Here is a 288,358-nt window from a genome sequence, read left to right as displayed (position 1 = left end):
GGCACATAAAAAATAAATTTCAAGTTAGACTCTTAAAATCCCATTCAATATAATGTCTTCCTAGGCCAATTTTTTGGAGGAAACATGGACTCTTACTAATGCTTCCAGTCTGAATTTTTTTCTTAAAGTCCCAAAACCGCAAGCACTTACATACAAAACGCTTTGCATGAAAGCAGTTCATGTAACTCAGTGTTGCCTATACATAATACAATTTTGTGCCTACATCACCATTTTGAGATCAAGACACACAATCAAGGTCAAGAACTTCAGAGATAAAGGCTAGTATGTTCTCTTGTTCTGTTACCAAGCTCCTCCATATGAAACACTGTTAGTGACAGATGAGTTCAGGCCAAAAAATTCAGCCTAAGCCTGTTCATGTAGCATCAGAGAGACTGTCTGCTTTATCCACCTATCCATATTGGATGGAGCTTTTTTGAGCTATACTGAAGAGTTTGACTTCTGACTTTTGAACTTGCAAGGCACCACTAGAGATAGTGACAAGGTACTTTAACATTTAACTTCAGCTTTTTTGTCTAACTTTAGCTATCTTAGAGCAAATCATCTAAGATTCCTCTACAGTCAATGGAAAGAGTCAGGAACCTTCAGGTATCACTTTATGCGAGATGAATCCCACTTTTAAGGAAGGACAGTAGACTGTGAAAATAACCAGGTGCAACAGTGCGAAAATTCCTGCCATTCTAATGTCACTAGGAATGTATTAATTTCAGCATAGACTAATGAACAGAGGTTTCAAGGCAACTGTGGATACCTCTTAGTTATTTAGCATTATTTACAATAGCACTTTGTATTCTCTCCTTTTTTAGCATGAATTAAAGAAAACAGGATGGATGATCACATTTAAGCAGAGGAACAGAAAATGGTTATTGTTTTATCTCCCTGAAAAGCAAGATAGCATTCAGTGAAAAGCACGTCGGGTCACTCATTTAGTAACTCCACAGAGGTCAATGGAATTGCAGCAGAGATGAGTTTGGTCCAGTGCTGTAAATTAAGAAAATTGACCTAAATTCTGTCCCAAGGTACATGCGCTGAAGGAAGAACAGTTCTAAACACTTAGCAGAGAGGAAAAGCTAACCTTACACTACATAGGATCAAGTCATGCTTATCCTGGTAATACAAACCTCTTACCAAATTCTGTGGACCTCCTCTTCTAATTTGGAGAAGCAAGATTTTGATTTTTCTTTTTACAGTTACATGTAAAAATGTGATCACATTAGGAAGATTTTCTGTCATCGTTTTTCCTTCAATTACAAAACAGAATACACAGGGTAGAGAATATTATGAAATCATAGTATTGGACTGTATCCCAAAACAAGGATTATATTAAATAAAAAGGAAAATACAAGCTTGTTTCACTACTGTAGTGCTCCAGTTTTACACAGATAACATAACTCTAACAAAAGTAATCAAACATGTCTGATTTACAAATGTATGCAAGCCTGATATGGGATGGAAGATCTTAATAGCCTTCCAGGAAAAATATGGAAAATACATGCTCCCTAATAAAAGGAAAAACTGTTTTTATTATTAGATGACTAATCTTATTCTTCTAATACCTATACAAAAATGGACTAAGATAACCTGTAGCACCAAAAAAGAGAGTCCCTTTCTTCACCCATCTCAGCGAGTTAGAATTTCCTGTCTACAAAACCCATTGCTCAGCTAGAAAGCAAACTTTCAACTAGTATTATCTTGTGCTAGTTGCAGCTAATGCTGTACACTTGCAAACTGCAAAACTACTTCCTATTTCATTAAATGTAACAAAGTTTAAAAGCACTCAAAATCCTGTCAGGTGTTCTTAGGACTTTGCATAACTGGGATGTAAACTCATATCTTCATATAACTATGACCCTCATAGTTATCCGGATGCCCACTTCTCCTTGAATTTAATGGACTGCTGATGCTTACACTGAGGATGTGGTCCCCTGTTTCCCCCCAAATAATCCATCAATACACACAGAAAGAGGATACAGATGTGTGTTTTCAGGCTGAGCTCTAGTATCTGAATGTGGAAAAATCTTAAGGAAAAAACCTCCTACCCGATAACAGCAATTTATCTTCAAATATCATCTGCTTTTCAAATTTTCAGACACTAGAAGGACTAAAATATCACATAAATTTTTATACTTTTATAAAGTATAAAAAGTAGCCCGGGAAGTATCAGAAATAAATTGAGTTCTCAGGGCCAAATTCTGCACCTTTTAGGTGGGAGTTAGCCTGAGGCAATGGGTGCGAAGTCACACTAATTGGTATCAACGTCATTCAGTTCACTTCTATTCTGGTACTAACTTCCTTATTGCGCAATACAGAAAACAATTAATTTTACAAACATATCACTTTGTCTGAATTTAAACATGAAAAATTCAGCCCAAAGTTAAATTTTACTCCACAAAAAGCATTTTCCGTACCTTAGAAAGGCCCACACTTTGAAAAGAGGGACTGATGCAAACATTGCCTCTGCATGTTCTGTTGATCTTACGTGAGAATTGGTTTAACATTAACAATATACGCAGCACAAAAACTCATATGGGCTGAACATTGCAAGGCTGCCAATTTAATTTGAAATGACTTGACAGAAAATCTCTAGGCCACCAAATGCTATTATAAAGCACTGTATTCTCATTAAAGGTCTGAGCCTTTTTTTCTCCCTGAGGGCAGACTCCTCGTGAGGCTGTCCCTCTGGCATAACATGTGATAGAGCTAATCTGCCTTCACTTGGACAGCACTGCGGATATGCAAACCCAGGTGGCACTAATAGGTTTACAGTAATAACTATGGAATTGGATACAGTATGTTACACTGTGAGAAATTCCCACAGATCAATTTTTGTGGTGAAGGTTAACCAACAGACACAGAGCCACAATATTCCTTTTTCATGGGTCTGTTAACAATTTTATGGCTTTAAAAATAAAAGAAGAGAGAATCTCCCATATTTGGACAGAACATACATATTTAACTTTTCAAACATATCTACAATATATGTGCATAAAAATGCTCTCTCAGAAAGACAACTTCTGTTGTCAGTTATTCCAGTGCAAAACTGGAGGAATTCCATTGGCTTCAAAGAAGTATACCAATATAAATGAGAGCAGAATATGCCCCCAAAATGTATTTAACATAATATAATGTCATACTGTTTTGTTCGTACATTTCAGTGGCACTTTTATAACTTTATTATTGGAAATTAGAATGAGAATAAAATTAGCTGCATAATTATAATGAATGCACTTCACAATGGAAAATACCCTTGTTGTCGTAAAGCATTATAAGCAGAGACATAAAACTGTGATCTGACCATTTGTGGTCATTAGAGATCCCATGGTACTCTTTGTAAGATTAGGGGTTTTAATCTCAGTGTGCTGGCCAAATTCCAGCATGGGTAATTACATTCTGTCTACCTAAACTCTCTGCATTTTACCAAAGGTGGTTGAATTTCCATGGTGCATGAATTGTTCCTTGCACATAGATTTTAAAATTCTGTAATACTCCTTAGCATCAAAGGTGTTATACAAGATGTGATATCCTTGTTACAATTAAGTTAAAGTATGTTCATTCCAGAAAATAGAAAAAGCCATCTGTCAATCAACTACATTTAATGTACTGATTAAAAACACCATTTCGGCTCAAGAGGCACTCTTGTATTGTGGTATGTTATAGTCTTTGCAGTCATAAATTCCATACCCACGTTAGCTACCACAGATGGAACATATTGTGAAGTTAAACACACAGCACTGGTGACTGAAGAGGATGTGTACAACCGCACTGCAAATTCACCCAGCTTGTCAGTCCCCAAACAGCATTATTACCAGCTCAAGTCAAAGCATCTGCCTTGCTCGAGACTAACAAAGAGATCTCTAAGAAGCAGTGGAGATGGAGTTCATCTAGGAGAGGGAGTTCTAAAACTGGAAAAAAAAAAACCCCAGACAAAAGAAATATATTTATCAACACACAGCTACCTGAGCACTTCCAAAGTAGGGTACCTGTTTACCTGCAGATAGGATTATAGGCAATTGCCTACCCAGGCAATTTATTTCTTCCTCAGATGATTCAGGTAGTGCCTCCTACTCCAACACCTACTCGTCTTCACTAGTAAGCAAAGACATATGGAAAGAGGGTTGATGTACTGTGCATAATTGTAAGATGGTTTTCCAGCTCAGAATGCCATCTCATGTACGCCTTGTGCCTAGGATTTTTGTCAGCCATTTTGGTTCATCTTTCACAGAAAGAAACAGACAGGAAGCAATGATTTACAAGAAAAAGCAGTCACAAAAAATACTTTCAAGCCTGCCTTTCGCCAGCACCTACTTGCCACATTTTTGACACTGTCAGCTTTTCCAGTAAGAGGTTTGATATCACTCAAGCACAGTTAAAGCAGATTTTAGTTTCATTCATTAGTACTAAAGAGTAACATAACACTTCAAGATTCTTCAAGTCCTTGATCTAATAAGCCATGGGCCAGATCCTGAGATGCTCACCCTAGCAGACTGGCATCTTTATGACTGCATAACTCAACATAAGCCACATCTCAGATTCAGGTCAGATTCTGGCCTGGTGAAACCAGACTAAAAATATATATATGAAGCGGTTAATAGACAAATCACTTGTGCTGAGCAGCACCATATGCAATGATTGACTCTAAGTGCAGTTGGAAGCAGGAAATCACTGATATTCACTTGATATTTGAGCAGGAAATCATTTACTATTGATTGCTATTAAGCAGACACAGTTGTACTGAATTAGTGCAAAATGATCTGATGCATGAAAAAACACCATTAATCAAGATAATATTAAGTGAATTTAACTGTATACTTTAAACAAGTCTTCTCATTTGTTTAAGCCTTCCACATTAGTCTACACAGCCTAGTTACACAAGATACAGTTTACTGGTAAGATTAATGCTGTTTTCTGTATTTACAAAAAGTATCACGTGTGGGCCCTCACATCAGCAAATGACTTTATACAGTGGTTCTGCTAAGAGGTTGTTTGACAACTGATACCACACAACTGACACAATTAATTCTTTTTCCCTCTAGAGAAAAATTAAGATACTTCAGGCATCAATATCTGATATAGATTTTTAAAGTCTGTCTTTTTAATTATGTACCTTTGTCTTACCATACTGTATCATTTTTCTTTCATCATGGGATCATATTCAGCCCGTACACGTCTAAATCAGGTATCACAATTAGTATAGTGCCCAAGTTCAAGAAAAATGCACCCCCTTCAAATCACTCATAATCTAGAGCTTTCGGACCTGACTCCATATGTAAGCAATGCAGAGAAGTAATCATGAGCCTTAATTTAAGTTCATGAAGCTTATCAGCCCAAGACTGTATTCCCATTTATGTTTTGATTGCACAGACACATTAAGATCTGAATTCATGCTATCTATCACAGGCAACTCTGTGAGGTATCTTAAGAACACTGTCTCCTTTTAATCGTTGTCCCACCAAAAAGATGGAGAGACACTTCAAGAGTGTAACTCCGATCACTGCAGATCTAAACCAAATCCATAGTTGCCAGTCTCTTCCTATGGACTACAGGGAAGCCTGAGCAACTGCACTACTATTTTTAAACACCTCAGGTGCGTGTCTAAGATGAGGAAGCTAAATCCAGGACCAAAATCTCCCAGAGCTCATATCCTAAACACACTAAACAGACAAATGAAGTCAGAAATGAAATACTGTTATGCCCATTGCAAATGAAGAAATGAAATACAGAAATGGTATAGAGCCCTGGTCTACTATCTTAATTATAAGATGCTTTCTTAACACATGTGTTTGCAAAGGTGCCGAATCCTCAATAACTTAATGATCTGGGGTTTTAATTTTAGCAACATATTTGAATAGCAGGAAAAAAATAGGATTTTATTTTCCATCACATGTTTTAAAGAAAAAATAATGCAGTAAGAGGTTTTCCTACATTATATCTAAAGAAAAGACTTGGTTGAATCTTCCAGCTTTAGAGAAAGGTCTGACTGACTTTAAAGCCAAACAATAAATGAGTTAGTTAATGAATTGGCAGCTCTTGAAATGGCTGCCACATTTTCAGCTACCCACATCCAAACCCAGCCTTTTATCTCAGTTCTTCTTCCTCTTTCAATGAAATTTCATATCACCTAGTCCTACAATATGACAACATCAACATTTGCATTTCCTCCTTCTCAGATAGCTCTCTTTTCTCAAAAAGAATATCACTATCTTCCCTATCACATAAATTCTCGGAACTATACCTTATGCAATTTTATTCTTCACCAGTTTCCCCACCTCTCCACCTTTTGTCCATCCCCAGGCATCGGGGCTCATCATTTTCCCAAGTTACACAACCCACTAATCTCTGAACTGCCAGTATCTTCATTTCCCAATACAAGTCATGGTGCTAAAATCACTGCTCTCCTTTGTTCTCTAGCCATTTATCTTCCTTTGCAACTCCCTTCCCTCCCTCTGACAAACTGCACAAGTTTCCCTACGTCTCCTCCCTCCTTCCAGCCTCTCTCTCAAACGCCCTATTTGCATGATCCTGCCATTCTCCTGCCTTCTTTTAGACTTTGCTTTCTCTTCCCTTATTCACCAAATTACCTGCCTCCTCATTTGTTGTTCACTATAGAGCATTTCTACACAAAGCATCTTAATCATAATGCAATAAATATATTTTAAATCTCTATTAATAAGAAATGTGAATATTCAGCCTATGAATTTCATATAGCTCAACACCTGTTGTCTCATCCAGCTAAGTCTACTGTAAGCTCCATGGGGCAGTAATATTTTCCCTCTGTATTTTTTTATAGTACCAAGTACTCTGCTGGAGCTTAGCAAATAATAAGGCAGTTATGTATCTTAAAGTAAAGTGATAACATAATAATAATGACCATACACATATGCAGCAACTTTTGTCCAGATGGATCCCAAAGCACTCTATCTGATTTGCCAATTAACTGTACAAAATGCAGTATTTACATAGGAATCATTTCACCCACTAACAATGGCATAATGCCAGCCGTGCTTTAATTGCACCAAGTTACACAATACAAGTTTAAGACAGGAAGTAAAGATTCACATCATATTTCTAGGGGGAATTAATCTGGTATATTATAATTACCAGAACTGGCTGTAAAATGCCAATACATTTTCTTGCATTACACTTTCTGCCAAAATTTCAGAAACACTCAAGCCGTTTTTATCTGGTCAAAGAACAGAGCACATAAACACTCAAAATTCCAAACATTTTTTAAAGATTTTGCAATTGGAAAAAATTCTGGTGTACTGCTGAATAATAATAATCCAAACTGGAAACCAGCCAGGACCTGAGCCTATTCTTCAACAATTGCCTTATGATTTTACTGATTGTAAACTGGGACTTCAGATGACAGGAAATGCAATGTTGTGGAAATTGGAAAAAGCAACCTAGCGATGCATTCACCTATCCAGATTCAAACTATAATTTATATTAATTAGTTTAATAAAAGCTGAGGTAATTCCTGCTCATGCTTTTTTCTACACACTGAGAAATTGGCAGGCAAGCATTTCCCATTAATATTTACACTGAAGTTCCATAAGTAAAAGCAACTCTTCTTTCTCAAAACTTTGCATCTTTCAATCTATTTGGAATATTTTCACTAACTTTCGCATAGCCAGAGTTTCACCCACAGTCCATGGGCAAATTGGCAGGCAAGCATTTCCCATTAATATTTACACTGAAGTTCCATAAGTAAAAGCAACTCTTCTTTCTCAAAACTTTGCATCATTCAAGCTATTTGGAATATTTTCACTAACTTTCGCATAGCCAGAGTTTCACCCACAGTCCATGGGCTGGAGGACTGAATAATGAAAAAATATTTTTGAATAAATTATTCACTGATTGCTCAAAATTTATGAATTATTTATTTGGAGAAGAGTATTCAGCCATATATAAAGCTGGTCAAAGAGGGGCAAATGTGTTTCTGAGTAATTTATTCAGCAATTAATGCGAAAAAACTATTCTGAAACGTCATTCAAATAGCTCTAGACTATAGTAACTTGGTTTCCAGTTTTAAATGACTCAGTGTGTCTTTTAGAAAAGGGACAGGTTTTCATCCACACTAAGCTTGCTTTCATTATTTGAGATCTTCTTGTTTCTATTTTTCCCTTTACTCTAGCAAAACAACCTCTTTTCCCAGTACCCCTGACACTGTTGTAGGCCTGACTTGCTCTGACTGAAAGCCCAGGACGTAACTGTGGTACTGGGCTGTAAGTATCTCTCCCTTCGCCAAGAAGCCTGAAGCAAAGAAAAATGAGCATATATACTTCTAATATATATGCTCAGAGGGGAGCAGGGAGGGAATCCACCTCAAAACAACGCTATGAGTCAGAAAAAATGCAAAAGAGGTGAGACGTAGCAGGTAGCTGCATTCCTCCATAGCCCCTCTTCCACCAGGCTGGCGCCGGGACCCGCGCGCATTTGGAAGGACCTGGGAACGCGAGCACGCAGCTGAAAACTGAATTTCCATTCTCCAGCTACAATCTGATTCAGCACAACCACTAGCTAACTAGGTTGCTGTTGAAAAGAAACCCTGCCATTTGTTGTAATTATGTTTTATTAACTGTATCTACATTAAATGCAGGAAATTCATCACCCTCTCAGCATTTTGTTATCATTGTTTTTCCAATATGCATTTAAAACACATTGTTGCGCTCCAAATGTTGGCTGGTATTACTGACTCAATAGGATTTTCTCAGTGCCTTAAGCACAGCATAATGGAGCACCTTGTCTTTCAACAACTTGATACATTTATTTTTCAAATGCAACTTAAACAATAAAGGTCAAATTTAAAGACACAGCAAGACAAATAGTTTGCTTTACTTTTTTAAGTTACTCACTAGCACTGCCAGGGCACTGTAAACTGCCAAGGTTAAACAGAAATGAACTGCTAAGGAGAACTTACCTGAAAAGGAGGCAGAGATGGAAGGAATGCTATATGGCATGCTGATAAATATGATATCCATCTTTTTCAGACACAAGGTGGGCTGAAATCAGTGGCTGACTTCTTGTGTTCTAAGCCAGAACAAAGGCAATCAAAGTGAGGAGGACATAGCAGAAAAGATCAGGGCATAAAGCTGTATAATGGAGATTCTAAAGCAAAAAAAATCTCCAACACTTTCCATCCAAATCTGCTTTAAAATAATGGAACATAAATTATGTGCAATATTTTTTAATTTAGAATTTTACAATACAATCTTATTCGGCATCTACAACATATAATCATCACCAGAATATAAATGCTATAATCCTCGTGACAATGTCTATTCTACCTACTCTTTCTATTGCTATTTTGGGATGATTCTGAGAAATCGTACTGCATCAAGTATTATTTTTATTAATAAAGATTAAGCATAGCTGAACACTGCTTAGCAAAATCTTATTTAACTGAATAAGTAACGGCTAGAAATGATTAATACACACAATAATGTGCATCCTTTCATTACCACATAACATACCTTTATTAACATACACTGTACAATATGTTATCAAAGAACTATGGGCCCTATATCAGTTGAAAGAGATTTAGTCAGTAAAGCAACTATTTTAAAGGTAAGTATATTTTTTAATGCTTGGACTATTTGCTGGCCTGTGATCTTAAAATACAACAGACAAGCAGGGTCTGGAGCTTGAAAGAGTCCAAGATAAAAAGTGGGTGTTGTGGTTTATGGTGTAAGTAACTCCTTCAATGGCATTTATCCATCTGAGTCAGATCTGAACCTGTACCAGGCCACGGACAAGATACTGCTGGGGGTGTCGTCTTTCACATGAGACATATAGCCCAAATGTTAGCCTATGTGAAACCAGCAGCACGATGACAGCTGAGAAGGAAAGAGTAATCCAGGGAAGCCACAGTCCACCCAACCGCCCCAAGACCTAACGCACCCTGCGAAGGTTCTCCAGGGAGCTGACCTCACCCATGAGCAAGAGGGGAAAAGAGAGGAGATGGAAGGGATTCGTAAGGATGACGAACGAGGAACTGAATCCTGGCAAAAATAACCTGAGACCCCTGTTACTGAAGTTAGCAGTCAGTTTTTATTTTCATATTTAATTCGGATACTGCAGGACCAAGGTCTCCCAGGCACAACCTGTCGCCACACTGATTTCAGCAGTATTAGAGTGGGACACATTTGTTCTGCTGTTTGCATTTTAAATTGCCATCATCTCCTCTTTATACTTGTAGCATCAGACTGAGATTTGATCTTCAGAACTTGCTTCAAATTGCCACCTTGCCACACATTAGAACATCCAAGTTATCAACCATTTAACCACCCTCATCCCCTGCAAGAAAAAACATCTTTTTCTTTTTCCCTTCCCTCCCCGGCAGATGAATGTCCAGGTCCCATCCATCCTCTATTGAAATGACCCTTCTGCAAATATCCTGTTACGTAATATTTACCACAGTGGTCCAGAGTCCGAAAGGTAAATTTGAAAAGAGCGATTTCAGCCCTCATAAACAACTTACTAAGAAATGCTTCAGGAAGAACAGGCACGTAGGATTCTTTAGCTATAGCAGGGCTACAAAAGCCATTCACAACTCCCTTGTTGACACTGCTTTACTTCTTCAGGACTCTGCTTGCTAATAAAATGGCAAAAGGATTAGCCAAGCAGTTTCACAGAAATCGCCATAATATACTTTATGACCTTACTCTTGCTGCCCTGATGCAGTCAAATTCCTATTCAAGTCACTGGATATTTGGAGCACAAAAGATTCTTTCTAGAACAGAAGGAAGGGGGAGAAGAGAGAACGAATTGACACCAGCAAGCAAATTGATAACAAGCAGTTGAATTCAAACTCCAAAACTTCAACAGTAGAAGTATAAAGGAGTGAAAAAAATATCCACACATGCAAAATAAACCATTCCTACCAGCTCACGAATCCCTGATGCCACCATGCCCTTCTCTGCAGGAAGTGGTATGGCAGAGCTACCTGCTGTCAGGTAAGGGTCCAGAGATATTTTTAGAACAGCAGTTTTGGTATCATGACAGCTGCTGCAGCCTTCTCCATTCAAGTTATCAGAGTAAAAACAGCTCTAATAAAATAGAGTTTGCATTTACTTTCCTTGGCAATGTTTTTAAACTACGTTTCTTCCAAAAGAAGACAAATGCAACTGTATTCCTTCTGACCGGGATACCTCTCTAGAACGGAATAAAGTATCTTTGCAATAGGCTAATGCGCCTGCAAACTATGCATGTCAAGGACAAGTCTTAGTCCCCAGGGTTGAAAGAGTTCCCCCTTTTAAGAATGGGGGTTATTCAGCACATTACTGCAGCAATGCTAAGGCATTTTCTAAAAGTATAACATCTCTACAAGTGAAGAGTTTGCCTTAGTGATGCAGCCAGGATTGGGTTCCTGTTTATATTCTCTATTCCTGCTTCAAGGAAGCATTTTAGTGCACAATCCTACTACATTACACACCTCATTAAAAAAAAAGTTCCATTTTGCTTTCATGAGCAATTTCCATTTTGTGTGTGATTTTTAAGCAGAAAACCCTTAGCACTGATTTTACAGATGACACTGAAAAAGGTTGGGCTTTTTTTTTTCTCTCTCTTAAAGGAAATAGGATAAGAGATAGAGGCTTTTATATCCTACCACTTCTAAGACATATGTTCTGCTCTCCCACCAGTTATGAAGTGATTACTGGAGTGGCACAAACAGATTTTTTTTAACAAAGTGAAGGTGTGATTTTCTCAGGTTCTGTGAGAACATGCACACTTATTTTTACCAACCCAATCTGTTTTCCAGTAGTTTAATGTCCGCGGGGTTTATAAGGCTATCTTAGGTGTCGGATTCATCGCAGCTTGCAGGGTGCTACCTGACTATGGAAGTTTAAAGAAAAAGACATGGAGAAAGCAGAAATAATACAAGACTCAAAGTAATTTTGAGACTGATTTAAATATACAAAAAGATTGACCTTTTTTGCTGTTTGCCCATATATGGTTTTCTAAAGCTTAAAGGCCCTCATATCATTGCTTAACTTTACTCATTTCAGAAACCCCATTGAGGTGGGGGAAGGGATCTATCCCTAAATAATTTACATATACAGCTTGAGTTTTAAAATTATTATTTTAACTCCCCAAAAAGGAATTTGATCTTATAAACACTTACTGCCAGGAAGAGTGTTTCCTACATGAAATGTTTAAATTGGGCTTGATTTCTTGCACCTTGCCTATTTAAGCTGGCTATAAAATGTTACCAGAGGAACAAATGGAGAGTCTTGATTTGGTATCAGTTCAAGCCATTTTTCAGGTATATAAATCCCTAGACAAGGAGACTTCCCTACAAGGTAGTGTAGGGAAAGGGTCCACATTTGAACTGGACTACTCACCTATTCGAGATTCTTAGCAAAAATACCCACGCACACACAGACAGAAGACAACAGCTCTCCAAGAGACTCTTAGAGTTAAATTTTGGTCTGTTACACTGATATAAATTTAGAATAACCACTTCAAATGCAGTGAAATCACTTAGGACCAGAGGAAGTGAGAAAAAAATTTGGTGAGCACTGTACAGGGAAGTAGTCAGTTAACATTTAATCCGTGATGAAAATCCTCAGGTCTTGTGGCTGTATACAGAATTTACGTTGGTTTAAAAAAACAGTTCATCTGAAAATCCATTTATGGATGTATTTCAAGTCACCTATATATCAGTTCAGCTTATAAATTTGTCACCACAAACAAAGACTTCAGCCAGGTTGCAATCCATACATTTGTGTGTCTGCAAAGTTTTGAAGCAACTTTTAGTATTTTTTGAATAGAATACTTTTCATTAAGTCACTAAAACTTTACAGATAGATGAAAAGCCTTACATAGGACAACATGCCTTAAATATTTCATCCTCAATGGCTTTACTTTGTCACCGCTCTTAAGGCACAGAGTTTTATAGGATAGCGTGTTGATACAGGACAGTTCAGTCCTCCTAATCAAGATTTTCCCAAGAAGAGCCTTCATCCTTGGGTCAGGATCAAAGTCATTAGTCCCTGACAAAAGCCTTAGCAGGACCCACTAAGCACGCTTTGTAGGATTTGTTGTTGCTGTTGCTTGTTATTTTGGATGAACGGCACCCCCTCCGTGCAAACTGGGATTTTCAGGGCAACCTCACAGAAGTTGTCTGGCCGCCCTGACTGAGCAGCAAGGTTCTCTGGCCAGCAGCATAGCTGCTGGAGACCCTGTGCACCACACAGACACTTGGGACTGCCTGCTAACTGCCCCAGTGGAGCCCCCTGAAATGCAGCTTTCAAGAAACAAAAAATCTGACTAGAAAGTTGAAAGGAAAAAGGGATTTGAAGGGTAACTTCTTCATCAGCACAGCAATCCAGAAAAAAATCTACATAAACTTAAAGAATGGATAATTATTTTGTAGAAAATATCTGGGGATGGGCTTGGCCATTTTGTCTATAAACCCCTCACCAAGCCAAAGGCATTTCTGACTTCAAAGTTCTTCTCGCAGCTTTGTTTTTCCCTGCTTGGCTGCTACAGTATTTCCTACTTCTGAAAGAGCTCCTCAGTGATGGCATCAGGGATGCTGCACGAGTTTGGGGGGGGTTTCCCCCACATAAACTCCCCATCTCCTCTTAACCCACTTCTTTCTTTCCTGCTATCTTTACCAAATCTGTGTCCACATATTAGACAGGCTAAGAGCAAATAAACACTCCCCTTTTAAAATTTACTATGTACACCATATTACCTCAGAACTATCCAGTGGCCATCTCAAACACTTGCATGAATTATAACAAGTTATTTTTATTTATTTTTACTATCTGTTTAATACCATCATTAAAAGCCACAAAAGAAATTAAATGGCAATAATCTACGGCAATGCAAAATGTTAAGTGTCTGCTTTAGATCCACAGGGGCAAGAAAATTAACAGAGGCTTAAACTCCGAGCTAATGTTTCATCCCTAATTCATTCTCTTGTGCCTAGATACTGAAGTCTCAGCACAATGAATCGGTGAACGGACACATTAATGTTGTTGTGGAACCTGTGTACAATAAATTGATAAGGAATTTAATGAACCTCTGATCAGAAATCTCTGGGCCAGAGATTTCAGTGATGAGTAACACTAGGCAAAGAATTTACATTTTAATTCAGGCTCTCTCTGAATTTTTGGCTTTAATTCATACCCCAAGTACTTTTGGGAAAGATGGTTTCTGCTGAGGCATCCTTTACAAGGCAATCGATGCCTGAGAGCAGTTAGTACTTTTATGATTTTATTCTACAGGTAATTCTTAAAAATACAAGTTCTTATGTCACAAAGCAAAATCAGGATCTGAACCTCTTCTCTTAAAGCTTAATAAAAATTATTAAGTCCCACTTAGACCAGGAGGAGCATACTAGTCCTTATATTGCAGACTGAAAAAGGGCTCACAAGATCTCATAATCCTATATTCTAATGAAGCAAAAATATCTTATGTGGGTATTAACATCAAATCAAACAGAAACTCATGTTCCTTGATAAATTTTTTCAAGAAGAAAAAGCTTGCTTTTCAAAGTTTTTTCACCCTGGCTTGCTTTTTAGATTAACCAAGAAATGAAACAGGATATTAAAGAGAAGAGATTCAGAAAAAATAAAGAGAAACTGCGTATTCTTTCCACTGTTAATATCCATGCTGAAACGACAAAGGAAAGTAGAAGGTGTATGTAAAATCACTGAAAATAAATTGCTACAAGTGCCATATCTTGTAGAACTGCTGAACAGTTTTTATTACATTTTTGTTCACTGGAGATTGCTATAGAGATCTCTGCATTGCAAGTAGCCACACCATTTCAGTGCTTTGCTGTTTCAGAAGAGCAGATTTTCTTGATTAATAACAAAAGGTTTTGTTGGGATCAGAGCTGTTTCCCACCATCTCTATGCAAACCCGGCAACACAAACTGTGTACATTAGCATTTCAAGGAGCCTCCTATTAATGATGGCAAGAAAAGCTCCTCTCGGTGGGTAAAATCCATTTTGTCCTCTCTTGTGACATCTGTTCTAACTTTTAAAGCCAGAAAGGAAACTAGATAATGCCAGAGGGTCTTTTGATTTACTGTATTGGCACTTGTGATGATGCTTCAGACTATAAAAGCATGTAACCCTAGTGGACATACATGACTGTGTAAATGTGAACATCTGCATATTCCCACAACATAGGGTGAATTGAAGAAGTAATTCCAAAGTTCTTTGTTAAACTTTTAACTAGCTTTTTTTCATCATTTCATAATTATGCTTTCAATTACTTCTATACCATACAAAATTCAGCATTTTAAATTGTATTTTTATGTAAATGTTTACTGCTACATATGTTTTTTGATTTCATTTCATTTCCCGAAAGCTGATTTTTTTATATTTTTTGTGAGTAAAAGCATTTAAGCAAACAGAGTTGGAGAAACTGAAATATGGATTAAAAAAATAAAAACCAAAACAGTGTAGGATAAGAAAAAGTAAACTAAACCCTGCAGATTTCTTACCTCTTTACACCATCTGTGCAGTATTGCTCTTAGGCCTTTTACATTGGTCATCCTGGGAACAAAGCTGAAGGCAGATTCCAGCAGTTTTTCCATTCACTATTCATTCAGAGGTTCATCAGCTCCATATGGATCCAGCCAACTGCTGTGTTAAATCAGAGCCTTTTCCCAGAATTGACATGGTAATGAAGTCATGGTATTGCTCACAGAAAAGGCCTCCATAGGTATTTTCCTCTCTAACAAATCCAGCCTTTTCACCCCATTCACTCCCTAAAATTATCTCATAACGTTACAACATCTGTGAACTGGGTTTTTGCCTTTTAATGTCTAGCATGTTTTATTACATGACTATGCATTACATACTGGTTAACAAGACTCCTACACAACCAAGGAAATAAAATAAACTTGCACTCTTCTCCTTCCAGCTCAGATTGTTTCTTCCCTTTTACTTGTAATTTATATCTGCTATATTTATTTTTCTACAGATAGAGCTGTCCAAAGTAGTGATATACATGATGAACTTTAATTTTTCTGTTTTTCATTAGAAAGCATTTTTAGAAATATGCAAAGATGATAAATTTTTTAACAACAAAACATTAACTCCATCAATATCAAAAAATGCTAAAAGACTTTGTTAACAGCAGCTATGTTGTAACAGTTGCCTTAAGGTCATCAGATGGATGGATCTGAAGTTTTCTTTACTGGCAATGATTCAATATGTGTAAAGTTAAAAAATAAATATTGGTGAGCTTATTTTTGTAATATGCTGCCTGCAATGAATATATAGATATTGCCTGGATATGACAATATGAGGTAGCTTTATTGAAAAATTAAGCTTTTCTCATAGTAATAATACACTTGAGCAAATATGATCTATAAAAACAAGCATCATTATAGATGGGTATGTGGATACATAACCATGTATCAACTAAAGAGAATGGTTACTTACTGTTGGCATAGGTTTTTGAGATGATTTTTCAGTACGTACTCCACTTCCGCTCTGCATGGATCCCAGTACTTTTTTGTGTCAGTAACCATTAGAACCAACTCTGTGTCCTGGTTGACTCTGGCTTTTTCAAGTGGAAAGCAGAAAGATATGGCACACACCCTTCATCTCCCTAGAGTAACACCCATGCAGTACCATAAACAGAGTGGGAAGCACCATAGCTCACAAACGGACACCACCTCAGGACTAAAGTTACAGTGGATTTGTGGGGCAAGTAACTATTGTATCTTCTTAGAGAAGCTGTCTGCGGTAGGTGCCTCAAATCTCCAGTACTGTGCACAGTTATGGTCCCTGCATCTCAAGATGGATATCGTAGAGTATGGAAAGATAAGGGCAACCAAAGTGCAACAGAGGAATAGAGCAGTTGCTCTAGGAAGGAATGAGAGACTAAAAAACATTAGGACTCCAATTCAGAGAGGAGATGGCTAAGAGGGGGAGTGAGAGCAACATTTACAGAATCACAAAGGTGATAGAAAAGCTGAAAGCAAAACTTGTTCAACAAATTTGGCAATACTAGAACTAGGAATAACTAGAAGAAACTAGTAGGAGATTGATTTAAAACAGATAAAAGTGCTTCTTTACACAGCAGGTAGTGAGCTTCTGGATCTTGGTGAAACACAAGGCTGTGGAGGGAAACTGCACCAGCAAGATCTTAAAAAAAAATTGTGTAACTTCATGGACAAAGGGTCCTTTAGCAGCCAGTAAAAGCACTAGGTAGGGCTATACTCTAACAATTTTATACCACCGCTCCGGGCGCTGGGGAAGTACAAGGGGAATGGACTGCACAAAGTGCCTGGGCTAGTACTGCTTCCCTAAATAGTACCATTCTATTTCCACTTCTGGAGACAGACTAGAGGGACAGCTGGACATTGGCCTGACCCGGTAATGCCATTCTCATGGGTTTTTTTACATCTTATGAATGTCACTCGGATCCTCGAGCTCAGTGTTCAACCTACTGAAACAATGACTGCAGGACTGCTGTGCCAAAACTGGCATCAGATGCAGACCTGCTATTCAAAGTAAAGTTGTCCTAAGGTAGATGGAGCTTAAGACCATGTCATAAGGAATCAGGAACAGCTTTGGAGCAGAAACTGTTGCATTCCTTATTCTGATTTGATACAAACATTTCATATTGTCCAACAACAGGAGACATGCCATGCTACTCAGTGGTAATTTATGGTTATCGTATGAGGGTATTCCAATTGCATATGAGACGATCTCCAGGGAGATGTGGGGCCACAAAAAGTCACTGATGCATCAACTAGATATTGCAGTATAGTTAAACGACAGCATTTGTGCTGGATTAGTTCCTGGGAAAAAATAATCTTGTCTGTGCTCAGTGCAGTCAGGTACACTATCATGATTCCCAAAATGTATTTATTATTCATTCGGAAAAGGAGCAACAAAAAATACTAGTATGGTACATGTGTATGATACCTCAGAAGTATCCATTCTTAGTGGGAATAGCCATACAGATATGTCTTTAATTCTGGCATCTTTAAGTCTGTTGTATCTAGGGACATCATAGAGGTCCAGGTCTGAGCATCTTTCTCCTATACCTTTAAATCCTGAAGGCTAGACAGTTGTACGGTGCAGTGAAAGCTCCACCAACACAGTTATTCAGAAACACTAAGACTGTGGGTGCATCCCAACCTGTCCTGGAATGCATGACACTGGTCCCATGAAGAATATAGAAGCACCTGATGAGGAAGTACAACATCCCTAAAATACTTAGAGCAATCTGGGAAAAATGCTTTTGTTTTTATGAAAAGAAATAGCAGCTGGAACTTCTGTAGTAGATTATGCAAAAGAGTACCCTGCCCACAATGAATTTGTTTTACCTACCCACGAATAGCAGCTGCTGAGTCAGAATCAGCCCACTCCATTTGTCCACGCTTTAGCTTTCAAGTTAACTAAAGTTTCTACCAACCAATACAATGTTATCTGTTTGTGCAGGACATGCTGAGCAAAGACAGCTATAACGCTACCAACAGGCCTCTCTGGTCCCTGTGAATTCAGACGAGATATTACCATGGACCCCACCCTGCGAAGTGATACTGGACCTTGACGCAACAACTGCTACAGCACAAATGTGGAACTGAGAGTAAAGCCTAGGCAAGTTTCAAGTCCTTGTTGGGAAGTCCTGCTGTGGCAGGTCACTGCGGCAGCTTCACGGGTGGGATGGATGGCTTCTGCCATGGTTTTCTGCGTGCCCTTTGCTCAGCCTAGCACCAGGCGGTTACGAAGAGGAAATGCGATTGCTGCCATCAAGAAATCACACACACCATCTCCACAGCACTGTCTCCTCCTCTCCAGGCAGCACTTTCGAAGTTCATTATAAAACCAAGCTCTCCTGCACAGCAAAGAGCTGAGATGTTGACTCACCCCTTGGAGAGCGGCACGGAGGGAGGGGGCGGGGGGACCGCTGTCAGCGCTGCTGAGGAAGATGCACTTGCTCGGCAACTCTCTGAGGACAGATGCTAAAGAAGCTGGGCATTCTCTGCGTCTGGGACACCTACTGACAGCTGATCTCATCCTTTCTTGGAAAGAGCCTTTTAACTATTCAATGTACTTTAGACCTCTTTATACCCAGGTCTGGCAGAATAGAAGTTTTGCTTCAGCATGGGGCACAGATGCACGGCATTGTGTTGCAACTGCTTCCCCAATATTTGCAAAGAGATTGCTTATCCATTATCTAGGTATCAGGTATCTCCCCTGCTTGCTTGTTCCTATAGGCTATTATTAAGAACAATGCAATCATGATAGAAAGCCTTTTAATCCCGTATACAATCACTTCACTTCTGTGAGTAGCTCAAAGTATTTACGTTACTACACCTTCACATTCTGAGATTGGTACAGAGCATCTCCCTGCCTGCCGCACAGCTATAACCCCTCTGAGATGTATGCCAAAGGTAATGCTGATGGAAGGAAAACATTGCTGCTTTAAAACAAGATCCTGGCACTTGGTGAGCAGTGCTTTCACTAAGGTTTCTGTATTGAGGGTATGGGCTGCTCAATTTAGTGACACTACAAGAATCAGTTAGAAAACAAGTGCCCTCTCCCCCTTCTCCCAGGAAGTTAGAGATGCCTTGCCCCTACATTACAGGTATTAGATTAGTGATGAATAAAAACAAATAGAAACATAATTTTGGTTGGAATTAGATTCACAGGATTTTGTGAAGGAACGCAGAATCCTTTACAACCTGGCTCAGGAAATCAGATCCTGACTAAATGAACTCTGCCTCATGTCTAGCCAGGGATTTGGGTGCAGCAAGTTATTCAGTTAAATCCAGTTTTACTAACAATCTCACAACCTGGAAAAAAATCTCCAACATGAAAAACAGCTTTGCTAGCCTCTCAGAGGAGACATGAACTAACAGACATACAGGCTAGGACATTTTCTCAGCTAGATGTGGCTGAGGTTTGAGGCACAAAAGCATGCAAGTATGGAGGAGACAACACTGCCATTACCTGTTCCCAGAGAAGGCGCACAGAAAGACATTGCAGAGTCTTCAATCCAGAAAACTTTCCTGAGTATAAACGCTAGTTGACAGAATGTAAAACATCATATGAATTACAGGTGTAAATTTAGGACCACAAGACAAAAGCATTTATCTTTTTCTTCAGCTTAACACACTGACGGTCCAGTTCTGCACCGATGAAACCAGTCTTTCAAAGGGCAGACATTCTTCTACTCTGTCTTTGAAGAGTCCTCTGACTTTTCACCTTCCTTGTTTTTAGTCCAGCTTTCAACAACAGTCACTTGGTGATTCTTGGAAATCAGCAGTAAGTGTTCAGCATTTCTATTTTTTTTATCATTCTTGTTTTAATCCTTCCTGCCTACTGCTGTTTTTTTTCATTTCTAGGCAAGTGTTTTCAGCTCATCTGTTCCATTCCATAGCTGCTGTCTTTGCCACTTTTTTACATGCTTGCTTTCCAGTTGATGTCCATATTTAGGTAAAGTCCATCCAAGTCATTGTTTCCAACCAAACTATTATCTGCAGCTTTTGTTTGCTTTGATCAATAGCCCCCTAATATTTGCTGCCTCTACTTTTAATCCATCAAAAGTCACAGAAAACCTACTGTTTCCCTTGGTTGTCTAGCTCTTGAAATTAAGACTCCAGATATCTTCTGCAATTATAATCCATAAATCAATAAGCAAATTATTCTGAATTAATGACCAACCCATACTTTCCAAAATTAAAAGAAAAAATGGAAGTAAAGTATTTCACTGGTTACTTCAGTGTTTATCTCCTAGGTGGCTTTTTTGGCCCTCCATGAGAGCACAAAGAGTTCAGATAAGCATTACCACACAGAACAAGAACACATCCATAAAATAAGGTACTCATTAACAGTAAATTTCAGCATCCAGATTCCCTACTAATATGCCAAGAAAATCAAGATGAAGGACTGGCAGGAATTTCAGGACTGCTGTATATATTCTTTTGTAATTACTTTAAAGATGAGGTGGGAGAAAATGTGCTTAGTCGTCTGAAAGACTCTTTAAAAAGAAGTGAAGATTGCTTTGAAGTTCACAGCTTCCTAGTATTTTAGCTTGTGACTGTTATGTTGAACTGCTTGTGAAGTGCAGCAGGAACAATCTGTTGCACTATTAATTTGTTATAAGAAATCTATATACCCGCACTAATGCACACTATATATAAAATATATACCTGCACAGGTGCAGGTGTGCTATTGATCTATAATATAGATCTATATAGGTCAGGATATAGATCTATCATCTATATACCTGCACATTAGCACACCTGTGCTAATGATGCTATCATTAATAAAAGAGAGTGCTTCCTTTATAAGGCCCGATCCTGCATCTCCACATTGGCAGATTATGCACCAGTCCGAACTCACAGGTAGATCAGGCACCAAACCCCTATTTTCAGTTCTTTACAGTTTGTTTAAATAGAGCTTTTGCATTTTGTTTAATTTTGTATCATCCTAGAAGCTTTAGCTTGTCTCAACTGATCACTCAACTGAAAGCCAGAGATGTGTCAACAAGAAGATAATTGAGTTCGCTTCCACTTAGCTGATTTAGCCACCTTACCTGCAGCCATAGCAGAGCCCAGGTACTTTGCAAGGGCTTCTTGAAAAGGGCAGCAGCATTTCAGTCAGATGAACAGACAAAATGTTCCATATTTGCAATGCCTCCGAAAACCACCAGGGTCTCACACAGTACAAGAGTGGGTGCGCACTTGGGGGTGCGTTGCTTAGTCTGTAGACCAATATAACAGATTTTTGGTTCAGTTCAACACTTTCTTCCTGATTGCTGGATGCACAGGCCATTCCAGAAAGGCATGTTATAATAAACAAATGACATTTAGGGTGTAATTCAGCTCCTTGAATAAGACACCTAATTTTGATGCCTACGTGTAGACATCCATAAATGAGTTAGGAATCAAAGGCCGCACAGCTGTTCAACTGACTCAGAAAGTAGACAGCTGTATTTGGGCAGTTGATTGGAAAATCTCTGGAGATGCCATTGATTGTCTTGATTAGACACCAACTGACTTACAGTCGGTGTCATTTGGGTTGCAATAGGGTGTCCAAGAAATCCATGCAGGGCTGGCAAGTATAACACACAACCTATGGGACTTCTTTACGAATCTGGAGCAGCAGCCAGAGTCCAGGTGGGAGACTTGGGCACTTCAGATAGTGCCGGACTCCTACATACCAGCAAGTAAATCAAGCTTCTGAATGTTGGTGTCTTAATCTGTCAGGTGAATCCCACCTTTACTTATAGATAAGCTGTACTCAAATATAGTCATTTCCAGTCTGACAGAGACTGGGATATAAAAACATACCTCCTACCACTTACAAAGAGACATCCTGTGTGATTGCACGGCAGAGGACCTTGTTGCATAATGTCTTGTACATGGGAAATAGAAAGTTGCATTCTAGAAAATTACATAAAAGCTGCAAGTCAAACTTGCTGGGCTGTAAAGCCTACAACCCTGTCAGAGATCTTCAGAAGTAAAGGCAGCCTTTGAACTGTGTGTTATATGCAGCAGGTTGTGGCTCACAAGCCTCACATGGGATAGTAGTGACAGATTAGGCAGCTTCTCTTCTAGCTAGAAAGGTATCTCAACTGCTTTTGGGCAAAAGAAAGTCCCAGTTCTGTTTCTCATTGGAATAGACTCCTCACAATTAAGGCTAATCCTTCATTTGATGTTTACCCAGTTTATTGCCTGTCTGTATTCTTTACTGTCCACATCTGGCATTACACTTTTTATTTATTCTAACCAATATACATTTATTCATCAGCTGTGTTTGTTCTAGCTATGGCTGAGATGACAATTTCATTCTAAGTCTCTGCATGCATTGATGGATACATTACCTTTTAGCTAAACTTTCTCATGCTTGTTCTCAGGCCAGAATTTACATACTTTTCCTGAAAGTTAGAAGAAAATGTTTAGTCCTTTTCAGACCTTGCATATTTAGACAAGCGATGTGGCATTTTAACAAAAATACCTTTTGATATAAAGCGCTTCTTTTATTTCTGTTCTTTAATCCTTCCATTTTATAGCAACTCTGAAACTATAGGCACAAGTATTTCTTCACACATTGTCATAAATGTGAAAAAGGCACAAGATTTTGCTTAGGAAAAAGTAAGGTTTGTAAGCAGGAGGAACAACACTACTCCTAACTGTTTGTGCATGCACTCCAATGGGAGTGTAAAGTGTGTGACTGTGAGAATGTTTAATGAGTCACATTTGCATACAAATAGTTACAGAGCACTCAAATGAGTCATGAAAATTCACATAGTTTCTAAAAATGAGTGCGTATGTTAATGCAATGGTAAGGGTGAGATTTTAATTGAAGATAAGCAAAAATATTTACTGTTATGATTCCAAAAGAGACTTTAACTTCTGTCCATTCTTCATACCTGCAATCACCTTTGAACTACATAGCATTTGTTCAATTCAGCTCTAGCTCCTAACCATTCCTCTATACAGAGCTTTGATTGGTTTTGTTTTTTGAAAGGAGGGTGGTTATTTTGGTGCAATCCAACTTCATTTTTCTCATATTAATGGCAATGGCACCATTAATACTATAATGGCAATATTAATACTACATTCTATTTTGTGGCCCCAAAGTCTGGTGGCTTTCTTATCCTTCCTCTAGAGACCATGCTTGAAAACATTAACACTATGCAACACCTTGAAGGTTGTGAGAAGGAGGACATAGAGCAGTATTAACCCACTGACTACAGAAGGTACAGCAGAGCCAAGGCTCTTCTCCTGAAGAAGGCTGACATGTTTAGTCTCCTACCTGCTGCAACCGCTAGGGTGATAAACCTCTCCGTTACAAGCACACAGGCAGCCTGATACTAGCATTCACACCGGACACCAGCGTTAGCTGAAGAAGGAACTAGATAGGATTTCTGGAAGTAAAAAGCAGATGAACAAAGAGAAAGTTAGGATAGTCTGGAGCCAGGTGTAGACAGAATATATATTTCTCAAGGACATCTGGCAGAGGTGTAGCAGTATGACACATATTATCAATGTGTCATAAATAAACTCTGTGTCCTGGTAAGAACAGGGAATTGGACTAGGATGATCTAATGTGCTGTTCAGGAAAGTAAGGCAGGTATCACAGAGCTGGGTTTTGTGCAAAGAGAGAGATGGAAAGGGGAAAAAAGCTACCGGCTTTTTGAAAGAAGGCTTGAGTGCTTGCTTGCAGGATTGCGTCAGGCAATATTAGAGGATGGTTTAAATGGAGTTAGGATGAGTACAGTCTTCTGGTGCTATAACAGAAAGAGAGTACTATCCACGTCCAGGACCCAGGAGACAAAGCCGAAATCTAAACACAGCTTGAAGAACTCACTGTCCACCATAAAAGTTTATAAAAACTAAGGTAATGTAACAAACAACAGAAAGAACAAACAGGGTTTTTTTTTCTCTAGTACTAAGTACAACAGCTAAACAACTCCGAAAGCTTTCAAAGGATAGAGGATGACTCATTGACAATTATGCTACCATATCAGTTATCATAAGCACCTATACATGCCATGGGTAACATTTTTTATTACCCTAGGAGAAGACATCACGTGAGGACTACAGGAACTAAGTACTGCTTGACTTTTGCATCTGTCATTCTTGCAAGCTGCCTGATTTTGAAACATTAACAAAAATGGCAAGGTAACAGCTTGTGTTTGTTCTGTCATCCCCCCACTTCAAGACCCCTGACGCACTGAGAGACAGACTGCGGGTCAGGTTCTGCTCTGCCCTGTTCTTTCTGTAGTCATTTACACCTGTACGAACTGAGTGGAAAACATGCAAAATGGTACCATTTTGTTTTGGTAGTGTTTTACCCTCACTTCACAGGGGTGAGAATGAACAGACAGGGTGCAAGGCAGTGGAGAATCAGGGATTCCGTATATTAAAAAACAGTGCAGACAGCCACAGAAAGTGTCAAACACCATACAAAAGGACTGTTCATGCATTCATGCTCAGCATCTGTGATCCGCGCAGTATAAACTCAAGTCGGTATCTTTGTGCTATGTGGGGCTTATAGGGTTTTGCTTATAGAATTTAAAAATCAGCAGACCTGCAAGGCTGAATGTTGCAGGGTGCTTCGCAAACAGCAGTCCCGCCCGTTCTCAGCATTTCAGAAGCCTCCAGAGCATATGCTCAGGAATTCCCTCATTGTTAGGAGATAGTGATGGCTATTGTGAGATGACTGGTGCTGGCTCACTGCCACATGATTCTGGAGCCTACAGTTTTAATTAAAAACCCTAAAACGATCCCAAGAATTGCTTGTCTGAAGCTCTGATTAGCTAAGATGCCTGTTCCTTCTGTCGGTAGTTAGACAACTACTGGGAAACCTTTCTATCACTCTAAAGGGTTAAGGTCTTTGACTCCACATGCAAGAAAGCCACCCCCCAACCAACCTTTGATGCTTGGAGCCAGGATACGTTAACATATTCTGAAAGGGTGCACTCTGAATCAGTCCCTTAGTGAGGCAAGGGAGCTAAATTCACAGATGTGAGAGTCAAGAAGAATGAAATAAGCATGGTAGCTAAAAGCAAACCGGTATGAGTTGTGACTCAAGGAGAGAGAAGGTAACAACTAGCGGAGTGGAGAGCTGCTCTTATCTATGTCAGCTTCCAGTGACAGCTGGTGATTACTAAAAAGGCATTACGGCCTTGTCCTCCCCAGCAGGCAAGAGGTTGATAGTAAAACCACAGCAGAAATAACGTGAGCGCGTTTTCACACAGGCTGGCTAGAAAACAATTTAACTTGCACTCTGCCTAGCTATTATCAGCAATGCCCTGTAGGCATCAGGGTCGAAGTGCATCTTAAGGAGTGATTTGAAGGAGAACAGCTGGAGAGAATTTTCCAGACCTTTGCTCCACGCATGAAGGATAGGACGCAGGAAAGCATGAAGATAGCTGGGTGGGAAAAGGTCTAACACACGGTAAGCCTGGTATTGCTGGCAGAGCAAAGGTCATGTTCAGCAATGCGCTAAGTTAATAGAGCTGGAAAGAATGGATAAAGAGAGTCCTAAAAAAGAGCAAAGTTCTTTATTGCCTGGACTACAGGAGCCAGAGCCAGTGGAGGGATGTCATGTGAGGCTAGTAGCTGTAGGTGCAGGTTTTTCTCTTTATCAGCTATTTGGCTTGTGAATTAATTGTATTTTTTGTTGTTTGGAAGAAAATTTCACACATCCTGGGATTTTGTGTTGGTCCCCCCCCATACTAAGAGCATGCTTGAGAGCTGTTAAGTAGAATAGCCACTAGTTAAACAGGTAAAGCTGAGCTCTGATAGGTTTCCCAGGATACTTATAAATGCCTCTGCAAATAAAATTTCCTCTCACCTGCTAGTTTTACTTTTAAAATAAGTTAGCTCTCAAGTAAATAAAATAAAATAAAGCGATTACCTTGTTCTTTACAGTCTAAGGGCAGAATCTATTTAGAACCTGAGCAGGACAGCTACATGCACGTGGAAAGCTTTAGATAATATTCACTTGCCAACCCAGAGCAATGAAACAAATTCCCTCTCCACAGGCAACTGCCATACTAGCCAAGTGTCAGCTATATCCCTTACATATATTCACAAACATCTGAGGCCAGACCCAAAGCAGTGCATCTGATGGAAAGCATCTTCCTAGGTTTCACTGGCTTTGCATCAGGCCCCAAACGTGTAAAGCATCAAGACTACCGAGTGTCTGTCACAGGAGCTCCTATGGCCTGTTTCATGTCTTACCCACAGCCACCCCCATAACAGCTGATGCACGCCGACTGCCTGCTTATTCTGTAAAGGGATGTACATTTGCAGCTGAAAACATAGGCTTCACTCTCCACAAAACACTACCACAATAGAGCAAAAGAGGGCCACTGGTTTCCTGCAGATTGCCCCCTCAAACAATTCTGAAAGGTGTGTTGTTGCTATCAGTGTAATCATGTCCCAAAACAGTAATACCTTTACAAGTTTAAAATAGGAACATCTGCATTACAGCAAAAAACACCCAGACAAAAAAAACTTACTTAAAAGTTCCCATGACATGTGTTTTCCTTGATAGAATCTATACAAACACTATCAAAAATAGAGCAGAAACTCTCATGAAAAAGACAAAATGATCAAAGTAGAACACAGCCACTCTATACTAAATATATGTCTATGTTTGTAGAAACTATCTCCAAGAATCTAGCAGAAGTTTAACATCGCATACAATTTTAAAGTGATACTGGATACTACAGAAAAAATCTATATCCCAAATTATGCTGAATGGATATGTGAAGAATGATTTTCCCATCTTGTGAAATTTTTCATGATTTCAATAGTTTTACTATCATGCTTCAGAAGAAAACCAAGATCTTTTCATTATTTTCTAAGCAGATTCTCAGAGCAGTAAATGACCTGATGTTTAAAAGGCCTGTCAAAGACTGAGGCTTCATACCCAGTTCTTCCCAGTTCCAGTTGCAACTTGGAAGTTCCAGTGTGCCAGCGGAATGCCCCAGTCACCAGTTCTGGAGTGGCTCTCCTATGGCAACTTGTGTCAGGGTTTGTAAGGACTTTATTGGATCAAAGCCTTGAACCTACAGCTCCCATAAGCTAGGAAGTTTATCTAACTAGGGCTAAAATCATCCTAATTTTCTTCACAAGTTGTCCCATCTATAACAGGACACAGAAATACAGGAAACATCTTCAGAAGCATTCACTTTCTGGGCAGTGTTGCTTTTTTTGGCTTGTAATTGCAAATGAAAGAAACTTAAAGAAATTATAGGGGATTTGAAACCTGAATTCCCTTCCAGCCTGTCGCCTGTCTTCCTTTAATCCTTAGACCTCCTAGTTCCAGCTCTAACTCCTCATCCAGCTGTGTCTCATACATTCCCTGCTCCTCCAGCCCCAGGCGTGCTCAAGCCAATCAACCCACCAGCATCCCTCTTCTCCCACTCTCTGTCAGCTTCACCTGGTGCCTGACTTGACCACCGTATTGGCTCTGCACCACCTTGCAAGTGCCTAGCATGACAGTAGCAACCTGCAGGCCCAGAAAGGCTTATTTGAAAGGAAACTGGAATGCCCCTTACTACAATGAGCTTCTGTCACCCCCATGATCCTTTCCCTCACTTACTAGAATATACTCTGCCCTACCCTAAAAAAGGAACTTTCCTTCTTCAAGGAATAAAAAAATAATCTGTTAACTTTAAACCAATGGTCATTTGTGAAGCAGTTGACCAGAAAATGTACTCGTTAATAACTCTAGTTCTGGCTGCCAAGTTTGTGATAGATGGCACCCGCTATTTCAGAGTGCTTGGCATTTTTGTTACACTTTAGATATTCAAGAACAACTCCCATTGACTTCCCATGCGGCGAACAGTCTCCTGACAAAAGTCTGCTTTAAATGACTTGTCCATCATCTTACCAAAAATTTTGGGGTAGAGGCTTGGATTGAATTAAGTCCTCCACAGCAGAATTCAGCTGTTTTATGGGAGCGTCCTGCCTCTCTTGCAATCCTTTGGATACAGTTTTACAATAACTGAGGCAGGGCTCCAACGGAAAGCAATCTTTCTCACTATATGGGCAAGTAACATCTATGTAGTAAATGAATAACCAGTCCTATAATCAAGGATTACTATGGATAACAACAGGCTGAACTATGGCTTACAAATGTATAAAGCATATAACTATAAGCATCTAGCCCAGAGGTTCCACACTGTGGCCTGTAAAACCCTGGCACACCACAAGGCCATGGCAAGAACTTGGTCTTGGTGAAAGTATATTAATCATTGCTTATTTTCTCTCTCAAGTGTTTTAATTAAAACATGTCAAGTCACACAAAAAATCTGGAGAATTTTCAGTGGTCTAGAAAGTCTGAGAACCACCCTATGCACAGACAATACACATCAAGACCTACTTAAGCCGTGCGCTGGCTGGGCTAATCACAGCTTGACTCAAAATACCCTTTTCCATGTGACAACATAGGGAGGACTGGGACGTGAGAAAGTAACAAGGCGGGTGCTGGACTGGCACATCTTCTTACAGGACTAGTAGGCAGAAATGAGTGAAGTAACTGCATTGGATTAAATCATGGTTAAATGCCTGTTATGTGGGTGTACATACCAGAAACTAATATCCTATCTGCTGCAGAACTGTTGAAAGTAGGCAGGCTGGACAGGCCCAGAGGGAAACAGAAACAGCTGTGGCATGGAAGTATAGATATAGACTTAAGCTCTTTTAGACTTCTGTATTGAGATGAAATAAGTCACATTGCAGAAGTGATGATTTTCTCAATTGGTTGTAAAATAAGTCTTGAAAGACAGGCTTAGATGTAGACATCCACCAGACATATGCCTTAAGTCAAGTGAGATGAATCTCATCTCCAGAGTTGAGAGACCTGTGACGCTGTGAAAGAGAACATGGAGCACAAAATTCATGTTACTCTAAAGAAAAGATAGAAGAGTGAAAAGGCAGGAAATTAAGCAACTGCAAAAAAGTCCATATTCTGACCTCCCAAAGGAGAACAACAGATCCTCAGCTAGGTATAAACCAGCTGTTTTGTTCTGGCCCAAAATATTCTAAAAAGTTTGCATGTCCCTTTAATGTTTTCAGATCTCCTGTGTCAGCTGCAAACAATAGCTGGAGGCCTTAAGTAACTTAATTTTGAGTCCACTCCCAATTACTTTTAAGCTGACAAATCTAAACATTTTGGGTCCACATACAGTTTCAGTACTTCGATACAAGGAGTGGACAGGTTTCTCAAGCATGTGTTTTGTAATAGTTGAAGGCATTCAGCCTTACAGAGTGACTGACATGAGCAATGTGGTGGAATCATCTCCAACTATATTCGTAGCTAAAAACCCATCAGGAGAACGTATGACTTTAATTTTGCCAAACTGGACACTTATTGTCTACCATTGTCTCTACAATCTAAATTTTGAAAATGACTGGATATAAACCTTTGGTGACCTTTGACAAATATTAAATTATAAAAACACAAAGCTTGTTGTTTCCTGCAATCATCCATTTGCAAAGAATATATGTGCACCTAACTTAGACTAGCACAAAAAAACACTTGCACAGTTGCAATCTGATAAGAAGGCTGGGTGACCTTTTGCTGATCTCTGATGAAACAATGAGGGTACATATTTGGGACTTCTCCTGTACTACACCTCAGCATTACTCCATGTTATCAAAAATGAAAAACTATAGCTTGTCAGAACAGAAAATCACATGCTCATCTCTCCAGGGCTAGGATTAAGAACGTTTTTAAAGGCACCCAAGCTGCTGTTTTAAAAGTTAGAGCCAGATTTTTCTGGGTACATAAGTGCCTAAAAATGCAATATAGACTTAGTGATATTTTCCAAAGTACTTAACTTCCATTGATTTAAATAAGTAGCCCTTCAGCTCTCCCAGTTGTAGCCTCTTTATATCTTCAGATATTTTTATGCATGGAAAACTGGCTCCTCCCTTAAAAATAGTATGAAGGCCTTTTAGCCACTTAGACCATCCACAAAAGAAGCTTGCACAATGACATTTAATATTTCCACACTTAACTTTCAGATACCCAGTACCAGGACTCACAACTGCAAATTAGGGGCACACATACCCTTTAGGCTATGTAGAGTCAGAAAGATAGACATCCATCTCCAAGGACAATTCATCCCAGCTATCCATCTCCAGCCTTCCAGCGGAAGGAATTACCATTAGATAGGGAACTGAAATGACTAGCTTTTAATTACATACCCCATTTTTAAAGGCTAAAATTAAGTATGATGAGTGAGCAAAATTTGTCATCTACAGTGGAATTCACCTCACTTAGCATCTGTAAGTCAGGCGTCTAGTCTAAATTGGCTGTCTAGGCTTTGCTGAAAATTGACAGAGAGACAGGCCCCCAGAGAGGAGACTCGTTCCATTCTGAGAGAGAGGTGCCTAACAGGCACAGAATGAATCATTCTCTGCAGGTGTCTCTTGTTCTCTCTTCCCACTGACTATACAGAGAGACAAGATACCAAACCTCTAACCAGCTAAGGTGAAATGAACCTCACCCTGAAGAATGGGCGAGCCTACCAGGCCAGGCCCAGGATGTGGGATTTTTGCCATCCAGGAGATGCCTCTGCCCTGAGCTACTGTGTCAGTTCCCTTTTGTTTATACTCCCGCTGGCCCTTTGAAATTTGCATCCTTTTCTTTACAGCGGCAAGCTTCAACAGGATGGGTGGGTATCTTCCACCTTAGCCTTATCTTTACTCTTGTTGTTAGGGGTACTTTGCTAGCATAACGGAGTTTACATTGCCTCTGATGAGGAGAACGTTGAACCTGAGCATCTTACTTCCAGAGCAAGTGCTCTCACGAGAAAAACAGTTTATAAAAGAAAAGCACTTTCCTTTTCTCCCGCTAAACCTTTCAGCAGCTACAGCTGCTGTGCTTTGTGCTATGCTCCATGCTGTCAGTGTGCATTTAAGCATGATCTGAGCACACCTCCTGGACCAAGCCCCTCCGGAGATTTAGACACATACCTATTCTGTGACTCCCAGCTGGGTTTATGCAGGAGACAGCCACTAAGAAAGTCAGCTTAACCTAGATAGAGCTGATTCTGAGGCTACAGAGAAGCAGAATTTTAAAAGCCTAAGAAACTTCACTAGACCTCACGTGGTTCAGCAGGACTTCTGAAGATGCACTTGCATTTGGGATTTGGTGCACACATTTTGCTAAATTGCCCCTCCAATGGCTGCAACTGGAGTGGTATTAGCCTTTCCAGATTGTAGAAAATTTTGCTCTACACCTTGGTTGAAAAGCACTGAGAATGCTGGGGGTCCTGTCCTAACATAACAATAGCTTCAGTAAATCACTGAATTAGTACCGTCTACTTAACACTACAAGGCTTTCTGCCACGTAACGGAGGTATTCTAACTGAAGGAAACAGCGGGGCAAGATTATAACAATTAGGTCACAGTCGCACTATAGACTCATTTCTCCTCTGCGCTCATGAAATATTATTCTTATTGAACAACAACAAATGCACAGGGCATATTATGCAAACGCATCTACCCTTAAAATTATCATAAGTTTACAATTTGAGGGGGAAAAAAACACTAACTGGAACGGATTTTCAAAGTCTTCTCCCACCAATCCAATTTCCCATCCCTCCTTTTTCCAGTGAAATGAAACCAACCATTTTGACACCTTATTCATGCACGCCTGTACCTAAAAATCAAAGTCAGGCCGAGGTGAGAGACTAAGGGGAGTTAGACCAGAGAGACAGGTAAGTAACAAAGGAAAGAACAAGCCAGGTTTTTTTATTCCTTTGTTTGTTCCTGAGAATTGCTGAAGGGGTGCAAAACTTGCAACATTTTAGAGCTATACTACTTTAAAGGTATCAGTAGAAAAGCTACAGTAGGTGAAAATCAGGTTTGGTTCTGCTACGTAGAACCACGTGATGAGAAGGGGGCTTGTTTGATCCCAGGTTTTAGCACAACCACAAAAGTTGTAGAGCTACCTAATTGGTTCACTATAGCCACTTCTAGAAGCCACACTACGTAACTTAACTAAAACATAGGCATTACGTTAGTAGGAATGTTAACACAGTTAAAGATACAAAAAAGAAAGAAATATATTTACTTCTGTGCAAATGTGTGAGAGTTACTACTTGGGTTCAATATACCTCACACCATTAACATTTACTATGCCAAAGCAACACTACTTTCAGAACAATTTCATAGCACTATTCTTCCAGTAGCATCAGCTAAGCAATGTCCTTTTGCAGGTGGCAGTTACATATAAATGCCTTTGGGGCACTGATCCTACTAATAGGAACAAGAAACCCCAAACAATGGAAAAAAATGTTAGGAACTGAAGTGTCTGAACTGAGACTTGACATAAAGATCCCTGCAAAACAACATAATTCACGTAGAAACATCCCTCTTGGCAGGTGCTGCTGGAAAACAGGGCCTGGGTAGAAGGCATTCCTGCAGAAGAACACAGAATTGGGAGTGGGATTATATGACCATAAGCACGTCAAAACTGAATCAGACCAAAGGCCTGTCCACTCTATACTCCAACACTGGCCAAGAGCAGATGTCTAGGAAGAAATGAGAACATAAGTATGTTTCTCCAGAATACTACCCAAGCCTCCAACAACATGCAACTCAGGGGGATATAACAGCAGCAGAAGAGGGATGTTTAGAAGTGGAAATGAAGGGAATTGTAAAACAAAACAAAACAAAACAAAACAAAAAAACAGGTTCTTCAGAAGGAAAGGAGATTGTACAGCTGCTAGATCTAGGACCTTCGCAAGTAAGGCCCAGAGAGGCATGAAATTTGGAACCGGGACTCAGAGGAGCATCCATGCCTTCCTTGAGCAAGAACACAGCTACTAGGAAGTAAAGTCTGGGGGCTTACCCCTAAAGCAGAGCTCAGCAGAATTAAAGCAGGTGGGGTTTATCAAAGTTCACAAGCAAGCTCATTCACAGCAGCAGCAGGATTTGGGGAAGCACAGCTTGGGACGGCAGCAGTAAGCCTGAGTGGCAGGGGTGCATGTGGCCAAGAGCCACGGGAGGAGGCTTTGCGGGAAGGGAAACATTCACACGGCAGAAGGGGCATTTGAAAACAAGGTTCAGGGGGGCACCATCTTTGGGGCAGAACAGGGGCATTGAAGTAGGGTGAGTGGAAGGATCCTCATGGATTCCTCAAGTGAGGAATCTGGAAGCAGGGAGCAACTAGACCGGCTCCGTTGCAACAAGAGATGCTGCCAGAAAGACGCGAAGAGCCCTGCTGGGGGCAAAGCAGGGGTGTCGGGAAGCTAGGCCCAAGCCCCAGTAGCGCGGGGTGTCCCCAAATGCCACTGGGAGTGGGGAGATGCCACCCTGCTGCTGCTCCCGGGATGCCCAGGCTGGCCAGGCTCACCAGGGCCTCGCTTCCCAGCTGGTGGCATATGGCTGCACCCCACGGGCAGCAGGCAGCTCCGCTCCACCCAGGCCGTGGCTGGGGCCGTGCGAGCCGCCGGCAGCGTTCGCGTAAGGCAGCACGCGACGGGCGCGTGGCAGAGGGCTCGCAGCGGCAGCTCGTGTCCCTGCGAGCCGGTACTGCAACAGCAGCCAGAGAAGGAACCAGGAGGGCCTGCTGCGAGGACGGCACAGAGCTGAGACTGAAGCAGGGGAAAACAGAAATTAAAAAAAAAAAAAGAGAGAGAGAGAGAGAGAGAGAGAGAGAGAGAGAGAGAGAGAGAAATCCCTCCCCCCAACCCCCCAAGGCAGCTGCAGAGTGCAATGAAACCCCCTTTTAGGCACAATCAGCCCAGAGCATCTGGGCAAGGATGAGGTGGGTGCAAAGTGCACAGGGAGGAAATGTGTCAGCTGCAGCATCTGAGAGCAGCAGAGCAAACTCAGACGGGAAATGAGCTTGCAAAGTGCACCCAACAAGATGATCGCGGGGATAAGTTGCTTCTATGGAAACTGCAGCCTGATGAACCAAAAAACAGTTCGATGGCAAAGTTTTAGCAGGAGCCGGCTCACGCCTGGTTTCAGCTACATTCCCCACCCCCTAAAGAAAAAAAAAAAAGAAAAGCTGTACAATGTGTTTCTTGTTATGGACAAAAAAAATGGGGACACAGGTTTTTTCCTGTATGGGCTACATCATATTAAGCTGTAAGTTTAGTTCTGGACAAACAATCTCTTGTTGCATCTCTGGGATGGAGGTTAATGAATTCCCACAGATGATGTTGGCCAAACAGTGGTCGGCTTGTGACTTGATTTCCAGCATCATGATGTGAGGGGATCAGTATAGAAAAGCACTTTGAAGGGAAGAGGCTGCCTACAGCAGGATTGTTTCTACAAGCTAATTGTACTGAGTGCAGCTGCACAAAGCTGGATCAACAGTAATAGAAGGCGGCGCAGACTTCCTGACGCCAGCCCCGCAGAGCTCCCACCAACAGCCTGGCAATTCCAGATTGTTTTCCAGACCTTATCTCTCCCCCAAGTTTTTTTTCTTTTGCCTTTTTTTTTTTTAATTTTGTGACCGGAACAAAAGTAACAGGAAAATCCTTTGTGAAAGTAAAAAATGCTGTTACAGATCGGTGCGTTTCGCAGAAGTTGTAACTAAATATTTTGCATGCATACTCTCTCCCTCCCGCTCAAAAAGGAAAAAAAAAAGAAAAAAAGCCCCAAACCCCAAACTTCTAAAACTTCTTTGAATGAATTTGAAACGTGAGGCAAACAAAAGACACCGGACAGTTGAAAGCAGCCAGGTTTAGCAAGATACTTCACTTGGTATATTAAAAACTTCTATATCAAAACATATTTGGACACCCTGTTTGCATAGGTTGGATAGTGTCAGTGATCTGGAAACAGGCCAATTTTAACAGATTTTTTTTTACTCTGGTTTGATGGCTTAAATACACAGCAATTAAACCCACTTACATTATTACTAGATGTTTTAAATGAATTTTATTAAAAGCGTAGGATATGATGCACGTAAGAACTTGCAGGTCCTTAGCAGGGAGAAGCATAATCGACTTGGGGGTGCTTGGGTTGAGAACCCCATTTTCCCAAGATTTGTGTCAAACGCACAAAGGCAGACCCTGAAGTATTATGCAACCCAGATGTTCTTCCCAGAAAATCCTACCGTGCAAAAAAGGGGGATTTCTTTTGAGAAGCGGATTTTTCTCTACAGAAAGCGCACATTTTCTCTTACAGGGGAGGCCAGGCAGCCGGGGAGGGGAATTCCCCCCGCTTCCCCTGCGCCCCCCGAGGGAAGGCCGGGCCGGGGCTCCGGGGGCGGCGTGCGGCGGCCGCGGCCCCTCCCGCGGCGCGGCGCTGCGCTGCGCGGGCGCTGCGGGCGGCTCGCGCCGGGCCCGGCAGGGAAGCCCAGGCCGGGGCCGGGCGTCGCCAGCGGCGCGGCGCTCCGTGCGCGCTCTTTGTTTTCCCCTGGTCTCGCGGAGCGGCGCGGGGCCGCGGGGCTCCCCAGGACGGCGGCGCGGAGCAGAGCCGCCCCCCCGCTCGCATGGCGGGGGGAGGGGAGGGGGGTGTCCGGCCACTGCCCCCGCTGCAGGTGCGCCCGGGAGGGGGAAGCGGGGCCCGGCCGCGCCGCCTCCCGCCGCCCCGGGCTCAGCCCCGGTCGCCATGGCAGCCGCCTGAGCGGCGCCGCGGGCCCGGGCGGCGCGGGCGGGGGGAGCGGCGGCGAGGGGCTGATGTCACGGGGCTGGCGCCGCGCAGTCCGGCCCGGCCCCGGGCGCGGGGCGGCGGGGCGGGGCGGGCCGCGCCGCGCCGCGCCGCCCGGGCGGGGAGGGAGCGGAGGGGAGGGGAGGGGAGGGCGGCGCAGCGCGGGGCAGGGAGGCGCCCCCGCGGCGGCCGCGCACCCGCTGCCGCCGCCGCGGCCTGGCGCCGGGGCCCCCCACGGCGGGGGCGGCCGCTGCCCCCCGGGCGGGGCGGGGCGGAGCGGAGCGGAGCGGGGCCCCGCGCCCCGCGCTTGTGCCTCTTGGCCGCGGCGCGGGGGGGCGAGGAGGAGAAACGGCGCTTTGTGCGCTGCCAGCGGAGATGATTTCCTACCAGATGTTGGCAGCAGCCTTTCGGGGTTGGGAATTGGCTATAAAAGTCCGGGCTGAGCACAAGAGGCGGACGTGCCTCGCGGGGGGCTGCCGCGGCGGTGCCCGCGCCCGCAGGGCTGCGAGCGCCGCACGAACAGCCCCTGCGGAGCAGCGCAGAGCCGTGGCGAGGCTCCCTCCGGCAGCAGCAGCCTTCTCCCAGGGCTCCCGGACAGGGGCCACAGCGCTCACACAGCGCAGGGCCGCCTGAAGCTGCCGAAGCCATTTGTAGTACGTGCATTAGCAAAAAGAGTAGTTTTCAGAGGGAGCAATATACTGTAAAACCTTTCAAGGTTAAAAGAACAAAAGGGAATGCAATTTTACAAAAAAAATGCGATGTTAGGAGACCTGGAGGTTACATATCCACAAACTGTACTTTTCACGAAGAAGGAGCACGTTAGAAGTGTTTGACAGTGGAGAAGATAACCAGGTTAGCCTCTCCATGCAGCTCCTCGCTATCTAAAAAAGTGCACTAAGCTCTTAGTACGGAAAAACGAAACCAGTTGCAAACACGTCCTTTGCAAAGACTAGAAGGACGTTACTGTAGCATTGTTTCACTGTCCACGAATGACAAATAATGATGGAAGAAGCATGAACATATTTGTTTACATTGGCTATTATTATGCCAAAAATAGTGTCAAAATAAAATTTCTTCCACTGGTGCTTTCATGAGACAGAAACGCAAACATGCTGAAGGACTAAAACCTGTGGCAGCAAATCAAGTACCAGATACGATTTAAGTTGAGATTTTCGTGATGCAAAGTGGAAAAGGATTAAAGTTGCTATACAGCCAGTTATTTTAATCAAGTTGTTAATTGACAGGATGTTTTTTATTATTATTTACTCTCTTTAACTGCACTTGAACAATGTGTTTGTCTTCCTATCAGATTGAATGTAGAGATTCACTTTCACCCTTCACATTTCAAAATGACTGAATTGTGTTCCTATCAGCCTCAGCACCGCCTACAGTCCACCCTCAGATAAAAGCCGTGGGGCAAATAAGCTTGTGTTACAGCCACCAAAATGTCCTGTTACAGAATAGCAAAACACCAGCTAAGGAATGCAACATTAATTGGAGAAAAATATTCATCGATCTCTATAGCGCTTTTTCTCCAAGGGTCCGTAACGTTCCTCCCCCACATCCCCAATTCATTTAGTGTAGCTATGCAACAACGGCACAGATAAATCCAATATTTGTCTGCTTTTAATAGTCACAGTACAATCTTAACTGATTTTATAGATGTCATGTCTATGCTTGCTTTGAAATAAAGAAAAACGTACTTTAAGCATTCAGATGGTTATTATAATTGTTCTACGTGTAGAATCCCATATATATTAATTGTATATGAAAATCTACACTTTTATAAGTTTAACTTACGTGAAAAGATGGTTGGGAGATACATTGGTATGTTATAGAGCAATCGGTATGAGCTAAATATAGAAAAATGCAATTGACCTAAGCTTGAAAAAAAATTGCCATAATTTCTGCAGTTAAACAAAACCCCAACTTTTTCCTCTGGAATGTTTCTGCAGGATGTTTCATTGGCTGCAACCAAAAGCTGCAAAAAGTACAGCGTGCAGTAAGTATTCACATTTGTCACCAGAAACAATCTATGCATAATTAATTACAGTAACATGTCACATGCACTGATAGGATGCAGATGAACAGCCTTTCAAGGGTAATACATGTAAATGTACTTTCAATATGCACATTTGCCTAATGATTTCCAATTAATAGCATCATTTAAAATAGCCCTGTCCTCAGGAAACAGCAAGCAAACAGTGACTTCTTAGTCTGTCAGGGCTCTCTGAGCTCTCAGCCTTGTAGCAGTGTTCTGTCATTAGAGAGGAAAGTTCAAGTTGATTTTATGTTTATTTATGTTTTACACGTACATCTCCTGCCTAAATCTGGAGCCTACAGTGCTCTACTACTGAGCCTGACCATTGATGTATGCAGTCGTATTTTTAAATAGGCACTTTGAAAAGCTGCTTGATACTCTAATTCAAAGTGACTTTCAGGAAGTCTCAGCCTGCACCAACATCTTGTTATAGCAGTAAATATTACCTAGGTATATCATATTCTGCACACAGAATGCTTACAGCAACGCATTCCTCACTCCTTCAGTGCCTGCCCTTACAATCTGCATACGCTCGCCCCAGCCTCTCTTCTTGAGCCCTTATACTTGCAGGGTGTTTTTATTCCCACTTTAACTCTCCAAAACAGAGGGAAGAACGTTAGGAGGCTGTCTTTTATACGAGAGGGAGAAGTACAGAGGGAGAGGGCCGAGGGTTTTGTGACCGAACTCTGATCTCTGCGATCGCAATGTAAAAATGCCCATTTCATTCCTTCCTAAGTGCCTTTGTAAAACGTTCGCTGCGAGTCCGGGCTCGGCATTTACTGTACAGTATTTACTACCCTCAGCTGTGCCTGGCGCAGCCACACCTCCTTCCCCACATTGGCTCCGAACACGGAAGGCCCGAGCAGCCGCTTCGCTTGTATTTGTACCAGTGAGAGCGTCTCGGGGCCTGATGGACATGCTGCTGGCCTCCAATGGCAGCGAGCACAGGCTGGATTTGGCAGCTCCTGCGCCTGCAGTATAAAAGCCGGCACGAGCAGCTTACCGCTTCATTCTGCGCTCAGGCAGCTGCTTAGAGAGGAAAGGCAGAGAGGCAGAGAAGCAAGCGGAGAGCGAGCTCCCACAGTGTTTCTGTGCGCTGGAACTGCTCTCTCCATCTGTCTTTCAGCATGAAAGCTTTCAGTCCTGTAAGATCTGTCAGGAAAAACAGCCTCTCGGAGCACAACCTAGGCATATCCCGGAGCAAAACCCCCGTGGATGATCCTATGAGTTTGCTGTACAACATGAATGACTGCTACTCCAAACTGAAAGAGCTAGTGCCCAGCATCCCTCAGAACAAGAAAGTAAGCAAGATGGAAATCCTGCAGCATGTCATCGACTACATTCTGGACCTGCAGATCGCCTTAGATTCACATCCCAGTATTGTCAGTCTCCATCACCAGAGACCAGGACAAAATCCTTCTTCGAGAACTCCTCTGACCACCTTAAACACAGACATCAGCATCCTGTCGTTACAGGTAAATGACCTCTCCGTAGCTGCCCTGTTTCTGTCCGCTGACCTAGATACGGTATTTTAAGTCAATGTTAGAACTGTCTTTAATGCAGAACGTGGCCAACCTGAGTAATGGTTACTGAAGACAGAGGGCTAGATTAAAATGTATGGAAATTCCAGCAAAACTGCCACTACCTCTGCTAGCCATTGTTACGAGTCTGTATCAAAACATGTCATGAGTGAAGAACTTCACGATCCAGAGTACTTTTTCTGCTTTTTTGACTGCTAAGACATTTAACACTGCTCTGTTTTGTTGTATTTTCTCCTTGCAGGCATCTGAATTCCCCTCAGAACTAATGTCAAATGACAGCAAAGCACTTTGTGGCTAAATCAAACGGTGAGTAAAGTGAGCCTTATTTTTAAACTTCAGATGAAAGTGCTTCCATTCAGAATGGAAAAATTCTGTTTATGAGGCTGTTACTATTTTTAAAAAGTCTATCATAAAAGTTGATTAGGATATGCCTTTATAACCAGCAATCCAACCATTAAAATTAGATTAATAATGGAGTCTGATAGTCCAAAGTATATTTTGGTTTCTAAGGATAATTAAGCAGCACAGACTGTTTGCTCTGATACTACTCACTGCTCAATGCCAATTCTCTGGTTATCTGTTTCTGAAGTCTTAACTTCCCGGGCCAGAGTGACTGATTAAGTTGGGAAACTTGGCACAGTTTCTTAAATTTTGTGATGTGGGATTGTCTACACTATCAGTTAAATAAATGACTGCTTTTAATCAAATAATTGCTGTAAGAGGCAGACTGGCGCCTCTGAGCAGTGCATTTACAGAGATCTAAATAGAGATTGGACTGAGAATCCCCTTTCTATCCTTTCCATTGAGTGTATGTTTTTTTAATGTTCAATTTGTGCTCTTGAGAGTGAGTGTGTGAGCGTGTATGTGTTGCATCTGGACGCCAGGGTTTGCCCAATCTTTGAGTGTTTGGTTAAATGTTCAAACTGTGGCTTCCTCTCTGGCGCCAGTCTGTCCGGATCTCTGCCCTGTTAGCATTCTCCTAAATACGCCTCTTTTCAATCTTTTGCAGGTGTTCCACTGATGAGATTTTTTTTTTTTTTGCACAAGAAAATATCTACAGGATTTTTTTTTTTGAGGTGCTGAATTTATTTTTCAGCTGTGTCTGGAGGGGGAATCCACATCTAAAAGGACCTTTTAAAATTAATACAGAAGAAAAATCAAGATTGATCTTTATCCCCACCCCATTCTTCAACTTGGACTGAACCTAGTTATTTATGAAGAGACTCTTAAATACCCTTTCCCTAGTTGGAAGGCTTCCTTTATATACTATTCCCAACGTGGGGAGCGAAACAAAATCTCACAAGGAGTTGCCCATTTTAAGCAGACTTTGCCTTTTTTTTCCAAAGGTGGAGCGTGAGTACCAGAAGGATCCAGTGTTCAGTTTTTTAGGAAAGTCTATGGTCAGAAATTACCTTTTTTGACACAAACCTAGGACTGAATGCTGTGTATATATTTATATATAAATATATATATATGAGTGAAACCTTGTGAACTCTTTAATTAGAGTTTTCTTGTATAGTGGCAGAAATGTAAATTTCTGCAAAAAGTGTAATGATGTACTTAATCATGCTAAACTTTTTATAAAAGTTTAGTTGTAAACTTAACCCTTTTTATACAAAATAAATCAAGTGTGTTTATTGAACTGATTGCTTGCTTTATTCTTTGGGGACCAACAGTTTGTGGCTTTGATTTGTTTTTTAAATACTTATACATTCTGTTATGATTTTACTGAGTAAAAGTTCAAATATGTAGAGAATATAAAGAATAAAATTACCTATAGTGAACAATAATTCTTGTAACTTGGAAAATCTTATTTGAGTATATATTCCAAACTTCTAGATGATCTCCCTGGAAACAGTGTGAAAGGAACTAGTAAAGTAATTTATTACAGAGGGGATGCTATTGACAAAGTGTTTGGAAACATGCACAAAAGCAGTTAGTCCATAGACATTCCCAAGGAGTGCTGACTTTTTTTTTCATCCCGACGGATGATTTACTTTCAGTTCTCAGTAGTGATGCCCCAGATCCGTTAATTTGTGTTTAGAATAATCACTCAGAATTAAGGGTTGTGGGTGGTTATTAGTCCCCCAACTATTAAATTTCTGTAAAAAGGCTTTGAATGCAAGAGTTGGTGATGCGTTAACATGGGATCTAGAATGATGAAGTGACTGTTGCCTTTCCACACTGGAATTTTCATGCTTCCATGCAATATTTCAATGAAATGGGGTTTCTAATCAGTTGCAGCAGCTTCTCCATATGACTAAGATATTGAGAATTGAGCTAAATCGCTGTTGTGTTACTGATTAAACTTTGGCTGCTCCTAAAGGAACTCTTTCTCCATAAGAATTAAATTAAGTTTGAAATAAGAACCTAAATTCTTGAAAGCCAGTAACAGTTTATTTCTTCTTTCCTTCCCTTCTGCCTTCAGAAACCTGCATGCAACATGCCCTACTTACTCAAGGACATTTGTTGTACCCTACAAATGCACTAGAACTATCACTGTTTATTAGATTTATTCAGTTGTCATAAGACAGTAGATGTGGGAACTGTGCCTTATCAGATGACATTCTAATTTAAGCTCAGTTATAAAGTTGCCTAAAATGGGAAGTTAAGTTCCTGCATATGAATTGAGAGAATCATTAGCAACAGGAATGAAGGAAACTTTGCCCATACTTTGGGTAAGTACTGCTCCCTGGCAGGCATTACACTTGGGGGCCCGAGGGAGCGTGTTTAAGATTTCTACGCTCTAGGGACTCTTAGAGTGAAAGGCAGGAGCCTCACCTGGGGCCAGGAACACTTTCCCCAGCGAACAGGTGGGTGGGTGGTGCCTCTCCGGCTGCAGCAGCTGCCTTTCCTTGCCCTTGCCATCAAATCCATTCACGTAGGCTGGGAGAAAGCCAGCTCTGATCTCTTAATACAGAAGCTGCCCAGCCCAAGCAGCACCGCAACCTTTCAAAGGATCGATGCAATCAGACCACAAGAACGGTTTGCAGAGCCGGCACTGGGACTGGAGTTAGGAAAAGAGCTGATCTACTGCTCCTCACAATGCACCCCCACCCCCCAAACCACTAGTGATTAAGGAAATCTCTTAGCTGTAGCAAACATTCACAATGCCTCCTGTGGCGAAGCCTTGCTACTGTCTCAGCACTGAGACTGCACAACTGCCTCCAACTTCATGCAATGAACGTTTAACCCTGACCGCCAAGTAGTAAAATATTTCATCAACACAAATCAGCATGTCTCTGTCCCTAAAATACTACTTCTCACAAATGTTTTATCTATTTCTGAACAGTAGCAGATTCAGGGGTTAAACCAGCACTGAGATCTATGCCCCTTTCAAAACACTAACAATCTAACACAATCAGCAACCAATTCCTCCCCCAAAACTGATTTTTCACCCTATTGTTCACTTTCCGTGAGACCTCAATAAGTGTCACTTTAAAGCCACAGTTCAGTTTATGATATTAGGGAGCTGTGACAGTCAAATTATTGTAATTATTGCAAGATCAACTCCTTTAGAAAGTAAGGCATTTGCACTTTGATATTTTTGAGCTACAGGATGATCAATACATTTGTAGAATGAAACAAATTTTCTTTCTCACGCATAGCCAAAAGAGAAATTCACAATTTACCAGGCGTGGGGAGATGAACAGAAAAAACAAACAAACACGTTTTAAAAAATGCAAATTAAGAAAAGAAAAATGTTTTCTTCTTTCAGGATTAACCAGTTGGACATCTCTACAATGCATTCCTGTGATCAGAATTAGGGGCTTATGCTAGGTGCTCTGCTTGGAGATGCGCTCTTTGGTTTTGTTCTGGAGATTTTATACTTCAAAGCTAAACAGCAAGGTCAAAGTTTAATCTTCAAAGCCTTAACATTAATTCTTGAAGCTTCCTTGAAGAATTGGGCTTTCTTAAATATATAATATTGTCATTGTTCCCCCAGAATATATTTGAAAATTCTGTGAAATTTCCACCACTTCCTCTGGCCTTGTTACTCTATATGGAAACACAGTCGTTGCCAACAATCAAGATAACTGACTAGCTGAACACAGTAGATCAAGACAAACCATATTTAACAATGTGTTAACGAACACATTGGCAATGCTCATGATTAAACACTGTAAAGTCTTCTAGCGTAGGCCATGCAAGAAAGTTGCAAATGCACCTACAGACATAAAGTGTCCACTAGAAAATAAAAGGACCCAACAACACATTGAAGATGGTTCTTCCCTCTAAAACAGGGTTTTCCAAACTTGGTATTGCTTACTTATTGCCTTTAACAGATGGACCAACTCCTGAGGTCATCCTAAGCCATGGCTGTGCAATAAAACATCTCATTTGAGTGTTCAGGGAATGTCTTTGTATTATGAAGTATTTAATGCACTGCTGGTAATACCTATTAGAACAGGTTACAAATCCTCTCTCACATGCTTGGGTGGTAAGAGTTCCTCCAATCTATCACCAGGTGAGGGAAACAAAGAGAGCAGACGTCTGGGTTTTGTTTACTCTCTCCTGGGAAAATGGCATTACTTCTATTGCAAAGATATTATTCACAAGCCAGTTAAAGAACCAATGACAATATTTTGACAAAAATATTACCAAGAACACTGACTCCAAACTAAAACAGTACCTTTGAGGTGCCTTCCCTTCAGGTTGGTCGTCTTTAGCAGTGACAGGGCACCACTAGGTGTTTGACGACGGGTGCATGGAGGGCCACTGCCACCATCTGGTCCGGACAGAGAAAGCAGGCTCTTTTAAAGCACACATCTTTCTCACAGTTGCTACATGCAAAGCAAAGACATATTTTTAAAGAATAAATCTCTTGCTTCTTTACATTTTATGAATAAAATCAGAGCATAGATCTTTCGTGGGTTATTTAAAATCATTTTACAGTTGCATCTGGAAAATGATGTTTTAGCTAATCCAGCTCTGCTGGTCGGGAATTTAAATCCTAAGAAGAGTGAAGTGGTTCATGAAATTCTGAAGAAAAAATTATATAAAAGTTAAAAATATTTTTCTTGTATTAATTCTGAAAAAGCACCATTTGATTAGCACTAGGTCATGAGGTTTGTATTTGGCTTAAGAAAGTAAGACAGGTTTTCCAGACAATCTTACATGTGTTAAGGATTCTCCTATACAACAGTTGGCAGCCTGAATCAATTAATGCAATGTGGGAGAGGTATCAAATACTATATTAATGAGAATTATCCTACTTAGAGGTAAGCAATCTCTGTTTACCATTGCCCATGCTCAATTACATGCAACCAGAAAAGATTTACACAGCATTTACTGGAAGCTGTAAGAAAGATGGATAGTAGTATGTATCTGTCACATGACACTAAGGATTGAGCAAACTATATAGGCATTGGTGTAGAATTTGTTTGAAAAAAAAAGTTTAACAAATGTACTCTTTAAAAATACTGTTCTGCAGTAGGATCAGTATTTTCCCATTTTACAGAGAGAGAAATTAACATGTTAAATATTTAAAATTTTTTATCCTCACTACCATCATCCTGTCTAGAACAGCCATTTATGTTAACATAATTCTAAAATGTAAGGACCAAATACAAACAATATTTCAAGAAAACAAAGCTTAGATTACACAGCACCAGTCAATGTTTGTGTAAACCACATGCTAAAATAAATTGTATGAGAAAAAAGAGGAAGCAAATGCAATTATTTCAGGAGTTAATCATAGCAACAAAGAGGAATTCATATTTCAGTTTGCTGCATGCCTTAAAAAAACATTAAAAATGAGGGGACACAAGAGAAACAATGTAAATAGGGCCAAACTGAGAAAAATGAATTATACAGAAAGTGCTGCAGCAGACTTAACTGTTGCTAGCTGCCCTAGAAGACAACACTTCCTGTCAATCCTCAAAAGAACACTGTTCTGAACAAATAGATAATACAACATTATATGAAGTTATAGGAACTATTCAGATTCAAAATAATTAAACTACATTACTTATCAAAAAGTGTGCGTTGTTACAATTCCCAATAAATATCTCCACAAATGACACCATGTCTGTGGCTACCAGTTTTGTAAAGGTCTTGCTACTTAAAACTAAGAGCTTGAGCCAGCTCTTAAGTTTTACCGCTGACAGCAGAACTTCAAAAGCTCACACAAACCTTATGCTTTTATTAAAAAAACAAACAAACAAACAAACAAAAAACCCCACAGAACTGGACTGTAAATCTGATAAATTTATTCAATTAGAAAGAGAATAAATTGATACTTACTGTCTTGCACTTGATCAGACCTGAGAACAGCAGTCCTGACTCTAAAGTGCACCTAGTTAAGCTCTGTCTGTTGCAGTAGCAGATGGGTAAGGAACAATTTAAGAACAGTGTAAGTGATACTTCCTGCAAGCACTCTCAGCATCTCAATGTCTTAAGAGAAGAGTTTTCCAGATATTTTTGGCACATCTATTCAGTTTGTTGTACTGGCTGTCAATACAGAACTTGAATATCCTATAATCTTATTTTTCTTATCCTGAGAAGTGTAAGTGCTCTAAAGGGTGAGAGAGAAGGCAGTAAGAGAAGGGGAGGACAGGTACCTGTAAGACCATAATATCTCAGACATATTAGACTAGGCAAGGTCAAGGAAGCCTACCTTGCCTTAAAAGTAAAAAGCAGTAAGATTAGAAGTTTGAGGTATTGTTTTCACTCTTATAAGAGTTTCCTTCACCTGGAGATGAGAGCTTGGCCTCCTACACAGATTGATCATTTCTTTCAAGCATAAAGTTTTTTATGCCTCACAGAACTGAATTGTTTCAAGTATGATTCTACCACCCTGGGGAAATGTAAGAGACTAGATGACCCCTGGAAATTTCCTTCAGCTGCATTTTCTGTAAATCTCCGGCTCACCCACAAGCTTTACTTTAAAAGAAGGAATTTGATTAACTCTACAGTCTGCTGGAAACCAATGTAAAGTGTCAAGAACACAGGAGAACCTGCGCTGCGGTGTTCTGCCATCTTCAGACTAGCAGCTTCGTACCCAGTTATACCATATTAATGCAGTCAGGAAAGACATACACTTCTATAGTGTAATAAAGGCACAGACACTTAATTCATTGGAAATGGGAGGACATATTCATGGACATCATTACGTTGCAGGTTAACCATGAGAGACATAAAAGGATGACAGAGGATATTTACCTTCCATCTGTTGGAAGCAGGAGAGAGGTGCTCTTGGAGCTAGAATATTCCCTTTTCCCCCTAAAAAAGACCAAGAATATGAATATTGAAGTATTTTTTTTAATTTCAGATTCAGTTTCCATATGAGTTAATATAAACAATAAAGTGATGGGAAGGTTATTTCAGAAAAAGTGGTTAAGCTGTATTTCACAGCTTCTTGGAAAAGTATCTCATTTGTGCTTCTATGTTTCTGTGCATAAATATATATATATTTTCTTTTTTTAAAAAAGAAACTATGCCACTTCTGTGGGATTGTTTTTTTAATAAAAAATTGTGTAAATCATTAAGTAAACTTCCCATTAGCACTTTTGAAAAGATGTAACAATTAGAAGGCTGAGTGATACATGCCAAATCCATAAACTGTCTGGCTCTTGTTAAAAAGATGGTTTTCTACACATAGAAGTTTCTACTCAACAGATCGATATATGAAATAAGGTGCTACAAATGTGGACACATGCTGTTTACTTATCCTTATTGATTTCAGTTTTACTCCACTTATCCCATCATCACTCTCACTGCTCTTACAGAAAAAGCTAGAATTGTTGCTTGGACCTCATTCATTATGTAAGTATTAAAACTTCACAGTCACTATAAAATTAAATGCCTAAATTCCACTGTAAATCCATTTCTTCAGTCATTCAAAAAACTCGAAAAGTTCCTCAGAGACTGAATTTTTTGACTGAAATCATTTGATTCAACAAGTATTTTTATATGCACCTATCTAAGGATCTTTTTATTCTCCTGGTTTACATCTAATTTAGAGAAAAGCCCTCCCTGGAGGAAAACAGTTTAATTGTTTAGAAGTTAGGACCATTATAATAAAGGCAAACATCAAAACTATGTACTGAATATACGATATCCAACATACAATCAGCAGTTTATTGACAGCATGAAGAAAATGTCCATAATCTAAAAATCTGGAACAGATTGCCAGTAATATTATCTTACTATTTGGCATCTCTAAGTACTAACTACTACTTTTTTTTTTACTATCCCAGGGGCTCTGAGGTCAGCAATATTGTCCAAAAAGAAAAAGAACAGTGGTTGAGCAGGACTTGCCAGGGGAAAGGGAGAATTCCATTTGGGGAATAGCAGTCCAAGCTGCTGACAGCTGGGTGTTTACTGAGAGATCCCCAAAAGAGAGGCAGAAATGTCCATACTTAGACTATAGCAGACCTGGAGGAAAAGGGGTATGTGAAATATCAGCCTAAAAATAAATGTAATTTTTTTAAATGAAAAAAGAAACTTGGAAGCCAGGTGTCAAAGTGAGAAAAGGAAGCAGGTACTTAAAGCCTTACTGGACTCCCATTGAAAAATATGAAAGTGGTAACAACCTGTCTACAAAACAATGGAAACGTGACTAAAAGTGCAAGAACAAGACAAGATGGGTATATGGGACAGGAAGAAAGAGTGATGGCACACTTTATTATTTTTCCTCAAATAAATTAGCATAATTCTGCCAGGGAAAGAGAAAAAAGTGAAAGAATTACAGATAATGAAAAAGTAGAAAATACAATAAATGGCACAAAGAGATGTCTATGTAAGAAAAGAGCAGTACTGAAGAAGGAATTTTCACAATGTAGAAAGTGAGTGCAGTCACAAATTCTACAAGAAACAATCAGATATTAGAACTGAGGTATGGAAAATTTGTGAGGTGAACTAAGGCAGGGGATGGACAGATTTATCTTCCATCTTCAGTGAAGAGTTTTAACCACACAGAATTAAAAAAAAAAAAAAAACCAAATTTGTACTTCTGAAGTATTTACGAATATTAAAAGCTAATTCTTATTTGGCCTTGAACCTCAAACTTAATCAAAATCTGAATGATTACCATTTTGTACATTGTTCGCACTGCATAGCCTAGGGAAGACAAACTGGGATTTCAGCATTTGATTCCTACACCTGTCATAATTGACCAAATTTAACAATTTCTAAGGAATAATAAAATAATTAACTGTAAAAGCATTCCTTAAAAAAAACTTGCCTTTGCAGGTTTGTAAGCTACAAAAATTGAACCATCTTCAGTAACTCAATTCATACCAAGCATAATGTAACAACAAAATATTCAGTCCATCATAAGAAACACGTAAATCAGATTTAAAATGGGGAGAGAAGAAAAAAGGGTCAACTTTGACAGTTGATTTTCTTAGATTCTACACTCAGGTTCCTTGAATTCATGTTATTTCACATGAAGTCCTACATATTTATAACATCAGTGACCTCAGAGTCAATTTGCCAAATTTTTGAGTACGATTTGCATGCGTTTATCTAGAAATATGTAAGTAAGTAAATAGTCAGGACTGAAATTTTTTTATGTTGTTTACGTAAGGAATAAAAAAGGTGGGTTTTTTCCTTGAGAGCTAAGTGCAGCTACACAAGGATAAAAAGGACTGTTATTGTATCAGAGATAATATATATGATGATGAGTAAAGTTCAGAAAAACAATGAGGAATGGTAGAGAGAGGAAAGGAGGACTGTGACTAAAACGAAGAGTTCCTTGACCTAAATTTCTCAACCAGATTTGCCTGTGGAAAGTCACTCACTAAGAAACAGTAACAGCAGGTTCTTTTGACATACAGTTTCCAGATTCACAAAGGAAAATCAACTTTATAAATGCTACTTTGGGGGGGGGGGGGGCATTAACACATGCAGCAACCCAAAGGTCAAGCAAGTAGATTTAGCAACGGAGGGGATATGAAGAAATAGCGTTTTATTGTCAGTAACTGCAAGTAATCAAAGCATTTTTCAAAACATCAGCAGTACAACTGGGAACTAGGATTGCAAAATGTAAAGATAAGCCTAAGCCAGCTTTCATCTTATTGGGTTGGGTACCAACACCAGAGAAAATTCCCTGGTACAGACTTCAGCATAGGAGAGCACCACGGAAGCTTTATGGGGCCATACTGACATCCAAGTCCTTGCAGCCTTCATGGTTCAGACAACTAGTCCAGCTATACTCACCTGCACAAACTACACTAACATCTTCAGATTGCAGTGCACAGCAAAAGCAAATGCCTGAGGGCTGCAGTGAAGGAATACTTGGAATTCTTACTTCACATCCCCAATTACCGGATGTCTGTCCTTATCTCTGAGGCAGAGTCATTTTGAAATACAGGCTTGCCAGGTAATTGTGTGGCAATTTGATGTGAATCGTAACAGAGAAAGGTCTCAAAAACGAACACTTGCAAAGAGATCTTCGGATAGAGAAGACTTTTAAGTAACTGAGTGTTTCACACAGCAGGCATTTATAGAAATTCATCAGTTTCCGGGGGGACAACACACACAATACATGGTAGCTTTATAAATTAAATCAATTTCAAGTAAACTTCCCTCTTCACAAAAAACAGGCATGCTAAATTACTATCTTTTAGTCTCCGAACTATTGATGAAATGTGTTTTTAAGTTTTATGCTCAATTGACAGTTTCCACATATTTCTTAAGCGCTTAATTACAAATCAGAAAAGCAAAAATGTTCATTTTATTTGATGCCTATAAAGCTGGTGAATGATTTAATATGTCCATGAAAACACTTAGAAGCTGAAAACCTTTCTTACCTTTCCCTTCAAAGTTTTTGCATTTAAGCACCTGAAACAAGTAATTTATCAGCTGTTGAAAGTGATGAAACAGCACTTCACTGATGTGGAGGAAAAGAGTGATCTCGTGGTTAAGGTTCTTAACTGGGAGCTATATGACATACCTCTTATTCCCAGCTTTACCACAGACTTTCTTTGTGACCTTTGCAAGTCATTTCACTCCTTTGTATTTCTATACCTGAATCTGTAAAAACAGGAATTTTGGTTTTCTTTCTCTCTAGGGAGTTCTTAGGAACCAGTATGTCTGAAGTGGTATGATACAGAAAAGCACATTATGATAGTGTTACTATGCAAATGCTCAGTAGAAGTATATACGAGTAACGTATACAATTCAGTATCAGCAGGGACAATTCTGTGACAGCTGGCCAAAGGATATTGAAAGTGTTAACACTGACTCAAGGCCTAGTTTTCCTTATGTTACTAAATAAAAAAGAGCCAGGGAGAAAGCCTAAGCACTGGGCCCACCCACATCACATCTCTGTGTAAGGAAAAAAGCAGTTTCTTCGGGCCTGAATGTGACCCCATTTTATGCAGACTATATTTTGCTTAAACAAGCAAGTCAGATATCCATTCTCTCTCTCCCTTCTTACCCTCCTATAACAATATAAAGATGATGTCAAGTCAGCAAAGTGTTGAGAAAGTAAAGGGCATAATATAGACACATGAGTAAGAGAATTAAAATAAGAGCATGAACTGCAACAAAGGAAAGAAAGGGCACTGGAAGTGCAACATTTCTGAAGAGGTTAAAAAGTAACCAGCAAATTGTTTTACTTGTATTCTTCCAAGACACATGTATTTGAATATATTCAGTTGGACAATAACAACATTATAAACGGAAGCAAAAGCCCAACATGAAGATAGGCTGAGTGCAAATTCACTGTGCAAATTACAAGAATGGCATCTGTAACTGGAAGCTTGGCCAGTAAGGTCATGAACAAGAAGTTATTAATCTGATATGGAAAATACAGTTTTGCCCTTCTATTTTAGCTAGCCACCAGTGCATCCCATATGACTGGACGGTCTGGGGTTTTACTTGTTATTACTGCCAAGCCACCTACAATTACTGACGTAACTGTTAGAACATCCCCACGTCTGCTTTTGGCTGCTGCAAGTAGCTCTCTCCAAGATAAATCTGTTGTGAGGGGTGCTAGCCTTAAGCACTGCTGAACATAAGCCAGACAGTGCCACTTTGCCTCCAGCCAAGGGTAAGTCCTCAGCATCTTTCAGTCTGCAGTACAGGCGCAGCTTTCAAATGAACCTTTTGCTTTTGAACTTCTATTTCTGCTTCTCTGAGGTGCAATTTTGCAACTCTTGCTTCTTCATGGGTATTTACACCCAGACCTAATCCATCAGTGAATTTCCCAGGAAAACAAATGGTTTGGCACGTGCTGTTTTTCCCTTTCGTGATCAGTGGTGAATGCAGTGACAGCCACTGCCTTACCAAATAAACTTCAGTCTATTTTGCCATATAAAACCAAAAAAATACAGACCAGAATGGCAGGAGGTCATCTTATTCTTGTTGTTTGTTTATATTCCTCAAAACAGCTTCCAGTGGATGATTCCACAGCTTCCCTAGATAACCTTAACAACACCTTAGAAAGTATTAGAAAGATTTTCTTTCCAGAATATTGTTTTTTTCCACCAGAAGTTAAAACCTGAATACTTTTTGTTCCATTGATAGAGTTAGATTTACATATCAAGAAATAAAGTCCATTCAGCCTTCCTTCTTTTAAACTCTTTCAATATTATGCACTCATAAATCATGTGTTTTAAACACTTCTGCTGCTTTCCATTAGTTGCATCTTAAAGGTGCTAAGGTCTGGACAGACTACACCAGCCAAGCTTCATCAGCAGAGAATACCTCTCCTACATTGTATGATACATCCCTCAATGAGATTTCCTTTTCTTCTCTCTACCTTTAATAGCATCAATCATGTTGTCAGGACTTATTAGTTTATTATCCACTAAAACCCCATTAATTGTCTTCCATAGTATTTCTGTGCAGTTACGTTGCATTTTATATTTGTGCATTTGATTTCTCTTTCGTAAATGTAATACTTCAAGCTTGCCTTTACTGAATGACATCATGTTAATTTATGATCATCTCTATCATCATCAAACTAATTCTGCCTTTCAGAATAAGTCAGGTTCAGACAAGTGTAAATTCAGAAATTCTACTATTAGGGTTCCTAATGAAAATACTGAATAAAAATTGACCTAACAGACCTCCATGTGACCCTACTTTGACATTAGATCAATAATAATCACTACCTTTTCAAGCAGTCGGCTTTCACTTCATTGCATGATTTGCTTAAATTATGACAGTAAGAAAATCTTTACTGAGGTCAAAATATATCACATCTGCTATATCTGCCTTATTCTGCAGGCTAGATACCTAGTCAAAGGAGGAAATTAGAGCAATCTGGTAACAGCCGCTCCTGAAAAATCCAAGCTTTTATACTTGAAGTTTAAACACCTGATGAGTAATACAAACCTGATGAATAACGTTCTTGCAGATATAAAATTAAAGATCATTTGTAATTCCCCAGGCCTTCCTCTTTCTCTGTATTTAAATATGGGTTCCAACTAGTCATATCCTATCTTCTAATAGTTGTAACATCTCCATGAGACTTTAAGAAAACTGATAATGAGTTACAGATTGTTTTGCCTAGATCCTTAGCTTCAGTGCAAAACAGCCCTGCTGACTTGAGCAAATCACTGAAAGAAAAACATATATGCTTGGATTGCTATCTGGAAAAAAAATTGATGGTATGCTAGAGGCCTAAAGTGCCCAGAATCTCTCTTGTTTCTTGGTCTCAGATGTTTTCTGTTAGCAATTGTACATTTCTTAAGATTATATAATTCCTCTGTAAAATTCAGTTTTGTAAGATAACCGGAGACAGGACAAAATATTCAAAGGCAATTCCTGGCACTGTCCCTTAACAAGTCTGAATATTTACATGGAGTCAACTTATCTTGAACTAGTTTTTCCTTCTGGCCCCCACTTTCAGAGAGTATTAAACAGAAAACCTTACAGCAGCTAAATATGAATGAATTTTGGTAATGTTTTCTTAAGAGTATTTTAAAATCCCAATAATTCTAACAAAGCAGAACTGAATAAATTTCAGTGCTACACTGCATGAATACACAAGGTTTTCTTCATGACTACACTTATGTGAAGTTTTTGGTAAAAATTTTTTTCTTTAGCAGTGAGTTACATTCTTAGAAGTGTTGTTCATTTACAATTTTGTATTATGTAATATTATATAAAATTACATAAAATTATATTTATGTAATTGAACACATCCCTAAGCTGTTGAGATCATTTTCAACCTTTGTATTATCTATAGCATGTGTTTATGTCACATCCTTAGCTCACGTTTGATATACAGATGCTGTGTCATCTCAATTCTGGCTCCACTGTAAAATTCCAGCTACTGAGTTCCCAGAAGGATTTTGAGTGGTAACTTATGAACAGGTTTCTTCTCCATTTTTAAGTGTATATATAAGTAACTCCATGCATTAAGCAGCCTGTACTGTTACCTGGAAATGAATGTCCAAGTCCTCACACACAGACTGATGGACCAATCTTTCAAGCAGAGCATTGATTTCTAAGTATCCATGTGATCCCTAATTCTTGCTGAATTTTGACTACAATTATGCTGGCTCTGCTCAAAGTAGCTTGACAACTATCTGTGGAGGAGACTTTCCTCAAGGGCAGCTAGAGCTCTGATGCAGTGTGCCATTATGACTGAGGAGGTTCCACCTTCGTCATCTCATGTCATTATTCCGTTTGGCAGCCTTTGAAAATAGCTTTATTCAGCTACCAATGTGATCCTGAGAAGATATAAACAACCCCTCTTAACATCCCAGTCATGGAAAAATGGCTTAGGTATGTGAGGCTATGTGAAAATCGTATTCCCCAGTTAAAATAGGATCACTTGGAGGGAAGAGAAGCTGTAAAACTTCAAGGAGACTTTATACAGAAAAGGAGAAACGACACAGAGCACCATCAGGGTGAGAATTTCTCCTGCTCTCCTGAACAAGGTCTCAACCTGGTAAGAAACACGATCATGAATGGCAAGGTTTAAACTCCACTGAGGTTCTGTCCTGCAGTCTTATAACAGGCCTGATCATTACCCAGTTTGTTTCCGTAAGTCTTTCACATTGCAAACAGCTTAGTCAAACCTACAGAACCTTGGGGAACACTGAATGTACACTGAAGTTAGTGCACCAAGATGACAGCAAAACTATGTGATGGCCATGCTTCTTCAGCTCCAACAAACAGTCCAAGAGAACAGTGCTGAAGATTTAGGCAAAAGAGAGAACTAACAGAAGTCTTTGTAGATAACTCTCACAGAGCCCTTTATGCTCTTGGTAAGGACCTCTCTCCTAGTACAGGAAGAGCAATACTCTAATGCTGACAGCCACCCAGTATCCACACTGATACAGGAAGGTTACTTGAACTAGGACAGGCCAAAGAATTTTGCATTAGAGATCAGAAAGACTCCTCAGATTTCTCACTGAACGAGCAAAAAGCTCTGACACCAAAACAGCCTCAGAGAATCTGTCTTCTGCCTTACTTTGAGCAGAAAGAGTATTCTTTGTGATGTGAGAAATCCCATTAATTTCTGATCAGAGAACCAGGAACATACTGAACTGAGATTGAAGAACAAGGAAACCCTAGGAACAGAAAGTCCTACTTCTTACGTTCAAGACAAAAAAAAATTGAAATAAAACAATCAAGACATAATCTATATGTATAGTATACATATATATAGAGTATGTATATATACACACACACTATATATATACATACACACACAAAATCAGGACAAGGAAATGAGGATACCTCTCCCAGTACTCCCATGACTCAGTCATCCACCACATAATTAAAGAACTCATGAAAGAAATGAGCAGATGAATATAGTACCTAACATATCAAAAGCAGGGACCACACACTTCTAGAGTGTGAGAAGTGAACCTTGTACTACCCTATTTGTTGTCTACTGTCACCTTAACATGAGATCTCTGAATGTAAGAAAGAAGTGCCCAGCATGCATTTCAGACATTCATAAGTCTTGAGATATTGGTGTGCAGAATTTCCTTCTCTTCACACATTAGTCATCAGCTTGAGCATATAACTGAGAAGTGACGTTACTGTCTTGAAAAAAGAATATATAGAAAAAACTTTTTTTTATGTAGAATGGTTGAGTTTCACAGTCAGGGATACCCCAACTTCTAGGAATATGCCACGAGATTATACAGTTCACAGCACCAGAAAACAGGTACTGATAGGCCTAAACCAAACAAACAGAATTACTAAGGTTGTGTCTCCAGGTATTACAGACAGACTAGGAAGAAGTTCATCACAGTAGGAAAACGATTATCCAACTACTTTTTCAAACTTTTCACAGCCTGAAATCAATCCTGAGGGAGAAAAACTATGACAGGCTTCTTTTTCCTCTTTGAACTCCAGGAACTACTTATATACAGGTGACTTTTTTTTTTTTTTTTTTTTTAATCTGCTGGACCATAAGCTCAAAAATGTGAAGATCCATAAAAACCTGGTTGAAAAACCTGGACAAACTATTCTCATAATATGCCTTTTTATAAGCCAGTCATCTAAGCAAAGAAGTCCTGGTCCACCTTAGGTGGGCTATTACTACTGCCAGGTCTTTGGTAGAAGACAACTGGTGCCACAGTTCAAAAGTAATGTGCACTGTTCATGAAGGTCCAAAAAATTTCAAGGGAGAAGAATAAACCAGTCTCCTTAACACAGCTGAAAAAACAGAATTTGGATTACTCTCCTGAATTAAATTCTAAGCATAAATGCCTTCTTGTGCAATTCTAAGATGAATCACCATTATATTTTCTGCTTTGGTTCTGAAAAAGACTACTCTAAAAATTTTTGTACTGTAGTGTAGAAAAACAAGTTCTACTGGTCCCAATACTGCAAAGAAACTACCACTTGCTGAAACAAACTACAGTGTGGAAAGCCCTGAAAGTTGAAGAGAAGACTGTAGGACAAAAGAGAGAATGACTGAACACTGTAGCCATGGACAACAAAATTTAAGACTCCAGTTCACATCAGCATATAGAAAGATCTAATGGAGCTGAGCTAGTCCGTCCTCAGATGAAAGAGAGGCAGAAAGTAGCAGAGATCATGAAGACAGAGGAAATTATTCGTGGTTCCTAGACACACCTTGAAAGGAGCTACTGAAAAAATGATGGTTGAAAAGTAAGACCAGAAGGCATCCTGGAACAACTCTCTAATGCCTCCTTTATATTCCAGAGGTGTAAACAGGTCCTTAGGTTAAAAGGGTTGTGGTCTGAGGACTCATCTTATATAGAAAAATAAGAAATCAAGATTTCTGTTTATCTTTCAGAGTACTAATATCTGAAAACAAAGGGGCAGCTCTTGAGTCCTTAAACAAACAGACTCTCATGAATCCAGGCATACCAGAACACTCACAAAGGTAGGTCTTCAAGGTTTGTCTCTCTTCAGATTGTTTCAAAGTAAGAGCTAGAATGCCCTGTACAGAACATTAACTGCAGTATCAGACCTGCTGCATCAAGCGTAACTTACAGAGAGGTCCATGAGGAAAATTATCCCCTCCTTAGTGCAGCCATAAAGTTCTCCTAGAATCTGAACAGACTACTTGCAAAGCAGAGCAGTCAATAATTGGGTTTAAAATGAGCAAATAAAGCCTGGTACTTTATCAGGAACAGTTGCAGGGATGTATACAAACCATTCAAACTTTGTTGTTCTGTTTTTTTATCATGAGAAATCCTGGACACAAATAAAATCTTATAATGAACAGTTGTTATTCCCCTCTTCCCCTTCTCCTTCATAAACAATACAATCATTTTACTCAAGTAACAAGAAACAAAAACTCTGATTTACTTACAAAGATAATTCTGCAGTACACATTGCTTCTGTACCAAGTGAACAGGAAAAGTAGCGCTATCAGTACGCAGAAAAGAGACTTGAAACCTGAAAGGACCATGCGCACTGTACCATGTAACAACAGCACTACAGATTCACATAACCAAGTATGCTAGAATCCAATCTTTAAGAGAAATATAAGCTAAATCAGAAATATAACCTTTTCTTACATAAAAAAGCTTACACAAACTCTCACCTAGTTTTTTCCTCCAAAAGAACACACTTCTATAAAATCCCAAGTACTTTTACTTCCACTTCTGAAGAAAGAAAAGGTATGATAAACTAAGAAAGAAAATCAAGCAACAGTATTCCTTTTAGAAGTTTATTCAGTCTCACTATGATAATCAAATACACTTCAGGGGAAAAAAAGAACACATTTTAATATCTTTTAGAGCCCAAACATTTGGTGTTACGCATATCAGTCTGATTTAAGAAGTACAGTCTCTTACGACCAAGAAAACATTTTCCTCTGCTAAAAATCCCACGGCTCTGGGTCTTTCTAGAAGACTGGGTATAAGTCTCTAAAACAAAAACTAACTACAACGTTAACTGTATCAGAGGAGTTAAACCTGCAAATGAAGATACAACTGTTAGGCTCCAAAGCTCAGTAAAGGGAAAAAACCTCCTCTATCATTAGTCTCTTGTTTTGTCACAAAAGAACTAAATCATTATCTTGTCAGAAGCACTGCAAATCTGCAGTGAAAAAATACCTTTATTGGAGAAATCCATCTCAAGAAAATACAACCTACTTGTGTGTAATTTCAAAGAAATAAAACAAGAAACACAGTACAGCCAAAAAAATCAGCTGTCAGTTTTAAACTGCATTTTGACTTCAAAAAACTGCATCCATGTGTTAAAGAGCAGAACATTCTGAATATTCCGCTAGCTTACATGACAGACATCTTTGATGAAAAGGCTATCTAGACGTTAAATACCTAAAATCACCTTTTTAAAACTGTTTGATAGGTCTGCACATGCCAAGAGCAAGATTATTCTTTAGAAAATTCTAGTTCTGTTGGAAACAGTTTGAAATTATTTATAATTTACCTTTACCTTATTAAAATTTTCAAGCATCCCATACCCTCCCTTATTTTTTCTCATTTTTGTTGAAATTCAAAAACCCTTAAGCTGAACATGTCAAATGCACAAAACTTCTATATTCCCAAGAAGAAAGATTCTAACTAAAATTATCCCCATCCCCATTTATACTAACTAAATAGGCCTTAGTAAACAGATCAGAAATCTATAAAATGTATTGCATAAGGCTAACATAGGAAACAGTATGTAAGGTTAGCACACAGTCTTTCCATCTTTCCTGCTTAACTGGAAGCTGAATTTTTCTCCCCACCACAGGTGTCACTTGACACAGAAAAGACCAAACTGCTAATAGTTGGCTTTATCTTATACTAACTGGCACATCACATTCCTCTTCCCTATCTGAAGATTCTCCACTACATAGTAACACTTGCATTTTACTATAATTGTGACTTTCAGTCAAGAGATCCCAACCATACAGATAGTTTTCTTTAGCAATTTCTTAGTTAAGTATTTAGAAAGCTAAGTAAACCTCTGTCACAGATGATGAAGCTATCTAGCATCAAGACCATGGTGTACAACACGCTGGGCTATGGATCAGAGATTCAATTGGGATCCTCTGTCTGTGGGTCTCATGGCTACGTAGAGAACTCCACGTTCTTACCATTAGGTTCAGAAAGCTTCCTACAAGTGTCACAAAGGTGGAAAACGGGCTTCGAGTATTCTGTAGACAGTAGCAAACAGCTGATGCCCAGACCACAACAGAAACCACGTATCTTCAGCATACTGTATGCATTCATGTTAAGTGTGTCCCAGGAGAGATTCCCAAAGGCTACACAAAGGGAAAACAACAGAAGGGGAAAAAATAGTATTTCTAAAGAAAACTTAAGAAAGTGAAGGACTGAAGAGAAAACTTGGAAAAAACAGCAAATATGCATTCTGTTGCTTGGGCAATGTGGTATGGGGTGACCAAATAACCCAGACTGACCAGGACAAGCCCAAAACAGGAACCTTTTTTCACAATCTCAAAGAATTTCACTAGGTCATTATTTTGTTGCATGTTTTAGAAATGGAACATAAGAATTTCCCTCTCCCCCTTCCTTGTAAACTGCAACCCTGGAAAAAGCTGACAAATGGCCAAAGAGCACATAAATACTGCAAGGTTACTTGCATCTAATTTCTCCTTTTAAAAACTATTTATTTATTTTCACTCTGCCATGCAAACATATCCAGGCATCAGAATAAGAGGATAAGGCCAGATTGCGCTCTTCAGATTCAGTGGGGCAAAGAGTCCTTGGTTTCAAGTTCCTGTGGCATTCAGTTATCCAAATTAGAGGAGATACATACACTATCGTCACAAGAGTTCTGGAAAGTGGTGAGTACCAGAAGTAAGTTTGTAGTTGTGTTTTTGTTTTCTACTCTTCATTCATTTCCATTCTCCATGGAACTCTTGGGTTTCATGACTCCCACAAGCCACACAGCTAATATTTAATATTTCAACACTGGAAATTGTTTATGGTCTCTTAATTCCAAGAAGTGTGCAACAAAGTAAGCAAGCTAGTAACCATGGAAATTGTGGTTCAGAAAAAAACCCCAAGTTTCAACAGTATCAAACTGCAGTTTATTTTTAGTTCTTGAAAATGCTGATCTTTCATATACTACATGTGGCAAATTCATTAAAAATATACAGTAACTAATATATATTATGTGCTAAAAGGGAAAATCCTTACTACTGTCCTGTACTTCAATTACTCCATTTCTCTCTTCTGTCTCGCCCTTCCTCTCTCCCTTTATCAGAATGCTACATTTTCTTCTTTTTGCTTATGTACATCCTGTTAAAAAAAATAAAAAATATGCTTCAATAAAGGGGGGGAAAAAAGAAGCACTCTTTGCCCACAGCCATTTTTATGCAAGAAGAGCTTACAGATATGAATCTAAGTATCAGTCGTATTTATTGTCCTGTTAAGAAACAGCTTTTGTAGGGTACTGTCCTCGAAATTTCTACAAAGCATTCACGTTCTGCTGATTCTAGGAACTTTGTTAGGAAGCCGTTAAACAATCAGTCCATGAATACACACTGATTATATAAACTACAGTATTACTTTGGAATGAGAATGTTTCCAAATTCATATACTTAAAATGTTTAACAAATTGTTATGATCATAAAACTCTATCAAATGTATAACTATGTATCTAAAACAGTCTTGCATATAAAGGGCACTCCAGTTTAGCAGTTGAGTAACTCACCTAAAAACAGGATTGATCCATCCCTTTGAAACATATATGAATTTTACATGAAACCACCACTGAACTCAGAATAAAATGTTATTCCTTAAAGCAGGGGCCAAACCTTTATGTTCACCTCTTTCCTCACTACCCAAGTTCCATGTGGCCCTGTGACACAGCAGAGCAGCTTAGACAAAAAGTATCTTCATCCCAAGGACACTTTGGTGAGCCATCTTCCGAGATGTGGATTTAATCCTATTGGGTCAAACAGGACATAAAAGACATCTCTCACTACCTGGGCAACACCACCAGATGTGCACCATGGGGACATAGCCAACAGATGAAATCATAGCCTTGACTATGCTCATGTCTAACTTTCTGGGTTTCTCCACAGGCCGGGGTGGAATGCAGGTGGCTGCTGACCCAAGCCAACAACTTAAAGAGCACCCTACTATGCGAGATTCCCTGTTCCTTTGAACAAGTACTCCTCAGCACACATAAGAATGATTTAAGCATCCCAGAACTTTGAAATTAAACAAGGAGTCTCTTAATGAAAGTAAGTGCCTATATAAAACAGCAAAAGCAGCTTGGGATAGGCGGCAGGATTAAACTGCTGTTTGGAACTGAACTGATTTTAGGCACTCGCATCACAAGCCAGGCAGGATTCTAGTACACTAGCATTTATTCTCACATACAGATCTAGTAATCTGTAATATGGAAAATCATACAGTTCTCCACTGAAATTTCTTATTGCTCACATTTTTGTGATAGTATCTAGATGCCTGAATTAGTGTTACCTTAAGCCCAGTACAATCTTAAAGAGATGCCTCATTATTTGTTTTAGCGATGGTGAGTAATTACACTGGTAATGAATGTAAGTTAGAAACACTAAAGAGCTTTCCACTCAGCTACCTATTTCAAATCAGTACGTATCTCATGAAGACATAAGGAATAAAACTTCCAAGGAATAAAAAGAGTTAAACATATGAAAAGAAAAATTGTTTCATTTGGATTATTTGAGGATTTTTACAAACAAAATGACTCAAGGTAACCCGTATCTGTCTTGAATACTTCTTTCTTAATTCTTAATGAAAAAGGCTATACTACTTCTCTTCTATTACAAAACAACACTTATAAATTGCAATATAAAAGCAAGCTTTTTACATCCCAAAAATTTCAGAAAGTGGAATGGTGTAAGGTCACAGCTATTTTTGTTTTCTTTTTTTATAGGAGGAATCTAAACTAAAAAATTGTCCTCAAAGATATGGCAAAATATCATGAAGCTGCATAAGCTATATTGGGTTTTTTTTTGTTGTTGTTGAATTAATAATCTTTATAAAAAAATAAAGATACATACACACACATTTCCAGTACTTCTGTAATACTTTGGGGAGTAAATTTTAATTCAATTGAATTCTTTTATGAACCAATTTAACAGAATTCAATCATGTAAAGATCAAGTCCATGGTCCTCTAAGTACCAGACATCTGGGGAATGAAGAAGTGAAGAGCCTAAACACTGCCAGACTTTCTCTGTTGACTCTGGTATAGAAAAGTATTCTCTTGGCATGAAAAACAAGGGCCACATGGTCCCACTGGAGGCATCTGGTTGGAAACCTACTGGGACAGAAACAAAGTTGCAGAAAATTACCAGCAAATGTTAACTTCCACTAACAGCATGATGACTGCTTTGGAATACCAGGAGGTGGCCACCTCTCCATAGCTCACAGTACTTCCTTTAGGAAAGTCAGCTTTGTCAATTCCACATATGAAATGTATTTTTATACTTCATGCTCATTTGGTATTGTATTAACAACAACATTATTTAATGCATTCTTTTACTTGGATGTGTAAAGTGCTTTAATCAAAACAACATACACATATTTATCAAGTGAAGAAACAAAATACTGCAGCAAACAGCAATGTGGACACAAACCCAATATGCCAATTATTTTTTATTCTCTTTGTACTACCAGAATCTAGTCTGAACATTTTTTTTCCTCAAAATCATGCATATTTCACTGGACAGTACAAAGTACTTGCTACAGTAACATTCAGATGCATTACTTAGATGACAAATAAAAATGGAATACTGCACTTCTGAAATAAAGAAGCAGGCATACAGCTCTGCTTCCAGGAAGTACATACTGCTTTTTAAAATAGCAAACTACCAAATTTTTCTTTCTATAACCAAACAATAAACACTGTACCAGGGAAAGATCATGCACAGCAACAGATACTCTGTAGTTCAGACATCACATTCACACATTACTTTTACAATATTTTAATGTAGCTCAGGTGGTTGCATCTATTTAGAGCACTGATTGTGAAATTATGTACCTATAATAAATAATGCATTCACTATGATGAGGCATTACCTTATAAATAACTGCCAATTCTAATGATACATCAAGACAGTCCCTCCTATAAACCTATCAACATTCTACCCAAAGCTCACAAAGTCAACAGCAATTACTGAACACACACAGAATACAAATGTACATATAGCCAAACAGGTATCTTAACATTTAAATTTCAACATACATAATATTATGCTGCACACATTAATTGAGTATTTAATGCAAAGTTTGATAAGGGTATCACAGGTTGTGATATTTAATCATCTGGCATCGCTTATATCAAATGGTAAAAATGCATGGTCTTAACTTTACTGGTAAGGAAGGAGACTTAACAGGAATATTTAGAAGGAATAAGTATTATATCTCCCAACAAAAATGTGAAATCACAGAATTATTTTAATAATGAAAACCATGCTTCTGTAACATCTGCCCTGACCAAACCTTTGCACAGCATTTTAACAAAGAACTGAGTTTCCATGCAATGACAGGTACTGCTTCATTTGGGGAGGAAATAAAATATTTACTAGTAATACAAATATGGGGAAGGAAGGTCTGAAGCACTTTGCTTCTTGCAAAGATTATTTCTTCTTTGCAAAAAAATGACTAAAAATAATCTAGATCTGTTAATTGCTGAATTGAAAGTTTTAACTACATAGCTAACGTAACCACACACTGACAAAGAATTCCTAGCAAGCTACAACTCATGGGCATACTCTGTTTTAATCTGGCTTCCTTTCACAGGATACTCTCTCTTTCTTCTCCAAAACCAGCTCCATCTGAGGCAGCAACAGTGCTGAGCTCCGAAGAATCTTTGGAAAGCCTGGTATAACTGGATCGCTGGCTCCGCTTGTGAGTGGCACTCTTCAGGTTCTCATTCTGAACTGCAGTTGAATTGGAACTTGAGCCAGGGCGCAGGATAATTTGAGATGAATCTCTGATACCTTCTATTTCTTCAAAATTTTGATTAGCTCTATTGGTTGGAGCACTGTTATTATTTAGCGTTACTGTACTGGGGGTTCTATTTAAATTATAGACTTTCTGGCAAGCAGGCCAGTTCTCTTCTGGACTGCTCGCTATCAAGCTGCTCTCAGACGGGCTTTTCTTATCTTCTGAGCAAATAGACATGCGAACCACAGCTGGATCCTGAAGGCCACTAAGGCTGTGCGGAATTCCTCGCTTTCCACTGTGACTGTCATCTTCAAGCTCAATGAGATTTGCCTTTTCAAGCTGTGAATCATCTGCTCCTTCATTATGGAGGGAATGATTTGGAGAACTTTCATTGGATCTTACACCAGAGTCAGAAGAATCTTTTTTGTCCAAAAGGGCATCTGTCAAGTACTCTTTTGCTTTGATGAATGTTCTAATCGGTTCAGATCCATGTTCTGGGGATTTGGGTTGTTTATCTATTTTTCCATCTGCTTTCTTGTCTTTACCTTCCTTAAGAAGTGGAGTATTATCTGATTCTTCAGTTCCTGACTCATCTTCATCACTTGGAAGTTTCTGATACCGGAGAGTAACTCCCTTAAGCTTTATATCTGCAGCCTGGAAAATACTTGTTCTTTCTGAAGACTTCTTTCCTGGGAGAAGCTTGGAACCAGACTGATCAGATTTTTCATCTTCTTCAGTAATAGGATCCAGAGGAGATGCATCATTAGTTGAAACACCTGACGTACTGTAATCAACATCATTCCTCTTCAACAAGAAGGACTTTCTTCCATCATCTTGTTTCTGTTCACCATCTTTTCCTTTTTCTTGTTCTGCACTTGAATGCAGGGAACCCCCTGATGTGCTCTGCCCCATATAGAAAGCAGATGAGCTATGGGGGGAGGACCTGCCACTTACCGTAGTAGAATTGGCACCCCCTTCTAACTGTGACATCTGAGCAATATATTCTCTATATGCATCTCTATATTCTGCCTGCACCTTATCAGTTAACTTTGATATTTCGATACTAGAATCTTGAGAGTTAAGACTTGAAAGACTTGGAGTTCTACGAGTCTGTGACTGCAAAAGAAAAAAAAAGAAAACAAAAAGTTAAAATTATTTATTTTGACTTTTACTGATCATTTTAATTTAAAGAGCTGAAAGCATAAAGTGTGCTTAAAGGCAAATTTTTGTTGTGGACAGATCATGGAAGGCAAATTGTCAATGCTATAACTGAACTAATCTTAAATATGTTTATTATAATCAGATATTTGCATTCACACACTTTCACCAAACTTACAATAATGCATTTTTATTATTGATCCCCATAACAGAAGCTTTCTACAAAACAAGTATTTTACGCAGTGCAATTGAGGCTAACGCCTCTTGAATATATAATAATTAAATGTATATGTGAAGACAGGCTTTTCTAATATATTTGTGTACATTTACAAAATAGCCATTTTAAGTTAGGATTTCATCTAAATGCTAAACATCTGTCAAAAATTTTTTTAAAAGACCTCTACGCCACATACTTCGGTATATCTTGACAAATGATCAGAAGATGCATACGACCCCATCAGCAAGCAACGTATGCAAGATCCTATCTTCTGATTACTCCCTTTGTATTACTAACAGCTTTCCATAAGATCAATAATCTGTTGTATGTACCAGAATACTGGGAAGCAATTAAACATGATTAACTACAAATAAAATGGTGTTTAAGTGACTTCTATATTCCATGACTCCTAAGCAATTCAATGTCCACAGCACACTGCAAGAATCTCAGAAATATTCATACTTATTTATGCGTATTCACTACTATTCATCCATATTCGCTACAGCTACAGTTCTTCATGAAAAATAGAATTATTTCATTTTATTATGCATTTCCACCAGTTCTCTTCTTTACAAAGAATGAGCTATATTTTTTTAATCGATGTAGACTATAAAAAATCTCAGGCAACTTCTAATGTTTCCTGAAGATGGACAAACTACTTTTCTCATTCTTTTGATTTAACTTAAGATATCTCTATGAGCATTAAAAGCACTATTCAAATTTGCATTTTAAAGAATGTTTTAAAAAAAATTTTATCATTCCTTCTGTGATTTTGACGCAAAAACAACATGTTACTGGCATGAAACATGCCACCTGTTTTTGAAAAACATACATTGATACTCAGTTGCAGAAGATGGCGATGAAGGAGAAAGAGTAATATGGATCTTAGATAAGTGTGTGTGCCTATACACACACACACACACACACACACACACTCTCATATATATGGGTGTGGGTGGGTGTGTACACATCTCCCAAATCTCTTTTCAGCTATAATTTTGAATATTAAAAATATTATCTCTAACTAGTGATTTGGGTTGTCCTACTATTTTGGTGCACCTTCAAAATTTCCTAATTTGGACTCCTAAAGCGAGAGACGAAAATGTTGCTACATGTCTTTTAGAAATTTTGACCACTATTTAACCACCATCCACTCATTCATTGACTGAATTGTCTCATTTCTAGTAAACAAACAGAACCACCACCACCAACAACAAAAAGGTAATCACATACTTCACATACTTAGGGTGATTTCAAAGAAAAGAAGAGAAAACTGACCAAAACCTACGGCAGAAGCAGTATTTATAGGAGGACGTCAACTCAGGAGTGCATGATTATATTATTTACTGTCACTGGACAAGGCTCTCATGTCACTGAATGCTGTACTTGTTTGTTTAAAAACAGACTAATAAATATATCAGTAATCCTTTCAATGGTTCCACTTCTGGCTAGCACATAGTTCAAGTATTTCATACATGAAGTCTGAATATCATGGTTAACAAAAATCTTGCAGGACACTATCCTAAGCAAGATGAGTAAAGAATGATAGGTTTTTTTTCCTGGAGAAATAATTACTGGAACAGATGAATAGTTTTCAGATGGGAAAGACGGAAGACTTTGTTGGAAATTAGTTAGTTTACACCTCTGCAAAACTTTGGTCTTTGGTCTTGACTGAGAACTGAAAGCACATGAACTGCCATGGTAGACTTACTTCTCCACCTGTATCCAAGAATGGAAGAAAAACCTTACCATACAGGTAAGTAAGCAAGCACTCTTGTTAAATACCTGCCAACTTAAGTTACTATGACGCGGAGGAGCTTCATCAAGACCAATTGTGTTCAGTTCTTCAAAGCTGAAGTTAAGCGTGTAGGGAGCTTGACCAGAAAGACCCGTAAGCTCGGTGTGAGGCAACTCAGTGTTATGCCCAGGACGACGAGTAAGTTCACTATGAGAAATCGCAGCGGTAACATGCTCAGTTGTTACATCAGGATCTCCCTGAGCAGCCTGATTTTCTGAATTTCTCATTTCAAGTATCTTAACAAAAAAAAAAAAAGATGGTATGATGTCATTACATAATAGAAAAAGAAAAAAAACCTCTCAAAATTAAGAACTGTATTGAAAATAGGAATAAGTAATTCAGTTTTAAAAGTGTACTTGCATGTGTGAGAAAGATCTGTTTACAGACCTAGTGCATACATTCTTTACTGCAAATCCCACTGTAATACTTGAGAATTTTCTTTTATTTGCAGACTATTCTTATTACTGTACAGACCCTTGAAAGAATTTATATGCCACAAGCTATTTTCAATAAATTCTTGTAAAACAAAGTGCTAAATTACAAATTTAAGAGCAGAAAACAAATACTTCAGTTTTCATAGCTTTAATAAATTTGAATCTAACAATAAACCTCTTCTTGTAATTCTCAGTGTTTTCAAGACTGATTTAGCAATTCAGAGACCCACTGCAGTTTTCAGAAAGAAAATTGGCAATACACTAAAAATACTTAGAGAAAACACAGTTCTGAGGGATGCATATCCCTCAGTGTAAAATTGTCATTTACCCTCAAATTATGGGGAGTGAGAGGAAGGAAATTAGGTATATATGTATGCTTCAATAACAGTACTCAATGCAGCTTTCCTGCATCATACAGGTATATGTAAGTTGAATACTGTCCATTTATCTCAATGGTCTGATTTTTAGCTTAGTTTCCCTAAGAAATGGAGCTTATGCAATTGTGTGCAATGCATCTCTAAAAGCCTGGCTGTTCACTCTCTCTCCCAAATAAACTTTGAACTCACTGACCAATTTAACAGAGGGGCAGAGGCCTCAAATAGGATTAAGTTCTGACAATTTCATGAAAACAAGCAGCTGAATTGAAAAAGGGGGAGGAAAAAAAAAGGCCATCCATCCAGGAAAGGCGAACCTTATAAAAAGAGGGGAAAACTTCAGCATTCACAATCAACTAAGATACAAAATCCATAGGTGAGCTGTCAGTTAAAGTGCTCAACACAAAAAGACAAAGTAACAATAAATATACTCACATTTTAAGATAAATAAAAAATACAATAATAGAGGAAAGGAAAAGTAAGGTTCTTAACAAGAACACTAATTTAAGATGACCTGGAATACTGAAGAGAAAGCCTTACCATGCTCCTGAACAGGTGCCAGTCACCAAAATTCATATTCATTTCCCTTTTCAGTTCATCAGTGTTGCACTGAGCCAAGACACGGCCATTTATATTTGCCTAAAACAATAAAATTAAATAATGTAAATTACCAATACAAGATTTGTGGAGTGAGAAAGCAACAGACTAAAGGGGTAATTGAAGTCAGATATACTGATTGGGTCTACTAGAGAAATTCCCCAAACATCAATCTCAAGTCCAATCCCATATAATAAATTAAAAAAGAATATTTACTAATGATTGCTGATGGACTAGGATATAGCACAGGAAGAACTAGAGTAATGGAAACAGAAAAGGGACAGAAAAAGGCTATAGAATGATTAAGGGCAGGAACAGCCTATCTTTCAGGAAAACCTGAAAATATTTTATTAAACCTATCAAAATGAAGATATGAAAGGCAATACAGTTGCATTCTATAAGCTGACATAAGTAAACAAGACACTAGTGGTAGAAAGTTTTTATAGACAATAAACTACATTCAGCTGCCTAGATTTCTCAGTTGCAACAGAAATGGACCTCAGATGTCAAAGCCTCTGAAGATAATCAGGTAACTGAGGTCCAAACACCATCTAACCTCTGGCTTGAGGCATCCAAGATCACGTACTACCTCCGTAAAGTTCCCTTCCTGCATAAATACAAGCTTACATCCCTTCCCCCATCAGAAGCACCCTGGGATGGAAACCTAGACATCCAGCTTTTTCTAATCTTCCTTGTAATTCAGAGATCAACACAGAAGTGCCTAAACTCCATCTAAATCCCAGGAAAGTGAAAATCCTGTATGTTAGAAATGTTTATACAGCATTTAACTCCTTCAAACGGCACCAAATCCAAAGCAGAACTACTTTTATTACACACCAACCAACGGAGGTACTTTCCTCTACACAATGTATCAGTGAATAGACAAAACATAAAAGAGAAAACATCTCTTAGGAGGTAAGCTACAAAATGGGAGATCTGAGTTGCAAGCTCTGCTCAGTGTGAAGGATCTTGGTGGTTCTGCTTCCATATCCAAGTAGATGGTTTTAATCCAACCACGAAAAAGACCAGGATGAGCCTTTCTCATTCTTCCTGTTCAGACTGGACCAATTGTAGTGAGAAATGCAAGAATATAAGAAAGAGGAATCCCTAATTAAGTAACATGCACATTCTTTAAAGACTCTAGAACCACTGAAGCAATTAGAAATTTTTGCAGCTAGGCCTACCAAGCTGCAATCTGACTTGCTGCTTTCCCCCCTGAGCAACACCGCTGATGGTTCCTATCAAAAACCTGTCCATCAACGCTTGAATCAACATTCTCTGTTTTCTTTAAAGCTATAATAGGTACTGGGACAAAGCAAGCTCACCAAAAACATCAGTGAAACCTCCGTATTCTTCCCTCTTCCTACACACAGGAGAGCACAGAATGGTGAGAAAAGCAATACAGACAGAAATAATTCTGTTTTAACGTGTCAGAGGAAAAAGGAAGTAGCAGAAGAATGCCCACTGGCCTTTTCTGAAGCAAACAGAGAAAGGTGGATTATGATAGGAGAGGAATGGATCATCTTCACCACTCATGTACAACAAAGGAGCTGTGCCAATTTCTCAGAGATCTTGCTACATGGATATAGAGCACATTTACAGCACACCTGATCTATCCACACAAGGCAATTTTGAACTGATTTTTCATGTTTCTTTTCTCAAAATAAACCAGTCTCATCACCTGCAATCCTTTACATTTCTGAGTCTGATTCTTTACTTGTAAGAGAGCATTTTCTCTGAGAAATATAAGCTTTTATCAAAAACGTGCTTTGAACTTAGCATGTATGAAGTTAGTGTCTCAATATTCAATGTCAATTGCAAGAAAAGGGGCTTATGTTTTAAGTATTAAATGCATTAATGAAATTCAACAGATACCTTTCTTATAGTTGCAGAATATTGAGGTAGCATAGTCTGGTCCAGGCCATCTATTTGCTTTAGTTTCTCACATACAGTTTCCACGCTCATTGTGCTCAGAGGCACATGTGATACTCCTGTGGCCAAACCTGAGCCTGCTCCTGCTCCCTATAAGAAGAGAAAAAATACACGTAAGAATTGTGCAAACACCCAGTACACCCAGAATTTGACAACATATACTAACACAAATCAAACTGTGTTCAACCACATTTTAAAATTAACAGACAAGAATAAGGATGACCAGGCATTTTTAATTAATATCAAAATATCTATATATTGGGAAGCATTTACTTTACTATTTATATGAAAAACAACACAGCAGCTTGATTCTCACCTATGTGAAAAAATACTCTTTTAAATGTTATTTAAGAAGAGCAACATAAAAATCAGAACTAAGTAAGGGTTAATCTATTTCAAATCCATCTTCATTCAAAGTTTTCTACTGATTTTAGTAGCTAGCTTGTTTTTTAAATATCCCAGATGCAATTTTGAATTTACTGTCTTAAAAATTCCTGGTTTAGCTATAGACAAAGATGATCTGTAACACAACTCAATTACTCAGTTTCACTGGGTAATTTTACCAATGTCTGTCAATTTTTCAGAGGTCCTTTCAGCTACATTTATGCAAGATCAGCTAGGGGCTGCAAACCACCATCACAGTAGAGAACTACAGGGAAGCACTGCCACTGCCCTCCAAAACACTGAGAATGTTTCATGTGTCTGCAGCTTTGGCAAGATTCAAGTAGAAATTATTCACAGCTCATATGTGAAACACAGAAGTTGCCCTGCTAATGTTGCCAGCTTCTAAGCATTTCAGAGGTAGTGTGGAAAGAGAAAACAAAAGAATTTACACGTAAATCAGTATATTAAGACAGTGTGTTCTCAAAAAAACCACATTCTTCGTGGATAGGAGCTTGTGCATTAAGCAGTGTGAAGTGCAAAAGCTCTAAACAATTAAGCTAGTTATTCCAAATTACTAACACCAAAACCAGAACTAGTTCTATCAGCTATGAAATATTTGTACCCACTTCTCCTGGAAGGGAGGGCTGCACTCTCCCTTTTCCTATAGATGGAGTTTTGGTTTCAGCGCTGCAGACCATGCATAGGAATGAAGCTCATTCTGGGAGGCTGCAAAAGAACTTCTAAAGCTTCAGAGCTGCTCATCACATGAGTAAACCCTGGGATGTAAAAGTTCATTTTGAACATCCAGAGTTCATTTCATCAAGTTTGACTATATTCCTCAATCACCAATGAAGATGATTTTTATAGTCCTAATACATTTTTCCATTCCTGTTTGATTATTTCAAAGCTATTTAGCTTTCAGATTTAGTATAAATTACTAGATCCAAAGATATTTACCTATGAAAACAAAAAATGTATTATTATGTTGAATAACATTAATCGTATCTAAATTGTCTAAACCAGGATTTTAGAAGAATTTATTCAACTATAAATTCCAAGACAGCAATCCAAAAACTCATTCTCTACTACCATTTAACCTGAGAGTTATTTAAAACTAGTTAACTGAGCGTTATCAGAGATGTCCTGCTCTGGGGAGCTAGGCATTTTCCCACCTAAGCCACTCTGAGATGCAAAGTTTAGATGCCAGTACATGTAACTGTCTCCAAATTCTCAGCCAGATATGCCTGAAATGTGCTTAATGTAGGCAAACAGAATCAACCGAGTTCAAAAACACTACAAGAGGTTGGGGAGATTCTAAGCCTAGTAGTTAGCACACTCATCCGTCTTCAGCTAAGATCTGGGGCTCTAATCCTTGTTTTTGTACCATGCATGTATTTATACTTGATGTAAATCGGACACTAAAGAAAAAAAAAATCTATCCCATTTTCTAGGTAAGAAGTCAATCTAAAATACTGCATAAGATTTAAGCATTATACTTTCTCTAGAATCTAGGCACCTAACTATTTCTTCTAAGGACAAGACAGTTACTTTTCAGATTCTGCATTGTCTCCCTAATTAGATGCCTGTAATACCTAACCAGTTGTTATATTAGGACCCCAAAGGAGGAAGTTTAGATCTTTATCAAGCTTAATTTTTAGCATTGCTAAAATCCTCATCAAATCAAGGATAGAAGCTGACCACCAAATTGATGATGACAGGAAGAACTTTCATCTATTTACTACATTCCTCTCTTATGTAAATCTGTATTTTTCCAGTTTTTAAAATCACTTTTTAATTTTTCTTCAGATTACCAAATGGTTTTGTCTATTATCTGCCTGTACACCCACTACTTGATACTAACATGAGTTAGATAACACATCAATAAACACAATTTAATAGTTAATTCAAAAAAAAAAGTTTTTTGAAAGAAAGCTTATCAATTAAAGTAAAAGAAACAACTTCAGCCAAAATTAGATTATGGCATTGCTAAAGTAAATGATCCCAAAGCAATGTGTGAAGTTTCAATAGCCTCTGTTCCCTGAATCTATTAAATATAGTACCTATTGTTAGCTACAAGTAAACGTAGAAAAGTTTTAAACACTTCTAATTTAACAGTTCTGCTTTAAATCAAAATACTTTTTTTATCAGTCAGAGGCAAGTCATTATTTCTGCATGCATTAAGAGTTAGTTTAGAAACTCCTCTTTCTGGGTATATAAAAGTATATGGAAAAGTGCTAAAATATTTAGACTATTTTTGTTAAAGTGTGAACTGTTTGAAATAGATACATATTAATCCAAATCATTCTTTATAAAAAGAACTGTCTGAAGAATAAGTAATGTAATAGCTTGAGGGATATCGTCATCATGTAAGTGAATTAAAATTGTACTTAAACTGACACATTTTTCAGCCTTAGTGGTTTTGTTAAGGATGCTTAGACAACATTAGTCTGAAAAGTATTTGCCATGCAAAAGCTAAAAGCAGCTTGTCAAAACAAAGCTCAGGGCTAGTAATGAGCATTAGTTTACAGACAGCCCAGCATGAAGTGCCAGTATGATAGCTTCTGAAATGACTCTAAAACAAGTCAACGATAATTCACAGAAAGTGGCAGTACCTGTCTCTGTTTGTTTAACCCAGACTTACATGGCTTTCAGAAAGGGACAAAACAGAATGAAAAGAAACAACAACTTAAAGCAACACATCAAAATACATTTGAAGATACAGATGACATGCATTAAGGTAAATTTCATCAACAGAGGAAATTAGCGTTAGGACAGAAATGTGCTGTACTGGGATATTTTCATAATGCAATGAAATTTTTAATATAGACCTTCATAATACACATTTAGTATATTCTATACAAACACTGTTTTCCTATGAACAACCTACTCTTTTTTGCACTTGTTAAGAAAAACAAAAACAGAACTTCAGCTGTATTTTATTTGCATAAAAGTTTTGCATTATATTTCTGATGGAAAACCCCACCTTTAAACTAACATTCTCCTGCCATTTTAAGACTACATTATACCACCAGTGTATCTCAAATAACTTCAAAACCTTTGTATCTAAGCATGCAAAAAACAGAACTGAAAAGATACTTTTAAGAGCAAATAACAAGAGTAAATATTAAAAGCATTAACAATGCCACAATAAAACACCTGGAAAACTCCCATACACAAACCCTCAGTCATGCTCAAACTTCAGGAAAGCACTTCAAGTTTCTTAAAGGTTATTCTAGATCTATCTACAGTCCATGCAGTGGGCCATTTTAGTTCTTGTTAGAAGAACACACATTATATCTTAAGGCATTATATATTAAATGCTGTATGAAAAAACGTATTTAAAACAACATAATTACATTGCAATGAGCCATATCCTAACAAATCATAATTAACAATGCAAACCAAAACGCCCAATTAAATTTATTACAGCTAACCACTACTAACGCTAGTTTGACTTCTAACAGGTATTAGTAGATGCTACGAACATATATTGGTAACACTATAATCCAATGACAAACTTTTTAGAAAAGCACCACAGAAATTTTTACAGCTCCTGTCAGAAACAACCATCTGTATAGCAAAGTCACCAGAAATGCCTGTCTTGCCTGCACGATGGATGTGCAAAGGCTGGTATCTTAACTCAAACCTACTTTCGTTAGTGATTTAAGCTAAGGCCCTGAAATTTGCAGTGGATCCCCTTGCTGATGCGACTATACAGATGGTTATGCCCAGCCAAAGTGCAGAATGAGCAGGCAGAATCAGAAATTTCAAACTACAATCTTTGTCAAAGCCGCTACCATTCTGGCACAACACACTATCTATTCAGATTTGGGAATGTAATAGAAGACAATAAATTTGTTGAGAAAAATCATGAAGACTCCCAGGGAAAAATGAAAAATTGATTAGTATTGTAAGAATTAACCTCACATGGCTCATGGGTCCCTTATGGTATGACACGTAACGTCCACAATCACTTACTGCTTTGACATCTACGTTTTGGTTCGTTAAGTAAAGAACGATTACTCTTGTGGAAAATTAAACACGTTTCCTCAAAAACTATGGTCTGACACAGAAAAATTCTTATCATCAACAACAAAATTCAAATAAGGAAGGTGAATCCAAATTATATATATATGGTGACCGCTCAATCTAGTCACAACACATTAGGAAAGATCATTTTAAATTGGCCCTATTTGTATACCAATGTAAACCCACCGATTTTCATTCAACTAATTTAGATTTACATTGACTTTATAAGCTTAGTGCTTAGGACTTGAAATTTTAGAACTCAGTCAGCTCTACTGTCAGACTGAAATCAATGGCAGGGGCCTTACTTAGTGAGATCTTACAACACACCCAATACAGTGCTGTCAACTCTTAGCAATAATTAAAAAAAAAAAAAGGCTCCTGAAGATACTATTGCTTGTCCTGTAAGATTTAAACATTCTTCTCTATTTCTCTATTCTATGCACAAGTAATATTGCAACACTTCTGGCTCCTTAACAAACTTGCGTGAAAGACACAATTTTGATTCTACATGTTCTTCTCTTTTTAAATAATCAAACCAGTTACAGGCCTTGGCATTCATTAGCTATTTCATACAGATTTTTAGTTCACTTCATTGCTTCGCATGCATCAATTCATGTATTAAGATATAAGTAAAAGCTGTATCGTATATAGTGGCAATGATCCATCAAATAAGAGCTACCTAAATAGCTGGATAAAATTACTGTATCTATCACCTAAAAAGCTAGATGAAATTACTGCACGCATCATTTGTGGATAATTGCAGTGCCTTAAATGCTAATACTGTTCCCTTTCATAGAAATTTCAAGAAAGTCTGCAAAAGAAGTGTTTTTAAAAATAGATGAAACCCTGATGGGGCATCCTAATAGGCATGCAGAATACCCAGTGCCGACAGACAACATCTTTGTGAACTACCCAAGAGACTGTCAAAGAACCAGGGACAGGACCAAAGACGTTTCAGTGTATTTTCAGCTTTCCTTACATAAAATACATAAGATCGCCAAAATCACAAAGAATAGCAATTTACTTTTACAATGTGGCTCTACTAATGAAAAGTCAATGATCTTATATGCTGTACTACATAGATTCACAGCAGTAATTCAAGTAGTAATTAAAAACTAAAAATAACTAATAAAATCTTTCATTATTGTTATTTTAACAAAAAAAAGTCCGTGATTTAACTCTTGTATTTTCTTACATACAGCCAGCATATCACATAACTTAGATGCGTAGTTTTGTATTGTTTGAAACAGCAGGCTACGCATGCTTAAGATACACGCTCAGGGCAACTAGCAAAAGATCAACCAGCTCCAGGTCTGCTCTGGAACATATTTCCTCCTTTGCTCCAAGACTCCCATAATCATTCCCCACTTTCCAATCCCACTTCCCCATTCTCATTCACACACTCACACGTACGCACACTTCCTTCAACCACTACACCAGCACTTTCTCAAAAGTCCTTACATTTTCTCCTAGCACTGAGAAGGTGCAAAGGGCTGGGAAAGAGATGGGATGCTTAAACAAGGAACCAAACACAGGGAAGGCATCAGCGTCTCCAAAAACACGCTGGAGGAGAAGCTTATCCCTAAGTCACCCCTTCATCCAAGGCAGCTAATGACCCAAGAACGAGAACTTTAGGGTAAATTCACCACTGTGTTACTGCCTACACATGGTTGCTCAGAGGTTACGTGTAGTGAAATGCAGCAGTTCCGGAGTTTCCGTGGATTGTTGGTTTTTCATTGCACAACAATGGAAAGACTTTTTTTCAATAATTTACTAAAAGAAAAAGTAACTGAGGTCAAACTACAACTGTTGCCAACAACAACTGGCAGCACGCTATTAAGAAAATGATTAGCACTGTATTAACCTTTTGCTTTGGCAGTAAATAAAAAAAAATACTAACCTCTTGCTTTGGTAGAAAATAGTAAATAACTGTTTTCCACTGATTTCCACAGTTACAGTAAAGAAGATACCCATAAAGATACCCATAAAGAAGACATCTTTGCATGAATATTTATGATAAAATAAAGACAAGTCATGGAAAAGAAAGATGTTAACATTCTGACTTAAGAATAAGCTTATGATTTAGGATTTTTTTAATATTATTTTCATGGAAAGTTCTTTATACTTTATTAACTGCAACAGCTTTATGGCACCACCTAAAAAGTAGGGATCAGGTGAGACAGCTGACTAAAGCAGGAAAAAGATACAGGTCAGCTACTTCATTCTAAAAATCTAAGTAACGAATGATCAACTGTCATTCTTTACTCCATCTAGCTACCACAATACTCTTTACTGAAAACTCTCCACAGCTACTGAGAAAGGGAAGCAGAAAACTACAGGGGAAAGATATAATACACCATATAAGTGAAATATTAGCTCTTAAATTCATTCACGAACTACATTAGTCTTCAACTACGCTAACTATTTGCCCACCAAAGCCATTGATGCAGTGTTAGTGAACTGCAGTTATGATTAATGCAGACTCATTACTGCTGAAAAAGCAATGAGATGCTAAAATTTCCACACCACATGACTACTCATTTACCATTGAGGGGTCTGTGGGTGAAGAAAGACCCTCATCAGCATCCTCCTTGATAACATCCTAACAACAACAAAATACCATGGTTTGGGTAAAATGATTAAGGGCTCAAAAAAAAAGTAAACAATGAGTGAGAATGATCTCATAAAAATACATAATTCAACAGAAACAATTAAGTGATTAAAAAAGATTTTAAAATCTTTTAATAGCTTTGTTCAATGAATCAATATTCTAGAATTAAAGTGAATGACAAATGAGGCTTTTATTTTCTTTACTTTCCTTAGTTCTTAATTCCATTTGAACAGCAATCTATGTCAATAAAATAAATACTGTTAAAAGGAATTTTATTATTCTATAGGAATCTAGAGAAGTGTGCTCATTTTTACTTTATAACAGGTAAATAAAGTTGAATTATATGTACTTACAAGAAAAAGCTACAATTGATGCATACTTCACATAAAATGTATTTTGTCTTACTCAAACATTAAAAACACTTACTTAGGCCTTCCAATTTCTAGTATTCTTTGCAAAAATCAAAGCATGTCATTTTACTTTCTCCAGATATGTTACAGAATTTGTATTACTGTAAAATTTGCACATACATTTACAAGTGGCATTCTCTTTCTCAGGCGACTATACCACATCAATTTACTTACTGTACCACAGTTGGCACTGACATTAAATTAAAATATTTTCCTGCCAATCTTGCGTGTCATACTCCTCTAAACTTGTTACCTGAATGTTATAATTAATTTTCTTCTGTAAATAATTTTTAAGGTTAAAAACAAAATACATTTTACATTACATGCTTACTTAAACTATTTATAAAATAGAGCTTCTACTTGTCTAATACTGAATCACCATTAATAAGCTTCATTTTGCATTACTCACTATACTTATTGTCTAGGTTAGTATGTGAATTACCCTTCAAAATACTTACTAGGCCATTGTTCTGATCTCTGGACAAACTCGTTTTTAGTGGTGGACGTGAGATGAGATGAGAACTGCCAGGGTAATACCTTGGCATGTAAAGATATGGGGCAAAGAATGGCTATGGAAAAAAAAATGTAACAAAAAAGGGACAAACAATTACACAAATCAAAACGTAATAATAAAATAAAACTTATTTCAACAAAACACATCCTCTAGTTGAGTTTAATAAAGTGAAAATTGCAATTACTAGTAATTACTAGTAGCTTTCTTTACTTTTTGCATTGAACAGAATTCAGTCAGAAGCTCTGAAGTGAGATCTTCAAAATCCCTCAGCAACTGACCCCTTCTACTGCCCCCAAACCCAATGGGTGCTCTGGCATTGGTTTTCCAGAAGAATGGAGTTAAAATGTTTTTGACGGTTACACTATAACATCTGGTCTGAATATGGGAAAATGATTTACACTTCTGTAACTCCACTATCTCAGAGCTGCTAAACTCAAAACTAGATGTTCAGTATAATTTATAAAGCTTCATAATACCCAAGGCAATAGTACAAAAAATGTGTGGTACATAATGGCATTACCAGAACTTCCAGTATTTGTGGTAAACATTTTGGAGGCTTTTTTGCTTCCACAAATATTAGATGTAACATTACAGTAGACAATAATTGACCTTTGTTTTGTTGTAAATATGACAATATATGTTGTTCAATACAAGTACCACTTTAAATGACGTTAATTACCAAACATAAGTATCAGAAACATTTTTCAAAAAAGAAATATTTTTTCTCCACAAATTTCAGTTAACTGTAATTACACTTGATGTAATCAAGTCCCTTTTTATTCCTTTTTACAAATGAGTTTCATGAAAACAAACACTGTCCAGGTTTCCAAAAAGACTTAAGAGCACATCAGTGTTTAGAGTCCGAGTGAGAACTCAGGCCACTGACTGCTTAATAAAGTCACTTCTTGAAGACATACGGTTCTCAAAATTACTAACTAAATTTACTAAAATTACTACTTCCATCTGAAGATAAGCCAGTTTCCCTCCATGTGCTACAATAAATTGTGTGCACCTTTCCTGAAATTCACAAAGTAACATCAGCTTTACCTGCACTCCTCTTGTATGTCTGGAATGCTATCCACTAACAACAAAACATGCAGGTGAGCCTGTGTAAACCATGAACCTTACAACTGGTAATGCAGTTTAAAAAAACCCCACAAACTAATTCTCCAATATTGTGGAATTTTGTTTTAATCTATCTGTGAATTTTTCAAGTCTGTAAAATTAGTACTTATGTTACTCTAATTTTAAATACTTTTATAAGAATATTGAGTTAGGTCTTGAAATAAAGATTTTGATTTCCATCCTTATCTGTTCTCTTTTGGGACAATGCAATGGAGTAGCAATTACAGAGTCTTTAGTCTTCAGGAAAAGCAGAATTAAAGAATTAATTGCTTTTAATTCATTATGCAGTTCTTTGAAAAGATACATACACTTCTTAAAATAAGGGCTGTACTGCAAATTTCCGGTGTTTTAATATGTAACATTATGTAAATTAGATTAGCTATTTGTTTATTATGTAACATATATTTAAATTAGATTAGCTATTAAAAAAACAGAATACTATTTGGCCTGTGTTTCTGCACATGACAAGATTCTGAGTGGTCTACTGCACTGAATTCAGAATAGAGTAAATCATTTTATGACTTGATAGCAAACATCAATCTATGAGGGAGGAGGAGAGACAGCAAACACCAATCTGTTAGGGAGGAGTATAATTTCTGGAAATGGTGCACTTTGAATTGATCAGTAAGAACTAAAAAGACCCCAAAAGACCCCACTCTTCTTTGCATGCAGAAGCAGCTCTAAGTGACCTGAGAAATAAAAGTCCAACTATGCATCAATTACTCGGATGGCATATGCTACAACTTTGAGTAACTTATGGAAAAGCTCAAATGGTCCTAGCTGTCAGAAGTAGTCTTTGCATTCTCTCCAACACAATTATTGCAAGAAGTTCACATGCGCTTCCAACGCATGCAGTTACATGATATGTTTTGTAACCATCAGTCTAAATGCAAAATTTCACATCACAGATGTGTGGCTGTAGCTTCACATGAACTTTAAACTAACAAACACTGTTGCTGGAGAGGGGAAATCACATGCCTACTCCCACTGCTTATTCTCATCACGTGTTTCATCACTACCCAAGTGTTTTGTCCAACATTTCCGATCACTTTTTTTTTTTTCCTTTCTCCTGGCAAGGATAGTCTTATTGTAGATTACTTGCCCAACCTGATTTATTCTGGGGTCATGTAGTGCCTTCAGCTGCCAGAAGACAGCAGGATGGTTTTCCCAGCTGTGGTGGGGGCATATGCAGATCAAAGTTCTCCAGCCTAAACCTCCTTTCATTTTCTGCAACTTTCCCTGGCCTGGGTTATTTCAATAGTGTCCTGAGGACCAAGCAATGGTGATCTTATTACACAGCAGCAAATTATCTCTACTAAAGCTTGTTTTTTAAAAATAGGTAAGAGAACAAATACCTAACCTTTGCCTTACATTTACTGGTTAGTATAGGATGATTCCAAAAATTCATTGAATTAAACTTATTTCACTGTGATTAGGCACAGATTCTGTAGTATTTTCTGGAAATGAAACTTTCTTTTTTCAAAAAAGTTCATGATCTTTTTTTAAATAAAGAAATGCCTCAGTTTTCCACTAACAGCTCCTCTAGCCACAATAAACCATGTGAAAAACCCACAAGTATGAGATGCTTAATGATCATACTGCATTGAAGTGCCTAGTTCTCCTCAACAGCTTTTCTCTTAAGCACAAGTAAGTGCTTGAAGAGAATAGGATAAGAACAACTTAATGGCCAGAGTTAGGCCATGAATCTTATCCCAGCTCAGGGCTTTTTACCATAAAATTCAGGAATGTCCACCAGAGCATTTGAACTCATTGTGTTGTATAATACAGGTGTCCAAGACCTCTCCCAGAACCTTACACTATACTATTCGGGAGAGCTTAATCTTTGACTACTGCTGTTCCTTTTTTAAATACCATTCTTGAAAAAACTTGAGAAGTGAAAACGTGATTGAAAATGCTGAAGGAATTAGGAGTGGGCACTGCTAGTAACTGCCTTTCAGTCTAAATTTTCTACTATCATAAAGTTCTCATTGTTTATCTCAGTTTGTGGTGTTCATGACAGTACTTCTATAACTCCACAGAGGAACGGAATGAATATAGCTCTTTGTCTATATTTGAAAGTGTGACAGATTAAAAACAACTATACCTTAGAAGAGTGGTACAAAATTCCACAGAGAAAGGCAAAACAGACACATTTTAGTCCTCAGCAGGAAAAAAAGGAAAAAGTATACATGCATATATGCATGCCTGTGGACATAAGTAATACAAGTGAACAAATAAGCTAACAGTAAGAATAGTTTATGACTCATCAATAATTGTTTTTGTACTGCTTATAAGGGCCAGAAAAACATAAGTTTCAATTGCGTACTACCACATACTCTAAGCCTTGTCATGTACAGTAACACAGACACAAAAACAGCACTTCCAATTAAATACCCACAAGTTTGATTTAGAATAGGCATAAAGATTCATGTGACAAGTTTTTATCAGCATTGTACTACTTCAAAGAACATGGCAAGTTATTTTCAGCAAAACATAATACTGTCACCGAATTGAGCAAACATAAAAATAATTTTAGAAAAGGTAACTTAAAAGGTTCTGTGCTAAATGTATTATTTTTTGTCCAGGTTAACAAACACTGATTTAGTAATAACTCAGTTTTCATTTCAGTTTTTTAGCTTGCTTTTAAGATTAACCTGCTGTCAAATCTCACTATTTAAAGCCATTTTTTGTATACTTCTGTAGACTATGACTTATATCAGCTTTCTGAACACTTTCTTTTTGACAGTATTCCAGAAAAATGTGAGAGTTAAGTTTAAAAAAGACTGAATACAAAAATAGGAAGTTACAGTTTAGCTGGGGCATGTGCTGAAATTTTAATCTGTAAAACAAAATTATTAGACATACTGTCAACAGTTTAACTGACGAAATTTTGTGCTTAGCTGTAGTTACTGTACAGTGATTAGCATTCTAAATTTTGATGTAAAACATACCTAAAAAGGCATTCTTATTAACTGCAGCCTCATCTAATAAACTTTGACAAATTGAACCAATGCTAAAAATAGTTTATTAAATATTGTTTAAACTCAATCCCACTATACAGTAAACCATTTAATTCAATTCTAAAGTGAGCCATGCCTAGAACTATGTTTTCTGAGGCCCACAAATAACTGCATAAAAAACTCAAAAAATGCATTGTTTATGCAATCTATGTCGTTTCCTTTAACCTAGTCCAACACTGTTTGGTGCAAAAGATTAACTCCACAGAATATTTCAAAGGAAGAGACAAAACATAAGACCTGTCTAGACACACTATGTTGATATAGCTCCCCACTTCAGTTTCTGTATGTTTTAACTTGTTTTATGTCACTAAAAGAAAGCCAGGATTCTGAGCAACTATGTGAGCAATGGTGCAAAGTTTACCACATAAAAATTTAAAAAAAACCTGTTGTGTCTCAGCATTCAATAGTGCCTCAAACAGATCATTTTTCCTCCCTATGTAATTTGTATTTCTGATGCAATTTATCACGTATCTCTACATGAGACTACAGCGAGGGACAATCATTATTTTGAAATTTACCAACTTTTGGACTTTTCTTTTTCTAAATATAATTTGTATGGGTTTTTTAATATTTTATAGATGACATTTGAGACATTACAAGATTAAATCATAAGAATGTGAATTAATACTCAATTATTTACCCGATTGTAGAATGGATGCTGAGGTCCTGTCATACCACTATAGTAACTGCTATGAGGTTGCGGTGATAAAACTCCATTATTGAAAGGTCCATTGAAAGAGGTTGTTGAGGAGCAAGCTGAAGAAGGCTGACTGAACAGAGATGTTGCTCTAGCAGGGGCCTCATGTAGAGGCAATGTGGGATAAGGAAGTCCTCCAATATTTATTTGATCTCTTGCAGCACGAACATCTGAAAAACAAAAAGGTTAAAAAAAAGTTTTACTATCAAATGCTTAAAACAGTTTTGACTTGTTTGTCAATTCATTACAGTACCTTTTTGTGTATTTAATCAGAACTCCTTAAGCAGAAGGCCATATGTCACTTCCAACTGTTTACCTGTTCTTTCTCGAGCATTACATCTACATGGCCATCTTTAGAAGGGCTGGGACAAATTATTGCGTAAATTTACACAGAACATTAAACACCCTCTCAGTTCTGTCTCTCGGGAGATAGCATAAAGTTTTGGAAAAATCTTGCAACAGAGGTAATGAGAACAAAAAAATGTAAATTTTTGCAAGACTGAAGCTTACTGAGTGTTTTGCAATGATTCAGAACGTCCCCTTCAACAGTCTTGTGATAGTAAAACTATGATACATCAAGCTTTTAAAATGGCTAAAGACTGTGGAAGGCTCATTTGTAGCCATTTATTCTCCAGAATTAAACCTGAAAATAATCAGTATGCTTTGATCATAAGAACAACCTCACAGCTGAACTGTTTTAGCAACTTTCTGCGTTCTGTTTTTCGTTTTGCAGAAAATTCCTCTAATAACCTATATTAAAGTCAAACAGGAAAAGGAACAATAAAATACCCTGAGCTCTTCCCAAGAAGAAGGAGATGGTAAATATGTAGATCCAAAAGCACACCAAAACTAAACAGCTCTATCACGATTAGAAGAGTCCAACTGTAGTAACAGTGAAACTGTATGACAGCACTCAACGCTACAATTTACTCAGAAAACCTAGCGTTATCAGACTGATTGGACCAGACCCAGTATATTACCACTCTGGATCTAAGAAAGGATAGTCATAAGTCTCAAACCAAATAGAAGGAGTTACAGGAATACATTATGACAAGTATGGTTCTGATAGTAAGGATGTCTGATGTGGTATTCAGACATATACTGTCTATAAAGAGATTAACGAGACAGTTTGTGAACAGTTAGGCTGTCCCAAATGCACCTGTAACAGCTATTAAATGCAGAGAAGGAAATATAAAAATATATGTATTTATTAATTTGAATTGTTGATCTGAACACAGATTCCAGCCAGGACATAGATAGATGTCCTATTGCAGAACGGAACACATCTGAACCTGACATCAATTTTTGAGACTACAAATGAAGAACATTTGTCCTAAGAGCAATTTCAGTACCATATTAAAGCAACCTATAAAGTGCCTAAGAGGTAACAGCTACAAAGGTATCTAGTGGGAGATATATCAAATGGACGTTTCATTTTGTTTCAGTGACTCCAGTTCTAAATCATCTCTTGATCATTCGATGCTATTCAAAATTCTTAGCAATGACCCAGAAGTAAACTTGCATCTCTACTAATAAAATCATTGTGTGATTCAAAGACAGCACTTGTGCAGAAAAAGTAGAGTTGTACTAATTTCAAGTAAAATGTGTTTTAATGAATCACATGGCAAAATTAAATATTTTTGTGAACAATAATTCAGGTCATAACAGTGGAATGCCTGAAGCATGTATCTCAAAGCTTGAGACTGAACAAAATGTAATGGTAAGAGGAGATATGTGATAATGAAAGATGTTTGATAAATTCTAATTCAATTTTTGGCTGTATAAGCATAAAAATATTTGCGTAGCAACAGGAGAAGATTTAGCTCTGCTCCACTTTCCGAAGTAGTGTAAAACTGGAAAGGTTACAGAAGTGAAAAAAAAAAATCTGGGGGGGAGAAGAAAATGTATTCTAGCAAGAAACAAGAAAAGCTAAGTTTCTTCAAATTATACAAAAAGTATAACGCATGAAACATTCACAAGTAGTAACACTGGCTATTAAAACAGCTCTTAAATGCAGTAGAGACAAAATATAAGAACCTAGGGATAAAAACTGAAACCCAGTAATTGTGTGATTTTTTTAACCAGTAGGGGGATTTAACATTAGAATAAACAAAAAGTACTGATTTCCTCCATCTGCTAAAGCAGTCTTCAAATCACAAATAGATGATTTCCCCCTCCAAAATAGATGCTTTAGTCTACTATGATTTGGCCTCTACAGCAAAGCTACTCTGTGAAACTGAATGGCCTGTTACTGAAGTCAAATCAAATGATCAGAAGGTCCCTTCTGGCTTCAAGCATACGAACTGATGAACGAATCAGGATTCTGTGCAACATGCTAAGTAGCTCTACCTAAAACAAAAAGAAATAATACAATCTGACATTTTCCATTTATTTGAAAATATATTCACCTGCAATGATTTCTCGTAGCTTCGGATCTAAATTTACAGTACATGGCAAAAAGGTTTTTACATCACGTGCTATTAGAACAGGCGTTCGCGAAGATAAAAATACTTCAAAGTTCCGTATGTCTCCATCAATTTCCAGTAGAGGTTCAACATCTTTTGTTGTAGGAATATTCTTTGAAATTCTGAAAAAATAAGCAATCAGATAAATCTGAAATAAACCACATTTAACAGAGTATGACTTCCATTTGCAAAGTGATAATCTATGGAAAAAGACAATCCAATAAGGTTGCATCCATTCTACCTGTTCTCTGGAAAATAAGGAGAACGTGTGAAGATTTGCACCATCTGCAGAAAGAACAATTTAACTTTTTCAAAAATGAAAAGACAGAGACTGCCAAGTACTCCTATCTAATTGTATGCTTGAGAAATCTCAAAGAAACCAATACGGAAAATTAAAATCAGATCAGGAATTTACAGATTGGTAGCATGGAATTCAAAGTAAGGGGAAGTAATCATGTTTAAACATTAACCTCAAAGATCCATTCTAATTCTGCTACCAATTCAGAAATTCCATGGTTAAAAATATAATTTTTAAACTAGAATTTCTTGCAACAGCAAAGCTCAGGCATCTTAGACATGGATCAGAACCCAAATGTACAAGATTTCATGGCAAAATAGATGGAAAATCTTCTAAGACAAGAAGCAACACATATATAGAGAATGACAAAATGATGAGACACGATCAGTATAATGAACAGTATCATGACTGGTATCTGGTCTCATAGCATATGAGAAATGATAATCTAAACAGATTGTTATTAAAATGAAGAAAAGTTTCTCACACCTGGTATAATAAAAATGGAAACTGCTAGTGAAAGAATGCACTGAGAAAGGATGACATGGTTATTGAAATGACCAGAAAGTTATGGTGACAGCATACTACAGAGATACTAGTGAGGTAATCATTATGTGTTTAAAGTAAAAATAGGAAAAAAATTATGAATATAAATATACACATACATATATACACAATATGAATGATGAACCTCACTAATTAATGCCTTTTCCTAATGTTGTATTAAGATCACAACTCCATGAGAAGGGGTGGCTTGAAAACCTCACTCTTGTGCTCCTGCCCATTTCTGATGCTCACCATTGATATCGACTTGTAGACTGCTCTGGGAACTGCTTTAACTTGCTAACACCATGCACAAGTTAACATAGCAAACAGAGAGGGAAAAGTTTTCTCTGAACAGTTAAAGCAGCTAAGGCCAACGCTGTCATCAGGGAAAAGTAGGGAAAGGACTGAAGTGCATTGAAGGGAGTATGAAAGAGGAAGGAGGAACAGGGATGGAAAGGGAAGAAGACAAGATTAGATACGTTTAGTAACCTATCAAATTGCAGTCAAGAATCTCTTACATTAAAAAGACACACTTGTGTGTCTAAGAAAATAAACCATCGCAGGGTTTTTTTTTTTGTTTGTTTGGTTTTTTTTTTTGGAATTCTGGTTATAACTGATTTATATTTTTAATGCAGCTAATGAGGTAGGTCTATCATTAGCTGAATGAGCTTATTTTCACAATTCATTAGCTTCTTAAAAGCACTGATATTCTTTCATTTTTAATTTTAGATCTCCATAAAAACTAGATTTTTACGTACCTTGGATTATTCCAGAGACATCAGATTTACATAATATTTAGTATTTATTATTAAGAGATATAAAAAGAATTGAGGATTAAAACTAAATGTTTGAGGTAAGTACAACTCCTTTACACTAAAAATGTATTTCAAGTATGTTCTAATCTTTCAAGCTCCTACACTATACTAAAAGCAGCATTAACATATTCCTATAAATTTTACCTGACTTCAAAGAAAGTAACTTGGACTCAGTACCTAACAAATGCAGACTACTGCGATACCACACTGCTACAAGCAGTATCTACAAATAACTTTATGCACATTTCCCTATGCTGGAGAAGTAACAAACTCAAGGCATAAAATTAGGTGCAGCCTATTCTAACCGAGGTTCTGATTGTGCAAAACATTATGAGCTGCATTAAATCCTTTAGATAGTAGTAGGATTATTCACTGAAGGAAAGTTCAACACAAGGAAAGAAAAGGCTTCACAGGCTCTAGCCTTGAGAGAATAAAAGGTGGTGTTTCTTTAATAAGAGAAACTTAAGACTCAGGAAGCAGCTTACAAATTCAAAGAATGGAAACAGTCCATTCTCCAATAGCGTTAAAAAAAAAAATCTACAAATTGGAGCTAACAGTGATCTTCACCTCGAGGAGTGAATCATAAAAAGATAAAAGAAAAATCTAATAAAACTTGTATATTCAATGAAATTTGAGAACTGTCTGCTCTACACTAATATTTAACTGCTAACTTAGGTTCTTCTATTTTGCCTTACATACAACTGAAATGAAACTGATCAGAAGGATATGGATGTCTTTAATTAAAAATCATTAATTAAAAAAACTCTAATGGATGCATTAGTTATGCATATTTACTTTGAGTATTCTAGACATGAAAGTTTAAACTGGCAAAATGAAAACTAAGTCAGGGACTGAAGAGTTAAAGAGCAGCCTACTTCAACATTTAAATCTACAAAATAAAATGCCAAAAGAAAATGTGACATAGATTTAAATAAAACACACAGCTGATGAATCACATGAAACAAATAAGCTGCATTTTAATGCCCGCTCTGCTTAAGTCTGAAAGTGAACAGTGTTCTGAATATGATGAACAATACTACTGTTCAGAAGCCAATAACGCACTGCTGGTTTACACATTGAAGCCTGTATTCTAACCTCCTGAGCTCACTGCCTTAAACTATGATGTTGAATGAAATATTTACGTAAATCATAATTTTCTGGCAAGCAGCCACAAGACTCATATGTGCCTGTACTTCTCAGATTTAAAAAATAATCAAAAAAAAAAAAAGGTTAGCATGTAAAGCAGTTTAGGAGTTACTTTTTCCAAAATATACGTATTATGATAACCCTGTTCTCACTTTGGGGCTGGTTTTTTCTCAGGCAGAAAATTACTCTTTAAATCACAATAATCAAAAACTGTCAGTGTTGCAGAGTGTCTGTTTCCATGAGAAACTACTTGTATTTAAAAGGAATGGGTCCAAAACAGAACCTCTGAGTGACAGAATAGAATCTTAAAAATTTAATTCCATTATTCATCATGCATTCTTTCCAGGAGCAACCAAAATTAAAAACTGCTTTCTGTGTGACTTAAGTTATACTCCAACATTGATGAATTATTTCTGGCTTTTTCTTCTAATAAAAATAATTTATTATAAATGAATACTGGTACATCATCTTATCTTCCATTCAAAAAAATGAACTTGTGCCAATTTTTTTTTCCTAGTTTATGTTCATCCTGCACTTTTGTGACTGGCTTGGAAAATAACCACCGTAGTACAACAGGTAGCCCATAGGACTCTACTACTTTCAGGAGTACCATTCAGCAGCGATTGCTGCCAGAACAGATTGGAGGAAGACACTATGCTGTCATGCTATACATGATACAGCCTTCATTTTCACCTTCTACTGCAGGAGATGGTCACAATCACAGGAGGTGATCCTTTACCAGCCAGCAAGGAGGCGGTAAAGAGGCAGCATCAGCAGCATCGACCGCCTTCATCCACACTGAGGGGCTGTACTGCACTCCCATTCCCTGTTTGCGTGGGTTGTGTCAAGGTCCTGCGTATGCCAAAAGGCTCTGCCACTTCTCCCCTGCCAGGGGTTTGGCTGTCTGAGCACCTGGTTTTGCGCTGCCTGCACTCAAAGCCAGCCCTAATGCCATGCAGCCGAGTAACCTCGAATCAGACTGTTATGACAAGAGCTGTGAAAACTCTTATCGGGTGCCTTTCTTGCTTGACTCAGGAACTGCATTTAAGCCCAGGCCTTTGCCCTTAGTCTTGGGCTGAGCTGCACTGTACAGACACCTGCACCCACCCATGTACCTTGCTGGTCCTAACACCGACTCACTGACTTGACTTCCTGGCATGACTGTGAAGCTGCCTCGTGGCTACAGACTTGCCTGGCAATTGCTGGGCTATTTACTGACCCTGCAACTGAACCTGCTCTGCTCTTCTGGTTTGGATAGTGTGGGACTTGTTCATGGGAACAACGCCCTGCCTGCCTTGCTGTCGCCCTCTGCTCCCAGCTTGCCTTTTGCCCTGTGGAGCAGCCTTCCTTTGCTGCTCCCCGAGAGGTTGAAGGCTGACTGTTCTGCGAGTTCTCAGGCTCTAAAGGGCCATTCTCCCTGCTCTTTCAAATCTCTCCCTGAAGGTGAAAACAAAGAAATTCTACAAGTTAAGTCTTTGCATACCTAGAGCTCTTACTTTCTCACGTGTTTTACAGCAGCTAATAACTATGGGGACAAAGGTAATTTAACTTTTGAATTCTATAAAAAATAGGCTTAATTATTAACATTAAATAATTTAATAATAATTAGAGCAACAAAAGGCATAAGTTGTCACGTTTTATCTATCATATTTATATTTTTCTCTCAATACAGTTTAAGACAAAAATGTAATTTTAAACAATGAAGTAATTTTGTATTAAAACTGATACAAAAACTTCTTTTTTTGAACATCTGATGTTTGGAAACAGGAAACTGGAAAATTTGGACTATTCTGCAAGGCACAGAACATTTTTGATGCTTAACAACCTGATAATGAGGCATCTGACCTCCAATATCTGGTAGTATGATATTAGTAGCAATGTTTTGCTGTAAGTTATTTACCCTATCCCTCTCATACCTGCAAAGAATAATTGCAAATAGTGTATCTGCATGCATAAGGGTGTATTTCTTCGTGATTAAAAGCTCTGTCAAAAAACACTTCAGAAAATTTACAGCACTATCAATGTATCAAAAATAGTGCTGCAAATATTTTTTCAAGCTGAAGTTTGTAACAAGCAGTCTGGATACTCAGAAAGAATGTTTGCTCACAGATACACGTTTGCATAAAACAGAAAAAGCCATCATGCACTCAGCACTAAAAAATAAAATGAATCCATGTTTTGTCTTAATAAAGACAAGAGAAAGCAAAGCTATGGTTTGATATAGCTATCACAAAAGTTATAAACCCCACAATGCATATTAAATAGTACAGAAACTTCACTGAACAGATGCAATAGCTATTTAAAAACTCCTCCTATTACAGTAGGTATCAGGAAATCTCTCTTTGCAAAACTGGCTCTAAAATACAATCCAAATAAAAGTAGATAAAACACCTTTTCTGAATGTTACAACTTCTGATCATTTTGGAAAGAAAAATCATTTTGATCCTTAAAAGATTGATGTTTATTAAAGAAGTCTCCCATTCACAATATCATGCTCTGCCACTGAGCCACACTATAAATATCAAATTTTAATTTGACTTTCTAGGATATTCCCTACACTAGCACTCATTATCATTTTAAAAAAATGTTAATACAGTTATATATGCCTGCGTTCACTCCCAGCTTTACAGTGGCATTTGAATTAAGGCAAAAGAATTAGAAAAAGAAACATATTCATTATACAGAAGAAAAAGTGGTGAAAGGGAGTAGCACGAAAGAATCTAAGACAGATGAACATTAATTTGTAAGCAAAAAAGTAATTATGTCTTGCTAACTGGCAAGTCCAACAAGATCACTCACACAAGCAAAATACAAGTAGAATACTAGAATACTTCATTAGTCTGTTTCTGATATTGAATGCCAGTTACAAAGTTACTCTAGGACTTGAGGCAGGGATTCTTTTAGTCAATACATTCAGCTGTAGGACTGCAGAAATTCAATAAATGTTTGCAGGTCTTACAGCATTAGATATCACTATGGTCCATCCCAGTCTCCACTAGAAGATGCTATTCCAGGGCTGTAACACCAGTGCATAGCTAAACCTCAGGACCAGGCTAAAGAGCAGCCCTCCTCCATACATCCCTGGCAAAACCTTGTTCACAAAAGCTCAAGTTCCATTTCCCAGAATAAGCTGTACACCAATCTGTCAATCTGTTACAAATACTATTCAGAAACGGAGGGCAAAAAGATAAACTTGCTATACGACATTAACTTGTATAGGTTAATAAACAAAGGAAAGTCAACCAGGACCAAAGAAATTTTACTTCCTTTACCCAGTTCATCACCTGGACTACCTAATCTGTTCCTTCATCTTGCCCTTCTGAAGCAGCCTCCCATGACAGAACTGACCTACTGAGGTAAATTTATTGTATGGTTATCTGAACATGTCATTGAAAGGAATACTAAAGCATCAACTTCCACAGCATCTGATACCCCATGTTACTGCTTGCTTGGTATGCTTTTACATCAGAATAAGAAACAAGTATTTTCAGAATACTAAGCAAATATTTTGTCTCCTCTTTTTTTTCTTTACAAAGATGTCCAGCAGACACAGAAGGCAATGCATTATTCCCAGTTTTATTCGACAACATTATTGATTCCCCCAAAAGTACAGAAATCATATGAATCAACTTAAAAGGTTAAAAATAAAAGTTTTGTTTTGGAAATCTTGTTTATGGGGCTGCTAAAATTAAGGCTGCTGTGTTCTGTCCTAAACTAGTTTCAATTAGCAAAGTTTGGAAGGGATTAAACTATATACATTAGCATTTTGGAGAGATGTCATTAATACACACTATATTTTAAGCATTTAAAGAGTTATCTGGGAAGTGACTTAGAAATATGAATTATTACCCCAAGATGAATAAGAGAATCATATAAAAAGTTACAAGCACTCAGAAAACTTCCTCTGCCTTGCTCTAACTAGCTGTTTGCTCCAATCCTTTTTCTCTCCCTAGTATCTTTTCATCTGAACTTCCTGCTTACTTGTCATGTTCTCTCGTACTTTCTTCTCTTTTAAGCCTTGCCTCACACAGGTCTATTTACACAGTAAACAGTTTGGGAAGGAATACCTACTACTTAATTGATATGTTGTCTATTAACATCAAGACCCCACCATTAGCACAATAATAAAGAACAAGGTAACTTTATGTGCCCTGCTTTTTAAATGGGACACAATAAAAGGAAACTGAAAAACAAAAAAGGCTAAATATTTAGAAGCAATGCCTTACTATGAGGTCTACAAGAATATTAAATTGCCTATTTAAAGAAAGTGATTTATTTAAAACTAGCCTAGCAAAGGATTATTGCAGAGAACATTATCAGAGTGATAAATGAGGCACCTTCCATAGCTTTTTCATCTTTAATTTCTATAATCACTAAAAAGCTACACTTCCTAAATTAATACATCAATAGATTTTATACAACCTACAAATTCCTCAAAAGTCAGTTTTACCCTTTTTATTAAGGGGTATTTAAACAGTGTCAAAACTGGAATTAACACGACAACCTTTCAGAAAAGTTACATTTCAAATGATCTTGCTCAGTTTTAGCATTGCTAGAGATTTGCTGAAAACATGTAAAACAATTTTTAGAAAGGATAATTTAATAGATACTTGTCTAAAACACTGTAATGGAAAAGCAGACAGATAATACTTATCTTCAGGTTTTATTTTATTCTTTTTCTTCTTACTTATGTATATTAACAAAAAACCTTCAAATGATTTAGACAAAAGCTTTTAGCTCAACACATAATTGCAACAAAATTACAATAATTGTACCAATTAAAATAATCCTGAATGAACAGTTTGTCATCTTAATGTTCCAGTGGTTTATAGAAGGATCTACTTAATTAGCTGAAATTGCTTTCCAATGTTAGTATCAAATGTCATTTGTTAAAAGTTGAACGATTTCGAAAATAATTTAACAAAGCAATTTTACAAAACACCAAGAACCAACATTTTCTTTTCAGCTGAATAAAGCAAGCAGATGTGTCATCAAATTGCTATAAAAATAAATGAGGCTTTATATGGGGAAAAATAAATTTTACTACTAGCGCTACAGAATACTATTTTCTGATTGTTTTATGAAATCAGATTTCTTTAATAATTTTCATATCATTTATATTTTGGTGCTATTTTTACGTATGCTGTAAATACATTTTCTTAAATTGAAGTAGAAAACAATGAAGTAGACAAATTCAATTGTATGTCATATAGAAAAACATTTTAACCTGCACAAGTGATCTACTTTGAATCACATAGGCTTAGCACACAAAAGATCTTAACTTATCAATAAAACACAGCACCAATGAAAGCACATTTATAGAATCCCAAATCTACATTAGTCAATTGCTGGTACACTTATAATTGAATTAGTCTTTACCAGTTTAACCCGAAAAAGAGAAAAAAAAGAGAAATAGAGGATGAGGTCTCAACACTGTCTAGTAACCAGAGATGAATCATTTCTTTGGTTACCATTATTAGAAAGACTAATTCAATTATAAGCGCACCAGCAGTTGACCAACTGGTTGGTTTGCCATCCAATTCGATAGGCTAAATTCAGTTGAAATGATAGATAAGTTATACATTGTTAAAAATAAGAACTACGGTTATTTACAACTTTAAGGAAAGCACAATCATTTTCTAATGCCAGAAGATATGTCTCATCTTTCAAAATCAAAGACTTAAGGCTCTTGATTTCCATAGGTTCCTAAAAAACATGTTTTCAAGGAAAGTAAGTAAAGGGAGGAGCTTCTAATGTGAACAGATGGCTCATGAGAGCTTTTTGTATCCTAAGCCAAGCTCTCAGGTTCTCATATTTCGAATGAGTACAGGAATAGGCACATCACAGAAATTCAGGGGACTGCAGCCACTTGCCAAAGTGATCCTCACAAAGGACTAAGAAGCCTTGTCTTAGTACATCAGTTTAAGTTCCTTGAGCAAAGCCCTGACAAAGAGTGACAGCTAGGACTGGCTCTCATGACATCAAACATGATGAGCAGAGTAACAACAAAACTAGCCAGTAGGAAATGCTGAACAGAAGGTTGTGTGAATACCTAAATTCCATATAAAACATAAAACAGAACCAAGGACTCTTCTTTCCCAGTGAGTATCTCTAAGCACCAAGACAGTGAGTCGCAGTCTCTCTTATGACTACCTCCCTCGACACACCACTCTTAATTTCTCTCTGTACATGGACACGCATAGCTAGAATTATATTCAGAAAGCTAAGAAACCCAGATCTAAATCGCATGGGAAAGAGGAAAACACTTACCACGGATGCATCAACTTCCAGGGTGAATGTTCAGCCCCAGTGCCATCCAGATATGGCCATCAGGCAATTCTCATGATCTATCATCAATTTTATATTGACTCTTTTTTCCAAGGGGCCGTCCACAGTAGGTAGGTAGAAGGCCATGAAGTTGTTCTGGTAGCCTTCAGAGCACTCCCTACCATTTTCTTCTGAAAAGAACAACTGGCACTGAGCTCTAGTACAGCGCCCATGCCTAACTGGGCAGCTGATCAGGACATTTCCATGGCCAGTCATATGGCCTGCCCCCAGCAAAAAGCACTCACTATCACCTCTTTAAACACTAGAATATTACGCGAAATAGGTACTGCCACCCTTTCCCTTCCACATGTATTTTTGAATTAAAGCAGCCTCAGCTGCTGTGATTTGTTGTGCTGAATCTAATCTTTCTCTCCTGTTACAAACATGCTCAAAAAACATCTATTTCTCCAGGCTTTTTTAAGGGCTTCAGATACAGACTCTTAAGGATCCTGAACAGGCTTAGGTGCACGGAAAGTACCACGAGACTCACCTTAGACAAGTCGTTAGCAATTCTGGGCATTCACACTAGCAGAACTGGAAATGTCACATGAAATTCTGGGGAAAAATTTAGACACCTACAGTTTTTTCAAGTGTTCACAAGTTTAGGTAGTCATTTTCTGAATTGTACTTTTGAACTCAAGGGGCATATACATGTCTTAAGTTTCACTTTCAACTTTATAAACCTTGACGCATGGAACAGTCTAATCAGTGAAGACAGTCCAGTTTGCCCACCAACAGCGAGGGGTAAAAAAAAAAAAAGTGACAGACTTGGAAAGCTGTCATATCCTAGAACAGAACTGGTTAGCTCTCACACGCAGAAACTGTTTCACTAACCTCTTCAGACTTCACGAGGAAAAGGCCTGACAAGACAGTTATGCAACTACTTAATGACTTCTAGGAACATCTTCCAACAGACAAAGTACTATAGACTTTGGTTTCTGCCATGATACAAAGATTGATGTAAACAGATACAATGTCTTCTGCAGATTCTCATTTAGAGAGCAAACTAAAAGAGGAAAGGGAGTGAGAAGACATTCCCTCCCATATGATCAGTTTTAACAGCATGATTTGTAATGGACAAGGTGTCAACATCAGATCATTGCCTTTTGTATTCCTTAAAAAGCAGAAAATGTCAGAAAACTTAAAACAAGATGGCCAAAACTCAGAGCCCCAAACTGAAACAAAGAACCAATGTCTGCAGAGAAAAGAAATAATGACCCAGATGTCTGTCAGAATAAAAAAAACTAAAAAATTAAAAAAATTAAAAAAGACTTTGTTAATTTACAAGCCTGAGAAGTATCAGTTGCAAATGTTCAACAGAAACTTGTATGAATCTGGCAACTTAATTCTCTGATGACTGAATTTACAGAATGACCAGCTATTTTATTCCTCTACAGACTTTTAAACATTTGCTCTTTGCAGCTTCTGCAAGCCATTTTGGAGTTACAAAAATGAACTGACAGTAGGGAGACAGCAACATGGAGAATTCAACCCAACTGGAACATACAGGGATATTAACAGTATGCCACAATTAATAAAACGGTAAAAATAATAAAACTAGACCAGGAGAAAGAGGTGGGCAATGGCAATAGTGCCAGATAATATCAGACGAGAAGAAAAACACAATATAAAAGAAATCAGAATTAGTAGCCTTACTTGGTATGGAAACACACTGCATGAAAATCCCAATGGTGTGAGATGACTTGAAAAGGCAACAGATAAAAATCAAAGGAATAAATACTGGTGCTAATAAGCATACTAACTGGTAAAATAAACCAAGAGAAGATCCATACTGGCACAGAGAGAGGCTGGAAGTGAGAGGGTAGCAAAGAGAGGATACAGCAAATCAGGCTTAAATAATTAAATGGGTTAAGAGGAGTTTTTCCTCCAGACTCTAGAATGAAGGTAACAACCCAGACTTAACATTACTTTCAAAGTTTAATAGAATTACAAAGTATAGGCTTGTTCCCCTCTACTAATGATCGAAGAATTACAGCATAGCACCTCTACCAGTTAAGCCTGAGCAACTCCAACTGCAAAGGTGCCTATGTTTGTCTGCAAAGGTGCCTATGTTGCAAATCAGGCTAATTTTGGTTTTTTAACTATCCTGGATGTTGCCCATACAATATTCAAGAGGTCTTCCCAATTCTATACAGTATGATAAAGATGTACTATTCTTGACAGAACCCTTTTCGCACTCCTCAATATACTATCTTTCATATTCATCAATATAGTACCTATGAGAAAGCACTACAAAACTTAGTTTCCCCAACAATCCTTCAAGATAAGATTATATTAGAGTCATCTTTTTTGTGGCTTTTTCTAATAAACTGAAGCACAGATAAAGATATATTTATTCAGTAAACAATCTGTGATACCAAGATAGCTGCGATTTTTTTCACAGTACTTCCAGGTACTGACAGCAGAGTTTCCAGCTTGAGACACAGCTCCGAATGCTCCAAGCTTACTGTCAGACTTACAGATTCATAATCAGACTACTGTCAGAATCATAAGCTGCATAACCCTCCCAAAAGAGGCACAAACATCATCCAAATAAAAGGTAGGATAGAGGTGACTAGTCCAGCATCACACACAAACTCCGTGACAAATAGTTCTGGAGCAGCTTTCAGTCAGCATAGTTTATTTTTCCTGAAATCTTTCCTTTATTATATGTTCTCCAATTACAACAGTTAGCACTGAGATGTGACAGAAAACGATCCACCCATTTACTATTTATCCTGCACTATATAGTCGGCAAAATTAATTCTGGACACCAAAAAACAGTAATCCTGTAAGGTTGTTGGGGGGGGGACAGAATAAGATCATCTAAATCATATATCATAATATATATGTAGAGGGAAATTAACCACAGGTGAATTTTATTCTACCATTTCCTAATGCTTCAGTACTTGGTTCTTTAAATTTTACCATACTTTTTGTATGTTGTCAAAGTAATGCTTATTCTTTGGAATAATACTGGAAAACAAACTATCTAGGGGAAAAGATCACTGACACTGCAAATAATGGATAACCTAAGCCAGGAACAACAGAACAAACTGCCCTACTAGCGCTATTTGAACTATGCTTGTGAAACAGTTATTGTCCTAGTGCCACCTGCTGGCACAAGGATATATAACATGCATTGGTACCAAGTTCAACTACTACACTGAATCACCCTTCTACAGCATGAACTGTATTTATACTGAAGAGCTTGTTATCATCTGCCTCCAAAACTACAGCAGTAAAACAACATAGGTTTTATTACCACTTGTCATACCCTCGGTGCACACAGGAAAGAAGTTATGCGAACACAGTACTGGAGCAGAATCTATAAAATTATCAAAATCTGATATCTATCCACGAGACTCAAAATGGGGAAGTTGCTTTTTATAAACTATAACACCCTAGAAAAGAGGAAGTAAAGTTCTAAAAGTGGAACTAAAGTAAACTAATATGGAAGACACTATCCTTCAAAGCCAAAGGACTTCAAATAGTTGTGGATAAAAAATAATGATGATGTAGAAAAGATTACTTTGGATAAAACAGAATTTTTAGAGCATCAAATAATCCCAGAGAAGAATTCACAGACCTTTCTGTATTCAGCACACAGTGAACACGGTCACCCAAAGTAGTAGATAGATGAGATCTCAGTTCTGTCACTACATCAGGGAGTTGTGTATCTCATTCCTTACACAGGCTCAACAGAGGTGGATAAGACATCAACTCTCTTCCTGGGCATGCAGCAATGTTAATTATTTTACAATAAATCTACTTTTTATGGTTAAATAGTCAAAAAAAATCATTCTTGTAATCATTTTCATATTGAGGAGGACTACTGATATTTTCTTCTTAAGACAGAAAACCCTGGATGTTGGCCCTCTGTTTCCTTCCCATTGCTTATTTGGTGTTGTGCATAGAATATCAATGGCACTATTTAAAATCATCACCACCTTCCCTTTTCCAACATACAGTTCTTCACATTACAGATCCTACTTTTGTACACTATAAATTTATTTATAAGTCTACCATGAATTGGCACTCCACTCAAATAGCTGTATTACTTCCAAATACAAGCTGGTTCTGCAAACAACGTAGTAAGAGTCATGCAACTGCACCTGAACTAAAAAATCCTGACACACTCCACAGCAGCAGCCTGAGTGTCTATACTAAAGGCAAATAATCCAGAACCTGAGCAAGTCATTCACATTTAGTTGTGACTGTACTTTCCTTTTCTTCAAGTTGGCTTAATACAGATTTAATCTTACTTTATATTGAAATAAATAGTACCCTTTCAAGAGAACAATTCAGGTCTCTCAACTCCTCCTCCAGTTTATTTATCAGAAAGCACGTCCAAAGTGGTATGCCTTGAAGATGGCACTGGGCTTTGATCATTCTGAAGAGATTTATTACTGCCATTGATTATTAGCAACAAAAGTAATGAGTTCCACAAATTAGTTCCAGTTAGGTGTATGTTTGTAGCAAGTGCGTAAAGACTCTGTACAACCTCACTGGGTAAAGAAGTGTATTCTATATAGCACGGAGGCCAACATCTTCCAAACACCCTAAGCCAAGCACAGGAGATAAATAACTACAATTAAACTACCCAGTATGCACAAAAGGATTAAGATACTGACCAAGAAAGTTAGGCAACTGTCTACAACTTGTCAGAAGGAGGAAGAAATAAAATGAAATATTTTGTAGTTATTAGTGAAAAGGGTATGCTTATACATTCAGTTTAGATTACTTACTTATATAGTCGCTATGTACCACTACAAACATTTGTGGGATTGCACAACAGACAGAATGACTAAACCAAATGCAAATCTGAAGAACTGCTATGAAAAATTCAGCGGAAGTTCCAAGATAACAATTTTCAGTGCTGATTACACTGTGCCATTAAGCAATCAGTGGTGACATGGGATGAAGAAAAGCATTTCTATCCGTAAGAAAATTTAAATACAGGTTTTGCTTAGACATACAGCCAAGACCCTTCAGTTTTTATTAAATGAATCAGTGTATCTTCACTTTACAACTTAAAAGTTACTGCGGAACTGGAAAGAGTGGCACAGACTGTGTTTCTGTCTCAGGACAAAATCATCCATCAGTTTAGCTCTAAAATGGCTCAATTTAAATTCGCTTCATGTCTTTAAAGAGCAAACAACTGAGGTTTTTCCATTTTCCATAGTGTTAAAGACAAAAAGTCTGATATCAGGACTTATCTGGACTCCTGTGCATTTCTTTCACACTGTTTAAATTTACATTGCTCACTTAGCTACACGCAGGACTTTCTTAGCTAAAAATACTGTCAGCAAATTTTATTTTCCTAGTAACAGATGAGACTGTTCAAAGATACCTTATAAAAGAGGTATCAAGTTTCTCAAATATTACTTTGACTTAAAAAAATTTTCTCAGAGTGTAATTGTCTTTCCTAACCAGAAGATGACAAACCTATAGTCTGCATTTAAGTAGTAAAGAATTGTTTAATAATGTAACTACTGAAAATAAAAAATTATGAAACATGCCATACTGTAAAACTAAATGAAAATAAAGAAATATCTACAGCAAGGGTATTGGGAGGTATGGGGGGCAAGAGGGAGTCCCTGATGATTCCGAATTATTATGCTTGCTTGATCAAATATAAACATTTGTGACATTATCAATGTTAATCCACAAGCAAGTGGAGCATATACAATACCAGTATGATTTCACAGGTATCTTACGCCCCCACAGAAAAGGCAAAACACAGAAATTGTGGATTCACTCTCTAGAAGAAAGCAGTTCGTAATCACGCACTTACTTACCTCTGAACTTTGACACATCAGCACCAACCCCTCCAACTTGAAGCCCCTCCAATCTATTCCTTGCCTCCTTTGTCTATCTTCAATCCTCAGCCTTGTCATGCCCAGTCCATCCTTATCCCTCCACCCTCTGGGTTCCCTGTGTCCAGATCTTACCTCGACTTATTTACTTTCTTTTACTGATACAACCCATCCCAGTCTTCTTTCCCAAACAACTTTAATTCCATTCTCAATACTTTGGCCATTCCTGCCTATCCCAGTCCCTCATCCAACTCATCTTCTCCCATGCTTTGGCTCTTAGTCCAAGAATCCTTCCCAAAGTTTCCTGTCCAAGCTCACTGTCCTCTCCATTCTTCCCTTGGCTCCAGAAAAGTCTCTAGCTTTTCTACCAACTTCTTCAATCAGTCCCTGTCTTCCCTCTTTACCTCAGCCATTCCACTGATCTTAGTCATTTCTTATGCAAGTTCAAAACCTTGTTTCCTATCCTTGACTTCCATTCTCAGATTTTGCTGTTTTCCTATAGCCCCAACTCTTAGCCTCATATTCTTCTCTTTTATTCTTCCCAATGTCATCAATCACTTGTCACAACCTGTTTTCCTTCTTACAAGCAGCCAGATTCTGGAAAGATAGGTGTGTTTACTGGATCCCTTGCTCTCAGCTGCAAGACCTAAGACAACTCAGTTGGATAGCAGCTTGTATCAGCAACTGGGAGAGGGAGTCCAGCTTCACCCTCATATTCTTTAACTGCAGCACAAGGCTCTGCCACAGTCTCAAACACACTTAGTGAACACTGAACCTCAAGAGATCTTAATCAGTAATGTCAGAGAAATCTGAACAGAGGTCTGCAAACTAATTACGAAAGAAAAGAAACTCATAATTTGGCCAAGGTGGAGGTGAAAATTTTATCAAGGAGGAGGAGACAGATGCACAACCAGCTGTCTGCAGAAGAATTCCAGTATACTTCTCTTCATTTTTAATAAAAATCACATATTTTAAAATGGTGCATTAATTAGCAATGAAAGCCATTTAAAAGTCAGTAAGTTGCTGAAAGCTAGCAAAGAGAGTAAGACTGTAGAAATTTTAGATGATAACTTGGTAGCTGTTTGAAAGCCATGTTATTCTAATAATCATGACTAATGATTACAGTTTTAATCACTGAAAGCGTATGCGACTACTAGAATAATGCCTACCTCTCATAAATGGTTTTTAAAGTCAGTTGATCTGGAACACCTTCAGTCTCTTCAAGATGTAGTATAAGCCACGATGTTCTGTACGGCCACTGCTCTGTGAGATTGATCCAACTAGCCAGTCTATCCCAATTGAATGTGATCTGATTAGCTCTCAATAAACGACCTGAGTATAACACAGAAGGAGGGAAGAAACACGTATTTTGGATTTGTATCTTTTAAAAGGAAAAATCTTTTTGTCAAAGAAGCAGCTATGTAAGTCCACTGACCTGATCTGTGAACTTCCTGGTATTACATTTTTAGCTCATTAAGCTCAAATTCATCTCATAGCACATCTAAAAATATAGTTTGACAATCTAATAAAAATTCTTGCAGTTATTGGTCAAAACATGAGAGTCTCCAGAACTGTCAATTTCTACTCCAAGTTAAACACTAATTACCATCATCCTGTTAAGGTGAATCTTAAGTTAGTACAACAAAACTCAACATAGAAGTTCACGCAGCACTGAATTTTCAACTTAAAAATGGAAGCTATGTTAGTACTGTTCTTGCATGCTGGGCAATGAAATCCCATAGCCAAAGCAAGTAAAGATACAGCTGCCATCTTAGTGAATAAAGCAAAATTCAAAGCTGTAAGCAATAGGCAGTTTTCAGTTAATATGGCAAGGTTTAAGTATACAGCACATTTTAAAAGGCAGAAAAAGAACAAATGACTCAAGTTAATGCTATAGTTTGCATATTTCAAGTTTCAGCAATTTTTTGCTAAAACAGCAGTAAGACTGTCGATGTGACATATAATCAACAGCCTGAAGGCTCTACTCATGAAGCTCTTCATGGAGTTACCACACATAAACAGAGAGTACTGTGAGCTAAAAGTGTTTGTGCAGTTCTATTTTTACATCTGGTAACTAACATTTTGTGCTTTTGGTATACTTTCACATCTGCACCATAATTTGCCAGAAACAGACATTTTGCGCTGCAAACTGTAATGACAGTGCTAAGAGACTGCACACTGATTTGAAAGACTAGCTCAGAATTCTATGTCTATTGTCACAAATAAATGATTACTAGATGTAAAGATGAGCAGGGGGGATTAATTATTACTAGCACTAACGTAGTGGATAAAAATATGCCATGGCTTATTTTACTTAGTTTAGAAGCAGTTACATTCAATTTGTCATAACCTTGAAGGGACATTAGAATAATCCAGATAACGCAAACACCAGGAATGCAACTGCAGAGACAACCAGCCACTCAGTGTCAGCCCAGCTGGTTCGCCAGAGCTGAATCTTAGCTAAGAGACATACTCATATGTCTTTGGATCACATTTCCTGCTACAATGATCATCAGCTTGGCACAGTAACAAACTGGAACCAATTCCACTGACTCAGGCCATGCTGGAAGTAAGCTCTCCCTAAAGTGCAATGTTAAGTTGGACAGTGATATTGCTGAAGCAGGTCTCCGCAATCCGAATGAATCTGCAGGAATCACTTCAAGTTTAGCCTATATTATTACTCTGTGCACCTACTGGAAAGCAAACACTCTTAAGGGACCTGAGATGGTTGCAGCAAGTTCATTAGCTCCAGCTATGGGCCACGGAACAGTGACAGGCTGACTTCTTAACTGCACCCACTGTAGGCAATACAGCTACATTCACTTGAGGCAGAACCTGATGCCAAGCTTGTTGAACCCATGCTTTATCTGCATGGGGGCAACTGGAGTATTTCTGTATCTGCGACAGCTTTGTTCATAACATTCTCTTAACTGATACAGCTCTCACTAGAAAATTAAGTTTTTGTTTTGTTTTGGGGTTTTTTTGATTTTTTTGGTTTTTTGGTTTTTTTTACATAAGTACTAAATGTTATCCTGGAAAGACAGGCTACTTAACATAATCTTTTATTGTTAGCATTACTGGTAAATTATACCATAGTAAGCTCAATAAAATTTCACAGAATCACAGAATAGTTGGGGTTGGAAGGGACCCCTGGAGATTATCTCGTGCCACCCACTCGCTGCTCAAGCAGGGTCACCTAGAGCAGGCTGCCCAGAACAACATCCAGTCAGGTTCTGAGTACCTCCAAGGATGGAGACTTCACAACCTTTTAGGGCAACCTGTTCCAGTGCTCAGTCACCTTTACAGTGAAGAAGTGCTTAAGTGGAATTTCCTGTCTTTCAATTTGTGCCCATTACCTCTTGTCCTGTCTTTGGGCACCAGTGAAAAGAGGCTAGCTCTGTTGTCTTTACACCCTTCCATCACATTCTACATTGATAAGATCCTCACAGGCCTTCTCTTCTCCAGACTAAACAGTCCCAGCTCTCTCAGCCTCTCCTCATATGACAGATGCATCATCTTTGTGGGCCTTTGCTGCACTCACTCCAGTAGCTCCATGTCTCTCTGGTAGTGGGGAGCCCCACACTGGACACAGCACTCCAAGTGTGGCCTCATCAGGGCTGCGTGGAGGGGAAGGATCACTTCCCTCAACCTGCTGGCAACACTCTGCCTAATGCAACCCAGGAGGCTGTTGGCCTTCTCTGCCACAAAGGCACACTGCTGGCTCATAACCAACTTGCTGTCCACCAGGATCCCCAGGTCCTTCTCTGCCAAGCTGCTCTTCAGCTCGTTGGCCCCCAGCTGGTACTGGTGCCTGGGATTATTCCTCCCAGGTGCAGGACTCTGAACTTCCCTTTCTTGAACTTCATGAGGTTCATCTCTGCCCATTCCTCCAGCCTGTTGAGGTCCCTCCAAATAGCAGCGCAGCCCATCTGGGGTATCAGCCACTCCTGCCAGCTTTGTATTGTCTGCGAACGTGCTGAGGGTGCACTTGGTCCCATCATCCAGGTCAGTAATGAAGATATTAAACCATACTGGTCCCAGTAGTGACCCTCCCCAAATGGGACACCACTAGTGACTGGCCTCTAGCTGGACTTCGTACCAGTGATCACAACCCCTTGAGCCAGTTCAGTCACTGACCACTTCTGTAGCTTGTACTTCATCAGCTTGTCTATGAGGACGTTATGAGAGACAGTGTTGAAAGACTGACTAAACAACATCCACTGCTCTTCCCTCACCGACCAAGCCAGTCATCTCATCAGAGCTAGCTATCAGGTCAGTTAAGCATGATTTTCCCTTCATAAATCCATGCTGACTACTCCTCGTCACCTTCCTGTCCTTCATGAGTCTGGAATTAGTATCCAGGATTAGTTGCGCCATCACCTTCCCAGGGATTGGGGTGAGGCTGATTAGCCTGTACATCCCCAGATCTTCCTTCTTGCCCTTCTTAATGAGAGGGGCAACATTTTTTCTCTTCCAGTCCTCTGGAACCTCTCCCAATAGCTATGACCTTTTAAAGACGATTGAGAGTGGCTTCACAGTGACATCAGCCAGCTCCCTCGGCACTCAAGGGTACATCCCATCAGGACCCATGGACTTGTGCTTGTCCAGTTTAAGTGTTCCTTAACCTGATCCTCCTCCACTGACGGTAAGCCTTCATTGCTCCATGAAAGTAAAACAGGAAAGCATATTTTATTATTCCACCTCAGGATTAAAAATATCAACTTCTTAAAAATGTAGATTAGAAATATTTGACTCCCACTAACTTCAGTGAAACATCAACAACTAAGTATTATGAAATTCTTTTTTTTAATTGTACTTATGAATAATAGTTTAGAATCTATCTGTTCATACTTTGCTAGTACTCTAAGAGAGTTAACTTTCTGCTTCAGAAAGATCTTCCAAATCGACATATATTTGAAAATAATGCCTGAGTTCTGGTTTTGACACACATTGATAGTAAACTGACTGACATGTTAAATTTAGTTTGCACACAAAAAACGGAATGTGATGAAACTGTAACCAACCTAAAGACGGTACTATTTACTGTACACAAACATGTGCCACGCTCACCTGTCACAGAAACAATATTAAGTAATCTTCTCATGGTCTGAGGACTGATATCACTGAACCAATCCTCTGTAACCAAAAGCTTGGTCAAATCAAAAGACATCTGGCGAGTAATGGTACGTTGCATTTGTCGTCTTCTGTAAGTATCCTGATAATTAAACAGAAAAGCAAGGAATACTGATTAGCACCAAAAACCTGTATCTATTTGGAAGACTTTAATTTTACTTGCTTGTAAAGTTAGAACCTCTGTGAATAAGTGTCTGTGAGGTTGAACTGAAATACGATAAAAACATTTACTGGCATTTATTTTATATTAGCGATGTAATAATCAGAATATAATATGCATATAATACTTGCATTTTATTTGACCAACTTTCTGGTACTATGTAGAGTTGGAGAGACAGAACAGAAAGGATAACGCAAGAAAGAGTGTGGTGAACATGTTGCAGTAAAAGTCTAGCACCATAATATTCCAAATTCCCTGATTTGCTTGATTATTGCCCCTTGTAGCAACAGCCTAACTGGGCTTATACATGAGAACCCAAAAAATACATATACACACAGATAATAGCCACTACCAAGATGCTGTCTCATCTCAGCATTTGCAGAGAGCTTGGACATTCCAACCATGCCTGAATTTAAGCCTTTGTGGAACAGAATGCTTTGGTGATCAATCTTCTGCCTCTCTGGTAGCATCAGTCTACTGATTTTAGGAGGTACTTTTCCTATATGGACCATCTGTGTTAATTTCATAGGAAAGATCTGCTTAAGTCTTTGAAGCTGACACAGTGAAAAAATGTAAAAGAAACGCAAAAGGTATTAACAGTATTTCATTTACTCTAAAATGTTTCTCACCCGTCTATTAAGAGCAGTTTTGCTACCAAGCTTGGTCATCTCTCCAAGACTGTTCTGAGAAACTCTCCTGTCAACTTCTTCGGGTAATCCTATTAAAAAAAAATATTTTTTTAAGCATTTACTCCATTCATATGTATTTCTTTATTTAAATAGTGTGTTCTAAAAAACAGATTTTATCATCCTTGCTTCTGTAACTTACATATAATTCTCCTGTATAACCTTACCTGCATTATCTGTATAAGGAACATCTCCATTGGTTGTTGAAGCTACCATCAGCTTTTTTGCATTACTAAGCCCACGGCTATTCAGAAAAACAGGCAAATGGACTATATTTCGCATGTAATCATGTCCATTTATGTTTGAATCACGTAGAACACTATTAAGATTTTGGTTAATAGCCTTTATAATAATATGTGGATCACTTGCAAAAATAGCAATAAATGGGCCTTTCGAAAACAAGACTCGCACCTGTAGGAAAGCAGATAGTAAGTCTTGTTAACTTAAATATCTTTGACTCAACATTTTATATTCATTCTGTTCTAGTTAAAACTTGAAAGGACAAGGGATGTACACAGATCTCTTTTTTCAGTATGCGGTATCTATTCTTAGGTACTTATCTACAATTAAAAAGAAGCATACTTGACACATTATCAGAAGCAGTCATAAAAAAAGTCATCACCAAGAAAGTATTATGCAGTAATGCTCTAACCCCACACAAATATTAAGCTTTTAAGTATTCTTCACCTAAAGTAAAGCATGAAAAACTCTCCAAACAATCTCTGTTTTAATGGGATACTAGTTTTCAATGATTTACATCTTACGATTTCAAAACATATTACAACATGTACAGCATGTATAGTCCTACAGCTTTTCTGGGACTTTATTCTCAGTTGCTTAAAGCCCCAACTTAGTATTACAGCTATGCCAGAGCATTAAGAAAATGACTGTAATACACAGAAATTCTGTTTATCTATCTCCCTCCTATGGCAAATACATGGCTACTAGTAGTTGAGCCCATTTATGGCAGACAGAAAACCAGAGATCACCTCTATAATATGACCCAACTCACCGTATCAAGCATCTGTAAAACTTTGTCCTGTTCACAAGCATCCAATCCATCAATAATTACAACAAGCCTTGTCTGATTCTGAGTGAAGCCGTCAATGGTTTTTGCCATTTTGGCCATCAATTCCACTTCACATTTCAGAACCTATAAACATGAAAAGCAAAGACAGACAGACAATTCTACAGTATTTAAACCTCACAAAAAATGCATATAATTCCTTTTACAGATTGCTACCTACCCCTAAAATACTTCCAAAAGACTAGAAGAACAAATGGTTATAAATACTGAACTCTCCCCAAAGTGAAATAGCTCTAAAATATCATTTTTATTTTCTACAAAGTAATGTACAGCAAAACAGCATATTCCGCTTTAATGTAACACCTTGTCCTTAAATTCCATTACAATTCTATTTAGAAATAAAGTCATATTCTGTACTGTAAATCAATATTTCAACAGTAAGCAAACAAGAATCTATAGTTTCTGCTAATCCCATGAAATTGCTTTGCATAAAACATACACTAAAATTTTGTACCTGCCTTCCATCCAAGCTCTTTACTTCATTACTTTCATGTTCAGTCATTCCTACTCATGATTCATATTCTTATAATCTGAAGATTTTTAAATTCTTCCACATCAAATTAGACATATATCGACTGCCCTTTATAAAGAAGCAAAGGTGGAATTCATCTGCCCTAATTTTAGCAACCAGAAGCTAGACATTTAAATCTGATCTACTCATCACTAGGTTCATCTTGAACATGCACATTAAGAAGAGAGAAGTCATATGAATCACAATCTGGAAACATCCATTTTCTCTGCTTTGATTGCAAAGGGCAAGCCTAATTTTTTAATGTCTAAAGTTGTACAAGCTGAGTTCCATTCAAAAATCAATGGGCGAAGAATAACGAAGACAGGCACAGATAAGGTCTTTCGTGCTACCTAAACGTTTCAAGAAGCTGTACAATAGGTTATCTGTAATTTACAGAAGTAACTGTCATGCTGTTAAAAGTTCATCTTCAAATAGGGGCAGATGACAGCCTGATGTTTTCTGCTGTTCTTCTGATAGTATTTTTTTTAAACAGTTCAGCTATGTGCAACCCAACAAAACAGTAACATTTTCTACCATTTTTCATGAAATATTTGACCTCTTCTGGAATGTCCTTTCAATGCTTTCGTTCTTTTCCTAGTAACGAGGTCCTGCAGACAGCCAGTCAGGCATGTTTTTTTCATCCTTATAATATTGTAGAAGTTACTCTTTCCAGTCTTATGATCGCAAGTAAGGTTCTACCTAATACAGATCATTTAGAACAACTGTTTTCTTAATATTTTCCTCCTAACAAAAATAAAATCAGAAACTGAAAATATAATCCAAAGCTAACATTCCTGGTTGAGCAAACATGGATCATGAACATTAAGTATAACTTTCAGTGGAACAGAAATGTTCCCTCCTGTAGACACTTGCCAAAACTTATTCTACTGTTGAGAGACTGGCCTGAAAAAGTTAATGGCACCACATCTTAATGCTACAGGTTTACAATTTGGGTTTGCATTTCTTTTGTTTTTGTTTTTAAATGGCTAATTCATATAAATGCTTACCTTCATGAACCCCTCACTTTTTAACTTGTGAAGCTTGGAGGCAGCATTGTGAAGGCGTTTTCTTTGAGAATTTAAAACTGAATCCATCACTTGCCACCAGGTGCGACAGTTCAAGATAAAGGCCAAACCAACAACACATGCAACTGATATAAGAATAGCATTCACTGTCATGTTTGTTGGTTCCACATTAAAAATCGCCAGCAGAGCAATCCCAGAAACAATGCAAGACAATATGAATAGGAAAATCACAAAGGATGGGAGACAGCAAGTTTTCTTCCATTTCTTTTTACCTATAAAACAAGTACTTCCTGTTAAAACAAATGCAAAATTTACAGGCAAGTATAACAGTTTATTATCCTGAATGTTTTTCACACAACACTAGCTTGCATAAAAGGTTATTATCCAGCTACACAGACTTGAAAAATAAGGTCTAAATTTGCCAAAATTCTTGGAAATCATGAAGCAGAGACATTCCTTTCATCTACAGTTTACTTCCATTGTTTCAAGAAATCAACACTGGATGCAAATGATCTTTATTAAGTAGGATTCTCATAGGTAAGATCTTTCCTTTTGTGAGATGTGTCAGTAAAGCGTACTTATGTAAGTAAACCATAAGAAATCAGTTAGGTAACTGCCTGATTTTAAACTAAAACATGATGTGCAGGTAATCTAATAATAATAATGGCACTGGAGGACTAAACTGAAATTACAGGCTACCGCCTGAGATTATTATTTGGCCTTTCCTACCTACGAAAACCTTCACAAACAGTGGAGAAGCTCTGAATGAAAAAGCTAATACACTGAAGAGAAATTTCTCTTAGCACAACACGAAGGCATATTTTACCCTTAATTTGACTCAGAGACAATTATTTAATTGCTAAGGACAATACCACTTTGCATATAAAAGGATGTAATACAAATACTCATTTCCATTAGCACTTCCAACAGCTATACTTAAGAGAAAATATTATCCTGATATTAAGAAAAAGGACATTTTTCTCTCTAAGACAGTGGAAAGTATCCCCTACATTCCCCTAACTCTATATGAATTTCTGCATGGTTAAAACTTAGTTTCAAAAAGCATATAATGTGAAATGTGAAAAACAGAATTCCTGGTAACAGTGCAATGAAATGGAATAATCAGAAAGGTCACTCAGGTAATAAAAACCTTGTGTATCTTCTGTCTTGAAAACTCGAAATAGCCTTGTTGCTAAGAAACCAAATTCTCTTTCACATGCATCGGAGAGGGTAGCAATCATCTCAGCCAATGAAGTTTCTCCACCTACACTGGACAGTCTATTGTAGTCAGTAAACAAAAATCTGAAAGAGAAAAAACATGTATTTTCTATAGATCAGAAAGCTTCAAATATTTTCTGGCAACCAGAATAAAAATCTTCCTGCATATCTGCAGATGGAAGACCAAGTGAAATACTTCAATTTTATATAGAGATTAAAAATATATATATATTTATTTATTTCTCTTCCTTTTATCAACTTCTCTGCCCCTTTCCTATTCTAAAACTTGATTTTTTAAAAAGAAATAGGCACATCACTAATGGTATCTCAGTCAGCAATAAAAATACTTAAAAAAAAAATCTTTATGATCCCAAAACATAATACAGCTATTTTAAAAATTGCATTCTGAGGCATTTTCAATACTTATGATTAATTAAAAAAAAAAAACACACATGCAAAAGAACAGGATCACCTAATAGCACCATAAGGCTAAAATCTAAGTTTCTAAATGACAGAAATAAATAAAACCATTAATCACAGGGTGTAAGTTTTCTTACTCTCAGGTAAACTAGAAGCTATGACCAGTTGGATGCTCTACTTACAATAGGGAAAAAATAAAAAGCTCAGCAGTAAAAATCAATGAAACAAAGATTAAACATAATATATAGTAAGCTATATCAGAAAGCTAAAAACATATTTTGTCTGTTACAAAGCTTGTATTAGCATGATGGTCAAAAACCCTAATACTAAAAAGCACTGCTTCACTGACTTTGGCATGAACAGAGATCTTTTTCTCGAAAACACCACACCAAAAAATTTAACTGTATCTTCTTCTAAGGCTACTATTTTCCATTTAAAAATCTCAACAGTATTTCATGGGAAGATAAACGTACACATTTATATATACAGTCTGAAAAGTTCAGCGTGAATTTGAATTATTTGTTAAAGAGTAAATAAGTGAAATAACTAACCTGACAGGTAAAGCTTTAGTGGTTTGCTCTGGCAATTCTGGTGGGTTCACAAACATGAGCTTGAGAAGCAACTCTAAATACCCAATATGTCTTGCCAGCCTGGCACTTAATACCCACGCCCAGTTCCAGCTCTCACCTTCTCTTCGGCCACCAAAGTAAATTACAGCTGTAAACAAATGTTTTTTAAGGTATATTTTAATCAATATTCACAACTGAAATAATCATGAAGTTTGAACAGGTAAGGCATGGAGTTGTGTAAAACGAGTTCAATGAATAACCGAGTAACAGTTATGGCTAAAAAATGGGATTAAGAGCAAAATAATGAAGTTTTATAAAAATTTTGCTTTGCTTTCCAAGCATGGCCTCTCACAAATTATATGTAAAACACAAGGAAAGATCATCAGGGATCCTATTTTCTATAAAAACACTTAATATTTTTTCTGAATCACAAAGCATGTTTACAAAAGAGAAAATACTGAATTCTAAAAATAAACTAAAAAAACATAAAAATGTTTTATCAAATAGTAGACTTACCAAAGAATATATAGAGAACTGCTAATAAGCTGAGTGACACTGCTATTCCAAGCTTTGCATCCACTGTGAAAGCAAGCAATAAACCCAAACCTCCACACAGCAAAAGTGTGAGGAATACAACAAGCCAAGAGAACTGGAACAGAGGCTCGATCTGCTGACCTGCAAAAGTTTTCATTTCATCTAAAATGCAAAAAGAATAGTTAATATGTTAAACCATTCTAGAACAAAAAGCAAAAGAGGTATTATAATGATCCTGATTTCTGAAGAAAAGTACTTGTTTTTGCCTCAACTTTGTGACTTTGTCCTGATACTAATTTCCAACAAAAATGAAAGACAACAGCGTTTGAAGAGGGATTCAATCATTAATGAAAAAATTAAATTTTCATCCACACAATGAATGAAACCTTTCAGATACATAATTCTTGCACTGTTTGCTGCAGATTTTCTATAGGTTATAACACATTTATGTCACTAAGAAAAAGAAATTTTACCTGTCCAAAAAAAAAAAAAAAAAAAAAAAAAAAAAGGTAATCCATTACTGAAATTAGCACCACATACATGAAACCATCACATATATTACTATGTAAAAGGGTTAAGTATTTATTTCTGTTTGTTCATTCATGTTTACTCAAACAGGAATTCCTGAAAAATGTATTCAGGATCTACTGAAAGAGGAAACATAAAATACACAATGCAGAATAAAAAGAAGATTGGGGAAGAGCGTGAAAATACTGAAAACTATTAAGCTTCTTAAAAACAGAAGAGTTAATCAAAAACAAACATCACAATCAACAATGCATGCCATTTTTGTTCAAGATCATGGAGCATGAGGTAAATAAAGTGAATGGAGAGACCCTATTTTGACTAATATGTCATTTTTTAAAAACAGAAAATAAGAAAGATCAGAGTGGTTAAATATTTTGAGTTATACTGAAACATCTTAGGAAAATATCCTTTGTCAGAAATAACTACAATTTTAATAAGATGATTATTTCCACTATGAAAGAACATTTAGAATGGTGTATGTATATACCTAAGTTAATGACTCTCTTCAATTACTGTATTTGCTTCCCTATCTATGTCATTTCATAAAGTTCAAAAAGCTCCAAGTAAATAAAAGGGAGGCGGGGAAGAGAACCAGTACCAGAGAAAAAAGGGTATTAAGAAAAAGAATAATAGTCTAGAATTTGTTCTTAAACTCCTAAAAAAGATGCATGAGATGTAGGAAGCACAATAAATACTGCAGCAAAGGAGATTTAAACCTGATCTGACACAAAAAAGTCACATTCCAAATTAAAATTTCAGCAGTACCTAAAAAAGTGGATTTACTGCTGAAGGAAGCCCACAGGACAACTGACAGCAATACTCAAAGATTGTATTGATACTGTATAAACAAATAAATAACCAACCGATGGATGTAGTGACTACACTAAAGTTTAAATTCTTTTGCTACAGAAACAGGGATGGGATACAACTCTACATGGACCAGCGGCTGTTGCAAACACAGCAACTCCCATGCAATGCCACCCACAGTATGGACCTGTATCTATAAGAAAGGCTGAGTCAAATTTTACCTTCCAGTTTCTTGAGAAGAAAAGATTTTCCACTTCCCCACTGTGCATACAACCCTACACAAATAGGTGGCTGCATGGTTGGTTCGCTAAGAATATCAGCCAAAGCGCTGCTGTAGAGATCATAGCCCAGCATGTCACCATCCGATTCCGTGGGAGACAAGTGCCCTGTAACATAAATACTCCTACAGAACTACTACTTTTCTTTTTTAAGATATTTTTTCATATGACAATTTCCATACATGAAATCATGGCATGTTTATCTACATTTGTATACATATTCTTCCCACTTAATAGCTATTAGTCATACATTCTTGTTCAAAGGAATCTTAAATCACCCCTACAAATGTTATATAATTATCAAATTAATACAGCTTAGTATATAAGACCCAAAACCAAATCTCAAATCACAGAAAGCTGAAGAAAATGATTCTTATATAAGCAAAGTCCAAGTAAAAACAAAACCATCAACATAAGTTGCACCATATACCGTGTCGAAGGGCACAGGTCAAACACAGAGGCACATTCTACCTATGTTAGAATTTTTGAATGACAAAGTTTTTCTGACAATTTTTTCAATATTTCCCATTAATCACAACATTTTAAAAAATCTGAACTGTTCCAGTCTTGAATATACAATTGAATGAATTGGATTCTTAATCTACAAGTGAATTAAAAACAATATAGGAGAAAATTATTCCTTTAATCATTTATCTCATTAAAATAAGCTTTATTTTCTTCAATCTAAGTTTAGATCTGAAGAAAAGATAAATGCTTATACTTACGGGCTCCAAATATCTGTGTTAAAATACTTTTCTGGTGGCTACAGTCAATATTGTAAGGTGTTTCTCCTGTTTTGTTGGGTCTATAAAGCAATCTACCATCTTTTGGATTTCTTAAGAGTAGTTCAGCAAGTTTACGGCTTCTTCCACGAATGGCAATGTGGAGTGGAGTATCTCCTCTCTGCAATTAAGTGAAAAACTAGTAATACCAAATACATAACACGAATTAATAAGATTATGAATGGACCATATGTTACACATCACTATAGATGTGTTACTTACTTGAAATACAATTTAAGGAATTCTTAATATCATTAACACCTTACAGCAAATGTTTCTTTCCCAAAGCAGCACTACCAAAGTTTTAAAAAAGACATATGATAAGGCAGAACTAAATTCTTATTCCTGATATGGATGCTTTTCTTTTCATATTGCTGAAAGCATCCAAAGACAGACAAAAGTTCAAAATACTAATCGTGTGAATAAACTTATTTTTAAGTATTCTGATGTTCTAAATTATTGAGCCTATGGGAGACTAAGCCATGGATCTGTACTTTGTTTACCATAGAAAAATTAAATCAAGAGGCAAGCAACTGGCTTTCTGGTATGGACTAAGCACGAGCTATCTGTGATCAAGTCCATAAATAATTAAAGACCAAATATTGGAACTTTTTTGTATCAAAATATGCATTACTTTATTAGCAATGAAACATGTCTGACTTAAACAAAAATCAGCTTGTTCAACAACTGTCATGTAAGAATACAGATGGAACAATAACTAGTTCTAGCTTCAGTCCCATTTTTCTATGGCACTCGTATCTGACTTTTAACAAAACAAAAACAAAGCAACTGAAAAAATCTTATATACCTTTTTCAAACTTAAATTGATCAAGAATGATCAGCATATCCAAGTTCAAAAATATAAACCAAAACAACAACAGACAACCACTGTTTATTTCTGGCAGTTTTAACATTTTTCAGAACAAAAACAATTATTTACAATTTCCAGTTCCTTCTGGCTCAAACTCCATCTCATTTTTGTCAAAGGAGAAATCGAGGACAAGTCATGATACCGGTAAAGCTGCAAACTCAGATGCCATTATTGTGTTCCTTTTGTAAAACTAATGTTGTATTTAACATCATAATTGTAAGAGTTACGTGGCTATAGTGCAAACTCTAAAAATAAAAGATAAGGTATGGTTTCCAGAAAATAGAATGATTCCTATCCCACCTCTAACAAAAACAAAACAAAACAAAGAAAAAACTATTCCTGTTTCAGCCTTGACAACTCACTACAAAATTCTCCTGCAAAACTAAAAGGATTAAACATACTGAAATAAGTTAACAAACATTCTTTACCTTGTCTACAGCAGAAACCTTAGCTCCTTTGTCCAGAAGGAGCTCTACTATCTCAATATTTCTCATCTTGGTTGCCTTTATAAGTGGTGTTTCTCCATCCTAAAAGTGAAAAGTAGGCCTAATAAAAAACCCTTCCATTTACACTCAAACACAAGCAAAGTCGAATGATGGTGTAACAAATTAAATTCTTAACTTTTAAACAGTATTTTTTCAATGAAAAATGTTACTACGCAGGTAACAACACGTCAGTGCACATGTTCTTGAAGAAGAATCACAAACACCGTAATCAAGATCAATTAGAATCACAGTGCACAACACACATTTCTGTTAATAAGTATTGAATAGAGAAAGAGAAGATGCGGATAAAATACAAGAGATCTGAGGAGAGACTGGAACAGAAGAGAGATAAGAACAGATCGGAACGGCAACAAGTTAATTCACTGCTGTAAATACTTCCTCTAGATTTTTTATTCCTGTACATGCAATGAATAGTGGTCAGAACTTTCTAGTTAGTAAGATCAGAAGTCTTTTTCACTTTCCACTAGCACCTACTTTCTGCCCCTTATTGTGTTAAATGCCAACAGTGCTGAGGGAAAGTATTCACAGAATTTGTACTGAGTTTCAGCAGAAAGTGATATTTATCAAAGGGAACATTAACATTACTGAAAATAGACTGTGTAACTTAGAAAGAAAATCTGGGGTTTGGGGTTTTTTTTTTTTTTTTTTTTTTAAACAGCGTGGTTTCCACAGTTAATAAAAACAGAATTCGGAATGATGATCTTAAAGTTACATTAGAGTTGAGAAAAGAACAGATGTTAAATAAAATAAAATCACATCCATAACTAACAGTTACCTTTGTACATGTTTCAGTATCAGGGTTGCATTGCAAGATATCCCTCACCATCGTGGCATTTCCTTTCTCAACTGCCCAATACAAAGCAGTCTTATTATCCTATAAAAAGATTTTTAAAAAGTATTAGATGTTAATAATACTTTCATTCAATTGGATTAATTGCAAAGACAAATATAAAATACAACCACCATACTGAAAACAGAACACTATACAGCAAAATTTCCGTACAGTCTGGGACAGAGGGAAATACTACCTAATCTAATTAGTACTTCCGTGAAATTTGGGGAGGAAAGAAATATTATCACTCATATTAAAATCTGGCTAGGGAACACAAAGCTATTTTTAAAACCTACATAAAAGACACTAAAAGCTTAAACAATCCCATCAGATTCAACCTATTTTGAAACAGTTTCCAAAACCCTTATCTCCCAAAACCATATTTGCGTATTCGTTCATTCATGACTCAGATAACTTACGTAATGAAATAAAACAACTTTTGTTTTCAGAGTACTGTCTTTTTTACCTTTATTATGTAATAGTTATGTTTCTGTCTGTCTCTTTTTTAAAAAAATTTTTCTCCTATTACAACATGGAGCTACTGACCACATCCAGGCTTAAAAAAAAAAAAAAAAAGTTCTCTCTCTCCTGTATAGTATAGCCTCATGACAGAACTCTTGTATGGGCGGCCAGAGGGGCTGGAGAGCTGTAAAAGTGGATGGACACAGAAGTCAACACAAAGCACCAGAACAGAGGTCTCCCATTCATCATATCAACCATTCCCGCTGGTTTAACGGTATTCGCAGATCTGCTGCAAGTATGTCATCATTTTTTCCCAATTACATGTGCTATCCCAGGAAGTCTCTCTGACTGCAGTCTTCTTGTAGCCCAGTGACTGCACTCAGACTCTTCTGTCTGATGTCATTTGCGTGGAGACATTTAAGGAAAGCCTCTGAACACACACCTGCTTCTAAGGAGGAATAGTGAAAGTCCCTCTTACAGTCTTCTCCCTTGCTTACTTCCTTGGTTTGTAGCTCTTCCTCTCCCACCTCTGGGCTTCACAACAAACTCAGTTTAACGCCCTGCTCATCAGTTCAGCAGGGCTGGTCAAAGACTTCTTTCCTCTCTGGTCCTATGGGTTTCACATCCTCCATTCCTCAGTCAGGTGGGTTCCAACAAGGCACCAGACTGAGGAAGCCAAATCCTTGCTGGCAGTATCACCTGCAAAGCCAGGCACTGGTCTGAGAGATGCCTGTAGCTAAGCCTTTCCCCCCCCACCAGAAGGGCTGAGGAAAACACCACCTGAGCCCCCATTCCCCCTATACTGGCCCACAGAGTCCTACAGTCACACTATCTACTCAAGGTTTCCCCTGGCTGAATCACTGGTGTCCACATTAATGAGCAGCAAGGAACAGAGTAGCTGAAAGGCCAAACAGGACCCAGCAATCTTTCTGCAACATCACAGTCTCGGGCTCTGGGCAGGCAGCAAATCTCCCAGAAAAAAAACACATCTCACTGGCAGACAGGTGCTGCTGTGCCATGCAGGGGGAAGTCGCTGAACACTAGTACTTATCACCAATTTTGATATCACTAGTCCTACTCTGAAGATCTGAAGTGTACAGCCAGAATCTTCCTGTGATGGTAGCTACTCCTCCTCTGCCAACAGGGCCAAAAACACATTTTCAAGATTAACAGCTGTATATAGGGATAGAGCCATCCTCACACTACCAGAAGCCACAAGCTTACAGCTTCCCCCTCCTAGGAGCTTCAATTTTCTTGCTGTTTTTCTATTACACATCAAGATGTTGAAAAGCTCCCAATTTTCAGACCCATGTCAGCAAGAAGCTGACATATACAAATTCAGGTTTTCAATGGCAGGTTAAGAGAAAAGATCCAAACACTACTTTTCCTCCAAACTAAAAGACATCTTGGCTTCTCAAAGAGGCTCTGCATCAACACCGTGCGCTAAATCTTTGTAGCTATTAGCAACTAGTAAGTTTAATGTTCAAACATGGCAGAACATGTGCCTGAGCTGAATGTAATAACAACAACAAAAAAAACAACAAAAAAAGAAAGCTGAATGTATCAATAAAAGCGAGTACTGTGCTGAGCAATAGAATTTTTGGTAGAAGAAGAAAAACAATACCTTATACAGAGAACAAAGAAAAGAAAGGAGGGGTAGGTAGAAAATACAGAACTCAATACTTCTTGCTATGGAAAAGAAACTTACTGAAAGAAAACAACAAACCAAGCATAGTAACAGAACTGGCTAAACAGCACTGCCAACAGATATAATCGAAGGGTTTTCATATTCTAATATAACCCTGGTATTAAATTAAAATATTAAATACTAAAATAACAGCAGTAAAATAGTAAAAATAAAGTAATTCATATTTGTAAATCTGTTCAGTAGTAGTGGTGAAATAAGTTCAATTAACATTTTTTGCTTTTCAACTATTACATAAATTAACTGGAAAAAAGGCTGTTTAACAAGTCATTATAATTAAACATATCTTAATCCCTAAAAATCGCAAAGCAGCTTTTTTTTTTTTTTTTTTTTAATGTTTGATGGGAAGCCCAGTTCTCTGCAGGGTAGACTTTGAGCAATTTTTAAAACGTTGTTAGAAACATAGTGTAATTCGTTTGGTTTTCAAATTCTCATCCTATTTAAGAACTATGCTAACATTTACATTGTTGTACTTACCTGACCTCTAATGTCTATATCAGCATATTTATGCAGCAAGGCCCTCACAATTTCAACATGACCTCCTCTAACAGCTCCAATCAGCACAGTGTCTCCACTCTAGAAAAATTGTGAAAGAATATCAAAGATGAGTTAATACTATTTGACAAAAAGAAACATACCATGAAATAAGTTATAATCTCTAAATATACAGTGTGCTCATTTTCATTAAGAAACTTAAAATCCTTTTAAAGGAAGATACAAAAAATTATTTATATCCCTGGTTGCATACACTGTGTCTATGAGGAGAAAAAAAATATTTTTTCTTTTTTTTTTTTTAAGAGATGAAATAGTACATGCTTATGCCAAAACAAACACCTAAAATATGAGTCCAGCTTAAACTATTATCTTAGAAAAAAAAGGAAGAACATATAAACAAACATGGAAAAATTCAGCTGTTTTCTATGTTCACAGTAAGACCAAGCTGCCCACAATAACAATCTCTCTACAATCAGTCAGGGTTGTCTGCTGTCTGCTTTAGCTGTTTCATAGCTGACAAAAGATCTTGAAGAATTTCCCCCCCTTTTTTTTTGCGCACAGTTTTGACCCTTATCTTGTTTATATATGCTATGCTGTTAGAAAGAAACAAAAGGCTAACTTACCTCAAATAACTCTCATAAATTATTTTTAATAATTTTGTCATAGTAAATGGGGTTACATAAATGTGAAACAAAGTTAGAATTCTGTTTAAAGCATCTGATTTTAACATAGTGGCTACTTAAGGATATGTGAGAACTTTAGCACATGAAATCCTGAAATTACCTCTCTAATACTTCTTCTATGATGAAACACGAAAAATGCATGCCATCCATTTAGTAAATGCATGAGGCAGATGAAAAAAAGGAGACATACAGGATTTTCTGAAAATCACAGTAAGTAAAAAAAAGAAAAAAAAAAAGGATAACTAGATATAAATAAATATAACTGTGGAATTCAGTTCAAAAGCTAAGGAGGAGTTCTCCCACCAATCACTCTCATTGCATATCTGACTGCCAAACAAGAAACTTTATTTATCAAAAAACCTACTCTGGTATCTGAAAGTCAGACTAATCGCTACTTGACATATTCTTGGAATACAATCAGCTGTACTGAAAGTTGTAATTTATCCTTTCTGAAGGACAGAAAAGTGGACAGTTGCAGAATTTTGTGAGAGAAGAGGTGGGAAGGGATGTATTTTCTGAAGTACTTTAGGTTCTGCTTTGGTAAATGCTTGCGATTAAATTTTTTGTTACATGCAACATTGCAGCTCAGTATGAAATCACCTGAGAAATACACTAGGTGATATTTGAAATATAGGAAAAAGCTGCCAAAAATCATGTTTTTAAATTATCAAACAGATACTGGGAGGTCTTCCTCACTCCTCTATGACCCCAAACAATTTATGGCAAGTGTGGACGACTAGGAATTCCACCTCAAAACTGCACTATGGTTCTAAAATAAAATACTCATCTTGACACACATACCTAAATTTAGGTATTGTCACGTGTGAACCTAAGGTCCTGTAATGCCCTAGGGTAGGGTGCTCGGCCTGCCATCTGCCACTTCAAAAAAACCTGAATATCCCTGGTGGCACCATGGACAGCCCAAAGTACCTCTGCAAAGGCAATTGAATAAAAGTTTGAGTGGCTTGCAAGTCAGTGCACGCTCTGGTCACTGCCATTGAGCGTCTCCAATGAGTATTACAATAGCAGCTGAGATACACAGTTCACCTGTCAACAGTTACATTTAGTTGTCTTAATTTCTTCCTCTAATATACTATATACCCTATTACTCTTCCTCTAATAAATGCAAAAGATTCCTAAAAAGAAAGTTTCATTGTAAAAGATGAAGATAGATACTGAATGAAATAGATTCCTTTTGTTTGTAATAATATTCCATGTTCTACAGTTTTAACAGGACTATTACAAATGTTAATACACAAGAAAATGAACTTGCGTGTTTCGATTATTAGCCTCGTGTTACAGATACGACAAACAAATACACAAGACTGCTCACCTCTGTGGCATACCGTAAAAGACAGAAATTGATAATTCAAGGAATCCAAAGAAAAAAAAAGTAAAAACCTTAACGTTAAGTAACAGTTCATAGCTACATCTTAGAAAAAAAGTCAAGATTTTAGTTTTTTGTTTACCTTTACAGACCAGGTATTCTAAACAGCAGCACTTGCCAATTAACATACTTTAAAATAGCACTATATAAAAATATCCCTAAGTAGCAGAAAGATGAGAGTGCCACACAGAAAAATGTTGTATCCTTAAATCTGCATACACTCATATATTCTTTTATTTAAAAAAATACACACACATAGAAATATACACAACCACATTTATGATAAGAAAATTTACTCACTCTATCAGGAATGTTCACATAAGTTCCAGCATCAAGAAGATCCTGAACAATTTCAGTGTGTCCCTCCTTTGATGCAATCATCAAAGCTGTATTTCCATCTTTATCTGTTAAATTTACATTTGGGTTCCTTTTCAGTATTTCTTTAACTGAGTCCGTATAGCCACCCTTCACTGCTACAATAAGTGCAGTCATAGAATTCTTTAAAAAAAAAATTATTACATGGTGGATAAAGAAATTATCATTATAACAATAGTTTAAGCAATAAAAGAACACTCACTGACACATTACTTTCATAACCAGTCAGTTGTTATTTCAGATTTTTTTTTTTAATAGAAAGCATGGTAACTATACTTTAAAAGGTAAGGAAAACTAACAAGATACTATAATAAATAATATTTTAAATGCAAATAGTAAAACATATCCATCTATTCTAGCTCCTGCATGTCATATGCACTGTACAGTCATTTTCCTGTTTTACGAGAATACAGTATTACCAGGGCACCCAGGCATGCCAACACCATCTAGAAAACAGTATTTAGAAGAACTTCAGAAATAATCCTATAAATATAAAAAGTTGTCTTACATAATTTTCTACTTAACATTTACCGACATTTTGTTTTGTTATTAATAAGTATTTTAGATTACCCAATGTCTTACGTAACAAATAAATGAAAACCCATTTTATTATGAAGACAAAAATATGTAGCTGAAAGCTTCTAAAAAAGTCCAACTTCCAAAAGGGCGCAAGAGCCACTGTTATTTTAAAAAGATGCCTTGTGTTTGATTTACTTTTCAAACAGCACTGAAGAATAAGGTATTTGGTTTATCGGTCTTGGGTACAGAGTGATTTTTGATAGAGTTAACCATCAAAGAAAACAATTTAAATTCATTTAAGTTCATTAAAACTTCAATGTTACATAACAGCATGTCAACTGTCAATTATCAATATGACTCCACAGTTGCATAATATTTTTATTAAAAGGCATAAAAAAGACTAAGTAGTCCTCAAAAGTAGTTTGCAAATAACACAAAAGTAATAAACTCCAACATCAACATTACATCTTGTTTCATATATAAATCTTGGTATTTATATTGCAAATAAAACAAGTGACACAGACTTACGTACCCATATTTTACCACAGAAAAACAAGCTGTTACTTACTGCTCCTTCTTGATCAACATCGGCTCCCATTTGCAGCAGGTACCTCACACACTCCAAATGACCTTTCCTAGCTGCCCAAACCAGTGGGGTGGTTCCATACTGCAAAAATATTAATAATATTTTATCGTATTGCTCTTTGTATTTGCTATCTGCTACATCCAGTATTGCTCCTACACTTCAACGCAGTAAACCTACAGAGACCTAATTTCATCTTGAGAATTAGCATAAACATCTGAAAAGGCATTTTAACTTTTTTTCCTTAGAGGTTGCTAGCTATAAGAATTATTTTCCTATGCCACTTAAGATTGCAAAGTTTCCAGTAGCTTAAAAAACAGAAATATGCTCCACCGTAGTAAATGTTCACAACCATCTCCAATATACTGTAAGAAAACCATCCTGCAAGTATAAAGATTCTTAGTCTAGCACATGAATTCTAATCTCAGGGGCAAAAAAAAGTAATTAATAGCAGCTGGTTTTGAATCAGAAAATAACTGATACATTTTAATTTCTTTTTAGATACAAAAGTTAATTGAGGACATTACACGCTAAGAACTCATTTTTCTCAAGAGATGCATCAAGCATTAAAGAAATTATTCAATATTACATAAACATAACTCACTTTGTCAGAGCAGTTCACTTTAGCCCCATGCTGCAGTAAGAGATGTACTATATCTGAATGGCCTCGTCCTGCTGCCCAAATAATTGGATAAACACTGTATTGCTTAAAACAGAAAAATTTTTAAAAATTAGCCACATGAATAAAATTATAGTCTCAACTATTTTTCATAAAAAAAAAATATCGATCAAAATGCTCCAAAAGCTGATAAAAACATGGAAGGAGGAATACACAGCATTAAACCTAACTGTTGCCTAGTACATTGTTTCATTGATGGCTAGGAAGTTGTCTGCTGTTTGGAAAAGATATCATTTTAATGCTCCTTAAACAAGGTTTAAAAATTCATATCCTTATTTCAAAATATGCATCTATAATACAAAAGAAACAACACAGAGTTCTCAATTATCCTGAACTAATCAAGACTGCAGATCAGTTGTCATGCATGCAGAAGCTTCATAAGCAAACTAGACTAAATTCAAAAGCAGAAAGATAAGTTGCTTTTGTTTTCCCTTTACCCATTCACTGTTGCCTCAGATACCAGAGAGCTGACAGTATAAACAACTTGTTCATTCCAGTTTCAAGATGCTTACATGTTTATGACATAAATTATATGCAGAAAATGAAATCAATCTCAGTCTTACTGTTGTAGTTATCTCTCATACGTAGAAATGTATGCTACGTATTTATATAGTCCAGCCCATTTGGTAACTATTATGAAACAATTAATGCAAATTATTATTTCTAGATTGCACAGTATTAGTTATTCCATTAACTTATACAGATGCAGAAAAAATGGGAATTGTTATACTAATCGCATTACATACACTATTTATTCTTTTCTAGTATTTCTCTCCTCCTGATTTAAGCCTTACTAAGATCTATATATTCAATTGTTTTAATTAAAAAATACTGGCTGTGACATGCAAATTTAAAACCATCACCTTATTAATAAAGTATACAGTATTATAGCACCAAAAACGCAAACAATTAATCAAGATAATCAAAATAATGCATAATAAAGGATTTAAAACTTTAAAAAAAAAAAAGAAGAAGAAAAAAATAGACTAAAACTTACCAATCCTGTGATGTTTGGATTTGCTCCTTTTTCAAGGAGCAGCTCAGCTACTTCTGTACGACCTTTATAGGATGCCCACATGAGAGCAGTCCATCCTCCCTGGCAAACACAATTCAGGAAAACATCAAAAATGAAAAACACAATTTAAAAACTTAATTATGCACTTTAATTTTATATTTGTTCTAAAACCGTTTTGCAAGTCCAAGACAAATATGCATCAACCACACAACCTTTAACTCCTACTTATGTAATCCGTTTGCATGTGAAATTACTGATTTTCTGCTATATGAAGAACTTGAGAGGAAAAGAAAACACTGCCCTAAATGTTACCAAGTTTGCTGTAGATACACAGTTCAAATTCCAAGCTTGTACTAATCTCACCACTAGACAATCAAGAACCTAAAAAGCAAACACTATCTCAAAAAGAGTCTAGAATCCAAACTTGAAGGGTTTATTTTTAACTTCTGCGCTGATGGTTGGTCTTCACAAAGAAATTATATAATGATTTACTTCATCATGAAAAAAGTCAGATGTCCTCTTAAGGGAGTAATAAGAGCAATTAACTTTGAACTGTATTTGTGCATTCATTAAGAAGTTTATACACTAAGAAACAAAGAGGTTCCATTATTTAAGGCATTCAACAAGTTAGGTAACCTTGTCCAAAATGAATCTTAAAATAATAGTATGCATCTGATACTCGTAAGCACAGTTCTTGTTTAATTCTTTATTACATGCTTTTTGAGAGGTAAAGGATCCCGTCCAGGCTGACGCAGCTGCAGAAATCTACCACTTGCCATGTGAACGGGTCCCAGTATTACACTATTATGCAAAAACTAGTTAAGCAGGACATGGCAAAATGTCCCAGTCTTCAGACAGACTGGAACTTCAGTTAAAGGAAGCACTTAAAGTTTCTTAAGCTCTAAGAAGAACAAAACACCCTTTGGAGTCACCCAATTCCCTCTTCAGGAGATGAAGAAAAGCCTGTAGTTGTTCAGAAGCATCCAACCTTTGTCATGAACTATGTAAGAAACTTCAGTAATTCTTGAGATGGACTGAGTGCCCATGTTCCCCCCTGCCCAAATATTTAGCAAGATGAACCAAAGCAAATCCCAGGATATTAAGAACAAGGACTGCTACATCAATAATCACAATTCTGCAGCGGAAAAGAAAATACGATACGAATGTCCTCTGGGCAAGAACACTTATTTTACCAAACAACCAAAAAACAAATCAGTTTAGCTTCCTTCCAAAGCAAAATCTACCCAAGTATACAAAAAAAAAGCCGCCTTATAAAATAAAGTCTTTATTAACATAGAAGCAAGTATATCACAGCAAAACTGTTAAAAATAACATTTAAATATATATTCTTTTCTGTTTTAACAGCACTGAGACCAAAATGAAAGACCTTCAATCTGTTTTACAGAACTGAAAACCTTCAAGTCTCTGAATATTTCTTGTTACTAAAAATAGGGCATCTATTTTAGTTTAACATTAGGACAACACATACCAAATCTCGATGCTCCAAACTGACATTATAATTGAGTAGTTCTGCTACGATATCTGCATGTCCTTCTTTAGCTGCTGAAATAAGGGCTGTCCAATTATCCTACAAAAAGAAAAAAATTGTAACATTCAATATTTTAATATAATTATCTTATTTTTCCAACATATAACCTACATGATAGGAAATTCAAAACTTCTTAAAAGAGCTGTCCTTTAAAAAAAAAAAAAGTGTAAGTTAAATAAATATCCACAACAACAACAAAAAAAAAAAAAAACACTCATAGACAACCTGCCAGTTACACACAGGAAAATGCAGACCCACAGCTACTGCAAGCATCCTCTCCACTTATGCCCTCTCCTCCCTAGTATCCATCACTTTCCACTCCTAAATTCACTGCAGGTTCATTTCTTAAGAATTGCATGGAGGAAGCAACACCTACAAAGAATTAGAGAAGGATGTCCACACAATGAGAACTGTTGAGTGGGGTCTAAGACCACAGGAAACACTGGTGTTCTGTCTCCATACACAATGGACAACAGTACCTAAGTGGCTAATACAAGACCAGAGCCCTGCTTCCCAAATCTACAACCACTTCAGGAGGACCAGACTTCCTTCCGTTGCTACTTCAGGTGGCTGCAGGTCCAGGAGACTAGGATAAGTTTCTGCTTGCATTACACGTGTCTTCCATCCACTGCTCAAACAGTATGTAGGTGTGGACTGTTCTTGTTTTATAAACTCTACACATACAAATACAGTAACTGCTTATACTCTACTTGTTCTACATATAAAAACAGAAACTAACATTCACAGAAGATGTAATAAAGTATCTCCAAAAATGCCTCACATTTGCTCTCCCCATCCACCCACCCAAGAGGTCAAGTTTCATACCAGACCTTTCTACATGTCTACAATGCTACAAGTAAACTAATGGGAAGGAGACAGAAATTAACTATTTTCAGCATGAACAACATTGGTTTTCTGTTGATAGCTCTTAACGAAAATATACAGATCTGTCCAAACTTGTTTAACGCTTCTGTCCTCTCCACTCCTACCAGGCACCTTTCGACTGCAGAGTCACCCTCTTCCTCATGGGCAAGAAAAGAACTCAAATTTTAAAGCCTTCTCTACTTGTCTGTCTTCTGGCTTTCACATAAAATAATCCTTTAATCCAAATTCGCTTTCAGTATTTATTAAGAAACACCAAAACCAATCAAAAACCAACCCCACATATCACTACATCACTGCCATGAGCAAAACTGCTTGGACCATGTCTTTGATGAAATATTTCTCTATCCCACCTATCTTTTTCATCTTAACTACTGCCAACACTATTATTATCACTTCCCAGTACTGACTTTCCAGGAGAAACATCAACAGCATTCAGCAGAGATCCTCAGACATTTAAAGCAGCTTAAATATTCCTGTTCTTTACAAACCTAGCTAGATCGATTTTAATCTGAGAAATACAGAGTCAGTTATTTTGGGCAAAATTTCTCTTATATGTCATTATTTTCCATCTTTCTCCCCGCAACACACACTCATCTAAAATACCTTTTCCTTGCCTGACTCTTGAAATTTCTTCTCCCTGTATTGTTAGGCACTGTAAGATAAAGTGCTAATACTTACTGCATCTTCCAAGTTGCAGTTAGCTCCCTTCTTTAGAAGCTCTTGTACAATTTCTAAATTGCCTTGCTCAGCAGCCAACATGAGTGGAGTCTGGCCATTCTGAAATGAAATGATGTGCAAAAGTGATGCATCAGAAAAATGCCAAATAATGCATATACATCATCAGTAAAAGGCCAAAGCCTACACAGGAACATTAAGTTCTGTTTCCAGTGTTTAGTTCTCAAATGAAAAAATAAATAAATCAGACGTTTAAAAGATGGCTACCCAAAAGAGTTATAGGGTTAAGAATATCTTTCTTTCCCAATGATTCGCCTGCTGAAGACATCTCTAACACAGCCTGTTACATCTTTATATCTTGAAGTGACTCAGGCACATGGTTAGATTTTATTTAAACACAGGAATCACAATGGCCATTAGAACAGGTTCAGCTTAACAGTAAAATTTCTTGCTGAGGTCTAGCGAAAATATTCAAATTATACATCATACCTTTGTTTGACAGTATACTAGAGACATCATTTCTGTCCTGTGCAACACTGATCCCATCAGTCTTAATAGGCAGCCTCATCTCAATAAAGAAGAAAGATACTAAAACTGGTTTATTTTCCTTTAAGGATTTTTTTTTTTAAGTCAGTTACAATGTGTCACTCTTCCATTATACTATTTTTGCATCAGAACTTCACTTCAGAGTTGTTCACAAGCGCAAGAAGCCCCTTAGAGCAACTGCTCTGCATGGCAAGAAGCAAAGTTTACAGTAAATCTGTTAACTGAAACTATCTTAAATAAATGGCTAAAATTCTTCGTGACCTTGCTGCTGTCCTTTCTCTGTACCATATAAAAAAAAGGAAAAAAAAAAGTCACAGTTATCTAGTCTGCTAGAAGCATTTGATAAAATGATGCAAAAGCTATGTATTGACAGATCACAGGTAAGATCACTAGTCTTCACTAACCTCGCTATCAACTGTTCTAATAAAGAATGTTTGATAAATTCCTTCTCTTCTGGTACCAAAAAAAAAAAAATCATAGAAAAATATGATTCATTCAAAAAAGCTTTCTAGTCCATCTGGTATTCCCTAACTAGTTTCTACAGAGTTTTTTCAGGGTCATTACAGATAGCCAACAGTATTGATCATGACAGGATGTGCCTTCTGTCTAACACAATGTAATTTTTTACAGGGAGAACATACAGTCTTAAATAAGTTTATGTTGGTATATACACTCAAACTAAGAAAGTTTGCTTTTAGATCCTAAAACACATTTAATAGTAACAAACTAGTATTTAGGTCTGGTCATCACCAAAAAAATATCACATTCCAGATTAGAAAACTCACTAACTTTTAACTATTGCTCTTCAAGATGGGTTCTTCATACACAAATTAATACTCTGGGAATACATACGCCAACAGACTTGGGAAATGATGCCTGACTCGTGCTTGACCAACCTGATAGCCTGCTGTGACAAGATGACTAGCGTGGTAGGAAAGAGAAGTATATGTTGCTTACATCGATGTTGCTTACATGCTTAGTAAGGCATTGGCACTGTCTCCCCAGGACATCCTCAGAAAAACTAATGAAGTATGGACTAGATGAATGGACAGTGACAGTCTGAAAACTGACTAAACCGTGGGGCTCAGAGGACTGTGATCAGCAGTGTTAAGTCCAGCTGGAGGCCAGTCACTAGTGCTGTACCCCAGAGGTTGACAGTGGGCCCACTACTGTTTGATGTCTTCATTACTGACCTGGATGATGGGACCGAGTGCACCCTCAGCATGTTCGCAGACAATACAAAGCTGGCAGGAGTGGCTGATACCCCAGATGGGCTGCGCTGCTATTTGGAGGGACCTCAACAGGCTGGAGGAATGGGCAGAGATGAACCTCATGAAGTTCAAGAAAGGGAAGTTCAGAGTCCTGCACCTGGGAGGAATAATCCCAGGCACCAGTACCAGCTGGGGGCCAACGAGCTGAAGAGCAGCTTGGCAGAGAAGGACCTGGGGATCCTGGTGGACAACAAGTTGGTTATGAGCCAGCAGTGTGCCTTTGTGGCAGAGAAGGCCAACAGCCTCCTGGGTTGCATTAGGCAGAGTGTTGCCAGCAGGTTGAGGGAAGTGATCCTTCCCCTCCACGCAGCCCTGATGAGGCCACACTTGCAGTGCTGTGTCCAGTGTGGGGCTCCCCACTACCAGAGAGACATGGAGCTACTGGAGTGAGTGCAGCAAAGGCCCACAAAGATGATGCATCTGTCATATGAGGAGAGGCTGAGAGAGCTGGGACTGTTTAGTCTGGAGAAGAGAAGGCTCAGAGGGGAATCTTACCAATGCAGATAAATACCTTGGAGGGCAAAGGGGTGTTAAAGACAACAGAGCCAGCCTCTTTTCACTGGTGCCCAGTGACAAGACAAGAGACAACAAGCACAAACTTATGTATAGAACATTCTGTCCAAACTTAAGATTTTTTTGGTGGTTGACCACTGGAACAGGTTACCCAAAGAGTCTGTGAAGTCTCCATCCTTGGAGATGCTCAAAACCTGACTGGAGATGGTACTGAGCAACCTGCTCTAGCTGGCCCTGCTTTGAGCAGGGGTGTTAGATTAGACAGTTCCCAGGAGATTCCTTCCAACCTTGACCATTCTGCAATTCTGAGATCAGAGATTTCTTTCTTTCTTTAGCAGTACCTACAAAATCCCTGTTTTAGCATAAGCATTCTTGTTCCTTCCAGACAGTTAACAGTGAACTCCTTCTGAACAGTTAACATTTTTATCACTGTTATCGTCTTCCACAGATGAAGCAAGACTAACCAACAGTGAAGAACAGAAAAATTGTGTAATGGATGGTTGTTCAGTCTCGCAGAAAAAGTGGCCGAGATCTTTCCTGAAAGCTGATCTGTTCCAAAAAGCCAGCCTCCATACAGCCGGCACGACTTCCAACTGATGAACCTGCTCCTGCACCTCCATCCTCCACAACACCACACATGTGGTCCCTAGGTATTTAAACTGTGTGTATTCTGTAAGTCTCTGAATGCACTGTGTTCATTCATGCCCTTTATTATGTTCATTTTTATAAGAAAACAATTTAACAGACAGGAAAGCAATTTCAACTGTCATATTTTTCAGCAAAGCATTGTCAGCACATAGTGGGTTATTGCTGTACCAGAGCAGAAAAGGTGTCAACTGCTTCCCACATTATCATTAATACCACTGAGGAAACAATTCTTGGAGAAGCTTAAATGGTCTAATGGCCACATGGCTGCACGCACTTTATATGATGCCCAGTACAAGACTATGTATGTGATACATGAAGACACAGCTGAGGATAATCATACAAGTTCTTTGTTATCAATAAACTCTACCTGCTGAACTAAGACTGTATGAAACCTCACGTTCAAGCAGATTCCCAGGGAATCCGAAAGAGCTGCAATGACTTCCAGAGCACTGAAGACTTAATGAGTCAACTGTCCCAGGTAAACATATAACATTTATAAGGTGCACCCATAAAAACACTGATACCTAATTGTAATAAAGAATTAGGGAACCTATTCTGGAAGTGACCATGACCTGTAGCAAATACGAAATAATATGAAAACAACTGATACCCATGGAAGGAGTCTTTTGCAAACCAAAAAAACCAGACCAACCCACTTTCTGAAGTAGTGGAGCTAACAACATAAAGTTACAAGCATTAGTTTACAACTTCTGGAATTCTGTTACCCTAAAACCAGAACAAGTCTTCTTTAATACCAAATAATTAATACCATAACTTTTCTAAAAAGCTTTTCCAATGAAATGTAGTAGCAAAGTTTCTATCACATCTGTCGGGCCAGTAAGGCATTAGTTTTCTATGTCAGAAGGGCTGCCTGAGAAAAAAATGGGAAAAGACATTTGGACACAAAGCAAAATCTATGACCCTTGAGTATAATACCCAGGACTCACTTGCCAGAAGTGATACACTGCCATGCCAGATGGTAATCCAACAATCTCCGCATGAAGAGATAGTGATTCTGGGATGGCAGAAGTTAATAAAAAGAAGTCATTTAACTGATCTTCTGCAGCTTCCCTTTGACAAGTTTATTCAGGCAATGGAGGTCACGGCAAAGTGACCGGTACAAAGGAACACCATCTTTTGCATCATTAATGATGTCCAGAAACCTCCACACACACTCTGCAAAAGGGTAACACACACAAAAAAAGTCTCTGGGCAAAAGGAGGTTATGGATGGAAAGATGATCCCTTCCTGTAAGAAGCGGCAAACGCTTCTAGAGTGGCTCTGGTATCATTAGACAGAGGTAAAACTTTCCATTGGGGAACTGAAAACATCCTTCCCTTTTGCAGGGAGATTCTCAAACACAGCAACCTTTTTTTTCTGGCAAATCATGGAGATTTCAACAAGAATGGACCTCCAAAGAAAGAAAAAATAATTGCTGTGTCTGTGACATCCAGATTAACTCTCAAAACTTGTCCAAGAGTCTAGCCAATCCTCAATATCTGAATGTTCAATTTTCTCACAAAAAAATCTTTATAAAAGCAGATCAAGTATTGTCTGTCTGTACCTTACAACTAAGTCTAAATACTGGAACAATCCAAATTATAAAGGGGCACACAGGCAACTTTTTCTAGAAGTCATTCAGTGGTACTATCCTATAGATAAGCTGTCTCTCAAGGCCTGCGTTGAAGATTCAGAAGGTACTTCAAGTATCAAGATCAGAAGAGTAGAAGGAAAGACACACCAAAAACACCTGTAGGTTGTCAGAATCAAAGTACATCACGCAAGACAACTGTCTATTATTAGCTGTTAAATATCATGGTAACTAGTACGAGAGCAAGAGAGAGAATGAGAGTGAGCGCACACATCGGGGAGAGGAAGGGAGACTGAGACTCACTTCACACTAACTGAAATGCCTGGTGTTAATCCAACAAAACCATCCATACACAAACTGACCGGAACATCCAAGTTTTCCTGGCAACTGATCAGGAGTCTAGATATTAAGGGTTGGCACCAATGTGGGAAATTCCATGCTCTGACAATTTACTGCAGCCTGGGAGGTCCTGGCACTAGCAAATCCTTGCTTGCAAACAATCTTTTCAGAGATACTCCCCTGGAGCTGGCACTCTGTTTTGTTTTTTACCCAAGAAGAAAAGACTTCTTGGCAGGTCCAGAACTGGAAACAGCACTGCACTCAATACTACTGAATTCCAACGAAGAGCTAACATTTAAACAAAGTTCTTTGTAAACAGACCTCCCACCCTCATGGGTTTAAACTGATGCAAACCCTACACATCTCAAAAAACAACCTTCTCCAATGCAATACATCAGGAGACCTCAAAGAAAAAAAAATGAAAAAAGAAAAAAAACAGATTTTAGGGAAATGGTCACTGCAAGAAAGGCAGTTATTGAAACCCAGCAGTGCCTTTAATTCCATCAAGAAAATAAGAAAAAATTAGAAAAGAAGGTAAAGGCAGCGACACAGCTGGTAAAGCCAACACTGACTGTCCAGTCTGATTTCAGCCATGATGTTGAAAGGAACTACCAGTAGAGGGCACAGATCATTCCTCTTCTCAGATACACGGCATGCGTGCTGGTGAGATTTATCTGCATGCTTAGAAATTTAAAAATTCTCTTATCTCAAATAATTCAGCACATGCACATCCACAGCACAAATGAACATGCTGATAGTGAAAGAAAACTATCTGTGAATGGAAGCAAGATCTAATAACTACAATAAAGCTAAATTCTATGCTTTGCTTCCATATGTGCATGATGCTTTTTTTTTTGGAATAAAATATCCCATTTAACAACAACTTCTTCAGAAGTATTCTATCCTATGCAGCTTTAAAGAAAATGTAACAGAGCATGCGTTTTCCAAGACTTATTAAAAAAGAGCAAATATGCATTTGAAAGACAGTCTCTCATTGACTACAAGGTGGGTAAAAACTGCCAGAGTCAATAGGTAGTGGTCATCTGTTCACAATAACCAGTTCCTGGTTCAGAGGGTTTGATTTGGGACTGACAGTGTAGCATTTTCATCAACAACCTGGACCAGGAAACAGAATGCACTCTCAACAGCTTTAGAGACTGCCCCAAATTGGAGGGAATGGTCAAAATGCCAGAGGGCAGGGATGCCACTCAGAAAAGAATTCAACAGGCTGGAGAAATAGGCTGACAAACCTCCTGTAGTTCAACAAAAGCAAAAGAAAAAACTAGAATGGAATAAACCCCAAGCAACAGCACTAGATAAGGACTGACTGCCTGGAGAACCATGCTGCAGAAAAGGGCATGGGGTCCCAATGGAGAGAGAAGCTGACCAGGAGTCAGCAGTGCAGCAAGGAAGGCTAACCACATACAGGGCTGCATTACAAATAGCACAGACAGCCCTCCACTCAACACCGGTAACATTAAATCTGGAAAATAATGTTCTGTTTTGGACTCCCAGTATAGAGGCTCCTATCCACAGAGAGATCAATATACTAGAGTTCAGCAAAGGCCACTAAAATGGTTATAAGCATAAATATGTATAAGTATGGAGCATAAGACACACAAACAGAAACCAAGCAGTGGATTTTTTCAGCCTGAAAAATAGAAGACTAAGGGGGAAACCAGAATCAGTCTTGCTCTACCTGCAGGAATGAGGGAGTCTTACAGAGAAGACAAAGGCAGATTCTTCTCAGAGATGCATTAAAAAAAAAAAAAAAAAAAAAAAAAGACAAGAAGCAACAGTCGCAAGTACCGGCAAAGGCTATTCTAATGAAAAATGAGGAAAAAGCTTTTAAACAAAGAGTGGTTACACATTGGAGCATTGCCCAGAAAGGCTGTGGGATCTCCATCCTCAGAGACTTTCAAACTTTGCTTAGGTAAGTCCCTGAGCAATCTGATCTAACTGTGAAATTGGGCCCGTCACAAGGAAGAAATCGAATCCAATGACCTCCACAGGTCCCTTCTACTCTTAATTATTCTATGAATCTATGATTCTCTGAATATGCTACATAAGTCAATAGGGCTCCAGTTCCACAAAACTGTTCAGGAAATCAGAGCTGAAACAAAATTTGATGATAAAAGTTGTAAATCCAGATGAAGGGAAAGTCCAGATGCTTATAACCACAGAAGATAAAATAAGTAAGTCAGTCAAATCATCATCTTGAGCTTACTTGAAGTATAAAAAAAACACACACGCACACACTATATTTCATCAAGATAACCTGAATATTAAACATCAAGCAAAACAATGGAACAGTCACTGGCAACAGACATTTGTACAAAACAGACCTCCCAAGAAACTCTCAGGAACCTTTAATGCTGTATATTCAATTGCAGCATATTTAACTTGCTGCTGGTGATATCTTCAAATCAGACTAAATCAAATCACAATGCAGTACCTAATGATTAGCACACTGAATCAAGATTCAGAATATCTGCATTTCAACTCCCTGTCAGGTATCAAGACTTCCTGTACAATCCTGGTGAAGTTATTTTATCCTCCTGGTTACATCTAGATTTATCTTATAATATGTATCTTTTCATCCAAATGAGCATGCTCAGAGTACGCTACAAAATATGCTATTTGGATCATATAACAGAATTTCTCTTGCCTCAAAACTAGGATGTGGGGGAACAGGCCAAAGTTATCATCCCAGATTTCATCCCAAAAGGGACAGGGCATGAATGCACACACATTTGGATCTATAAATTCCCAGCTGCAGAAGCATACATATCAATCCATCCTTACTTCATGGATGAAGATTATGTTTTCCAGCTTACAGAAAACTCAAAAAATAAACACACTGAAAGATGCGGAGGTACTTGGAGACTGAATATCCAACAATCATACTGTGTTCACGATGCAACTGGTAAGCAAAAAGCTGAGAATAAAACTGAAATTTGTATACTAAACAATGAGCATGACCTCATTAATTATTCAGTCTAACTAATAAGCTATAGTATGAAACTAATCTTTACAAAATCATTTTACCTCATTTCTCTCATCCACATCCTTGCACTTCTCAAGAAGCGCTTTCAGAGCAGGAACATTTCCTTCTTCTACGTAGGTCAACAGACTCTGACTCATCAGACTTGCCATCTCTACACAGTATTGAAAATGCTTGTACAATAGAACTTATCTGTATTGGAACAAAAGAAAAAAGAAAACCTTAAGTAAAGCCAATGAGATTTAACCTTAACATTAGGAAAAAAAAACATGCATGCCAGTAAGTTATTGGTTGAGTAGAAATACCTGCCATTCTCCTCAATAAAACACCATGGAGACAGAACTTGCATTACATTTCAATGTTTTTTTTTTTTTTAGTTCTAGTTTTGCAGTTTGTTGCTAATTTTTTGTAGTTCTTAGAAAATAACAGAACTTGCCCCATTTTTTAGGTACCGGCTAAACATGTTTTTTGAATGGAATGCATAGTAGTCATCCATATGCATAAATTTTTCTGCATATATAAAACTACAGGAGTAGTTTTATATGTTACACACATACACAGTTTATATCTGCTAGTAATTTATAGTGTAACCCTTATCCTTTAAGCACACAAGCAGAACACTGAGAATATTCGTCATTACAAAATACAGTGATAACACCTAAATAACAGTCAGGTGAAACTCTGGAAAACCCCATTTATTCAATCAGTTATCATCAATTTTATCCAGACATGGCTGCATGTGATGGTATGTTGTTACCTTACTACTCAAACTCAATATAGCTTCTACTGATTAATTATATGGTTTTGTTCTTTAATTCATAAGACAGAAGAGTTTGCCCTCTGTTAAGGCAGAACATTAAGAATCACAGGACTACCTAAGAAGCTTTGGGCTAACAGAGAGCTCAGAGAATCAACAGTATCAGAGCACCAAGTGTACATGCACATATCTCCAGAAGTGGAATTTATCAATTCTGCACTGAAGTTTCATTGGATGCAGAATAAGCCATGGCGCAGAACACAGGACTGTTCCCCTGTCCACCCAGCAGGTTCCTCCTCACCAGTGGATGACATATGATTGCTCCGTGGCTTTTTTCTGCATAATAGCACTGCAGCAGTAGAGAAAAATTCCAGCTCAGTCTTACCTGAAGTCTAGTGGTTAGGCTATTCTCTACCGGGCAAAAGCCAAAGCCCCACTGCTTTCCTAGGCAAATGTTCTTAACTTCTATTCTCACATTAAAGCAGTCAGTGAATTCCTTTATACTCCCAAAGGAAGCAACTCATTAGCCAAAAACAAACACGAGGAAGTCAGCACAAACTTTGCTACACTTAAAGGAGAGAAGTTAACACAGATTTAAAGATTCTTAGCAAATACTCAAACAATTTAAAGCAAAGGTAGGTTATGTAGACTGTAATACTACCACACCATCCTTTCTCCTCTAGCAAACGTGCTTTTGAGTAATTATAAATAAGCAAACTCAGTGTTCTCAGGATATATCAGGTACAGCCTGCACTCACGTGTAGTATAACCTTCAGAGGACATGGAAGTAGAAATGCCTTATTCAAAAGGGCCAGGAAAGATGCCAATTTGCTCAGCTCAGTCTAGACGACCAAAGCTCTGGGGAGCGTACAAGAACATTAGGCACATGCAAAATTTTAGTGACAAGTGAAGCTATAAACTCCATACATTTTAGGTATGTAAGCAGAAGAACATGAGGGAGAGAGGAAAAGGAGGAACTGTGAATCACACTGCTAAATTTGTGCTTAAAATCCAGACTGTGATTTAAGGGACAAATTGCAAAGAGGAGTAAGGCATTTGAACTCTCCATAATCCAAAACTTCCCTGTGCCATCCAAAACTCCATGAATCAAACCACATCACTCAGACATTCTTTAAAACTCCAAGCGAGTTCCAAAAAAATCCAGGCTTTGTATGCCAAATCTATCAAGCAAGAATAAAGTCTTATTTTACTAGGTCCTGCACAAATAAAGTCTGTTCCACAAGAAAGTTATAAATTAAGAATACATATTAAGTACATATTAATACATATTAAAAAATATGTTTTATGTTTACCATACAGGTGAAGTACCATAACACACAAGCAAGGTGAGGAGTGAAATGGTAGTAAATATCAAAGCTGTCTTCTCTTTATTGCCTTCTCTCTGTAGGAGGAAAAGCTGATTGAAAGGTTGTAAAACAAAAAAAATAAAAAATTAAATCATGCCAAAAATGAAAGGTTGACAAGAAATAGTGACTGGAGCAATTCAGTGCCCACACCTAGGTACCCATTTTAGAGACAACTATATGAGAAATAGGTATTAAAAATCATCAGCAAAACATGGTTATGATGTCTCACATTATACTCTCCGGTCACAATCAAAGTTTCATAAATAAATTCTTAGCTAGTGTAAGAAGGAAAAAAAGGATTCCACATTACTCCTCAAAGTAAAATTCTTTCCTTCATGTTCCTTATCATCATTTTTCAAAAATGCAAAGGCAGCCCTGGTGCACCACAGATAAGTATACGGCTTCAGAAATCATCACTTGAACTGAGTTATTGAGCCAGCAGAGTTTCTGCCTTAATGTAGATCTGAATCCTTAGACACAAGCTGAACCTTTAGCAAACAGCAAAATACCTAATACTACCACCATCAGAAAAAGAAAAAAAAAAAGAGGGGAAAAAAGAAAAAGATCAAGAGTTGCATTTACAAACTCCACATTAATAGTCCTTTTCTAAAAAGATAAAAGCCTTGGCAGGGGGAACCATCTCCAAGCATGGCATTAATATTCGTCAGCTACACATCACTGTGACAAAATAGTCTGTTCTCAGAATTAAGAACAGCTTATCTTATAAAAACCAAAAACAACAAAATCAGGTGTTTTAACATCGATTTTCACATTCTACTGCTCTCACTTGTCACTGTTCATGCAAATTTTTTAGGGCATCCAAAAGACTGCTGGAGGGCTGTAGGAAAGCACTGATTAGGGAGTCAGTACTGGAAATTTCCATTTAAAAATGCGACCTAAATTTATTAGCTTACTATATGGCTTCTCATTCTTAAACAAAACCAACAAAACAACACAAAAAGCTACCAACAGATATATGAAAAACAGGTTAGCTTTAAGACCTTTGAAAGTTCCTATATTGTTTAACTTTTTTCAAAATTAGGCTGCAGTTTGTTCATGATAGTTTCACTCACAAGAGCAACTCAGCAGAAATCAGACATTCCATTTATATAAAAATCATTAAGAATAGACAACAATTTTAAAGCTTAAGGGTGTTTCTTAGGTTTCTGGAGGTTGCTTCTTTTTTTCTTTCTTTCTTTTTTTTTTTTCCTAAACTATATGCCCTAACTGAAAGTCTACCATTTTTGAACATAAACCTAATGAGGACAAGAAAAAAATCTATGAATTCCTGTAAATTTCTGCCAGATTTATCTTACAACAGAAAAGATGTATTACAATTCATGTTTTGCTACTGAAATATAGAAACTTGTAACCTTCTTTGTAGATAGATATTCGTAATAGTTGTATCTCCATACAAATATTAATCTGGCTTCTTATCCTCTACTTTAACAATAAAACAAAACCTGTAAGTCCTCCAGTTTATGATCTGTTATGTTACATACGTTATGTTATATATAAGTTATGAACTGTTTTATATAAGTCTTTATCAGAAAGACACAAAAATCAAGAAAATGAAGGTAACACTTCTAAGTGAGATGTTACACACCTTTTACAACACCACATGCTAGCACATCTTTGGCACAACCAGAGCCCACCTTACTATTTATTAAGATTTATGATATATCTAATAATATATTACTACGTTAGGAGAATCAAGCACTGAACTCAAAGTCTGCATGGGTCCTGGACATTATGGTGTGATTTCCTCCAATGCTTACAATTTCTTTTAAATTATCGTAAGCGCTTTGAACCAAAACTTTTATGTACCTTCCATAGTAGTTTTAGAACAGTAACTTTACTTTAGTCCCTCCACTGAATACTGAAATATATACACATAACGCTTTTTCACCAAAAAAAAAAAATCTCAATAGCATTCCTTTTACCAAAAGAAAGGATGAGAACTTAATCTCTGCCAAGTTTCATAATTCTGATGCAAAAACTGTACCTTTCAAGAACATCCAATACATATATATTCCTTAACTGCCCAATTAACAGTATTTGCTTTGTTCTTTGGCAAAACAGTATTTTCACAACCTATACCAATGCTCTTCATCAGTGAAAACCAGGAGCACATTGGGAATTTGATTCCCTTTCCAGGAAACACTAGTTCTGTTATTTTCCCCCCCTATGTAGGGGAGCCAACTGCCAGCCAATGAACCTGTTCTTTCAAGTAGGATCACTTCCAAGCTTGGAAGCCTCACAACACTGCAGGACAGCAAAGCCTGGTATCTTTTAAGTCTCTAAAATGACGCAATGAGAGAGAACAAACCAAAAACCATGAAAAGATGTACCAAGAGCACAAATGTTCAGGTGAAGGTAATATATTTGCACAAGGATTAACCTGTTTTTGTAAAGCACGCATATCCTGAACTGAAGCAGAGATTATCACTGTTTTGGAAAGACTGCAAAAATTTGCTGATTTACAAAAAGTTTAGTCTCTCTTAACTGCAACAATACCGACTGAAATTCAAATCTGTACATTCCTATTAATTCTCAGTCTTGTATTGTTTCCAACTACCTACAGAAGTGTAATGTTATTGCTAATGCATGCTAAACTTTCTTAATATCACCATCTTTCTCACAGCTCTGACCCACAATTTTTAGTTATTCTGTGAGCTATGACCATTTACAGATACATGTCAAAATTGGTCAATAAACAGTAATATTATTCAAGAGACTTACTTTTTCTTTTTTAGTAGGTCACAGTAAAGATTACAGTGAATTAAACGCAACTTAAGGTTTTCTTTTAAAATAGCTTTCTTACTCTTATAACATGTTTCCTTCTGTTTCTGGATAAGAAAGCTACCTTCCAACTACACAGCACTGTGGTATATACTTCCAGGTATCTGTAAAAGAAAATACATTTACAGTGCTGCTAAAATCTGCATATGTACAAACCAGAGACAGACAAATGCAGTACTGCACTAAAGAACTGAAATGGCATTCTGCCAAATTATAATTTAAAGAAAAGTGGAATACAGAAGAATTGTATACATAAAATTTATTGCAAAAAAATAACAAAAGTCAGTTTAATATTCTCACTCACTTCTGTACCTTTTTTAGGATGGCATAAAACTATGAAAAATATGAATTAGGACTAGAGTTCATGGAATTTCCAAGAGTTAAAAATCATATTACCTCATCTTTGTTCACACTGCAGAGAATCTTGCTAATACAAGCATTCCCATTGATCTGACACCCTATTCAATTATTACTTACTAAATGCAGACATTTCATAATCAGTAAAGAAGATCACAAGTCAGACACACCCCAGAGAAAGCAGCAGATCTGTTCAACTACACTTTCTACAGGGACTGAGTGAGCCAAGATTCAGTTTAAATAGCAAATTTTCGCAATGTTTTATATGAGACCCTAAAAACGAACTGGCACTCAGAGGCAGGAAGAAATAATAAATGTACATTTCTGCCTGAAGTTCCATTCTGACTAATAACCTCATGATTCTCAGCTTTTCCTTACCATCTGGGAGAATTTCTTCTATGTCTCTTACCTACACTCCTTTAATCCAGATTAAAAAAAAAAGCTTTAATAGATTACTTCATCTTTTCATTTACTTTATGCCAGAGAACAGGTAATATAATTAGCAAATATTAAGAGAGACAAAAAAGACAGCTAGAGCCGTAGATGTTCTCATTTTGGAATCTGCACATAACAAATAGAACTAAGAAAAAAGTTTGCACAAAAGGAGACTGCTGTAAATGTAATTACTTACTGTGCACATTAGTAAACAGTAAGAAATATGTGAAATTGGACATATGGAAGTCATTCAGTCCAATGCCACCTTAGGCACCCCTAATTCTAAATATTACAATAATAGAATTTTTTAACACAAAAATGAAGAGTGGAGATAATACACAAAAGGCTGAAAAGATATAAATATATATTTAAACAAAAAGTCTATCACAATCTAATAATGAGTATCAGATATGTTTACAGTCTATCCTGATTAAAAAGATCAATTAAAAGAAAAAAAACTGTAAAGTAACAGATAGTGGGATTTAAACCTTACCAGAGAAACAAATCCACCTTTAAGACAGAATTTAAATATGTTCAGTGAACAGTAAGTTATAGCTAAGCACATCTGAATTTCAGGAGAAAATTCAACTCCCTTATAAAATAAAAATACTTAGTGCTACAAAGCACTATTTTAGATTTCAAACATTTCAAATAAAAGAAAGCAAACAAAAACAGGCATCAGCATTAAGCTTTTAGAAAAAAAATACCAACAAATATAAATCAATTCAGTGAGAACCTGTACAAAACATGCACAAGACCAAAGAAGTCTACAACACAGCATTCATATCACACTGCTTCATATGCCCAACACACTTCTCTGAATCATACAATGAAGATTTTGTTAGTCATAGCCACAAATTCTATGATAAAACCTAACATTTAGGGCATTTTTCACTTTGGAAAAAGTTAGCTGTGATCAAAATGTATTAAACCTTAATTAACATGACCATATTTCAGAAGTAGAGGCATTTTGAGTAGATTTGAATTTCTTAAATTATTTTAAGCTACTGTTGCAGAAAAATGAATAAATGATGATATCAATGTCATATGCCATAAACTCAAGGCTTATTAAAACCAGTTCTGAAGCACTGAAAGCTATCCATACATATTAGCCTTCTGGCCAAATTACCACCTTGTCTCTGGCACTCACTGTGTTAATCTGTGTTTTGTCTAACAAAAGACCCCATGATTTCTCCTTTGCCCATGCATCATTCTGAAGAAAAAGGAGAAACAAAACTAAGTTTTACAAGGTATTTAGAGTAGGTACATTACCCATAAATTACCTGATTTTTTATTTATTTGGTTTGCTATGGAAACAAGGCTTAAATACACTGTATGTAATGCCATATGTGTAACGTCTGTCCGTAACAACCTCTAAACTTGCTGGCCAACATTACCTAAACTTAACAGAATGATAGATACTTCATGATTTAGTTCCTGTAAGTCTTGTGAACACTTTCCCCCTGAAAAAAAGGGTGCAGCATAAGGTGAAAACTTGTGAGATAGTTCATCTTCACAAACCTTCAACCCTAAGACAAAAATCCAAATGGAAGTTTAATCGGTTCAATCTTATTTTAAAATTAGATGGCACCAAGTTGACAAGGTTTTTAATTCCTCATACGCAGCAGTAACATCCACAGGATAGATATTTGTATTATTCATAGCAATTCCACTAAATATGTCACATCGAGTAACTGAGATGATCAACATTTTCACCAAGAAATAATGGACAGCCACTGTGAAAACATGTATTTCAGTTTTAAGCTGCATCTTCATCAAACAGATCATTATTTCATTTTAAAAGTCTATCCAGTAAACAAATACATGGTGGGTTTTTGCATGCATTTGGGCCTTTTCCTTTTAATTCCTTTCAATCTCTCCACTTCTGCATTATTTGACGGGTGGGGGGACGGATAACTAATCCCATGATTCAAGTACTTTGCCATCAATGGACATAACATACTAGTGTACTACCCCCACATTAATCCTTGGTCAAAAGTGATGGATGAGAAATCACTTTCCTCAACCAATTTTTAAGCAAATGAGAAGAAACAAATCCCCATCCTTAAGGCTTCAGCTATTCAAACTTAGCTCCTTTGCCCTACAAACCAGAAACGAAACTTTGCTTACAGGTCTGTCTTTCTGAGTTAGCAATAACAGACAAAGAGAGCGGAAGAGGCTCCCCCTCTTCGGGCCTGGGGCTGACAGCTACATCCGACCGTGCCTGCGGCACCCCCGGGGCTGCTCTATTACTCCCGCCGTGCGGGAGAGGGAGGCTTTCGGGGTCAGCGGAGCAGCCATGGCGGAGTGCACACCTGCACGAAGAAGGGACCTTTCGGAGAGCTAGCAGCACGCAACGCAGCGCTGCTGCCGCTGCCAGAAACGCCAACCGCAGCCCGAGGAAGAGACCCGGGCCGAGCGCGACCGCCGCGCTCGGCCCCGCGACCCCGGCCGCTCCCCGAGCGAGCACACGCACCGGCCATCACCGCCCATCGCCGCCACAGGGAGTCGCCAGGGCGGCCCCGCCGCTGCGAGGGGGCGGCGGCGAGCGGCCCCGCGGCGCCCTTTGTCTGGCAGCTCCAAGCGACCCCTGCCCTCCCCCCACCGCGGCCGGCCTGCCCTGTCGCCGCTCCGCTCGCCACTCACCCCAAAGCCGGCGGGACTCGGCCCCCGCGGGCGGCTCCCCGGCCCAGCCTGGGACTGACAAGGAGGGAGCGGCTCAGAGCGCTCCTCACTTCGCACCGGCAGCGGCGGCCATCTTACTTCTCTCTGCCTCCCCCCGTCCCTGCCGGGCTGGTCACGTGAGCTCGGCCGCGGCGGCGGGGCGCGCTCCGCCGCCAGGGCGAGGGCCGCGTCCAGGGGAGGCGGGCCCCTGCCTTCACGCCCCTCGCCCCCGCCGTGCCCCAGAGACACCCCCGGAGGGCCGGTGGGAACGAGGCTGCCCTGCCCCTGCCCGGGACAGGGGCACACCCGGGCCTGAGGAACCTCTCTCTGAATAGCCAGGAGGGCTGGCGCGGTAATAGCCGCTTATAATCGGCTAATGACCGGTTAGCTCCCAAAGCTCGCGGGGACCCGCAAAACCCTGCCCGGGAGCCCTCGCAGCGCTGAGTCACCGCCCTCAGCGGTCGTGCAGGGCGCGTTCAGATGGCCCCGCGAGGCACCCAACGGCCCGGCGCGGCGGTTGGCCCACTCAACGGCTGCGCACGGCAGTTGGCCCGCTCGCCCACTCAACGGCTGCGCATGGCACGTGAAGCAGCAGCAGCCCCCGCACACCCGTCGGAAAGAGCCTTCCTCACGGAGACCCTAAGCACAAACCGTTTAAAGGGATCGTTATTTCTTCCTTTACACCTACCACAAGCTATTTTGCCAAGGCAGACCATCTCTCCGTCACACTATAAACCTGACACCGCCTCTGTCCTTCCCCAAAAGTTAGCTGGAATAGGGTCTTCACTGAGCTCATGCCTTGGCATAAAGCTTAGTGGAAGTACAACTGCAAGGCCAGCTCTGTATACCTCAAAATGAACGTTTCTTAGAGATGCCACCAAAGTGGAGAGTATCTGAAACATACAATGGTTTTACCTTAGTGCTTTTGAAAGCAAGAAGAAAGTGGCATTTTTGTTAAAAATTGCTGATAGAGTATGTTTCTCAAACTGCAGGTGAGGACTTCCCCTGGTAAACATGGAAAAAATCTCACCTCAACATATTACAGACAACACAGGACAAAGTTCAGAGCTGCTTTTGCTCAGTGTCTGCCAAACCTCTCCCCAGACTGCTTTCAGGCTCCAAAGCAGCTTCTCAGATATTTTGAAAATGCACTTCACCATGCTGGCAGATTGGTACATTGGGTCATAAGTGGCTTTGGACTTCCCATGCAATTTCCAACACGTTTTATGACCATTCTAGTGGCAATTCTTCAACTCTATACCTTCGCTGATGGTAAAATACATATTAATCTCTCACCTCGCAATCTCCTCATTGTTCCAAATTCTTATTCTAATATCATAGCTTTACCCATATCACATTTTAGCTGTGTTGTCACCTCACAGCCACAAATTTGTCAGGGAGAGGCAGTAGCTCCTCCTGCGCATGAGGGAACTAAACACATGCTGGGGATTGGGAACAGGGAAGGCAGAGCTGTATTGTCCCTCACTTTCTTCCCCTTTCAATACAGGTTGATCCAACTCTCTTGTGCTCTTCCACTTGTACCATACTTTTACATTGGGAACAACATTTTCCCAACAATGATTAATTCACATAGAGAATGAATCCTGGTCCCACTGAAGGACTGAAACTGGAATCCAGTGGGGTTAGGATTTCACAGAAAGCAAATTCTGCCTCTTGAAATACTGTGGAGGGAGAGGGGGTAAAGCACATAAATAGTCTCTTACCAGGCATCCCAAAAACTTTTAATTTGGCATATCATTAATGTATAATTTGAGTGACATGGTTAAAAATTCAGAGTAGCCTTTTTCCAGATTTTGTTTAGAAATTTTTGATTTTTAATGATGTGCTGTAAAAAGGTAGTAAACATTGTTATTTGTAAATTGCTCTAGCATAGAGCATATAATCCAACAAAATCAAAATTTTCTTCCAACCAATTATCTTCCCTTTTTTCCTTTCCACTTTCACATCCCCTTCAGGATTTATATTTGAACAGCTCAATAAAAAAATGGGGCTAAGACCTTTCATGAATGAAAAGATGACAAAACATATGGAAAAAGGTCTAACTATAGATACAACTTATTCCTGAAACAACCTGATATGAAAGTCTCCTCAGAGTTTGTTACCACAAATCATCTAGTTGCATTTAGAGTTCTCTGGATATCAGTCAGAGACACACATAACTGTGAGAATTCACAACAGACAGATGATGAGAAAGATTCATAATCTCCTGTCTGATAGACCTCTACACCCTGCGTTAAGTTCATACCATCTCAGCCAACTTGAAAAACAAATATTTACCAAATATGCGGGCACCCAGCAGTTCAAGTAACAGCTCAAGAAGAAAATATTAGAAAACAAACACCTCTTATCAGCACCCAAAAGTGCATGAGACACAATGAAATAATTTGTGCAAATGGAGTAAAGCTCCTGTATGAAATCCCAAAGCACTAACAGAAGCAAGAAAACAAGATTAACAAAGCAGCAGCTCAATTTCATAAAAATTGGTGTTTCATTCCTTACCCTTTGGAATAGGTTTGTCTCATCCAAGTCTGAAGCTGCTTTTATCCGCTCACTGCATGTTTTTAGCTTGACATAGCTACAGCTCTTTGATGTGCGATGCTTCAGAATTGTGGATGATATTTAGCAAGACTTTTGAAAAATTACATGTCTTTTACAGTAACACTTGATCTTTTTCTTTATCCTCCCTTATAAAGGATGTATCATTTTTAATCTTTAATTTTTAAGCAACTGTAGTTGTTTTTTTAACTATTATAGTAACTAAGCCCATCTCCAGCACACAATTGTGACACTATTTCAGGTGTCAACACCTGTCCAATACAGACATATCAATTAAAAAATAGCTACTGTACTTTAATAGTTAACAAGCTTATTATTATTTTACTGATTATACTTACTATAGTACTTAGGCTGTTTTCTTTCCTTTTCTAATTTCTTTCACCTAAATTGATCGAAATCACGACCATTTGACATGCATGTTTTTGTCTTCTGATGTCTCCTCAAAAGCATTAATATGGAAAGATGCTGCTTTGTAATATAGTACATGTGCAGTCATGTTACTTATTTTGTGATGGAGAGATCTTTTGCTGATATAGCTCACTTCATTTGGAAAGATAGTGAATAATCCATGCAGACAAATAACTCTTTTGCTACTGTAAGTGACCATTTCAAGGAAGAACTGCAAAATGTAGTGGAAAACCTTGCTAAGGGTACAGGTCTTCAATCCAAATCTAAAAAGCAGGTTGGAGATATTTTCCAAGAACTACTTCTGTATTCTATCCTAAAACATGCTGGATGTTACTCTCAGGAAGTTACTCAGATGGTATTGAGTTCAATTATAGACACAAGAAAATACTTGCTGTCTCCAGGATGTTTTTGATCAGGGTTCTTTATGTTAATAGAACAGAGTTAAAATTTTTCATCATAATCATCATAAAGAGTAATCGGATCCACTAAGGAGTTTTAGCATCCTGAAGTACCAAAAAAGACTTTTACCTTAATCTGTTCAAATGAGTTTCTTACCAAATACAGTGACAAATCTCTAATTTATGAAGGTCATCTTCATACTACCAATGCACTCCATTGTGAATGCATATTTGAGAAGGCACTTGTCATTGCAGGATCAAAATCCTATTTGAAATGACAGAAAAATCACCAGAGCTTCTAAAACTGTATCTGCGCTCCTTCATATTGAAATGGCAAGTATTCTTTATCCACCATGATGCAACTTAGTAAAGGAATTTTAAAAACACAAAGCTTAAAAATACCATTAATACAGTAGTAGGGACTTCCAAGAGACCAACTCAGACATTCTAGTATTCCTCTAGAGTGTGACTATTTGCAGAAACAGATCTTTGTAAAGATGTTTCTTGTATATATATCTCCATTGGCTTTACAAAGTATGTATTGGAATAAAACTCAAATGAGACCAAGAGGAAAGAAAAAAAATGATTCATTATCAGATTAGGAAGTGATGGAAACAGCACTTGTTTAATAGCGACATATAATACTGCTTGTTTTATACAACAGTCTATATGTGCATGGTAAAGAGTTTGTAGGTCAAGGATTCCCAGCCTGCTTTAAAATACTGTCACCAACCAACAGGTAGAGAAACTAATCATAGTGGGGTCCTAACAGTGAAGTTTCAAAAAAAAAAAAAAAAAAAAAAAAAAAAAAAGAGCGCACAGGTATAATACACATCTAGTCCTGCTTCTTTGGAATGATCAATTAAATAATCAGCTTGTCATCAAATACGGATTTTGATTTGTTAGCTATGAAATTTCCACGTATTGGGCTACAGATTTGAGCTGTCATATTCAGAAGAGGTACACTTGATGTAGCAATTGAGAGATTTTAAAGCTGTGTAAGTACATTTCCAACATAAGTGGCTAGACTGCAAGTGTTACAAAATTCCATTTACCCGCCTTTACTGGAAAATAATTATATATGCATATTTGTACATAAGCTCTAGACAACAAATGGGATAAAACAAGATTTTGAAACAGAATACTGCAAATAATGTAAATGCATGTTTTGCAATGCTTAGTACTATACACAGTAAAGAAAAAAATACTATTTTTTGCTTAAGCAGGTAAATATTCAATGTCAGGGCTGTGAATCTGATTAAACTAAGTTTCAAGTATATTTCCACCCTCGTAACATTGTTGTGAAAACTTCACATGAATCTAAATATTTCTGGATAAACATGTCTTCATGGTCACCAAGTTTTTTTACACCTGTTACTCTATCACTTCTCTCAAACAGTGAGCATTTCAAACATCAGAACCGTGGCACCAAAAAAAAAAAAAAAAAAAAAAATCCCTTCAGCAAACAATATAGTTGCTTGTTAGATCCCATAAGCTGCTACAGATGAACTATATTAAAATAATTTCCTTTCTTAGCACTTAATCAAAAACAGACACCAATGAATTTAGCAAAACAAGTTCAAAGTTTTTTTTTAAACTACAGTTTAATCAGATTTAAAGACACAAATTAGAAAAAAAACATTTATAGGCAAGTTAAAAACACCTTTAAAACATAACAGCAAGCTGCTTCTGCAGCAATGCTGAGACAAATTAGAAATAAGTAATTATTAAAATATCACAATCACAGTGTAACTAACAGTGGTATTTTAATTTTACCATACACCAACACTTAGTTTATGGATCTGTTGAAAAATAACACTTTTTAAAAAATATATATTTTGGAATAATAAAAATGAAATTCACTGACAATGCATTATATTCTGAACCAGGAAAGGCAAATTGAGGAACACTGTCGCTATCCACTTTTAGGGGTGTTTTCTCATATTAACAAATGGGTATTTGGAGGCATAACTACTTCTGCATTTGAGGTAAAACTATTCCCTTGAATGTGTAACCAAGGCAAGAAAGAACAAAGTTCCAGATTTTAAAATTCTTAAATTGAATAACTTATTACAACATCTTTAAATAACGCCACATTTTACCCATCTTACACTAGTTTTCAAACAATGCATTTTGAATGTTGTCTTCTAACTGATCTAGAATACATCTGAGGTCTGGGATTTAAGAATAACTACCTAGTTACTATTGTATCATTTTTGACACCTTCGTCACAGTAAGACACATAAGATTCTTCATAGAAATAGTCAATATCACTGGACAAAAAAAGGTAAAAAGACAAAGAAAAAGCATTAAGAGAACTGATAAACACATAGAAAGGCAAAATATGCGTAGGCAAATACTCCTTTTCAACTTATTGTGACAAAAGTTTGTTGCACCTTTAATACGTAGTGTTGCACTATTCTGATTGCCAGTTTCTAGGCACCCTGTTTCTTTTTTTTTTTTTTTTTTTTTTTTTTTTTTTTTTGTCTCATATTAACTTCCTTCCAAACTGTGACGATGTATTAGCCTAATTCAGACTAAAGCATGGACCACAGGTATCTGTTCATACTAGATGTTGTAGTGAAATTCCAGCCTGGGGTATTTTTCCCTCAGAAGATGAAAGTAAGATTAAAGAAGTTTTTGAAGGAAAAGGTTTCTGTCACTGAGAAGTTGGTCTGGAATAAGGTACTAGATTGACTAATTATTAAAAGTTTTCTTTGAAAGCAGCCCTACATAGTTTCCAACTCAGATTTCAGTAATATACCTGAAGTCAAATTATATATTCATAGCTTGCTGCAGAAAATCCTGGAAGGGTTGGTTTTGCAACAAACTGAAAGAAGCCCTTTACTGTCTCCTTAAACTGTAACCTACAGATTCTGTTTTCACTTTAGGAAACAGAAAGCTTAGCACTCTAAGAACAGAACTGATTTCAGGAAATACAGCGTACAATTGGAGGGCTCAAAACTAGTTCATGTAAATATTGATATGGTGTATTTTAAATGTATTTATGCACACTATAGGCAACTACAGTTCATCAATCCATGAAGTTTACACTATGCTTATATGGATATGCACATGAATCCAGGCAACTGAAAAATGTTTAAAATACAAAACCAGGTGTAAGTCACAGGACACAGAGCTAACACAGAAGAGAATGAAGTGGCGAAATCTGCACATTTCGCTAACTGCAAGGTGAACAAAATTGCTTTTTAATTATTACTTAACAGGATGAAGATTGTTTCAGCTGATAATTAGGTTTTTAGAAATATACAAAAAACGCACCTCAAAACATGTTTTTAAGGAATTAAAAATAGTAAAAATATTTTTTTTTAACCTTAATAAACAACTGTTGCAATATTTGCAATGGTAACATTGTAAGGTGACTTTGCAGATGCCTGGATTTCATGACCTTTTATCAAGTGCCTAGCTTAAAACTGCAATACACTTCAAAAATCCAGGTAAACCTAGCCAAGAGCAGCTGCAGCCTGGGCCACAAGCAAGCAGGAAACTCCTCTGTCAAGTTCTGCATCTATATTGCCAAATTGGCAATGACTATGAGGAGGATAAAGGCCAGGACAGTACCACTAGCTTAGGTCCAGACAGATCTGGAAATGTAATGAGAGTAGGCTCAATTCAGTAGAGCCTCTGTTTAGATACTTAATTCAGCATAGCACCTAAGTGCTGGTTTAACTTCAAGCGTTTATAGCCAATTGATTTTTGAACAGGGCTTTAAAAAAACCTGCTGTATATTACTGGACTTAAAGGCTAATCATGTAGTTAAATGCCATGATGAATCAGCACTGAATATATGCATATTTTTATATCTAGAGTCTTCATATTAAAATTCTGAAGGGTATTTCCTCCTCATTTCTAACACTGATCACTTTTCAAAATTAATGACACTATTTCCAAATTTTCCTTTTAAAAGAAAACTACAGAAACCTGATCTCAGAATTCAACGAGAATTGGAAAATGAGAAATAAGATGAAGGGAAATGACAGCCTAAATTATTGCAAATGCTACTTTTAAACTTCTTTATCTTTTCAAGGCCAGTTAGTAGAGCTGAGCATGTGAAAGGCTGTATGTAAGCATCAGTGACACATTTGCATGCAATCATGGAAGATATATTTGACCATGTATTTAAACAAATATACAATTTGTTTGCAAAGCTTCTGAGACACAATCCAGAAGCTGTTGAAATTACTTTTGACATGAATTTAATAGGAGGCTGGGATCTTGTAATAGTGTTTGCAAAACACATCTCAACTACATCAGAAGTTTTACAACTGGATCACTGTCATTAAAGGGGCACAACTACCATGTATGCATCCTGTCATACAAGCATAATAGTGTTTATACTTGTATTATTTATTCCCATAGGGTAGAGGGAACAAGTTATATATGTGTAAAATTCTTTTAATAAATAATATACTCTACTGGTAAAACATCACAAGTTATGATATCAAACAAGTCAGTGTAGAGTTGGGGATATACCAAGATCTCTTTGTAAAGTATTCTCATTAAAATATGATTTGTCATCAAGAGCATATTAAAATGCATACCTATAGTAATACATTTCAAAACGTCACCTATCACTAAAATCTTGTGTATGTGTCAGCTTAAGGAATGTCTGTGGAAGAATAAACTTTCCAAATAAGAAGGGCATATATGCAACCGTAAAGCCAAAAGAGCATTCTCTATCACAACAGTAGTAGGCACCACTGAAACTATTATTTAAATATATAATACAGATATTTGTCATTAATACAGAAACATAAAAGATTAAAAATAGTAAGCAAACAGTTACTATGAGGGTGACTACATTTAGTAACTAACATTAACACATTAAGTGCCAGGAAGAATCGTTCACAATAGGCAAATACCTGCAAAGCACCATAAAGTTATGAAGGATATGTTATATTTACTTTTCAGAGTGCTGAACTGGAATACAATAAAGACTTCTCACCTTTTAGATGTACATTAATTAACAAGAGAAAAAAAAATATTTAAAACCAGGTTACCTTCATGTCCAAAACATTTCTAAGAAATTTACTTTCTAATATTTTTTTCAGTAATAGCAATAGTATTCGCCAACATCCTTTCAAATCCAGTATTTTGAAATTACACATGTAAAAACTAGAAGTTATCTGAAGCATGAGGGCTGCTTCCTCCTGATTTTTTCATTGAATGGATGAAAAGGATCCAGTGCAACATTTTCATTTGTCATAGCAAGGCAGATAACTAGCAAAGCAGAAGGAAAACAACAGAAAACACAATGATTAAGACCAGAGTGCTGCCATAAAATGACCAAAAAATCAAAAAACCCAAAATATAACTTTCTCCATAGTCACAATAGATAATTGATTCGCATGAAGAGCAGATTTTGGTTCAGAGAACTTTTATATTCAGCAATGACATTTAAAGCATAAATTCTAGGACACTACACTTCAGAAGAAATTCTGTGCAGAACTAATGGAATTAATTGTCATAATTTTCTAAAGCTGCAATGTTTTAAGGGGCTCAGATGATGAAGAAAAATAACTGTAATGCATGCAGAAACCAGTCATGTCCAATTCTGAAACCTGTATTTTGCTACTAGTGCCCAACTAAAGCAGGTACAGATTTTCTTAACTGCTTTAACTTCCTCTTATACAAGCATTTTAAACAAAACTATACATGTGAATTCACTCAAACGGAAGTACTGAATACTTCACTAGCTTAACTCCGTTTACTTTTTGTGAGTGCTTACAACTGCTCTTATATTTCATATTTAAGAATCAAATTGCCTCATCACACACACTGGTACCCATGACAAGTTCTGGTATATCCGTAGACTGCACCAGCAAGGAAGAAGGATTTAAGTTCAACAGCAACTAATGCTGAAAGCATCAACCCCATCAATCCATCCAGAAGTGGGCAATTCTATTCCTTATTTAATGCAAGCATCCCTTTAAGAACAGAAGGTGGAAAATGTCTTTCCTGATTCTATATCTAATAAGGATAAACAAGCATAAAGAAGCTAGTGTGCCCTTACTTATAAGCAATGGAAAAAGACAAAATGCCTTTTTAAAAAGGCATATAATGATAACCACAACTCCATTCAAGAAGAGGTCTACTTGTGTAATCAAAGTAAGGATTTACAAATCAGATTATTTTCCTCTGAAGATCATCAGTTTCCATGACTGCCATACTAGCATCCCTGCTCAGCAAAACAGAGACTCATCTGCTCCTACTCCATCCTCACTTCCACTTTCCTAAGTAGTTTAGTTAGTGCTAACCTCCTTATACTGAAGTAGTACATTTTCTTCCTCCTGGAGTTTTGGGCAAGGAGCCAAAAGCCAGACACAAAACTACCATGGCAAGGAAACCCCTCTGACCTGACTCAGGATTTAGCTCTTTAGAGAGTTAGCCTAGAGAAGTCCTGTGACTATTTTTGGAGGATAATGTCCCCAAAACTGAGGGCTATCACTGCAGTTCTACAAGTATTAAGAATATTCACCCCACTAGTGCCATCAGATATCTGATCAAAAGAGTTTAAGATTCCAAATGTTTTCTCATGATAAAGTTTCTCTCATTCATTTGTAGGTTATTGAACAACAAGTTACAAAATATTGCCAGGGAAAAATAATGAATCAATTTTAAAGCTAAAATAACATGTGGATAAACAGTTTGTATTTACTAAAAAAAAAAAAAAAAGTCATATGAAAATATAGAATATAAGCAATTAAAGTGTAGCCCTTTAACACAGTACTCTAGCAGGGACCATCACTACAAAAATGGTCTGGAATAGATATAATCACTGCATTATCCCCTTGACATATTTCCATAATTAAAATTGTCAGATATTCTCATTTTTTTCTCTGATTATGTTAGCTACAAATGTGATGTGAACTTTGCATCTGAAATTCTAGTTTAAAGAAAAAGCTTTTCCTCCAATTCACATATTTCTTTGGATGAAGGGCCATCAATTATCAAGCATACAAAACTTGGTTATCAGTAATTTCCTGTTTTATTATCTATGAGTTCAAGGTGATTTGGCTATTTTTATGCTGTAAGCATCATCAGCTAACTACTGCATGCCTGAAACTTCAAAATGACTTTAAGTATTAAAAAGTAATTATTTGTAAAATAGCTCCATTTTAGAATAAGGATTTCTGGTATTTAAGGGTAAAAAAGCACTTTCACTGAAAGCCTGGTGCTTGCACATTGTCTTTCTGTGTCCTATGGCTGCCTTTCCTTCTCTAGCTGCAAAGTCCACTTAGTGGTATTTTATATTGTTTTTATTTTAAAGTAAAAGAAACCTACATTAGAGCTATCAAGCTCTGGAAAAGGTGAACCTTCAGTTTTTTTTTTTTTTTTAAATCCATTCAAAAGGACTCTGTGTAATTAGACTCTTTATCAAAGAAACCTACATATAATTTGGCATTGGTAATGTTTACAGTTCTGTAGTGTACTGCAACAGTTTGAGATACTTTAAGAAAACCCTCCAAATACTGAGATGCTTATTGCAATTCCCTTTTAAAGATTCAAAAATCTTCTAATGACTTTCCACTTCATATTTTTATCTTCTTTATAGCATTTAGTATTATATATGCCTTCCACATAAAATCAAACTGGAAAATACCACTTAGAAACGATATTTCAGTAAATAGAGGGTTTAAGGCAAGTCATTCATTTGGAAAAAATAATTTCCATTTGTTAATCCTAGACTGACACAATTTTATTCCACCCCATCAGTGCCTTGGGATACACAACGTACATTCAGCAAAGGGCACACATATGACCCTATGGACATACGTTGCAAGTCCTGAGTGCCCATTGAAATAATGGTAATATCTTCATATAAGGCGTGACCCACAGGGACATGGCATGGGAGGGGTTAATTTGTTTTGTTTCCAGTCTTGCTATTGTATGTGATTTTCCTAGGTAATGCATTCTTTTCTTACTAAACATCTTTGCAAACAAATACAAACCCCTTTAAAAGGTGCTAAAAATGGGTTTCTGAAAACATACAAAATATATTCATCATAGTATTTCTCAATCACTGTTTTAGTGCTTGATATCTGCAGGTTATTTCTTCTTTCTGACTGAAGCTATTATTTGTTGTGGAATAACTGTTCTTTTGCAAAACATTTTCTTCTTCTAGTTTTTTGGACCACACAGGCTGGATGCTTTCATGCTTTTTACTTCCTTTTTGAGTTCTTTTCAATGGAAATACCAACAACACCAGGATGCTGGCAATATGAAGACAGAAATAGCAGGAGCTAAAAAATAAACAAAAATGATAATTCAATAAAATTCCGACCACGCTTATAGGATGCTTAAACAAACTGTCAAAACCTACTTGCATATAATAGATGGCATGTAAGAAAATTACATTAGTAAGACATTAATATTTCCTTTCTTTTAAAGTAATAATGGGGAAAAAAATCCTCCCTCACGGTATTTAGTGCTATAACAAAGATGATAATACATTTTTATTATCAGTACCAGAAGTGAATGAAAGGAAACCTGCTTTGAACTATTTACTTTTTAATAAGAGTTACTTTTAGGATGCCATTATCTTGTCTTATTATAAAGTAGGTCAAGGGCATAGAGTAATCTCCAATGTCGTTTCCCCCCCCCCCCCCCTTTTTTTTTTCTTTTTTCCTTCAGGAAAGAATAAACCTATTACAGTGAGAAAACAAAAGCACTCTGATTTCTCAAACACATACACAAACTGTGCTCAAGTGTTGGAATAGAAAGACAGTTTGCTCAACTAACAAATATTATCATCATCACTAAAATGACTTCAGAAATCTTGTGCAACAGAAAATATTTGCCTTTAAGTTAAAGAAAAGAACAAGGAAATGGGTAAAATGTGCTTACCTGTAAAAGGTGAAAGAGGGTTTTACAGAGAGCAGTACAAATGGCACAACTGTGTAACTTATTGCTACTTGAGTTGCCATCCATGTTATAATATCATAACATAGTTTAACAGTAGGAGATTCAACGAAGTAGTGTCTGATATTGTTTCTTATCTAAAAAGGAGCAAATAAGTTAGATTAGATGAATTGAAACACTACAGTTTGGACAAGTACCTTGGAACCATTCCAAATAAACTGACTTCAATAACAATCAGTTCATATTCCCTGCCTTTCAGAATAGTATGCTTTATCCAGCACAGGAATTAAAGTAAATGAATGTGTACACATTCACCCCCGCTGTGGATACTTCCAGTATAAATCCAGTGCAACTTTAGACTTCTTATCTGAATGTAGCAGGCATTCTATGAAGTGATTCTGCAAATACATATTTTTGTAGTAAATGAAAACCAGAATGCTTCTGCTGAAAGCTTATCTATGGTAAGCCATTTTTATACACTTGCTAATAGGATATATTTTAGAACAAGTAGAGTATAAATCAGAATATTTAAAATAATCAGTTTTAATGACATTCCAGGATTTGCTATACAACTGCAAAACAATCATTTTTCTTGCTTCTTCTGATTAAATCATAATTCTCTATTTCAGAGTCTCCTTCTCCACAACTAATATCAAGTGAAACTATTCTAAAAAGACTCAAATCATTTCCTATGTTAAGTTTTCTTTTGTTTGTAAAATTCTGTTCTAATAATGGAACACCAATGGTATTAAAAAAATAAAAACCTAAAACCTATGCAGGTTTGGGTTCAATTTTATGTAAGGCTGTGCATCAGAAAGACACCAACAGATTTTTGGCCCCTGCTTCCTTTGAGTGAACTGCCATCCTTGGCCACATATTCTTATTCAATCTGTCATCCTCCCTCTTCTGTCACAAAACAAATATTGCATGGCCCTCGTTTAAGTAAAAACTATCTTCACATCTGACTGTTTGCATTCTCAATTTTTTCCTGCTGCACCTTCTTTCTATTTCTAAGCTTGTGAACATATTGAAGGTTTTCAAAATGCCCAACTACCTAAGTTATATTTGAAGATGGCCAAACCCCACAGTCTTTACTCAGTCCTCATTCATTTTACTAACTGGAATTTGTTGACACACTGATATAATTTCTGATACACAGAAAGCTCATCTTCTATCAACTTTCATTACTCATAATACCAATTTTTCTACCATTCCTATCAATCCCCTGATCCACTGGATCTTCCTTCCACTTAAACATTTAACGGTCATCCAAAATGTCTAAACAATTCTTAGAATATTTAAGTTTTTCTTTTCTTCTCCCTTCCCCTCTTGCTCTCACACTTATAGTTAGAAATCCCATCCAGGCTCTACCAGGTATTTTTGTTTCTGAAACATCCAATTCTCTTGGGGCTGCCTTAACAAATGAAACCTTGCTCTTGCTATACAACTGCAAAACAATAATTTTCCTTGCTTCTTCTGATTAAATCATAATTCTCAATTTCAGAGTCTCCTCCTCCACAGAAAAGGATGTAAACATAACCCATACACCACACTACCACCTTTTAGGTCATTCTAGTTTAGCCTAGAAAGGCTAGTATTTAAAAAAAATGGAGTCATTGACTTGTATTTGGCTGTGTCAACACATTAGCCTCTGCCATGAATTAGCCTAATTTTCTCTCAAAACCGTTTTTCCAGTTTTATCCATCATTCATAAGAGAAAATAATGCCCATGTGATTGTTTTTCCTTCAAAAAGCCTCCACAAGACTTGTTTCTAAGAAGTTAGTAATAAAACACTTCACGTTAACCAGACCAGAAATATCCTGAAACTGTCACTTGACACTAAACAATCACAGTGTCCAGCCCTATTTTTTCTGTTATAGACACTGATTCTCTGTAGCAGGGACTTTTGATGCACTTCTGTAATGTATGTCTACTTATCGTGCACAGAAAATCTCTTTTGAGCTGTTAGAAATTAGCCCAATACAAGTAAGAAAAAGATATTTAAAATGAAGCTAGAAAAACTGAGAGCAAATATGTAAACTCAATTTAAAATGCAAAATGAACAAGAATAGTGAAGAATTAGTGCATTGGAACCTGCACTTTGAAACATCCATTATTTTTATATATATATATATTTAGTTATAAATATAATATTTTATAAATATAAATAATAATAAAATATAATAAAATAAAAATACTTACATAAATATAATTATTATAAACATAAATATATAAATATATATATATATTTATATATATATATACATATATATATATATATATATACACACACACACACACACATACACATACACACACACACACACATATATTTAGTCTGCCCTCCCAATGCCTACATGAACGCCCAACATAGTCAACAGAGATCTAATCAACACAATTAGGGGAACCTAAAGAGGAACTCACTGACAAGCCAAAACATGCCTAGTTCGCACTTTTTATAGCTTGGTATCACAAACGCCGCTTTCCAATCATGTGGCATTGTGGCAGTCTTCTCTGAAAAGTTGCACACCAAAGTACACAGTTTAGCTATTTCACTCTTGAGTTCCTTTATAACTCCTGGATGAGTATCGTCTGGTCTTAAAGATCTGCCACTGTTTTTTTCTATTATTCCTTTTTTTAGTTAAACTAAATAAGTTTAGGCATTCTAGCTACATAAAACGTATCCTTCAGCCTACTGTCTGTCACCTTCCCCCATTTTCTCCTATGGACACATACATCAACGCTTGAGTTCTGTAAAACTTGGTTGAACTTTTACAGAATTTCCTGTGTAGAAATCTAGTAGTTTAGGACTTGAAGAATTACATTTAAAATAAATCCATAATTGTCCCCAGTAAACACCTGATTATGAAACGTGTAATGATTAAAGGGAGTAAAATTAGTTGAGTATGTGCTTAGGCATGACACGAGAGGAATGCAGTGATAAGAGCTGCTGAACTTTGCAGGCTTAGAGGCTAGTAGAGTTAAACTATAAACATGGTAAAATACCTCTTTAACATCCTTTATCAGTTAATATTAAGTACCTGTTCATACAAAAAATAAATAGCTTATTTAACATCCTATTAATTGATAGATATGAAATCTGAATACAATGCAGCTTACTAGCGAAGCCCAGGACAAAGTACAGGGAGGAGTCCAATTTACAGGACGCACATTGCTGAGAGAACGCAACAACTTTTACTTGTGAAGCCTCCCTGTATCTTGGCTTTTGCATCAGTCCCCTGGCTAATAAATGTGAACAGTCAACTATGATAGAGTCTAGAAAGGAGAAGAGAACTATGTCTATCATAAAGAAAGGAGTCAATGCTATCAAACAAGGATAACACCCAAATCTTGGTAAAGAAAGAAGAGGAGCACATTTTATTACTGTTAGTAAAAACCTAAAACATTTGAAGTACCACTTTCCCCTTCCTAGCTACTTTAGCAACAAACCAATTGCTCCATTTCTCATTCTCCTGGTTGTCTGAAAGGAAGACGGGTCTGTTATTCTGCTCCTAGCCATCATCTAATCTCTTTGCCCTCTTCCCGCTTGAGTAACCTGCCCCTGTTCTTACTCAGCTTTCTCAAGCAGTATTATAAGAGTTTTGACAAATGTACTCAGTCAACATGCTTCTGAATAGCAGCTGCAACATTTTGTTAATATTACTACATTGCTACATGGCCAATTTTGAGTAGTAACTGCACTAGAGATGTTTATCTGCTGGTTGAGGTGGAACATACTTTAGTTAGCATCTTTAGAACAGTATTGGATAGAAAATAGGGACAGAGGAATGACTCTATAAATATACAGCACTGACCCTCAAATTTTAAGCTCCTGGTCATCAGTGATAATGCTTTTTCAAAACAATCTTAGATGGCATTATCCTGTTCAGCATGGAATACCACCTAATCAGTTAATAGAGAGGAACAGCTTCCGTAAGAGATATACCACAAAGAGACTATAGCCTGTGTACAGTCTTTCTTATTTCTACTGATCAACCCCTGCATCATCGTTAATCATTCCTATTGTTCTCATAACTAAAAAAGTAAACAATTGTATCAGAGACTGTCTACTGTAAAGCAGATTGCGATCAATTTTTATTAAAAAAACTACTTATTTAAGATACTTGGTTGGTACTTACAGCTCGTGCTGCTAGTGTCATTAGTATTCCTGTTAAAAATGTTAAATAATATCCTGGGTATACCCCGTGCCAGATGGCAGAAAGAATGAAGGTTTGGATCGTTGGGCTAAAGGTGGCTCGCTCATAGCAGACTCTAGCAAGTCAAAGACAATTCAATATAAATTAACATGACAGATAGAAGATTACCAACATCTTACCCATTATCATTTATATAGTTACATTTCTAGCATCTGGTATCTCTAACATACCATATATTATGCAATTATAGCAAACTATGTATTACGTAATACTACCATTACATTATGACTCAAAGAAAAAATACTTTAAGTTATTCACAACTTCAGATTTAACCTTCAGTGCTAACCCATGCTCAGTGCCATCATTTATGGTATTTATTTATAATGAAGTGATACAGAAACATCTAAAGATAGCTGTTGGTGCTAATAAGGGATCTTGAGCCATCCAAGAATGTCTTTGAAAAGCTACACTGGAAGGCACAGACTATCCAGCAAACTCTTGCAATGAGTCAGATATTTATTTCATAAAATGAAAGCAACCTATGGGAGAAGGGAAAAAGTAACAACTGCCTTCAATTCTGAATGATAGAGAGACTATAGTTTAGAATGTGTCTGTGTAGGGCAACTGGGTGAGCATGATGACAATGAAATGATAGTTAATGACTCTAGGTATGTGAGTGTATCAAATCAGGAAAATGCTGAATTCTGCTGTTTAAAAATTGAGACTCCAAATTAATAGGCAAGGTCCTAGAGAAAGGAATTCTAGAAGGAAGAAGGGAAAAAAGGTGTTCAAGAAAGGCTGTAGTTTTCTAAAAGACAACATTAAATGACACAATGACAAACCATCATGATGTGGAAGAATGATAGGAAGCATGGTAAGGTCCTGATATGGCTTCATCAAGAGTTCTTTAATGATCTGAAAACCAAAAAGCGGTAGAAAATATGGAAACAGATGCACATGAAAGTGAAGTAAAAATAAACAGCAAGAGCATGCACGAACACAACTCTAAGGCTAATACACAAAATGACTTCTAACTAACAGACACAACAGACATCAATATGCAAATGTTTTATAAACACATAGCAAGTAACAGAAAGACAGAGGAGAATTCAGGTTCAATATTCAAAGAGGAAGACAAGTTAATGAAACAGAGCTGAAATGTTCAATATCTACTTTACTACAACTTCCATATATGCAAAAGATTGTTGAGACCAACTGATACAGTAAATGTTAAAGAGCAGAATGTAAAAAGACAGGATCTGGTTAGGGAAAGAACAAAAGCAAAGCGTATTCTGCTAAACTGGTTGTATTCCAGTCAAAAAGGCCCGCAAAGTTTTATCTTAAGAGTTCTTCAGTGCAGGGTACCTGCATAGCTCCCTCCCTCGCCCAAAGGCCTGGCTAACACCACACACTAAGATAAGGACGTGGGCCTAAAAAGAACGAGCGAGTGGTGTGTGCGCGTGCACAATACACAACTGTCAGAGGTTCTTTGCCCAAAACAGATCATATTAAAGACGACGACAACCATCAGCCAAATTAAACAGTAAGCAGGAAATTTCAAGGAGACTTTTGAAACAAAGAATGCATTAGCCTAAAAGGAAGTACAAAGGAAGAATTGTAAGAAGCCAGGGAGAGACCTCAGAGTGGCAACAGTGGCAGTCAAAACCTGGTTTGACACTGCCACAAGTCACCGCACTGGCATCATGACATGACCTCTGCCTAAGCCTACACAGAGCATCCCCCCAAGGGGACACAGCAAGCCGTCTGCAGCCAGCCAGCAGGCTGTCCATGCAGGATGCACCACATTGGGAGCCCCATCTCGGAAGCCCATACGTGAACTCAGAGCATGCTTTCTAATTGGCATGAGAATCAGCAGGTTCCCCATAAAGCTGGAGGCACGTATATCTCCATAGACGGCATCTACAAGTAGGGGACCCCCACTTCCAGAAGGACCTGTGTGCTTGTAGCCCACATGTCCTCTCTCTCTCTATATGAGGGGAACGGAGGGGGGAAGTGCGTGCAAGTGTGCACACATGTACATATTTACACGCATGCATGTGCTATTAAAACTTCTCAGGATTACAGAAGGGTGTTTAAGACTTTGTTTAATAAATCACAATACTAGACACTTCAAAAATGTTATCTGTTGCAGTACTGATATTAAACCTGAATTTATAATTAACTGGCAATCAGTGAACTATGTCTCATTAATAAATCACTAAACCAGTTCAGTCCTGATTTGTTTTTTCCCTGCAAAGCATGCAGGAACTAAAACTTACTAAACTAGACAAATTTCAGCCATATCAACCCAAGTTAGAGAACAAGATATACAGTAGGAAAGAAAAAGACTGCCAAAGAATTAAAAGTAAACTTAAAAAACTCTCCATGGATTTGTTAACGATAAGTCCTGTTGAAACATTTCCTTGATACTCTTAAAAGGCAATCCAAGGAAATATGGTCATCACAACAGGCTGAGAAAACCTATTCAAATATAGCTTACCCATGATTCGCTCTGAAAGTGGGAAGATGCATCAACTGTTCAGCAAAGGACTGTCTTTTGTCTGGTTCTATACTTCCATTACTAGCTTGGATGGTAGACTTAAAAGTACACTTCCCCCTCCCTTTTCCTCCCTTCTGCTTTTTCTTTTTTGGAGGAGTGGGATGGGGGGGGGGGGGGGTGTGACAGATTGTTTTTTTTCTTAGCAGATATAGGGCTAGCATTCAAAGCAATCCTAACAGACTGAATTATGTTCCAAAATGAACAAGATGGAATGAAGCCCAAAGTCTAGGACGCCTAGAAAGTAACCTCAAATGGAAGACACAAAACAGTAAGTATGTAGCGTTATTGAAAAAGTATATCCGAGCATGAATATGAATCAACAAGATGAAAAGCTAAGCATCAGCTGAATATGAATCAACCACAGACTGCTGGGCAAAAGAGACAGATGTAATATTGTGAGTTATTAGCAAGCATATTATCTAAAGAAAAAGAAGGTAATTAATCCACTCAAATCATCCACCCAGACTGCAAGAAGCCAGTAAGAAACCTTGGAGATCTTAGGAGAAGTACAGTACATCCACTGTAAGATGATAGGAAATCAGGAAACAAGCCAGAAGAGAGAAATAAGAACTACAAAGGTTTTGCAAATATGAACAAAAGACAAATGGAATTAGATGTCTGGTTTGGAAAAAGGAATGAACAGGCTGACGGGGAAACAGAAGAGCTTCTCAATCAGGAAATGTTATCACAACGATATATATTGTTGATGCATGCTACTAGGTAAATATCTATTTTAACTTACTACAGTAATACTTTTGAACTGCTACATTTTGTGATCTACATTAAATATTTAAATTTCTTTATGATCTGTAGCTCAGTTAACTGCTTAAGAGCTGTTACCAGCTCTAGTTTTTTATACCCAGAGTTTGTGTAAGTTCTGTAATTTCAATGGTTCCTTTTTCGAGATTATCAGAAAAGAACAGAAATAATGCTTTGTATGCCTTGTATTTCTGTATTTCATATAAGAAATAGCTAAGATTTTAGGTAATTCTACAAATGGTACACAAGAGACGTATTAAAAGTGGTTGTTTAAAGTAAAACATGAGCTTGTGCTATTTGAACTGCTGCAGCATACGAACTAATCAAGTGATTGGTAACACATTCTCTATGCCACTACTCATGGTCCTCATATATAATAATGAAAAGTGATCTTTTACTCACAGTGAAGCTTTAAGAACCACCCTTCTCCCTTACACTGTGGCAGAATCAAGATGCATATAGACTATCCTCAAAAGATTGTTCTCTGACTATTCTCAAAAAGACTCATTAAAGATGCTAACTTTTCTTAGCATCTTCTTTTAGAGTCACCACACCAGCATTTGACTTGCATTTTTTTCTTTCAGTTCAGAAGTATTACTTCATTCCCCACTAAAAAGTTTTCTTTTAAAATCATTTAATTTAGGAGCTTTGAAAATTTGTTGAAACTTGACCTTTTTCTACTGTTTCAATACTGATAAACTTCTATTTTCATTCTAAACTAAAAATAATTTTCAAATAGCTGCTTTAAGTGATACATTTCAATACCTGTGTGTATAATTCTTCCTTACTGACTCTCCTAGCAACAGATTTCATTGTCTATTGAGCCAACTAGACTAATCACAGAATTCAATTTACTAATCACAAAATTCAATTTCTTTCTTTCCAGAGGTCAGAAAAAACACTTCAGAAATAAAGAGGACAAACTTTTTTTCTTTTTTCTTTTTTTTTTTTTTTTTTTTTTTTTTTAAACACCACAGAAGTAGTAAAAGCAGAATGATTTACTTCACTGGGCGCTACGCCTGTTCCCTAGACAAAGGGGGAAAAAAATGCATCTGAGGGATATGCTGAGCAGTTTGCAAATTATTTTGCTAGCACACTGTAGGGTTTGATGTTTGCAGCACAGTCGTTATGGAAGGAGGGCACAAAGTTCCCTCTCAGAACACAGGCAAGTTCCTGTATCACTGTGTGGCTAAAGAAAGTCAGAGCTTCCCAGGCTGGCGGCCAAAGACGTACTCCTTGCACAGTGCTCTCAGCAATATGCACTGCTCGGAAAGCTAAAGACTGCGGGGGAGGAGGGAAGGAAAGGACTTCTCTACAAATTAATACTTTTAAGTTGCCTCCGACCAGTAGCAAACAGACAGACAGTTTCTAGCATTACCTGATAGCTTACGCGGAAAGTTAAGTGCTAAATTCAGAGAGTTTAAAGTATTACTCAAGAATAAGAATGTCCCACGAAATAGGCTACACAACTGCACTGTTTTGTGGATTTTAGCTTTAAATGTTAAATTATCTTCAAAGACACATTCACCTAAAACTTCAGTGCAGAAAAGCTTTCCTTTAAGAAATAAATACCTTTTAAGCCAAAGAGCTGTTTGAATATTCCAGTTATCAACAAACATCTTGAAACTTGTGGAAAACTGTAAAATGAGAACAAATTATTTCCATGATTGTAAAATGTCATGAAATATTTCTGAACTCTGTATTATAAGTTATAAAAGACTACTTTGTGATGAATTGAATAAGGAAGCCAGGAATTTACTCAAAAGATTTTGGAAGTAAATGGACAACTAAAACATCCAAAACAGACTTCATTTTCCATCCTTTCCCAAGAGTATGAACATATCATTTCTGATTAATAACATATTCATTATCTTAAGAAACAAAATGTATAAGAACAGTTAATGAAGTTACAACCAAGCACCTCCATGAGCATGCATTTTATTTGAAAGAAACATGAACAAACCTCTATGTGCTGGATTCTCAGATTTGATACTAGATCCCAACGTGTAACTCCATTTTTATCATAACCTCTAAAACCAAACCCTGCGGCATTATTAATTGCATCTGCTGCAATGAAACAAAGAAATAAATGAATTACAAGCTGCCCATTACAAGTATTGCACATTACATAATACATAGTTTGTTCACAATATTTATCACATTTTGGAGGCTGAATATCTGTTTTTTAAAATACCAAGGATCGCTGTATTAGACACTCAAACAGGAAACAATCCAAGCAACACACTAGTTTTCAATTAAAAAAAAATCTTATACAAAAGCAAAAGAATTAAAAATAACACTGTTTCATGGTACAGGTATCTTCTTTCTCTCATACCTACTTAGTTTTATTTCATGCTGTGCTGCGGATAGGCCTGCTCGAACAATTTGACAGAAAAACAGACAAACTCAAAGAGATGGACTAAGACTATGAAGCAGTTAACTATATGTTGGTTGCAATCATTTGCGATAGCTCAAGTTGTCAAACTTCCACTGGTGGCACAAGACTGTTGTGAGTGACAGGCTCCCGAGTCTGAAGTGTTCACAATGCATATCAAAGCTCAACTAGTTCAAAACAAACAATATTTCTCCCTCGGAGAAAAAGTCAGCTACTGTAATTTAGACTGTATGGGAAAGACCAAGTGATTTTACCCTGAATACCACCTGTGAATTTCGGTAATCACCTTTTCCTCAGCTTTGTTAGCTCAGAGGCTAAAGCTTCTTCAAAGCTGTACCTCTCAAACTTGGATAACCACTTACCTGGAACTGGAGTTTTTCCCAAATATTGCCTCTGCTGAGCCAGGCACTTGGATGCATGCACCCAAACACCATAACTATGAGGCACATGGATATATAAATGACTGTGGGTAGAACAACATCAAATCCTCTCATAATTCAGAAGAATCCTAAAGAATTGGAAGTGGGGCAGACAAAAGACTCTGAAGAAGCAATGCAGATTGAGTCCTCTAGTTACAGGACAGTAGCCTTCTGTGTTAGTTCAGAATTCATCTACAGCACTATAATTATATTATATATAAATATAATTATATTAAATTATAGCTAGCCCCTAAAATTTGCTCAGTTCATACTACTACATTAAAAATGAACTTACTTTATACAACAACAACCTGCCATTGAAATTATCTTTTCTCTTCTCCTTTCTTTAAAACAACTTGACAGAAGGCACTAATGCAGTGTATTTGGAAAGTAAGAGAAAAAAAAAGTATTTTCCCTTCTTTTCCAAATACTGAATTTTAAAATTTTAAAGTTTTGTCCACTCTAACAGGTAATTTCCTCCAGTTCAGATTCTCCTGATTTGTACTGGTCTGCAGGCAAGCTTTGTTACATATGGTATAATATAGGGTAATTTATAACATTTTTATTTCCTCTCAGCAACAATTTTAAGAAGTCATTTTAAAAGCAACAAAATTTGCTACTATGCATTTGAGATAATGCATGTCAACTTCAAAGATTAGACAATTTTATGTTCAACTAGAAACACCTGAAGACATCAAAAACTATTTTCTTACTAAGGAGTACAGAGAGCACAGCTAGAACAGGTATTCATTTTATCATCATTTTAGTAAGTATTCAGTTAGTAATTCATTTTGTTACCAGATTTCTTTTAAAGTGCAAAGAATAACAAATAACAACGCAAAAGCATAATATTCAGTAAAAACTTAAGACCACTGCACATTCTACTCACACCCTTAAAGCTAACCTAAGGTAGAATGGAAGGAGGAAGGCCAAAACAAGGTACTTAGCAAACTAAAGTACAGAGTTGATGCAGTTTATGTTCTTCAGTATTTTGCCAAAGAAATGCAATAAGCATGTATAAACAGAAATCCATCTAAAGAATTACATGAAAAAAAAATTTTTTTTTTTTAAGCTGACTCCTGCTCATGACAGGAGATGACACTGGTGCATAAGAGCACAATATTCAAAATTATTTCTTTCTGTAATATGTCCCAGAATTAGTATACTCAGACAAGCTGAAAGCACTTCATTCACTGACCAGGAATGAAACCAGCAGCTGTAAATGAGTCACGCTGCTCTAATACACTAAGGCTCTTCATTGCATTGTTTTCCACAGATTCTCAATCAGAAGAGTTATGAAACAGATACGTAAAACTGGAGAGGAGGAAAACTGATGAAACCTGTTTTGTGAGGCATTTCCAAGATGCTAACTTACATAAATATAGCACTTTGGGGTGGGGGGGTCCTAGTAGCATGAAGTGGAAGGTAAAACATTGTTTAAACTGTATGATCTATTCAGTGTCTTAAATGAGTGATTACAGTATTCTGTCTTTCTGTCAATTAAAATTTTTCACAAGCAAAGAGTAAAAATGAAGCGTCACCCCATCAAGGTCTAGAAATACTACTGCAAATGCCAAATATTATTAACAAACACTATGATATATCTGTATATCAATATATTCACTTTCCCTTTATGCTTGAATATCATCATCAAGCAAATTACTGATAACTAACCACAGAGAGAGGCTTGGAATAGCTTTTCAGATAGGCTGAAATCTAATTATCAAAAACAAGGATGGTCTATCAGACTAGTTTTAGTACTATTTTTAAAAGGGGAAAAAAGCCATTGTTCATTGAAATGCTGCCTTCCTTCCAAAAGCCCCCATGTTTCACTGAGATTTGATCAGTGGACCCTGATCTCATTCACAACACTTACAACACTGTGCTTAGTTTTATAAATTTTATTGTTTTGCAAAAAACAAACAAACCCCCCCCCCCAAACAAGTGTACTTTGACAATACATCATACTACTTAAAAGTAATAATGTTTTCCTACAGCCTCAAGAGGGCACTGTCATTTCAATACATGCTTAGTGTGTGCAGCGTCTCAAATGAAAAGCAATACATACACTTTTTCATTGCTTACCTAAAGTCCATGCAAAATAATATTTGGGTCTGGCAGCCATAAGAGACACATATAGGTAGAAAACCCTTACAGGCCATGATGCTGTAGCTCTGAAGTTATCATCAATGTTGTATTCCACAGGTAAAGTTTTTGTAATAGTCATGTGAAATAACAAGGACAGTCCACAGATTAAGAGTTTCTGTGCCACAGCTATCTGAAAAGTTTAAGACAGGAGACCTCGTAAGCTTCATTTTTATTAATTTTCTAGAAACAAAGGCAAGTTATAACCTTCCTTTTCTACACAGGTGTGTGTGTATATATATGTATATATGTCAATTTTTCAGTAATACATACTACCAACTTAAAAATAGTTGGTAACATTTCATAGATGCTCAAGAAAGTCTTATCTTGATTAGGCTATGAGCACCACTTCTGGGGAATGCAAGAAATCAAATCTAACTACAGTTTCAGTGCCTGAAAACCCTTTCAATACTGTGAACATCTTTCACAGTTCCAGTTTTACGTTTCATTGTAAAATTACCTGAACAAGTAAATAGTCAAGACATCAAGCACATAACCCAGAACAGGACATGAGCTAAGGACTATTACTGCAGAGATTCCAAAGTTAACAGCAAAGCTTTAGTTCATTTTTGGTAATCTCTGGCCTAATTCAGGTGGCCAGTTGCTGCCCAACTAAACGCATCAGTCATCTCTGCTGGAGTCTTAAAATATGTAAATTCCAAATCAACTGAAATATTGAAATAATTTATGGATTTACAACAAAAAACTCAGCTTTATGGAGTTCTGTTTTCCAACTAAATGGTTAAGCTATAAGAGGTCAAAGAATATGCCCACATTTATGCAAAAACATGTTGTTCAGCTAGGATCTGAGCTCAAGATTTCCTAAAAATTCAGTTTTGTTATAACCACCACTAAGCAGTATGCCATTTTTAGAAAAATGGCATTTCCAAGGTTCCATTATAAAGTGCACAAAGCAGTAAAACACACAGCATTTGCTGCCTTAAGTAGCCAGTCTGAGCCATATTCCACAGGCAGATATCATGCGTTATTTCAGCAACTTACACATCACACTAAGTAAGTACTCAGAAAAGAGAAGTTTGAGCGAGCTCAAAAGCGAGTCATTGAAACTTAACTTGCAAGTTTTGATTGTAAATGATCTCAATATTTAAACATTACAATTTGAATTTACATTGCAGGAATGCAGTGACATGAGAGAAGTGGTGAGGGTAACTGGCAACCCTGGATATTGCATGTATTTCAGGATGATCACCTCACTAGTTATTGGAGAGAAGATTAGAAAAAACTAGCTAATTAAACAAACTGGCTGGCTAATTCAGGAGGCAACTACCTACTGACAGCTAAAGCCAGTTGCTATTCCTTCCTACTTGCTTTCTAATGACTCTCATGTAATGTTTTGCTCTATCACAGGACTTCAAGGTGAAGGTCATTAACTTTCCGAAAGTGCTTTTTCTTTTTCTAGTAACTATGAATCCATCACTGTCTCTACTGGAGCAGAGGGACAGTTAAGCTGCATTAACTTGTCTTAGGGAATTTGAATAGAACTGAATGTTCAGAAATTCAGCTATTAACTCTAATGATGCTTTAATTTTGGTATGCAGATACCTGATACATGCTAAACTGTAAATACCAAAAGACCTCACTAAGTTCCAAGGATAGTCGCAAGGATTTAAGTTCAAAATCTAAACCATAATTAAAGTCAGAATTTAGCATGAGAAACAGTATTTACAAGCTAGTAACTATTAACATGCTCCTTATTTTATATGTTTATGCTTGTATTTTAAATGTTTTTCATCTGAAGATCTCTACAAAGTCTCAAAATACTAAGTAATGTTATCACTGTTTAAAGTAGCCTACCTCCACAGGCCACTATTTTCCAGTTCTTTTACACATTACCATTAATCTGCCAATTCTACCCAAGTTGTGTTTAGCATGTCTTCAGGGAGTTTTAACTAAATTGTGGAGCTGAAAACCCTTCTTTTAAGAAAAAGCATTAGAGTTTCAATAACATTAGAAAATTCAGTAATGAACTCACACAGGCCTCCCCCTTAAGTTGTACTTTTAAAAGGACAAAAAAAACTCCTTGAAGTTTTCAACTTGAAGTTGTAGAAGAGATACCATAGCAGGATTATGTATGTATGTATGTATGTATGTATTTAAATGATGTATTTCAATTTTTTTTTTTTTTTTAAAGCAGTGACACAAGTATAGGACAAGCATAATAACATCCAGAAACAGCAGGTCTTTCTTAATGTTACAACTTTTTTTTTTTTTTTTTAAATACTGTTTCACTACATGATTGTAAATCCCAGTGCCCCAACCAAGTATGCTGGGAGCACTTACAGGGATCAGTATCAGGTATATTAATGTCCTTAGCAAACAGCAATGGAGATAATCTTGGGCCCCTAGAAGAATCAAGCTGCAGTTCCACGACCAGTTTACATACAATTTCTGAAAGACGATCTAAACATAGGCTGCAACGTAAAGCAGCAGCCACAGTGAGGAGAGAAGGCAGGCTGGCAAGGTTTTGTCATTTTCTTTCTAGGCAGCCCAGATTAGAGAAGCAAATGTGGTGAAAAATTAGCTGTTTAATTTAGGGAGGGTTTCCTGTTTGTTTGTTTTGGGGGTTTTTTTGAATAAGCTGCTTTTTGGCTGGATCAAGCAACGTGAATCAGATCATCATGCAATTAAATGCATGTTAATACTACTATAATAAGCAAAATACCCAGAACCTATACCCAGAACTGGCATATTCAGCATGAGTTTATACTTAGCTTGGCCTAAATAGGTTGTTAAACTACAGTCTGAGGTTTGTTAATAGCACTTCAGTTCTGAATAGATTTACTGATTTGTTATTTCTGAATAGAAAGCATAGTCCTCACCTGATATCATAAAAAAATCTGTAGTTGAACAACCTACATCAATTCATTCATTTAGTATGGCTTAATTGATTAGGTGATTGATATAAGCTTCTTCACCAAAGCTTAAATAGGTAACCATTGGATCTCACATTCACAAAAGGATTTTTTTTTAAAAAAAAAAAAAATAGGAACAGTCACTAATTTAGAAGTTTTAAATTTAAATTTCATTCAGTCTTTAAAGTTTTCAATATATCAATTTAAAAAAATGAAACATATTTATTGCAGAATAACTCAAAAACATGCTTTGCCAAAAGAAATTGTTCTCTGAATGAACTAAAAGAGCATAAGCTGCAGGATATCTTCAGCCACATAAGTAATGGTATGTACATGGCAGTCAAAGTGTTTTTTTTTTTTTGTTTTTTTTTTTTGTTTTTTTAAGGCAGTAAGAAAGAATTTTGGTGTAGAAACTCCTATGCTGATCAGGGAGTAGACAGTTAATTTTACACAGAAAAGGTTAAAAAAAGGCCTGGCTCGTTTAGCTTTGATGAACAAAAGCTGAGTGTTCCCAGATAAAAATATCAAATATGGTTAACACTGGGAAGGGAAAAAGGTACCAAGTTAAAAGGCAGTGCCTGAGCAAGAACAAATGTGCATAAATTAGAAGTGCATATAATTAGCTTTCAAGCTAGATTCCTAATCAGAGCAAAGGAGGCCAGGAACAGCTTTCTAAAAGGCACGATAAAGGCCAAACAAAAAAACCCCCACAAACCACAAAAACTGCACTGAGCTCAGGAATTATATAAAATCTATTTCTCTATAAACATGTATAAGGTATATAAATATATATTAATAAGTAGATACAGATCTTTTAAACTTATTTGAATGAATTTTTCATTTTTCTTGGCTGATAAACAATCAATAAAAAGATCAATATAATATTGAACTACGTTAAAACATTTTGGGGAGGATGACACCTCAAATTGCTGGTAATTAAGCAAGAACTACTTGCAGTAAGAATCTGCATAAGAGGCAAAAAAACAGGTATCTGCTAACAGGAATCTTTTCTCTTAAGGGTAGCCAGAATAAAAAGAAGCTTACAAAGATAGATATTAATTTCTGAGAGTTGACACCACTTTGAGCACCAACAATTGATAGCTTGCAAAAAGGCACAATAGGAGGGTTATAAAAAGTAAGTTTTAATGTTGGCTTGATACATTTAACATGCAATGAAAACAGCAAAAATACTAAATCAAGTTAACATCATGCAGTTAAAACAGTATAGAGGAGGAAGCTGGCATGAACTTCTGTTACGTAAGTTATATTTAACAAGAGATGAACGTTACTGTAAACTCAGCTTAAGGATTTTTTCATTTACTATATTAACATTTGCTGACCCCATTACATTTCTGATTTTTTTGAGTTCCCTAAAAATTTATTCTTCCTGAAGTAATAAATAACCTGATAATCTAGGAACACATTTAACATATTTTAACATGAAGTTAATGGCTTTTAAATAATATTCTAGAACAAAATGATGAATACTTCAATTGATGAAGCAAATGCAGTAAAAAAAAAAAAATCTCATAATCCGTATTTCTCTAAAAGCACACAATACTCTGGTGTTATGAAATGCAGTCATATTTCTCTTATACCAGCTGGAAGGTGAAGTATCAATACCACAGACAGCTTCTCTTTATTTTCATGTCAGAAGCTAATGCAGAATAAATTGGTAAAAAAACAAACAAACAAACAAACATCATTTTATGAGCAACTCATTTTAAGGAAAATTGCTTACCTGAAAAAAGAATCCTTTATGAATTTATTTATTTCTATTGACTTTGCTCAGATTGCTAGCAAGATTACACGGTAAAGCTAAGAATTCCTACCAGGCAATCAGTAGATGCAAGAAGTATTGATACCAGCAGATTTGGTTGGTTCCACTTATTTGCGGTAATTTTATTATACAACATGTTTCTCCAGAAACAAGATTTTTAAATACATAAGATGTGATGCCTTTACCAAGCCAAAAGGATGTTTAAAAACAGGAAAAATGTCTGCAACTTTGTCAATACAGCATATGAAGGCATGGACAGACCACAGGGAGCCAGCCTAGGCAAGGAAGTCTCATTTGTCTTTCTCACTTCCTGACTATCTGCGCAGCAGCATGCTTCCATACTTGATCAGCACATGGGGTAGTTCAAAATATCATCACCCTCCAGCTACTAGTTTACATTGCTGCGGTGCAAGTTACTACAACCACAGCAAGACTGGCAGCATGGAGCATGCAGATGTCCTCATCCACATCAATGGGTGAGAGTGGGTGGAGATGACACAGCTAACAGGAAGCGCTCATGGCCTGCTCTGCTCGCCAAGCTGACAGCAACCTCCAGCTGGTAGCATGTGACAAGAAGCTTGGTGTGGGAATGCCTTCATCTGCTCCAGCACCAGGTGGTGGTCCACAAGATACACAGAAAACAGCTAATTAGTGCTGGAACTGGTGAAAGCCATTTATCTGAAGTGTATCAGTTGACTCCATGATAATTCAGTGGGTTTCTTGTTTGTGTGTATGTGTGTGTGAAGGGGTAATTATTATCTTGCATTGAGACACACAGATTAAAAAAAAAAAAAAAAATCACACTCCTATTTAAGAGAATATGAAAACAATGACAACAGAATATTCAGTACCTTGAGCACTAAACTGATTAAAAATTAATCAAAAAATCAAGAACTCCTGAAACTTGTCACTTGTCTTTTTTGTTTTAATTCACATCTCTCTTGTAAGGTGCAATCAATTGGACTTTCATCTGTACGTATTTGGTCTCCTTTCCAATAATGGAATATAGAAAAAGAGAAATAAGCTGTATGGATTATTAGCCATAATGTAATGTGATGATGACATGGAAGTCTTGCTTTTATTATATCTTCACATAAAAAAAAAAAAAAAAAAAATCAAAAAACCAACACCAAAAAACCCCCCACCTCAAGTACTTCTCTACACAGATAAAAGTAGTAAAAGTTAAACTACAAGTGTTTTTCAACTTGTTATACACAAATGTTTTCTGCTTGCTGCAAGCAAACATTAAAATATAGAAGAATGAGAGCATTCATGAAAGTCTGCTGGAATTCCTAAGTCTCACCAGCTTATAAGACAAGACATGCAGTTCATTTTCACCAGGACTTTCTGTGCACAGTATATGCTTCAAAGGAAACAGTCATGAACTGCTTCATCTAAAGATGGACTTTTAACCACATAAAGCTTGCTAGGAAACTCCAATTTCATTTGCTTTGTCCACAAGATCCAAACCGGAAAACCATGGAGAAAACCTGCCTTAGAAAAAGTATTTAACTTTCTGAATATAGTGTTGACAGTACTGTTGATGCGTGAGCTCCAGATACAGCTCAGAAGTTACGCCTATAAATGAACAGGGCAAACCAAGCTTTTCATACAATGATTACATAAGCATTTGCACTGCAAAAAAATCATAGATCTTACATTTGGAGAGGGATCCGTTTGTTCATATTTTGTATCTTCCTTCCCATTTGCTTCAGACTGTTGCAGTTGATATGATCTGCCTTCAATGAAAGTAATATAGTCTTTGTAAGAGCATAACGGGCCTGCCAGGATACCCATGAAATTACAGTTGTAACTTAAATACTCCAGTAGACTTGGCATGCGTCTGTAATTCAAAGACAAGCAACTTGTGAGATGAAACGTGTACTTTTATACATTTCCACAGCAGGAAGAGTCATTCTTCATGTTATCATTTATTCTAATAATGTTATCCTAATCACCTATTCTATTCATCTAATCTTCTATCATTTATTCATTTGCAGTAAAAAACAAATGTAGAAATGCACTTAAATTGTGATTACAAAATACAAATAAAAACAGAAATATTTATCCCTGATGTGTACTGAGCTTTTTCAGACTGATCTTTTTGAACTAAGGTGACCTTCTCCTTGCCCAGCACCAAGCTAATATCCATTCTTACACATGCCTCTTCATTATAAAGGGTTTAAATGTCTGCAATATAAAATAGCATGACTGGATGGGGTTTTCCTCGTCCATTCAAATATTTGCAATACATTTCTCATGATAATCATGAAATTGCCATGTTTGCTAATGATTGTTATTGTCATTATAACTTATTGATGCAGGCAGAATTCTTAAATATTTATAAGTAAACTTAGATCATCCTGCAATAAATCTAAGTTTTAAAGACACTTGCTTATTCAGTTGTATCTCAAAATGATAAAAAGATATCACTGATTTTTTCTCAATCCACTATCCCCAAGTCCTAAAAATTCTTGTGTAATTAATAACAAAAATTGTTTAAGAGCAGAATATTCTACTTCCCTAATTTTTTTCCCACCCAACAAAAAATTGGCAAGGATGAAAAATTTTCAAAGTAATCTAAGTACAAATGCAAAAAATAATCTAGAGGATTTGTACATTGCTTACTGGTGTGACATACAAGGAATGGCATAAGCTAGGTGCTGACACATATATTGGTATAAACAGCAGGGTTTCAGGTGCAGGGGTGACCTGTGTGGGTGGAGGCCATAAACTGCCTTGTGTTGGTCACAGAGGAGTCCAGCCTGCTCTGAAATAGATGGGAACACCCCTTGCAAGCCAAAACTGCAAGCAGAGGAGCACACGGCGCCTCTGCTCAAACATGTTTAAAGAGCAGCAACAGTCACTAGGGGAGGAGAAAATGGACGAAACGTAATGACATTGCTGGGAACATGGCTGAAGATGTACTTGTGGGGTAAGTCTCCACGCCAGAGGAGGAACTGCCGACTACGACCACGGGTGACTCATGCCAGGGCAGGGGCATCCCTGACGAGCGCAGCCCATGGGCAACCCCACACTGGGGCAGGGGCACTCCCTGAGGGACCACGGGCAATCTGTGCTGGGGCAGAGGAAAACCAGCAGGCAGCATAAAGCGGTAGGAAAGCCATCACACAGACAATCCCAAACATCCTGCACCACCCATCACCTCAAAAGCATTGGGAGAGACCAAGTGTAACTCAGTGAAAACAAGAGAAGTTGAAAGTATGAAGGGGGAAGGAAAGGTGTTTGACTGAAGCTGAGCTAGGGGAAGGAGGAAGAAAGGTTTTTATCTAAGCATTTGCTTAACTGTTTATGTTTTCTCCCCCCCACCCCAAAACCAAATCAGTAATCAAAAGCTTGTGCTGACTGGCAATAAATTAATCAAAATTCCCTGAGTCAAGACTGTTTTGCCCATGATAACGTTATTTTCAAGACTCCTGAATAAAGGAAGACAGAGGTAAGCTAAATATTAAAAATGGAAATTAGACGAGCATGTTCCTTTGCTAATTACTTTATACATGTATTAAATGTTACCTAATCTCCTGATTTGGCATAGTTATTAATATGAATATAATGGATAGAACTTAGAATGTTTTTCTTAAATTATTTTAGTATAAAGCCTATTTCAATAGACATTTTCTGGAAGAACAGAGTAACTATTAAGTTACAAAATTGAAGCACATGGATCTGTTTTAGATCAGTTTGTGAACTCTCCATCTTGAATATGAACTGTAGCAATTCCTCAAAGCATTAATAAAACACAAAAAACAGCAGCTTCTCCTCATCCCCCAAATTAGACCAGACCTATACGACCTATGAAAGCCTACCTTACAGCCAAGCACCTCTGTGATGGAGTCAAATCTTCATTTTTTCGAAACATTCCTAGAGAAGAGAGGGAAAATAAAAAAACAAATTTAAGACCCCAACCATTAACTAGCAATTTCTTTGTTGAATGGAGTAACCCTCATGCTGCAATGAAATTTCTTATTTACTCAAAAAATTTCAGAGGTTTTGTGTGACATAACATTTTATGCTAGAATGGGGTCAAACAATTCTTACCGCTGATAAAATGAGAACCCTTTGATATCTGCAGATATATCCAGCAGTGCATACACATCAGGTTGTGTTGTTCAGGAAAGTTTTACGGAGGCTTGTAACATGTTCACAAATACATTTCCCCTATATTTAAGATTTCGGAGTCCACAGGTTTTAAAACCTTATTACCAATCCTGGAGATCAGATAAGCTTGAAACCCTATTCAACCTTACAGTAACCCAGGGATGTTACACTAGTCAGTACACATTTGATGTATAGTATGAGCACGGTCCAAGACAGACTTAAGCAATACAAAGCCGAAGGCAGATCTCACAAAAATCACTTTTGCGCTGCAGCCCTAAAGGTACTAAACAAGGTCCCATGAAGCAGCCAGGACAGCAGAGGACACTCAAGTCTTGTTTGGAAGCATTAACCAGGAGCCCTAACGCCTGCTAGCAGAAGGGGGCAGGCCAAGTCTAAGTTCAGCAGCAAGACTGGATTTACCCTCTTGCCATACACAGCACCTTTTGAAGGCTGGTAAGGCCACCCCTGAAAAACGGCTTTCAGAATTCATACCGCAGTAAAACAGAAAACGCAAAAAATATAACTTCCGACACTTCAAATAATTATAAAATACTCCAATTCAAGGGCAGGGGGTACATAACTCCTCTCAAACAGGGCTGGTTTATACCAGCCAGCAGTGCTGGCCAAGTGACAGCTTCAGTTACTTTTGCAGGCTCTCCGCTATGCGGATATCAGTGCATGCATGCATTCCATTCAGTTCACATTTGCAAGTTTTCTTTGCGATTCCAAGTGCTAGAAAATTTATTTTCATTAGCCTAGTTTCCTAATGAAAATTAAGCTTATGCAATCCTACTTTAATTAATTCTTCCTTCCTGACAGTTTCTAAATCCACCAGCCAATTCCCAACCAAGCTTGATGAAAGAGTAGAGGTAAAATAGATATGAAATTCTAATATGTTTTATGAAAATAGGTGACTGTATAGAAGGAAGAGATCCTACTAGCTGCTGCACTCAGGGAAAGGCTGGCTTCAAAGCCCACCTTTTGTTTGATGCCAGCAAATCCACAGAGGGGAACACTTGTATTTGCTCTAAACATAGGAGTTTGGATTAGAGCCTTTTTTTTTTTTTTAAGGTATCAAAACAAGTCAAGTTTGAGATAAAAGCCCATGGGGGACTGTGGTGGTGGTGGTGGGGCTTTATTTGATTCTGTGACTCATGGAAATAATAGCTATCTAAAGAGAAGATAATCTCTTGTCTTCATGTGACTCCAGGAACTCTGACCTATAGACACATATGACTTAAAAATTGCACTTTTAGTCTTCAAAGCTGAGACAATAAAGAGAGGTTAAGCAGCTTGATGTCTGTCTCTTCCAATAGGACCTGCAAAAACACCTTCTGACATTCCTGATCCTCCACAGGGGAAAGTCGCCCCCATCCACACACATTCAAGGGAAGGACAAAGACACTTTCTCTTCTTCATCATTACATTTTCTCACATGCTCCCTAGTACTACAGTAAAGACTTCCATGCTGACAATGGGACCGAAAAAGATGTGGGAGAAACTTTTTAAAATGGCTTTAACCTTTAAGGCTGTAAGTTTACAGGTCCCAGTTCTTCAAATTTAACACAAACTATAGCAGAAATTTAACACTGAAAGAGTCCTATATATGTAGATCCTACAAAACAAATAGTGTAGGGATGTAGCCTGTAGCGAACCTACAAACTCTTACAACATGTACAATGCCAACCAACCAGAGCAGGATCCCACTAGATGTGATATTCCACATGAATATTTTTCCCTTAAGTCAGAGGAAGCAGTGATCAAGGGTGTCCAAATGAACCTGCATAAAGCTAGACTAACCACTAAATAAAGGTAACTCTTAGTCAAATGAAAGAATCTATTGATGTGATGTAAAAGAGGATGAAGTGGGGAAATCAAAACAGAAATAGAGGAATCAAAGTACTGAAACGTGGTCTACACTTTTGGAGGACAGGGAGGAAAGAGAACAGGCATATTTAAAATGGATTCAAGACATATACACACATACGCAGAAGTGTCCTACAGCCTAGGTAACCTAGTGGGTAATACACCTGCTGTCTCAAATATACTGGACACAAATAAGCCTCCATGAATTTTTCATTTCCCCATCTCACTAAGACATCCCTCCAGCCACCCCAAAATCAAGCTTCTTATACAAGTGGCTTCCCCCACCCCACCCTATTTATTTATTTATTTTATGTCACCTCAGTGTCTTGAAGGCCCGTTCATCACTTTTGCATTGCACGCAAGAACAAGGAAACCACTGACCTCTGCTTGTCTCTCACTCTGAAAAACTTTCAGGAAGCTACTAACTTTTTAAATAGAAAATATTTATAGACAAATATGCTTTTCTACTAAAGCTCATCTCATGGAAGATGAATGAATATATATATATACATTCAGTATCATGAAGGCAGTGCATCTGCCCATGGGCAGAGGCACCTCATAAATCATAGCTGCTCCATAGCTACTAAATGGTAGAGATCAAGGAATGCCATTTCATTAGCATGCAGCTGCTAGGGAACTCAAAGTTTTCTGGCTTTTCTCTAGAGATCAGGAGAAAAGTTTTCTCCTGTCCTAAAAGCACAGAACAACTGCAATGGCAGCATCTTGGTTCCTACCAAATCACAAACTGGGAATTAGAGAAAATGCCTTCTATCAAATTTCTGTTGAAGAGATGAAATGACTTGGTCAACTCAGCAACTGTAACTCAGCTTTCTCATTCGTAAAGCAGGAAATTATTCTATATGCTTTACTCGGTAAAAGAATTCTGTAAATCACTAAAAATTTATCCCCCTCATTGGTCTAGATCATGAGGAAATGCTATTTTTTCATCCCTCCTCAGGAGACCATACCATATTGGTAACAAAGCCAGCACCTTTAGGTACATACCAATATCCTGCCATACAGCCTTCATAAAAGCACACTAAGTACTGATGTGCTCTCCCACTACATTTACCATTATATCATACCATTACCTCAGCGTTGTGGTTGATCTGCTTGAATATTTTCACCTTTACATCTGCATGAAAATTTGGAAGTTCAGTATCTCCCTAATAATTCTTAAATGTAAGGTTGTATCACATTAATAAAGCCTAAACATGGAGATTATATCTCAGGCTGTTGTATCTAGAGGAAATTTTAATTTGAGGTTGTGAAATGGATCACTGGCTGAACTCGGATGCATGCTGTTAGTAAAATATTTTAAGACCTAAAGAAGACAGACAGACAACAACAGTTTCAGTTGTTACTAGCATATTGGCAGCAACAAAAGCAAACAGACACAGATGCCAGCTCAGTATAATTACAAAAAGACTAGAAAAAGCAAGAAAAAAAAAAAGGCAGAAGTTTTGATATCCAGAGAGCAGAGCAAGGAAACACAGGTCCAAAACAACACTTGAAGACTTAGCAGTGGAGAAATGCAATGTAATTCCTTTAAAAACTAATGACATGTACTGTAATCAAAGCAATTCAGTAAGTGATACTGAAGCAATAATGAACATGCTGTCACTAACACAACAGGGAGTACTTTAAAAGAAATATAAAAATATAGATCAAAAAGCATTAAAAGCATTTCCTAGATTTTAGGAAAAAGGATCAAGTTACTAAAACAAAAAAAAATTGCAGGTTCACCGACTTATTTAAAGCCAAACACACAGCAACTGAACAGATGGATTAGAAAAGCACATTCTTGATTGAACAGCTGCAACTTTTTGCTGCAATACCAGCATTTATAAACTGGAACTGGGTCATGATGACCCAAAAATTTTAAAAGTATGTAGCTCAACATGCGCAAGCACACATCTCACCATCTCAGGAACTGGTCAATTCTCTGTTGCTCAAAGTTTCATGAGAGCAAACATGCAAATACACTTTTTAAAACACCTGATGATAAAAAAAGCTATTTAAAAATCAGAAAAGCACATCATTGCTTTATGAGACCTTTATTTTTATAGATATAATTACATTCTTAAATAAATGATCATCTCTCCCTACAGCAACAAAAAAATACCCAAACATTTAATTGCAAAAATAAGTCAGCCAAAACACTGTATGCTTTCTTTTTACCATAGGGTGACATCATGACAATCGGCAATTCAGCCTGATAATCCTGTTTTGTTTTTATAGATATTTGTTTAAAATAAATCTGAAATATCACATCTAATGTATAGAAACGCATGAGCTGTTCAACCCTTCAATATATCCACAGTTTCACACTTTAAGCAAGAATGGGCTGAAGTTGTCTGCATGCCTTTAGAAGGATTCAGTGGCTTTTTGCTGGACTTGAGAAGTATTTGACCTTGAGAAACGTAAAAGGAGCACAGTCAAGTCAACTGCAAACAAGGAGGAAGTGTTTATAACAGCTAGAACAAGAAACACTCTTGGAGACTTTTGACAGTACTACATTACTTGCGAACAGCTAACAAAGTCATTATTACTACCATAATAGCACATAGTATAGTTGGGATAGAACAGCTGAGCAGCTGCAAACCAGCAAGAAATTACTAACTTTTTTTTTTTTTTTAAATGTTGTCTAAAAAAATATCTGAAAGGTATGGTTCATTACCATGATTCAATGAGGCAGGTAGCAATACATAATCAAGACCATTGCAACTAAAAAGCTGTTTGCACATAAGTTTCCCCTACATTACTTTTGTTTCTTTTTCATTATCTCCTTCCTTCCTTCCCATTTTTCCATTTATTTTATTTATCCATTAAAATATCCTCCCGCTCAGGAGCTGTATGGGACTACATTTCCATCACTGGGGCATGCAGGGATAGGCTCTACCAGCCTGTTTGGAAATCTTCCAGTAACAATAGTACAATAGCAACATGAGGAAAACCAGCATAAGATAATTTGGTCATTGCCCTAATAGGCTGATATTGTAACAAAGTAAATGCAGAGAGACTTAAAAGTTGGTGTAACCTTACTATATTTGCCAATATATCATTCAAAGGAAAAGGCAGAGGTCTATAACCCTTTAAGTGCATATTCATTGTAATATTCACCTCTTTCTAGTTCTCACAGTAAATGCAATGCCTTAACAGATCTGCATCAATGTCTCATCTGCTGCTTTTCAAAATGGAAAGTGCCATGTACATTGGGAGGAAGTAATTAATAAGAAAAGGAAGCAGAGTTCCAGGGAAGCGCATTTAAAAATCAGCTACTAGAGGGATAGGAGATGGGTACACATGGGAACAGCAGAGTGCACTTTTTGTGTAAGAAACCACATGAGATAAGTCTCTGGAAAGCAAGACGCTGGCAGAAGGGAAGAGCATTATACCTCTGGCTTCTTATCTGTGTCTAACTATACTTTTCTGGACAAACCTAACAGTAATAAGAGAAATAATTTGGAAGAGCTACATTTCTTTGCTAGTAGATGAATATTACACTTCAGTGGATTTTTTTTTTTTCTTTCTTTTCTTTTAAGTTTTATGTAGTATTTAGTTAAATGGGAAAAAAAATAAAGTGAGCTTGGAAGAAGCTGGGAAATTTTTTTTCTCTTAAATATCAAGTCTCATGTTTCTCAGTTTTGCTGAATCTCCTGCAGAGATTTAAAAATATGTTATGAGCTCCAGAATTTTCATGGGGGTAAGAATGTAAAAATTTGAGGAGAGTCTATGTTTGAGATTCACTAAGCATTAGAGCTAAAAACAAGTTGCCAAAGAACACACAGATTAGTAAAATTAGATTTTGATATGGATCTTGCCTGAGAAGATCCCTGAGCTGATACAGAATTGCAGTAAACAAACGAGGCTCTGCATGGATGAGCAGGTTAGCAACAAGAAGGAGAACCCAATACACAACTCATTGCAGGATGCAAGAGTCAAGCAACAGCAACCCATCTCTTCCTCTCCCCAGCTTAATTTTAATACTTTATAACTATAATTGCAAAAACTTTTATAATCACACCATCTTCCAGCCAGCAGCACATTCCTTTTGCAAGTAAAATCCTCCATTTTTAGCCTTCCTAAACTATAACTGTAGGCATTTTTCCCTGCTTCTAAAATATCTGTAAGAGATCATTCCTTCTCCAAAAAAAACAAAAAAAAACACAACAAAATAGTTGCAAGTTTGGGGGAAAAGGCACTTCAAAAGAGAAAAGAGAGAATCAAAAAATTCCTTTTCTTCCTTGACTCTGTCATTGGCCTCATGTGTTACGTAAATAAGTCTAAATCTTGCCATAAAGAATGAATATGGACACACGCAGCCTCCGAACCATGCAAAAACATTTCTGCCTTTAAAACATACATGTGTGGTGCCAAAGATAACTAACAAGAAACAAAGCAAGTCTTAACCTAGTGACTATTTGTTTCTGGCAACGCTCAAGTAACAAAAAAAAAAACAAAGGCAAGAACTATCACGGGCCTAAGAAGGATAATTTCAAAAATAAATGAGAAAACACCATAGGCAGGGTTAAACTTGTGATTCATGCAACATTTTGAAGAAAGGTTAGTGTTATATACCAAGTTTAAATGATTTCTATACAATTTGCATACAACAGTTCTGCTCCTAAAGAAACAAACAATAAGTGCACAAGGTTATAACAATTATAGGGATGGTCATTACTTATTTACAGGATTCTGTACTAGTGTTCAGCTGGGAATCAAACACATCTACACAAACAGCAGACAGACTTGTTACTGTGGTATGTGTTGCCTTCACGGCTATATCCAGTTCTCCCCAGGACTTGCAGATTTAATATTGAAACCAGGCTGAACACAATGAATAAGCTGCCAGAAAAAGGTACAGAAGATTTGCCTTTACCACCAGTTAACCTAACTACAACTGGTCTTGTTGTCTACCAAGATTTCCCAGCAGACCAACAGCTGTCTTTGAGCTTTTCATTTTCACTGCTTGTCTTTGGAAATAATGGCAAAAATTTAGGGAGAAAAAAAACCCAGGAAGTAGGTAGTGACTACTATAGCAAAGCTAATGCAACTCGAGGCTCTTGAGTGCCATTAATCCCTTAAATATAGGGATTTTCATCATTCTTTGCCACTCCCCCTCCCCCCCATCAGCAGATTTTTTTAAAGTACTTCCCAGTGGAAGCATGGACTCTTGTACAGTGAACAAAAGCCCACTGACAGCAGCTTTGGTTTTGTTAATTACTCTTGATTGACAGTGAGCTCTGAATTTGAAGTTATTTGGCTAATTCAGGATCGACACCCCAGCCCAAGAAATGTCAGTGAAGGACGCTGGTCTTTCGATTTTTGTCAAAAGATTTTTCAGAGCTTATATAGCGACTGAACTACCTCTCTTGGTAGTTCCAAGATCCATTAGCAAGCATCAAAAGAATCAACAACTGAGACACAAAAGTATATTCTCTCCCCCCCCCCCCCAAAAAAAGACTGGACTTAAGTACCTTGGTGTATTTACTCATGGCTAACCTTCCTTAAATTTATTCCATTTAGAAAATTAAATGGAAAATTAAGGATATTTTGAAGTCTTACCATCGTGAATCTCAAATGCCAAACTAGTGATCTTCTGTGTAATTATCATCATTGGACTGTTACAAGAGAGGAAAAAAAGATAAAGAATAGTTTAGAAAAAAGTCCAGGATTTTCTTTCACATATAAATATCAGGAAAAGTTTATACTAATAGTTCAGGTTAACAATACTCTCACCTGGAAGATCTTCAATGCAAGTACAAAGTGATCCATTTTTAGAGCTCAAATTATAAATTTTGATAGAGTCAAAGTAATTTATTCCTTAGTTATAGTATTTGATAAACTATGCCTTATATTGCTGCACTGGGTCCCACAAACACAGCCAAAGTGTTCCATGCTTATTTTCTCTTAACATAGTTTATTTATTTTACAGTGGGCAGAGTACAGGACAAAGAGCACTAAGCAACTGTATGCACTATAAACTACCAACAGCAGCAGTAAGCAACAGACAATAAATACAAAGTTCAATAGTGACATAATTTATCCAAATACACAGACATTTCCACTTTTCTTTTTTTAAACTAACACCTGGTCCTACATTCATTTTTTCACCTAGAATTATTATTATAATGGAATTCAGTTTGTGGTGAACTTGGTCCACTTGGATCAGATCTTGAACTGTCAAAGAAATATTCTTTAGCAGCTGAGAGAGTTCGCTTTAACTGCTGTGGAGGTCAAAACCTTTACTAAGAGACTGGTACCATCTTTATGGTATCTAAGAGTTTTCGACTGAAGTAAATCTCAGCTTTCCCAACCACTAACAAGGTGGAGGGGAAAATGCTTAAAGCAGGCAATGAGAATTTAGAAACTACACGTTGAAATCAGTTTTTTTTAAAAGTATATTGGGGAGTTATTTGTTTAGTAGTATCTGAGCTAGGGACAAAAATCAATCGTATTATAGGATGGACACAATTTTGTCCAAGTCTTTTTACAGCACTTGGTATTTTTAATCACATTTTGAAGTTGATTTAAGTTGGCATAGAAAAGCAAATCAAAGAGCCATCAAGTATTCCTTTACCGGCAGGGCTATGCCAGCTTTTTGCCAGAGAATGTTGTCTGTCACATTATATTTTTTTTTAAGATTACGGTTATTTCAAAGCCCAGTATATTTACAGTCCTCGGCAGGAGTTCTCCAAATGCCCCCAAATCCAATATCAAGGCTAGAGTGACAGGTAAGGGTATGGAAGAAAACTTAATCAGAACGTACAGCCTGGAAAATCCCTTGCATCTCTTTCCAGCAGTTAAGCTGAAGACCTCCCTGGTGCTGGCTGAAGATCCCTAACTGGTTCTGAACTTAAGTTTTCCTCTGCAAGTGGACCTGTGACAGCACAAATCCCCACTGGTGGAAGGAGGGAGTTCAGCAGGGGCTCAGTCATACCTTAGCTAATTCTAGCCAATACATCTACCATTGTTCTTATAGCAAACCCTGATATTTTTTTCTCCTGAATTAGCTATTCTAGTATTTTAAGAGATTTGGCTGAGACACAGGTCTCAAGACTAGAAGAGGCAGGGTCCTTCCTGGAACAGGGGACTATGTGGCAGGACGTTAATGATCCCTTTTCCATGCTGGCAGCAAGGCAAAGGAAGGGGCAGAAGGCTCACAGACAGCAGGATCTGCCTGTCCTGAAGCCTGGACCACAGAGCTCTGCACAGGCAGCAGCACCTCCGGCACAGTCTTCTCAGTTTTCTCTGCTGTCAGTGCATTGCTACCATGCTTCACATTTCCTCCGGAGACTCCCTGAGTTTGGACAGACATGACACATCCTAGGAGGAACATCTGGGTAAACAGAGAAACTCCAAGATCTTTCTAGGCTACGCACTATCTAGGGAATATGAGCCAGTATCTTCAGTACCAAGGAAGAATTTGTTGATGCTTGGGGTTCAACAGCGGGTTGGGCTTACTTTCTCCCCTGGAGCTAGGAGTGAAGCTGAGTGACAGAAAATAGCCTTCTTGGATTCAATCTGCAGCATGTCTTTTCTCCTCCTGTGTTGGAAGTAATCTGTTTCAGGCCTCAAGGTAGCAGATGCAGTATATGCTAGAGATTTATCCTTTCCCAATGCATACAGCCAGCTCCCAAACCATTGTGCGAATGGATAGTTTAAATCGGACAGCTCAAACGGACAATCAGAGGGTCAGATCGAGGCTTTAGAGCATTTACAGCATCCATCTAGAGCACAGACCTCATGGATCTTTTGGAATGTGTAGACCTGGCAGAGATCTGTGAGCAAACACCCAGCTAACAGAGCCATGAAGAAAGCTTGTACCTGAACTCAGTACGTTTGAACAACAGTGTGCTTGACCCATTATTAACAGCTCAACCACAGCACCAAACAAATGCAATTATACTGCTTCCAGAATTGGCTCAGATCTTTGACCATTGGAAGATCATACACTTGGGCCCTAAAGTGGGCTGAAAGGACAGCATTTGGATTTCTCACTCATATAATCATGAGATTCAATTTAATTCAACATTACTACAATCAACTTTAAGCATCATGTCTATGCTATAGCAAGGTATGAGCTCTGATAATCAGTGGAGATCTAGTCAGTACAGCATCTGGAAAGGGATCCAGCTCATGCTAATGTAGATACTTAGTGGCTGGTCAACCAAAATGCTGTCAAGGCTCTGTCTACATTGATTTGACCTCCACTGACTATAACTGGGACTTAAACATCTGCTTTAACATAGACACCAAGCTGTAGACACAAATTTAGTTGAGTCTCATCTCCCGAGACATCTTTCTAATAATGACAGAAAAGAAGTACCTAAACACTCGGCTTCAGTACTTACCCTTTAGGCTTTGGCTTATAAGTTAGTCTGTGCTAGATGTCCGTTACCAACAAAGACTGGGACAAGGCTAACTAAAATACACTACTGTACAACACAGGTAACATTCAATTACAAAGACCAATGCCATTCAGAGTGTTCTTGAAAAATATTTAATGCATTTTAAACAGACTTGCAATTATCCCCCCTCCCTTTTCCTCAAATACACAATTTCCTTTTAAATCAACAAACCCACTATCAACAGGATACTCGTCTACAGAAAGTGTTGCGCTTTGCTTTTCTCTATCAGCAGCACAGAGAAGAATCGCCAGTATGCTGTATTTTTACTTCACCTATTTTATTGTATTTTGCTGGCGTATAACTCTACACCAGTATTAGGTTAAGTTAATTATATACAGTGACAGCACATAGACATAACTTTGTATTTCCAAGGACTGTGTCACTACTCCACCATACAAGTGACTGTCTCCTTAGCTTTCCCTTTCTGAAACATCTAACATAAGATTAAAAAAAGAAAATGCTAAAAGCTAAACTCCATAAAACATTTAGATTTTCCTCACATAGTGGTATCAGACTGTGGCAGACATGCAAGTACGTCAGATGCAGTTCAGGTTCCATCATGTAGTCATGGGTGCTAACTGGAATTTTAGGGGAAAGAGCCAAAGCCAGAACTCCCCATGGCCACAAATCCTTTACACCCTTCAGACAGGAATGTGAGGAAGCAGATAATGCAGCTGTGCATTCTGACAGACATAACTGTTTACAAAATTCTCCATTCGCATGCTTAAGGTATGTGTACATCTATATTTGTACCTATACCAAATACATACAAGAGAAAGCCTAGCTTCCTCTTAAAGTTTATAACAGGTTGACATTTAATACAGAAAAACAATAATAGACACAGTATCACCTAGAAGAACAAGGTGAAAAGCATAAGATTGTTTTTTATTCTTACCCAGAAAAGTCAGCAGAATACTGTCCATAATCAAAAATATAGACTCTAGTAATTTGGCACACAGTGAGGTAACCCAAAGCAAAAACAAAGCAATACCTGAAAGAAAGAGGAGAAAAAAATTGCTTTTCAATTAAAAGCCATTAACATTTTCTCCACCGAGTAAACTGTTGTTTTAAGAAAATTTTAGTTCTCATCTATTTCCAATAACTGTTTTATAATTTGAGTTTGTAAATATACCTTCACCCTGAACTTCGCTTTTATTAAAGTGTACAGAACTTAGAAATTCTATTGTCACTATTCATAGTATGTATTCATACAAATAAAGAGAATTTATAATTTCAAGTGCTACTGTGGAAAAAAACAGAAGTCCTATGAAAAGAGAATGAATCTGTTGCACTTTTAGTTCAAAGTTAATTTTTGTCTATGAGTGCACAAATTAGCCAAATTATACATTGAATGTCTTCTCCATTGAATGTATGGATTCCATACATTCCAAATTCGGCACCGCAAATCCCACTGCAGCTGTTTTCAGGGGGGACTGGAAAAGGCAATTAGTTTTCTAATACACACATTAGAACATTTCTGAATGAAAAATGAACAGCATACCTTTATGCTTCTTGTTAAAGCTGAGCCTCAGAAAACATACAGAAAGTACAGATAAAAATAACCTCACAGGAATAAGTCTCATTTCATATATCTTTTTTCTAGTTCATTTTTTCCCCTCCTTAATAAGAAGTACAATAGAATACCAGTGTGAATTTTGTCAAAATACCCCCCAAAATCTGCTAGATCATTTGCTGTCAAGAAGGATGATAAATGCCAGAAGGAACTGGTATTTTAACTAACCCTTTAAAACATTCAGAACCCACATGGGGGGGTTGGGGGAATCAGAATTAGAACAGTACTTAGATGAAATACTGAGCAACACTAAAGGAAGAGCTCAGAGCATCCTTTTCCTTTGTTTTCCAAGCAAGCATTTTTGTTAAAAGTATTTACATAATGAATTCTAAAATTTTAGAAGTTATTCTCCAATCGGAAAGTAGTAACTATTTTTGTTACATAGAACACTTGCAGTTTAACCTTAAATAATGAAGAATTGTGCTCAAGGTAAACTACTTAATGTTTTAAAACTTTCAACCTTCAAATGACAGAACCATTTTTCATCTTATATAACATATATTGGTAGCTACATTAAACCACTTTATTTAAAAACTGAATGCTTTAGGGCACCTCATTTGGCAATAAATTGTTTATTTTCTGTTTTCATAAATATAAATAATCCAGAAGCAATACTATATTGGATATCTAATTCGTACATAAATGTTTATAAGATTCCAACAAAACTATAAAATAATTGGGTCATTACTGAATTATTTCAGCAAGAAAAATAGATATCTTAAGACAAGTAAGCAATATGTAGTAGGCTGCAGATATCAGGAGTATGGTATACCATAGAACCATGTTAGAAAAGTCTGGAATTATATCTTTCCCCAGATGATATAAGAAAAACTTCCAAAAACCATCCACATTCATATATGAATGATTGCTATTTGAATTTGCCCATTCTGAAAACCGTCCCATTCTTTCATTCACTAGAACACCAATATGATTTTCAGCTTTACCAGCCTCTTGATTTTCACAGTAACTCCAGATTAAAAATAACTGCTTACATATTACCTACCTACCTCCATCCATCCAAAAAAGCCAAGAACAATTAAAATACTGTATTTTTCTTTAAGAGGGTCTCTTATTTTTCCACTGGCAAGAGAATGTATTTATAGTAGACAGTCTATTCACAGTACATTGCAATAGGTCTAAAAATAAAGAGAATTACACCTACTACTACAACAGCTTTCATAACTAATAATACCATCCACAGCAGGAACACATATTTTGTCAGGACAAGAAACATACTTTATACATTAGTGGATTAGGTATACACCATCACATAAAAGAAAACAGACACTAGTTTCTACCTTATGCAGTTCAGTTTGCAATAGAGTTGCACTAAATTTTTAACATTTTATGAAGACTTCCTCTTGCAAGCAGAAAAAAGTAGTTTTCCACATCTGAAAGTTTTTTTTTAAAAAAAAGACATATATCCTAAAAGTAGTAAAGCACTGGAAAGAAAGGCGCTTTAGCCCCTTTCTATGCATTCATTATGATGCCTTTCTATGGCATTATGTGAACATTCAACTGAAAACTCCTGTCTCACTGAAGAAATGCGTCATTATTCTAAATTTCTTCTAAGGCCTCACGTTCAGCTTCAAGCACATTCACTGCGTCTCCTCACTGCCCGCCTGCCAAACGCTGCACTTGAGAAGCGGGCAGTTTCCTCGGGAGCATTCCCACAGTTATACTCCAAGCACTGAAGTGCTTCAGAAAAGCCACCTTTCTTCTTTAAGATGAATTTTAGTGATAGTCAATGCTACCCCAGTTCTATGGATAGGAAATTAAGATAGAGTGAGATTAAAATTAATGCAGCTCTGAACGCCAAACTTGACACACACAAGGTCAATTCTTGGGCAAACTTGGCTTTTTTAAAGGTTAACACGAAGGAGGTCACCAGTGCGTTTCAGTCACACACGCAAGTGTCCCGCACTTCTGCAGACCCACCCCCACCTGTTTCATGAGGGATGCCCACAAATGGGCAGACTGTATTTGCACCTAATACGAGTAGTTTAAACCAATTTGTACTGTATGTCTCCCCTTAGGAAGGCAGACTGAGGCAGTGGTGCTACTCAATTATGTTGAAGTATAAAATGTGTAGGACAGTTTTAAGGGTATTACTTCACTTGCAGGGTCCCATGGTTTTCCTTAAAAGCCTTGCAACTTCACCAGCAAATGAGGTGTGTCCAGCGCCAACAGCACTGCCCGTTCTCCAACCTTGATCAACTTCCAGATTGCTATTCCTTGCAATCATTGTATAATCCAGTCATAACTCAGCATTTATATACATAGACTAGAGTCGGCACTAAGGCAGCCCAAATTACAACATTTCCCAACTTTGGGAAGACTCTCTTGTCTTCATACCTTGACAGTTCTTCAAGAAAGAAAATTCTTAAAAGTGAACCAGGAAAATAAAATTCCACTATATAAATAATTCCAATTACTACTTTGTTTTTATAAGGTCTTACAAGTTTATGCTGACAAAGTTTTAACAAAAAGTAAGTCCTAGAGACCAAGCAGTGACACTTTTCGCTTGAAACAGAAAGTTCACCTCAGAAAGCTGCAAGTTGACTTTAAAACATTCTGACTAGACAAGTCTAATAATAGCGTTTTGATGTCAGAATCTATTAAAGCAATAATAATTGATATAATTATTGCTCTCCATATGTCTCAGTCCTCCACAAGAATTTATAAATTGATGTTCACATCCAAAGCACATCTCCCATGTTAGCAGGGATGAAGACGACAGTAGAGCACACGTTGTGGGCACCTCTGCTGCGTGTCAACAGCTCCATGTAATAGCACACAGCAAAAGATAATGTAGACCGTTCCCACGTGTGAGGCCACAACCAGGTATCACAACTACATTTGAAGAGTCTTTCAGATTTATTTTATTGCTTCGGCACTGCAAGTTTGAACATACCATGTAATTGAATGGTAACATCTTCAGTAATAACTTAAAGATCAACACACCCCCTCATAAATAAAGATGCAATGTTTGATGTTGTTTTAAGTGAAAGCTATCGTTTCAAAATCACACTTGCTTTATGTGCGAGTGAGAAATACACCTTGCTAACATGACAAAGCTGACATTACCAAGTCAAAGCTTGGTGTTCAAACCTAAGTAGGATTGTTTTATGTTGCCAGATCAATAAGTCCATGTCAAGTGGCAGAACAGTATTATGCTCTTTGCAAAGAAATAACAAACACTAAGGTCTACCTGAAATGGCTTGCAAGAAAACTAGAATTGTTTCTTGACTGAGATATAGTCATGTCAATAAAATAAATCACAAGAAACATATGGCAAGTCTTAAGAAATAAATGGCCAGGGTAAGTATAGCTAACTTCCTAAGATCATCTTAGCCACAGTTGTTGGGGAAAATTAAAATCAGCATCAGGTCAGGGTAGGAGAACCACTGCAGTATTTCATATTAGGTGGTATTTTCAGAAACAATAGATGGACATAGACACTTACGGTCCTTTTTAAAAAAAGGACCACATTTGAAAAATCCTACAGAACTTTTGTTTTCAGTTCCCTTCCGCATTCTGAAGATCTCCCCAACCCTATAATATGTAAGTTACTATCATTTTAAGAGGATTTTACCTGACAATTAACTTTTGATTATTTCTAAAGTTAAATGTATTGGGCATCTTATCCCACCAGTGAAAAACTTTCAATTTCCAGGTAGCAAAAGGAGGTTGCCATTTTCCAAAATAATGACAATTTTTCTTCATCACTATAAAATACAAAGCTACACAGTTTGTTTATAAAGAATTTTAAAAAAAGTTATAGTAAGAAAATTCCTTCATTTCCCCCCAAATAGGTAAGAAAATGGCAATAACATTGTTTTCTTGCCTGTCTCCCAGAAAGAGGAAGAAAGAAGCTATTTTACATGCTACTTGGGAATGTAAACACAAGTTTACCTTAACCTTCACAGGAAGTCCTACCACGATGTAAAAACCTTGCTAGAACCATTTACAATGAATCACACTGTCCCTATAGAAAAAAAGGAGGAAAATAAGACCAAGTTCACAAGTTCTCCAAGCACTCGTGAAGGGATATACAGATACACAAGGTACTCCTCCATACAATGAGCCTCATTAACAGATATGTGGTGTACATCCCTCAGTAATCCAAAAAGCCACAGGTCTCCGTTCTAGAGCTTATTGGCCAAAAGCTCCCTGTTTTCTCTCCCTTTGTTTCATCTGGGATCAACCTTCATCACATTCACTTTCAAGTTTTTCTAAATAAGGTAGACAGTGAAAACAAAGGGATACAACTCACGAGCAAAACCAAATTTAATATTGATGATATTTTGGCAGCTATCCAATCCCCACCAAATGAGAATATCTGAAAAACAGCCCAGTCTGCCAGGGGTTCGCAAGCAGGCCAGTAATGGTTAATTATACCAAAAAGCACCAGACCTGGGTGCTAAGTAACAGCACGCACACATGATCATCTCGCAAGAGCAAAAGGCAGAGCAAGTATTGCAGCTTCTGTGCCACAACTAGTAGAAAAAACGTTTTAGGATTATTCAGTCCTTTCAACACAACACTAGATGACACCTCATGGGAGAAGAGCTGGAGCTTTCCCAAACAGCTTTAAAAGAGAAACAGCATCATTTGCCAGGACCCTCGAGCGCCTCGCCTTTAGGAGAGCCAGAAAGGTCAGATCCGGCAGCTGCCATCCCTCCCATCACCCGTGTCCAAATCAAAAGCTAACTCTGTTTTGAAAGTCCTGTCCAAAATAGTAACAGCAACAAAAAGCACGTATCCCTTCTGGCTTTCACACTTATCCAAGGCACAGCATTTCTCAGGTTCGGGCGTTAGCTGACCAAACCGTCAGCCATCTGGGCGCTTTCAGATATCCTTTGAAATAGACGGTAGTCCTCGTGACCCGCACGGTGGGATTTCTTGCCACATCCATTAGCTAGCCACACTGAAGCAATAATGTAGAAGTGGAAAAATCCCTCGAAACAGACTTTCTGATGAGATTCCAGGTTCCATGTAACAATTGCTCTAAAACAGAAGCTCTCTTGACACTGAGCACAAACTTACTGCAATATTACATTGGAGAGTTGTAAATGGTGAATGTAACCATCTTGTTATTACCTCAAACACCAAGTCTAACCTGCACACAATTTGGAAAAATTTCAAAGACATTTTAACTAATGACAGAAACGCAGCAACTCACACACAACCCATACAATGCTTTTTATCTTCCAAGTACATCTGTGCACATTAGCCATACAACATCATGTCCCTTTAAATGAAAAATCTCATTAAACCAGACAGAGCACAGCAACATTTTTCTGCCCGAAGACTTAAAAGGTTTAGAACCCGCACATTCGTGGTGCAACTTGCTGATCATTTTAAATCTCATGCAAGTCCAGCTTTACATTAAAAGATTAAAAGCAGATCTGAAAATGCTTTGCAGACTTCCTAAACTAAGTCACTTCCTCTCACTCTATGTTTCTCTGATGTTCAGAAATGAGAAAATGCATTCCCACCCTTTTCAAAGACTTTCAAAGACTTAAAAAATACCCCCAAGATCAGGAAAATGAGTAAAGTTTTGCAGAGCTAAACTCTGTGAAGTTTTACCCAACTACAACAAAAATAAATTATAGGTTGTAAACAAAAGCAACATTTTTACTCAAGGCTCAACTTTCTCCCTCACTACAAAAGCAGTTAGTTTCAAAAGCCAGTGTTAGCCTTCCACCTATACCCGCTAAGTGAATCAAGTTCTCATCACCAGAGCCACAGAATTAATTCTGATTAGACAAGAATGACCAGAAGCAAGTCACAATATTGTGATTATTACAAATAACTAAGACAAATCAGCAGGTAATGAGCATACAGTTAACAGACACAACAACACTCACTAAGAATATATCTGGGACTAATCATAAGATCTTTGTCAAAATGACCTTACTTTATTTGTCAACAGAGTCAGCTAAAATAAAGTCAGTCATGTCTGGGTGACATTGCAATAACAAAGTACCAGAGAGAAAAACACAGATTATCTGATAAAACAGAAGTCAGGCATATCTAAGTAAGTTGCAAAAAAATCAACATAAGTTGGTTATAAGCAAACAAGACAGAATATCCTATTAGACTAGAGGTCTTTTCTTGTATAAGTCAGATATATTATATTTTAATTCATTATTATTGTGAACTTCCTAGAGCACCAAAAATAATGACATTTAATAGGTTCTGTTTATATCATTCTTTTAAGAACAAATCTATCAAATAAACTAATCACACTTAAAAAAATGTTCTAATATAGGTATATTGTAGCTATGTTATACAATACATATATTAAATTAGCCTCCAAGTAGTACTTCACAAAAGGTGCTAATCAAAAAAACTTAATTCTATAAAAAATAGAAATGCAAAATAATGTCTCTTTAGCAAAAACATACATTGCCCTATAACATTTTTTCTCATCTAATCATTCTGTTAGTTGAGCAACATTAAACACATATTTTGGATTTTTTATACTCTACATATATTCTTACCAAAAAGGCTCCAAACCTTTCACATGGCATGAATTTTCTTTTAGCTTCCAAACATCTCGGAATTCAATATATACTTTCCATTTCACTTTCATTTTCTGTTATTAAATTACTGGAGTAGCTACATTAAATAGACTTCTAAAGTATCATTTCTGCCATTGCAGAAGGCTTTATAAATCTCATTCCCGTAATATCCCCTTTTGAATGCTGGCACTATGGCAGTACAGCCGACAGAACAGATCACTGGCGTTGCTCATCTATTTCAGCGCAAAGGGGTCCCACTTTGTTCAAACAGCTGAGAAGGATAACAAACATTTGGGGGTCAGTAATACCTCAAACTGCAACAATTGTTTCTACAGGTAAAGCTTTTTTATCCAACATTGCCTTATAAATTCATTACATGTCGAAGACTCTTCTGCCCACCACATATGTAACAAAGGAGAATACAAAGGCTAACACATGAGCCAAGCCTCTGTCCAGCCCAGTATCCAGGACCACGTCTCTCCCCAAAGAAGTGCTTAGATGTAGATGCAGTGGAGACGAGCAAGCACAAAGGCTACCTCCCAACACTCTCCAAGCCCCCAACCATCGGCACCTTAAGGACCTTGAGCCAAACATGGCATCCATGCATTTAATAACTCTCAGCATTTTACTCCTCTATCAACTTTTTGTTCCAAAGCACACCCTCTATTCTACCACCCTCTGCTGCTCCAAATACAGGTCAGAAATACCTGTTCATCATTTCTAAGCTTTCAGCATAACCGTGTACAAATTTGCTAATGCAGGATGAGCCAGCAGCAGAACTGACCAAGGCTGCTCTGCAGTTGCTTTAATGTCTGTGGTTTAACAGCAGGATCCCGGCTCTTTCCCACATCCCTCAGAGTTAGCTTTGGTTTGCTGGCTGCAAAAGAGCTGTAACATCCATAGGTTATTCCAGTGCTTTGTGTATGTGTGTATATATATGTGTGTATACCCACATACACACTGACTGGCCAGCCAGGTCAGTCCCAGACTAGCCACAACATACACTAGCCAGGCACGCTGACCAGTAGACTCAGAAAGCAAGCAGACAAGCAGTCACACCGATTATATTTGCATAATCAGAGGGTACGTGGGATGCATTTTGGCTTGATTCTCACTTTTGGGGGATTCATCATCTTTAGTTATAAAATATTTGGTCGAATACCTACCGTACCCAACTCTACTTACACTACATCCAGCAAACAAAGAACTGTACCCTTAACAATGGTACCTTTGGGGAGGTATCATAACACAGTATTTGCTACATCAGGCTCTTCCTATGCAGTGGAAGGACTGCTCTGTTGCAAGAAAGTTAACTAAAGCAATCACCACAACGCTGCTCTTTTCCCACCAGTCAGGAAGCGCATAGCACAGGCTTAGCACCAAAACAAAGGTTCCATGTCCAGCTAAAATCCCTTCCTTCCATTACATAAGGAAACAGCACAAACTTCTTTTTAACATGTATAGCTATTCAGTTTCAAAAGGCAGATCTGACCACCATGTAAAACTAAACCACTTTGATTTTTAGAAAATGTGACAGAATAGCCTCAGCTATTCCCGTACCCTTGTTCCAACCTTGTGCTAAAAGCTACCGCCTGTTTTTTTTATTGCTTGTGCCAATGCAGAAATCACTGAAATGAATTCTTGTCTCTAGGGTCAGAACTGAATTCTTATAAAAAATGCAGTTATATGAATTGTTTTAATTCTAATGGGCATAATTAGTTTTTCATGGTTCAGACAGTAAAACAATCTTCAACTCTATGCAAGTCCTCACAGGGAAAAGCATACATCAAACAAAAAAGTCTAATTCCATAATCATCAAGTAAAAGTCAATAAAAATACTGGTTAGAATTAGCTTAGTCTTGACTCTAACATTTCACAAGGTAAGCTACTTCGCCCCAACTTGCTGTGGTTACACCAGGAAAGATTGCTTATTTAAAAAGTTTATGTTCAAGCTGTGGATACAGTATTGACATAACAACCGTATTACTCAGCACACAGAGCAATTTTTGGACGTACACAACCAGTAACAGACTTCAGAGCATGGCCTTGAGCTAGTCACCACTCTCACCACATTTCAAGAAACCAGCCTATAAAATGAGTGCAATATTAATCCTTGCAAGTCATCTGGTTGTCTTCTGATCCAGCTACTCTTTTGTCATTTTTGATGATTCCTTCAAAGAACTCTGAATCTCTACATACACATGACAAAACCAGACTGCTTATTAGCCCACTGTACAAAAATAAGTGTTTATACTATGATGCTTCGCTGCTAGCCATTTTAAAGTAAATTTAACAATTGGACAGAGTTCTCAAACATTTAGATGCAAGAGCAATCCTATACAACATGGGGCACGAGGTCTACACGTAGTCTCCAAAGTAATATATTTGGCCAGTCGGCACATGCTGCAGCTGGGAGTGACCTAACCACCAGCATGCAGCCCGGCCACATATTCGGCCCATAGCCCTGGACTAACCAGGGTATATGATGGGTTTTGCTCAGCCAGTGGGGAAAGAGATATTAAGGTCCATAGATTTCCTGTATGCACCCAGACACGTTAAAACCATGGAGCATGAAGCTTCATTAGCTCTACCATTTGCAGAACCATGTGTGATTTCCAGATCAGCTAGTACTGTTCATTACGGACTCACTGTACTCACTATCACTTGCCTAAAGTATTTTGGTATTTTGCTACCTAATGGCAGTGTAGTAGCTTGGTAAAGTAAATCTCTAACAAAGTTAAATTAAACAATCATTCCATTTTTAGCTACAGGCAACTTTCAACAGAATGCAACATTAATACCTGACAAACACAATCACAGAAGTTCTTGTCAAAAATACATATCCGAAGCATGGTATTTTCAGCATGCTCTCAAAGTTTTCATTCCCTCGCTTTCTCATCTCTCCCTCTGCTCCCTCCAGATCTGAAACGCCTCAAAGATAAGGAGGGTGACTCCAAGCTCCCTGACAGAGGAGAAGCCTCCCATTAGAAATAAAGAGGGGGGAGGCAGGAGAGAGAAATTGCTTTTGTTTCCTCCCCGAGAGGGAAGGAATATGTTATTCATCTCATTCTCCCTGCAAGTCCAGAGGAACATGGAAGCAGGAAGGATGGGAATAGAAAGATCTGTTTCATCTGTAAGACTCAAAGTTGAGGGCTGAAGTTGATTCTGTCTAAAAACCATGACAGACATATTCCTAGAATGTTGCATTATGATGAATTACGGTATTGGAATAAAGAGGCTGACCACAAAAACATCCTTATCCAAACTATCATGTTATTTTTGCCTTCGGAAAGAAACACTGTTAGCAAACAGATTTTAATATTAAACTGAGATGTTACGTGAGAGGTCACCCAGGTTCTGTCATCAGAAAAACCACAGTACGTAATATCAACCCTTATTTCTGCAATCACTTGAAAGTACAACAACAAACAATGCAGATAAGAGTAACAAACCTGATTTTTATTTTTAAAAAGGCTGCTGTCTACTAGTATGTAGCAGTTAAAATCATGCACAAAGAAGAAAGCATAACAGCTTCACAACATGAAATATTTAAAGGCAGAGTTTTCCGACTTTGGAACCTGCCTTACAAAACCCATCTGAAGGAAGGACTTTTTTTTTCCCAACTGTTCCAACAAAGACAAGTAGTCGTAACTCGGAAAAAGCATCTGCTAAATTCCACAAGCTCTATGTTGGCACTCTGAATTTTTATTTTTATTTGTCCAGCCATTTTTCTATGCACGATGTTTTTCTACCTACACAGTTTTTATCCCAGCATCACAGCATGCAAGTGATTTCGTCCTTCCCATTTCTCCCACATCACATACAAGCAGCATTCTCTCAGACACCACAAACTTGCCTACCACCTTTATTTTTGCCAACTAACAGAAAGCCACGGAGTACCTGGCTGGAAAACAGTCTGCTCCCGGGACTGCAGTGTATCAGCCAGGCAGAAACAGAAATTCTACAGAATATTTTTCAGGAAATAAAGATGTTATTACAGAAGAATATGACAATAATAGAATGATGTATAAGAAAGTATTATTTTAAACACCTCTACTAGCCGTAATGGTTTAGCAACTCTAAACTAGAATTGCTAAACACAAAGTACTCTGTGTAACTAAATCATTTTGGTGGACCACAAAGTGTCACACAAAAACTTATGGCAAGTACAACAGAACCAGTTCCCTGCTGGCAAAACCACAATGAGGTCAATCATTAAACAGCCTTAACTCAATGCTTGGCAAGTATCATTCCAGATAAAGATAAGAGCGAGCTATTACGTTCATCCACCCACTCATGACCCTGCTCCGGCCACCCACCCCCCTTCACGCCCCGCTCCCACCCCCGCGCGTCCCAGCTGCTGCTCTTTCCTGGCCAAGGACCAGGAGAGATTCCCAGCTGCCACAGCCCCCCCGGGCCACACCACTACCCCCACATCCTCGTCGTGAGACTTAACACCTGAGACGGCGAAACTGCGTGACTGCCACAGCGCTGGGAGAAAGGGTCGCAAGGTGATGCCAGCTTGGGTTTGCACCCAGGCGGCCGGGAGACGTTTCCTGCACGCATTAAGGACGGCAGCAGCTGGGAAGCATATGGCGCACGCCTTGCTGAGAAGGTGGATCTGCAGCCTGAGCAAGTGCACAGAGAAGCTGGCAGATTAATGAGCAGCCCAGATCCTGCAAGGTGCAGCACGTGGGATGACAGGCTGCAGAAATCAAATTCAGCTACGAGAATGGAATATTTGAATGATTATATGATGTCAAAGAACAACTAGGAACTTGTGTTAACAGTTTAACACATCCGGAACACAGCTGAATTTCCTTTAAACTGTTTAACAAGACAAAATACCTTCTTTTACAGAGACACTTAGAGTGGATGATGGAGCTGTATTTCCATCCTACTTCTTGCGTCTCCTTCAGAAATCAAACAAATTCAAATTTCAACTGGCTGCTGAGTAACCATCTCCCCTCCCGACCGCAGCCCCCATAGCTGGGCCAACCTGCACAAGATCCCTGCATCCTATCTCCTCCCTGGCTAATTATGCTGTCTTTGTGATCAGACATGTTCCTCAAAGCACAGCGTTTGAGATAAGAGCTGTTCTGAAAAATCTGATTTACTTAAAATACAGCTTAAATGAAATGCCTGCTTTGCTCAAACACTTAACATCCCTTTAACATGGAAAGGCCTATCCCTGCAAATGATTTATTGCTTCTGTTTGGTTTTCTCATCCCTCCCTCACCCTCCCAGCAAAGTTAAATCACCAAAATCGCACAATAGTTTTGCAACATCAACATCCATTAATTAACTCATGGCAACATGTACAACATTATGCATCAACTTTGCCACAGCATGCGTCATGTGTGCATTAACTTTGTCACAGTGTCATATGCTCACGCAGAATCACACCTAGAAAGTCATCTGCCTCATTCTCCCAGCCAGGAAAAAACCTGTCAGTAACTCCACTCGCCTTGCTAGACAGTGACCCTGACGCCTAGTCCCGGTTACTCCTGAACACTGCAGTGGCAACGTCCATTTTCATGCAGATTTCCTTTCTGCCACAGGAAAGAAAACCTATCGCTTATCTCCAAGTGTGAATTTGAGATACTCCACAAAAAGACTGATACAGAGTAGAAATGGCATGGCAAGACACCAATCCTCAGGAAAAGTGAGCTTTAGACATCACAGCTATTTGTGGCATACAGTAGTCCTCCTGTTCCAAGGAACAAGGAAATACTTCAGACTGATTGTTGGGAAGAATCCATAAATGGAGATTGTTGCATGCAAATATACAAGGAACACTACGAAAAGAGCCTTGTGTATTTAATTTTGGATCATTTTTCCTCCCTCCCAGCTAGCAATGGGAAACTAAAAATTATTTACTCTGTGACAATCCAAGTCATGGCACAGTCACTCACAGCACTGTCACATGTGCAAACATTAATGATTCAAAGCTGCATTTAACATCTTTAAGTTAGACAGTAACTATGTTTCCACATCATATTTTTCAGTTTTGACTTACTTGGATATTGGCCTGATCTTCATCCCATCTCCATACACTTTTGGACCTGCCGCGCTTTCAGCTTATACTAGCTACTTGCACTCACCTTCATAACCTCCCCACTCTTCAGAGGAGACATATCCAGAACAACTTGTGTTAGTAACCTTCTAGTGCCCTTCAAAACTTCCCCTCTACATGCTTAGAGCCACCAAGTTATCTCACAATTAACTGAAAAAATAAATAGCCAGAATTGCTCAGTTTATTCCAGCCAAAAGAATCACATGACCTGTCCCTCACAACATATCATATAAAGCCAACTAGCAGAAACTTTTCGGTATATATCATCACAATATATGCTAATGGAAGAGGCTGTATTTCTGTACAAATGTAGTTTTAATGTCAATAGTAGGACAGACGAGGAATACCAGGTTGTTCACAGATTATTCTTTGAAATATGAAATCAAAAAAACCCACACAGATCAGTCACCCATATGTACATGTATATCAGTGCCATTTTCCTACCACTCCTAATCAAATTTTTCTACCTCATTGTTGAATTTTCCTTTCTCTTGTATTTCCTAAAACTCACTACAGACTTCAACTTCTAATTCATTGCATTTGTATAATTTAGTGAGAAAAGTCACTTAAAATTCTCTGAGGGAAAAACAAAACAACCCCAAAAAGCAACTGAATCTTACATTATCAATTTCTTATTCCCAGTATTTAATTACTTTTCACACTTCCCAAGTATCTCGAAAGTTCTCCCTGTTACTGGTTTATTCAGTTTTCTACAGGTACTGATATGACCAAATACAATGAGCCATTCTTTACGCAAGCTAAGACTAGTTCTTTTTCTTGTCAAAGAGATAGTGTCCAAGGAGATCACCTACTCACTCCATAAACTTTTGCAACACTGATTTATCATGGGCAACATCTTTTGCTGCTAGTCAGACTTCCTGGCAGCTTCAAGTCACGTATAGGGAAGGTATCTGGCGATCATTCCAACAGAAAGTCTCCTTTGTGAAAACTGTCACTATTTAAAAGCTTTCCTTTATCTACAGGTAACAAAAAAGTCACATGAAAATTCCAAAGAGATATTTATGAACCTGAATTACAGAAGCTGAACTACAGAAAAAGGCAGACTGAGAACAGAGTTCACTTTGGCTTGTACTTTTCATGACTGGCATTAGTCTTAAAGGAAATGTACTGAAATTTTTTTTTTCTTTTTAAATCATAATTGTAAACAATATCCAGTGGAAAAACTTTGCATTTACACTATTGCAAGAAAGTAATGTTATTAAAAAACAAATTCATTAAACTCAGAATAACAGTTAAAATAGTTAATTCCCATATGTTCATAGCGAGAAACATCATTATGTATTTATATAAAAACAGATTACCATTATTTTGGTGGCAAAGGTCCTGCTGAATACTAGCTAGTTCACCACCACACCACTCTGCAGCCAAACAGAAAGAATGACCAGCAGAACATAGCTTTAAAAGCCCAGAGGCATCACAGCCTTACTGCATGATCACAAACAGGTGATTTGACCCAAGAGCCCCAAGTCGGTGCTCCTATTTATAGAGCCCCTATTTAGACATTCAAATTCCCATTGTATAAATCCATAGAACCTCAATATTTAGGAGCTAAATATACAGAGCTATTTAAATCCCTTTTACTGCTCCATCTATAAAACATGAATAGAAACACTTACTCATACAACACTCTCGTGAACTCAGTAAATGCATTAAAGAACGTGATTCACTCCGCTACTTTAATAATGGTCACTACTATATGAGTACCTAAACCATAAACTCCTCCAAAAACAACAGTTAAAAAGTGTCCAATATAATGTTTAAATTCTGTTCAAGTTAATTAAAATTCCTAATTTTCAAATAGAATCAAAGTAAGTTCTCTTCTACATAAGTTAAGCTCCACACTGTAACCTTTAAGTCTAAAAATAGCATGACTGAGAGCCCGCCAGAAACCTAGCCTGCATCCAGAATCACCCACGCTGCACTTGCCAGGAATGTCAAGACTTTGAAAAAAATCACATATATTACAATAGTCAAGACAAACTAATCTGCAACACAAGCACATTATGTGTGCTGATTATTCATTATTGTGGTGCCTGGCAGTGTCATTGCAGTTAAGCTTCCTTCAGTATTTTCATTGTAAACCAAATGCGGGGAAGACTTTCAGTTAAATGCATATGCCATGCCCTACATGCCTTAAGAAAAGAGAAGTTAAACATATTTGTCTTTTCTGACACTTATTACTGACTCAAAAAAACATGCATGTGTGGACAGGGGGAAGTGGACTGTATCTTACAAGTGCACAGATTTTCATATACCGTTTCAGCCATTGAAATCGATAGGTCCTGTTGGGTACCTATATAACCACAGGCTGGATTAATGAGAAATCCCTTATGAGGGGATTGAATATATCCCCCTTATGAGGGGGTTGAATCAGCTGTGTTCTATTCAAGTAAAGCAAAAAAATTATTTATACTCCTATTTTTGCTGCAGTTATTTGACTGTCATTTTTAATGCCTGCATGTTATATCATCTCATTGCTTAATCTTAAGATCACCAAGTATTCATGTTCATATGCTTCCACCCAGGGCTAAATTTGAATTACTATTCAATACTCAGAGCACTAGTTCTGCAATGCTTTATAATGCTCTGCCTGTACCAGTAATCTCTCTTCCCATTCTTATTTGCTAGAGTAGTTGAGAAAGTATTCTACAAAAACAGCACATGATATTTAAAAACAATCTGCAAATATATTGTGTTTAGACCTTTTTGTTACTCTGAAAATTTAAGTGGCATTAGTTTGGAAAAACGTCAAGATGGAACATTCTTCAAACTTACCCTAGATGCGAAGGAACAAACGCTGTTTGCTCTAACACCATTTCACACATTGAATCCTACCCAAGCACACAAATTCAAACTTGTGAGAAGAGCATGGAATTAAAACCAAGGAAGAAGATTGTAACCTTCATATTTTGCTTTGGCAAGTTCAACTGAATGTTAGAATTTTTTTTTTTTTTTTTAAAGTAATACTTTGTCTCTGGAAGTGTGAAGATAACGAACAAGAAACGTGGAGAGAAGGAAGAGGGAGTAGAGGCGGGGAAAAAAAAGGAATCAACAGAAGCAATCATGAGAAAAACCGTTCTACCTACCTCAAGCTGCTTCAGAGACCTCACCAACTGTAAGTGATAAGAGGAAGCTCTAGTCTTGCCCAGTTCATGGTGATAATCGTTAAAGCCACAATAGTCCTACAACAACTTATCAGCTGATGGTTTACTGAAGTATTTCCACTCTATAGGAAGATTCTACCCTGCTAGTTAGGTCATCAGAAATTTCTACTGTAACTAAAAGAAGCACATAAATTAGCCTTCAGTTACCAGTGAACTAAAGTCAGTGACATGGCCAAAAAAAAAAAAAAAAAATTAACAGCATTCCCGTAAGTTATTTGTACCTTTCCCAAAGTAAGAGGCACTATCATGTCATGAGCATATTAACACACCTTTGGGCAAAACTCACTGTTGTCACTAGATATAGATGTGCTACACCTTTGCAGTAACTCCTCTCCCTCAGATTATTTCCACAATGAAACAATAAGGCCAGTAAAGCTTAATGAAGCAAGGGGGAAAAAAAAAAGTATAAGCATATGTCTTATTCTAGTAGTCTTTGCTTTCAAAGGACAGCACAAATGAAGATTTCAGCAGTAGGTGTAATTATTCAACACTGCCCAAATCATCCTGAAGCTACTGCAAAGAACATGAAACCAGATTTATGAAGGAAAAGAAACTTCAGATTAACAGAACTGCTATTAAAAAGCCCAGAGTTTTGCACTTCCCTTTATTAGCCTAAGGTATATTTTATGAAATGGTAATAAAATACATTAACTGTGGTCAATTTTAATTCAACATGGACAATGAACTGTAAAGTATGCTTTCGTTCTTCCAGTTCACTTTAACAGATCTTTTATAGATCTGCTTACTAGGTTATTACCAGCTTGAAGCAGAACAGCCTAGGATGGTGATGATTAAGCGGACCCAGCTGGAAGAAGGTCTGAGCAACCCTGCCCGATCTCCTAGCAGGTCCTGCTGGGAGCAGGGGGTTGGACCAGAGACCCCTTGAGGTCCCTCCCAACCTGAATTATCCTGTGATCCTATGAAAATTCATTTAACTATTAATTTTCTAAGATAAAATGGGGTAAAGAAAACTAGTAACTTTTTTGTAATAAAGTTTGACATCTAAAAATAACATAGCTGCATCCCAAGTGTAAAAGTTTTATCTAATAACTTTTTGTCCAGAAACAAATTAACTTTCCCAAGGGATCCAAATTAATTCTTCCTACCACTTGTGGGATAGGACAATCGTGTGAAAAGACTAACATAGGATGCAGGCTGAAGCAGACTTTATTGAAAGAAGTTATACTGTAGCAATTAAGGCTGAAGCACAACTGAGATGCTGTCACATGTTATAAATGTTACAGTGATACTTTCGCACAAAATTTTGTCTGTCTAGTATCTACACCTCACCACTTAATAAGCTACAAAATACGACTATTTATGGAATTGTACAAATTTGCCAGCACTGAGATTTAAAACTCCAGTATTTTAATTTATATAGAAGTATAAACATGCATCTCCTGTGCAAATTTGTAAATTCCTACTATTTGAATTTAAATGGGAGACTGTCATGTTATGAGCATCATAGCTGAATCTGAGGTTTGCCTTTCTGCTCTAGCCACAAGACAATTCCCTCCTGAATAAACGTTTGCAAGTTACAAAAGCCTAAAAAATGAGAGCAAGTACATCACCCTCATCTTCAGTACTGAAAGAGATTGAAGGGGGGGGGGGGAAGATCCACATTTTAAAAGATGCCAAAGATATTTTGAAAGAAACGACTGGAGAAGTGATAGAGAAGCATTTGAGAGAAAAGCAGCCAAAAGACCGTTTACTTTGATTAACAGCCATATGCTCTACCAGTCACTATCATTTGTTGTGGGAAAACTTCATTAAGAAAAATTGCACACGCACATACCCCAGACCACAGTCAAAGAAGGTGACCAAGAGTTATGCAGGGGACCCAGAATTATCCAGCTTTGAAATGCCATGTCTAGATCTCCTCCTTATAGTAAGCTTTCCAGAAGGGAAACTAACATTTACTTTCTGGCTGTTTACAAGTATGCACTAGGGAAAAAAATCACCTACCCCTCCAAAACCAGTACAATGTCTTCCTCATATGCTACATTTCATTGCTCATGTAGCCTATAGTTTGTTTTGTGAAGTTTCTCTTAGATGTCCTCCCTGACATACAGGTCCCATCCCTAATTTCAAACCAGATATATTGTATGCATAGTCAAATAGTCAACTCCAAAGAGTATTGCTTGTTTTTTCCATGATGAACTTAGCCTTTCTTTTTTGTCCCTTTTTTTTTGTTTTCTACTAATTCTGTAGTTCCTTAGAGTCCTCCTTTGTCTGAGCAAAGTGCTATCATCTGCAATTTCTGTTTTCCCATAGCATCAGATCTTTTCAAATCAATAATTTATCTTGTTCTGAGTCATGGGCTTACTAAACTTTTCCCTGGAGGAAAAAAAAGAAAGAAAAAAAACCAGTTCTTTGTTTCTGCTAGTTTCCTAATAGTAACTGATACTTGACCCACAGCAGCTCTTTGCCTCTAAGGAACAAATGCTTAATGCTTAAGAGCAACACATGAGAAAGTTCTTTTGATAAACATTTCTTTCTAACTATAAATACAATACATTCAAGAGGCACAAACTGGATAACAGTAAACCATTAAGGCATTATTGTCATTTTCAGAAAGCATATTCAAAGATTTAAGTTAAGAGACAATGTAGAGGGATAAAAACAAAGTTGATAAAAATGCAAGTAAAAGCTAAAGTATATTCAATTCAACACAGAAAAAAATAGTCATAGATTTAGCAATTATTCTTTGAGAAATAAATTTAGCACAGGACTGAAAAAAGGGGCTAAGGATCTTCAGACTATATTTAAAAGTAGAAAACTGAACTCAGAAAACCACAGACCAGTAAACTTAACATCAAGTTCTATAACGGATTTTTTTTCCCCAGCACATACTTGTAAACACCTAGAAAGTAAACACTGCAACAACTGAGCCAAAGGCTTGTCCAGAACAAGTACTGTCAAAATAACCTATTTCTAATGGGTTGGTTAGATGACTGCAAATGACAGAGGTGCTATCTGTCATATCAGTCCTAAGAAAGACCACACATGGCATGCTAACAATTGCTATGCCTAAACCTACTCTGGTAAACACAGCCAGTGTGAGATAAAGGCACGCACACATTCACTCTGACTTAATCCTGATGTTTAAGTTACTGCAGATAGCTGCCAATATCCAAACAGCACTTGAACTGCGCTTGGGGAAAAAGAAAAAAAGTATTAATGACACACCATCAAATCTTAAGGATATATTAGATATAGTTCTGAATCAACCATACCACTGTAACAGAAAACATTTATAAGTGTTTTGGCAACAGCAAGTACCTGAATTAAAGCTTCAAGATTTTGAAAATTATGAAGTTGTGAAACTTTGAAAAACTGTGCCCACTTTCTCAGTAGGACCAGATCACACAGACACCAGTGTAGGGGAAGGAGGGGAACACAACCATCAAAGAAAGGCTCAAAAGTATCTGGTGGAGTTGAACACAATCATGCACAAAGCACTACATTTTGGCTGCAAGTAACCAACCACACGAATTTGTAATGGAAATCAACTATTAGGTAGCGCTACAGCAAAAAAAGGATTGGTGGGAAGTCACTGCACTGCAACAGAGACAGAATAAGCCTTTTATTCTGCTTAGCATTCATTACAAATACCTTAACCTGTTTTGAAAAGCACATTTCCAAGTGACACGGAACTATTGAAGAAAGTCTTGAAAACATGACTTAGGAGGAAAGACTTAAATAGGCTTGTTCAGTCTGTTCTAGACTGAAAGACAACAATACAAGTACAGGATTGCTACAGAAAGCAAGGGAATAGACTTCTCTACAGAGACAAAGGGGCTTAAAACCATGGAAGATTTAGGCTAATTATTAGGAGAACCTAACTGGAAGTAGAGTTAAGCATTTATACAGATTGTCTCTTTGGACCTTTTTCAAATGAATTGTTAAGTTTTCCTTTCTCTCTCCCCCTCCCCTCCCCCCAACTCTCTTCTCTCCCCCTCCTCTTCTCTCCCTTCTTCATCCATCTCATAATGCCTTTGCTTAGGGAATTAGATGAACTCCCAAATCCCTTCCAGACCTCTTTTCCCATGACTCTATCATCAGGTTTTGTTTCCTGAAGAAAAACAAAGAAAAAAAAAACAGTACGTGGAATGGTGGCAACAGGAGCCTGCTTAAAAACAAATCTAGTATACATAGGTGAAAAGACATTTGGATATGAAGTTTTATAGTTTAGACTCCTTCTAAGAGCTGACATGTAGTAAAGAAGAAAAACAACTGTAGGAGTCAGTGGAGAGGCTGATCTGGTGAGACAAGCCCTAGGGTAGGAATGAAAAAGGCACACCCACAAGAGCTGTTTATGTGTCATAACCTCAGTTTGACTGGGCTGGAAGTGTTTAAACTAAGTCTGAATCTAAAACATGTTAGGTGTACTGTGGAGTTTTCACATATTATACCATACAGTCACATACCTATTTTTGAACACATATTCCACATGCTAAACATCATTTGATAAAGGAGTTCAGCTGTGCTGCAAGGGCAGAGAGTCCACCCCTCTTATTTTGATGCAAACTAACAACCTGTAGAGAGAATGAGGTTTTGGCACCAGTTATTTTTTAAAATATTTATTTGGTTAAGAGAGGAGGTAACCCATGACTTTTCCCCTCTCTAATTCATTGATTGTTCAAATACCTTAAATTCCTGTGCAATAAGCTACAGAATATATCATGAAATGCATAAATAAAACACAAGTGGTATAAAAAACACAACCTAGCTGAAGTACACCCCCTGTATAAAAAAAAAAGAAAAACAAGAAGGGGGGAAAAAAGCGCTCTGCTTTTCTCTTGAAAAAGCAAGGTGGAAGATTTTCTATTGATATCTTTTGGAGAGCAAGGACTGCAAGAAATTCAGAGATCCAAATTCTATGCTTGGAATACCGGATTCCTGAATTTCTGTAGAAATCAAAAGCATTGCTCCTCTCCCTGAGTAGTGATCTTGGACTCTGTACCAGAATTGCACCCACATACTGATTTTCACAAGATATGCCCTGATCAGCACAATAAAAAACAAGCAGGGAGAAAAGCATGAAGAAAGATGAAGACTTCTTTATTCAAAAAGGCAGAAACTGTGAGGCTGTAAGAAAACCACTAGACAAGAGTAGTAGATCTGTTAGATGCAGTTCCAGCAGTGCGAGCCTGTTGACATGTCTTTATTGTCTGTCTTCTCTTTTTCAGGAATTGGGAGAAGACAGCATAGGAGGAAGTGAAGTATTCCTGGCCTACTCCTGCCATCTCCTCACAGTCTACCTGTCAGTCTGCCAAACTGAATAAAAATCAGAAACAAAATAATGCACTTAAATTAGAGGCTTTGCTTATTTTTAAGAAAGAAACTAAGTTGAAAGTACTTGTAATATTCTTCACCTCAGTATAAAACCTTCAGTTTTCCAATTAACATATTTTAATGGTCACAAGTCATTAAGAATCAATCTGTTTTTAAGGGATCTAAGCTCATTTAGAAGGAAGGTTTCTATTTGCTTCATTTAAATGGTGGTTTCAACTCATAACTTCTAATTTATCCACCCTCATATTACTTGTACCTCCACATACTAGTTGGCTGGTAGACTTTCTGCACTCTTCATTTTAGATAGTTTTGTGTCCCAGTGGGATACCTGAGAGTGTACAGCCAGATGTCAGAAGTTATTTCTAGGTCATCAAGGAAGTCCATAAATCCTCTCTTATTATCTAGAAATATTTCCTATGGATTTGATGCTGTATTTATACCATCTTGGAAACCACATTCCATTGAATTTATCTAGTTCAAGCAGCACAGAGATCCAAAGCTTCATGAATGATATATCTTTCATTACTGCAGCCAAATCATCTCCAAATAGCCTATGACATTTAAAGGGTAAAGCTGTTGGTCTCTTTTTAGAAATTAAGTCACCTCCTCACCAAAGTTTAGTTGCACAGTGATCCAAATGTTTTTCTTCTTTTTCTTCTTTTAGAACTATGTAATATTTAATTTTTCTAGAGAAAGTCTAGACAAACTATTTGAGGACTATGTCTCAACTCTCCCTCTCATCTTTCACATTCCACTTCCTTCTTCTTAGTTTTTGCTATGCTATGCTATGCCAGCCTAAAGTGACAGCAAATATCCAAGGGTCTGGAGAGGGTTTTTTGTGTGTGGATTTTTTTCTTAAAACAACCAAGACTTCCTAGGAAGGAAAACCATCACAATATGCTCTTTGGGAAAAAAAAAAAAAAAAAAAAAAAAAAACCTTTAGAGGAAGCTATAAAGAGAGTGGTACACACACTGATATCAGAATATCAGGCATTGGGAGAGTAGTTAATCCCTTGGAAAAGAAAAGCAGGAGCATTAAAGCATTTTGGAAGTAGTTGGCTCTCTCATTGATATGGTTCCGTATTACCACAACAACCTGAAAGAGACCTGCAACAACAGCTTTCCTGCCTGAAGCCAAAAGGGTCGTCTTCTGCCCAAGCTTAGGTCAGACGTTGAGCAGCAGAAAAATATTTATAGCAGACACTGACATGCAGGGGAGAAAAAATTGGAGCACTAAATACATAACAGTCAGATAAATATCACCAGTCCAAATCTGAGGAAAAGAAAGAAGCCATGAATGTACTGAGGAGCATGGAAAGGCAGAGTAGTTCACAAACCAAAAGGCAAGGGACCACATGGCTTTCTTACAGCAAGACAGGAGGGGTAGGCAGTAGGTAGAGGGAAAACAGCAAGAAGTAGTTACGTAATTTAAGAGGAATGCAACCATTAGCGCACTCCCAGAACAGAAGCTAGAGGTTCAGCTTGCTAAATGGAACAGGGGGGTACAGGAAGCAGCTAAATTCAGCTTACAGGACACAGCAAGCCCACAAGAGATGAGGGGAAGATCTTGAAATCTTCACAGACTTGGGAATACCAGTAATCTCTTCTCTAGTCAGCATCCAGTTTTTACGGTACGCACAGGGATTTCTGTCACAGTTGATTGAAACAGTTGGCCAGTTTCAAATGCACAAGCATAGCATTAGCATCCTTTTATTAAGGAACCAGAGTAAAAACTCCCCCCAGAATAGTAATAAAAAATACCCCCTACACCATTGTGGGCTTCTATTTTTGAGAGAGAAAGGGGAACACAAATGAGTTGCAAGGTAGATAAACAATTAACTCCATTAACATGAAAAGGAGGATCTGATCTTTGGAAGTGTGCGAGTATCTTAAGGTATTGCTCTTGAATTTAAAAAGTTTAAAAAGCAAAACCGAATGTGCAATATAATAACCCAATGTGACCTGAAATACAACAATAACAGGCAAATAAATATCACACCCAGAAACATTTGTACAAAACCAAGCTAGGATTGTTTCAGGGCTGATAGTCTTAGATATCTTAATCAGTTTTCCTAAGGGAAAACATCCAGATGTTATCCAAAAAAAGTTTCTTCTACTTAGAAACACAGCCTGCTTAAGACTTCCCAGCCTAACACTGTGAACTTTAACAAAACAGCTTCTTTCAGGCGAGCATCCAAAAACTGGGACTTGCTACTAAATAAGTCAACAGTGGAACTCCAAGTCCAGAATTTCACAAATAGAAAATAAGATGCTGGCAGAGCAGACAATGCAACCAGTTGCTGCAGGGGAAGGCTCACTGTTGAGCCTTTAATGAGAACTGCTTGGCTTATGTTGAGGCTATCATCTATTTTCTGCCTCCTCAGGGCTCTTGGCATCAAAAGTATCCAGCAACCAATGTCCATCTGGCAGGAATCCCATGCTGAAATCCTTTGGGCACCCACTGAGCGATGAAACATTTTGAATTTCTGTGGCAATACTAATCAGTATCTCCACGGGCAAAAGAGTCCCTGTGATAGTGAGTTCTTCACTGACCACATTGATAGTTCAAGGATTGTCTGCTAAAGTTACCCAGTAACAAAGCCCAGTTACTCAAGAGATAAGAAACCAATGCTGCAGGCCAACAATAAATACACAAAGTCCAGAACTAATTATTCTGCTGGGTTTTTTTGGTCCCCTCTTTTCCCATCCTATCTCCACTCATCTGTCAAGTCAACCACAAGCCAAAAGAGTTCCATATTAATTACTACTGACTGCATTTCTCAAACACAGTGGCACACAAGGACACAGACACTGCAAGAAGTCCCTGTCAAGGAGGGCAAAGGAAAATGACCTGCACAGGTTGATCAGGCTCAGTGACCTGATCAAATGCCACTTCATGCCATCACTGTCCTGCCACGTGGAAATACGGCAGTATCAAGAGTAAACCAGACATGCCGCCACAGTGTTTCTGTGTTTGCAGATATAACTTTGGTAAAGGAGCAAAAGAATGATTAAGACAGAAACAATTTGCTGGTCACTCACATTTTCACTTTCAGTAGGAGAAAATAAAAGAAATTAAATCAAGTACTTTATTATAAAATGCTTAAGAGGAACACTATGTAAAATCAGATATAGTTTCATTTCACAATGAACCTAAGTACAGAGCAGATCATTGTTTTTCTGATAAAAGATGCTTTAAACAACTGGTACTCAGTACTTACCTGACAAGTAAGTTTCCAAGAAATATTCTGAAAGATTTATGTTCCTACATCTACTGACATCTAGTTAATATATATAGCAGAAATTTCAAAACTCTAAGATTTTACTGCATTGATTTTGTTTACAAAAAAGAAGTATGTGGTGCTTGTGAGGGATGACTGCATTAGCCAGCACCTGCATTACTTCAACAGTTGTCCATTTTACTACCTTTATAAAGTGTTACTTGCTCCATAAGCTAATGTACAGTTAACCACTGTTGAAATACTACTAGTTTCACTACTTTTGGCAAAAGAATGATTTTCTACCTTAAAACCTGGACACTGACCACATCCAATTTTTGTGTCTGTTCTATGCAATTTACATTGTACTTTATACTTCAATTCTCATTTACAGAATGACAGTGTTTAGGAGCAGAAATAATTTCATAGTCTTGAAGTACTTGCACTTCTACATTGCAGAGGGAAGACCTTTGCAGAATCTTTGATGAACCCACTGTGCCAATATGCTTTGCTGTTCAAACTAAACTCAACCTGTTTCTAGGTGATTTAGGATCTTTTATTTGGACCCTTCTACTGTTGATACTGATTGCCTCACACTACGCAATTTGCCCAAACATGAACTGCAGAAAAATACCACCGAAACTAACCAGCTTCCAAAGCCACATACTTTAGACCAAACCAACCTCAGGATAAAGCTTTATTCTAGCCTGCATATCATAAGCCACTTGTGAATCAAGTTTGCTTTTTATGCTCTTTCAAGAGAGTTAAAAATTCCTAGCTATTTCAGTTTGGAGAAATCCTGCTTGGATAGGGATGTTGCTGCATCAGACATATATAAAACACAACAAAATCTGTTAATCTGCTTCCCAGCAGCTGTGAACAATGAAAAAACCATTGGCTTTTGACAGGAGTTTTGATGACAGCTCAGTAGCAAGGACCTTCCATCTCCCTCAATCCCAGTAATACAAGGTACCACATCAAGTTCACATTGACCAATTTTAATTTTGTTTCTATAGAAAGTGGTAATAAGATGCTATAGGGACAATAAAATACTTGACTGATTGTTTAGCAATTGCAATCACACTGCTTACATGAATTCCTAAAGCAAAGCTACCAGGTGAAACTATTGTAGTCAACACAACTGAAAAATAACACCCTCAAGGCTATAGTTTTACATCAGTGTCACATGCCTAAAGAAGAAAGGTCTAGGTAATCACTGCTCAGGTCTCCACCACGACATGGTCATGGAGCGCAGAAGAACTAGAAGAGCTTTGTTTCATTACAATTGGAAGCAAAAACGGAGTACTGCTGATCAGCGAGAACTACCTGCATCTTATTCAAGAAGGATGCCTCTCTATAGGTTTTCTTCTTGATACATTAAAACACACTTGGCCAAACATTTCAGCAGGCAGCTGTACACCTTAAGTAGTTAAATGGCAAGAATCTTATTAGTTCTTCTTATATTCATACCACCTCATTCATCTCTACCTCACAAGGTGCCCTTAAAATCTTTAATATATTGTGAGCTGCTTTGAAGATGAAAAGCTCTCTACAGAAGCAACGATATTAATCACAAAAAATTAGCATTCAGTATCAAAGCCAGAAGACAGTGAATCTTTATATACAGGGATGATGCCACAATATATATTAGCCACTGTATCACAAATGGATACCATGGTGGGGGAAAAAGAGGAGGAACAGCTGACAGAGTGAGAAGCCTGAGACTAAGGACCTTCCAAAATTTAGGACTTTACTTAGAACATCATAGACACTCCCAGAAAGGGCAGAATACTGAGAAAAAGAAAGCTAGGTAGACAACCATTGTTTAAAATTACGCATTACTTGCATGCATTGTGCATCTGCACATGATATAATCTATTAATAAAATACATTACTCATTCATTAAGTAGTCATACACTGGAATACCCACAACCTCCTTTAACGAGCCTACTGACTTGACAGTTCCTCTGTTGTGCCCGTGACTAGCAATGATAGTGCAAACTGCTTAACACTTGTATTAAGTATCTTTTTATTTCATCCCCAGTCTTAAAAATAACACCACACTACATTGTGTAAACTACTTTCATCTTCTTACCAGGTGTGGACCCACAGCAAGTCTGCTTCAGTACCACATACCAAAAATGTCACAGAAAATATTTAACTGCATTAAAATAGAATGCAAAAAGCTTTTCATTATCATTTAGGTCAGACTTGTTTAAGATTGAAGTAACAATCATTTACAATATCTTTTTTGTTATTTTTCCATTTCTCATTCAACAAAATCAAGTGCAACTTTCAAACAGTAAATCTGGAAAACTTGCTGTCATAAAATAGTAAGCTTACCAGCCAAGAAGTATGCCAACAGACATGCAAGGAAAAAGGACTTTTTTTGCACATTACCCTATTAAAAGCTCCAGGCAGTTCATCCATATTAAAAAAAAGTATAAGTAAGTCCCTTACACATCTTCTCATGGTATAGAAGAAAAAAGTGTATGGATTTCTTGTTTGAATACTGGAAAAAATAGTTGTCAAATATAGTTGAAAAGTGAAGAGAAAGTAACAACAGACTTCAAGAATTATCAATGCTCCCTCTGGTTATAGAAAAAAAGGGGAGGGGGAAGTTTCTCTAGGGAGTCCAAATCAGACGAGAAAATAACATTGAATGAAGTCACCCAAATGAAGTTTAAGCTATAATAGACACTGAAGCAATAGACCAAAAGGAAATGACTAGCATGCTTACGACAACTGCAACTATCCAGGATCATGACCGTATTAAGGAAGACTTTAGTTTCATTATGCTTCTCTAGATCAGAGGCTTCATATCTATCACATGTTCCTATTCAAGCTGAATTAATCTATAAAAAGCTATTCACACAGGCATCCTGCTAAGTTTCACCTACAGTCTATGTAACCCATTTCCCTAAGTTTCAATTAGCTTCCAATGGACTAGAGTTCTCTAGATTAGTAGCTTTGGTTCTCAACATTTGAAGCTGAAAAAATACCCACTCTTCTTGAATAGATACAATAAAAAAAGTTTTTAAATTAGTCTCTCCAGGGAAGTTATAAACAGTGATGACAATATAGGACTTGGGGGGGGGGGGGAAGAGTCAGCAACAACCATTATTTTTAATTGCTGGCATTAAAGCATGGGCCAGGAGAACAGGAAGCATTCAAAGCTCTGTAGGAAAAATTGACTTGCATTATTTACAGTGAACAGTTCCATTAAGTAAAGTGAAACAATTATTAACCAAGTTTGTCATAATTACTCAAGTGAAATTTGTCACAATCGCAAGATATTTCACCAAAGAATAGAGTGTAAAAACACACACTTATAGAAGAGGAGAACAGGAAGGTCAAAGCTTATCTTAGAGTACTGATGCTAGACACCCTGATTGAATAAAGTCTTCAATCAGCACAGCAATTAAGCATAGACACATGCTAATTTTCCCCAGAAACCTGGTCTTAATAAATTCTGGACCATTTTTAACATAAATCATTACATCCACTGGTCCACAATACGCCATTATAAATTCCTTCCACAAAAGTACAGGGAAGTCTGTCAGGTTATCATATGATATCATATGATCAGGAGCAGTCAGCATGGATTCACAAAGGGTAAATCATGCTTAACCAACCTGATAGCTTTCTACAACGGAATGACTGGCTGCGTAGATGAGGGGAGAGCAGTGGATGTTGTTTGTCTACCTTGATTTCAGTAAGGCTTTTGACACTGTCTCCCATAACATCCTCAGAGGCAAGCTCAGCAATTGTGGGCTAGATGAGCAGACAGTGAGGTGGATTGAGAACTGGCTGAATGGCAGAGCTCAGAGGGTTGTGATCAGTGGCACAAAGTCTAGTTGGAGGCCTGTAGCTAGTGGCATCTCCCAGGGTGAATACTGGGTCCAGTATTGTTCAACTTATTCATCAGTGACCTGGATGAAGGGACAGAGTGCAAGTTTGCTGATGATACAAAACTGGGAGAAGTGGCTGATGCACCAGAGGGCTGTGCTGCCTTTCAGAGAGACCTGGACAGGCTGGAGAGAGGGGCAGAGAGGAACCTCATGGAGTTCAAAGGGAAGTGCAGGGTCCTGCACCTAGGGAAGCATAATCCCAGGCACCAGTACAGGCTGGGATTACAGTCTCACCTTAGACTTCCAAAAATGGCATTTTATCTGTAACACTGATCAACTGATCAGCTGTAAAAGTTTGTCAGCATTTTCAGTAAAGATACTATCTGAAACTAATTATTTCATCTAACATATGCTCAACTGAGACATTGGATTTTAAAATGTGTATTAAAGTATTTTAAAGAAGTACGTATTTTCTAAATACCAATGTTTTTTATTTATATCCACTTCCCTTTAAAAGTAACAAAGCACAAGCAGGTTTTTTTGTTTGTTTTGAGGTTTGTTTTTAAAATGGTGATGACCCTTTTCAATATAGGTGCACTTTTACCTCTTTAAACAGCTTTTAGCTCCAACCCAGACACTTTGTACACCATCACTCACAGTTCTGCAGGCAAGATTGACTTGCATAATTCACAGTGAACAGTTCCATTATAGAAAGTGAAATGATTATTAACAGTTTGTCATGATTACTCAAGTGAAATTTGTCACAATCATAAGGCATTTCACCAAAGAACAAAAAGAGTGCAAAAACACACACAAAAGAAAGATGACACAACATACAAAATACTTGCACCTAATCCTTCCATCCCAAATACGACTGGTACAACTCAGGCACTGCTATACAACCAGAATTTTTAATCAGCTCTTATTAGCAACAGCTGAAGAAGAACACAGCTTTCACCAAACTCTTCTAGGTACAATTCATTCTGCCACTTCATTTTGTAGGGAGCCTGATTTATTTGACATCAGTAGTTTGTTGAGGTAATAAGCCATGCAGCAATGATACCATGACTCAGAGCTCATTTACTAGCAGTCAGGTTGTTTGGCAGCATGACAGGCAGTGTAATGTGCCTTGAAGGGGTATCTATATAAGTGCTACAGCTTTCAAGGATTACCAAATAAATACAGTGCCCAGAAAACATGACTTTACTCTCACTATCAATTTGCCTTTGCTTGATTAATACAGCTTCCTTCTGAGCACAAAAAAAAGCTGACATCTATGCAAGCTGAAAAGCAATAGCTGTTCAGCCCAACAGATTCCTAATGCACCCAACCATTCTACGTTAGTGCTTCTTTCCAAGAAAAGGTTGTCCTCTATGTTCTCACACAGTGAAAAAGCTACTATCAGTCTAAAGTTTTGGGAGCGAAGAGGACCATCTTTCAACTAAACACCTAATACTCAGTAACATATAGCTACTTCATAAAGGAGAAGTGCAGAAGTTTTTTCACCCAAGTTTTCTCGAGCATAATGATAGAGATTTTTATATGCAAGCAACATTGTCAGCATGTCTGGGCTTCTCTGAATTCCTTTCCTGGGGTGCCATGAACAAAGTGGGGGAAAAAAAAGAGGGAAGATTCAAAATAGACTATACATTTTGTATTTCCAGGGAGAACAACCTAATTCAATCAGAGTTTGTTCTAGCTACATTAAAACAGTATACGTCCGTTTTGTACCAATGCAACAGAAGTGGTAACTATACTTCTTTGCATTGCTGTTTATCATTCTCACCATCCTATTTGTAAGTGCTATGCTTCACAAAGCCTCAGACACTAAGATTCCTGTCCTCCCTTCTTTCTTCTCCATATACGTGGGGGGTGGCAGGGGAGCAAAGGGAGCGACAGGATAGGGGGAAATTAAATAAATGCATTTAGCAATTGAAAAACAAGGCAAAAGTGACAGGCACAAAGAATAAGAAAATTTTAGTTCTATTTTTACTCCATTTCTGTAATTTAAAAAAGATACGATCAAGTCTTTTCCATTCTAACACTTCAATTCAACGAAGTTAAACAAAAGTTGTTTTAAATTTACACTTTTGTTTTAAACGCAACATTGAGTTCTATCAAAACATAGGCAGGATAGTTAACACGAAGGTATCAAAGTAGATGAACTTGCAATAGCTATTTAAAACAAATACTTCCAAAACAAATTCATGAGGATTACTAGGAAATTCCTTCACAGTTATTTATGTCAACACATGCTCACTTTTCAAGTCATTGAAGGCAACCACCACATATATGGCTATTTTTGTAATCACTAAACCTTCAGAATACAAGGAATCACTGCCTGCCACTAGCCAGTGCTTCCATCCCCACCCTTCAGAAAACAGTTTTACCAGGCTTCCCTAGATAAAGACCACAAAAAGCAAACATAACCAATCATAAAGAAAAAAGAAACAAACAAACAAAAAAAATCAATAAAGCATACTCAAAAAGACCCCCATAACATTAATAACCACAATTTCCAAGCCCCAGAAAAGTAAACAGCGATATTTATTTTCTTTTGAATTTGGTAGGTCAGTTTTAAACTGCAAGTGGTTTTGATGAATAATTTGATGTAAAAGAGAGGCAAAGGAGCATGTCAGAGGCAGTTATTAACCTGTAAATATCTACAGGATATACTCCATTCACACAGGATACGTGCCAGCTCCACACATTACCAAGGACAGGACCAGCAAGATACAGAAACTTGAGTTGTGCAGACCTCTCCTGTGCAAGGTTTACTCAAGTTAAGACCTTCAAGTAGGTGATTCGACTTAGCCATATAATAAAGCTAAACAACACAGCTAAGGACAAAATTTCTGACGAATATTAAATTTTTTAGTAAAATATGAAGCCTATTCCAGGTCACAAACTTCATGTCTTCTGTTATTTGTAACAGTTCTATTTTGATTCAGTCTAGCTTATATGCATACATACACACACATATACACGCATATTTTTATTTTATATATATATATATATATATATATATATATATATATATATATATATATATATATGCGCAAGTTGAACAGCACTCTTGAACAAAAAGATTAGCGTTCACTTCTACAAACACACAAGGAGCCTTTGCCATTACAAGAGCAAAATCTCAAGGATTTCTAAAACCAGAAAGCCAGTCTAACAGCCAGACTGAATGCTAGGCTATAGAGGAGAAAAAAACTAGTGAATTCCATGAGACGTGAAGAGTCCTTCTGCATAGAGGCATACTAACATTTCTCATAGCAGAAAAGTGTTTCCAGCCAGCAGAAAAGAACGACCTCTCTTTCAATACAATTAACTGACTTTTGTAATACTTCATCTGCTAAGCTAAGACATTCTCATCTTCTATATTAATACTTTCCTCTCTTGTAGTTCCTGGATAAACTGAAGAAACTGAACACAAAGTTCTTAACAAGATTTGGTTTTAATCCCCCAAAATCACTGTTATGGCTCTTTAAAGAATCCAGTATTTCCAAATCATTCTTTAATCCTGGCTATTAGAATGGGACAGAATTCTGCAAACCATCTCACCACTCCTTTCAGGGACATAAAACCTGATGATCTTTTCATATATTCAAGATTCACATCAGCTCTTTTAGCTATAACGTTGCTTGCGTTGAGACAGTTTCCTATAATGACCATGATTTTTTTTTTTTTTAAAGAGAAAAATTGACAAGTGTAATCCTGTTTCCTTTGGAAAAAGGCATACAACTTCAAAATGGGAAACTGATTCTTATTAGCTGAAAACTATTAAAACATGTTCTCCCCTCCCCCCCAAAAAAACCCAGCCACTTACTAAATTCCATGTTTATTTCTGCTAATAGAAGAGAAGAAGAGTTCTAGGCATACTGCAAGAATTTTGTTGTTTAACATGCATCTGATTCTCATCTGTACAAAAGTCTTTAAAATTGTTTTTTTAATCAAATGCAATTTTTATAATTATACAGTTTTAACAGGGTTTATTTTACATTTAACATAGGTCTGATAAAACAACAGGAATTGCTTGCAGTGATAGAACAGTACTGTTTTGTTGTTGTCTTCCTCAACCTTGGTATTACTTAAGGCTATAGAACCAGCAGATCTCATCTCCTCCCATCTTGCATTTACCCTTATGTGGATAAGATAACACTTCCGCTTTTTCAGCTCTCAATTACTTTACCTGAATTAATTCATCTGATTTGAACTAACTGTTGAAGCAGAAATGAAGGAAACATTTTCTCTGTTCACGCAGAACAGTTTGCAGCTATTAATACTTCAACAAATTCTGACTCAAGGTGTATAGCCATTGTCCTTTGGCAGCTATCTATGTATCAGACATTTTGAGTCACTTGAATAAATTACAACATTTGTAACTGAGAAGTTATGCCAAATAGCCTATAGTCCCCCTGGATACTCTCCTCTTCTTTAAAGAAATGGAAATTACGTTGGCAGGTTTTCAATCCTAGATTTGCTAAAAATTATTATTAGAAATTGATAGCATTTCTAAGTCAAATCCTTAAAGATTATTAGATTTTGTAATTTCAGCCTGTTGATTTGCTGATGCTTAATTTCAGATGCCGCTTCAAATCCTCCTTTGAGGCTAAAAAAAGTCTTCTTGATCCGCATCAGGCAGACTAGGACACTTGTGATCAAATTAGAAATAGACTGCAATCACAAAAAAAAAAAATTCTAGATTTATCTTAGTGAAGAGCCTTTGGAAAAGACAGAGGTTCAGAAAACACCTCAAGTCCCATTTTCAAAAGTGATCTAAAACTTATGAATACTCTTATATCTGAAGATGCAACAGAAATGCTTGTAAGAATCTTCTCTAATGCAGAGGATTGTGTTTGAGTGCAGTTTTCATTAGCCTGTTTTGTATTTTACTGAAACCACGACTTTTTAAAAATATCTAACCAAATTTTCACAGCAATCTAAGTTGTACACTACCTAGTAGTTAAACTTCTCTATCAACGAGTCATGACATCTGGCATAATTTGTCAGTCAGATATTTATTAAAGTGTCTCAGCTTGCTGAATGAATTAGTTCAATCAGATGAACAAGGCTTTTACTCCCCTCTTATCTCAGATTTTTAATATCAATCCACCAAGTCTCCTCTGCCAACTCTTACTGTTTGTTGCTGTGGCTTTGACAAGTGAGGGGAAAGGGGAGCAGAGATGTTCCTTGCCCTGGCTCCAATGAGGAGAGGAGGGCAGGGAGCTTAACAAGGACTAACATACCCAAGCCCCAGGGAATGGGATGACCACAGGGCACCTCAAAAGGGGCTGGAGTAGCTACACCCAGGGAATCTGGAGAGGAATAGGGGGAGAAGAAAAGAGGGTGCTTATAACCCTACTATTTTTCAGATATCTAAGATATACACAAATACATGAACATATATATATATATATATACACACACATACACACACGCGTGTGTATATAAAATATATATGTATACACACACACACAGAGTGACACCTTACCTTGTTAACTCAAGAGCACAATACTGCCAAACATAAAACAACTATAGGACAAAACATCCTTAAAAATATCTTCCAGAAGACTGCAAATCTAAGTACTATTTTCTGTCACATTTTTTCTTCTGTTTCCTTTCTTTCTATTGAAGGGAATTTTTACAGAAACCGTTAAAGTGACAAACCTTTAAAAAGAACCCACTCTTTTCTCCACCATATTCCCATGTTAAGTAGCTGGACTTCTGCAAAGACCTTTTTGCTACATCGAACTTACTCGTTCAAGTTTCTCTGCAGGACACTGACTGCATCTGTTATCCTTTCACCATGAAAGGTAACAGCAATGTTTTGTCAGATATAATTTGACACATTTGGAATTCAAAATGCTGCTCTTCAACTAGCACCCAGTACTTGATCAACTTTAAGTTATTTGACTGAACTATCAAAGGTACTCAATAACACTCTTATCTTCTCTTGTTTTCAACTGCTGAGAGAGCTAAGAAACAGCTAAAGTGTATTCAATACCTTTCTGAAGTTAGTCTTCCAAATAAACAACTATCTCTATTCCATCAAAGTGACATACAGTCCCAAACAGAATGTATTATACATAACTGTGCAAGAAAGGGGAAAGTACTTCATAAGAGGTTTTTTTTGTTTTTTGTTTTTTTAAAGAGTTCCATACGATAAGCATTAAGACTTCTGAAATCCAGAGACCTTATAAAGCTCTGGGAAAGATAAATATCTAAAAATCAAAATTCTGCTTCCCCCCCCCCCACCAAGCACATGAAATACTTGGAGCTATTCATGCCTCTTCATCCTTCATTAGTTTTCTTCTCATAACTTAACTATGCCAGAAAACAGCTTGCTAAGCAGATTTTTTTTTCCAAAAACCAAGAATAACCCACCATAAGTTCTAATATTTCTTCAGGCTTCTGGAACAAAAAAACTATTACCATCCTACAACTTTAGGCATAATGTAGAACATAACATACCCCTAATAGCATGCCTACTGCTTGGTTTTACATTAACAGATTTACCGGATTAACAGCACTGTTTTTAAATTACCAGGCTCAATTTCTACACTGACACAGCTGAGATTTTTATCTTTTCCTCAATAAAGTCACTAACAAAGAAATTCTACCAACTTCAGCAAAGCAACTACTAGACCTATAGTTGTGACTTTCTCCCCATAGGCACAGAGATCTTATTTACCAATCATAAAACCAAGAATGTTTTCAAAAGAAACAGTTGCACAGGAGCCTTAAAAAACCTTGTCATCAAATCACCTGTGCAAGAATAGCTTACATAGCTCTTTGCTAACATGAACCAAATATTTTAAAGAAAAATCCCACGGCATTCTGGATTTTGTCTTCCAAGAAAAGTATCGGTTTCAAAACTAAACAATGAAACAATTAAGACAAAAAAATTAACATTATATCAGCAAGACATTCACTTTTCTTACAAATGCAAAATTATTGGAATTAAGAATTTGGTCAACACGTCTCATTTTCATAATTAAGTGGTCCACAGGAGGGTGACAAATAAATATTAGCATAACTTAGTCACAAATGTGAAACAAGAGTTTGAGCCCTCCATAAGAACTAGTGTTACCACTCAGCCTTTCATTGAAAGTTCATTTAAAAAAAATCCTAAGTATACAAATAATGGATTAATTTTAGTTAAGTCCAAGTCTTATTAATACGTTCAGTTCTTTTTTCAGGGTTTGGGTTTCTTGTTGTTTGTTTTTTGAAGTACGCTTTTCATCTTTAACCTACCATGTATTTCCAAGATTAACCTCCTAGAGGCAATAGCTGCAAAAGGTTCCAGTACCTCTCAGTAAAAATGCAAAGGTAGGAACCTTGTAGAGCAGAGACTTCTAGGATCCAATGGAAGCACACTAAGAAAATGACAAAGGTTTAGAAGAATACCAGTATCAGACACGAAAGTTTGCTTCAGAGAATACAGAAGTAAATAAAAATTTAGGAAAAAAACCCACTCTCCTTACTTCAGATTGTAAGGAAAGTCAGTATACACTGTGTATAGCAGCAGAACTGAGAAACAGTTTAAGAAGAACAGTTGTCTCAATATCAGGCAGTCTGAACAACTTTTACAGAGGCAGGAGAGAATGAGGAGATTCATTGTGGGGAAGCTGGTACAGTCTTGACTGTACCACTTTCTAGGCACGGCTCCTGGAGCTTGCCATTTCCAAGACAGCATCCAAGCATCATCTTTGTGCTAGCTGAAGAGGCCAAAACCATACCAAACAGGTAGTGCAATGCACGGTCCAGCACTCAAGCTTGCTTCCTGGTCCTGCTGTTACTTTTTACTTAGCAGCATGGACAGGGTCACCACAGCTTTTGCATACAGTAAGCTAAAGTTGAATTTCTTCTACTACTGCCAGCTGCTCTCTTGCAGCAGAACTACTACCTTGAATTTCCAAACTCCCAGAGGTTTACAATTTCTATCACATTGTTGTATCAATCAGCAGGAAGCAGATGAAAGGTATAACCATGAAAGGGTCTATGAAACTGCTAGGCACTAAACTATGAAACTAAATCTCAGTTTTGGTTTCGAAACCCATTTTAATGGCATTCTAATACTCCCTCTGATCTCATACTCAGAGTTACAAATGCAGGTTTCCAAAATAGATAAGTACAGTTGTCAGCCTTATTCTTCATTGCACTCTCATATACCGCATAGTTACACAGAATAAAATAGGAAGCATTGCAATCCTTTTCACTTAAATACAATTTATTAGATCTTCTCATATCATTAAAATAAGGCTGAGGAAGAAAAATGACTGAATACTTGCTTCTCTTTTTAGCTTTTATGCTGACTAGAAAAATAAGCATTATTCAAATCATTATGTTATATATAATAAAATTTATTCTCATCATCATTCACTACAGGATTCTTTTAATCTGTTTTATTTGTATCAAGTGATGCACACAACTAAGTAACATAAATAAAACTCTTGCTTTTTTTTCCTCCATTGAAAGAGACACTTTCCAGCTTTATCCAATGTTAAGTTACTTTATACCATGATTCAGCAACATAAGCCTGCTAGTCAAATCTAGATTTTCCACTCCCACCTGGGCAGCAACTAGGAATAATAGAGTGTATTCAAATGCACAATATAAAGTATTCACACACAAGAAAGATTCCTCTGCTTAATGGCACAGCAATCATTTCAGCAGATCAGACCATGGAGTTAAACCAGCTTGTATGAATCAGGAAGAAACTATGGAGTTCTCTTGCTCCAACTTAGGAATGTTAAATACAGACATGTCTACCTGCCTCATGATAATGGAAGTAAATCGCTGCTAGATTCCTTTTTGCAACACAAAGTTTACATAATTTGTTTTGATAAAGACCCAAATATACCTCCCTGGTACAAAAAGATTTACACTATATTGAAAAATATTCTAAAATTTGACATAAATTCCTTAAAATTGCAGCTTGGATACTGCACTTGAAAGACTAATGTCATTACAGACAAATTCCAATTTGAATTTTACAGTGCTACAGAATCAATGGTTCCCAGGTTGTGAAGGCTGCTCCTTGTTAGGCAAGAAAGAGCACAGTAAATCTTTCAACCATTCTCCCTTCTTTGGGAACACAAGGGGTTACAAGGTGAAACTCTTGAATTTTTGCAAAATATCCAGCACACAGTGGGAACTACCAGAACCAAATTAACAATGAAACCATCACATACATTTCATCAGTACTGCTACAGACCACCACATTTCAGGCTAAATTCACAGTTCATACAGTAGAAAAGGAAACTAACATTTTTTTCAAAGCAGGCGAGTTCCAAAAAAAGTGTAAATACATTTGATTTAAATCAAAAGGGGGGATGGGATAACCACCCAAATATATTCACAAATATACACAGAAAAGAGACTGAGAGGGAAGTAATACTCCTGTTATTGTGAACTTGAACTACAGCTTTTTGTTTTTTAAGCTATTCTGTAGTTCAGTATTTGTTTAGTAACATATTCCTCGGCAGACTTTCTAAAGTATTCACTTTCAAAAGTATTTTTCTTTTTGCTGTGCAGGAGCATTTAACCACATTCATAATTTACTTTAGAATATTCATGTAAGCTTTAAGGTATGTAGCCTAGGTTTCTGAAGAAAAATTGATATGGACAAGTTTTAAAACAAATGCTGATCACAGCAACCATTGGAAAATAAACTGACCGATCCCAACAACTGAAGTTCTCTTGCATTTATAGTAGTTTAAATATTTCAGGATTTTCTGCAAAGGCTGAAAATAAGAGCCTAATATGGCATATTTCAAAAGACAGTAAAGTTATATTCAGTAACAGAGTATAAAGAAGCAGTGTGTTCTAACAGACAAGACCATGAATTCAGGCCACCCTGCCTTTGCATAACCTCTCTCTATAAAGCAGTATCTTTTTTTCTTTTTAATATAAAAGACATCTTTCCTGACAGCCACATGTACTTCAGGAATCTGTTCAAGCAAGAATTGGCTCTTTTATTAAACATTTATGCAGGAATTAACACAGTGGGACCCTAATTTGGTTCTGCTCTCTAGACTACTGGAATATTAAAACATATGCATATAGTAGTAAAAGAATTTTCTTGTTTTTAAGACTGAATAAACAAGAGAAACAAATTCTGCTATGGACAGATTCAGATACTGCTGATCTAATCATATGTTCTCGCAAAGTTAAAATAACAGCCTACATACGTATTTATACGATAGTATTCTGAATTTAAGGCAGCATTCACACATCCCATTCTTACAAAACAAAAAGAGGAATAGCAGAAACCCTTAGTACTTGAAATGAAATTTGTCATAAATCCTGTTCCTTTCAGATGTCTTCCTTCTACTAGTTTTGGAAGGTTACAAAGTTACATTCATATAGTTAACTCATATCTGAGAGACACCTAAAATTATTTACAATTAAGTAACAGCAAAACACATTAAAATCAGAATGCTAAGAACACAAAACAGTCTTAAAGGGGATATTACCAAATGTAGAAAGTTTTAGTTTTCTGCCTGGAAATAAAACTGTGCTTAGTTAGAATTCAAGCACTGAAAAGAGCTGAATATCCTGATACAAGCATTAGACATATATACATAGTTATTAAAAAGCTAAACAGGAGCATTCTTTGAAAGGAAAAAATATGAACAAGTTCGTTCAGAACTTAAACTTACTTGTGCATATTTTCGACTCCTATTACGATCATGATATAGTAGGAGATTCCACTTTGTATAACAAAGTGTAAGGCATACCTAAGGAGGAAAAAAAATATTTATCACTCAAGGCGTTTTCCATTAACAACAATAAGCTACATACACTTACTACTTTAATGTGAAATTAAAGAAATTAACTGAATTTCTAGCCCCATCAATTCTTCCAAAAAAAAAAAAAAAAAAAAAAAAAAAAAAAAAAAAAAAAAAAAGTTCTGTTCTACTTGAGTTTTCTGTAGCCTATTTTTCTGTGGACAGCTTCCTCCCTTAGCATGGTATTGAGAGCAATAATGAATAAAACCTACAGACTTAACTAGAATTTTCCAGCTGATAAACAAGAACTGAAGAAATGCTGGTAATCCTTGAAACACAAGGAATAGGTCGTATGGCATTTACACAGAAAATAACACAAAGTGAAAGCAGCATTCACGGTTTGTGGTTCACCTTCCATACTCATCTTTTTACTTACTTGCAACAGTATTGCTGGCCATACCTGAAATAGCTATCTTATTTATCCCAGCCAATATAACTGTCTAGCCAGTCTCCTTGCCCAAAGTATTCGGTAACTAGTAAAGGGATGATGTTTTGTTGATGATGGATCCCCCCCCCCCCGCAAAAAAAAAAAAACAAAAAACAAAAAACCCACACACCACCACACGCACTATAGAGACTATAAAGTTATTCCACAGAGGTGCTCTAACCTCCAACTTAGACTTAGTATTTAGCACAACTGACTTGGTCTCCTTATTCATTTTGTTCAGCACACTACTGTAAGGTTTCAGCTGAGATTTTTTTTTGGGGGGGCGGGGCAGAGAGAACAACACCACACACACCTAGGAATTATATTTCATTAAGCTAGTAGAGCACTGGTGGCAAACGATTATCAGTGAGGGGGGAAAATGTGTTTTGTCTTCAGTAAGTTGATTTTCTTTCACTTTGGTACTCTGCTCTAAATGCTCACACGTGCTCAAGTGACACACTGATCTAGTTTGGGAATTTTTCCTATATAAGCACAGCCTAAAAAGCAGCTGCTATTCTATTTTACTGATACTATTCTCTTCCAGCTTATCTCCCACAGTTTTCTAATTTCTCTCCTCATTCATACTGAAATGTCAAAGCTATTCAGCAAGAATTGAAGTTCCATCCAATAAAATTCCCAAGAAATCTACAAACAATGAACTGAGAGGAAAAATAATTCATCTAGATATTAACTAACCTTGAAAATCCTGACTTTCTATGGAAGACTAGATCCCATCTGCACATGCTCCTATGAATCACTGCTAGCTAATCCCATTTGAGATATGGCTAGTTACAATTCAAATGTACATTTATCATATGAAAATGTCAATAAAAATCATTTTCTTTTCATATCAGCCACACATTTTTTTAAATGAACTTGAAAACAATTTTTTTTAATTTTTAGAAATTGTGCCCAAATTTTTTGTTGCGAAGAACAAGTTTAATGGTGGAATGGGCAAGCCAGTCCCTGAAATGATTACTCTTTCAGTATAACACTTGTAAATAATAGCAATATGATTGATCTCAGATTCAAGAATTAATAGGAAAGATACATCTAATACAATATGAAAAAAATTAGCTACTTACAAGGTATATTCTAGGCCTTTTATGCTATTTGCTATTATCCCAAGGGAATTATCCCCTTTCTTCCTATACCAGATCACCATCCCAAGCATTAGAAAGATGACTGAAGACTAATGCACCTGAACTTGGAAAAGACAACATGACTAATACAGTTTTAAAAGACAGCAGATTTCAAATTATTTCTCATGTTTAAATTTTGCATGGGATTTTCTACAAGTCTGTATTTACTATAAACTCTGAATAAGACGACAGCGACCATTTCCCCCTCTCATACACATACAGGTGACAACCTAACTGAAGAGCTGCTGAAGGGAGGGGTATAGAAATGTGCAACTTGTTTGTTTTCTTGGGAGGTGGGAGAAAAAACACCCCCCCCCCCCAAAAAAAAAAACACTTGTATTTTACATACTTAAGCAATATGGAAAATAGTTGGCACATTTGCCTATTGCCAATGAGAGGCTTCCACAAATCTGTATTTGTTGTCTGTTGGGGGTCATTTCTTTCTCAGGTCTCCCATCTATAAGTTTCAGATGTAAAAAAATTGGTAACACTTTTTTTTTTTTTTAAATTACAAGCTACAGTTGATAAATTCTTTTTCCAAAGAAATAGATATAAAATGTGTTTCTAAAGCTTACATAGCTCTCACAAAAACAAAAACCACCACCTACACAGCAGCACATGACACCATATCCCCCCTCTCATTTTGTCCTAGGACTGGAAATCTTTGACATCAGATTATTCTCTCAAAACAGAATACCAGGGCCAAAAGTTTAAGCAGTGCATGGGAATTATGCAAGTATATATGCAAGTAAACCGCACATACAATCCCAAGAATAAAACTTACTGCTTTTTCTTTTCCTAAATTTAAAAGTAGTATCTACAAACTAATGTCCAGAAGCCTCTGTCACATGCCAATATAGAGGCCAAATCCATGGTTTGGCAATCCAAGAGCTGTATACACTGTGTGCACACAGACATGGATATACGTACATTGTGTGCATCCTCCCACCTGCACAACAGATTGAGGGATAGGATTAATTCCCCCTAGTTCATTGATACTTTGCAAAAGTCAGTACAACTTGTATTCACATATACTTGAAGTTAGACAAACACTTTGAATTAAGAGCCAATTTGATTTTATTGCAGGGTAAACATCTTAAATCAACTTGGTAAGATGAGAGCCACTTAAGCTAATTTTGTACAGCAGTTGCAGGGATGGGGAGCTGCAAGGGAGGAGAATAAAAAGAGAAATCAAAATACATGCATTTCTTTTGTTAGCCTTACTATTATTCTAGCTGGCTACACTTTGAATAGATCAATGTGTGAAAGCAGCAACTGCAGAAAATGTATTTATGCTTTTTAAAAGGAAAACCACCTTCCCTCCAAAATGTAAAAGAGAGTTTCCAGATCTGTGCGCTATGCTAGAAAGTTCAAACCATTTTCCATTTCAGTTACACTTCTGTACATTTGTCTGTAGCAGCCAGAAAACACAGAATTATGTAGTAAGATTCCTTGTAACAGCACTTTGTTTCTCTCCAAACAGAAAATGAAAGTCTGCAAGTCCCTGAAAAGTGAAACTAAGCAGAACTTACCATCCAAAACAAAAAAGTGCAAGATAAAGGCCCAAGAGCGTTGCAACAACATGTCTTATAAATGGGCTGGTTTTGCTTGAATGAAGGTACGTTCGAAACCAAATAGCCGCAAGCAAGGCAAACAGTTGGCACACTACAAAGTTGACCTGCATAAAAAAGAAAAAGAAAAAAAGTCATCTCATACAGTCCCATATTGAAAATTCACCAACAGAAATACCCGTGCATTTCAACATTTCTGGCTGTGCCACAGCTCCCACTTATCGCAGCACGTCAGCTTAAAAGAACTTCCGTTGGGAGGGGAAGTGGAGCTCGCGAATGAACACATTGCTCCCATGAGCACCTAAAAAAAAATTTATATTTTTATTTATATTATATAGATCCCAAACCATTTATCCATCATGGAATCATTCATACCCTCCAAGTAACATGAAGGGCTGGATTTGGGGATTTTTTGTTTTGTTTTCAAGTGAGCCTCACTGGGAAAAACATATCAGCTATACAAATTACTGATAGATCACTTCAGTGGCCTACGCAGAATCAGAATGTGCTGAAGTACACGTCAGTGGTACACAATCAGATAAACAGCATGGCTGCACACTGAGTTTTCTTCTTGGGCATTCAAATAGGATGGTTCCATAAATTCTCCCTCCCTTCAGGCCATTTATTCTAGGATACAGCAAATCTCTTGTGTATTAAGTAAAGACATTAGGGTGCTGAAAGAAAAAGTGGAATTAAAAAAGCCAAGCCAGGGAGTTAAAAAAAATTAATAACAATTCTGACTGTGGCCTGAAAAGTTTATTAAGGGCATGATAAAGAAATAATTTCCTCAGATATAACAACTGCTATCAGAATTGTCTTAAGCCACGAAAAGCCGGATGAATTTAAGATTCCTTTATTTAGAAAAGAACATTTCCCTTCCATAGAAAAGTGCCTAATAGTTTCCTGCGTCTGACAAGTGTCCCAAGCCATCCCAAGCATCAGGTCAAAGACTGAATAAAGCAGGGAGATCACCTGGAAAATTATGTGACAACTACTGGGCTGTATTACAGTCATGTAAGGTAATCTTCATCTGAGGATGCTTCTGACTTAAGCATTTGCTGTCACAAGCTAAATATTCTTTTAGCATATATTTTTAATATCTGAACTCTTACATTTTACAGAGCAACAAAGCCCACAATACTATGCCACATGAAGCCATGCTTACCTGTTTGTAATCATCTGTGGTTGCTTCAGTCCAAAGAATAGGTTTCTACTATCTCAGATATCAGAAGTATGTGCTTATTTCCACAAGGAAATAAGATTAATCCTTTGCCTATACTATGTGAGGTAGAAGGAAAAACGGACTCTGGGCTCCCAGAATCCATCCCATTCATTTCAAATTCCAGCAAACACGCATCCACATTGCATTTCAGTTCAGATCAGGAGAGGGCTTCTGAAGCAAAGCTCCCAGTTGTCCTCCCTTAACATGCTCTGGTTTGCATGGTACAACATGTGAACACACAACTGTTGTTTTGGGGTTTCTTTTTTTTTTTCCCAAGCCAAACTAAACCAGATGTGTCCCAAAGACAAATGGACATTCACCTAGACAAAAGCAAAATTTCCTGAAATTATTACAGCATGGACATCGGGTACTCAGTGCCAAGCACTTCAATCTACAGAACGCTGATTATTCAGCACTGATTAATGTAGACATGTGTTAGATTTCATTTCAAGACATACTAAGCAATTACAAAACTCACTGTATGTATTCTAGCAATTGAAAAATTAGCCCCCCTATTTTTGCTGCAACACCAGTTGCATTGCCAGTGAAGCTTACAGGCAGGCTTTGTGCCAAATATAACAGTAAAACATCACTACAAATTCACAGCTTCAGTGTTTGGGCTAATTTACGTAGCTATTCCAGCAAATCCATTATACTATTTACCTTAGATTGTCTTCATAAAGCAAACTTTACATTTGCATAACCAGTGCAAAAACTGAATAGGAAGTTTATAGTAAAACTTTGAAAAGCCTATTAATTTTAGCCTTTTAAAATTTTCAATGCAACTTATGACATTGAATTTGTATTAAAAAAGTTGTTTCTAAGAAAAAAGTGTTTAAGGGATCAATTCTTCATAAAAAGCAAAAGAAAAGGAGAAAGATCACTCACTGCTCGGAAGGACTTTCATCATTAAGAGATAGCTTTGGCAAAACATTTGATTTCAATAGCTAAAAATCAAGCCTTCCTACACAGGCAACGCCTTTGCTAAACCATTAAAATACAAAAAAGAAAAATAAATATTATTTCTCCTATGAAACCAATTTTTAATATTCTGCTATGCAATTTTATCTAATTAATATTTTAGGTCCAACTTCCTTTTCATATCAGCTGTATTTTAATATAAGAAGCCCAGTGCTGCATACAATACCTCCAGAATCCTACTATTTTACAGTACCAAATGAGGCAAATGCTTTCTGAAGAACAGGGAAGAGAGAAGCAAGAAAATTTTACTGGTATATGCAACTCCTAACCAGACGACACAAATTAATCATACCAGCCTAAACAGCATACATTCCACTGAAAAGCAGCAGTATCGTTGTATAAAGGTTTGCTTGCTAGCTGTAGCAAGGCATCGAGAAGTACAACATGCATGTTAAAAGCTTGCAAAAGAACCAATGGTTTGGTGGTTCCTGCAGCAAATTAAGATTTAGGAAATCTGCATTTTACTTTCTCTTCTGCCAATGACCTACTCAAACTCTCTGAAAGCTACTTTCTCCTCACACTACTGTACTTTATTTTTAATGAATCTTCTCTGATCAGAAAAAAAACATTCAAACCTGTAAACTGCAATGAATATCTGTGGCATCAAGAACAAGCTTTTGAGTAATTAAAAGCTTATCTTGCTTTTTCATCATCTTTTTTTCGCCTTTTTAAATTGTTCTTTTAAAAAGAGAAGGCGGTTTTAGTTCTCATTGCTGATGCTTGGGAAAAGATCATCCAAACATAAGTAGACGCACCGATGGCTACTTGATCATGCAGAGAGCCGAAAACTAACCTTAGAGCTATTGTTCTAAGATGCAAGACACTTCGTATGCAGAGACACCAACTCTGCAGCTAGAGAATTTGGCATTTTTCCCCATTTTGCCACACAGTGGAAGATTATTTCCATGGAATTCAACTTTTCTGAGTTGCAAGCTGACAAAGTTATCTCCCATCTCCCTATCGGTAGCTGTTTTTTGGCCCCCTCACTTTCTCATGGAAAGGAAGTACACTGAGTTACTGTACTTACTTCCTGCACTGTCCTATGGGGTAGTGAGCAAGGCACATTCCTTTCCCCCCCCCCCCCCCATATTACAGCCTTACTGTTCATCAACTACAGCGGGAAGAGACGATCAAACCATGGTAAACATCAACTACCAAAATATTTCAAAAAAGTTCTTGTGAGAGCTAGCAGATTAAGCCAAACTAATAGACGTTTTCTTAAAAAAGGTGAAATACCGATTAATTTGGAGACCAAGCTTTAGTAAGACTTGCACAATTCTTCATGCAGAGGCTTTGATTGTTGTAACTCTATAAAGCTATTTTTTAGCAGTATTCTTGTAAACACAACACCCTCCAAGTGTCATACTTGGCAACACATACTTGGCAGAAATTGCCAAACCTTATTTGCAATTAATGAAACATGAGTTTTCCTTGTTTCTCAAATGTCAGTATTAGCTTATTCTTGCTGCCAGTAAGGCAGGCTGTTTCTCTTTCCACCAAAACAGTCAGATAAAGAATTAAAAACATCTGCAGATGTTCAGAAAAGGTTACCTATAACACAGGAGACCTGATGCTTCTCCACAGCAACTAGATGAAAGTACAGATGGACCTTCTTCTGCTCAATTTGTAACCTCTGTCCAATAAAAAGACAAAGGAGTAATGCATAGAACAAGCTTGTGTAATTAGTCACCAACAGAAAGAGGTTAGGGGTGAGAATATTATTTGAAAAAACAAGTAATTTTCAGCTATCCCATGAAAATTCCTACACTGGTCTTAGGAAGAAATAACACCCAAACATCACCCAAACCACGATATCCATGGTAAAGCTGAAAAAGCAATCCCATGACCAGAATCACAGTTAAAGTGTTTGGTAGTTTTTTTTCCCCCCCCTCAATTCATGGGAAAAGGTCAGGAAGAGGATTCTCGAGAAACTAGCAGACCTGATAAACTTCTGATAAGACTGGAAGATACTTGAGAGATCCTTGAGAGATCAGCTCAGAGAACACTTCTGTATCTTACAAGAAGAAATGGACATTCCCTCAGCAATCCCCCATTCAATTCAAAGATCATAAATCTTGCGGCAATGCTTTCTAAAAGCCTATTTCGGTTCAAATCAAAGCACGTATTTTTCCATGTTGAACATCTGACTAATTAGCACTCCTGCCCCGAAATCTGAACTCTCACTTCACCAGTGAAATACGATAGGGAAGAAAAGGAGCAGGGGTTATTTTGGGGTGGTATCAGTACCAAAGATGTTAATGTTAAAACACTGTGTGTGTTGGAGCAAAGACTGTTACTCTACATTTATAGAGCACCCAGTGTGAGGCGACACCCATTTTTGGACCAGATTTCCAAGCACAACTCCTCTAATAGCAGCCACTTCCTTTAAGTCTGTGCTTGAAGCCATTTGTGTTAGTCAACTTTAACAATACTGGCAACAGCTTTTTATTGTTGCACTAATACACTTCATCTTCATATGAATTTATTGGCAGCTGTAAGGACTTACACATCAGATTGAAATTCTGAATGCTTTCTCTCCAGTCTGATTTTAGTCCAAAATATCAAAGACAGACATAATATATGATAGTAATAGTATTTCTATTCCCAGTTTTAACTTTTGATTTCTAGCTCATCATTCTGTAAGTATGTTGGACAGCACTGATGAACACCATGAAGACCATGATGTAGGCACTGGTAATCTGGTTTCTACAAAACAGAAGCATCAAACCCAATAAGCTTTCTAAAACAGGATTTACTAAATCATTGTTCAAAAATACCCTAAGGAAAGAAAAACTGTACAACTAAGAATGTAAAAGGAAACATCAATTTATACATTTTACAGTGAAAATAACACTCAGATTCCTTGAGGATAGAAAGATGTCAGCTGAAAGGTTTCACTCAGAGCACTAGGCAGCTTGCTTAAGGACTCGGCACTATTGGACATTCAGCTTTCACATGGCAAACAGCTATGTATTCGCAGGCACAGCCAAAATCTAGCAAGCAAGTTCGCTTCAAAGGTGAAATTGGAATAAGAATATCAGTTGGGGTTTTCAGGTGTTCCCCCCACTTCTCCCCCCTCCCCCCAAGAAAAACACGCAAAACCAAAAAACAGTAAGGACTTAAACCACTTTGCTGCTGTTGAACAAAAACTGGTTTGGCCAGTTAAGGGTTGCCGAACTCAGACTACCAGGGTTTACAACTTCCCAAGACAAAAGCCTGGGATTCCGCTGCCAAAAAGCGGTTTCAGACAAAAAGCAATTCAGCTACGGAGCTAGCTTTACAAAGTGTGACCTTTCATCACAGGCCTAAACAAGTTAATGTCTCAGTGAAATCTCAGATCAGAAAATAATCAGATTCTGATGAAAGCAGATCAGAATTAAAGTCATGAAGGATATCCAGTTATTTATTTCCTAGTAGGAAATCTTATATGTTAAAGATCTTATTTATGGTCTTGAAATAGTGGCTTACAAATTCCTAACACGCTGATATCTATAAATCTTTCAGTAAAAGACAAAAAGAAAACAAAAAAGCCCAAACTCAGCCTAATGTTCATGACAATTGAATTTAAAAAAAAAATGCTCAAAAATCTAAAGAGACAAATTTAAAAGGAAGAAATGAGAAAGGAATTGCTTTTCAGGGCCGCAAGTATGGAAAGTAAAAAGTGTCATGTATTTAATTGCATAAATCATCACCATTTTCCTTCTTCTAGTCTTCACTTAAATCTTCTATACTAGATTATTTTAAATAAGTGGGTTTCTTCCCCACCCTTGAGCGGAAAAAGCAGTGAGGGAGTTTGTAAGGAAAATGACTGTTAATTTGCCTCTCAGAAGAAAGGTATAGAAATCGTATTTGCAATGTGGTTATTCATCTTTAAAGGCTGATTTAAAAATGGTACAAGATGAAGGATACAGCTTAACTTCTGCTGGGGAAAGAAGAGTAGGCAGCACTTTGAGGTGTGAAAATGTAGAAACTCTAGTTCTGGAGACTATAGTGACTGAAGAGCAAGTGAAGTTAAGAAAAACATATGACACCCAAGATGTGGAGGTATTTTTAGTCAAGCTGTTTACATATATTCATTTCTTCAATTAATAAGTACTTGGTGGGGGGAGAGGTAGGGGGGGAAAACTCGTATGAATTCCACATTCTTCTCCAGTAAGACAAGAAGAACTGATAACATGTATCCAAAGCTTCCAAAAAGTCTTTCAGAAAAGCCAGGAAAGTCAAATTTTACTTTCCTTCCACTTTCAAGCATGTTTTCTCATAGGTTTGAGTTCTTTGGAGAGAAGGGGTAAGGAAGAACCCTCTTGCATGCCCTCCATCCCAATAACATCTGTTTTTCATAAGTTTCATGCATTTATTTACCTTTTTATAAGGTAAAAAAAATCTCTTATCTCTACTTAACAGTTGAAGAACTGAGGCCAAACAGCCTAAAGGAAGAAATTACCACAAGGTAAATTGCAGATTAAGATCAAATTAAAAAATAGTAATAAGCAAACAGCACATCACAGTCAACGGAAGGAAGAAGGAAAACACACAGTACACAAGTGAAATCACACCATGCTATACATCAGCTAAGACACAACTTCAAAGCAGCCCGCTTGGCTACACACATACCCCAATGTCCTTGCTTGAGCCACCAACAAACCGCATTTTTATGCTAGCTAGCAACCTGGTGCTCAGTGGATTTTGAGTTAAAGAAAACTCAAGAAAAAAAAAGACACTCTTAAGATCGCTTTGCATCAGGCCACACAAGACATTAACCCTTGAAGAAAACACTGGCTAGAACAGCGTACTCCCTTCAGTAGGATAGTCTGAAATTTTAGGTAGGGGGAAAATGATTCTGCAGAAGAGATGACTGAGACTTCCTCACAGTCCAATGCTGCTAGTTTTTCTTACGACTTTTAAAGTATCTAGAGTCAAAGAACACAAACACTTTTCGTTATAGTTAAACTACCAAAGAATACAGCAGAAAAAAGTTCCATTTTTAAGTCAGCTCAAATAAATCAGTTTTTGTTTTGTTTATCTGATCTGGTAACAGTACATAGCCATTTCACAATTAAGACAATAACTTCATATCTTATTCCTTTCAGTTCAGTCAGTGATTTTTATTCTATTCCCCAAGCCCACATTTTCTTAATGAATTGTAGAGATATGGTCAATTAAATACAAAATAAAGCACAAAAAAAACCCTTGCTGACATTTAACACATTCATATAATCTTACAATTAAGATTCTACTTTACACAGCAGCTATCGAGAACTTAAATACCATGCAAATATTCCATAAACATGGATCAAGAATTGCTGGTAAACGCTGCATTTTAAGAAGTTTAGTATTATGCTTGTGGGCTAAATTCCACAGGTAGTCTTCTTCCAGCAGTCTCCTAACTTTGGAGGAGGAAAAAATTGCATTAATAAATAGAACAGCTTTATGCAATCAGCACCCAGCAAGTAATGTCAAAATCCAGCCCTCTTACTCTTCATCATATGACTATCAGCAATACATAAGAGATCCAAATGTGTATTTGAATGACATTTTTTGTTCTTTTTAATACTTAAACTACTACACTGGCCGAAGTTTTGTAAAAATTTTCCAAGTCCCACTTTTCCAAGAACTCACTTCCCTGGCCATTTAAAAATAAAGCAGAATACCTAACACCTATGGGAATTACCCTTTTCAAATACAATCAGAAACAGCCACTAAGATCTACAGTGACAGTATTATTATATTCTGCTGATGGGTGAGGAACGGAAACTTATCTTGAATAAGCAACGAAAACATAGAAAGTAATACTCTTCTGTATGAAGCCTACAGAAATCCAGTAACAGCAGCAGTCAGTTTAACAAGCAACTAAAACATATTCCCCATCTTTAAAACACAAGGCCTACCTTCTGTTTGCCATTTAAAAAACAGGGGGGAAAGGGGGGATAACTTCACTGCTCCTTCCATTCCATGACTTCAGAGAGTTTCTGCTCCTCCATTTCTACTCTCCTCCTGCTCTTCCCAACTCAGGAGTCAATTGGGTGAAATCAGCCACCTACAAAGTCTCTAAGCATCACAGCAACAAGAGTCTCACAAATATTTGCAATAGGCACAACAATCTGCAGAAGTAACGGACACTACTTTCAGTTGTTTACTGTTTTTCAAACTAATTCAGCTTTACTTTAAAAATAGTTTAAAAACATTCAGAATTATGCTTCTATAAATATTTGATCTAACTTTTTGCATTTAATCCTGTTACAGACGGGTGTCTGTTAACATACGGTAAAGCCAGACCCTCGAGAGACCTGGTAGTCATCACTGGGCTTCTAATCACCTTCTAGTAGTTTCCTGCAGTTTCATGGTGGCCTCAACTACTTCTTTCCAGCTTCTCAAGCTTGCAGACCAAACCCTGCCCATTATACTCTAGAGTTTCCTTTTCACTCAAAAGGTGGGCTGACAATCCAAAGTCTAAACTAAAGCAATATAAATTACATCTTTACAGCCATGCCGGCATAACTTCTTTACTTTCAGATACATTATTCCAGAGTAGAAGTCAGAGGTTTGGAGGTCTTCCTTTGCAAAGAATTACTTAGCTGCTGAAAACATTTAAAATAGGCAGGTATTCATCTAAACATTGATCTAAATTTGCAGACACCTTGAAACAGCTGAGCAACTCTGTTCACTTCAATGCTAAAATACTACTACTAACAGCTAACAGTGAAATTTAAACTACTTTCCAAAAGAAAGCAGGAGAATGAAATACCCATACTGAAGAACCAAATCAATGTTCCTTTTAAAAGAAACACTATAAAGAGACACACATTCAGTGAACAGGTTTTCACCTGGCTGGGTATAGCTTTTCTTCACCTTTGGCGGGGGGCGGATCTGAACTCCCTTGCTCAAAAGCCTGGGAAACAAGAAAAAAATAAGTTGGCAACTGTTACACAGAAAAGTGCTCATTAGTCAAAATAAATGTAATGAAGAGATGTCATAAATAAGGCTGCAACAAATATGTCACAGAGCTTCATTAGGTCAATACAGAGACAGGTAAAGAGGACTTGAAGTCAACAGACATCCAGGCTAATGAGCTATAATGGTGACTGATCTCATTTATTTCAGTTTTATCAGTTTTCAGACCTCTGTTTCAAATCAGCGCTGTACTCCAGAAAGCCCATAAAGAGCTATATAGCTGCTGTACAGTACATACACAATAACAACACTTTAAAAAACAAACAAAGCAACATAGTAAAACCATGTATTCCATAAATAAGTGACTTCTGTATGCCTTAATATTTTTACTAAGCTGTTCTTTGGGCACTTAATGTTCTTTTCAACATCCCAGGACTGCAGTGTTTTTGTCGCACTTTCTGAATAGTATTTTGAAGTGACTTGTACTGTGGCAAACGTAAATCAGGAAGTGCTCACACACTATCAAAATGAATTGCACAAAGATAGGAAGAAACAATTTGATGAAACAAAGCAGGTAATTATAGGAGTGTTCAGGTGAAGACTCTTTATTTTAGATCCTTACTGGAGAAACTTTGGGCTGTAATTATATTTGAGTTTTTCTTCTACTTCACACACACTAGAGAAAACCTGCCCAGTATCAAAGTGAGCAGGATTATATCAGGATGAATATTTGCTGCTGCTATCTCCCTAAAAATTAAAAATAAGAGTAGCTATACACTTATTATGTTGTTGCAACAATATTCATAAGTCTGCATTAAACAGAGAGGTATTTCTGGCCTACCATATCCTTTCACTTAATAGATGGCTCATCTTTTCCAACATTGTAAGCAATGTCTGCCTTGCTCTTTTCTTTTACAATTCTTTCCTATAACTTCCACTCCCTCCTTAAAAGTAGTCACTTTCTCTTGCCCATTTTGCTCTTACCCCAACAACTTCATCCTTCTCAACACATTCTACATTACAGAGCAACTTTAACCAGCAATCTGTGGAGAAATAAGTCAACACTTAAATCCTTATATTAAAAATGAAGAAAGGGGTCACCGCAAATAGAGTAGATCCTTTTGCTGATGTACTCTCTTCTTTCCACTAATTCAAAGCGAAGTGAAAAATTCAGCAAATATATCATCCTTGGACTTTGCTAGTGCATCCAAAATACTTGAAGTCACAGAGAACAGGACATACAGAAGAGAAAAAGCAGTATTCTTTTCCCTGTCTCCTTTTCACCCACCACAGTCTCCATCTGTTGTGATGGGAGATATGCTTTACTATCCACCCTTCATTCTTCTGACTGCTGCTAGCAGCAGAAAAGGGAAACGCAGGGCGAAGCAGAGGCCCAGTTCTCTAATCCTACCACGCCCTTACCTGCAGCATTTGGATTTTATGCAGCCATCAATTCTATTACCCACCTCTATTACACAAAAGCTTCCTGGGTCACATCAGAAAAATTAATAATATGCTGCTCCATATTTCATAACTGCACACAAGGGCTTAAGAATCAACAGTGAAAGAGAATAAAACTTGAGTGCCTTTTTTTGAATAGTTTCATAGTTCTTAAGATGAATAGTAGACCATCTATTCTGGACTGCTATACATGACAAACTTTTTCATTTCCCCTCTATATTTAAACAAAAAGCCTTTCATTAGACTAAAGCATTTCAGTCTCAGGAGGCTAAGTCATGTTGCCTGGGCAGAAAACCAGGGAGACTAAGGCATCAGTAATGTCCGAGACTTTGTGAAATAACAGAGAGCTAGCTAGAAGACATGCCCAGATGCAGCCCATACGGCATCTAAGCAGAATGATTCCCTACTCCACCTCCAAGCTTGGTCTCTTTTCTGAACTCCAGCTGTGGCTTATCTCCAAAGGTTCAAAAGTCTGTCAAAAGATTTGCAGGTACATCTTGCCAATCACGTATGTATGAGAAATACGCATCTTGTACTTATCTATCGGGGGGGAAAAAAAAATCCTGCCAACTCTCCTTGAAGGCAACCAGATGAAACCCCAAGATATGTCAATGATCATTGTTTTTACGTGGAACTGAGTGCATTAAGGGCGTGTTGAAAGTAATTTGGGTAACTTTCTGCACAAGGAGAGGTATGATGCACAGGAAAACTGAAACACTCCAAAGCTAGCATGAAACACAAGAGCCAAGGCTGAAATTCCTCCCCACAAAGACAGAGGCCACAAATTTCACATCATAAAGCCAGTAGAGCCTGCTTTTGAAAAAAATCACACAGAGAAGTAGATACAGCAGAGTTGGCTGTGATCGCTAAATTAAGGAAGTCACTGCACTGGTTTATATAGTTTATGTTTAGGAGAACTTGGTTTTTTACGCTTATGCTTGTTAAAAATCGTCAGTTTAGATTCTGTAGAGGTTGATGGCATTCATGCAGAAAATTATCTTTATTCAACACAAGTGAACAAATTTATTTGAATAAGAGCTAAAATCAGAGCTCAAAAAACACAAAAAAGTGTGGAAATTACAAGGAAATTTGTTGACTTTTGTTCAAAACTGCCGCTTATCTTTACATTCTGGATTTTAAGTGAAGTGCATAATTATAGGCATGACATTTTATTCAACCCAAATATCTTTGTATAGCGTTGGTAGTCAGAGCAATAGTCTTTCATTTATCATCTAAAAGATAGTCACTAAACATAGCTTAGTTGATCTAGTTCTTCAGCTCATACCTTAGAGCCTCAAACTTCTTTAGACAATCCACAGAGTTCATGCTCACAATACCATCACAGTGAACCTCCTATGCCAAATGAAGGGCAGTAATAATCCAACCAATTTTTGCCTATTTTCAGATAAAAATTTTGCTCCCTCTGCTGGAAGCAGTGAAAGCAAAGATTATGCTCTGAACATAGAGCTTAGCCTGCAGAGACCTAAAACCAAGAAGAACGCTTTGCTCTCCTAGAACCCTTCTCATCACAGAAAACTTAAATATCTCCATGTTAATGTCAGGTAAGCTGACTTCATGGAGAGAACTGATTTGTCAACAGACAATCAGCAAGACAGTGCCAGAGCTAAAAATGGGACCTAGGTCAAGTGCATTAGTCACCAAGCTTTATTTCTGAGAAAGAAGGTGGTGGCGCAGGCACAAACACTACAGGAATATAGGCAGGAAAACAGAACCCTAGGTGAGAGAAGAAAATAATAAAATACTAAAAGTCACAGCCTCTATGCATTATGCAATATATAATTCTATAGCAACCAAGTTTTTATGATCATAGGGGTAGGAAGGACTTAACTGCTTTTACTCCCTCTCTCCTCAACAAAAGGGAAGAATAATTGTGGTATATTCATACATAAACATTCATTCATTAACTTCAAGGACCCAAAGAGGCACAGTTGTCAACAGAATACTTCCTTTACTGAGTAGCAAACTTATACTCTGCAAAAAGTGAAAGAATACAGTCCTTATATTAGGCTTTTAGCCCCCAGGCATGCAAGAATATCTTTTCATAGGAAAATACAGGAGAAAGGTATGCAAGTTTGTCTTCCCAAATCTACAGAGACAGCCTCGGGTTCTTGCTTACATGAAGCATCTTTCCTAGCACCAAAAGACCAAAAACAACAACATAAACATTCTTTAGTGAAAGCAAAAACCAACCTACTGAAACACACATTCACTTTTCCAAACAGATATCTCACCTAACTTGGTGCAACACAACAGCCAAAGGAAAGGTTAATATAGTGGCAAGTTACCACAAAATACCTTGTCAGGGGATACACACAGAAGTGGAAAACAAGTTCTTCTCCATTCCAACAGCTAACTTGTACTCTAGTACCAAGAAGGGAGGTTTAGGAACATCTCTCCAAGAAACAAGGCATTTCTCGGGTATCTCAGTTGGGCACACCAAGACGACTGTTCTTACCAGTACATTAGACAGCTCTGGTTGAGCTGTCGTTCGCCATCTTTCACACCGATCTATAACTAGCACATAACCCATATTATTTTCAAACACATCAGTGCCTCTAGTTTTACCAAATATCAAGTCAAAACTAATCAACTGCTATAATGCAATCCACAGATTTTGATCCGACTAATTATTTTCATCTTAGAGGTAGAAGCTTCACCTCTAACTGAAATACCTGCTTATATTCACTGCCAAAAAGCAGAAGTTCTTTTGTCCATTTACTTTAATAGCAAGACAGAACAACAGCATTGACGCACTATCTGCATTTGGCCTCCCAGAGTTACACGTACCTACCATCACTAAAACTGTATAGCAGGATAACCACACATAATAATTACTTAACTGTAAATCACAATCACAACATTTTGGACTGTAAAGATTGATATACACCTGCAGTCAAAGCAGAAACACAGAAGTGGAAATATGAAACCTATTCACATTTATCCACTGCTTCAGAGAGGTGCTGGGATGCCATATTATTCTGGAGTGCCCATTGCTGGGTATTCACTATACTGGCACGACTGTCACAATATGGATTTGGATTAAACAGTAGAAATAACCTATTAATCAGAAATCCTTTGGTTTCTTCTATTTCTTTTTTTCAAGCATCAGAATATCAGCATTCCTTTTTGCTATCTGCCCTCATTTTCTCTTCTACCAATCCTGATGTGATTACACGGAAAACACTTCACATTCTTTCTGTATCACAAACTTACTACCAAGGCAGACTCTTAAGCAGAGACATTACATACACACACACTCCTCACCTCGACTCATCTTTTGTTTTGTTTTTTTAAATAGATATGTTTTCCTTAGAGGGTGGCATAATTTTGTAACTCCAGTCATAGTCATGGCTCTTCATACAAATCTGGGCCTCATATTATATACGGTCCACTGATATTTAAAAAAAAAACCAAGGTATATATATCTTAACTCCTCATAACAGATCTTTTAAGCCACCCCACATTGCAATTATCCCCCCAAACTTCTACAGATCTCAAATATTGCTTTATATATAAAAAAAAAAATCCTGCCCTTACAGAAGCATCTGTTGCAAAACATTTAATCCAGGCAAGTTTTCCAAACTTTGACGGAAAGCTAACTTTATCATCGTCAAAATGTCATACCAACAATACTTAAAATAAATTTGGTAGAAGTAATACTACATCATGAAGTAGGTAAATTTATAATTGCTATTATCAGTTTATAAGTAATTCTATGACACCAGTATCAGTGGACCATACCATAAAAAGACAGTCATCTGTTATTATTTGATTTGCAATACCTTGTACAAGCTATGTGCTTTAAAGAAATAAATGTCTGGCACCTGCCTGAAAGAGCTTACAGCCTGCAGATAAGAGGCACTGAGCCACACGTGGCCATTGATTCAGGATGCAGATATCACTAGGTGTTGTACTACATCTATTCCATCACAGCAAGCTCAGTTTGAACTTGTCATCTTCTAGAAAACTAAAAGAAGCAAACTTCAGGTTAAAGATACATATGAAAATCTATCTCACCTCCATTCTTGCAACTGGTTAGGGAAAGGAAAACAAAAATATGTCATAGTTCAGTCACTTCCAAAAGAGCCTTTCGTCATCTTTCCTCTGTGTTTACTAATTACTTTTTTTTACTTCTCATGTGCATTTTGTGAAGCCAAACCACAACCTCTCCCTCTACACGAGCCCAGACAGTTTTCTTTGATATATTTCATTCATACATACATTATCTTAGATGCTTTCTCCAAAGAAGCCCTCAGGTGAAGTTTCCTGGCGTTACACATCTATAGAAAGAGTTACTTTAAAAAAATCTTCCTTTTTGAAATGCTTTCCCTAGCTGCATGCCATGTTATAAATACATATGTAACGTTATAAACGCATAAATACACAAATATTCTAGAAATTCAGGAGGGCCAGACCACAATGCCTGGGGGGGGGGGAGGAAAAAAAAAAAAAGAAAAGAAAAGAAAAAAACCCTGCACAACTCCAGGTATTTAACCTCGGCAAACCTCAGTTTCCCAACCCCGGTCCGTAACCTCTCCGACGGTCAGTGCGGACGAAGTGATCGACAACTTTCAGGAATCCGCGGGTCCCTCGCCGGGGACCAGCGCGCCCCGCCGCGCCCCTCGGCGACGCTACGTGCCGCGCACCGCTCGCCCCGGCCCTCGGTTAAAGCCCCCGGCAGCCGCAGCGCCGCGCCGGCCTGGCCGCCCGCGACACTCGCCCCCCGCAGCATCCGCGCCCGCCCAGCGCCGCGGCGGCCGCCCGAGCCGGCGCCCCGACAGTGCCGACGGCCGCCCGGGGCGCGGCGCACCTGCAGCCGGGCCGGGCCGCCCCCCACACCCCGCGGCGGCTGGGGGCGCCCCGCGAGGCGGGGCCCGGCGGAAGGGCCGGGCCGGACCGGACCGAACTGGACCGAACCGGACCGGGGGAGGCGGCGGGACGCCGGCGCGGGGGCGCTCCCCGGCGCGGCGAGCCCCCGGGCGGGCGAGCGCCTCCCCCTCCTCACCTGGTCGACGGGCAGGCGCACGGCGTTGCTGAGGGGCTGCAGCAGCGTGGAGCCCGTGGTGCTGGTGGTCATGGCGAGGGCGCCTCCCCCGCTGCGGGAGAGCGGGCGACGAGGCCGGCGGAACCGCTCCCAATCCCGGGCTCCCGCGGCGGCGGCGGAGCGAAGAGCCCCAGCCCCGCGCGGCGCCGTGACAACAAGGGGCCGGCGCTGCCCCGCCGCGGAGTGACAGCGCCAGCGGCCAACCAGGGCGCGGCCCCGCCGCGGAGTGACAGGCGGCCTTGCCCAATCCCCGCCCCCCGGCCGCGGGGGCGGGATGAGGCGGCTCCCCTCCGGCGGCCGTTCCCCGGCCCGGGGGGACGGTGCCGGGCGGGGGGATGGCGCGGTGCCGCCGCGGGAGGCGCCTAGAGACGGGGGCGCCAAGGCGGGAGGCGGGGCGCCGGGCAGCCCTGCGGCGGCGGCCGGTGGGGCAGCCCGGTTGGGGGGGCGGGCGCCCCGTGCCGAGGTGGGGCTGCGCCGCGCGCAGGTGGGGCGCGGGGCCTAGTGTGGCGCCCCGCGGCTCTGCGCGCTCCCGCCCGTGCCCGGCGGCGCCGCGGGCCGCGCGGCCCTGCGAGGCGGGATGCGCGGGAAGGGCGCGCGGGTCCCGCGGCCTGAGGGGAGGCGGCGGCGCTGGAGGCCTGGCCGGGAGCCGCCCCGCCGACGGCCGGGGCCGGACCTGGAGCTGCGGTGCGACCACGGCGCCCGGTGGCATCAAGGCGGGCACGGGGCAACGGGGAGGCCCGAGTGAGCAGCTGTTGGCAGCCCGTGCCCGCTCTGGGCTGGCCCGCTCGCTCGAGGCTGAAGGAGCTTCAAAAACTGAGTAAAACCAGACCGTTCCCACAACCAAGCATTGACTTACAAACCCTCCCTATGGTGTGTAACCATGAGCTCTGCAGTTTTTCGTTCGTTAAGGACCTTAAACACAGAAACCCAAAGGGGTACGGCTGCGGGCATTTCTCGTCGCTCCGCTGGAGCTAGCGGAGGCCTTTCCCCAAGGAAGGCCAGAGGTGGCGCGGCAATGCTGGCGGTGCGTCTACCTGCCCATGAACGTTACATGACGTGAGACGCCGCGAAGTCTTCGGTGGCTGGAGGCTGGGACTCACGGCCGTCTCTACCAGGCAGAGGGGCTTGTGCGCCAGGCTATTTATTAAACCATCCTGCTCTTGTGGCTGGCCTGCCTCTTTTAAATTAGAGCCTTCTGTTGTGTTAGTGTTGAATATTTTCTTATGTAATAACCTTTACCTTAATCCTTCTTCTAAATTACAGGGTGAAAGAGCCTCCAAAGGGATATACTGCTCATATCTATAAAACTACCCTAGGATCCTGGGTGTCTTGAGGGAAAATTACAGGTTATTCTTTGCACTTAATTAAACATTTGTTATAATTATTGTATATTACACCTCTAAAGCCATGCTACAATCATTAACTTATCCTCAAAACACAAGAATTTCTCTTTCATTTTACAAATGTGGAGAGATGAAGTGCCTTCTCCAGTATCACACTAACGGTGTGAACCGTTTCTGGAATGGCAGCTAGGGACAGTCATTTTCATAGGCATTTAACTTCACAGGTAATGGGTAGTAGCTGAAAAATGGAGGTAAGTGTAATTTTTTGATAGCAAATCTGTTGTTTTTTCTACTAAATTGAAGACCAGATTCTGTACTTACATTTCAGCTTGTAGTAAGGTCTTTTGTCTGTATTTAAAGAGACTAGTTAATAGCTACAAATAAGTGGTTTTAATTAGGTTTCTTCGTTGCATGACAGGCAATTACAGTTGTGGTAGCATATGCAGCTTCAGAAGGAAGAGCAGGGTGTTTTTGTAGTGAAGCAAGGAGAGCTGCTTTCAGAAAGGAAATAAACAGCTTTCCCAATAAATTCTGAATCAGTCCCTCAAATGTGAACCTGCGAATGTATACACACACGAGTAACTTCATAGGAGAGTAAAGCCACTAGGCTCAGTAAAGTCTGCATCAGACTATATACACATATGTATGCCTGTGTGTTTGTGCGTGACTGTATGTATAACAGATTAAGCATACTTTATCTGGTTTTCTTTTAGTAAGTAGACAAATACTTAAGCACGAATCTTTGGGAAACTTAACCCAGAGATTCTGGAATGAAGAGCTGCTACAGAAGAGCTGCTTTAGAAAAGGCTGATAGCTTATTCTGAATCATAGTCTAGTCACAAGAAATGATTCTGGTGCATCTATATAAATCCGTGGAGGTGGTATTACTGAGAGTTTCATGAAATATTCACAGCAAAAAATTGATCTACTGAATGAAACCCATAGTTTCAGTTAACAAATTATTGTGAACAAGCTCATGATACCACAGCATAAAATGTCGGTTAGTTTTAAAACGTGTCCCTTTTTTGATAATTTTTACTCTTTTTTTCAATGTGTGTGTTGTAACAGTGCTCAGAAAATACTAAAATATGCTTCCTCCCCTGATTCTAGAGTATTAGAACAGGAGTTCATACTTGAAATATACCTTTATCTATACTGTAAAACACTATCATTATAAACAGTTTGCAACTATAGCATGAAGTTTCAAAGCTAACATCTTTCACATGTTTCCACTGGAGAAATGTGGTGTTCTGGGAAGAGGCTTTTCTGTTCTTATTTGAGAAGGGGGGTGTTTGAGGAAGGCAGCGTCAGGGAAATACATCTTGAAAACAGTCACAGAATAATAATCCCTCCACAGTAACAGGGCAAATTGGTTACTTGAAAGAATAAAATAGATCCGACCCCACAGAGCTTAAATTCCAGGTTTGCAATTAAATATGAAGCATACAAATGTTGGACAAGAAGAAAGTAACAGCAAAATAAGCAGCTTCTGCCAGAGAAGTAGTCTGTCTTTGAAGTCTGCTGTAAAATACATTGTAAGGGCTTTCACAGGCACTGCAGTAGAACTAGGTCTTACACTGTGTTTTTGAAAGAAGATTGCATTACATAGGTTGTCAAAGAATTTCCTGCCTGCATGAAAGTACTGTGTTATCTGTGGGAAGATGAAAACATCTGTCCGGACAAAGGTAATGTTCCAAATCACATTATGACATGACAACAGCGTGACTAGTCCTGAAAGTTAAATACCAAAATCGTCCATATGATGCAGTGGACAAGAAGGGTGGAGAGCAATATGAAGAAGGCAGCAATCAATTTCTGCTGTCAGATAGATTTAGACCAGCTTTTTTTTCATCTAAGTACTTACGTTTTGTAAATTCTATGATAGGGAAATGCATTGGTGACACTTGAGAACATAAACTCACGTTCAGCTCAGACTATCCTAATACTCATATAAATGAGTCCCTTTTTCAAAGCAAACAATCCTCCTAAAATATGGGAAAACAATACAAAAAGACAGTGTCCAGTATTTCAAAATAATGATTGTAAAATGCCAGGTGCAATTAGGGTATCATTGTCACTTTGACTGAAAAGTTTTGGGGAATAGATACCCTTCTTTCAGAACTCAAGTAAAAGCAATGAACTTCAAAACTAAATTAAGAGTTCCAAAACATTTGTTTTTAGCTTAATTAGGTATGTATCAGACTATGAGAAATAAGGTAGATAGGAGAGAGAGGTGATAACCTTGTAAGGGATGTACTTGTAGATCCGTAGAACAGTAGTAGAGAACCAAAAAGACTATCTATTTTTAATAACTATAATAAAAACACATTCACAGTAAGCATATATGAATAATGTATGGTGAATACATTGTTTAGTTTAAGTTTGCCATTATCTTAGTTCCTATTATCTTGTAACAGCAGGGCATGCAAATACCTGCTTTTAACTGGTTTCTCAGCTTCCTGGGTTGTCTCCGTGTTTTGTCCCCTTTGCTGAAAGAAGAGAGCATGCTTTTCTTGATATTTGATGTTACCAGTTCTCAGACTTGTCCTTGCCTTTTATAGAGTTCAGTCCCCAAGATTCCTCCAACCTCCCCTAGGAGGGTGCAACAAGGATAGAGCTAAGACTCTCCTTTATTTGGATTTTATTGTTTAATTTACTTCATTCTTTCAGAGTTGCTTAAGTTCGTTTTTTATGCCAAGACAAACTTACAGAGTAAAATAAGTATATTGTAAGGGCAAAGGTTGAAGATCTTGACTAATAAAGGAGGAAGGAGGGAGGTACAAAGTAGATAATAAAAATGCAATTTTAAATTATGCTTACCAAGTAAGTTTTCTTTTCAGTTTCTTCAGGTTCACAGTTAACTTGAGAGATAAAGGGAGGACTGTTGAATTTTCTTTTTTCTATCCCCCAGGACTGCCTTGCCCAAAATAGCTTTGTAAGTCTGTACTGTCATTGCTACTTAGTTTAGGGTGGTTCTCTCTGTTCTTAAGAATGTTTAATCATATTTCTGTCTCACCATATTTCTGTGCAATAGGAAGTAGGGATTTCTCCTCTCCTTGCGGGTTTCTCAGTTGAGTTCTAGTGCATTCGTTCAAGCCTAAACTATCCTCCTATATTTGGATCATTTTGTAAGTTTTGTCATAAGACATATTCAGTGTCCATACATCTGTTATTGTCTGCCATTAATTTTGAATTCTGTATAAAAATTGCACATATCAACATTAGAAAGGATAGATTTAGCAGCACAATGCTTCATTCCCACCCCCTCATCATTCCCACTACCTCCATCTCCACGCAGTTTTTGAGTCTCCCACTCTGAAAATCCCTCCCTTGTACTTCTGACTCTGACACGCTCAGTCAGGGTAGCATGAGGCACCTCCTCTTCGCCAGCCAGTGGGTCACGTCGGACTTTATAGAGGCCAAATCTGATGGCATGCGCAGAGATCAGGGTGAGCGTCTGGCTAATGAAGAGTAGGTACTAGGGATGCTAAACCTGCAAGTCGCAGCCTGGAACTGCAATGAAACCTGTCACTGAGTCAGAGCCTGAATGTTTCTGCAGTTGTCCCAGGAGTGACCTGCTGCCCTCATTTCTTTGTAGGACAACCAAGAAGCTTTTGCCATCTCACCTAGTGAGTGAGCCTTCACTTTTCAGAGTAGCAGCAGGATGGGGGAAGTTTTGCTCAAGTCAGAGGTCTGGACAGCTGAGAAGACAGATGGTCGTGGAGCCTCTCACTAGTCAAATATTTCTCTAAGATGTAGCTTTGTTACCTGCACCTTAGCTTGATGCCCCACCCGTTAAGTGTCCCTCTGCATGCAAAGTGCTGTGTGGGCCTTGTCTAAACGTAAGTTTGTGAGACCTAGTTACAATAACGTAGTCCTCCCTGCAAAACACACAGAGCTTTAATGAGTAACATTTTGGGAAAGCTAGCAGAGGATGCATGTGAATACTCAAGTTTCTGAGAGCTGCTTCAAGTCATGTATAGGCTCGGATATATGTTCCATCTATATAAGGGGTTTTCTATGCATAAGTAAAGTCAAGGGTTTGTCTGACCCTCAAATAGCAGTCTGACCAGACAGTTTGTCTGACCAGTCAAACAGCAGTCTCTCTAAAATTGCAGGATATGAACTTGAGATACTCTAGGATATATATTTCTTTTTCAGAAATCCTATTTAGGAAACTGAACAGCACTTTAGTAAATTGAATATATTAATCTATATATAGAAATTCAATTTTTTCCTTGTCCATTCAATTAAATTATTATCACATCAAATATATTTCTTCTGCTATGTTTCATGCAGTACTTCTTTACTCTTCTGACCCCTAAACTTTACGCAAGAGCAGAGTTTGGCTAGTATGTCCTCCATCATTTTTCGTATTGATGTTTATGATGATAGTAAATTGAACCTGTTTCTGAAGTATACTGTAATTGGGGGGATATTTGAAATAGCACCCTGAAAGAGTGCCTAGCATGAACTAACAGGCACTGTTCCATCTCTTGTTCTGAGCTGGCAGCAGCTTCTTCTCTTCTGTGAAGAATTAGATATATGTCTGCTTTTAACAGAAACAATTCATAACGTCAGCTGGCTCTACCCTTGTAGAGATCAGTTAGTCCAACTTCATTGAATAACATTTTGTATACATAGCTTTCTGATGGAGAGCAAATCTGTTTGACATGTTGCTGTTTGTTTTGTTTCATTCTGCTCTTTATTTTGATAGTTTTAATGACACATTATGGCTATATTTACTTTTAATAAGGAAATGTGAATATAAAAATTTCATAGCAACACTGGCTATATTTTCTATTGTTTAAATGTGAAGTACAATTATTGGTAAAATAGAGAGGAACAGTGAAGAGCTTAGTGATCTTACTTTTTCTTCTAAAAGTAAAAAATGATAGTGAAATTCTGTCAAGATATATAAAATAGACAATAAATTTAAAAATATGCAGTTATTTTGTTGAAATTGCTATTAGAAAATAAGAGCCTTTTCAAAGGGATTTAAAAAATATCAGCAACAGTCAGTAGACATAGTTTACACTTACAAGGAATATAAATCTTCAAGCTTTGAGCTTTTAATTACTAAGCTAAGCAACCACTACCTGTTCCTGGGAATAAACTTATGTGTAGGTTATCACATAAGTGACTAATTTCAGCTTTTTTTGCATGTTCCTTTGAAACATTTAGCTACCATCAGAGAGGATGCTAGACCAATCGATCTGATTCCCTAGCACCATAAAGTCGTTCTGTTTCTCCTTAGCTATTTCGTTTCATCCCATTGCTATTAAGAAGTTATTATGTCATAGTAAAGAAGTACTAAATTCCGGATCCTGCAGTATGTAACATTTTGGGGGACTCTCGAAGCCGAATGGAGCACTGTTCCTGTGATGCCCCAGCCCAGCACTATGAAGCATATGATCGATGTTTTAGGGGCCGCAATGCCTGCTGTTTTAAACAGGAAATTCTTCTAGTATCATTTCAGTTCCACAAGCAGGGCCACTTCCTTAACAATACAATAACAGGAATTTGATCAGAAACTTCAAAATTCAGTTCTCGAAGGCATGAAGGTGATTGCTTTTATTCTTGCATGATCTCTAGTACTTAGGTGTAAAAGCTGTGCTTCTTGTTTTTAAAAACATCTGCTTTCTTCATATTCCTTTCTCAAGGAGGAACCTGTCTTTTTCATGATTGTTGAAATATTGTTCCAGGCCTCTGAGTGATATGTCATTTTTCTTTTTTCCCCTAGACTAGTTTTATGTTGCCAGTATCACCATATGATCCTTCATGAAAATGCCCTCAGCTACTTCTAAGAGCTCTTCTTCTTTTAATATCCTCGTGTGGTTCACCACTGAGAACAATAGTTTTAGATGTGGGTTGTTCAGGTGGAGGTTGGTCAAGAGGTAAGCCTCACTCACCGCCTATGTTCATTGGACAATGAAGACGAGATAGGAGTAGTTTCCAAGAGCTTTCAGGTGAAACCAGTAGCTTGAATGGCCATTATTAACTGTCTCTCAGAAAGGGCAACGTAAGATTGTGTTCAGCTCATGGTGCGAGGTGTTAAATGTATTTCTTTTAGGAAACAAACTCATCCTAATGCTACTTCTATTACAGATACAGGAAATATCACAGCTAAATAAAATTGATTTATATTGCAGGACTAAATTCTTTGTCTTTTTTTTTACTGGTAAAATTTGCTTTCAGGAATCGCAGGCTCTGGAGATCAGTGGATAAGTCTGGAGCAATGAAGACTTACCCTCAGTAGAGGAGGAGCAAGTTACAGAACATGTAAATAAATAGAAGTTACATAAGTTCATGGGACCTCATGGGATTCAGCCATGCATGCAAGGCCACTCTGAGGACTAGAAGAAGGCGAATATCACTCCTGTCTTCAGGAAGGGCAGGAAGGAGACTCGAAGGAGCTACAGACCAGTCAGCTTTGCCTCGATCCCTGGGCGAGTGGGGCAAATAATCCTGGAAGCCATTTCCAAATATATTACAGAACAGAAGGTGATTGGGAGTAGTCAGTATGGATTTAAGAAGGGGCAATTGTGCCTGACCAGCCTGATAGCCTTCTATGATGAATTGACTGGCTTTGTGGATGAGGGGAGAGCAGTGGATGTTATTTATCCTGACTTTAGTAAGGCTTTTGACACTGTCTGCCACAACATTTGCATAGACAAACTGATGAACTACAAGCTAGAGAGACAGTGCGGTTGATTGAAAACTGGCTGAACTGCCGGGCTTGAAGTGTTATGATCAGCAGCACACAGTCTGTCCAGAGGCCAGTCACTAGTGGCCTCCCCCAAGGGTCGATACTGGGGCCAATACTGTTTAACATCATTAATGATCTGGATAATGGGACAAATACACCCTCATCAAGTTTGCAGACAACATGAAAATTGGTCAGAGCAGCTGATACACCGGATGATTGTGGTGCCATTCAGAGGGACCTTGACAGGCTGGAGAAATGGGCTGACAGGAATCTCATGAAGTTCAATGAAGGTAAATGCCAAGTCCTGCATCTGGGGAGGAATAACCCCCTGCACCAGTACATGCTGGGGACAACTGGCTGGAGAGCAGTGTTGCAGAAAGGACCGTGGTGCTGCTGGTGGACAACAAGTTGACCATGGGCCAGCAATGTGCCCTTGAGGGAGAGAAGGCCAACAGCCTCCAGGGCTGCATGAGGCAGAGCACTGTCAGCAGGTTGAGGGAGGTGATCCTTCCCCTCTACCAGTGACAACAAGAGGCAACAGGCACAAATTGAAAGACAGGGAATTCCACTTAAGCAAAGGAGAGAACTTCTTTCAGGCAAGGTGGTCAAATACTGGAACAGGTTGCCCAGAGAGGCTGTGGAGTCTCTGTCACTGGAGACATTCAAAATCCCATGGATGCTGCGCTCAGCAACCTGCTCTAGCTGACCCTGCTTTGCGCAGGAGGGTTGGACTAGATGATCTGCATAGATGCCTTCCAACCTCAACTAATCTATAATTATATGATTCTATTAAATTAGGGTAGCCAGAAAGTTTGAGATCAAGTTTGTTCTTTACAGGTGGAGCATAAGTGCATAAGCAGCCAAGGACAGCCTCGAGTTATATTGTTGACCAAGAGTTTCCTGTCAGGAATACAGGGTTTGTGTACACCAGAAGTGAAATACATATAGACAGATAAATGATTGAAGAACAGACTTCAAGAGTTCCCTTTGGCACACTGTGCTAAACTGCTAATAGATGGTGTCCAGACTGGAATTTCCAAGTGTAAAGAGACCTTTGACCGAAAAAGTCATTTAAAAATATTTTTAATTTCTGTTGAATGCTGTTAAATTGAAGGAACCTGCTGGGAAACGCTATGATTCAACCATGCACAGACATGTATTTTTAATGTGTATTTGAAGAACCTGCTTAAACTGCTAGCTCCAAGACATTGCTAATTACGGTTTTTATGTATGTGTACAACAATGTTGCTAAATTGTCTGGGCTGACATCACCTTTTGGATAATGCTATAGGTGGCAGTCAGGTAAATCACTGCTTTCCTTACTATGGCAAAAGAGCAGATTATTCCTAGCTGTGGTTTTACCTACTTCGGATTAAGTTTGTTTTCCTTCTTTTTTGTCCTTTTTTTGCCCTTCCTCTTTCCCTGTGAGGCATGGCACGGCACATACCTGCAGACACACCATGCTTAGGCTTCAGAATCTCAATTCAGAAATTTCTCTTGGGTGCATATTGCCAGATATGCGGTCCCTGGCCCAGATTTTACAACTTGCCTTTTCTTTCTCAGTAGTCTCCAATAGCCTTTTTTTAGCTGGCATGGTAATTAGTCTGTCCAGAACAACTGCAAAGGATTTCCCTTTTCTCCTCGGTAACAGATGGGTGCTTTCATGTTCAGGAAAGAACATAAATGCTGGACCTGTATTTCTCAGCCATCTGCTTCACCTCTTTCCTTAAACTATGCTATCAAAGACGACTAGCAGGTCCCAGTTTCGATCCCTATCACTCTTAGGACCTCTTATAATCCTCTGTAAACCACATCATGAGCTCATTCTAGATATTTAGTCTATCATCTGATACCACTTTCCAGTATTCCTAGGATAACAACAAGCTCAGTCAGCAAGTCCTGGCATATTCCTGAGGAATAGCAGTGATAATGTGAGACGGGCCAAATTGCTGGTATGGTACCACTTCTATGTTGCTTTCATGATAGCTTTGTTTCTGCTTAATATCACTTTATAATGCCCCAGGTCTCCAGCATGCTGGTTTCTACATAAACAAATAAAAACATGATTCTTGCTCAAAATTTTACAATACAAGGAGAGAAATGCCATGAAAATCAGTTGAATTATCAAGGCTTGACACAGGTGCATAAATTTAATAGGGATAAAGCTGCATCGTGTGAGCTGGAAAAAAATGATCAATTCCAATTCTGCAATACATAATTATTTATAGCATGTACGCAGCTCCACCCATAGATTCGAAGACAATTGACAAATTCTCTTATGTTAACTTCTGCGACCCTATAGAAGCATATGTATGTTATGTTTTATTGTTCACATGAAAAAGGACTGTTGGCAGATGTGCTTCTACTGAAAGGATTACATGATCTATGTTAATTAATTGCATCAACCTGCCATCTGCTTATATTCATACTTTGAGTTGGCCTGCAAGTTGGAAAGTGCAAAGCTCTTCTTTTTTTCTCCCATGTTGCTTTCTGGAACTCATGACAGGTCTTAATAACCATGCATATGCTTTGCTTTTTGGAACTTGTAGGCAATATTACTATCTTGGAAGGAGCATTGCAGGTTTCCTAAGGAGCCAGTGATACAGCCTTTTCCCTTTGGGAAAGAGTGATTTGTCAGTCTCTATTAGCCCAAAGGTAGAAGCTATTTTAATCCTCCAAAATCTGCACTTTGCTGATGTAGCACACTACTCAGACTTTAACACTTACTGCTGTATGAAAAAAAACCCCCCATGGATCTATTTTATGTCTGCAAGTCATATATTCATATTCTGGGACAATGTGCGGAGACACTGCACCTTGAACAGTGCTAAGCAGGAGAAGGGTGTTGGAGACTACTGAGAAAGGAAAGGGAAGTTGTAGAATCTGGGCTAGGACCTGCATAGCCTTACAGTGCTAAGCAAGCTGTAAAGAAGGAAGAAGTACAGATTTGGAAGATCTGATGCATGCTACATATTGGGCTTTTCAGAGCACAGTAACTGTCATTGTCTGGACTGTTCACGCTGCTCCCTACAGACAGAACAACACAGTGATCCCGAGTGAGCCCAGATGCCAATGACCCCTGCCTGAAGAGCCTGCCCCAAATCGCCAAACCCTTAGTCAAGAAATCGTACAGACTGCCTATCCCAGACTCATGTCTGGTGTTGGCATGTCAACTATTAAGCTCAATAGAGCATCCGTGTTACCAGGCACACACCTGAAATTCTAGCTGGCTTTCAGAGTGGTCTGTTTATGGGATACAGACGTCCACTTGCTTGCACCATTTGGGAGATCCATGTTAACCTCAAAAAGTATTATCCCCTTGTTCTGCAGGATTTGGAAGATCATTGGAGAAAGTTCATAAATACCCATTTTGATGCAGGCTGTATGTCACAGTGTTCTGAAAAAACCAAGCACTCACCTGCTTGGGCAGCTGAAACCTCCTGCCACATGTATAGCACTCTATCACGATTTAGGGGGAACTGAGCCTGCCATCTTCTGATATGGCCTATGAAAGCGTACCCACACAATACAGGCCATGCAGAATATGTTGTTCCTTTGCTCAAAGGTAGCACGGTGCCACAGGCATAAAGCAATCACATAAGCAATGTTGACCTAGGCCAAGAGAGGCTAGTGTAATTAAAGTCAAACATGTTTACTTTCCTGCTGTCACAGCTACTTTAGTAAGTACAACCATATAGTGTGTTAAGTTGCAAAATATCTTGCAAAATGTTGTTCTCATTTCTTACAAGACCTTGCTGTCTATATTTGCTTGAGCTTCCAGTATGTGGGGCTGCACCCTTCTGCATGGTGTGTTTTGTCACAGACTAATCTATGGACTTCATTAGGCAAGCATTTAATTACCATGGGGAACAACATGACTTGTTTAAACAGAAAATTGTACAAAATTCACAAAAAACATGTACAAGAAAATACTTAAGGAGCCCTGTCAGAATGCTAGGGAGAAGTAAATGTACTTTTAAACTGGGGGGTGTATGCAAACAGGCCAAAATTCAAACTTCTGAAATGCCAGATGTGGGGAATGAGTTGTGATTCCTTCTGCATTTGAGGGTCATCTTTTCCCTGACACCTCTTCTTGTTCATTTGGTGTGAACTAAAGAGGTTGTCTGACTGCTGAGTGTGGGCACATGTGTCTCATAAGATACTTGTCTATGCCTCTTTCATTCCCTGGAAGTCATGCTAGCAAGCTGGGAAGCAACAGACCAAAGATTCGTAGGAGTTTCCGATGTCTGACTTGGACCTTGGAGGAGGACTTGAGAGATAAGGATCGTGTGTCCTTTTGTCTATATCAGCTATTCCTCTGAGCCCTGGCAAATGTGCCAGAGCCGGGCTTTGCCCACACTCCTGTCCCTGTATCAGTGGCGATGGGCCTTCATCGCGCTATGAACCAATGTTCCAAATGGTTCCGGGCCAGCTGCATCAAAGGATTTCTCCTTCAAGAGCCCTTCCAAGGTTTGCTGTTCCCACATGCCAACAGTAACTTTCCCAGTTCTTTGCCTCTTATTTTGGATATAGCGGTGCATTTTCTTTGGGCCCAACACTGTGGTGACCATGTGTGCATGCTCCTCAGTAAGATGGTTAGTCCATCTGTTTTCATAGTGTCTGCAATGGGAAAAAACAGACAGGCCATTCTTTTTTTTCTTTTTTTTAACTAGTGAGACATGAATTTTCAACGCGAGAATTAATCACTTCTACATTGCAGGATCGGAGTTTGCAAGTTTTATTTTATTTCGTGTCATGTCGCTTCTGAAGTCAGCAGTCCCCAGAGGTCCTGGTAGAAGGCATCAAGGCAATAACAGATCACATGGTGAGAAGGAGGGTTTTATTTATTGCTTTGTCTAAATCACTTTTATAAGCTTACTGACTCCCAACGGAAAGCGATTTGCCTTTTGGCAATAATGTGGTTAAATAGATAATTAGAGCCTCAGTCATGGGCCTGTTTGTCTTTCTCACAGGCTGGGCAACACATTGGGGATATAAATATCTTGGAGATGCCTGAATGGGGAGAAGAGGAAGTATTCCTGGCCGGCACGGTCTGAGCGCTCTCTCACACCGTGCAAAGTTTTTTAAAGCCTTCTGTACCCACAATGTATAAGGAGAAATATTCTCAACTACACAAGTGGTTGAATACAAATTGCGCTGTTAATTGGCGTAATCCATTGCCTAACATGCTTTCTGCCTTAAATATTATCAAGCCTTACTTCACGGCAACGGGAAGGATCAGGAAGAACACTGATGCGCTGCTGAAGTAACTGCGTTTTGAGTGATACCTGCCAACCAGCCTCCCACAAGCACGGTTTATCTGCCACAGCAGAGGGACAAGTGAAGGGTTTGCAATTTATCACCAGCAGCTTCCATGACCTCCCTCTAAAAAGTGTGATGGCTCAAGGGAACCCTTGCCAAAAACATTGGCCACCACCCTCCCTGGGCCAGCTTCCATGTAAAACAGACCAGCAGTACAGACTTCTGGTGACTTTTACTATTAACAAATGTCATCCGCTAAAGCAGCTGTACAACTGAAAAACTAAATTACAATTTAACTTTGCTAGAACTTTTCATTGAGCTAATTCACAAACAGTACGCTTATTCACGTTATTGTTATTGCTGTTATTATTAGCAAAACACAAATTGCAGCATTTCCCAAAGACTTCAAACCCTCTTCACTTAGGGGACAATCCTCTGTGAAAACAGCTATCGTTATCATAAGTGAAACCAAGAGAAAGAATTTTAAGCAGATGCTTGGTTTAAAAGCTTGGAGGAATTGGTGCAGTTACCTGATCTTGATGGGATCATTGAGGCAGCGCTTGGAGAAGCTGCCTCATCCTTCTCAGGGGTTGCTTCTCAGGGGTTGCGATTGCATGAGACATCTCCGTGTGAAGAAAGCGGCTAACCAGTATTCAAGGCAGTTTTGTTTGCAGATTAGGATACCTAACCTGGCTGGAGGCCGCAGTCCATCCAAGTAATACAGCTCAAGCCATCAGCTGCTTCTGGCAGTTATTTTCCGTGTGAGTTGACCATGCTAGTCTCTAACTGCTGTGATCATGACAAAAACAGCCTTGTTTTGCTGTTTGAATATTTATGCATGCAGTCACATATTTAGAAATATTTTAACCTTAGTGTAGCAATTGCTGAGAGCTGTATTATTATGTAATTTTAATAAAAATCACTATAGCAATTCTAGGTGATATTATTGCTCAGTTTATGTATATAGAAACATCTCTGGTTACCAGTCATCCTGGCGAGCAGCCAGCACAAGCCCATTACCTGGGTTCTTCCATAGATCAAAACCAGTCATCTGTGAGGAAGACCCAGTCCTTTCTAACTGCATGACTCACTAGCCATCTCTCTGGAAATCTCTTCCCCTTTGTACAGAAATATTCCTCAAAGAGTAATAAAGATGTAAATCAGCACTTGCTGTTTTGGGGATCCTATTCAGAATGCAGAAGGGTCTGTCCTGGTGCACCGGGGCCTCCCATAGTTCTCGTAGCATCTGGGAGAATGGTTTGTTAAGGAGGTTGCTCCAGACCGTGTGGTGTGACACTCGGTCATGTTTGTGTCTTAGTGACACTTTATGACCTACTACTCTTTTTTTTTCTTCTCTGAAAAGTGTCTTATGAGAAAAATAGGATCATAAAAGGTTCAGTGCTGGAGGTAATATAAGCACTTTATCCCTTTATTTTATGTAGCAAGGGCTTGAAGCTAGGGCATGTTCAGAGGTGGTTCAGCTCCTTTGCCTTTCAGGAAGGTAGTGTCGTACGTAGGCTGCCCATCGCACTGGTGCACTGTGCTTAATATATCAGCTGCAGTGATGCAGCCTGTTGTTTCCCTGTCAGGATCTGACTGGGATTTGCCTGCGCTCTTCTTACCAAACAAACTGTATGTCGGGAACTCGTGTGACTTGGACTGGCTGCCTGGAGCAGTCCACAGTAACGAGAGGCTGGAGGCCAAACATGGAGTTATTAAATACTACCTAAGCAAAACAGCGAGATGGGAAAGTTCGTCGAAAAGGCACAAGAATTGGCAACTGTGGGCTGGTTAATAAAGGATGGACCAATTTAAATCCCAGGAGCTTGTGGTTTTGCTGCAGCTATGGTGCAGATTACCGGGGTAGCGTGCAGATGGCAGCTGAAGCAGGTGTACCAGGGCAATCTGATCTGAGCCTGCAGCGTCAGGCTACACTTGCGCCACAAAGCAAATATAGGGATGTTTGAGGGTTGTTGTCAGATAGTCTGGACATAAGTATGAGCTTGAATCACGCCCAAATCCAAGCAAGCGTGCAGTTATCTGTGTACAGTCATTAAGGCATGGCCACATGTGAGTTTTGTGGAGCTGCTACCACGCAGTTTGTTGCGAGGCAACTCGACTTGACATTTTCTTTATTTGGATAGTTCTTGCAGAATACCAGGAAGAGAGACATTACACTGCGTGACCGCAGAGTAGGCTGTGTGCCTTCTCGAGGTGTTGTTGTACCTGTGTAAAGATAAAGAGACCAAAGCCTTGAGCGTGCAACACAGCAAATGCAAGGCAGAGAGTGGAGCTAATTACTTACAGTATCTTGATTCATCCAGCATATATTTTCATTATTTGACTACGCTCTTGTTTCCCATAGCTTGAGATTTAAGCTTGAGTTTTCTTAATTCAGCGTATGATCTGATTATATGCTTTTAATACTACAAGAGAACACTTACCCTTCGTATTATTTTTTCTGTTCTTCTCAGTGTCCTGAAGTAATCCTCTAGATTGAACACAGGATTATTCAAGAGTTAGATTTAAATGCTAATTTGTGTTGAAAGATAAACAATAATAATTACTACTAGTTGCATGTGTTCAGTTTTTCCTAACTAGCAAGTGCATGGCACTTTACAAATACGTGATCAGTCTTGCAGTGCCAAAGAAATGCAAGTAATACATTTTGGCACTCAGCATGAAACAAATGCGGTAATACATGTGTAAGTAATGAAAGCATTTAATGATTTATGCTGATTTACTATACCAGCAGACTCACCTAAGCCTGGTTAAAGAAAGTGGGGAGTGACTGTGTGGGACAAGGAGCAAAGAAGGTACAGCCTGGAGGGTTGCCAAGGCAAGACCCTGTAAGCGCAAGGGAGAGAAGTTTGCACTGATACTTGTGTCCTCGCTTTATTTCTTCTTTTTTATTTCTTTATTTCTTCTTTTGCTTGTCAAATTCTAGAAGAGGATGAGTTATACTGAATGTGTTCATGGAGCAGGTTGGGATTGACGTCTGCTCACATTAGACTTGCATCTGCTTCTAGATGGGAAAACTAGAGAATTGTGTGTAAGGGGAAAGTTTAGAAACAGAAATACTGCAGTAGCAAGTATCTCTTAAGCAAAACCAGTCCCAGGCTCTCTCTAACAACCACCACACTTATTTCCTTTTTTAAACCAATCAAGTTGATTTATAAGCAATGTTAGCTTGTTTGCCCTCATTACTCCCATTGGATTTTTTTTTTCAGAATCTCACTACTCTTTTCTAATGTCAATAAAAATTGATTTGGGTATGTTGATACTGTCTGCTTTAACTTAAAGAGCACACTTTCTTTCCTGTGGATTTTTAAATCAAAAACATTCACTTTAAGATCACATTCATACTGATGGTTCTGTACTGAAAGCTTCACTACAGACCACCAGGCATTATTGCAATTTTCAGTATTTTAAATCATCTACAGTGTCATTTTCTTCACTCACTGCTAGCACCCTAAAGTAATTCCAGCCTGGTAAAAAAGACTGTGCCAGCATGGCACAAATGGGATAAAGAAGGCTTTATCCACCTGCGCACCCTCCCAAACATTGCCAGTTTTATAATTTAAATTTCTACCATGGAGAACAGAAGAAGACAATTGTTAAATTAGCCAGCTTAATGGCTTGGGTCTATTAACGTTTTTACTAGATAATCTACCAATACTGATACTCAGTTGTCGCCCCTAGAGGTACAAACTGTTCCCTGTTCTTAAAATGATTTTTTTTTTTTTAAATACAAGCTTTTCGGTACAAGCTTAAAAGAGAAAAGTGAAAGTGCCAGTAAAAAAAGTAAAACGTGATTTTGTCTGCAGAATGATGCTGTATCGATGCAAGTAATTTGCTCTAAGTGCAACAATTTAACTACAGTGAATTGAAGTGCATTTGCTATCACTTTGCTTCGCAGGTTAAAGACGTGTTCCTTAATTACTGTGTTCATACACTTCTGCATTAGTTTGAATTAGCCACTCAGCATGGTGGATTGATAGGCCAGAATTCAGCGGTGACGTGTCCTGCCCTATACTCAGTGATCTGTTTTCTTTTCTATCAGGTACTCATAGATCCTTAGCAGAAAATACAGGAATTCTGGGAATGGAGATCAAATTAACAAAGCTGCATGCTTCCTTTGCTGGCATTAAATAAACACTGTACATTTTACCCATTTCAGCCATTCAAAGTATTTTAAGCCATTTTCAAACCACTGTCAGGCAGCCTGTGGGAATTCACTGCTGAGCTCTGTTATTGACAAGAAAATGTTGCACTTGCATTTGGAATAGCTTTTTTGTTCTAGTTTATAAGTATAATTAATAATCAAATATAAAAATGTGATTAAGAAACAAAGTAACAGTTTTCAGTGCCACCTGTTGTTAATCACAACCCATCACCAACCAGTGACCAACTCCATCTCACCAGGCAAGAAAGTCCTTAACAGACTCCAGTGCATGCATCATGCAATCCAATGCATGCATCGTGCATGTTTTTTAACATGCTCCACTTTTAAATATTGAAATGATTGTTTTCTAGTTTTTACTAAGTGAGAGTATATGTTATGCAGGAGAAAGTTTTTGCCATGCACCTAGGTTACCCCCCTCTTAGTCTGTTCATATATTTATGGCAAGTTGTTTTGAATGAAATGCACTGCAAGTTAGTAATTAGCTGGAATCACTAAACCTTGTTGCGCAAAAATAAGAAAAGTTGTTAGAAATAATTGGTCAAAAGACTCAAAATTTTTTAAAGAATACTGAAAAATACTGGAAATCAAAAACTGAGAGTCATTTGTGACTTTATCAAGGTAGTTTAATTTTCTTCTTGAGCAATTAAAGATGAATCATTTCAAGTAAAAGCTTTGTTTATAAGTTTGTTCCAGCATCACTTGCAGTGGAAAACACTCTGTCCTGTGCAACATTTGTCCTCAGCATGGCAAGATACAAGCTCACCAATTTGGCCACTGTGTTTTCAGCCCACCATTCCAAGGGATAAAGAGGCATATTAATAATCTGTTGTGTGAAATATAGGTCAAAATCTCCAAAGCTCTTTGCTATAGAAGTATAGCCCAAAATAAAAGCCAGGGCTTCCATTAACTGACCAGCTGCTGAATCTTTGTACAGACTGAGGCTATACATCTATTTTCTTGAACTTAGTGGAAACAAGGTTATGTTTGTGGAGTAGGTCCAATATAATAGCTTTAAAGGATGTATGAAGTTGGAAGCTTGAAGCATTCATGTCAAATGAAAAGTAGTTCTGTAGACAAATTTGTTTTAAACTTATATACTGCTGGGATATCATCATCTACTGTGATCAGATGTCTCCTAAGAAGCCCTATTGGGCTGGACTTTGTATGACGTTGTTGTAGTTTCAGTTGGCAAATACTGATTCATAACTTTGACAGGTTTTAGCACAGACAGCAGGGTTTCCAGAAGGTGCCAGTGTGCTTCTTTCATATCTGGTTTGTGGGCTTCTGCATTTTCAATGACATTTGCATTGTGTAGAATAAGTATTACAAGCCAGCTCTGTTCCAGCTGTCCACTCAATATCTTAAAAAAACATTGTTGATCCTTGTTTTGCAGGGCTGCTTTGGTTTGTTTCTCACCGGTTTCCTGTTCTCCAACCGCTGCCCCTTGCTTGCTTGCCTCTTCCTTCATTGCCATGTAACTGCTAGAAAAATTAGCCATGAAGCACAAGGCAGCACCAGTGTGATCAGATGCTGGCTTTGGTGTCTTCCTATTGGCATCCGTTTTTTCACTCATCACTATTCAACATAATACAGGGATAGAGCAATTAATAAGTGCCAGTATGATCATCATACTCCCACCAAGTTGCCTCATGAACATCACTTTAGAGTACCGAGAGGCACGCGCAACCATTGTCTTGGTTTGTCACTGCCATCTGATACGGCGCCTTGAGTGTCGCTACGCGTGTGGAGCCTCTCCAGGACGGGCATCTCCACCCGCCAGCGGGGAGAGATTTAACTCCCAGGATGCCCCTGCAGGCACCATTCAGCAGACTGGTTCAGACAGCTTTCACAACAGAAGCGGCATTTCACCGACTGTCCAGCTCTCTCCCTCACCTGCGTCAGTCATCTCTTCCCCACCATTTTTCATTGGGGGCTGCTGTGCTCAGGTTCAGGGAGCACGGCCAGACAGGCGAAAGCGTCAGCTGCCCAAATGAGCAAATAAGGAAACAGTTGCTCTTTAAAATATGGTGGATGCTAGTGGAATTTTCTGCTCTCATGTCTGGAGATTTCACTTCCATAGCTTATGACAATGGTTTAGGGCAACAGAAAAGAGTTTATCTATAACCTAAGGGACTGTTCAATGTCAGTGGGATGTCCTTCCAAAAAGCTGGAAGACAGTTGGCACATCTAGTGACAAGGCTAGATATTTGTTACCACTATACACTCAGGTGGGAAATGCCTGCTCTTGTACAGCATGTGGGAGAGCAAAGGATTACGACTGGGAGGTGGATAAAAGCAAGAAACATTCTGAACAGCTCAAGAGGATGCCTAGATAAAATGCATGAAGCAGGCAAGGAAACAGGGCCTCCCATTTGTTGCCCAAAGAAGACCATGGTTAATGACTACACTGTCAGCAAGGAAACACATTTGCGTTTGATATTATTAGGGATAACTGTATGGAGTGGCTGTTCTGATATGTATAGTTTCAACTGTATTTGGATAATATTTTTCAGAAAAGTAGTAGTAATGAATTTAAACAAGACAATGGGTCGTTAAAGGAAAGAAAATAATTGAAGATTGTGAAAAAAGACCAATAATTACAAAGAATGGCCAAAATAAGATTCTTCTTGTTGGCTCTGTAATTAAGCAGGGAGAAGTGGTAGTCCCATTATGACAGGTTAAAGTTTTGTTTGTCTCTAGGTCATGTACTTCCTCTCCAGCTAAGGGTGCTCAGAGAGTTTAGCATCACCTCTCTGCTTCAGGTGCCACTGTTGAGAGGAATTCCAGCCTTACAGAACCTCTCTGGCTTTTAGAAATTTGTCAGGTTCTTTGAAAGAAGTAAAGTTCTTCCTCCCACGATTATAAGTGCTACAGAAAATCAGAAACTGAGATTTCAGAAGACAAATGGCCTGGATCAGGTGGAACGTATGAATTCTTAAATATCTCAGTGGTCCAATTAAGCCATGTTCTTTATGAAGACTCAGCTTCATGAAAAACTGAGTATACTAATAAAACTGTGAGTCATCGTGCCTTTCTTATTGATTTTTGTTATCTTCCTGTATCCGAGGCAACAATAAACATGATTTATATGCACTGTGTTTAATTTCCTGTGGTGTTCTAATCTTGCACTGGTGTGGGGGAAAAGTCAATGAAAATGGATGGTGAGCAGAAAGCAAATTAGGAGGCAGGCAGCTAGTGTGGCCAGAATTGGGGAATTTCATATTGCAGATATAACTAATACTTTTACATCTCTAAAGCTGAGGCCATTTAGAGTATATTAAAAGAAAAAGAATTATATGACTGGTAAGGCATGAAGATGGAGCTGTCTGTACACACAGAAAATACCAATTTAAATGCCCTTGTGCAGGTGAGTCATAATATAGTGCCTGCCCGTGCCCACTTGTGATCGTTGCTTCCCTCCACAGCACTGCCAAGCAGGAGCAAGTTTCTGTAAAGATGTTCATGTAACAATCTTGTATAAAGTCCAGATAAGCTAATCTATGAGCAAGTTCTGCCTGCTGCAATAAAACTCCTCATGGAACTGCATGGATGATACAACATACATGCTATCACAGGAACTTCCAGTGTTTTCCTGTGTGTTTCCTACGTCATGCAGGTATTTTATGGATAGATACCTGTAAATAGGCCTTAGGCTCCATGGTGGCATCATTTGCAAAAATGTATTCAATTTTTTAAAGTATAGGCAGACCAGAGAAAAATTGCTATGGGTTATTTTCTGGTTCCTTATTTTCAGATATATTGTTGGTACTTTTTTCTTTTGATTCAACATTGAATTGGCCATTGAATTGTGTCTTAACATTAAATTATATTACTTTTTCTTCCAGAGAAATGCAGCCCTATAGGTAGTGAATTCCTTCTGGGCTCTATTCCTCAGCTCTGCTCTCCCTCCCTTCTCAAATGAATATGGAGATCCTTAACCTACTTTTACCCCATTGCGAGGCTGGGAGCCTGTGCCTGCTCCCATTGAGGGCAGCTGGAACGTTGCCACTCACTTCCAAAAGAGCACGGGCAAGCTTCTCGTTAGTTAACATTCGTGAAGTGCTTGGAGGTACTTAGGCAACAGATGTTATATAAATGTGATTAATATTATTATGTAGCTATCATGACTGCAATGCTGCACTGCAACTTTGTCAGCAGGCACCTTGATTCACACAGAAGTGCTGTGGGTTCGCAGGATTGGGGCTTAATTAAACACAGATGAATAATCTTATCACCTACATAAAATAAAGCTTCTGTGTTAGTCTCTTAGAACAAGAAAATTTGTGTGAAAACTCTTGGAGTGTGAGTTAACATAAGCTCTTTATTTCTGGTAAAATTATAAAACGTGGCTGTTTAGATGTTGTATGCCTGAATCATCATAGATGTCCAGGGAATAGCAATGGAATAATAGATATAGATAGGCAAATACTATTTAATACTGACCATTCAACCAGTCACATTAGCTTTTTCCAGTTAATTGTCAAAATTTAATTTTATCTTCCAGTGATACAGGGAAGTCCGCTAACACTGGTGAGTATCATAGATGACATTACTATTTCAGAATAATTTTTTACTTGCAACTTCCATGAGAACAAAGTTATTTCTTTATCTTTTTACAGAACGCACAAAGATGTTTCAAAATCTATAGGTGTTTCTTAGCAATTTCAAACAGGATTCTTCAACTTAACTTGCTCAGTACTGCTGAAATCTATCAGTCTGAGGCCACTACAGCCTAGATTCTCGGAAAGACAATCAGATGAATGTAAGTCCTCAAAATCATCTATTAGATGTAATGGCAGCCACTCCAGACACCACAAGGCAGATGTAATATGCTTACCAAAGGATGATTGCCACCAGAGAGCTGGCAGAGGGAGGCAGATTTCGTATTACTCGTGCCTTGTTGCACCAGCAATGGCAATATTCTTTACAGTGAACTCCAGTGCCTGGAAAGGAGTAACAAACATAAACTCCTTTCCTGTGCAGACAAGTCACTATAATGTGCTACGTTACATGGGCAGAGCCATCATCCTTTATGAAAGCTATAATAGGCATTTACAGACCAATTTAGTTATGTTCCGTAAATCACTGACTTGATTCCAAAAACACAATCCACAATATAAAATCCAGCAGACAAAAGTCTTCTGATAGATTTTTAACAGGATATAAAATTCCCCCTTTGTACCACATCCCTGCAATTTTCCAACTATGTTCTTCATGCGTTTGTGTTGCTCAGAGCCCAAAATGAATATTTTACAGTAGGTCCCTTTTGTATTCTAAGCACTTTGCTGTCATGTGATACAAGCATTATGACAGTGAACAATTGGGTTATCCTTAATCAAAAATAATGTCATGTAAACAAACTGAAACTTGATCATGCCTGGAACCAACATGAGTACAGAATCAACTATTCTTTGAGATTTCTACAGCTAGAGTCATATAAAATATTCAAAGCTCTGTAAAAATATGAGTTCAGGCATTCATTCTATTATTGCACATCATAGAAAATTTATAAATGACACCACAGATTAAGACTACTAAAATGCTTGTACATGCTTGTACAACTCCTAAGTCGCCTGATTTGATCAGGTAAGAATTTATTGTTTATCTTGGGAGGAAAGTGGGACTGCCATTTCAGCAGTAGCATGGGTTTATGATGGATTAATGTGTCCATGTATCTACCATTTTAGACACTAACTTACATAGTACAGATTATAACCAATGGAACTTGCAGGTCATCTGTGTTAATATATTTTAAGAACAAAGCAATCCCATAGAAATGAACAGGACCTCAATGACAAAATAAGAATATATATAGCGAAACAAGGGAAACCTGCTTTCCAAGGGAAAAACCATAATTCACACTATCAAATCACACAATCACCACTTGTATTCTTGTGTTTCTCTCATGCCTCTGGAAGCACACAAAGAAAGTAATGCTTGATGTAGACAGCTGTTTTATTACTCTTTAACTGAGGAGGAGCCTAAGATACATGGATGTTTAAGTCACATATTTTCAAGAGGGACAACTGATCTTAGGGTTTCAATTCTTTGACACATAGTGCAAGGCACTTGGCATTTGATGTAAAGAAATATTTAGCTCACTATTCCAGTCATGGCCTAACAAACGTAATCCCAGTTCATGCATCTATTGATACATTCAGTGTCTGAACACTTTCAGCCACAGCATCTCTTTAGGAGAGGATGTTCAACTGTTATTCACTGTAACTGCCTCTTCGCAGGCACTTTCAAGGTTAGCATTCTCAAAGCTACTGTTCCCTACTGGGCAGATAGGGCCTTTCGTTCTCTTAAATTATTTGGCAGTATTAAAATGCAAGATGCTTCTTCGCACTCTGTCTAGCAAGTGATTCAGATTTTTTTCTACAAAAGTTAGGTTTGCAATCTTAATTTCCATGCCATCAGTCTTTGTGCTGTACAGAGATACTACAGCTGGTTCTAAATGAGGTAGCTCAGTACAGGTGTGCGTTCCTGAAAAAAAACATGCTCCCACCTGTCTCCATGCTTGACCAGTTCCCTGCAGCCAGGTACCAGCTCTGAAGTGCATGCAATTTCTCAGCCAGTTCAACAACTGATGAGGAGCAGATCTAGACAGAGAAGTCTGGAATTTGCCAGTCATAACCTCTGAAATGGCACGCGAATGCAGCTGCCTGGGATACCTGAGCTAGCTCACGCAGAGGTAGGTTGGGAAGCTTCTGACACCACTTCCTTGCACTATGTGGACATAATCTTTCTTCTCTTTGTAAAGTTTATAAGCAACTATATTATCTAGTTCTCAAGGTGGCTGATTAAAAAAACAGGTTAATGTCAAACTGCCTAAATAATTCAAGTTCTGTAGTGGAATTAAATGATCAAATTGAGTCCTGTATAAGTAATAAGGATGGTGAATTTCTATACCCCACCTCCCTTCAAATTTCTCCAGCTCAGTATTTTATGCTTGTAAAAGTTTTACACTGAAGTTTGAAGAGAAACGTTGTACATAGGTTCCTTGGTAATAAACATGTTGATTAAGCAATACAGTTAATGATTGGCTGTGCCTGATATGTAATGCATTGCAAAGCAAGATCCTTCAGGCTGGGCTTCCATTTTTCAGGAAGAAGACAGGGAATGCTGTTCCCCCAGTTCTGGATGTCTAGAAGGAGTTGACTTTACTCCTCTGACGTACCTCTAGCATTTGCCATTTATAGAGGTAGATATTCTTTGCTGATCAGGCTGGAGACAAACATTTTGTCCATGTAGTGTGACCTCCTTCATGAAACACCACAGGGCTACCAAGCATAAGCTGTTGTCTAAACCAGACCATATCCTTGGAAAAATACCCTATCTTGATGTTAAAATTGACAGTAACAGACAACGAACTCCAATCCTTGTTAAGTGCTCTCAGTGTTAAAAAGTGTTCCTTATTTCTATTCACAATATATCTAGCATCAGTGTAATTACCATGTAATTCAGAGGGACATTTCTCCCTTGTGTTTAGTAGAGTTATTTATTAAGATAATCCCAGTCATCTCTTATGCTGCTCCACTGAAACAAATAGAATTTGCCCCAGAGACTCTACTAAATGTAATCTACCCTGTTAAATACTTCTACAATCACATTTTTAATATTTTTTCTTTGGATTTTTAGATAAAATTTCTTCCCAATTATATGCTTTCTTTTTCTTTACAGTGCTTAACAAATGTGGGCAATTCTTGACTAGGAAGTGGCATGTTCTATAGAACAAGATCATAGATTTCATAGTTGAAAAATTATAAAGACTTGTCATTTAATAACTTGAAATTTTTCTTCAAATTATTATGCTCATGAACTGAAGCAAGAAACATAGACTATTCACCAGCAAAGAGACAAAGACAGCAGCATATTACACAATACTCAATACTGTGAATCTGTTTTAGGCTGTTTCAGAACATTTAGGAAATTATTTGTTACATTTGATACTCATGCTCTGCTAATTCAGAGATACTAATCTAATCAAATAAATGTAGCAGTGAAAGGTCTTATATCAAGCAGCAGAAATTTTGTGATAAAAGAAGAAAGAAAAAAGCTGTCCAGAACACCATATTCATTTCATATAACTAACCTGACAATGCGGACTTGGTAATAGGAATGTCTACATATGCAGACTTATACGTTGTAATTTTAATATGGATCTTAAATATATGTAAAGTACAGCCAGGTTCTGAGTATTCTCTTTCTGATACTGAAGCCCCTTTATCTACCAAACAACAGCTCCAGCTTGTTTGAAGGATCTTCTGTGCTCTGAGTGATGCAGGTAGAGAGTCTGAGCTGACTACCACACTAGACAGTGAGTCTTTTTGTTTTTCTCTCGGGTTAGACACCACTCCAGCAGGTGAGCTGAATTATTAGTATCAATGCTCAAGTTTTGTTTCCTTTGGCTCTCAAAAGCTCTTGACCTGCATCATTCTTGTTCTAGTAATAATGACCTGGTGAATGATTTTGTCTACCAAGATTTTTTCAGTGAACCTTTTTTGAACTTCCTTTGTTCATTTCAAACTTAGCTACAATCCGAAATGTAGCCACGCAGTCATTGCCAAGCTTGGAACCAGTAGTTCCTAGTGCCGTGATTTGTGTGGACGACCGTATGCATTTCCTCCCGTGCTTTGTTTGGCAATCATATGGGCGCTCTGTTTGTCATGCACAAACAACATCCTGTTGTTACTCACCAGGTTACTGGGTTTATTACTGAACAGTTTACTAGCTCTCAGTTTATTATTAGTCTGTTTACTGTTAAACAGTTAAGCAAGAAAATATATATGGCAGCCAGTAAGAGGAGAGTGACTGGGCTGTAAAAAGGAACTAAGATTTTCAATTACATGGTCAGTTTATTATTTTTGCCCTTTAGCAGAAAGGTGGAATCCAGATTCCAAAATAAGATACTAAACATTTTATTGCTGATGTTTGGCTGGCTATGGATAATGGATTTAAACTCTTCTGGTCCTAATGAGTTCACCACAGTAACTTAATTAAACAATTGATTATGACAAGCAGTGCATTGTAGGGGAATTGCTGCATGCCTTTAGTAAAGCATAAAATAAAAAAAAGGCATTTCAGCTACTAAGAAACCACTGGAAATAAACTTCTTGTCCACCTTGTTGGAACTAAAGAAAGTAATGGAATTGTAAGAAAGCAGAAAAGAAGATAGACCAGCCCTGCATTTAACAGTCTGAGGGTATTTCTCACATTTCAGAAAAACCTGTCCAGAATGCTGTATTTGTTTCTCCTAACACATTGCATGGTGCTTTTTACCCTGCCATCACAAAAGTTTATACAAGCAATGTTTTAACTTCAGGGCCTCCTTCTACATATTTTGACAAGGAGAATGAATCATTAGATAACTGACTTTAAGGTGTCCTTTTGAGGAGTGGGCACCTTCCTGGAGACAACTGCAGTAGTCAACTGGTAGTGCAAAGAAAGTACTATCAGCTAGAGGTTAATGAGATGGAGCTCAACTTACTTGACCAAGGCCTATATTACTAGCAGAACTTCGCCTAAACAAAGTGATTATAAGATTTGCAGCAGATAAATTTGTACTTTAGAGTACAAAAGACTTGGGTGTACATCCATTAATAAAGAAATGGCCAAATAACTTATTTCCCTGAAATTATAAGAAGAGGTAAAGTTCTGCCATGTTAATAAAAACACAATTTTATCTGTATAAGCTAGGTTCATACTAGAAGTACTTTACTGATAAGGGCTACCAGTAGAGTTATACTGGTAATGCCTTCTAAACTGAGAGTGTACCTTCAGGCTTGCTCAGTTAAATGGAATATGTCAGAAAAAGAATTAAGAAGGTTGGGCCAGCCAGAGCCAGACTAGGAGGGTATGAAGCTAACGTCCTTTCTAGAAGTTTTGAGTTTAGTATGCTGCACACTGCACAGAGACTTTGCCTAAATCTATTTCAGTTTGGAGCTATGAAACAAAGAATAATATGGAGTGTGCTGTGTTTAAGTCTGCATTTGTGGAATGTTTCAGCCTTCTCTTGACTCCCACTTTTCTATTTGAGCTCTACTACAAGATCTCATCGGGCTATACTGAGACTTCAGTATCTGAAGTGCACTGTTTTGCCCCCAGTAGGTATCAGATCAGTGTCAAGTCCAGGCAGGAGTTAGTTACCAACATATTCATTCGAGACACACTCTTTACTGTATTGACATTTGTGAAAGTTAGGAGACCAAAGACAAAACTGGTGTAATAACAACTGATAATAAACATTTCTTATGCCATCTCCCCACCATAAGTAGAAAACAGCAATGCAGCCTTCCCAATAAAATGCACGGTGAAATGTATAGCCCATCTCTGTGGTCCAGTTTTGAAGGTTATTCAGAAGACAGACAATGCACTTCATCTTTCGCTTTCTTCTCACATATTCCTTGGATTTGTCCAACAGGCGATTTACCTCCTCTCATCTTATATCTTTAATATCATTAACAAACTGAGTCTTCACAGCAGCATATCTGTCCATCAAAGAACAGCAGATCAGGAAATCAAGTTGTTTGACTTATGCTGGAGTTAACAATAGTAAAAGTGAAGAAGAAGCCATTTCTATTTACTTTACTGACATTTGAATGGCCACTGATCTATGACTCTGTGCTGGTGCAGGAGGAGGAGAGCTGGCACGTAAGAGAGGGTGCCTGAAGCATTCCTCACCTCACTCCTCATCAGACATTGCGGCCACTCCAGCACCAGAGCTAGGGCTGAAATTCCTTTTTGTTTTCCTTTCCTGTTATCTCTGTTATGCTCCCTTCCTTGAGCTGAGGATAATCACATTAGGAACATACTGTGCTTTCTATGTTTAGCTCTCTAATTAGTTTACTCAATAGGGTAAGTATCATTATTCTCATTCTGAAGCATCATAAGAAGATGAAACAATTTGCTCGATGTCTCACCCCAAATCATTTATATATGTGTTTTTATATTTATGAAAATCCTAATCATTAATTCCTTTTTGTACTATTCTTGTAGCAATTAGTTAAATGTGCCTCACATCTCACTTTCAAGCATTTATTTACAAGTCTACTCCATATGAGACTTCTGCCCACCTCGTGCCAAATAGCTCGCTGCAGAGAGTGCGAGGCACAGCCACACAGCAGCAGAAACAAAGCAATCTGCCGTGCAGGCCACCTTATTTTCGGCAAGGTAAGTAATGAGAAATTTGAAATTTTCCCTGTTTACTCTGCTAATCCAGAACAAAAACAGATGCATGCTGACATGCAATTTCTCATAGTCAGTTATATTTATAAGCACAGCACTTCTCAACATAAATGTATAGTCCACTTCACCTTCTTCATGGACTGATAAAGTGAAGCATACAGAAATTAAGTGATCTAAAATAGACAGCCTGTGACTCCTGAATCCCAACACACTTTTCTGTCCAGTTACTATCCTTCACTATAATTACAAATTGAAAAATTGTACTGATAAGGAACAGTTATTCATAAAGGTAGGTTCTTCTTTTTTTTTTTTTTTTCCTCCAGTTCTCTCTGATTTTTTTTCTAAACAAGTGAAACTTTAAAGGAACCTTGAAAAAAAGTTCTTGGCAACAACCTTAGCCGTGGCACATGTATTCTGTTCAGCTTAGTCATTGCATTGGAGCATACAAAACCCTAGCTTTCATTCAGTGAGACTGACTTTTAAGAAGCTTTTTCACCAGTGCATACAATTTAGTCTGTGTGTCCTCTTTTGTATCCATTATTAACTCAGTGTGGGCTATAAAACCAAGCTTCCTTATCTAGTGCCAACTGGCATCTGTCAGCACTCTCTCCTTATCTGCTACCTCTGCCAGTTCCCGGCGTAAAATGAGGCCATGCCACGCCACTGTTGGGATTAGATCTAATGCACTGAGTTCTCAATGTCCTGTTTATTTTTATCAGCTTATTTAGATTTCCAATCTGGGCATCCCAGCTCCTGAAATGCTGGTATTTTTATACTTCCCAGTTTTAATGAGCTGTAAATCCATGTAGATGCAAATTCTGACTATTCTCTCGCGCATTAGTCTGTGTGTTCTTAGAGAACATGATGGAGATGCAGGAAGCTGGAGCTCTCTAAGGGTTTCTTCCACACCGTCGCAATGTATTTCTGGGGGCCTGAAGAATGAGGGAGCACAAGGAAGGACAAGTGCCTGCCTGTGATGGGAGGCCTCCGGAGCAGGTTCAGCTAACACTCCGCAGCTACTCACAGGGCAGTGCTACTCCGTTTCCCAGGACTACTTGGATACTCTTTGTTAGATACATGAAAACAAAATGGGCAAGCAGATAAATGGATTTATAACTTCCTTCTCTAACATATACTGATGATTAGATAAAAACATTACATGATCCATTTACAACCCTTGTTTGAAACCAATGAAGCAAAATCCAAACTACGTCAGATGCTAAAGCACAGCGAGCACTGGCATGAAGATAACATACATAGTTCAGTTCTCACACAAGGAAGAAAGTAAAGAGAAGTCACTGCAGAGAGAGATAGCATCTAGTAGCTATTTAAAGCCAATGCGGAATTCTCCTTTTCCATATTTTCATAAAGGTTCTGGTCCGGTCCAGTCCTAGATATACCAAATGTCTTAACAGATATTTCAGATGTCAATACATCACACTGTTGGAAAATACCTTCCTTCACAGCCAAATAAGATATCTCTCAGTTTCCTCCCTTTATGTTCTTTTTTATTACTACACAAAATTCTTCAGCATCATTGGTGTTTACACTTTTCCTAATACTTGGTGCTTGTCAAATTCCTTAGTACCTCCTCTACTTTCCTAAGTTCCACATCATGATTTTCTGATATTTTGACTCACTAGTATAAAATCAATAAAAATATCAGGCTTATGATGAAGAAAAGAGGGCTAATAAGGCCAAGAAAATAAAATGTTGGAGGCATATATATGCTGTGGAACTCCTCCACAGGATGTTTTGGATACTAACATTTTAGACAGCTCCAGAAAGTAACTAGACTCATGGAAGAAAAACACTTCGAGTGCCATGAAACAGAAAGATACCACCTCTCAGCAAGTCCGTGAGTTGCAAATCATTGAAGGATGGGAAGTGAACTGGGGAAAAATCATCACCTGCTTTCCTTGCTCACCCACCGTTTCTAAAGCATCTGTTGTTGGCTGCTGTCAGGGACAGGCTACTGAACTAGATCAACCTCTGGCCCAATCCATTACACCAGTTATGGTCTTACATATCTATATAGGATGGGAGGATTGCTTGTTTGTTTGATTTAGTTTATTTACCATGTCAATCACAAACTGTGCCAGGAAAAGAAGTTGCTGAATGGGTCATAATGTTTCTGGAACAGAGGTGAACAGTGCGGAGCAGCACCTCTAGCCTGATAAGGGTATAGCCTCGACAGCTTCCGGAAGAAGCTGCAGAAAGAGGTGTTCAAGGTACTTGCAAGGGTAGCAGATACAGAGAATGCAAGTCAGACAACAGCAGAAGTGTCATTAGGGTTTGCTCTCCAAGCAAAATGGATAAGTGGAACTGCCATGATAGACGATAGAGACATCTCTATAAAACATCAGTGAGAAGCTGAGCGAATTAGGAAATGAGCACAGTATCTACGTCCGTCAGATTCCCATGCGAGCCCCTGTTGCAATGAGGTGCTGTCTGCAGAACGGCGAGATGGAGTCAGCCTGGAACTGGAAGCAGCATGCATAATTTAGCTCTGTCAGCTTCTGTGTGAGCACGACGCCCTGCTTACCAAAGCTGTAGGATAGTGTTCCTCAGGAGCAAAACATCAGCACCCTGCAGTGCATCACCTTCTCCCTGCATGAAGTTTGTGAAGATGAGCTCCAGGTCGCTGGGTTTCATTAACTGAAACTTACACTCGCGGGCTGTTACAGTCTCAGTATCTTCTTTTCCTACTCACGGATTCTCCTTTCCTCACTTTGCACACTCTATTTCTGTTTTACTCAGCTGTGATGCTTGGGTCCTATCATTTTTACAGGGAGGTAATTAAGGGTAATTGTATTGAGGTTAGTGTCTGTACTTGGGTCAGCAAGAGGTGAAACAGTTGATGGAGACTCAGGGATACAAACCAGAATGGGTCTGAGAGCTCTGTTTTCTTATCACCTTGTAGAGAACTACACTAATTTAGGAAAAGGAGATAGAACTCAATATTGGAGCTAACATTTCTGATTTTCCTCAGCAGAGTAATTAAAAAACTCAAACTGCTGAGGTTTCCAGAATAAATAGCACCTCACAACAGTTGGTTGTTTGTGTAATGCAGTTTGTAAATGCAGTGGTTTATTATTCAGAAATATTAAGTGCCAACACTTCATATATATCACTCCCTAGCAGGAGCAAAATTGCCTATCCCAGTCAACTGCTAGTCTGACGCAATACCACCGATTGAAATGATCTTCTGTCACAAGCAAGGCACTGCAATTTAAGGTCCTTATCAGTCTGATATCGCCTCGGATGGTATTTATCCATAAACAAATCTAGAAACCATAACCCCAGTAATTATTAAAGTCTTGGAGTTTCTTGGTTTTGCATTTGTCTATCTACCTGTCTACCAACATAACAAAAGTAGGATTCATAGATCTATTATTGATTGTTTTCATCATCAGTTATAATGGATTCTGTATTGACTAATTTTGGCTAAGATGATGACAAGCTTTTATTTACCCATGCAGTTCAGGCTATTTTTTTGAATTCTGAGAGGCAGAGAAAAATGTTGCATCTGTGTTCCTAACAGCTTCAATAAAGTGCCCCCAGCACTTGCTATACTTGAGTCCCACCTCTTCATCATTAAAATTTATGAACTAGAGAGTAGCAGTAAGGCAATGGGTGTGATCTCAGATTGGCCTTTCAAGGATGCTCTTGTGTTTACAAAAAAAATCCCAGATACTTCAGAACTCCAGCAGATGAAAATATCTGTCTTTCCCCATGTGTTATGGTGGAAGGTCATTCATGTTGTATCATTTCCTAAAGATCATCCACATAACTGGCTCAATTATAAACACAAGCAGCAAAATAAACTGTGTGTGCAAGAAGGCTATCTGTTAAAGCAGGAATGGTGCATGGAATATTTTTAAATTAAAAAAATGAAATGCTTTCTCCAACCTTGGCAAGGCAAAAAACTTTCTACAAGCACTTCACAGACCCACAGCTTTTCCTGGGTTTACTGCTCTATGTTGTACTGTTCACTGAGCTTCCATTCTTCAGGGAATAAAGGGAAGGACTGGAGCTTGCATCTCACTAAACACTAAAACATATCAGTGAATGTCTCAAAAGAGGGATGCTTCCAGTTGCAGATATTCTCTGCTGCTCTTCACCCCTGTTTTAATGTGCTTTACTTTTCCGGACTATAAAATAACTAGGCTAGATACTTGACTCTAAACTGATTCATACCTGCTGAGGATAGCTTTCAAGATCTCATGAATAAAAGAACCTTGTTCATCTATTTGTTTTCACCTTACTACACCAAAGCCTGATTGTATTAAATTATGTATTAAATTGTATTATAATCATAGTACAGATGTCTGCTGTATTCAGCAACTTACAAACACATGCTTATAAGAACAGTTCTGTGCATGAGAGACTTACAATTTTAGGGGGGTATTCAAGTAAGGAGTTACTCATGCATGTATATTCAGGATCAGGCCCACAGCTTTTCGGAAGTGTTTTCTAGACAGAAACATGATACGCTGTGTGTCCCACTGTGACAGTTCTTACAGCAACACTAAAATCTTCAGGAAATATTCTTGCAAGAGTGTGACTCAAACCAGTCTTGACTGTCAGGCTGAGTAAAGGATCAAATGCTCAGAATAAAAATATCAAAGCAAGAAGGCAAAGCACTTGTAACCATTCCGCAAAATGTGCAGTAAGCTGCTGACAAACAAAATCCAGCTGACCCCAGCAGACATAAAAATCCAGCACATTGCTGAATACCAATTAGAAGGAAAAATAAAGGTAATCAAGAATGTTAAATGGAGGACAATTTAACAAATTCACATAAACTAACTTTGCCTTAAAGCAGACAAACAGAGATAAGCTAGTAGAACAAAATAACTCGTGAAGAACATATGTGATGTATTCAACCTGTGCAGAGATCGGAAAAGCCTCATTTTTAAGTTTGGTGGTTCTGGTACAAGAGTGTAGCTTTGGTTTGCTTGGGAATCTTCATGCCAAATATTTTTCATGATAAAAATATTTTAAAATAAATATTTGAACAAAATTAAACTGTCTTAAAACATCATGACGCTTTTAATTAATACATATGATTTTCCTTTTTCAGTTCCAACCTTGGAATTATTTTCCACACTTTGCATTCTATTTGCTTCATTGTGAATTCCCATGTTGTTTGACTTCATAACTGAAAATCCTATTTCTGTCCAAAATATCATATGCTGCTCTATGTGTTACTGTATTAGATACATCAGAAATACTATGACTAATTCAACGTAGCCCTATAAAGTCACAGTCAAAGCCACCAGCTCCTCATGACTGAGGAATACTTTGTTGACGTACCTGCTTAGTTATGTTTACATTATACATATATCATATTTTTCTCCAGAAATCTCAGACAGAAATTAGTCTGAAATTGGACAGAAGTTGGGTTGTTTGTATGCTGTGACCTTTGGGATGTGCTGGTCTTCCTGTTTAAGCATATTACTATTGGACATCCCATGAACTGTAGGCATGCCTGATGCTAGACCAACTGGGTTGGCTCAGTGACCACAGTGGATTTGTTTCTCGTGCACTTTCTAACCACAGGACTGATGTGGCTATGTTTATGACAACCTGCTGGAAGATAACATTCAGAGTCAGAATATTGATATATGCAACACTATATCACATTAGAGGTATCTGACAACTAAAAATCCCAGACAAATAAACCCATATATAGGGGAGCGCACAGCTGTACAGCATCAGTATTCCTGTAGCCCTGTTGCACAGCAAAGGTGTCTTTGGTGAAAGACAGACAGCAACCTTGGGGAGAATTTTTTTAGTATCAGGGGAATGATCGGTTTACTATTAATTCTATCTCATCCTCACTAACTTACTTGCTTATCCATTTCTCAGGATAAGAAAAAGAGACTGTAAAGCAGCAGTTATACAAGGTCTCCAATTCCTTATTTCAGGAAAGGGAACTGTGTAAAAATAAAGCACAACAAAATGATAAAACCCAAATCCCAAAATATAAAAGGAACAGTCCAAAAAGCTACAGGCAGTCTAAAAGCTGTTCAAAAATACTATATTATAAACCCAGGAAAACTGTGTGCCACGATTTAAAAAGAAAATAAAATGGTCCAATAAAAACCCTGAGTGGCTCAATAGAAAAGTTAAGGAAACTGTGAGAAAGGAATGGTTAATTCTTAAAAACTAGAAAAGTTTCTTCAAATGGGGAGAATGAGAATGATCATAAAATATGGAAGGTAAACAGGAAATACAACGGACTAAAAGGAAATTTGAAGATCACCTTGCAAAGGTAGCTCAACCTGACTGTACAGAGTTCTTCAAATACATCAAAAGCAGGAACACAGTCAGGGAATCGGTGGGGTTACTAGATGACAAAAGTGTAAGCGGGCGCTCAGGGGTGTTTGGTCATAGTACAGAAACTCAGTGAATCCTTTTGTGCTGAGGATATTGGAGAGGTTCTCACACCCAACACCCTCGTAGTGGATGGGTCAGAGGTGTGAGATCAGTCTGAGGAAAACACGCAGGAAGCATTAGTTGGACGTAAATAGGTCACCAGGACTAGCAGCCTTCATCCAAGAGCTCTGAAGGAACTGAAATGTGAAACTGCAGAACAGCTAGTGAAGGTGTGTAACCTGCCACTGCAAACAGCCACGCTGCCAGAAGACTTGTGGACTACCCCTGCAACTCCCATCTACAAAAGAAACTCAAAATGGGACCCCTGGATACAGACCAGTGAGTCTGACTTCCATTTCTGCTAAGATAGCTGAGTGCATAAGACAGATCACTGAGCACAGAGGTAAACACAGTGCGTTGGAAGAATCATCATGGCTTTTGTAAAAGGAAACCCTGCCTCACCAACCTGCTGGAGTTAATACATCACAGAAATGATGGTTGGAAGGGACCTCTGGAGATCATTGGTCCAACTAGAAGTGGGACTATCAGCAACACCAGATCAGGTCAGCCATGGCTTTGTCTTTAAAACGCATAAGAACAGAGATCCTATCCCTTCTCTGGATACCTGTTTCAGTGCTGCACTACACTCCTGGTGCTTTCCTAAAGAGACTTACCACATGGCGGGGAAGTGTCTGTCCATGAGCTTTTGAATCTGCTTGGAAATTACAGCCATATTTGGCAGAAAGATAGGGGTTGTAAGGCAAATCAGAAATTAAGGAAATCCAGTTTGGGTGAGATATCTTATTTGCAGCAGGATTTTGGCCCCCACCAAAGCAGTTCTCCCAGAAATCTCCACCTACATAACAGCTGTCTTAAAGAAGAACCCAAGGTAAAGCTATTCATGGTGCTGCACACAACACCCTCACATGACTAAAACTAAGAAGAAACCTTCTTAGTTTTCGTGAAGCAGCTGTGCGAGATCTTCAGCAAGAATTCCCCGAAGTTACTACTCTGCCCAAGTCAGAGCTTCTTTGGAGAAAGCTCTTAAGACATAATAGATCATTTCAGATGCAAGAAGAGATGATATCAGTGAGGAAGAAACTAGACCATTTAGCCCAGAGCTGTATTTGATTGCTTCTCTTGAGTCACCACTGCAACAATTTACTGTCTTCTCCATGCTCTGAAATTTTTCTCAAGTTTCTCAGTTCTGGAAAAGATATGGTTGCTTACCAGATTCCCCCCCCCCCCCCCCCAGGGGAATGGCACCTCCCTAACACTGTTGTAACATATAAATATGTGTAACTATAGTCCTGTGACTGTAACTCCCTGATTTCAAAAGATACCCATTTCTGGCTTTGCCATGGATTTGCTTTTGGTTTGTACCAGCTCTTAATGACCGCAGGTGTTCCTCCACTTCTTCACACACTGCTTGAGATATGTAATGAATTGCTAAAACTTGGTAAGGTTTACATACCCAACCTGATAATTCAATATTGCTTTATCAAGTAATGAATGATTACCAGACCTAATGAAAAGTTTTCCAGGTGACCTGGGTTATGGAGGACGGTGAACCCTGCTTACAGCATTTCCCATGACTGGAATGACTACGGTGGATTTTTCCGGTTTAGATTCTCTCTTGTCACTGATTACAGGTGAAGTCATGCTGCAGCTGCTCATTCAGTCATGGTATCCATAGTGTCTATCTCCTCTCCTTGGCCATCTCTTTTCATGAAACTTTCAGGAATTTTGGATGGACTCAAGGAGATAAATTTACGCACTTAGGTTTAAATGGGCAGGATCTCCCTCTGGAGGCCTTCAACAGCAACTGCTTCTCTCCCCTGATTTCAGAGAAACCTTTGGGAGAACTGCTTTGGTGGGGGCCAAAACCCTGCTGCAAATAAGATATCTCACCCAAACTGGATTTCCTTAATTTCTGATTTGCCTTACAACCCCTGTCTTTCTGCCAAATGTGGCTGTAATTTCCCAGCAGATTCAAAAGCTCATGGACAGACACTTCTTCCCCCACCACGTGGTAAGTGCATAAAAACCCTTTAGGAAAGCAGACAGAAGAGATCAGAGAGTGTTTCTGAAGAGGATTTCCCCCCATTCCCCGCTGCGAACGCTGGGCCATGGGCTGCCAAGAAAGCAGAGCCCACCAGCAGTGGGGGCTTCTCCTTTGGTTTTGCTCAGAAGAACGCAATAACCCCGCTCATCTGCTGATTAGTACAAAAGTTACAAAAGAGTAAAGAAGTCTGATAGAAAATGAATCTTCTGATAGTCTCATACAAAGAGAAACCAGAGGAATATCTAAATCAACCCACAGTGAAACTTTTCATGCAAAATGCAAAAAGCACAGGAGAAAACTAGAACTAACTACTTAGGTCTTCAGACATGTTCAAGAATTAGTGCAACATATATTCAAGAATTATGTATTTATTTTATTACATTCTCCCCCATATGACCTGTAAAGTATTCCCTGACAGAAGAATGTCGAATGACACTTTCTTCAAATATATTTGGCATATAGTAACGTATTTCTAGGCATAGGAAGAAAAACATCCTAAGACTACCAGTTTTTCCCAGCAAATTACTCAGGATGTTATAAAAAAGTCTACATCTGTGAGTTTAAAAATAATAAATACGCCTTTTTTCTACTAACTGTTGTGATCTATATCAAGAACTTGGAATCAACGTTTTACTGCAACCATCATGTTGGATTAAAAGTTTCACTTAATACCTTCCATTCTCCTTGAACTCCACTCCTCACTTCACATCAAATTAAATAATTTCTGTGTCTGTTGAACTTGTGTTGATCGTGTATTCCAGTTTCCTTCAACACTAATGAGCTGGCCTCTATTATACTTTCAAGGGATGTTGTCAAGTTGAAATCCAGTAAGTTTCAAAAGCTATTTGAAAAGTTATACTGTAATGAAAATACCTGTGAATAAATAAAAGGCTTCCAGTGAATTTCAGCCAGTTTATGTGGCGTAAAGTTCTGGACTAAAGAAGAATTCAGGCTGCAATATCTTTTGAAATTTTAATGGTCAGTAAATTGAACACCATATAATCAAAATGCATCTTCAGTATATTTAAGATAAGAAATCTTTTTAATAACAGATAATAGATTTTTCTCATGCTTTGAAAGTATATCTAAGCTCAAAACAAATATGGGAAATGTAAGCCCATGATCTGACAGAGAGATTGTAATGAAAGTCTATGTGTAACCATAAATATCACAGGAACTATTGTTTCAATAGTAGTAATAATTCTCAGTTACAAGTTATTGCAAATTAAATTGTTTGTTGTTTTAGTAACTTCGGAATCAAAGAATGAAAAGGAAAGGCAAGTGAAAAACAATACCGTCTGTAGTAACTAAACGCAGAATTTGCTTCTATCACTAAGCGGCGCTGCTGTATAAGGCCCATGTGATATTCTCGCCCACTGTAGTACGAAGTGTAGCCCAGAATAAATAACTGCAGCACCCAGATGATAGGGGTTTTTATGTTGGCAAGTATACATATTATCAGTATGCATAAGTCTGAATTAATATTTTTCTTTCAACAAAGAAAAGTCTTTCAGCTTAAGAACAATATTTTATTGAGGGGCTACTGCACCTTCTTTCAGAAACGGCCTAGATTTCCATTCACTTACGGATGGCTACGTGCTGAACTTGTGATCTCAGAAATAATTCAAGAATTTACTGTGATATGGACAGCAAATTCTTCGTGTGTGAGGCTGTTTAAGTTATAACACTAATAATTTATATTAAAAGGAATTTTAGACCTATATAGTCAACTCAATTTTCTTGACAGTTCGCAGCATTATCTAAGGAATGGTACACACTGCTAAAACTCATAGAGTGTAGCATGTTAAGCAATATTTTACCCCTGCATTTGTAAAGGTGGAGTTGTGGAAGGGGGCATAGTTTAGCTAGAAAAACACATAAATATGGTTAAATTGTGTACATCCTTAAGGTAACTGTTCCAGTTGGTACAACTTGTTCTGATTTGGCAACACAGCTCAGTAGTGTTCATAGTAACCTAGATGTAGACTAGCAAAAAACAGATTAAAAACTTTTAGAGCAAGGTAGGAGTCTAGAGGAGGGTTTGCAGGCAAAGCGGGTGAATGTACCTATAAAACTCGTTTTCAGTAGCAGATGAGAATGACCATAAGTTTATTGCCTTTTCACTCAACTTCAGGATCCATCTCTTCAATCCACTTCTGAAAAGAAGAGGGACATAACCTGTCCCTCAAAGAAGAAGGGGGACATAACCTGTCTCCCTGCAAAGTGTGCAAATACTGCAGCCCTGAACAGAGAATACACAGCCTAAGTTGGTAGTTTCAAAAGACTGTCACTGAAGAAAAGCAGCTTTTTACTGTATTTTACCCCTTTTTTCCAGCAGGGATTAACATCATTAGAACATAACTTTCCCAAACTACCTTTTTGAATAAAAAAAATCCCCAGTTTCTGCAGAGATGTCATTTGGTCATTAAGAGATCTGATCAAGAGAACTGGCTGATCATAAACGGAGCTTAGTGTTTCTGAGGCCACTCATCACTTCAGGAGATCTCAGACTAAAAGACACAGCAGCTGCAAGTGCCCTTACCAGTACTATCATGTTACCTGCCTTTTTTTTCCCATGCTCTTCTCTGGGATTTCTGGATGTATAATAGCTTTATTCTTGTTCAGAACCCTGGCATACTTCATATGCACTTCATGAATGGGTAGTACATCCACAGTGTATTCTTTTGAGGGTCTATGGCATAGGTGCCATCACATATTCAGATACTTTTCAGAAAATGTTGGAATCATTACATAGTTCCAATGTGCAAGAGGCCTTCAATTTTCTAGAAAGTGCAGGCCAGACTTAGTACAACTTAATATGCTTTTGCTCTGTCCACGCTTGCTGTGGACACTTGGGAAATCCAGGAAATAAGGCAAGTTATGCAAGTGGTCCTTACAGAAGAGCCATATGGCTCTTCCAAGAGTTTTTTTAAGAAGAGGAAGGGAAACACAGAGACAAATAGTACTTCACTTCCATTGAAGAACTGGTGAGGAAATTTTATGGCTATAAACACTGATTTAAGCAAGAAACTATTCAGTTCTTCAAAGAAGTGTCTAACTAGTGTAAAAATCTGACAATCTGAATTAAATTAAATACGAGTCAGCACATTTTTGCTAGTTTAGCTCCCTTAGCTTATCCACTACAGTCAGCCAAGCACCAGTGCAAGGCAGGGCAAGTAGGACCATCCCTTTTGGCAGCAGTTAAGTGTTACCTCAGCTTACCTGGATCATCTAATTGAAACCTACCCCTTTCTGGCTTCAATTTCCCATCAGTGATTGATTTTTGTATTGTCTTTCTCTGGTGGATTATGAGTCTGTTAAGGTTTGTCTCATGATTAAGGTCCTCTTCTGTCAGCCGAAGCCACCTTTTCCCAGGTAAAACTAAGTATTGTTTTGAGCCTTGCAGACCATAGATTTTCTTTAACGCCTTTGGCTTCCTTCATCAACTCCGCACACTTCTAATTTGTAATTATTGCTAGCCATTCCTTTATATTTCTTATATGTATTTTTTCTATTTTTAACTTCTCTCTTCACTCCACTGAACCAGGAAGGCATTTTAATCAAGGTTATCTTTTCTCTTGAGTGAGGAATCATAACTTTCTGGCTAATTAATAAACTCTCCAAAAACATCTCCTGACTGTCTTTAAAATATTTCTGCCATAGTTCTTTCTTCTTATCACATTTTATTTATAAACTTTCCTTTGGGAGAATGAATGTCTTTGAAAAACCAACAAAATGAGGCAGACATTAACTATTATTACATCTGGCTGTACTTAGCTGTCTTCAGTTGGCAGATTAGTATTGTTTCTAATTCAATTTTTTCCTAACTTTAAGAAAAGAACAGCTCCAGCTGAAGGACTTTGGGAATTTTTATGTACACCTTTAGCTTCATCAGCATCACACAAATGATCAAGAGCAGATACTGTCTAGGCTTCCTAGTTACTTTCTCCATCTACTCTTCAGACTTGTAAAACAGATTACCAAAATACGCCACCCAGATGTCAATCCTATCTCCTGGTGCCAGTGCTGGAGACAGTGCCGGAGGGACGGGGCTACATGGTGTGGGGGTCTGACCAGCAGGACATGCCTAGATTCCTAAGAAAGACTCCCTGTCCTCTGCCAAGATACCTGCCTTTCAAAAGGAGAAGAATTATGAAAGAAACAAAGGGCATCATGACCAGAGGTCAAGAAGACATGAGATATGACTTTAACATGGTAATGATACAGCAGCATGTGATAACAAGGAGCTGAAAGGCACTTCAGCATGTCGCATGCTCTTT

At 37.9% G+C, this 288,358-nt stretch overlaps 3 protein-coding genes across 8 annotated transcripts; 1 reads left to right on the top strand and 2 right to left on the bottom strand.

Moving 5' to 3' along the window:
• The first annotated feature begins 39,129 nt into the window (after window positions 1-39,129).
• Window positions 39,130-41,321, top strand: ID2 (inhibitor of DNA binding 2). Its single transcript, XM_026097234.2, has 3 exons — window positions 39,130-39,613; window positions 39,921-39,985; window positions 40,689-41,321. Exons 1-2 carry the CDS (start codon window positions 39,266-39,268, stop codon window positions 39,975-39,977), a joined length of 405 nt encoding a protein of 134 aa, XP_025953019.1. The 5' UTR covers window positions 39,130-39,265; the 3' UTR covers window positions 39,978-39,985; window positions 40,689-41,321.
• A 21,300-nt stretch (window positions 41,322-62,621) lies between these two features.
• On the bottom strand, window positions 62,622-144,051 carry KIDINS220 (kinase D interacting substrate 220). 4 transcript variants are annotated; one of them, XM_026097149.2, is made up of 31 exons: window positions 143,881-144,051; window positions 140,383-140,546; window positions 137,587-137,675; window positions 135,561-135,708; window positions 127,608-127,706; window positions 125,985-126,083; window positions 124,478-124,576; window positions 123,406-123,507; window positions 122,787-122,885; window positions 121,625-121,822; window positions 119,237-119,335; window positions 116,536-116,634; window positions 115,683-115,781; window positions 114,327-114,504; window positions 113,545-113,709; window positions 111,971-112,150; window positions 111,437-111,602; window positions 110,398-110,549; window positions 109,230-109,519; window positions 107,637-107,777; window positions 106,792-107,035; window positions 106,568-106,656; window positions 105,716-105,860; window positions 101,815-101,977; window positions 85,641-85,819; window positions 83,176-83,402; window positions 78,335-78,445; window positions 70,386-70,532; window positions 68,454-68,552; window positions 67,093-67,341; window positions 62,622-65,048 (listed from the first exon to the last, which is right to left on the bottom strand). In XM_026097149.2, the coding sequence occupies exons 4-31, from the start codon at window positions 135,666-135,668 to the stop codon at window positions 63,780-63,782; spliced, it is 5,295 nt and encodes a 1,764-aa protein (XP_025952934.1). In that variant the 5' UTR covers window positions 135,669-135,708; window positions 137,587-137,675; window positions 140,383-140,546; window positions 143,881-144,051; the 3' UTR covers window positions 62,622-63,779. The 4 variants fall into 4 exon arrangements, with proteins under 4 accessions (XP_025952934.1, XP_025952933.1, XP_064364559.1 ...); XM_026097148.2 differs by lacking the exons at window positions 137,587-137,675; window positions 140,383-140,546; XM_064508489.1 differs by lacking the exons at window positions 137,587-137,675; window positions 143,881-144,051 and having other exon boundaries at window positions 140,383-140,401.
• A 4,815-nt stretch (window positions 144,052-148,866) lies between these two features.
• On the bottom strand, window positions 148,867-247,140 carry MBOAT2 (membrane bound O-acyltransferase domain containing 2). Of its 3 annotated transcripts, XM_064508488.1 has the most exons (14): window positions 246,904-247,139; window positions 246,120-246,178; window positions 231,284-231,429; window positions 228,054-228,131; window positions 188,548-188,643; window positions 184,807-184,862; window positions 177,081-177,135; window positions 174,913-175,096; window positions 168,541-168,733; window positions 165,605-165,708; window positions 165,214-165,278; window positions 160,305-160,437; window positions 156,150-156,301; window positions 148,867-155,545 (listed from the first exon to the last, which is right to left on the bottom strand). In XM_064508488.1, the coding sequence occupies exons 4-14, from the start codon at window positions 228,083-228,085 to the stop codon at window positions 155,323-155,325; spliced, it is 1,293 nt and encodes a 430-aa protein (XP_064364558.1). In that variant the 5' UTR covers window positions 228,086-228,131; window positions 231,284-231,429; window positions 246,120-246,178; window positions 246,904-247,139; the 3' UTR covers window positions 148,867-155,322. The 3 variants fall into 3 exon arrangements, with proteins under 3 accessions (XP_064364558.1, XP_064364556.1, XP_064364557.1); XM_064508486.1 differs by lacking the exon at window positions 246,120-246,178; XM_064508487.1 differs by lacking the exons at window positions 228,054-228,131; window positions 246,120-246,178 and having other exon boundaries at window positions 246,904-247,140.
• Between the last annotated feature and the right edge of the window lie 41,218 nt (window positions 247,141-288,358).

The sequence above is a fragment of the Dromaius novaehollandiae genome, chromosome 3, assembly GCF_036370855.1.
Source record: "Dromaius novaehollandiae isolate bDroNov1 chromosome 3, bDroNov1.hap1, whole genome shotgun sequence".
In the NCBI taxonomy this organism is placed as follows: Eukaryota; Metazoa; Chordata; class Aves; order Casuariiformes; family Dromaiidae; genus Dromaius; species Dromaius novaehollandiae.
Note: the sequence above shows the minus strand (reverse complement) of the source record. Positions and strands in the feature narration are given on the sequence as shown.

What these genes read in the sequence shown, in the direction of transcription:
- KIDINS220 (XM_026097149.2), bottom strand. Translation starts at nt 135,668, where the DNA reads ATGGCAAGTCTGATGAGTCAGAGTCTGTTGACCTACGTAGAAGAAGGA. An exon ending in AAACTGCTCTTAATAGACGG is followed by an intron (nt 105,861 to 106,567) that starts GTGAGAAACATT and finishes TTTAATTATCAG; the next exon opens with GATACTTACAGAAGACGACA. An exon ending in GAGATCAGAACAATGGCCTA is followed by an intron (nt 70,533 to 78,334) that starts GTAAGTATTTTG and finishes CTCTTCTTATAG; the next exon opens with GGAGCAGGAGCAGGCTCAGG.
- ID2 (XM_026097234.2), top strand. Translation starts at nt 39,266, where the DNA reads ATGAAAGCTTTCAGTCCTGTAAGATCTGTCAGGAAAAACAGCCTCTCG. An exon ending in TCAGCATCCTGTCGTTACAG is followed by an intron (nt 39,614 to 39,920) that starts GTAAATGACCTC and finishes TTCTCCTTGCAG; the next exon opens with GCATCTGAATTCCCCTCAGA.
- MBOAT2 (XM_064508486.1), bottom strand. Translation starts at nt 246,975, where the DNA reads ATGACCACCAGCACCACGGGCTCCACGCTGCTGCAGCCCCTCAGCAAC. An exon ending in TATTCTGCTGACTTTTCTGG is followed by an intron (nt 184,863 to 188,547) that starts GTAAGAATAAAA and finishes CTCTTGTAACAG; the next exon opens with TCCAATGATGATAATTACAC. An exon ending in TGACACTAGCAGCACGAGCT is followed by an intron (nt 156,302 to 160,304) that starts GTAAGTACCAAC and finishes GCTCCTTTTTAG; the next exon opens with ATAAGAAACAATATCAGACA.